Raw genomic sequence first — 248731 nt, 5'->3', positions numbered from 1 at the left:
AATAAAAATATTAATTATTAATGTTAATATTAATAAATTATTAATAATCCTATAAAAGAATGGTTCATATCATAATAATAACAGAAAAACAAATCAAAATGACTTTGAAGTTTTACCTTATATCCAGCAAATTGACATAGATGACAAAAGACAGGGATAGTCAGTGTTGAAGCTATGTAGAAAGACCAATTGGCACATTGGTCCAAACATCCTAGAAAGCGATTTGGAATTATGCAGAGCAAGTGATGTTATGGGTCCGTGTTCATACATCTGCTAGACTTAAGATCTGAACATAAACCCTCTGTTTCTAAACCGTATATATGTTCTGTTGTTCCATGCTGCTCCTCTATGATCTATATTTTTGGCAGTGCTTTTGCTATAAATTTATAGTCAAACCCAAACTCTTTAACCTCCTAAAATTTCCATAGTCTTTGAGCTAGAGATTCCAGTACTTAGCAAGTGGAGAGAGTGAACAAAAGAAAGTCCCCTTACAAACAAAAAATTTGGTAGTTGCATTCTTTTGGTAGTATTCCAGAAATGGAAACCAAATGTGTGCGAGTATAAATTGGGGAGTCCAGGGAGGATTTTGTTTCTTTGCTTGATCTCCATAGAGATTTATCTATTGCTCTTAAAAGATACAAAACGAGGTCTAGGCTCTTCCATTTGGGAGTCCTGAATAGATAAAGTAAAAGGAGTTTTAAAACAACACCACCATGTAACTGACTTCCTCACCAGCTGTGGGTCAGTGTCTGTCTATGCCAGATCTGGGTTTGGGAAAGCCATCAGTTCAATGTGAGGCAATTGCAAAAGGCTGAAACATGAGTGTGATGGAAGGAGAACTGTATGCTATCCTTCAAAACAGTCCTAGGAATTTATTAGGGAGAGCTGGGAACAGTATGAGCCAGAAAAGTCCTGTAGGTAGATATGATAGCCACATAATAGAAATGGGAATCCCAGAAAAAGCAAAAGATACATGCCTGCTTGTGATAGCGACCTTTGACAATGACCTGGACCCATTTCCAGGGGAACATTAACTTATGTGGTTTAAGAGTTTACCAAACCTGGAAATAAAAGTAAGATATAAGTATTCTATCAACCCTACTAGGAGGATGAGGAGGTCTAAACTAGATACACGTACGGAATATCTTAGCTTATAGAATGAATAACTATCATTATTATAATTTACCTATTATTACCTATTATTATTATTATAATTTATAATTAGTCTCTCTGAGACTGTAACTTGCAGAGCACAGGCTGATTATCATTGATAGAGTTTTCTTACTATAAATTCTCCACATCAGTGAAATTAGGTTCGCTAAGAAAAAAAAAATCAAGAGGTAAACATTTTACTTACTTTTTGACACATATGTTGGAAAGTTGAAGCTGGCAATAATACTTTGAGTTTAGCATGGGATCATTATCATTATTTTTTAAAAAAATGTTTTTTAAATCTGATTTTTTAATTTTTTGAAATTTAATTAATTAATTTAGAATATTTTCCCATGGTTACACGCTTCATGTTCTTTCCTTCCCCTCCTCCCTCCTCCCTCCTGGAGCTAATAAGCAATTTCACATTATCATTATTTTTAATAAAATATAATTACTACTAGTAGGATATAGTATACAATATTATACAGAGTCAGGGAGATCTGAGTTCAGGTCTTGTTTCTGACATGAGTTGAATGAACTTGAGCATGTCATTTTTGCTTTAGGCAGCAATCAAGGACTAAGCCATAGACTCATGATGATCTGTATTGGGGGACAGAATTTCCACCTGGGAGTTCAACACACTGATTTACATCACAACTCTTTCTCATGGTCATTTATTATTATTATTATTATTTTTTAAACCCTTACCTTCCATCTTAGAATCAATACTGTGTATTGGTTCCAAGGCAGAAGAGTGTAAGGGTTAGGCAATGGGGCTTAAATGACTTGCCCAGAGTCACTCAGCTGGGAAGTGTCTGAGACCAGATTTGAACCCAGGACCTCCCATCTCTAGGCCTGGATTTCTATCCACCCAGCTGTCCCCCATCATGTATTATTGATAACAATACCGGCAAAGTATTCTCCTTTGTATATAAAAAAAGATTATAGCCCATTAGTAGCCCAATTCTTTTGACTATTTACTTTGAGTATTTTACCAGATCAAATTATAGAACATCCCATGTCATACAATTTATAAGCATTTATTAATCACCTACTATGTACTGGGTAATGGACGAGGTACGAGGAGTTTATATACAAAAAGTGAGAGGGCCTGCCCTCGAGGGGCAGTTCTAGAAGAAGTTCTAGAAGAACTTCAGGTCTCCTTCCATACATATGTATTTTTTTTTCTTTTTTAAGCCCTTACTTTCCGTTTCAGAATCAATACTCTGTATTGGTTCCAAGGGAGAGGAGCACTAAGGGCTAGTCAATGGGGGTTAGACTTGCCCTGGGTTACACAACTAGAAAATATTTGAGTCTAGACTTGAACACAGGACTTCTCATCTCTAGACCTGGCTCTTAATCCACTGAGTCATCTTGCTACACCCCCAGAGCCTTTTGTTTATGGGATGGCCTTTCATGGCCAACAGTGTAGACGTCCAAAAGAGCTGGTTGGAATTAGGTGTCCAGTGTGAAGCCGAGAAGGCTGAATTCTCCTCTGTGCACAGCTAACTGGCCCTCTGGGAACTGAACCTGTGACCTTGGCCCCATTAGCACAGCCTGGTGTTGGAGTTCCCAGACCCCGACTAACCCACAGGGAGAGCTGTGCAGCCTGTTCACCCAGATGTGGGCACAGGTCGATGTCCATGTGGGCTGAGCCGTCCAGGACAGCCCAGTCACACTCCGGAGAGTCTGAGCACGAAACAGCCTGGAGCACTGCTGCTGCCCCAAAGCTCCCCGAAAAGCACCTTCCAGAAAGCGAGGGCTGCCCTTGCACAGCAGGAGCATGGTTTCAATTTTCCTTTAGATCCATAAAGAAAAAAAAAGTACGGGGGTGGGGTAGAGGGTGCGAAGGAGATTTATGACCTCGAATTCTCTTCATTGCCGTTTATAAAATAGCATTTATCAGGTGTTGGGCACATGGCAGCTCTGGGGAGTGCCAGACAGGGATCAAAAGAGAAGCACAAAAACCCCAAAATGCTGCCCCTTTCAACGGGCCGAATCTCCTCCTTCTTTCCATCAATGGCCACATTTGCCCCATTGGTGCAGAGAAGAAATGCGTTCTGGCCGTGCACTGTCTGAAGTAGCACACATGAATGTTGGAGCAAGCAGGCTTCTGTGTGCCAGGCCCACCTGCCTGGTGCTTTGATGTTTCTTTCAGAAGTCCAGGCCTGTGGCATGGGGACAGGAGGGGAGAGGCGATGCTTCCTATCTCACTTCCACAGACAAAGGTGCCCCATTGCCTTGGAGGCTTTTGTTGGAAGAAAGTGTCCGACGGAGAAGCCGCTCAGGTAATGTCAATCAGTCTCTCAAATATTTTAAAATCCCTACTATGTGTCCAGAAATGGGCTAGGCACTGCAGGAGATACAAAAGAAAGGGAGTCTGTTCTCCATGCTGAAGAAGTTTACCATCTGGCTGGAGAGTAAAGTCTAGCACACACATGAGTTTGCACAATTTAAAACCATCAAAATGACATACTGTGTGCTACTAGCGGCTGAGATGGGAGAGAACAATGTGGGCTGACGTCTTTGGGGGAGGTGGAATTTGATCTGGACTTTGAAGGCTGAGTAGGGTGTGGAGAAGAGAAGAGAAGAGGAGGAAGGGCTGCAGGTGAGGAAATTGGCCTGAACAAAGGCATGGAGATAGGAATGGAAGTACCAAGCGCTCCAGTGAGGATGGGCATCCTGCTCCTCTGCACAGTTGGTTGGAGTGGTGAATAAATCTGTAGAGAGCACTTCTCCAGAGCTCCAAAGAGGCTGGGGCAAGGATGAGAGGGGAGTCACTTTGCTTATGGCTTTGGGAGTCTGTTAAAGCCAGAAGAGGGCTAGTTCTGGGGACAATTAGGAGAGGGGCCAGAAGAAGGTCTTTTCTCCTTTAACCTTAGGGAATCAGTGCTCTTGGATGTGAAAGGGAATGAAAAATGAGAGAATCCTCATGTTAGAAGAGATGCTGAAGATCATTTAGGAGAGAGAAGCATGCCCAAAGCAATTTGCACATTTAACTCCAAGTCAGGAAGAACTAGGTTTGAATTCTGCCTCAGACCTTTCCTTATTAGCTTTGTGATCTGGAGCACATAAATTTTTCATTTTTCTGCATTTCAGTTTCAGTACATATAAAGTGAAGATAATTATTATAACAGTTCACAAAGATGTTGTGAAGATCAAAAGTAAGAAAATATGTAAAGTGCTTAACAAATAATAAAGCTCTATGGAAATGTGAGCTAAGATCAAGTCCAATTATCTCCAAAGTGGGGGATGAGTTCCCTTGAGGGACACTGGGAACACTAGAAGAGTCAGGGCCTGACTCAGAGCTGTGTGATCAGCCAGTTGGAGATGGGAAGTGTATTTTGGGGTATATTTCTTTTGGAAAATTGGCTGGATCTGAGCCTCATTTCTCTTAGCCAGTCATGAGGATTATCCACAATATACCATGCCTTCCCTTAATTCCCAACAGTGACTCCCTGTGCTTTGCAATCTTTCCCAGATCTGTTCCTGAGTTGGGTTTTGGTCCCTTAGGTGTTAGATCCCAGGCCAGTGATGGGCAACCTTTAGAGTTCACCAAAATTCACCAAAAAAAAAAAATGAGCATAATTTGGGGTGGGGTGTAACTTTGAGAAAAAAATACCCATAATTTTGAGATATTTATAGTTTAAGTAACAAAAATATATAATTGTAATACATAACTGTATTTAATAAACCAAAAACTATTTAATTTACTTGCTTAGTGACTTCTTTGTTCATCTGTCAGTTGGTTTCTTTTGTTGTCTTGATATTATTTAACTTGTGTGGGGTGCCCTAAACTAAGATAAGTGAGGGGGAGGGAGGACTCTTTAACTAACCTGCCTAGTAGTGATTTTTTTGTTGCTGAATTTCATTGGCTAAATCTTCGATTGAAGTTGGTATTTTGTACACTTCAAGCCCAAACAAGCACTACTAACTTCATCTGTCAGTCTGTTTCTTTTGTTGGTTTTGATATTATTTAATGCTGAGAATAAGGTCTCACAAAAGTACATAGAGGTAAAAATTGTGAGTAAAGCCATTGCTATATATTTCAGGGTGCTAAAAGTGTCTGGTAATTGGTTCTGGGCACTCCTCCATTGCATGTGGGCTAGAGCCCCACCCAGTCTTCTGCTCCTCCTCCCTGCTCCCACAGGAGTCCCATATCCCCCAGCTGCTTGGCATGCTGCCTGTCACTTGCCCCCCCCCCCCATGGCCAGAATGTGGAGCAGCCCTCCCCTTCTGGCCAGGCCAGGGAGGAGGAGCACACAGAAGGAGCATGTGGGCAGCAGTAACCTCTCGAGCCCTGCCCCTAGCCAGCCGTCTGGGGAGGAGCAAGGAGGTGTGGGACCTGAGCTGGCAGAAGACTGGGTGGGGCTCTAGCCCACACACAATGCCATGTTCCAAGTGTCACAAAAATGGCTACATGTGTCAGTGCCAACACACATACCCAGACTAATCTGTATCTCCAGCAGCTCTTTAAGTTCCATTGAGAAAATCTGGACTCTACCTCCTGCCAAGCAGATCACCTTTGGCCCTTAAAACTCTAGTGAGGACTTGCTAATACTAGGATGAAGTATTATTTAATCTTTGTCTCGACTTTTAAAATGTCTAGTTTTTAATAAATTTTACAATGTTTGTAATTATCATTATAGCGTTACATTAATAAAATGTATAAGTAAATAAATTCCACATCTTGGGGATATGTGCTCAAATTATTTTTACTGAAAGGTCTATGCATGATCAAAAGAATTTGGAAATTGACTATCTAGTCTGTCCCATTCAGGAATTCCTGACTGGTTATTCAGCTTCTCCTGGAATACAAAAGTTAGCAAGCTACCTGGCCCATAGTAAACCTATAATAAATTCCAGTCGATTCACTGACTGACTGCTTGATTCCTTATAGTGAGAGAGAGTTCAGTACCAAATAAAGCAGCCTTTCCATTTAGGGACAGTTATAATCATTAGAAAATGCAGAAATTGATCTCCTTTTAATTAATTAATTAATAAGCAGAAATCTATCTCTTTTTAATAGATGCTCTTTGAGACTCCAGAAGAGGTTGGATGAAAATGAGATTGTAGATTGAGGAGTTCCCAGAATGTGAAATGGACTTCAGAGATCCTAATTTAACTCCTTCATTTAGAAAAGGAAAGCCACTTCCCTTGGGTCACAGAAGGTGAATGAAAGAGATTTGCATTAGCTCTTGTGACTCTCAACCCAAGGTTCTTTCCATTGCCTTATGCTTTCTTTCCTTAGTTTCCCCTTTTTGAGATATAGAAAATATATTTAATCCCAATGCCATTTGATGGCCCTTTGAACATTTTAATAGATTGATAAAGTCCCTCTTAAATCTTTTCTTTTTCAAATTAAACATCTCCACTTCCTTCAGCTTTTAATGTGATATGGTATTCTCAGCACCTACCTCATTTCAGTTGAGTTATGGAAGGGAAACTGGGGTAAATGAAGCACTTACTATGATCCAGGCATCTAAGTACTAGGAATACAAGTACAATAAAAACAAAAATCATTCCTGCCCTCAAGGAGCTTACATTATAATGGAAAAAGACAACAAATTAAAGGGAGCTGAAAAGTTAAAGATTGGGAGAAAATGGAAATGAATATTCCCACCTTAGGTTTTTAAAGCTCAGAAGTCAGACATAGGGCTAGAAAAGAAGGGAAAGGTGTCCTGGGCCTCTCCACAAAATCAGGGTCCTAGGAGGAATTCACCAATAGGAGAAGTGGTTGTTGTCTTATGGAGGGATAGCCTAGGTTGAGAAAATTGCTATAATTGTTGGATATTCTATCTAGAACAAGGAGGTCCCAGTCACTGAGGAACGATCCGGGATGAAACAACTGCTGGGATGTGTGGAAATCAAAACAAGACAAGGAGGGGATTATGTGTCTTAAGGCAATATCTCTCTTAAAGTGTAGTACCCCAAGTTGAATCTAGTATCTCAAATATCCAAAAGAATAATCGGTGGCTACTTCTTCTTTACAGAATCTGTCCAAAGATGCTGCTTCTGATTTCTATAGTACTTTGAGGTGCTTTGATCACAACAATCTGGGCCAACAGATATTGCAAGTATTATTAGCTCCATTTTGGTGATGGTGAGAAAGGTACAGTGACTTGCTTAGAATCACACAGCTATTAAACATCAATGCCATATTTGAGACTCAGATCTTCTGACTCCAAACTCTGCTCTCTTGCCACTCATTATATGCTGCATCTTAAGTGCCAATGAAGCTTGTACAAGAATTGGTTTCAAACACAAGAAAAGTGTTTGGAGCCAATCTCTGGGGCCTTCTTGTACTTGGAAAGCATTTCAGAAAAATAGTTTCTAAGCAAAGCAATATGGTTTCTTTTTGTCATGGTATAGAAAAATACTCATTGCATACATAAAGCATGTCCTCACTAAATGGACCATAGGCACATGTGGAGAACTCCAACAAGCTCAGTTTAGTGTCTCTTACCTGAGCTCCTATACTCTGTTCATCTGAAGGTTTAACCATGCAACTCCACATGTACATGGTTGAATGATGGCATGATCATACATCATTTACTTAAGAGTCTTGGTGACTCCAATGTATTAGTATAAAACCTTAGCTTAAAGAATCTGTTGACCTTGCATTGGTTGTTACAGCAAGGTCTGTGATGGCAGATAGTTAATAGTGCTTCTTATATCTTTAATAGATATAGATAATAATTTATCTTATTATATATATATATATAATTATTATTATTATTATTACCTTAGCAAACCTAAGATCATTACTGTCCATGCATCCACATCCTATCTTGAGGTCTCATTGTGCTTCTGACGGTATAAAGGAACTCTTATGGTCTCAAAACTTGTACTCAGGAAGTAGAAGATCTGGGAGGTTCAGCCAAGCTGAGAAGCTTCTGAGTATAGGTTGTGATAAAATTAGAGCCTCTGTCAAAGAGGCTTTCCCGGGGGGTCATTCTTTTTGGATACAGCCAATCTTGAAGATGGAAGAAAGTTATGGCGGCAGAGAGCAGCCTCTTGTGGATTCTACTAAGTCAAAAAGGCTTCCAGTGTTTCTGAGGATAGATTGATATCATATATGTGTCCTGATGACCAGCTGAACTAAGTTTGGAGAGGCTTAGGACTAATTTGGCTGTTGGGTGATGAAACTTTCAGAAGCAACAACTTTTTAAGATTATCTATAAAGTCACCAGGGATTTTCATCTTTGTCAGAACATCCCCATCTTTGATGTCACACACACACACATGCACACACACACGCACACACACACACACACACACACACACACACACACGTGAAATATGTTTAGTGAAAAAGAGCAATGGGCTGTGGGATCAAGAAATCTTGCTTCCTGTTATGATTACGCCACTAATTCACCATATGGCCAATAGAATATAAGCTCCTTGCAGACGAGGACTTTGTTGTTGTTGTTATATACACAAAGCCTAGCACAGTGCCTGAGAATTAGGAGGTACTTATTAAATGCTTATTGACAAATGTACTTTTAAAAGGTTAGTTAATGTCTCTAGATAACTAGATAACTAGTTAAATAACTCCATTTTTTCTTATATATAAAATGAAGAGACAAACTTAGATGATCTTTGAGGTCCCTTTCAGCTCCAAAATTCTGATTCCAATGAAAACTATTTTATTCACTTAACAGGCAAATTTTATTAACTGGTATTAATACATAAGAGATATTTTTAAGGTTAATTGCTTGGTGAGACCATGCACACAATTTCAATATTACCTCTAGGCTGAGACCTTCAAGGAAGGGATTATTACCTTCAGTGAAACACATGGCCCTTGGATTACCTCCATTCCTTTGTATCCCTTATCTCTTTGACTATAACCATAGTGAGTGCCTAATATAGCAAACATCTCCAATAAGGATTTCATTTCATTTTAATAAGGCAGAATTGCAAACATTAATAAAATACCAATTGGGTTATTAACAACACATGCTTTGGAGTTTCAGAAATATGTTGCCTTTTAAAAATTAACTTTATAAAAAAATGTCCAGATGCGAAGCTCTACTGCACAGATTATTTGTATTTTTTTCAAAGTTGAAACATCTCTGAACACTCAACTCTGAGCAAACAAACAGACAGCAGGGGGATAAGAAAACAAGGCTAAATTTCAGTCCTACAGATCTCAGCAAGAAGCAAAAATAAACTTTTCAAACTATGTTCCATCCCCACAGTTCCCTAAACCAGGTTGGGTAAAGTAGCTGGAAGACAAAAAGACAGATGCGCCCTCCTCCTCGTAGACTCTGGCCTGGTTTTTCTGATCCTTTGGCTTCTTCCATTTGAACTGAAGATTCCGAGGCCCTTTCTGACCTCTTTCCTCTCTGGGAGGCGACTGGGAGCCGAGAAGCTGTCTACCAATGTTAGATGAATATCATTTCAGAAAAGAGAATAGAATCATTTTTTGAATAACTCAATAAATATTTATTAAGTGCCTACTATGTGCCAGACTAAAGTTCTCCAATACTTTATCATAGCACAGAAGCAATTCTATGGTTTCAAAGGTTGTACCAGGGGAATAGAAGCTCTGGGAGGTTCAACTAAGCTTCTGAAATACAGACTGTGAAGAAATTGGAGTCTCTGACAAAGAGACTTACACAGGAGTCACTCTTTTTGAATGGGGCCAATCTTGAAAATGATTAATCTGCAAACAGCCATTTACTAAATACCCATTGTACTCCAGGGCTAGGAACTCTCTTAGACAGTGGAGATTGGAAGAAAAAAAATGAAATCTTTACTCTCTAGAAGCTTAAACCATATAAGTCATATGGTATGACTCAAAAAAGAGAGTTCCCATGTTGACAGAAATCGGAGATCTCTGGAGTATTGGAAAAGGAGAGGGATAGAAAATTAGGGCTAACAGGTGACTTAGAAGTCATTTAGTTCAATTGCTTCATTTCATAGATGAGAATTCTCAGGCCTAGGTAAGGTAAATGACTTACTTACCTAAGGTCAAAGAGCAAGACCTAAAATAGAACCCAGGTCTTTTGACTCCAAATCTAGTGTTGCTGATTATAAAAATAGCCAGCAAGTTAAATAGTGCTTGAAAACTTGTAAGCCTTAAATATTTTACAGAGTATTTCATTCACTTCTCACAATAACCTTTTGAGATGAATGTCATTATTAATTTTATTTTATATATGAGGAAACTGAATCTAACAGAGTAATTTATTCAGGGGCCCACAGATAGTGAATATATGAGGCAGAATGTGAACTGAGAGACTCCTGACTCCAAATCCTGTGTTCCATCCAAAATGCCTCCTAGTTGGCTTTTACTATTATATGAACTTAAATTACAATGCACTTATTTCCTTTCATAACTTCTTAGCATTTTAAACATACTTTCAAAAAGGCCAGTCTGGTGATGACCAACACAGAGAACCGTGTCCTAAGTTTACAGTTTACATGCAAGGAGGGGGTGAGGGGGGGTCTGACAAGATTGGCACCTGAGATAAATTAGGGGGAGAATTGAAAATCACATCCAGCTTGGAGTTAGCAAGTGTTAAAGCAGGATTTATTGTTGAAGATTTTTAAGTGTGTGACTGATACACCTCAGGGTAAGGCTTCCCTTGGAATCTGTTCTCACTTTTTCTTTGCTCCTAATTGTTGCCTCTCTCTTTGTCTCTCTCTCTCTGTCTCTCTCTCTCTCTTTGTCTCTCTCTCTCTGTCTCTCTCTCTCTGTCTCTCTCTCTCTGTCTCTCTGTCTCTCTGTCTCTGTCTCTCTCTCTCTGTCTCTCTCTCTCTCCTTCTCTCTCTCTCTCCTCTTTCTCTCTCTAGACAAATTACTGTTATCCCTTCAAAACCCTAATTTCTTTTCTGTATCTGAACTTGTGCCTGTCTCTGAGTATTTCAGGGCTGAATCTGCCCACAGTCACATTTATTGACGTTAGAAGTGCATAACAAGAGCCAGAAATCTTTATGTCTGAATTGCACAGTCCTTGGCCTTCTGTATTCTAAAGTCCTGTGCCTTTGGCTTTCTACCTGTAGCTTTTCTCTTTGACATCTGTGACTTTAAAAATAAAGAAAATACATAGGTATAACACTGACTTGCTAACATAGTATAGTCCTTATGAGAAATGTACATTTGCAAGTATTTTAAGAAGTTCTGACAAATGGTAGCCATTTATAGAAAGAGGCACCTTTTGAGGGATATTCTTTTAAAGGAATATGGCCATATTCCATTAAATCATTTAGCTGGATGTTGTAATGGACACACAGACATTTTCAAGATCATCTCTGAGGTTTAAAGTATTTTATTTTATCGCCTGTTTATAATTAGGTGGTGTAGAGGACTAAGCTTGGAGTCAGGAAGGCTCCTCTGCCTGAGTTTAAATCTGACCTCAGACACTTAGCTGTGTGATGACCCTGGGCAAGTCACCTAATCCTATTTGCCTCTGTTTCCCTATGTATGAAATGAGTTGGAAAAGAAAATGTCAAACCATTCCAGTATCTTTGCCAAGAAAACCCCAAAACAGGATCATAAAGCACCTGACATAACTGAAAAGTGACTTAACAATGACAACAAGTATATGTAATAAGAAATAGCACTTTCATGCTTCAGAAAACGTGTGATTTCATCAGTGTGAGTGTTTTCTCCACCAATATCTCTTTCCATGCCTTATGAGATAGTTTCAGGAATTGCCATAGCCAGCACTTATTACCTGTTAGCCAACTTTCTTGTGACAAGTCTTTTCAAACACAGCTACCTCAGCTGGTTCTAAGGCAGCAAACACTTGGTTACTGGCTCTTTTGTTTGTCCTGATCCATGATTTCCTTGGTTAAGGGAGTTCTAGGTGGGGAATTCCCTTTCCTAATGTAGAGCAGCCCTGGCTTTGTAACTTAGAGTTGTCTGGGGATATTCAGAAATTAAGTGTCTTGCTCAGGTTCACACAGACAGTCTTTGTCAACACAAGTTGCCCTGACTCTGGGGTCAGCCCTTTATCCACTAAAATATTCTATTTTTCACTGGATCTGATCCAAAAGCCTTTTCAGCTTGGTAGGATCTGTCCCAAGTTATGAGCTATTGGCGTAATGTTTCTTCAACCCAAGGTTATCCTACACCAAGATGAGGTATCAGATCAGGAATGTATATAAGGAATAATGACTAGTAACTTGCATTTCTTTGGCATTTGTCAATTTATAATATACTTTTCTCACAAGATCCACATGAGGTAGGCAATGTATGTATTATTCCTATGATATAGAAAAGGAAATGGAGATCCAGGAAAGCTGTGACTTGTCTAAGGTCATTTGACAAGTAAAGTATAGAGGCAAGACTGGAGCCTGAATATCCACTCCAAGTCTAGTGTTTTTGTTTTTGCTGTATCATACTATTTCTCTTAAAAAAATGAACTCAGAGTACAAACTGAAGTAGAAAACTAACATGGTTATTTGGAAACTTCAGACTTTAAGAGTATCAAGTTAGTAAGAACTTAGATATTTTATGTATTGAATTATTGAAAAAATCAATTTCCTATTTCATTTCTATGTTCAGAGGTAATAAGTGACACAAAATTGATTCAAAAGTACTTTCTCATCAGGGATTTATTTTAAATGACTAATATTAAAAACTGGGCTATTAGGTACAGTCAAAGCCTTTGACTTATTTTTGCCCCATTCTTTGGAGAGGAGTGAATTTGTGGGTCTTTGGAAATGTGTATAACTCTGGTCATGTGGCCACAGACCACTTTGGCTATTCTCCAAAAAATGTCAAACTTTTCCCCATGGTATCTATTCATGACATATATCTAGATTTCCAGTTGAGATCAGTTCAAGTACATGCCAAAGTTAAATATTAGTGTAAGGTTTATGGGTAATGGCTAGGATCAATTTAATGTCAGCTCAGTAGACCTTGTTAGGAAGTCAATCAATCAGTAAACATTTATTAAGTCCCTACTCTATGATAGGCACCATGTTAAACACTAGGGATACAAAGAAAAGACAAATGCTCTCATTTTAATGAGAGAGACAGGATGAAAAACTCTCAAGTTATATAGGAGAACTTGAAGACAACCAGCAAAAAGAAGGCTGTAGAATTAAATAAGAGAAATAGGACTACTTCCTCTTTACTTCTGAAATTTATGCTTTTCTTAAAGCAGCTTTGTTCAGTAATTTTAGTCATTTCCCACTCATCATGATCTTGGAGTGATTTGCCATTTTCTACTTAAGCTCATTTTACATGAGAAAACTTAGGCAAATAGGGTTAATTGACTTGTCAGGAGTCATGCAGTTAGTAAATATCTGAGGCTGGTTTGAACTCAATTCTTCCTGATTCCAGGACTGACTTGAGTGCTTCTTTAACAGGAAGCCTTTCTGTATTCCACAGGCTGTTAGTGCTTCCTCTATTCTCAAAGTATTTTTTATTTATCCTTTCTCTTCCTCTCCAAATCCTTCCCCCTTCTCTTTCTCTCATTCATCTATCCATCCATCTATTTCCCTATCTCTCTATTTTAATATACATATAGATAGATAATTATGTATATTCATATATTTAAATGTTTTGTCCCTCATACCTCTACCTCTCAGTAGAATAGAAGCATATCAGCTTCTTGAGGCTATGTATAATTTTGTTTTTGCCTGTGTGTCCCTAGCACATAGTATATTATTTGATATTTTGGAGCATCTTACTTGGAGCTCTAGGGTAAGGAACAGAGCAAATAGAACAGAATCAACAAGGTAGCTTTTGGGGGCAGTATTTGAAACTTCATCTTATTTGTTGGACCCTGGGGCTGCTGTGTCTCCAATGGCTTTGGCTCTGGAGACCTCTGCTTGGCCCATAGCTAAGGACTGAAGAAGTGGACTCTATGTATAAATCTCCCCCAAATCCTCAGTTGGGAAGATTCTATCATGCTCATCTCCCTTATCACAACGAGAATCACAGGGGGGATTGTGTAAAGGGAATTCCCTCCCTTCTTCTTCTGGGGTTATTCAACTACCTCCTGCTTCCCATTTGTGTGTCTGTGTTGTGTGACATGTGGTCAGGGAGAATAAGAGTGTGATACAGGGGCATCAGCACTCTCTACTTCCCTGGATGATGGTGTAAGAGGCTGAGGGAGAATCATGTGGGAGGATCAACACCTGGTCAGACAGGGTAGAAAAATAGACTTCAAATCTCTACTTATATACTTTTTTTATTTCAAGTGATTATTAATAAACTCTATGGAAAATAAGAACCTGGAGTTTTTAATTTAATTGTAACAGAGTATATGGCCACTGAGCCCAGGGGGTAGGACCTTGGGTCTTCCTGCTAGTGAATGAGGGACATTGGAGGCTCAAAGAATATGAACTATACATCTGTTCTGTTCCAGGCTGCAGCAGTAGGAGAGGAAGAGTGATGAAGGAGTACACATTAGTGAAGGTGGTTTCTGAGGGACTATGATTCCTAGTTAAGTGGGGTCCCTGGTTGTTGCCACAGGGGGAGACAGACCAGATGTTTGAAGTAGCAGTGGAAGAACTCATGGCAGGCTCTGGTCAGAACACCTCATGCCAATCATGGATTGGAACTTGAGCAGGACTGAGTTTACATCAGACCTTAGTTGATAAAACTAGAATAATGAAGTAGGACTCAGGTAAAAAGAAATAAGAAAATCCTGAAACTTGAGGTAACATACCCCAGCACAATAGGAACTCTGGGAGTTCAGTTAAAAGTCAATAATTTAACGAGTTTTTTGACTGCTTTTAAAATTAAATTTTAAATTAATCAAATTAAATTATAATATAAATACTATATTAATACTATATAATAATATAATAAAATTAATTTTAAAATTAAATTTAAATTAAATAAATAAGGAAATAAAAATGAGCAACCAAAAGAGAAAGAACTCCTTTTGATAGTATCATGGAGACAGAGAATACCTCAACTCAAACTCAGAGGATAATGAAGTAAAAATATCTACTTGAAAAACAGCAAGGATATAAAATAAATGGCCATAAGCTCAAAAAGAGTTTTTGGTGGAGCTTAAAAAAGACCTAAAAGCACAAATGAGAGAGGTTAAAGGAAATTTAGATAATAAGAGAAAATGAAACATTTTATCACAAAAAACAACTGACCTAGAAAATAAACCAAGGAAAGACAAAATAAGGATAGTTGGAGTCCTGGAAAGCTACAATAAAAAAATAATTTAGACAACACATTCCAAGAAATCATTAAGGAAAATTACTCAGAAATTATAGAACCAGAAGGCAAAATAGAAATTGAAAGAATCTACTGATCAATGCCTTAAAGAGACCCAAAGATGAAAATGCCCAGGCATACTTATTGCTAAATTCAGTAGCCCTCAGGTTAAGGAGAAAGTACTACAAGCAACAAGAAATAACAGTTCAAATACTATTAGGATTAAACCCTAAGTGGATTATTGATAGAGTAAAAACCTATTTATGTGTGAAAATATTTAGGGGAAACTTTGTAATAACAAAATAACTAGAAGTAACATAAGTGCAATGAATGGGAGAAATGACTGAATAGATTGTGATATTTGAATGTAATGGATTGTATTGTGTTAGAAATGACAAACATAGGAAATATAAAGAAAATAAGGGAATATATGATGGTTTAAAAAATAGAAGTAAAGAAAATAATAAGAATACATGCTATGATTATATTTAATCAGAAACAAAGTCAAGAGAGAAAAAGTTTCCAAGAAAACAAGTCCAAAGGAAAATAAAAGCAGAGAATGTTTATCTTACCAAACACAAATAATTTACATATTTTAAACAAATTATAAACAATGTGGAGTTTGTGGATTTGTATATATTTTTATGTACTTAGTTAAATGTTTTTTGGTGGTAGTTGTAGCTATTAAGTTTATAAATGGAGATTTTGAACCCTAGACTTCATTCCCCAGAAGTCCTTGATATTTCCCAGAATTCCCTATAATATCTCCTGCTTCTCCATATTGACGAGATCATGTTTTTGGTATTTAACTGGAAGTAACACCTCCCACGAGCTCTCTTCTTGCATGATGCAGCAAGTATGGTGGTAAGCTAAGAGCAAGAATTTTAAATGGGCTAATCACCCATGGGTATGTGGTTTTTATTTTGTATCCTCTTTATTTCTTGATTTCTAATGATCATTAATAAACCTTATAAAATATAATATTTTTATTATTAGAGATATAAATTCAATTTTTACATAAGTATGTAGTTTTTAAAAATTGAAAAAAAAACCCTAAATGTGTGTTGAACTGAATTTAGTGTTGATGTTTCAGCAGACTGGTAATGGTATTATTAAATTAAGGCTGCAATTTTTATGCTTTTCAAAACTGTTTTTCCTGTACATGGACTTAGTTCAGCAACACTGGTCAAAAATATTAATTACATTTGCACTTTGAAACCCAGTAGGGTTAGAATGGTTTGCTTAAAGGCACAAAGCTTTTTAGGAGCAGAATTAGTATTAAAATCTAAATCTCTTAGTAGACTAATCGGTGCTTTTTACAGGATCCCCTCCAACTTTGACTGTTCTGTTGGGGAGAGGTAAGACTGACTAATGGATATTGCTCATGTTTTCAGGGAGCCCAAAAAGTACTACATAAACTGATGCTTCTGCTTATTACTGTTGTTATTGTTATACAAGATATGGCTATTGCCATATTATTTAGGAGTGAAACTATTGGAATACATAACTTAGTTGCAAGGCTAATGGTACCCTCCCTTCTGTTTTAGAATTAATACTACATATTAGTTCTAAGGAAAGCATAGAGGCAAGGGCTAGGCAATGGGGCTTACATAAATTGTCCAGGGTCATAGACTCTTCATCTTCTATCCAGGGTCTGTGGCTCCAGCCATCTTGATCTCCTTGGTGTTTTCCCCCATTGAATTTAAGCTACTTGAAGACAGATTTTCAATTTTGTTTTTGTAAGCTCAGTGCCTGGCACATACTGATTATTATTATTATTATTAACACTTTATTATTAATTTATTTTAATTTAATTTAATTTAATTTTAATTTAATTTATTATTATTATTATTATTATTATTAATTAACCTGTTGATTGATAGATGCCAGAAAGTGTCATGGACATTAACATGTTAGTTCACCCAGTCCCCTTTCCCTGAAATGTCCTCACAGTTCACCTCTACTTATCAAAGTCCTAGTTTTCTTTCAAAAACTAAATTATCTCTGAAGTTTTCTTTGTGAAGTGTTCCCTGACCAACCTTGCTCTCTCTGGTATTTCTATTCTCTGTATCCCTGTAGCACTTATCTTTTTGTTTTTCAATTTCATTTGTTTTTGTTGAATCTTAATAATTTCACCTAAGTAAGAACTACTATTAATAAACAACTTTTCTTTAAAAATGCAGACTGGCAAATGTTATGGGTTTTAAGACTTGAAGCCACTGAAAGGTTAAACAACTCATAGAAAGTTACAACCAGTATGTGTTAAGGCAGGACTTGACCAGGTCTTACTGAATTTAAGGCTACCTCTCTATCCACTGTGCCATGCTTTCTCTTTATTCTCATTTTAGACATGAGAAAAATGAGGTAAAGAGACAAGGTTATTTGACAAGTCGATGGAAAAAGAACCAAGATCTTTGACTAAGTTGTATTTGTTATCTCTCTATACATTACACTGTCTGTCTTCTATATTATAAACTTCTTGAGGCCAGGGAATTTGTCTTATTCAACTCTCTACTCCCAATAGAGGCAGTGTGGCATTATGGATAGAAAGCTGGCATCAGGGACAATAATACTTCAATTTGTGTTCTGCCTCTGATACATAAAGGCTGGGTGATGCTAGGCAAGACACAACTTCTCAATGTCCTAGGGAGAGCTCTAAGATTATATATTGCACATCAAGTAGCAACATATTGGTGAAGGGAATTTCCTCATCCTTGATAGAGGGAGTTTCCTCACAAGGAATTTCCTTGCCTAGGGTTCCCTATACAAATAAAATTAAATGTTTGCTGCTGTCTACCCCTCTTCACTTGAAAAATAATCCGAGTCAAGAATGTCTACTTTATACACAGTAAACCTAAATAAATTCTAGTTGGCCATGATGAAAATTTTTTGAGTTAGGTAGACAAAAGTCAAATGGATTTAGGCTCTGGATTAGTGCATGCAAATAGGATTGTGGCAAAGGAGACCAAAAATCAACCATGCCAGGAATCTTTCCCCTGGGAGCAAGAAGAAATCTCAGTTATCGTGCACCTGCATAATAACAATCCATGGGACAAAAGCATGATTTATCCTATAATTTGATACATCATTTTGTAGAGAATCTGAGTACTCAGAAGGTAAGAAGATAATCAAGCACAGCATGGCAATGACATCTGATGTCATTCAGCTAGCAAGGCAATGTGTCTTTATTCCAATTGCTCAAAGGTAATGTGGGCAAGAAATATTCCATGGACTGAAAAGAATGGTGAAAACAGGAGTAAACAGGGTCTAGAAAATCCAAATACACTGCTAATCAAAACACAATTGGACAGGCACATAGGCAAAAACACTATTAAAAAATAAAAGAATGACAAAAATGGAATGAGTATGAAATTCAGATCTTGAATTAAAGAAAATAAAAAAATACTGGGAAAAGTTTAGTAGAAATATATAACACCCATTCACATAAGACTTTAAAATTTACAAAAACTTTTATTCACAACATTCCTGTGAAACAGGAGGTGTGCTTACTATTATCCCCATTTTATAGATGAGAAATTCAATTTGGGAATTTGAGTGAATAATCCATGCTCACAAAGCTAGTAAATGTCAGATCTGGATCTTAAACTCAAGCTTTCTGTTGCCAAAGCTAGGACCTTTTCTCTATAGAATATTGCATCTCATTGCCTTTTCAGGTTAGCAGAATAGTTGCCAGTGAAGTCCTTTGTTGATATTTCAGTTGAAGAAATCATCCAGGGTTCTTAAATGTTAAACTAGTGCAAGCTCTTTCAGGTTTCACTTTCCTGGAAAGATAATCCATACAAAAAAAAAAGTATCATAGGGAGTCTGCCATTTCAGAACTAAAATAGGTAAAAACAGAGAGGTTTATCACCAAAAGGTCAGTCACCTGACCTTTTGTTTGTTTGTTTGTTTTTTGTCTATAATAACCTGTGAAGACCTTCTACTTATACATAGTGAATTGTGGTCCATGTTGGTAGAGGGAACACCCATGTTGTTGAATTCACAGATTCTTACAGCATTGAAGTCAGCAGTGACTAGAATCCAATGCATAAACATGAATAGAATCTGATTGAAAAGGAAAACGGTCAATAGAGCGGTAATGCAGAGAGGAAAGAATGGATTGTTGGAAAAATATCATTTACAGTGATTTTTAAGAGCCCCCAATCTATACACTATGCCAAAGACAGCTTTTCAATTGAAAAAAAAAACATAATTAGTGCAAAATGAGCTTCTTTATGGAAATGTGCAGGAAATAAGGGTGCAATAAGGTTATTATTATGTTAATATCACTTTGAATTTACCATATTTATGTGCCTTTCAAATTATATCACTGGGGGAATGTAACTCTTTCTCCAGGCCCCACATTTGTGGGCATACCAGAAGAACTACTTGGCTTTTAGCCTTTTTAGCACCCCAAACATTCCCAGAAATATGGGAAAGTGCATGAATGAAAAATAAACTTCTACATGACTCTAATACCTTACCAAAGAGCCTGAATCCCATCTGTAATAATGGTCCATACTATAGGAAAGAAGGAGAGAGAGAGAGAGAGAGAGAGAGAGATAAAAAGATAGAGTCAGAGAGAGTTACAGAGAAATAGAGATAGATACAGAGACAAAGAGACAAAGGGGGGGAGAGAATGAGAATATAACTTTAACTCTGGTGCTAATAATTAACAAGTAAGGGAAAAAAGTGAGATTCTAATCTGGAAGTAAGGAAGTATAGCAGAAAATAGACATATGACTCAGAATGAAGAACTTACTCAGTGACCATGGGCAAGTCACTTAACTCTGTGAAATAATTTTTTTTTTCTGTAACATGAAACAATTGGAGTTGATTTTTTTGAAATTATACATTCTGGTTTTAGGATTCTATCATCTACGGAATCATGGGATGATCCATATTTCCTTGATTCAGGAGGAAGGCATAGACTAAGTGATGGAACTATCCAGGGTGCTTATAAATATATTGAATTTTTTTCTACCCAAACTCAAAGGTGTCAGATGTTACATATGGGACAATCACAGTATAAATCCCATCCATTGTACAACAATCATCCCATCCAAGCAAAGAACACATTAAAATACCCTGCCTCTATCAGAAGAACTTAATTCAATGAGAGGTATTTTTTTAAATTTTTCTAAGGAGAATAATCACCTATCTGGAATTATTTATTTGGTTTGTCATTGACTGACTACAGTTAATTAATAGGGCTACATAAAGCAGTGGATGGGTAGATGGCATAGTGGGCCAGGCATGGAGTCATGCAGACTCATCTTAATGAGTTCAAATATAGCCTCAGACACTTCATAGCTGCGTGATGTTAGGCAAGTTGCTTAACCCTGTTTGCTTCAATTCATCATCTGTAAATGAGCTAGAGAAATAAATGGTAGACCATCCAATATTTCTGCCAAGAAAACTCCAAAAAGGGTCATGAAGAGTCAAACACAACAGAAACAGCTGAACAATAGTTAAATGATATATCTGAACTTTTTTTTTTCTTTCCTGGGCATGCTTATAAATGTCTGAATTTATTGTGACCTATCTTGGAAGAAATGAGCACAGAATGGCAATGGCATCTGATGTATTCAGCTATAAAGGAAATAGTGGCTTTTGAAAAAGTATGCTTATCTTTAAGAGAGATAGAGAAAAGAGGAAAAGAGAGAAAGAATAACATTTCTTATTCATCCCAATGACTTCAGTTATCATCTACTTGAAGAAGCCTTCCAAAATGTATATATCCAGCACTTGATCACCACTACATCCAAATTCTCCAACATCTGAATTCTGGTCCTGCATTTCCAATTGCCTGATGCACATTTCCATCTGTATACCTTTTTCAGCACTCCAAACTCTAGAAGTCCAAAAGTGAGTCCCATCATCCTTTCTTAAAATTGGCCCCTCTTTTCCATTTCCCTACTTCTTTGGATGGCTCCACTCAGCTTGGAGATTTTAATATTCTTTTCTATCCTTTATGCCCCAATCAGTGGCCAAACCCTCTCCAATCTATTGCAATATCTTTCACATCCATCCTCTTCCATTCACTCATAGAGTCCTCATTCAGGCAACTAGGCTAATTCAGTAGCCTCTTATTGACTCTCTTTATCTGTAGTCTTTCCTCTCTCTAAAGTATCTTTCAAAGTGCCAAAGTAATTTTCCAAACTATGCCAATATCACCTTGAAATTGTGAACTTTCAATGGCTCCCAATTGTTTCTAGAACACAATATATATTCTTTATGTTGGCATTTAATGATCTCATCAATTTATCTCCAATCCACCAGGCAAGCTGGATAGCCTATTGTTCCTAGAAGGTTTTTCCTTCACATCTGAGTTAAAAGAAAATGTTAATATAGTTCTCTTTCTTAAAGACTCAAATGATACTTCTTTAAAGATATCGCCTTTCCTGATATAACTTTCTCCTCCCTCCAATTGAAAATCATCTCTTGAATTCAATTGAATAAGCAGATATTGAACAATTATTATGTGTAGATCACTATGTTAGGATCTGGGGATACAAAGACCAAAATGGAGGAGATTATACTCTATTGAAACCTTTATATTCATTATTGCAGTTGATTCTGACAACAACCCTATGATATAAACATTGTCAGTATTAATATTTCATTTAAGGGTGAAGAAATTGAGGGTTAGAGAGCTTAATTAGCATTCCAAAGATTTCATGAGTTATTATTATTTTTTTTAAATATATTTTATTTGGTCATTTCCAAGCATTATTCGTTAAAGACATAGATCATTTTCTTTTCCTCCCCCCCCCCCACCCCCCATAGCCGACGCGTAAGTCCACTGGGCATTAGATGTTTTCTTGATTTGAACCCATTGCTTTGTTGATAGTATTTGCATTAGAGTGTTCATTTAGAGTCTATCCTCTGTCATGTCCCCTCAACCTCTGTACTCAGGCAGTTGCTTTTTCTCGGTGTTTCCACTCCCATAGTTTATCCTTTGCTTATGAATGGTGTTTTTTTCTCCTGGGTCCCTGCAAGTTGTTCAGGGACATTACACCACCACTAATGGAGAAGTCCATTACATTCGATGATACCACAGTGTGTTTGTCTCTGTGTACAATGTTCTCCTGGTTCTGCTCCTCTCGCTCTGCATCACTTCCTGGAGGTTGTTCCAGTCTCCATGGAACTTCTCCACTTTATTATTCCTTTTAGCACAATAGTACTCCATCACCAACATATACCACAGTTTGTTCAGCCATTCCCCAATTGATGGGCATCCCCTCATTTTCCAGTTTTGGGCCACCACAAAGAGCGCAGCTATGAATATTTTTGTACAAGTCTTTGTGTCCATTATCTCTTTGGGGTACAGACCCAGCAGTGCTATGGCTGGGTCAAAGGGTAGATATTCTTTTGTCGCCCTTTGGGCATAGTTCCAAATTGCCCTCCAGAATGGTTGGATCAGTTCACAGCTCCACCAGCAATGAATTAATGTCCCTACTTTGCCACATCCCCTCCAGCATTCATTACTTTCCTTTGCTGTTATGTTAGCCAATCTGCTAGGTGTGAGGTGATACCTCAGAGTTGTTTTGATTTGCATCTCTCTGATTATAAGAGATGTAGAACACTTCTTCATGTGCTTGTTAATAGTTTTGATTTCTTTATCTGAGAACTGCCTATCCATTTCCCTTGCCCATTTATCAATTGGAGAATGGCTTGATTTTGTGTACAATTGATTTAGCTCTTTATAAATATGAGTAATTAAACCTTTGTCAGAGGTTTCTATGAAGATTTTTTCCCAATTTGTTGTTTCCCTTCTGATTTTAGTTATATTGGTTTTGTTTGTACAAAAGCTTTTTAGTTTGATGTAGTCAAAATTATTTATTTTACATTTTGTGATTCTTTCTATATCTTGCTTGGTTTTAAAGCCTTTCCCCTCCCAAAGGTCTGACATGTATACTATTCTGTGTTTACCCAATTTACTTATGGTTTCCTTCTTTATGTTTAAGTCACTCACCCATTTTGAATTTATCTTGGTGTAGGGTGTGAGGTGTTGATCTATTCCTAGTCTCTCCCACACTGTCTTCCAATTTTCCCAGCAGTTTTTATCGAATAGTGGATTTTTGTCCCAAAAGCTGGGATCTTTGGGTTTATCGTATACTGTCTTGCTGAGGTCGCTTTCCCCCAGTCTATTCCACTGATCTTCCTTTCTGTTTCTTAGCCAGTACCAAATTGTTTTGATGACTGCTGCTTTGTAATATAGTTTTAGGTCAGGGACTGCAAGGCCCCCATCATATGTGTTTTTTTTTTTCATTATTTCCCTGGGTATCCTTGATCTTTTGTTCTTCCAAATGAACTTTGTTATGGTTTTTTCTAAATCAGTGAAGAAGTATTTTGGTAGTTCAATGGGTATGGCACTAAATAGATAAATAAGTTTGGGTAGGATGGTCATTTTTATTATATTGGCTCGTCCTATCCATGAGCAGTTAATGTTTTTCCATTTGTTCAAGTCTAGTTTTAGTTGTGTGGCGAGTGTTTTGTAGTTGTGTTCATATAGTTCCTGTGTTTGTCTTGGGAGGTAGATTCCTAGGTATTTTATTTTGTCTAAGGTGATTTTGAATGGGATTTCTCTTTCTAGTTCTTGCTGCTGAGCTGTGTTGGAGATATATAGAAAAGCTGATGATTTATGTGGGTTTATTTTGTATCCTGCAACTTTGCTAAAGTTGTTGATTATTTCAATTAGCTTTTTGGTTGAATCTCTAGGATTCTTTAAGTAGACCATCATGTCATCCGCAAAGAGTGATAACTTGGTCTCCTCCTTGCCTATTTTGATGCCTTCAATTCCTTTATCTTCTCTAATTGCTACTGCTAGTGTTTCTAGTACAATGTCAAATAGTAGAGGTGATAATGGGCATCCTTGTTTCACTCCTGATCTTATTGGGAATGCATCTAGTTTATCCCCATTGCAGATGATATTAGCTGTTGGTTTTAGATATATACTGTTTATTATTTTTAGGAATGACCCTTCTATTCCTATGCTTTCTAGTGTTTTTAATAGGAATGGGTGTTGTATTTTATCAAAGGCTTTTTCTGCATCTATTGAAATAATCATGTGATTCTTGCTAGTTTGCTTGTTGATGTGGTCAATTATGTGGATGGTTTTCCTAATGTTGAACCAGCCCTCCATCCCTGGTATGAATCCTACTTGATCATGGTGAATCCTTCTGATCACTTGCTGGAGTCTTTTTGCTAGTATCCTATTTAAGATTTTTGCATCTATATTCATTAGGGAGATTGGCCTATAGTTTTCTTTCTCTGTTTTTGACCTGCCTGGTTTTGGAATCAGTACCATGTTTGTGTCGTAAAAGGAGTTTGGTAGAACTCCCTCTTTGCTTATTATGTCAAATAGTTTGTATAGTATTGGGATTAACTGTTCTCTGAATGTTTGATAGAATTCACAGGTGAATCCATCAGGCCCTGGGGACTTTTTCTTAGGAAGTTCTTTGATGGCTTGTTGGATTTCAATTTCTGATATGAGATTATTTAGGAATTCTATTTCCTCTTCTGTTAGTCTAGGCAGTTTGTATTTTTGTATATATTCATCCATTTCTCCTAAATTGGTGTATTTATTGCCATATAATTGGGCAAAGTAATTTCTAATGATTGCCTTAATTTCCTCCTCATTGGAGGTGCTGTCCCCCTTTTCATCTTTAATGCTGTGAATTTGCTTTTCTTCCTTCCTTTTTTTAACTAGATTGACCAGTACCTTGTCTATTTTGTTTGTTTTTTCAAAGTACCAGCTTCTTGTCTCATTTATTAAATCAATAGTTCTATCACTTTCGATTTTATTAATTTCTCCCTTAATTTTTAGGATTTCTAATTTGGTTTTCTGCTGGGGGTTTTTAATTTGATCGCTTTCCAGTTTTTTCATTTGCATTTCCAATTGATTGATCTCTGCTCTCCCTTGTTTGTTAATATAAGCATTCAGGGATATGAATTTACCTCTGATTACCACTTTGGCTGCATCCCAAAAGGTTTGGAAGGATGTTTCGCCATTGTCATTTTCCTCGATGAAATTATTAATTGTTTCTATGATTTCTTCTTTAACTAAACGGTTTTGGAGTATCATATTGTTTAATTTCCAATTGGTTTTAGATTTGGTTTTCCATGTACCATTACTAATCATTATTTTTATTGCCTTGTGATCTGAGAAGGCTGCATTCATTATTTCTGCTTTTCTGCATTTGTGTGCTATGTTTCTGTGACCTAATGTATGGTCAATTTTTGTGAATGTGCCATGTGGTGCTGAGAAGAAGGTGTATTCCTTTTTATCCCTATTTATTTTTCTCCATATGTCTATTAATTCTAATTTTTCTAAGATTTCATTCACTTCTTTTACCTCTTTCTTATTTATTTTTTGATTTGATTTATCTAAATTTGATAATGGTTGGTTTAAGTCTCCCACTAGTATGGTTTTATTGTCTATTTCTTCCTTCAATTCTCCTAGTTTCTCCATTAGAAATTTGGGTGCTATATTATTTGGTGCATACATATTGATTAATGATATTTCCTCATTGTCTATAGTCCCTTTTAACAAAATATAATTACCTTCCCTATCCCTTTTGATCAGGTCTATTTTTGCATTGGCTTTATCAGATATCATGATTACCACTCCTGCCTTCTTTCTATCAGTTGAAGCCCAGAAGGTCTTACTCCATCCTTTAATTCTGACCTTGTGGGTGTCAACCCGCCTCATGTGTGTTTCTTGAAGACAACATATGGTAGGGTTTTGGATTCTGATCCATTCTGCTATTCGTCTACGTTTTATGGGTGAGTTCATCCCATTCACGTTCAAAGTTATGATTGTCATTTGTGGACTCCCTGGCATTTTGATTGCCTTCCCTAATTCTAACCTTTTCTTCTTCGGCTCTACCTTTTAGTCCAGTGATTTACTTTGAAACAGTCCCCCTTGTCCCCTCCCTTGATGTTTCCCTTTTTAGTCCCTCCCTTTTTGTTCCCTCCCCCTCCCCCCTCTCTTTCCCTCCCTTTTTGTTCTCCCTCTCCCCCTCCCCCCCTTGGTTTTCCCTTCTCCTTACCCTTGTTGGGTAAGATAGAATTCAAGATCCCAATGGATCTGGAGGTTTTTCCCTCTCAGAGCTGATTTCCCTGAGATTGAGGTTTAAGTAACCCCCCCCCCTCTCTTCCTCTCCTTCTTATAGGAGTTTTCTTCCCCTCCCCTTCCCATGTGAATCTTTGTGTGAGAATGATTATTCTATTTGGTCTTTCTTTACCCCCTATTTATACATTACATTTTCCCCACATGTTAGTATACATAAGTTGATATAAATGTAGTCCTTATAGAAGAGAGTTTGAGTAAAAGAAGAAGATAACATTTTCCCCTTTCCTTAATATTTACCTTTTCAGGTATTCCTTGCTCTTTGATTTTCGGTATCAAACTTTCCACAGAGCTCTGGTCTTTTCTTTGCAAAAAGTTGGAAGTCTTCTATTTTGTTGAATGCCCATACTTTCCCTTGGAAGTATATAGTCAGTTTTGCTGGGTAGCTGATTCTTGGTTGGAGACCCAGCTCTCTTGCCTTTCTGAAGATCATGTTCCATGCCTTACGATCATTCAGAGTAGAACTTGCAAGGTCTTGGGTGACCCTGATTGGCATTCCTTTATATCTAAATTGTCTTTTTCTGGCTTCCTGTAGGATTTTTTCTTTTGTTTGATAGCTTTGGAATTTGGCAATTACATTCCTGGGAGTTGTCTTTTGGGGGTTTAGTGTAGAAGGTGTTCTGTGAGCTCTGTCAGTGGCTGTATTGCCCCCTTGTTCTAGAATCTCTGGGTAATTTTCTTTGATTATATCTTGTATCACCATGTCCAGTTTGGTGTTTATTTCTGGCTTTTCTGGGAGTCCAATTATTCTTAAATTATCCCTTCTCCCCCTATTTTCCAGATCTATCACCTTGTCGGTGAGATATTTTATGTTCTCTTCTAATTTCTTGGTATTTTGGCTTTGCTTTATTGATTCTTGCTCTTTTACACGATCGTTGTCTTCCAGCTGCCTGATTCTGGCCTTTAAAGCCTGGTTTTCTTTTACAGTTTGGTCAAACTGGTTTTGTAGATGCGTGAATTTCTTTTGCATTATTTCCAACTTTTCCTCCCAGAAGGCTTCCATCTTTTTGGTCATTTCTGATTCAAATTCTTCATAGGTTTGTGGAGAGTTTCCATTTCCTTTGGAAGGTTTTGGAGCATTTTCTTTTATATTATCTTCTGTCTGCTCTGTATTTTGTATTTTGGCTCCATAGAATGTGTCCAAAGTCACCCCTTTCTTCTTATTTTTCTTGGTATTTTGGGGCTTCTGTGGTTCTGTGGAGTTTGCCATTTCTGAATGTGGAGGATTAGTTTTTCTTGTCTCTGTCTGGTGTTCAGACGCTTTAGTCCTGGGCAGATAGTTCTATGAGCTTTCCCTGGGTTAAACTGAATATGCCTCACTAGAACTGGAATGGAAGGGTCGGACCACGAGGCCACACTCTCCCCCGGCTCGCTTTCCGGAAGTTGCCTTCAGAATCGCTGGCCCTGAGGCTGTTTCGTTGGCCTGCGGGGGGATGGGCTGCAGCTTTCCCAAGCTCCGGGCAAGGACTTTCACTGAGACTTGGATAGCAGGATCCAGCCCGTGAGGCTGTCTTGCCCGCCCTGAGGGTTGCTGTTGTTTCGACCAGCTCTCTGCAGCAGAAGCCCCAGGCAGTAACTTTCACTGGGACTGTAGAAGGCCCTGAGGGTTCTGCTCTCTGAGCCAGGCCAGCTGCGGCTTCCGGGAGCCTTGGACTCTGTGCTCCTACCCCTGAGGTCCGAGTGATCTCGGGTTCTGGCTTTTAAGGGGAGCCGTACCTTTTTAACCGGGTCCAGGTCCAGGAGGAGGGTTCCCAGGGTCTGTGCTGTTGATCGTTTTGAATTTCAGCGCCTTAGGAGCTTATCGTTTGAGATCGGTCGGGAAGGGTTTTCAGGAGATCTGAGCTTTAGCTTTCTCTAAGCCGCCATCTTAACCGGAAGCCATGAGTTATTATTTTTAAAAAGAACTAGGATTTAAGCAAAATATTCCAATCTTAAGTACAGTGCTCTTGCCACTGCAAACATACTACTCCCATTCCCTTACCCTATTTATTTTTCTATTATATTAAAATGTAAGATCAAACCAGAGGCCATTTAAAAATAAATCCTTACCTTCTTTCTTAGAGTCAATATTGGTTCCAAGATAGCAGAGTGGTAAGGGCTAGGCAATGGGGGCTAGGAGAGTTAAGTAACTAGCCCAAGATCACATGGCTATGAAGTATCTGTGGTCAAATTTGAACCCAAGACCTCTCATCTCTAGGCCTGGCTCTCAATCCACTGAGCCACCCAATTGCCTCTCAAAGACCATTTCTTATGTATCTTCATTTAGTACAGTGTCAGGGCATCTAGTAGTACAGTGTATAGAGCATTGGGCCTGGTTTCAGGAAGACCAGAATTCAAATCTGGTCATAGACACTAACAAGTTATGTTGCTGTAGACAAGTTACTCTATTTTTCCCAGTTTCCTCATCTAGAAAATAATTGGGAATGCCAAAAAACTCCAGTATATTTGCCAAGAAAACTCCAAATGGTGCCACCAAGAGTCAGATGTGACTGAAATGATTGAATGACAAAAACAACCACAGTATATTATCAAGTCTGATGCTCTGCCCATATTATATGTTGAGTAAATTCCTATTGTCTCAAGTTGAATAAACTGAATTGACTTGAAAAGATGGACTTTTATTCATAAGGAAATCAGAGAGAAGAGTATGAGTCAATTAAAACAATGTATAACCACTACTGGAAACAACACTCACAACAAATAAAAGGTGACCCAAAAGTCATTGTGAAGTTTTAAGCTTTAATAACTTTAAAACTTCACTACAACTTCTGAGACTTATTTTTCTGAAAGCAGCCCATTAATTGCTTTTTTGGTAGCTATTGGTAGACTTTGTAGAAATGAAAATTTATTTCTTATATACTGTATTAATTCCTATATATGAAGGGGAATTTGTGTCTTTCTTTGTCCAGGGTCTGGGCCTAGTCTGCTACATTTTGCATTTTCTTTGTCTTTGGGAATCCAAAGGAATATCTTCCTTTTTAACAGGTTTTGTTTAATAATTGAAGGGGACAAGGATTCCTTTTCCTGTGTACGTTTTCTATGATGTAGGTATGGGGAGGGGTAGAGAATTAGCTTAATTAACTATCACCCATTAAAGATATCTTGGGATGGTTGAGAGGGGCTGAATAATGAGCTCCTAAAAGTCTATTTATTAGATTGCTGAGCTTAGCCGAGGTTCTTTCTGGTTTTAGAGAGACAACCATGGAAACCTATATTATCTTATTGGTTATGGTGCTGGCCTAACTGATAAACATATTATAGTTAATAAATGCATATTCTTAACTCAAAATCAGTTCTCAAGATAATTTTAATCATAACAGATGATATTCAATAATTTCCTGAAGCCCAATATTCATAGGGTATTATTTGCAGAACATAAGAATAGATCAAAATTCTATAAGGCATTGCTGTTCATAAAGCACTTTCCTCATGACAAAATTGGGAGATTAATAAATAATATTAAATAATAATTAAATAATAAAATATTATTAAATAACAAAATAATGTTACTATTATTAATAGTTAAGGAAACAGCTTAGGCTAAGTTAAATGACTTACCCATGTCACAAAGTTATTAACATTCCAGAATGAGCAAATCTGGAGTTCTTTCTAACTTTGTAGAGAAAGAGACTTTATTTTCTCCTTGCGAACAATTTTTGCAAGAAATATTCCAAGAAAGTCATAGAACTGAAGGGTCATTCACATCATCAGTGGATTTGGCCTGGGATTTGGACTTTACATTAAACACTGAATCAGTCAGCACCACATCAATATAAGGCCACTGCTTTAAAAGGTAAGAGAGGCAAATATTACTCAGGCTTTTAATTGCCTTTATAAATGTCCGTGAAAGAACTTTGGGATCTTCTGTTGAATGGGTCTAAATAAAAATCCTCAATGATCATTTTTATTGGTGATTATTGAGATTCCCTGTTAAATGCAAAAGTGGGAAATACCTAACTCAATTTCTATTGGCTTTTCGGTTTGGAAGAAATCTTGAATTTCTTGCAATCTTTCTTAGAACTGCTAAATATTTGTTCAAGATGTCATGACCTGATTTTGTCCAGGAATGTTTCATTTTACTCCCTGAACACTCAGCTGTTTTCTAGAAGAACCAGGTGATGATGATGAAGGGAAGTGGCAAAAATAGAAAACAGGAGAAAAAGTGAGAAAAGCAGGTGGAGAATAAGAAGGTAGGATTCAGTTTCACACTGCTGGCAACATTTGTGTTACTCCCAAGTTCTCAGAGTAGGTGATTTATCAAATAAAGTTCTTTGTGATCACACCACCAACCTTTTCCTAAAAATAAACCTCATAAGGACTAGACTCCTGTACCAAGCCCAAATTGGCATTAGGGCTTTTTGTTGACTTTTGGCACTGGGTGGTTTTCAGGCTACCTATGTTCTAGTTCTCTTTCTCCTTGGGGCACAACTCAGGGTAGGGCTTTCTTTGTCCTTCTGTGCTCAGATTGTCTCAGCTTGTATGGAGCTAAAGACCTGACACTTTTCAATCAAACCTGGCATCTCACTTGCTTGCCTGGTGCCTTGACGTAGGCAGTATTTTTCTGGTGCCAGATTATTGTCAAACTTGTGCTTAAGTAATCAATTCATGGGCTCAACATAGAAGCTACTTTCTGACAGGTGGAGGAAACATAAGCATTTTTTTATGACCTGAAGACTTTTGTAAATACATTCACATGAATATAGGCACACACATATACATATACTACTATGAGAAAACTATATTGTCCTAATTAACACTGACTTATAATGAAAAAAGTATGGAAAATTTTCCCCCCATTTCTTAAAGTCTACTACCTCTGTCCAAACTTTTAAGCACCAAAGTGATATATTCTTAAAATTTGGATTACAGTAAATTGACTTGTTTAATTCAATTTGACCAACATTTATTGAACAACTGCTGTGTTCCAGGCACTGTGCTAGGTGCTAGGGATATAAAATGAAGAATAATTCCTGCCTTCAAGGAGCTTATCCTTTACTGGGGCAATACAAGGCAGACAGTACAAAAGTAGGTACATAGTAATAGAAAGCTTAACTCTCTTTGCTCCAAAGAACACATATCTCCACTGAAGAGTTAAGTGGAAGAAAAACGTTTTGGAGTCCATTTTTACATATGGAAAATGGAAGTCCTAAGTGGATGGCTTCTTCCTAGATGACTTAAGATAATAGTGGTGTATAGAAATGGTGCAGTGATCTGACTCATTTTTTTCCACTTCACTTTCCTCTTTCATTAACAATGATTTTAATCTCCATGTAGTCTGTATTTTGTTTTAATTAAAGGATACAAGTTGATCACCCCAAAGCCCAGAGTAACCCATTATTCAGTATTGGTAGTGAATATCAAAAAGGCTACTCTATAGGTATAAAGAACAATAGTGCCTTTAAGTTCTCAACCAAATGAAAAATTTGAGAGTTGTAGGGAACCTCAGTGACCATCTAGTGCAGCTCATATAGGCAAGTGTAGCACCCTTTATAGAAAATGGGGATCTGTATTCCAACTCACAGTCTCATTCCCAGGACAGGTCATTCAGAACAAAACTAGCTAGTTTCATCTTCCACCTTAGATTTTTAAAGGTGAGCCTGAGGAGTTGGGAGTAGTGTTCTAATGTCATCAGTTTGAGCCCTCATTTTCTTTTTTACAAGATCAGTCCCCAGGTATAGTTAGTACTTGCCTTTTATCAGTTTGACCCTAATACCCTGGTTTCATATAACTTGTTTACATAAATTAGGTTTTTTTTACAAATTTTTTACAAATTTACAAAATTTATTTTACATAAACTAGTTTTTATAAACTTTGTAAAAACAAAAGTTTTTACAAAGTCTATTTACTTCATAGACATAGTCAGAAGAGAAGTATGAACACTTTTCCCAAATTAAGGTCTTATTCTTCTCAACAACCATATCACTTTCTATGGACAGTAGGCTTAAACATAAAGTAATTTGTTACAAAGCATTTACCTCAATCAAGTTCACTTCCAAGTATGGCAGAGATATTGGTAGAAGAGTCACTTTTCTTAGGATTCAGAATCTGGCCTACAGGGTCAATCTACTGCTGAGCTCTTGATTACTCCCCAGGGCTGTGCTAATGGTTCGAATTTGACTGACTATAAACTCTTACATGAACTCCTGTCATTGGAACTCTGTTCTTCCAGCATTTCTAAGCTCACAAAACCATAGTCCTCTCTAATATGTACTACTGAAAAGCAGGCAGAACTAGTGCAAAGAAACCAAGAACAGAGGTGATATGCATTCAGAGGTTGACTTAGGTGGAGAGGATTTGGAGATTTTTTTTCCCCTACCTGGATTTTTACAGAATGTCTTCCCTTTGTCACAGTCAGGAAAGAGATGCTCTAGTTTCCTCCCTTTGAATTTTTTGTGTGGCTGTTCATTCCAGCTTAGCAGCCAACCAGGTAGATCTGAAACAGTAATCAAATGCCCACTCTTCCTCCAAGGTCTTCATTGGAGATTGCATTAGGCATGCTCCTAAGGATTGAGTTCTCATTGATTAGTCCTTCTGTTACAAAGGAATTTCCACTATAAATAACCTGACTTTACTTTGAAGAATTCCTTTGGCAGGGAATCAGCAGTCTCTCAAGGCTTTCCATTACATTTCAGAACAGTTCTGATTTGGGATACTTTTTTTCCAACTTTAAGTTTTAATTTTTCCCTTTGAAACTCTACCTATTACCTTTTATTCTAACTTCTATGGCCATACAGGACAAATTCCTATTACTTGAGGCCAGGAATTGGCAATTACTAGTCTACACTGAATACCAGTCTGAAGAATTCACTGATGACATACTCCTAAGGATGCAGCTAAATTCCTGTTCATGCTTAATGTTCTTTATTGTTAAGCAATCAGTCAATAAGCATTTAGTAAGCACTTACTATGTGTCAGGTACTGTGTTAGGTGCTAGGCATATAAATCCCCAACCAAGAAATTAATTCTTACAGTCAAGGAACTTATATTCTTTTGGGGGAAGAAGCATTGTATATAGCGTAGGTGCTGGAGTGGATGGAGTGCTAGACTTGGAATCAGGAAGACTTCAGTATCAAATCCTGCCTTAGATATTTACTATGTGTGTTATTCTGGGCAACTCTTTTAATGTCTGCCTGTCTTGGTTTCCTCATCTGTAAAATGAGGATAATAATTGCTCCTAAATTCTAAGGCACAGAGTTGGGAGATGAGCTATATGTGAGTAGATAGTCAAAGGCAGGAAGAGGAATAATGTGGAGAGTGACTCCAAAATCTTAGCACAGTTTTAATTCATTAAAGCTTTTATAATGAGGTCGGAAAGTTAAGGTGAGGCATGGTTTGAAGGATTTTAGACGTTAATCAGAAGAATTCATATTTGAAGCTAGAAATAACAAGTCCTGGAGCTTATTGAGTATTCTTATCTTCATAGTAAGTCATCAGCTTGTGTTAGCTGGAGCAATCACCATTTAACTTAATGGTTGCATAATACAAGATAGTAGAATTGTCCTCTGATACTAGCCTCAGCTACTATGAGTTTGTGTCATTACAAAGGGTTATATAGGTCTTGGTTTGCTATTATCAAGAGCTTTACTTTTCCCCTTGATCTAATGAAATTTAGTCAGGCCCTATCCTTGCCAAATTGAAATGGGAAGGAGATGATTATCTGGGTATTTCCATTCCCTACTCCACCCTGAATGGCTAAGCATCTTCCCAGAAGTACAGGGGAAGATCAGCGCCCATTTACTTGACTTTGTATTGTTTATTGTATTTGTATTATCATCTCTTTCCTGGTTCCTATGTAGTCTAAGCAGTGATTGATGTAGTTTGACTTTAATAAACATTTATTAAACATTTACCTTGTGTACAGAGCACTGTCATGGTAGAAGATAGAAAGACTCAATTAAATCTATTTCCTGCCTTCATGGAGCTTACATTCTATTAAGTGGGGATGATCTATATAGAAATAATTATAATACAAAACAGCAGTTGAGGGAGGCACAAAAGACTGTTGATGAAAGAGAGGAAACTCCAGCCATAGGGACCAGTCCAAGGAAAGGCACAGGGTCAGGTCAGCATGGGATGTATAAAGATTGTGACCATTTCTCCTGCTCTGGAAGAATCCAAAATATCCAGTATAGTTTTGATCCTGTGCAGAACTTTTCCTCAATTTCTTCTACCTGAAAGCCCAGTCACAGGATCATAGCACCCAGAGCTTGAGAGATCTTGAAGAACATCTAATCTGATCCTGTCATTTTCTACTTAAGAAAATCGATGACCAGAAAGTCTCAGTTGTAGGCTCAGTAGGATTAGAAAGCCCCACTTTGGTGATTTGCCCTACAAAAACAGACAGAATTCAAACTAATGATCATTTTATGATAAATCAAGGACTTCTTCCATTAGATCAGGGACCCTGCGACCCCCAGTCATTTTAAGGACTCTCCCTCCTATAGAGCCACACCTAGGACCTTGATAGTAGTAGATGATAGATAAAATATAATTATTTTGAATTCAAAATGCACCAAATAAATAACCAAGGGCCAAGAAATCTCTGAATTTCTAAAATGAGGGAAATCTTGGAGTTCTGGTTGAAGGAATGACAGCAGGCCTGTGTTAGAGGAGGATTTCTTTAGGAGAAAGCTTGCGTGCAGGCCTGGGTTCCATCTGAAAACAGAGGCAGAGGGTGGTGAAGGCAGCTGAATGGGGGAAACTCAGAGTGTGCACCTTATTAGCCTTGATTTGCTCTTCCCTTTGATGTTCTCTCCAAGGTTCTGAGAGCTTTCTTTTATTTACGCACACGTGGCTCCCTCCATACCTCCTGAGAGCTCTCCAGCTCTCCACATACATATCTCTAATTTTTACAGACAGCTTTGATGGATCTCCATGAGACCACATGTTCTCCCATTCATGCTTTTTCTTTCTCTTAAATATTTATAAAGGTTCAAGAGTAGAAATAAAAGTCCCTCAGATTCAGAGCCAACTAAAAATAGCACTTCAGTTTCTTGCCAGGCAATCTGGCCTCAATCAAAGCCATTGGAAAGATGCTGGGGAGAAAAGAAGAGGAGCTGATAACCTTTTATCCATTTTTTGGCCAGCCCTCTCTCTTATTAATAATTTAGCTGGATTGACAGGCTGAGATGAGTCCCAGATGTATTGGGGTCGCTGCTAGTAAAGAGAGTTTGTTCCTTGCAGGTTCTTTTTGGATGAAATATAAGTAAGAAGCAACTTTGGGTTAGCAAATGGCATTAGAGAGCAGTAGTCATTGTGGGAATTGGAGGGAATAGAACATGGACCTAGTCCATTCTATCCTGGGACTCTGATACTATTAAGAAGAGGTCTAGGGGGCAGCTGGGTGGCTCAGTGAATTGAGAGCCAGGCCTAGAGATGGGAGGTCCTAGGTTCAAATCTGGCCTCAGACACTTCCCAGCTATGTGACTCTGGGCAAGTCACTTGACCCCCATTGCCTAGCCCTTACCACTCTTCTGCCTTGGAGCCAATACTATGTATTGACTCCAAGACCCTAGGTAAGGGTTTAAAAAAAAAAGAAGAGGTCTACTATTGGGTGATGTTACCATGGATTGAATTCAGGCTTCAATCATAGTCCATTTTGATTGGTGCACCCAGAAAATAATTGCTACAGAAACTGTGGTCTCTATTTATTGGCCTCAGGGGGATGAATTCTGGGCTTGAAAGCAGTGAGGACTTGTGGTTGTATGGAAGAAAGTCTGGAGAGAAGGACCTCAGGGTTACATGAAGGATAAGGAGAGGCCCTGTGGTATTTTGCATGGGAACTTTATATACATTTGAATAAACAAACATAATTCAATTTTGTGAGACATTCCTGGGGTTTGTTGAATGACACACAGTGGGAAATTGGAAACTGAATGACCCTGGATTCATTACCAACTGAAATGTATTAGCATGATCCACTGGTGAAAGCTTTAGACAAGAAGTCAGGAGACATGAGTTGATTTTTCTGGCTCCATTGTGACAATATCTTGCTGGGTGACCTTAACCAAATTGCCTTGCCCCTCTGGGCCTCAGTTTCTTATATAAGTATTCCCTTACAATGAAAGCAAGAGACTGAATGGAATTTCTATGCAATATACACTGGCATATTCTCTTTGAAAATACAATAGCCAAATCCATCAGCCATATAAATTAATATGAGCCCACATGGATATGAAAAAGAATCAACCTCTAGGCAAGTTAAAATGGAAATTAGGAACTATGGCAATTCTCCAAGCTAATGGTTCTCACTTCTCACAGTTACTACTCTTACAATACTGTTAAGTGTTAGAAAGTCTGGAGAAATTATTCTGGGAGGTTAGATTTGGGGGAATGAATCTTCAATGAGAGTTCATACAAAACTCCATATTCATTGTTCCCTAAACTCAGCATTCCAACTCTGAATTTTGTGATTTTGCACAGGTGATCCTGGAATTCCCTCCTTTCTTACCTTTACCTCTGAAGAAGAGAGCATGGAATAGTGTATAGGGTGCTGGGCTTGAAAGTTAAGAAAAATCTTACTATGTCTGAAACTTGTAGCTTGTTGACCAGAGTCAGGTGATTTAACTTTTCTGAGCCTTAGTTTACTCTTCTATTAAATAAGGATAAAAACAACTGTAGTTCTTTCTTTATGAGGTTGTGAGGCACAAATAAAACTAAGTGATTTACCAGTTTTCATGTGCTATATAAGTTTCAATTAGGATTGTCATGAGAATCCTTAGCTTCTTTCAAGTCTTAGTTCAGTAGTTACCTTCCCCAGTTGTTTAATTATTCCCTCCTCAAAATCAAATGCTTATTTGTCTATCTATATCTTTCATAGCCAGTAGAATAGAAGATTCTGAAGATAGGATCTTTTTTTCATTTTTCAAATCATATCCCCAGTGCATGGTGCACTATCTTGATGGGTTGGACAGTTTGACTGGAAAGTAGAGTGTTGTGAGGGTTAATAAGGGGCAATCTGTCTGGAAAGATAGATTGGAATCAGATTGTGAAAGGTATTAAACTCCGGAAAAGTTGATATTTTATATGAAAGGCAGTAGGGGACCATTCATGTTTTTTATACATGAGAGTGATATGGTCAAAGCTGTGCTTTGAAATCTTAGAATGCCAGTGTTGGAGGGGACTTAACAAATCATCTAGGTGAAACCATTCATCAGATTTCTGAAATGTGTTCATTCAGTCTTTGTTTGAAGTCTTTCATTGATGTAGAAGTCACTGCTCCTAAAGAAAGGACAATCTATTGTTGGGCAGAGGTACTAGGTAGAGCACTGGGCCTGGTATCAGGAAGATATGAGTTCAAATCTGGTCTCAGATACTTAATACCTGTGAGACCCTGGGCAAGCCACCTAACTCCTTTTTAAAATGGGGACACACTGGAGAAGGAAATGGCAATACCACTCCAGTATCTTTGCCAAGAAAATCTTTTGGACAAAGTCCTTGGGGTCGCATAAAGCCAGACATTAATAAATGATTGAACAACAGCAGTAACAACAAATTGTCAGTTAGTTCCAATTGTGAGGAAGTCTGTCCACATGTGGATTCTAGACCTTCTTCATTCTAACTTTTGCCCATTAGTCTTAGTTCTGCCCTGTAGAGTCAAGAAAAACTGTTCTAATTTCTCTTTTTATTTCAAATATTCAAGGAGTGATTTTGTCCCCTTTTAGTTTTCTTTTTCTTTTTTTTTTTCCAGGCTCAAAATCCTCATATTGTTTGCAGTCTTTGTATACTATGGCTCCCCCTCCCTTCCTCATTCTGATAAGTCTCCTCTCTCTATACTTCAGTTTTGCCATATCTGTCCTCAAATGTGTTACATAACAGGACACAAGGAACTCACAGTGGAGAAAATTCCCTGTATCATTGCAGATCAGTACCTTCCTTGCAACTTATAGTCTTAGAGAATTGATTCCATAATTAAGAAGTTTAGAATGATTAGCATTCAGACTTATTCAGGGTCACACAGCTATTATGACAGAGCTCTGACTTGCACCAAGGTTATTTTTTACTTTGAGGTCAACTCTCAGCCATATCATATTGCCTTTATTCTAGACGATGCACAATTATACACATTTATACATATAAATATGAATATACAGAATGTACATCTAAATATATGTATACATAATGCAGCTTAAAATCTTAGTAAGTTTTTTAGAGAATCATATTGATGACCCATAATGGACTTGTAGAGTAGCAAAATCTCTACTTTTTTGTTTGTTCATAACATGGATTGCTTTATAGTCATTGCTTTGGCCCTTGTGTATTTTAATCATTTGAAGCACACAGGACTCTTTACATTTCTTGCTATTAAATTTTATTTTATCTTTAGTTCTGTATTCTAGAATCTGTCAATTCTTAATTATCTCATTCAATCTATTGAAATTATGCCCTGCCCCTTAGCTTTGCATTATCTTCAAATCTGATTAATGTATATATGCCTTCATCTGAGTCATTAAAAAAAAAAGTTGAATAAAACAGGACCAAGGACAGAACCTTGGGAATTTCAATTAGAGACTATCTTTCAAGTTGCTACAGAATCATCAATCAAAATTCTTTGAGTCTAGTTTATCAAGCTATTCTTATCTTCCTAGCTAGTCTATCATCTGATACATACCTTTCTTTCTAGTCCTTTGGGATATCCTGAGAAACTTGTCCAATTGGCCTTGCCAAAATACAAACATATTGCACCATTCTTCTATTCTACTAGTTTAATAACCCTGTTCAAAGAGGAAGTAAAATTTGTTTGCCACTATGTAGTCTTGACAAATTGGCTTTAGTAAGCACTTCTTTCTTCACCAAGTACTCTGAAATCATCCTTTTAATATTCCATTCTAGAATTATTTTCCAGGAGTCAAGGTCATGCTTCCCAGCCTATAGTTGGAAGCATCCATCTTCTTCCCTTTTATTTTTTCCCTTTTTTGAAAAGTGGGACAAATGAGTGACCTTTTCTAGGTCTGCAATATGATGAAGGAAACTCATGTCACTACCCCTACAATAAATGATTGCTATTAACTCTAGATTTTTAGTTGCCCTTTCCCTACATGCCACCTGTTTCCCTCAGATTTTTTTTCTCTTCCACAGTAACCAATATCTGGTTTTCCTTTCATTGCCCCTTTCTAAACACTACCAACACAGTGGATTGAGAGTGCTAAAATGTGTACATAGGTACATGGGTACATAGATTTTTCTCCCCATCGATTTGGATTTATGCCCAAACAATAACTGCAACATCTGGGACTTCAGAAGTTCTAAAGAGATCAATTTCAACATGATAGTACCAAAGCTAGTCATTGTTTTATGATTAATTTGTTAAAAGGGTTAGATAATAGTCATTTCTATGTTGAAGTAAAACCTAGGGCTTTCAGAGAAACACTTTTTATCTTGAAATATCCACTTGGGCTAAGTGGTTAAAATGTGTAAGACCTCTAAACCAAAAGATCAGGTACTCAGCAATATCAACTAAATAAAGTAGAAAAAGAAATCAAGAACTAGCTAGAATTAAAGGAAGACATATCTTTTGCCTGCCTCTGTGTTCGTAAATATCAACCAAGTCATCTCTGCATACCAGTGGCCCAGGGGTCTGAGAATTTTTAAGTTAATGAAAGGCTAGAACATTTTTTTCTGAATGTTTAAGACAAGATCCCCACAATTCTAGTTACCACAGTGATTGCTTATATGGGGTATAATGGAGCACTTTTTTGTGCAGGGATAAGTCAAGCTTTTGTTCCCTGCTCCTTTTCACATAACCATGACATATATTGCTCCTGTTTGCACTATCCTTTCCTCTACCCCACTACCCCACAACACATCCAAATTTTTGGAATGCTTAGCCGTGGGAAGTTAGAGAAACTTGATGAGAATACCTGCTGGAGAAATCATTCATTTTCTTTAAGATTAATCTTAGGGGATACCTCCTCCATGAAGTCTTCCATGATCACTCTATCTAGAAATTACCTTTTCCTTCTTGACTTTCTAATAATACTTGATGTCTTCTGTGCACTTAATAAAACTTACATTAAGTTTATGTGTGGTTGTCTTATTCTTCTTGTTGGAATGTAAACTCCTTCATGGTAGGAGTCTTTGTAAGCTTTCTAATCTGTGTAACCCCCACACATCTCAAAGTGCATTGTATATATCAAGTATTTAATAAACATTTATGAAATTAAATTAACTCTCATTCAGGAGATATGAAATGCTACTAGTGGATTATGCAGTGTGAGGAAAGATATTGACTATCTTTGGGCCCAGATCTGCATATCTGAAATGAATGGAAAGGAGTAAATTATCTATGAGTTGTCTTCCAAGTCTGTCATGATTTCTCAACCTGTAAAATCTCTGGAGTTGATATTATTATTATTAGATATTGTTCAATATCTCATTCAAGATTTTGGATTAGATCAGAGATGCCAAAACTCTATCTGGGGGTATATGGTTGGTAAAACTTGGAGTGCCTGAAACAAAAGAAAATGAAATTGGTAAATGTTTAACAAAATCAATAAAAATACCACACAGATATTGCTAATTTGTGGTTTTCTAAGTCACTAGGAGATCCCAGGGATCTGTTTCCATTTGAATTTGTCACCATTGGATAAGATGAGCCGTGAAATCTCTTCCATCTCTAAATTTGTATCATCGGAAGATATAGTCCAGGAGGGCTATTTGAGACCAGATTGTGAAATAGGTAAGCATGATCCTAAAACCTTTATCCTTGAAATCTCTTTTTAGAACGCTCCCACACAACCCTCTCCTCCTGTTCTTCCACCTCCACTACTACTACTATCTTTAATGTCAATGCAGTCAGAGCACTCATACTTCTTCCTGCCATGAAGGGATCCAGCTTCTCATATTGTGCACCTTAAGCTCTCTATTCTTTCTCCATTTTTTAGAATATGGTTCCTTTAGGGTTCTGCTGAGCGTTAATCAGATCTAATGGGTATATCTGATACATTAATTCCTGCCACAAAGCAATAAGCAAATTTATATTTTAATAGAAATGATCTCTTCTTGATTCCTTAATAATACTCCTGATGTCCCTTATAGACTTATTAAAATTTGTACTGAGTTTTTAAAATTTATTTTATTTTTAATAATATTAAGGTAGCTGATTCCATGTTTGGATATCTTTAGCTAGGCAACTCAGTGGAAAGATCACCCAACCTGGAGTCAGGAAGACTCATCTTCTGGAATGCAAATTCAACCTCAAACACTTACTATTTGTGTGATCCCAGGGAAGTCACTGAACACTGTCCCCTCAATTCCTCATTTGTAAAAATGAGATGAAGAAAGAAGTGGCAAATCCTCCCAGTATCTTTGCCAAGAAAGTATCAAAAGAAGTCATGAAGAGTCAGGTATGATTAAAAAATACCTGAACAACAAGTTATTAAAAAGTTGTACTTTATACCTTTCATAATCTGTCCTTCAGTAACTTCTATCCATTAGACTTAATATGCCCAATGGAGAAACATAGAAAACATCTAACACTTCATCCCCCAAAGAATATGATTTTTCCTAATCTTGTACTCTATGCTAACACTTAATATGGTGTAGTTGGAAGGCCTAATGGATAGAACCCTGAGCCTGGAGTCAAGAAGACCAGCGTTAGACATTTATTACCTCTGTGATTCTGAGCAAGCTGTTTAACTCTTGTTTGCCTCAGTTTCTTCTTCTGTAAGATGGGAATAATAATAGAATAAGGATCAAATAAGACAATAATAATAAACCACAGTATCTGGCACATATAAAGGAAGTGTTATATAAATATTAGCTATTTTTGTTATTATGCCTACAGTTTAAGCCAGTCATGTGTGCAAAATTCTATCTTCTCCAGACCACGAACTTTGGCAATGGTTGAACTCACTAACAGTTCAATCTTTTTGCAAAGATATGTATCTGGAAATGAATAACACTCACTGAGAACATCCCACTTGAGAACAAGGTGGGGAAGCACAAAGAACATACCCCTTCCTGGAGAACCATGAATCAGAGAAGGATTAGAAATGCTATCCAAGTGAAACCAAGATCCTAATCTCTGTGATCATAGAGCTCATTGGACATGAATAGAAAGCTCTTCTGGCAAAAGGTTAGGAGAGATAGGGAGGTTGGAAATGAGAAATCAGAGCAGAGCCAGATGAATGATGACAGGAAAAAACCCATAATTTAGAGGCAGAAGACAGTAGTATAGAAAGACCAATGTATATGGTATAAAGGCAGATCAGACAGAATTTATTTGAGCCATAGCAGCTACTATTGTACCAGACACCTATCTGTTACTTCTGGAATTTGCTATAGTCTTCTCTAAACCCTCCTAGAGCAGCTGCTAGTAGTATGGGGACATTTGAGGGCAATGGAGATAGAGGTACTACTTCAGAGATAGAGAGAGGGGAATGTTGTAGGGGAATGCTGCTGTAGGGGAATGCTCTGGGGTTTGCCTACTGATCTCTACTAATGGCTGGTAGATCAATCTATTTCCTAACCTCTTTGTCCCTCACTCGCTCCCTTCTACAAACCCTCTCTCTCCCAGTTTCTTCTTGAAGCCTTTGGCTTCCTCCCTCCCCCTTGAGTGGACTATATGATATTTAGGAGGAAAAACCTTCTTCCTTTCTTTTCTAAGGTAAGGGGTTTATTGGGATAACAGGACAAGGAAACTGAGGAAAGAGGGATGAGGGTTTCCCTAAACTATAATAAGGAGAATTTGAGGGTTTGGGAAATCAGTCCAGTCACAAACTGTGACAGAGAGACAGTTAGAGAGATGAATGGAGGACAACTGTTTAAAATCTTCTTTCTTCTTCACAAAGCCACCAAGGTCTCTCAGCCTAATATCAGAAGCCCCCCCCTCAAGGGTCCTTCAGCCTGGGACAAAAGCTAACAAGATCAATTCAGGGCTTCTTCCCCCTCAGCCAGCCACCAAGAAAAGACTCCCCCTCAGCCTGGCTTTCCTCCAACTCTTGGTCAGTAAAATCACAGAGAGAGCAGAGGTCTCTCCCTTGGTCAGAGAGCCCAAAGCCAAGCCAGCCCCTCAAGGGTCCTTCAGCCAGCCTCAAATGCCTCTCCTCCTGGGAACATTCTGTTTGGAACCTTCTTCTTGATTTTGCAGACAGGTCCCCAGCCTTGGTTCTTGCATATTGGCTTGTCCTGCAAAAACTATCTCTCTTCATGTCTCTACCACACTATCCTGTCATGATTATAGGGATATGAGTGGGAAAAGAGAAAAAAAATCAAACTCTTCATAAATGTTTTAAAGTAGGAATGATGGGTCTATTTCACCCAAAATGAACCTTCCTCATAATCCAGCACTTAGCACAATGTTTCACATAGTTGGCATTTATAAAATGCTTATTGACTGACTGAAAGGTTATATGATCCCAGACCATTAGTATTCCCCACATCATTCTTGCTCTCTTGACCCAAATGAATTCACTTCCTTGGCTCCAACTGGCTGGGGGAGGGGGGTGGGGGTGGGGCAGCAGGTAAGAGTATGAGATCCAGACCACCTTTCAACTCATCTACATAACTAGAAGCTTAATGTTATTTCTTGTGTAGGAGAAAACCTAGAGGAATTGAAACAAGGAAATTAAAAAAAAAAGGCAATAGGATAATTGCCTGGTTTCTATTAGGTCAAACCCAATTTCTTTACAGCCCTTCCCAGTCATGTAGATCAAGCTAATTTTGGTTCAAATTCATTATTTCCTCTTTATTATTCTGTATGTGTGTGTATGTATATATGTATATATATACATATATATGAGAATATATCATCTATTTCTATTATCTTTCTCTATAATCTATTTACATGTAAATAAACATCAAGACTGATTTCTTTGGTTCTCTGACACATATTTCAACTTATTTTACTAGAGATGTCTTAAAAAATTGCCCAAGACTCAAAGAAATTAAGAAATTCAGTCATGGTCATGAATATTTAAATGAAATACTTTAACATTTAAACTCAAGTCTTCCTGATTTCAAATCCTGTTCCTTAGCTATTATGCTCACTTACTTTCCTTATTTAAACATACACATACATACACATAATCTATATCCATATCTATAACTATATATATATATATATATCAATATGTCTTTGTAATTCATGCAATATTTTCCTCACAATAATCCCATGAGTTATATAATGGAAGTATTATTAACCGCATTTTATAGATGAGAAAACAAGGGAATAGCAGTTGAGAACTGGAAATCGAGTCCAAGTATTTGATCCCAAATTCAATGTTCTCTAAGGAAATTTCTACAGCCTTCCTGGTTGACTGGCCCTCACTTTCATAGTCCTTAAATGTTACAAAATCCACATTAATAAAATCATGAATGATTTTAAGTAATGAACTATATCCTACAGATAATATATTTCATCGAACATGGGAAGTTAGTTGTAGGGATGAGAAAATATTAATTCATCTCCCAATTGTTCTGTTCTTACACACAAGGAAAATTCTTTAGCTGGCTTGGCTAGCCTATGACATGGCAAGAAGAAGCCAATGTATCCATTATGGCAGGCAGTTCAAAGCCTATGATCTCTGTTATAGAAGGATCATAAGGAAAAACAAAAACAATCACAAATTTCTGGATACTTCAGGGAAGGCAAACTTAAACTAAGGAGTTGAACACCTAGGTTTTATTGATTAGTTATATTGTTGTTATATAGTTACATTTATTGATTAGATATAGATCACGGAGAAGATGAAAGTATTGCCATTCATCTAGTAGCATTTTAGGGGTCATATAAGGAAGTAGAGAGCAACACTATATGATAATGATAATGATGATGAAATGATAATAATCATTAGAATTTATATAGCTCCTATTATGTGATATGCCATTTATTAATATTATCTTATTTGTTCTTCATAATAATTGGGTTGTCAGGTTACTGGCATTACTCTTTATCTATCTGAAAATAGCCACAACTCAGTAGAACTCAGATGTTTTTAAAACCTGGAATGGAGGTGCTATTATTACCATTTCTATTTTACAGATGAGAAAACTATGGCAAATAGCTATTAAATGACTTGATCAAGGTCACAAAACTAGCAAGTATCTGAGGCTGGATTTGTACTTATGTCTTCTTGACGACAGACTCAGTACTCTTCCCTGTTTACCTAACTGCTCTCAGGACATGGGCATAGTATATAATCCCTACTTCAAAGAGTTATTACTTCATTTTATCCTAAGTGTACTAGAGTTATTTTTTTAATCTTTCTTCTTTGACTTCTGCCAAGGGAGAACAGCTTCTGTTTCCTGTCTTTCCAATAGTGAAGGTATAAATTATATAGATTTCATAGTGATTAAGCTGCATGACTGACTACTAATGCTCTATACTTAATGTTCAATTCCACTCTCTTTAACTCAATATGAGAATCCAATTTCACAGTGTTCCATAGGGAAGGCATATAACTTTGTGGTCACAAGGGGGTGAGAACCGGGTTTCACTACACTCCTATACCCTAGCACAGTATCTCTCTGCAAGCTACTGCAATTTTGGATGGATACTCTGAATTGGAAGTCACAAGGACAAAGATCCGAAACCTGCTGAGAAGGTTCTAGAATTTTGGTGACTATTTTAAAATTTGTAGTTGTTGATGTTCAGTTGTTTTGAGTCATATCCAACTCTTCATGAACACATTTAGGATTTTCTTGCAAAGATATTGGGGTGGTTTGCCATTTCTTTCTTATGCTTACAGGCAAACAGGATGAAGTGATTTGCCCAGGGTCATATAGCTAGGAAGTGTTTGAGGCTAGATTTGAACTCAAGACATCCTTCAGATTCCAGTCTTGGCACACTATCCCCTGTACTAAGTGCCCTTCATTTTAAAATAGATTTTATTATCTATAAGGTTTGGTTTGCTATTCCAAATCATTTATGATTTCATTAGGGTGTAGTGTTCCTCCACCATCATGGTGTAGACCAGCAATCCCCAAACTTTTTACACAGGGGGCCAGTTCATTGTACCTCAGACTGTTGGAGGGTTGGACTATAAAAACCTAACCCTAACCCTAACCTGGCAGCAGTATACACAGTATACTGTATACACAGTATACACAGTATACACAGGGAGGGGATTCACCCTCCCCCAGATCCTCACTCACCATGCTGATGTCTTCCATTGTGCAGCCACATAATCCTTGCATGGTGCCTTGTTCTAAGGTACCACACAAAGGATTATGTCATGGAAGTAGTACTGTACCTGAGCTACACCATGCTTTGTAGTGCCACCACATACAGTGCTCCTCTTACTGACCACCAATGAAAGAGGTGCCCCTTCCGGAAGTGCGATGGGGGCTGGCTACATGGCCTCAGAGGGCCTCATGTAGCCCAAAGGCCATAGTTTGGGGACCCCTGGTGTAGACTCTGACTCATGAGAAGACTCTATAAGGAGGCTATAAAGGAAAAAAAAATGGTTATTTATAAATGGGTTGGACTGGATTATTTAAGAGTGTAGTCGCCAGGAATGCAATTAATTCCAAAGAAATTTATTTACAATTTATTTACAAATTGTAGAAAGAGTGAAGTAAGAAATCAGAGAGAAGATAAAGTAAGATATCTAGCCTAAACACTAAGTAATTTATCTCTGGCCTCCTGGCTCAATGCAGGCAGGGGAGTTTAGTCCTCAACCAGTTAGGCGTTGGCCCTTGTAGCCTAAGACCTGGGGAAGTCTCTTCAGAAAAATCCAGCAGTTAAGAGTCAGCTTTACACTTACTACATGTCAGTCTAAGGAACAGGCTCTCGGGTCCAGTCAGTAGATCCTTCCACCTCTCTTCACTAGCCTCAATTTAAAAGCATGAAGAATTGAATTCATTCAGGAAGTTGTCACTCCCTTTTAAAGATATTTTCTCTTGCTTCACTTCCTGTGTCTTCCCCTAATTTTGTATCTAACAATCACAGTTGATGCTCTGCTCTAGGACTGCCCAGAAGACAGTCAGTCAATTCTGATTTGTCACCCACTATGGCACACGTGGCTCAAAGACCTCCTGCTCAATGATTTAGTGGGATGTTTACACTTTTGGTGATTAGATCTAAAAAATGTACAGATCTTCTGACTCAACATTTTTTTTAATTTTAAACATTATTTTTTTGGTCATTTCCAAACATTATTCATTGGAAACAAACATCATTTTCTTTTCCTCCCCGCCCCCCCCCCCCTTTCCCTCTCCCATAGCCGACACATGATTCCACTGGTTATCACATGTGTTCTTGACTCGAACCCATTTCCCTGTTGTTGGTATTTGCATTAGAGTGTTCATTTAGAGTCTCTCCTCAGTCATATCCCCTCCACCCCTGTAGTCAAGCAGTTGCTTTTCATTGGTGTTTTTACTCCCACAGTTTATCCTCTGCTTGTGGATAGTATTTTTTAGATCCCTGCAGATTGTTCAGGGACATTGCATTGCCACTAATGGAGAAGTACATCACCTTCGATTGTACCACAATGTATCAGTCTCTGTGTATAATGATTTCCTGGTTCTGCTCCTTTTGCTATGCATCACTTCCTAGAGGTTGTTCCAGTCTCCATGGAATTCCTCTACTTTATTATTCCTTTTAGCACAATAGTATTCCATCACCAACATATACCACAATTTGTTCAGCCATTCCCCGATTGATGGGCATCCCCTCGTTTTCCAATTTTTGGCCACCACAAAGAGTGGAGCTATGAATATTCTTGTACAAATCTTTTTCCTTATTATCTCTTTGGGGTACAAACCCAGCAGTGCTATAGCTGGATCAAAGGGCAGACAGTCTTTTATCACCCTTTGGGTATAGTTCCAAATTGCCCTCCAGAATGGTTGGATCAATTCACAACTACACCAGGAATGAATTAGTGTCCCCACTTTGCCACATCCCCTCCAGCATTCATTATTTTCCATAGCTATCATGTTATCCAATCTGCTAGGTGTGAGGTGATACCTCAGAGTTGTTTTGATTTGCATCTCTCTGATTATAAGAGATGTAGAGCACTTTTTCATGTTCTTATTAATAGTTTTGATTTCTTTGACTGAGAACTGCCTGTTCATGTCCCTTGCCCATTTGTCAATTGGAGAATGGCTTGATTTTTTGTACAATTGATTTAGTTCTTTGTAAATTTGAGTAATTAAAACTTTGTCAGAGGTTTTTATGAAGATTGTTTCCCAATTTCTTGCTACCCTTCTGATTTTAGTTACATTGGTTTTGTTTGTACAAAACCTTTTTAATTTGATGTATTCCAGATTATTTATTTTGCATTTTGTAACTCTTTCTAAGTCTTGCTTGGTTTTGAAGTCTTTCGCTTCCCAAAGGTCTGACATGTATGCTATTCTGTGTTCGTCTAATTTTCTTATAGTTTTCTTCTTTATGTTCAAGTCATTCACCCATTTTGAATTTATCTTGGTGTAGGGTGTGAGGTGTTGATCTAAACCTAATCGTTCCCATACTGTCCTCCAATTTTCCCAGCAGTTTTTATGAAATAGTGGATTTTTGTCCCAAAAGCTGGGATCTTTGGGTTTGTCATATACTGTCTTGCTGAGGTCAATTACACTGAGTCTATTCCACTGATCCTCCTTTCTGTCTCTTAGCCAGTACCAAATTGTTTTGATGACCGCTGTTTTATAATATACTCTGAGATCTGGGACTGCAAGGCCCCCTTCCTTTGTATTTTTTTCATTATTTCCTTGGATATCCTTGATCTTTTGTTCTTCCAAATGAACTTTGTTATGGTTTTTTCTAAATCAGTAAAAAAAATTTTTGGAAGTTCCATGGGTATGGCACTAAATAGATAGATGAGTTTGGGTAGGATGGTCATTTTTATTATATTGGCTCATCCTACCCATGAGCAGTTAATGTTCTTCCAATTGTTCAAGTCTAGTTTTAGTTGTGTGGAAAGTGTTTTGTAGTTGTGTTCATATAGATCCTGTGTTTGTCTTGGGAGATAGATTCCTAAGTATTTTATTTTGTCTAAGGTAATTTTGAATGGGATTTCTCTTTCTAGTTCTTGCTGCTGAGCTGTGTTGGAATTATATAGAAATGCTGATGACTTATGTGGGTTTATTTTGTATCCTGCAACTTTGCTAACTTAGCTTTTTGGTTGAATCTCTAGGATTCTTTAAGTAGACCATCATGTCATCTGCAAAGAGTGATAACTTGGTCTCCTCCTTGCCTATTTTAATGCCTTCAATTTCTTTTTCTTCTCTAATTGCTACTGCTAGTGTTTCTAATACAATGTCAAATAATAGAGGTGATAATGGGCATCCTTGTTTCACTCCTGATCTTAATGGGAATGGATTTAGTTTATCCCCATTGCAGATGATATTAGTTGATGGTTTTAGATACATACTGTTTATTATTTTTAGGAATGACCCTTCTATTCCTATGCTTTCTAGTGTTTTTAGTAGGAATGGGTATTGTATTTTATCAAAGGCTTTTTCTGCATCTATTGAGATAATCATGTGGTTCTTGTTTGTTTGCTTGTTGATGTGGTCAATTATGTGGATGGTTTTCCTAATATTGAACCAGCCCTGCATCCCTGGTATAAATCCTACTTGATCATGGTGAATGACTCTCCTGATCACTTGCTGGAGTCTTTTTGCTAGTATTCTATTTAAGATTTTTTGCATCTATATTCATTAGGGAGATTGGTCTATAATTTTCTTTCTCTGTTTTTATCCCGCCTGGCTTTGGAATTAGTACCATGTTTGTGTCATAAAAGGAGTTTGGTAGAACTCCCTCTTTGCTTATTATGTCAAATAGTTTGTATAGTATTGGAGTTAGCTGTTCTTTGAATGTTTGATAGAATTCACTGGTGAATCCATCAGGCCCTGGGAATTTTTTTTTAGGAAGTTCTTTGATGGCCTGTTGGATTTCTTTTTCTGATATGGGATTATTTAAGAAATCTATTTCTTCTTCTGTTAGTCTAGGCAATTTATATGTTTGTAAATATTCATCCATATCACCTAGATTGGTATATTTATTGCCATATAGTTGGGCAAAGTAGTTTTTAATGATTGCCTTAATTTCCTCTTCGTTGGAGGTGAGGTCCCCCTTTTCATCCTTGATGCTGTTAATTTGCCTTTCTTCTTTCCTTTTTTAAATTAGATTGACATGTACTTTGTCTATTTTGTCTGTTTTTTCAAAGTTCCAGCTTCTAGACTTGTTTATTAGCTCAATAGTGCTGTCCCTTTTGATTTTATTAATTTCTCCCTTAATTTTTAGAATCTCTGGTTTGGTTTTTTTCTGGGGGTTTTTAATTTGTTCGTTATCAAGTTTTTTGATTTTCATTTCCAATTCCTTGATCTCTGTCCTCCCTAATTTGTTAATATACACTCAGGGATATGAATTTTTCTCTAAGTACTGCCTTAGCTGCATCCCATAAGGTTTGAAAGGATGTCTCGCCATTTTCATTTTCTTCAATGAAATTATAAATTGTTTCTATGATTTGTTCTCTTACTATCTGATTTTGGAGTATCATATTATTTAATTTCCAATTAATTTTTGATTTTGCTCTACATGTACCCTTACCAATCAATATTTTTATTGCCTTGTGATCTGAAAAGGCTGCATTTATCATTTCTGCTTTTCAGCATTTGAGTGCCATGTTTCTGTGACCTAGTGTATGATCTATTTTTGTGAATGTGCCATATGGTGCTGAAAAGAAGTTATATTCCTTTTTGTCCTTATTTATTTTTCTCCATATGTCTATTAACTCTAATTTTTCTAAGATTTCATTCATCTATTTTACTTCTTTCTTGTTTATTTTTTGGTTTGATTTATCTAAATTTGATAGTGGTTGGTTCAAGTCTCCCACTAATATGGTTTTACTGTCTATTTGCTCCTTCAATTCTCCTAGTTTCTCTATTAAAAATTTGGATGCTATACCATTTGGTGCATACATGTTGATTAGTGATATTTCCTCATTGTCTATATTCCCTTTTAACAGAATATATTTACCTTCCCTATCCCTTTTGATCAGGTCTATTTTTGCTTTGCCTTTGTCAGATATCATGATTGTAACTCCTGCCTTCTTTCTATCAGTTGAGGCCCAAAAGGTCTTACTCCAACCTGTAATTCTAACCTTGTGAGTGTCAACCCGCCTCATATGTGTTTCTTGAAGACAACAAATGGTAGGGTTTTGGGTTCTAATCCAATCTGCTATTTGTCTACATTTTATGGGTGAGTTCATCCCATTCACGTTCAAGGTTATGATTGTCATTTGTGGATTCACTGGCATTTTGATCTTTCTTCTTTAGCTATCTCCTTTTGAACCAGTGATTTGCTTTAGGTCAGTCCCCCTAGTCTCCTCCCTTTAGATGCTTCCCTTTCTAGCCCCTCCCTTTTTGTGTTCCTTTCCCTCCCCCCTCCTCTTCCCTCCCTTTTTATGCTCCCCCCCCCCCCCTTAATTTTCCTTTCTTTCTTGCCCTATTGGATAAGATAGAATTCAGGATCCCCCTGGATTTAGATGTTCTTTCCTCTCAGATTTGATTTCACTGAGAGTAAGGTTTAAGTAATTCCACTTCACGCTCTCTTCCTCTCTTTCTCATATGAGAGTTCTTCCCCTCCCCTTCCCATGTGTATCTTTATATGGGAATGATTATTCTATTAAGTCCTCCCCTATTTCTTGAAGTAAATCTTAATGTTATCGACAGTTCCCCCCCTCCCTTTTCCTTTCTTTGCCCCCACTTTCCCCAAATCTTCTTAATACCCCAATCTTTCCCTATGTATGTTTCTTCTAACTACTCTTATGATACTACAATTTTTGAGAGTTACACAAAACATTTTTCCCACATATTAATATATATATATATGTATATATATATATAATTTGATGTAAATGTAGTCCTTATAGAAGAGAGTTTGACTTAAAGAAAAAGATAAGATTTATCTCCTTTTCCCTTTCTTTCATATTTACCTTTTCATTTTTCTCTTGCTTTCTGTGCTTGGATATCAAATTTTCCACTAATTTCTGGTCTTTTCTTAGCAAATGCTTGGAAATCTTCTATTTTGTTGAATGCCCATACTTTCCCCTGGAAGTATATAGTCAGTTTTGCTGGATAGTTGATTCTTGGTTGGAGACCCAGCTTTCTTGCCTTTCTAAATATCGTGTTCCATGCTTTGAGATCTCTTAGTGTGTTAGCCGCTAAGTCGTGTGTGATCCTTATGGGAGCCCCCTTATATCTGAAGCTCCTCTTGGCTTCTTGTAGGATTTTCTCCTTTTCTTGGAAACTCTTGAATTTGGCAACTACATTCCTAGGGGTTGTCTTTTGGGGATTTAGTATAGAGGGTGTTCTATGAACCCTTTCTATTTCTATTTTGCCCCCTTGCTCCAGAATGTGTGGGCAATTTTCTTTTATAATCTCCTGTAGAATAATATCGAGTTTATTGTTAATCTCTGGTTTTTCTGGGAGACCGATAATTCGGAGGTTGTCTCTTCTCCCTCTGTTTTTCAAATCTGTGATCTTTTCAGTGAGATATTTTATGTTTTCTTCTAATTCATTAATTTTTTGCGTTTGCTTTATTGATTCTTGATGTTTTATGATCTCACTTTCTTCGAGTTGCTTAATTCTGGTCGTTAGGGACTGGTTTTGCTTTTCAGCTTTGTCTGCCCTTCTATTGGATGCTTCGAGCTCTTTTTCCGATTGAGTAGTCTTATCTGTCAGACTGCTGATCTCTTTCTCCCATTTTTCTTTCCAGGTTTCCATCTTTTGGATAAGTTCCAGTTTGAGATCTTCCAGAGCTTGTTGATAGTTTCCATTTTGGGAGGCATGTTCTGATTTTTTTTGGATTTCCTCCTCATTCTCTTCTTTTCCTTGGGTACTTCCACCATAAAAGTTTTCAATAGTCACTTTTCCCCCTTTCTTCCCTGGAGGCTTGATTTTGGGCCATGTGAGCCATCCCTTTGGTGGTTTTATTCCCCTTTCCTTTTTGGTCTGGGGTCTGGGTGATGTGGGCAGGTTTTCTGTGAATTTAGTTTGCCTCAGACTTGTTCTTCCCAGCCTCTGAGGTTTCTTAGAGAGCTGGGCCCCTGATCACAGCCAAACTGCCCAGGTGTTCAGCTCCACCCAGATAATCAGCGCATGGTCTACCCCTGGTGTTTAGCTCCGCCCAGATGTTCAGTGCAACCGCCCCAAGTACAGCTCCATGGACCCCCGTGCTCAGCAGCCGGGTTCTCCTCTGAAACCTCCCTGAGACATGTTTTCCTGGCAGTCCCCAGATCCCAAGGACCCTGGAGTGCCCCCCCAGACAGAGACGTTCCCCACTTACTCGCTGTCCCATTGAGCACTCTGGTAGCTCACTCTGGTTTGGTGGGGGAGGTGGGGGGGGGAGGGCAGCTCAGTTCACATTTCTGTGCAAGCTTTTCTCCTTCTTATTATAGTGTGGAAATGTTCAAATCCCATGTACCTTCACCTCTGTGGGGTACTGGGGAGTACTGGGCTGTCCTTCTCTTCCTCCAAAGGTGATTTTTATGCTCCTTTGATGTAGTCTATTTCATTTGGTGCCGGGGAGAGGAAGCGTGTGGCATCTAGATTGCAGCCATGATTACCCGGAAGTCCCCTCTTGACTCAACTTTAAGTAGGGTGTTCTAAATATATTCAGGGGTTACAATTTAATCTTCACAATCAGAGGAAAGTTAATTTCATTGTTATAAATAGGAGAGAGTTAAATTTAATCTTTACAAAGTGTATAATTGAAGAGCTTTTACCTTAAAAAAGAACTACATTTCCTGGAAGCCTACTGACTTTCTGTCATTATGTATTCACTGTAGACAGGGGATAAATTGAGTGAGTGGTCCTACTTTTGCCTCTTTGGCTCTGTCGGGGTGCATGGCGGTGGTGAGTGGGGATTTTAAAATGGCTAACTAGCCATGGGCACATGGTTTCATTTTATATTCCTTTTATTCCTTTATTTCTAATGATTTTAATAAATCTCCTAAAATATAATATTTTTATTATTGAGATTTAATTTTAATTTTTACAGAAGTAAGTTCAATTCCTAGTAATTGAGTGGAGTAGAGTAGTTTAGTAGTTAAAATAATTCATATCTACTTGGTTGGCAAATTTAGTTTTTTCCACTACCACAATAATTTTCACATCTTTCCCTTTCTAGTCACTACTCCAAAGCAGATCCTCATCACCTTAACCCAGTCTTGCAGCAACAGCCTCTTAATTGGCCTCCACTTTCTACCTCCTCCAATCTGTCTTCCAAAACAGTTGCCAAGTTAGTAGTCTAGAAGCACAGCTCTGACCAAGTCACTCCCCCAGTCAAAATAAATAAACAAATAAGTTTGATGGTTCCCTATTACCCTAGGGAGGCAACTAGGTGGTTCAGTGGATCAGGCACTGGCTTGAAGTTGAGAGGATCTGAATTCAAATGCAGCCTTAGACACTAGCTTTATGTCCCTAGACAAGTCACTTAATCCTATTTATCTCAATCCTCATCTGTAAAATGAGGCGGAGAAAAAATGGAAAACCACTCTGGTTTCTTTGCCAAGAAAACCCCAAATGGGGCCATGAAGAGTTAGCCACGACTAAAATGACTGAACAATAATAACAAAAGTATCTCTTGGGCAAATTACAAAATGATTCTATTTGACACATTTGATTCTTTAAAATCTGGCTCCCAACTATTTTCCATCCTTATTTCACTTTACGTACCAGTCAGTTTGGCTGGAAAATAGAAACCATAATGGGAAATGACATGAAATAAGTGTAGAAAATGGTCTTTTCTATATAGCAAAAGCAGTCTTCTCCATACACCAAATTCCATTGTACTGTATCTCAGGGACAGCTCACTAGCTTTGTGAATATAGAACTGGGCCTGGAGTCCCAAGGACCTGGGTTGAAATCTGGATTTAGATACTTTGTACCTGTATGACCCAGGGGAAGACACTCTATTTTCCTATTTCTTACATACTTCTGCCTTAGAACTAATACTTAGTATAGATTCTGAAACAGAAGCTAAGGGTTTTAAAAATGTTACAAATGTTAAAAAATGTTAATGTTAAAAATCTCTTAATCTCTGTCTTGAAATCTAGACTTCCTTCAAGTCTTCAATTCAATACCTCCTCTAAGTGAGACCTTTCTGGATTACCCCACTCCCTTCACACCCAGTTTTTAGCCCATTGTCTTCCCACCAAATTGCTTTGTATTTGCTTTGTGTAATTTGGTGCTTAATTATCTGTGTGTATGTTTTATTCCTCTGTCCCTCTGTCCACTCCTTTATTTCACCCCCACATGCACTATAGAATATATATATATATATATATGTATATATATATTTTTTTTGAAAGGAGGGACTACATGCTTTGTACCTCTGTCCTTAGGTCCCAGCACAATTTCTCCAACATGATAGATTTTTAAAACTTTCTGTTCAATTGAATTTTCATCTCCCAAAAGCTACACTGAACTTGACAATGCTGTCAAAGAGTACAGCATTAATATACATTCAAAGACTGAGAGAGAGATAGGATTATAAATTACTCTGGCTCAAAAAACTCTTCTCTTAGTATGGTTCTCCACCTTGCCTTAGGAGGATCAGTTCTAATTTCATCAATTCCCTTTTCCATTCTCCTCTGGGAATCTTTTATAGATGAGTCACTAAAGATAAAGATATATGTGAAGGCAATCTGTGTTTTGGAGGCAAGTTCATTGTCTCACTGACCTCTTCATATGTAACTGAATTCTTCAAATCTCAGACTTTTTATAGTTGAAAATGTCTATTTTGGATCTGAAGGCCTTTATCTTTGCATTTCAATGTCTCTGTCATAAGACCTTCATCATTTGCTTGCTGTAGTCTCATTAAAGCACTCCCTTTTAACAAGACTTAAGAACATATTCTTGATTTTGAAGTCTCAAGAATTTCTGGAAGATATTAATAAATTTTTCTGTGTAATATCTCCCTCTCTATCTATGGGAATGGAAGGGCCAACCATTTGTTTTTTACTTGCATGGAAACCAGAAGGTAGCCTAGACCAAATTCATACAATGTTTCTAGAAATTATTCAGTTACAAACAATTCTATTCTACTTGGAAAATTGAAATTAGACCCCATAATTCTTTGTCCCATTTCCAAATCAACCTCATTACCTTTGCCTGGTCTCCACCTGAGGTTGTGTGGGTCCACACAGATTTGTCAGAAATATTCAAGTAATTTTTTCAGTTTCTCTATTTCTCTTTGAATGATACGGTCACACACCCTGTTGCTATATTGTGAAATTCTGGATAATTTTATTGTTGTTGTTTAGTCATTTCTGACTCTTTATAACCCCATTTGGGGTTTTCTTGGCGGAGATATGGGACTAGTTTTCTATTTCCTCCAGGTCATTTTACAGATGAGAAAATGGAAGCAAACAAAGTTAAGTGGCTTGCCCAATGCCACATAGCTAGTAAGTGTAAGGGACCAGATTTTAACTCAGGTCTTCCTGACTTCAGGCCTGACCCTTTACCAACCTATCAATATGCACACCATACCCTGGCTGCAGAGGAAGTTTTAGTTAGAATTATGAAACTGACCTTAGCAAGATCATGCCTTGCTCCAGTTCTCTATTTTTCAGTGAGCTAAAGAACCAAATTTACAAATACCTTCCAGTATTTTTTGAGAAGTAAATGAATTATGAAAGCCTTTTTAAAAAAGCTATAAAGTGCTTTGTAACTATCAGGTGAATCTCTTATTTTCTGAGTCTCTCCTATAATTGTATCCCAATGGTTTTACTTGGAAAGGGAATTTAACAAACTGCCAGTAGAGTAAAAGCTTTAATAGATCCTACCAAATTGCAAAGATTTAGACCTAGGTAAATTCAGAGAGACTTTTCCCTAGAAGATTAGCCATCAAGTGATGCATTTTGATTAATTTAATTCATAAGAACTGTCAACTTTCATACGGAGTGGTCAAAATCTATGTCAGTGGAGTGAACACCCACTTTGGCTAAACAGATTTTTTTTTCCATTTTTTTCCCCAAAATCATTGCTTCTGAGAAATAATGCAATGTCAAGAGTATTGGATATATACATATAAGATCAGAGTTTGTCATGGTTTCACCATTTTCTAGCCATGTCATTAGTGAAAATTATGTTGTCTCAGTGACCCATTGTTCCTAACCGTGCTTGGTCAATCAGTGTTGTAGAGAGGCGCCATTCAATCTGCAACTTCTTATTCCCTGCTACCTGTGTGGAAATTGTCATGTAAGGTACACATGGTTGACTTGAACCTATCAGAATTATCTTTTTCAAATTGCAAAAGTTATCAATATAACCATGCCACACCTCTAGACCTTGCTCATCCCCAGTGATTAGATGCCTCTTAATGTGTTACTACCTTGACTTACTTTAATAAACTCCATTTAATTTCCTTTATTCTGAGTTTTGTTTTGATTAATCAAGGTAAAAGCCCCAAAGAAAGAATTTCCTTTACAACATCACTTAATCTCTGAAAGCTTCACTTTCCTGCTAGTAAAATTGGAACAATAATACCTCTCTTGCCTCCCTTTCAGGGTTGTTTCAGATTCAAATGAGGTAACATACATGGAAACATTTCGCAAACCATAAAGCATGGGTGAGTGTAGAGGAAAGGTCACTTGGCTAGCAATCAGAAGTCAGAAGACCAAGGTTTCAATTCTGGTTCTGACATTAAGTAGATAACCTTGAGCAAGTCATTGAATCTTTCTGAGTCTTAGTTTCCTCTACTCTAAATGGAGATAATTCTTGCAAAATTCAGAGTTGTTTTGAGGAAAGTGCTTTGTAAGGCACTATAGAAATGCCAGTTACTATTAAAATGCTATACAAATGTAAATTATTAGAGTGCTTGGCACATAGTAGATGCTCCATGAATATTTATTAAATGAATGTATAAAGACTAAATCAAAATTAAATGGAAAAGAGAGGATGATGTTAGTAATGTTCTCTTGTAGGTAAATCCTATTAGACTGATGCCAATTACTCAGGGTCCAGAGGAAGTCAACCAGGATGGCAAAGGACCTTGAGTTCATGCCTTATGCAGATCAGTTGCAGCAACTGTGTGTATATATAGGCTGGAAAAGAGAGGACTTTATGGAGACATGTTAACTAACTTCAAACATTTGAAAGGCTGTCATTTATTTTGATTTCCCCTGTTTGGAACCAGAAGGAAGAATTGGGAGAAATGTTTGGAAATTTTGTGAAGAGGTAAATCTTGACTTGATAGAAGGAAAAAGAAAAAAACAAACAAAGCTTCCTAACTATTAGAGATGTTAAAAACAGAAATGGCTTGTATTGGAGAGTGGTTTGACTAAATGAGCACTTGCCACCAAGCCACTATACCCTTGCTGTCTGTTTTCAAACATACCTCCTATACTCTGTTTACCTTCCTCATTCCCCTTCCACTGGAACTTGGACTTTGCCCCTGGGACCCTTGTTTCTCATAGATGTGTTTCAACCTTCTATTGTCCAAAACCTGGCTACCACTTTATTTCCTGGTCATTTCCAAATGATGACACTACCTATGTTACTTCCTCACCAGCATTCTAGTTTCCCCTTTAGGTGTTATTTTCCCCCCACAAGAATATTTGCTTTTGTAAGGCATTATCTATATTTAGGTTCACATTCATATCCCTAGTGCTTAGCACACTACCTAGCACATAGTAACCATTTAACAAATGTGTTTTCATTCATTCATTCATTTGTTCATTTATGTTCTAGAGGGAATTTCTGTTCAAGTACAAGTTGGATTAAATAACCTTTGAGTCGCCTTCCAATTTTTAGATTCTGTGACTTCATCCAGCTATAAGGAATACGGATTGAATTGCCCTTGTTTTTATTTGTGCCTGGATTCTGTAAATTCAGGCTTATGACTGAACAGACATGTGCAAGTACACTTAGACAAATATAGATTGCCGATGTTGGCAATATATGTTAATAAGGACATGCTACATACCTACATATTATAGACTCATAAATCTACATAGGCACACACGACAAAGGATAGTCTTCTCTAAGAATGTCAAATTAGATTCCAAATTCTGCCTCACTAGCTCAAGGAGGCATTTGGACCAGCACAGTCAAGTCTTCTTATATATCCACTTTCTGCAAGGAACTACTCTTCTTGTTGGCTGTCCCGGTCTTGTTTTTGCCATTGATACTTGGCTTAGAATGCTGAAACATCTGTGTTAATAAAAACTGCTGAACTACTAACGGCATTTTGCCCATTGGCAGGTTTGCTGCAAAGTCAGTTTCCTGGTTGGCCACTCTAAATTAAATACTTGCGAGTGTACATGTGGGTGTGGATGGGAGTGCGCAGTCCTTTGTGTTGTGACTGGAGGTTCGATATGAGTTAGGAGAAAAGCTTGACTTCAAAGTGAAATTCCCTACCTTTGATCCAGAAGTATCTGAACTTGTAGATTATCCCCTGCTAATAGCAAAAGGAGACATAAGCCATTATATGTTTAGGGATAGCTATATATTTTATTGACATTCCAAGCAGGGAAAAAGACTAGGAAATTCATGAACCAGAATTTCTCCTGGAAAGTATACTAAATTATTTGTTAGTGACTGTATGTCTCATAAAACACAAGCCCTTTGAGGGTAGGAAACACTTTTTCTTTCTATCTCTTTGCCTGCTAGAACCTAGTATAGTGCCTATATATAGAAGACCCTTAATCAATACATTTTGCTATTTTTTTTTGCAGGATGAAGGAAGGCCTGAGTGCATTTAGACCCCCAACATAAAAGTTAAAATGATAGAAATTTAGACATCCTAGTGGAAGAAAGTGGTATGGATTGTACTTAGGACATGTACTAAAAATATATACTTTTTTTTAAACCCTTACTTTCAGTCTTAGTAGCAAGTCTAAGACAGAAGGGTGAGTTCTAGGCAAATGGGGTTAAGTGAATTACTGAGTACTACATAGGGAGGAAGTATCTAAGGCCAATTTGAACCCAGATCATTCCAACTTCAGGCCTGGTTCTCTATCCACTGTGCCACCTAGTCATTCCCCAAAGCATCTGATTTTTAAATAAATTTAATAAATCTTTATTTATATAAAAATAAAAAAAATTAAAAATAATTTTAATAAATTAAATAATTTAATAAATTTAATAAACATTGTCCCTGGAGCAAAGGTCTATCTATTTTAATATCTATATACTTTTTGTATTGTGATATGACTGCAAGTTGTGTAATATCATATAGAATTGAACCAAAAGGCAATAGAGATGCATTAAGTGGTAACATAATAGCAACAAAGAATTGCTTAGATAAAATGGCTCAAGGATCTCATCAGAGAGATCTATGATAAGAAAAGAAGAGGTTCAATTATGTAGCAAGACCAAGGGATAACGGATGGATAGATCACATTAAGAGTTATAGCTCCACATGTTTCAGCACTCTCCCTATAAAGAATGTATAGGAAAAAAAATGAACTCATCATTGGATGAGGAAGCACAAGTGAACTGCTATCTCTACCTTTATGGAGGTCCATTACAGGGGAGGAGGGAACAAGCATTTATTAAATACTCATTATGTATCTGGCACTTAGCACTTTACAATTATTATATCATTTCATCCTTACAAGGAATTTGTGAGGATAGGTGCTAGTATTATCTCCATTTTATAGCCGAGGAAACTAAAGCAGGTCTAAGACTAGATTTCTGGAGCAGCTAGGTAGTTCCTGGATTGAGAGCCAGGTCTAGGAATGAGAAAGTCTGGGTTCAAATTTAGCCTCAGACACTTCCTACCTAGGTGACCCTGGGCAAATCGCTTAATCCCAATTGCCTCCCCCTTACCCCTCTTCTAACTTGGGACCAATACATAGCATTGATTATAAGACAGAAGGGTTAAAAAAATTTGGATTTGAATTTATCTGATTTTAGGCCTGGTGTTCTATACATTGTACCACTTAACTGGGATAGACCTTCACAGAATTAAATTATCATTTAATCCTGGTCAAGAATGACTTGAGAGAAAGCTGAATATTTTAACATAAAAACAAAAAAATTAAGAAAATATAAACATGACCTCAAAGAATGAATTTTTCCAATTATTCTTTCATGATTGGACATTATTTAGTCATTAGTTTTATATCTGCATGTGTAATATGTAAAAATGGAGACTTGAATCCAGGACTCCAGTTCCCAGAAGTCCTTGCTCACTTCTCAGAATGCTTTGTAATAGCACTGAATTCTCACCTGGGCAAGATCACAAATTATTATTTAAAGGAGTTCTCTGCCTACTGAAGGTCTCTTCTCTTCCTGTTTCCACTGGCAAGCAGATGCGTCTCATGATGTGAGTGAAAATTGAATGGACCTCTCGGCCCACCTAGCACGTGCTTCTCTTACTTGTATATTCTTAAATTCCTTATCTTAAATAAACCTCTAAAAATATAATACTTCTAGAGAGAAACTAATTTCTACCTGCCTCAGTTTCCCCCCAAATTTTAACTCTTACAAATATGAGATGTAATCATCATATTTATATATCACTTTAAAGCTTATGAAAGTAATATTCTCATAATAATTCTCTGTGATAAGTAGTACAAGTATCATTATCCTTATTTTATAGATGAAGAAATTAGAAGAATTGGTTAGAGGATTTGGATGATTTGCTCATGGCCACACAACTGAGAAGACCTGAGATGCAAACTCAGATTTCCTGATCTTAAGCTCAGTTACCTTTCCTCTATACCACAATGCCTCATTGTTTAATAGAAGACATTGGTTGTTTATTACTGTGGAAATTCTTATGAAATAGACCTAGAAATGAACTTGGATCTAGTCTGATGTTTAGAAATTAAATTGGAGCCTCAAAAATATTTATTTTGGGGGCAAATCTCAATTTTAGCAAAAATGGAACAAGGAACCAACCAGACAGACTATGTAGATCAGGAAAATACCTTGAATGTTATTTAGTCCAATTCATTCATTTTTACAGTTGAAAAAATTGAGTCCCAAATTAAGGGATTTGCCCATCCTAGGGAATCAAGGGACAGAGTTTAGATACAAGATCAGGTTCCCTATTGAGTAGGAACTATTTCATTCTTTGTACTTGTATCCTTGGTTCCTAGCACAGTGCCTGATATCTAGTAGGAACTTAATAAATACTTGCTAATTGGGGCTCCTAGTAGCTGCCAGCATGTGGCAGAGGCCACACCCTGGGCAACGGCTTCAACAGGCTCACTAAACCTTGTGAGGGTATCCATTGGGTCGTCGACCCCTGGTGAACTAAGGCTTTGCTCACCCAGTATGTGAAGACTATTTTGGCGGAACAGGCGGAAGAAACCAACAAGAAGGTTCAACGGCTGAGGTGGCGACGCAGCAAGGCACTGTGGAGTGCTTAGGGCGTGTTGGAGCACAAAGAACAACATGGCCATCCAATGTAGCTGAGGAAGTCTCCAGATGTAATGACTTTTCGTGCCACTGGACCCAGGCTTCCAATGCCGAGAGAGTGGGACTATCTCTGTGCATCGACTTTTCCACTTAAATCTCCTTCACGCACAAGTGTTTTTGTTCACACTCATCTATCATAGATGAAAACACACAAAGACAATCATCATCCTCTGTTACCGAGAGACTACTACTATAATTATAATTGGGGCAGCTAGGTTGCTCAATGGGAAGAGAGTCAGGCATGAATATGGGTTCAAATTTGGTCTCAGATACTTTCTAGCTATGTGACACTGGGCGAGTCACTTAACCCCAGTTGCCTAGTTCTTTTGCCTTGGGACTGTACTTAGTATTAATTCTAAGGCAGAGAGCAAAGATCTTTAAAAACAAATAAATAAATAAACAAACAAATGTTTGCTGATTGATTGATATTGACAGATCAAGGTCTCTTTTCTCTATGCTCTACTGTTTCTCCAGGTCACTGGTAAGGCTGAAATTCCTTAATGGCATGGGTTGTGACTTCCTTTAGCAAGGGAAGAAGATATCATTTCCCTTTCCACCTCCCTTAGCTGATGTATCTCTCTTTTATAACCCCTGAGAAAGTGCTCTGAACACTTTGGAAATGCAGAAAGTCTGCTAGAATTTCTTCTCATGGTGTGAGACTGATTCAGATACAAGAAAGGATCCTGACCTCTTGATGTGTATATGAGCACATCAGACTATAATTATCCATTTCTTCATAACTCATATAGGCTATTTATCATCAACTTTATGCTGCTTTTATTAGATATTTCTCCCACTAGTCCCCTGACACATGCATATTTATGAATACACAGTGTATGTGTGTGTGTGGCTCTAACGCATGTCATGTTTCACATTTATGCCTACAGATGTAACCCACATTTGCCAAGGTCTGTTTGAATATACCTGTAGAGTATCAGTAAGCTGTACTAAGCCTTGAGAAATCATTTATTTCAACTCCCTATTTAGAAATAAAACTATGATCCCAAGGTCTCTTAAAACAGCAGCAATCCTGTTGCCTATCAATTAGTCAACCAATTTATCAACAAAAATGCAAGTTAAGCACCTACTTTGTGCCAGGGATTGTACCAAGTCCCGAGGATACAACAATAAAATAGTTCCTGATTTTAAGAAATTTACATTCCATGTGAATGAATAAGGCATTTATTAAGTGCTTACAATGTATCATGAATTGTATTAAGTGATAAGAATACAAATAGGAAAACGTGGAGAACATCTGTGGTTGAGGAGCTCAATTGGAGAAGACAACACATAAGAGTTCAGTTCCAGGGGGGAAAGCTCAGATATCCTATGGGGCAGTGGAGGGTTAGACAACAAATTCCAGATGGATGGAGGGTAGCTTGGGGAGGGGAACAATAAGGATGTCCAGAACATGATGGTTCATGTAATTCTTTGATAACCTAGTCTGACATTTATCAACACTTTGCATCAGAAGTTCTTTTCAATTCAACAAACATTCATTACATACCCACTACATGCTAAGCACAGTCTTAGACATTTATGTTGTAGAAAAGAAAAAGAAAAACAAAAAACCCAAGTAGCCCTTGTCCTCTAGGAATTTACATTTGTAAGTAGGGGCCTGGACAATGAGGGCACAGATTTCAAAGCATGCCGCACATGCCCAGCCTGTTTCCAATAGTCATGTGGAGAGGTGTGATGATACGTAATGAGGAGCTCTTCTCTAGACCTCCCGATTTTAAAATCTGCAAAGGTATCCACTGACTATTTCCTGTCAGTTTGCTACATGGTGACAAATAGCCTTATCTGACTGCTAAACCAAATCTAAATACGTAAACACATCCTTTAAGAGGATGATGAAAATATTCTTCCCAGACAGTTTGTGACTGGGGAGAATTTCTGTATTACTCAGATTTATCTGTTTATTACCCAACTACCAGGTATTCATGAATCCATGACATTCTTGCTTCTTTTTGCTTCTTCAAATTTACTCTTTCTTCTTCATAGATGAATGAGTGTTCTGAAATAGATGCATACAAGTTATCCATTAGACTCTTGAGAGATCCTTCAACATCATTTTGTATCTCACTTATAATGGAGTTTTAGAGACAGGGGCAATAGTAGTAGAGACAGACAGGGAGCCAGCAAAGCCCTGACCTGCTTGGCCCAGCTCAGTGTTGAATCAACCCAGAAACCAAGACCAAAGAGTAAGTGGTTCATCCACTAGCTATGCCATACCCAGTAGTGAATTTAATGGGGACTCTAAGAAGAGTAAAAAAGACTCCTAGTTCAAAGAAGCATCTCCCTACATTGGAAAGGAATGGGGAGGGGGTAGCAGTGGGAAAGGAAACTATTGTTTTGTGTCAACTCTAAGTCTTCATTGTCAGAGCATGTGCAGAGGGGAGAGCGTACCTCCCAGTTTGGGGGAATTTTTTGTTATTTCTATTCTTGCTGTCTTTTCTCATTACTTTTTAATAAAAAATAATTTATACCAACTGGTCTCTTAATATTGGGGAGAAATTAGCTGGTTAATTAATATTGGAATGGACATTGGATGAGGACTCAGGAGTATTAGAAATCTCCAGCTTCTTAAAGTTATCCCTAGAGTCCTGATCTGGAAAAGTCTGTATTAATCTCTAGATCTCTTACTTATATGTAGAACTGGGAGGAGGGAGAGAGAGAGGAGAAAAGAAGGGAATAAACAATTATATAGTATCTACTAGGTGCCAGACACTCTGCTAAGTGCTTTTAAAAATATCATCTCATTTAGTACTCATAACAAATATGGGATATAGGTGCTATCACAATCCTCATTTTACAGCTGAGAAAACCAAAAGGAACAAAAGTTAAATGACATTTCCAGGGCCATACAGCTAGTAACCACCTAAGGATGTTTGAACTTACATCTTCCTGACTCTAAATGCAATACTCTACCCATGGACTTTCTAGCTGCTTCAGAAGAGTTCAGAAAGAGGGGAATCACATGTGAAAAACAACATGCCCATAGATAGTTTTTGTACAAAATTTATACAATGTAAATGCAAAGTAATTTGGATGGAGGAAGAGTATTCACAAGTCTTCAGATCAGTTAAGATATGCCAAAGAAGGTAATATTTGAGTTAGATATAGAATGGAATTAGGAATTCAAAAAGGTGGACTTAAGACAAAAAGACATTCTGGGCATGAGGGACAACCAAAGAAAAGGGTCAGAGATAGGAAACCAAATGACATGCTTGAGGAAAAGCAAGCAGACCAGTTTGTATGGAATGGAGAAGTTGTGTTGGGGAAATGAAATGAAATGACTGGGGAAAGACAGATTGGAGTCAAATTGTTCAGGCCTTAACGCTAAAGAGCATTGCAATTTATCATAGAGTCAATACAGAGCTACTGAAAGGTCTGAGGACATTTACATAGCCAGATATATAATTTAGGAACACAAAGTCTGTTGTTGTGTGGAAGATGGATTGGAATGGGGAGAGACCTGAGTCATTAAGAGCAAGGAGGAGACAGTTGCAAGATACTAGACTGATGCAAGAGGTGTTTTCAGGTTAGAATTAACACAATTTGGCAACTGAATGTATATGGAACATAGGAATGTATAGTAGGTTGTTGGGTACACTTCACAACATGGGACAACATTTCCATTGGGAAAGTCCCAATGGAAATGCTCTCTCATCAATTTTCCACATATCCACCCCATCAGCTCTATATGCTTATAATATTAGAAGGGAGGGAGAACAAAGAGATATCTAACTCATAATATTTGAAAGTGGCTATCTGGAAGGAGGGTGGTGCCACTGATAAAACAAATAATTTGGAAGTGAGGGGAAAGAGGTGATTTGTGGGTAAGGCAGATAATGAACTCTCCTTCAGACCTATTGAGTTTGAGATACTCATGGGACGTCCTTTGTCAATTTCCTCTGTGAAGGTGATGAATTACTGACTCCATATGCAACATGATAACCCTTCCTTCATGAATATGGGGAGGATTATTGGATTTGTCCTACTTATATTCTCTTTTTTTTCAGATCCAGTCACTCCAGCTCTATTCTGACCTTTTTTCTTAATCCTCTAATAATAATCAGTTCATCTCTGACTCAGTTCCAAATTCCCCATGCTGATCAAAGTTGAGCATAAAAAGAATTTTATTGTCTCCCCTTACTGTTTTCGTGAAGGTGATATGAGTTATGGCCTTGGTTTGGAAAGCCATCTTGGTCAAAGTTTTTATTTCTCTTGGCCTTTATTTTCAGTACTGCAAAGTCAGGGCCAAGAACATCAAATCAATACACCTTTCTGGTGCTATGCAAACAATAACGTGATTAATTCCATCACCAACTCTTACATATAGGAATGGGAGAAGAAATATTTCATGTTGTTTTGCTATTCACCCACCCAAAGGAAGTAGAAATGTGAAGACACAACAGAAAGAGGGGAAAGAAATAGTGAAACAAGTACTACTGAATCTCTAAAACAATTTTATCTAAGTACTAGGTGAGAGTGCAGGTCACTTATCTCTGGTAGAGACCAGCAAGAGATAAATGGAACCAAATAAGCAATAAGTATCAAATGGAAATTTTTGAAGAGAAGCATCAAAGGCAGGTATCTGTGGTTACACTGTGTTTGCTTCTTTGTTTATCTATGCAACCATCCCTTTATCTACCCAGAACCACAAGAGAAAACCACCATGTACTCTTTAGTATTGCCCCAAATCTTTTTTAAGATGATGACCTGAAAAGAAAATGGAAATTCCATTTACTGTATGTATGTATGCATGTGTGTAATTATATATATATCAGTTTGGCTTTAGAGGTCCAAAATTCAATATTCACTCTGCTTATCTGTAAACCAGGTCAGCCAGTATGTAGAAATAATTTTTTTAAATTAACATTTATTTGTTTGTTAAGTTAAAATACCCAGGTAAATCCCTCTATTCTCCCCTTCCCCTATTAGAGAAGGCATCGTTTGACAAAAAGATTTATGTATATATCAAACTATTTTGCTTATTACTATTTATCAGTTCATTCTCTGGAGATATACACACATGCAAGTCATTCTTTTGTTACTGTATTTAATTTTCTTTTGGTTCTGCTTGTTTTACTCTTCTTAATTTCATGTAGATCTTTCCATGTTAACCTGTGTAGAAAATTAATACTGAATTGGGACATTTTCTGTGAAATGATTTTCATCACCCTTGAAAAAAATAGATTTTAGGGCTAAAGCTTAAATTGTCTCTACCTGAAGCTCTTCTGTACTGAGATAGAAGAGTAGAGACCAGCTCATTATTTCATCTGTAAACAAGAAGTTTCATGGGTGGTTGGAGCAATTAAATTAGCTAGGGAAATGCTACATGTAGAAGAGTACTTGTATGTCTTGCAGTCATTCTGGATTATCACGAGGACTCAGTATCCAGAAGAACTGCTTCTTGTCTAGACAGAAAATCCTTTGAAAGTGACATTACAAGAGCAGCAACTGAGAGAAGAAACAGGAAGTTGGGACTTTTTCTAAGAACAATGGATTCAGGGGTTCAAGTGGTCTGGCTCTGGGCAAGTTTTGCTGCTGATTGAGCAGGCATCTGGAAGCCCTGATTGGCCAGGCAGCCCCAGGCTGTACTTCTCCTAGCTAGCCAGTCAAGTGGCTCATACTTTCTCTCTCTCTCTCTCTCTCTCTCTCTCTCTCTCTCTCTCTCTCTCTCTCTCTCTCTCTCTCTCTCTCCAACTCCTCTATTTTTTGTAGTTAATAAATAATTATAAAGTTAGGATAAGGTCTCTAGACTCTAGAGAATTTTGATTCTTACTTTTGATTGTCATTTCTTATGGTACAGTAATATCCCATTATGGACATAAGTCACAACTTGTTTAGCCATTCAGTTTTCAATTCTTTGCCACCACAAAGATAGATCAATATCTTACACTATTTACCAAGTTAAGATAAAAATGGACACATGACCTAAGCATAAAGTGAGTTATCATTAGCAAATTAGAAGTATAAAGTCTTTAAATAATATATTTTATGCAGAAAACAATTTACTCTTCAGTTTGGAATGGGAAGAGATGTTTCCTTTTTGTAGTTTTTTTAAATGAATTTATTTATTTAGTCAATTTAGAACATTATTCCTTGGTTACAAGAATCATATTCTTTCCCTCCCTTCCCTCCATCCACCCTTCCTGTAGCTGACATGCAATTCCACTGGATATTACATGTGTCCTTGATCAAAACCTATTTCCATGTTGTTGATGTTTGTACAAGGATGTTCATTTAGAGTCTATATCCCCAATCATATCCCCTCTTACCCATGTAATCAAGCAGTTGCTTTTCTTCTGTGTTTCTACTCCCATAGTGTTCTTTTTCATAGATCCCTCCAAGTTGTTCAGGATCACTGCATTACCACTAATGGAGAAGTCCATTACATTCGATTGTACCACAGTGTACATAATCTTTGTGTACAATGTTCGCCTAGTTCTGCTCCTTTCGATCTGCATCAATTCTTGGAGGTCAATTCCAGTTCTCATGGAATTCCTCTAGTTTATTATTCCTTTGAGCACAATAGTATTCTATTATCAACATATACCACAATTTGTTCAGCCATTCCCCATTTGAAGGGCATCACATCATTTTCCAATTTTTGCCACCACAAAGAGAGCAGCAATGAATATTCTTGTACACACATCTTTTTCCTTATGATCTCTTTGGGGTATAAACCCAGCAGTGCTATGGCTGGATCAAAGGGCAGATAGTCTTTTAGCACCTTTTGGGTATAGTTCCAAATTGCCCTACAGAATGGTTGGATCAATTTACTACTCCACCAGCAATGCATTAATGTCCCAACTTTGCCACATCCCCTCCAGTATTCATTAATTTCCATTGCTGTCATGCTAGCCAATCTGCTAGGTATGAGGTAATACATCAGAGTTGTTTTGATTTGCATATCTCTGATTATAAGATATTTTGAACACTTTTTCATTTGCTTATTAATACTTTTGATTTTGTTAACTGAAAATTGCCTTTTCATGTCCCTTGCTCATTTATCAATTGGAGAATGGCCTGATTTTTTGTACAACTGATTTAGCTCTTTATAAAGCTGAGTAATTAGACCTTTGTCAGAAGTTTTTGTTATGAAGATTATTTCCCAATTTGTTGCTTCCCTTCTAATTTTGGTAACATTGATTTTGTTTGTACAAAAACACTTTAATTTGATGTAATCAAAATTATTTATTTTACATTTTGTGATTTTTTTCTAGCTCTTTCTTGGTTTTAAAATCTTTCCTTCCCCAAAGATCTGGAATGTGTACTACTCTGTGTTCACCTAATTTATTTATAGTTTCCTTCTTTATGTTCAAGTCACTCACCCATTCTGAGTTTATCTTTGTATAGGGTATGAGATGTTGATCCAAACCTAATTTCTCCCATACTCTCTTCCAATTTTCCCAGCAGTTTTTATCAAATAGTGGATTTTTGTCCCAAAAGCTGGGATCTTTGGGCTTATCATACACTGTCTTGCTGAGGTCACTTACCCCAAGTCTATTCCACTGATCCTCCTTTCTGTCTCTTAGCCAGTACCAAATTGTTTTGATGACCACTGTTTTATAGTATAGTTTGAGATGTAGGACTGCAAGGCCACCTTCCTTCGCATTTTTTTTCATGATTTCCCTGGATATCCTTGATCTTTTGTTCTTCCAAGTGAACTTTGTTATGCTTTTTTTTTTCTAATTCAGTAAAAAGAATTTTGGTAGTTCAGTGGGTATGGCACTAAATAAGTAAATTAATTTGGGTAGGATAGTCATTTTTATTATGTTAGCTTGTCCTAACCATGAGCAATCAATGTTTCTCCAGTTGTTTAGATCTAGTTTTAATTGTGTGAAAGTGTTTTGTAGCTGTGTTCATATAGTTCCTGTGCTTGTCTCAGCAGATAGATTCTTATGTATTTTATATCGTCTAGGGTGATTTTAAATGGAATTTCTCTTTCTAATTCTTACTGTTGAGATGTGTTGAAAATATGTAGAAATGCTGATGATTATGTGGGTTTATTTTGTATCCTGTGACTTTGCTAAAGTTGTTGATTATTTTTACTAGCATTTTGGTTGATTCTCTACGATTCTTCATGTAGACCATTATATCATCTGCAAAGAGTGATATCTTGGTCTCCTCATTGCCAATTTTAATACCTTCAATTTATTTTTCTTTTCTAATTGCTACTGCTAGTATTTCTAGTACAATGTTAAATAATAGAGATGATAATGAGTGTCCTTGTTTCACTCCTGATCTTATTGGAATGGCTTTTAGTTTATCCCTATTGAAGATGTTGTTTGTTGATGGTTTTAGATATATACTGTTATTCATTTTTAGGAAAGGGCCTTCTATTCCTATACCTTCTAGTGTTTTCAATAGGAATGGGTGCTGTATTTTTTCAAAGGCTTTTTCTGCATCTATTGAAATAATCATGTGATTTTTGTCGGTTTGCTTATTAATATGGTCAATTATGTGAATGGTTTTCCTAATATTGAACCATCCTTGCATTCCTGGTATAAATCCTACTTGGTCATAGTGAATAACCCTAGTGATCACTTGCTAGAGACTTTTTGCTAGTATCCTATTTAAGATTTTTGCATCTATATTCATTAGGGAGATTGGTCTATAGTTTTCTTTCTCTGTTTTTGACCTGACTGGCTTTGAAATCAGTACCATGTTTATGTCATAAAAGGAATTTGATAGAACTCCTTTTTTGCTTATTCTGTCAATTAGTTTGTATAATATTGGGATTAGTTGTTCTTTGAATGTTTGATAAAATTCATTTGTGAATCCATCTGGTCCTGGAGATTTTGTCTTATTGGAGTTCTTTGATGGCTTGTTCAATTTCTTTTTGTGATATGGGGTTATTTAGGTAATTTATTTCTTCCTCTGTTAGTCTAGGCAATTTATATTTTTGTAATTATTCATCCATATCACCTAGATTGGTATATTTATTGCCATATAATTTGGCATAATAATTTTTAATGATTGCCTTCACTTCCTCTTCATTGAGATGTTTCATTTTTGCATTGTTGAAGTGTGAGAAAATTGAGGAAGAGAAAGCAGTATGCTGTGGTATTCTGAAGTACATTAAAATCTAGACATTTAAGTTGTCTTGGAACATAGCATTAAAAAATGTAACCCATCTCCTCTTACCCATGACTAGTTCATTTGAAATTATGCTTTCTTATTCTCCTCAATGTTATCTGAACCTCTGAGCCCCTAGAAAGAAGGAAGAGAATTTGGGTCTATTCACTTAGAGCTTGTGCGGTCAAGACCACTTTAGCTTAGTGTATCCCTAGTTATGTCATATGGAAAAGAATAAAAAGCCTAAATTCAAGGGTTATCACATTAGTTACTTCTCTTTAGTCCACCCAGGCTGTAGTAGGAGGTCAGATTTCTTAGAATCTCTATTTCTTGTCCTTTGGCTCTTTGATGGCTTCCACTAGCACCTCCATGAAGTTAATGGCTAATTTTTGTATCCAGTCCTAGATATTCTCCCTAGTTTCAGTACTTTGTTCCCAATTAGTTGAACATCTTGCTGATACCTCAAATTCAATCTGCCCAAAACTTAGTTCACTAACTTTCTGCTAAACTAATTCTGTAAGACTGAAGAAACGTGGTAGATTATTGTATTATGTTTAAGTGAGAAGATTTCAAATACTGACTGTTATTCAATAACTGAATGGCCTTGGGAACATTGCAACTTCCCTGCATCCTACTCTCCTGATTTTGAAAATTAGAGGTTGATCTTCAAGATTACTTCCATTTTATGCCTTTGATCATACCACTATCCTATTGCTGGAAATGGTATCACCATTCTTCTCTCAGTTGCCAAGGTTGTTACCTTTGGAGGGGGAGAGTATTTAATTTCTTCCTTTTCCCTTGCTTTCAACCTCTATGTCCAATCTGCCACACAGACATTCAACAATTCATTACAATTAAACTGCTTCTGTGTTCAAAGTATTGTTCTCAGGTCCTTGGGAAGCTTTACAGTTTTAATGTGTCCTAGCCCCTGCTGACATTCCCTCCATGTCTCTCATTCCTTCCTTCCTTTCCATTCTTACTTTCACCACTGTCTAGTTCAGACCTTGATGACTTTATTATAGATCACATAGTCACTTAAATGATCTCTCTGACACCAGTCTCATCCTAATCCAGTCTAACTTGCCACCACTGATCCTGTTGCTCTCTTGCTAAAATGTAGTCTTTAGCAGATCTTTAATACTTGACTTCATCTGCCCCTACCCTATTTCTAATTTTCTAGCTTTATTTTGTACTAGTCTACTATTATTCCAGTGCACCCCAAATGTAGCCTGATCTTCTTTATTTTTTTTTCTCTGTAATATCTTCCTATATTAGTCTTCATCTGTTCAAATTCCATCTATCCTTTAAGGTCCAGCTAAAATGCTCTCACTTCCATAACATCTTCCTTAATGTCATCAATCAAAAGTGAACCTACTTTTCTCTAGGGTGCCCTTATAATTTATGTGGTCAGGTTGTGTGGCCGTGAATTCCAGTACAATGTCATCATCTGTATTTCATTGTAAACTACATGAGTACAGGGGGTATCTATCATGCTTATTGCTATCCCCCTCACAGTTTATAGATCAATATCTTACATGTGGTAGAAAGTTAATAAATATTTATTTACTGACATAATAAGGAAAAGAATGAATGCTAAGGCTTTTACTTCACAAAGTGATGCTGGTTAGAACAGCTTCCTTAGCTTCTATTTCTATAGAATGCTTTACAGTTTATAAAAAAGATTTCTTTACAATAACTCTGAGAGATAGGCAGTAGAAGTACAATTTCCTTTATTTTGTCAAGGATCAGAGATTTAGGTTTGAAAGGGACTTTAAAAGTACAACTCCTCATTTTATAAATGAAGAAACTGAGGTACAGAGAAGTCTAATGACTTGCTTAGGTTCTCACAGCTAGTGACTACCAGAAGGAAGCATTTAAGCCCAGATTTTCTTACATGGAAGTTCTGTGTGTGTGTGTGTGTGTGTGGCACTGGAGTCAGCTTTTTATAGGCTCTCATGAGCCAGTTATAAAATTTGTTGTGTGAACATTGATATTGGCAAGTGCTATAAATCAGGGCTTGAGTTATCATTACCATTTTAACAAAGTGATGGAGAAAATGTTAATAAAGTGGATTAAATGTTTGTTGTGAGTATATTTTCCCCCAGAGTTAATTAAATATTTACCAGAAGAGCCCTGCTCCAAGCCCAGTATGCTGTCCACTTTAAAATGCTGGTTGGGGTAGGGGGAGGCAGCTGTGTGGCTCAGTGAATAGAGAGCCAGGCCCAGAAATGGGAGGTCCTAGGTTCAAATTTGACCTCAGACACTTCCCAGCTGTGTGACCCTGGGCAAGTTACTTAACTCCTATTGCCTAGCCCTGACCACCCTTCTGCATTGGAATCAATACATAGTTTTGATTCCAAGATGGAAGGTAAGGATTTAAAAAAAATAAAATGAAATAAAAGGGAAAAGAGAGGCTTTAAGATATAAGTGTCTTATGGTAGGTCATTCAATATCTTGATGACATGATTCAAAATGAGGTCATCTGACCCCAAGCCCAACACTTTTGAAATTGTACTACATTTTCAGGATTTAATTTAATATTTTAAATTTGGTTTCAGCTTAATTCAATCATTATCTGTTGAATAATTACTATGTTGAATTTGGGAGAATACTAGTTTAAGAAGAAAAATTTCTTATTCTTCCTTCCTTGGAGTTTATAATTTAACTGGTGAAATTAGACAGATATATACTTAGAATTCAGTTATATGAAAATATTTAAATTAAACCTCATAATGGACTATAGATCTAAGTGTTATAGGAATTTGGAAAAAATAACTCCTTCAAGATGGGTAGTAATAATTTGAAAAAACTTCGTGAGAGAGATATGGTTTGGTACCAGATAGAAGAGAAAGAGACCAAGTTATGTAGAGACCAAGAATCCTTGGTTTCCTCATCTATAAAATGAGAATAATAAAAATGCCTTTTTGCAGGGTTGTAGTGAGGATCAGATTAGATATTTTAAAAAGTGATTAGGACAGTGTCTGACACATAAACCATGTGTAAATACTACCTATTTCATTTATTAGCTATTATTATCTCTTACTCTCAAAATACCATTTTTCAGGATTATTATTTTGCTATTTAAAAATATTATGAGGAAAACCAGACATTTTTTTCACTTCAATTTCCAAACTTCCAGAACACCTTCTTCCTAGCAGTTACATCAGGAATGGCTGGTGATTTCAATCTTCTTGTAACTTCTTTTGTTTATTTTTGTTTTTTAGAATGTTTTAGAAAATTGTCTTTGTCTTACTCAGATGGTGGCGTATTTTTTAGCGAGAGCTAGTAAGGCTGAGTCTACCTGCCCTTTCTCCCACTCTGCTGCCAAATGCTGGGGCCTCAACCTTCCTTAGGTGACAGAGCCCTGCTCAGTCCAGGAAACATCTGCTCAGGGTCTGGTTGTGTCAGCGATGCATTCACCCCCAAACCCCAACTGAGCTCTGGACCTAGAAGGGTCTTGCTGTGTGGTTCCTCTCCAAGCTGTTGATATGGATTTACAGCTGAGAAAAGAGCACATTGGGTTTCACCAGTCACCTGGGGCCACCCTTTACTCACCCAGATGGCTTGTAGATGACGCCATCCCATTGTCTGCTGAACGAATGGTGGTTCAGCTGCTTTATGCTTTTTAAATAAAGTAAATAAAACCCTTGTGTTTCTATAGTAATGACCATGTTGCTCCCTTTGCTCTTGGCCTGGTAGTCCCACCTGGGTCCATCAGTTCCCAGCTTAAGAAGATTATGAATTCAGGCAAAACTAATTATTTGTACAGCCCTGATCTAATGAATAGTTTTGAATAGAGGACTTCCTGGGGTTGGCTAAGGGAATACTCCACCCTTGTAGCTTGATTACCCACAAGATTTTGAAGGCAGGGATTTAAAAAAATTCTTAGCAGGAAAACTTGACCAATTTTGGCTTTCCTTGGGGAGGGCCCTGAACATCGCTTACTTCCTGGAACCTTGACACTTAGAATCTGAGACCTGGTAGATAAGGGATTCATGTACTTAGCAACAAACAATGTTCTATTCCCAGAGATCCCTAACATAGAGACAATCTAGGTTTAACCTTGTTAGTTACAATATCTGCTCCTTGGTCCCATTCTCCACCCAGATATTGCGCTCACGTTTTCATTCAAATTTAAGCATTTTCCTGTGTTCAGGGAATGCTATTTTAGCCTAGGTCTGGCTTGGACATCAACTATCTGAACAATGATAAACCTTTAAAGGCAGCATAGAACACGAGATTGTGAGTCAGTCTATGAATTAAAGAAAGAAAAAAGAAAAAGAAAAGATAGGTGCAATTATTGTTTTTGTGATTTATTGAGTAAGATCACTAGATTGTCAATGTCCCTCTTAGATACACCAGGATGGCACAATCAAGAAGACCTGAATTTAAATGTCCTTGGGCAAATCACTTAACCCTTGCTTGCCTTAATTTTATCAATTGTAAAATGGGGATAATAACACTTACCTCTCAGGGTCATAGTAAGGATTGAATAGTTGTTGTGCTTCATATTCAAAGAAGACTAAAATGATATTACTATGTTGGGGTCAATGAACATTGTGTCTGTGGCTGAGCAGACCAGTCTGAGCTTGGAAGGCTCTACCACAAGTATCCCATATGGATTAAATGAAATAATGTACAATGTTTAGCCTTGTGCCTGGCATAGAGAGTAGGTGCTTAATACATCCTTGTTCTCCTTCCTTTTCCTTCCTTCCCCTTGACTCCAACTCCCACTCTAAAAGTGCATGTCTTCCTGACTCTAGACCCATTCTCTATCCATTGAGACCAGACTTAGAGTGCAAAGGAAAATAGCAGAGAAAGGTTCAGTGATCTATATCTGGGATTCCACCACTGAAGCCTATTGTGTTTGCATTTTTAAACAATTTGCAGCTAAACAAGGGAACTTCACTCTGACTATTTCAGATTGCTCCAAGCTGAGGACAGCTACTGGCAGTTTGGTCTTCTTTGAAATTGAAATGAGCCAATTGATCCCTGGCTGGAAGACCTCCAGTCTCTGGGTTCCACACGGTGGGGAGACATGTTATGCTAAAACTGGGGGAGCTGAATGTATTTGGTCTTTCTTTACTTCCTTCCTCCATTCTGCATTTCTGAAGTTTTGTTTCTTTTCTGGTGTTCTCTTTCCAATCTTGCATTCCATATCGGGCTTGCGGAAATCTCTTTCGAATTTTTAAAGCAAAAACAAACTAAGACACCAAAGATGCTGCCCCTTCAGTGCAAACTCAGTTGGAGTTAAAAAAAAAAAGATCACAAAACTAAAATGCTATGTGAAAAACTGCCTTTTACACATTCATCTGCCTGGTCCTAGAATTCCCAGGATGACAGCAGATAGGGTATGAGTTTCACATTTTCCTAAGGTCAACAGGAAGGAGACCTGTAGTACCTTTCTTCTTTGTGAAAGATACTATCAGGACTTAGACAATAGTGTCAGTAACACATCAAGATGGTGTTCTCACAATCTCACAGATGTCTAGGGTAATGCATTTAAGTCTCTTTCAAGGTGGGATATATATTAATGCCAATGCCTCTAATACTTTAGAAAATTTAGTGTAGGATGCTATATATAGATTCTAATTATATTGCCTTGATTCTAACTTACTACCTAAGAACCTTGGATAAATTTATTTCTCAAGTCTTAATTTTCTCAACTGTAAATTGAGGGAGTTAGATTCAATGGCCTTTAAGGTTCCTTCTAGCTCCAGGATGCTATGAGCCTACTATATTTTGCTTTGGAACTGCCTACAGAAAGTCTCAATTGATGATACCTTTTCACTCAGTGATCCACTACTGAGCATTAATTCCTAGACAGAAAGAAACATTCTATATAATATTTTTGCAACACTTTTTGTTCTGGGGAAAAATGGAACAAAAACAAAAATCCAGATAAAAACCTCAGCAATGAAGGCAATTACCATCGACTATGAAGTGTCTGAACAAGCTTCAGTTCTTGAATAGGATGAAATATAATTGTATCAGGAAAAATTGATATGAGGAATTCAGGGAAAATTAGAAGACATATAAGTTGATTCATAGCTAAACAAGGAGAATGATATTCATGAAGAACATAATAATGCAAATGGAAAAAGCTCTGCTGTTTGAATTTGTTTCAAAGAGGACCAGTGACATTGTGGGATGATGTCTTGACCTGCATGTGAAATGGATTTAAGTGATGAAAAACTTCACAAAGTCATCAACTTCATCCCCTCTTCTAGAATTATTGGAGTTCAGTGGCAAGACAAAAGTTAGGATGACTGGAGATGGCCTGGGATGCAGTGGATGTACTTTGCATCTTTGATGTCTGACCAGCTCTAAGTACTCTACTGTATATGATTTAGCTGCCTTCATAGCCATTGGAACAAACTTCTCATTAACCTATTTCAACAGGGGAAATTTTTACATGTTTGGGTTAGATATCTCCCTGAGTGACCAATGGGTTTGAGGTTTACAGGTTACCCTCAATCTGGGTTAGCCCATCTGCAGAGATGGTTTTACCAGAGTATGGTTGCTGAGCAAGTTATAGCTTCTTGGAGCCACAAGAAAGAGTTGGGTAAAAAGGAAACATTAAAGGTGAATGAGCAGTTGTGGAAAGGGCTTAGCACCAGAGATGCTATCCTGAAAACTCCAAACACCCCAAAAGGCAGCATTTAAATATCTTACCCTCTGTCCCCAAATGGAGAAGGCACTGAAAAATTTTAAAAACTATCTCAAAAATTAGAATAATTTGACTCAGCACCTAGGTTCACCCGAAGTTCAGATAGCAACCTCATTCTGGGTGATTTTTGTCCGTGTTTGATGAAAGCAATGAAGATAATGAGCTATAGCCATAAGTCAGTCTTAATAATGAGATTCAGATACTCCAAACAAACTCTCACCCCTCCCAGGCAGAGAATCAAAGTCCAGATTTCACATGTATGCTTTATCTTGCCCATCGGCTCCCGTAAACTGATTCCAAGGGGCAATCTTAGTCACTGTACCTTTACATCTAAAGAAAGGGATATTCTCAGGAGCACTAACCCTTTGACCTGTTGGCCAGACAAGGCATTACTCACCCTGTCACCAGCCATGCTGACCCTGGCCCACTGCCGATATGGGAGCTCCGGAGGCCAGGACAGCAGTACTGCCATATGAGTAAGACAGGATGCTAACTGAGATGAGGGAGCAGGGGTGGAGAAGGATGGAGAGTAAGGATGATGCAAAAAGGCTTATTGTAGCCCAGGACAAACAAATATCCTGCCCTTGGCTTGTGTTCTAAAGGAAATGTGGATACACTTAGTGATGAAGGATGGAGAGAATGGCCTGATGTAAGGGAAGACACCAGTTTGATTGCAGGTGTCTGAAGTCATGGTCTTGCTAAACCAAACAACAGAGGATGCCTCAGGGGTGACAGAGAGACTCTTATCCAGACTGCTGAAGGGCTCAGTCTCTCCTGTTGATGCAATGATAGCATCAAGAATACTATTTCACAAACTGTACAAGGTCCACAGGAAACTCACTCATTCCCATTCTGAGTCCAGAGCAAGTTATAGAAAGGGGTCTGTAAGTCTTAACAATAAAAAAAAAGAACTCTTGTTTTGTCTCAAACATTAAACAATCTGGGAGCTAGACCTAGCTATAGTCCAAGGTTTGTGGGGAGAGTTACCAGAGCTGGAATTTATTTTTTCTTCACTGTGAATTAGCCACATAAGTGAATCAATTCAATTATAGGATACTACAGTGTCTAGACCACTGAAATTGGAATTAAGAGAGACTTGGGTTTGAATCCCATCTCTCATACTCATTAACTAGGTGACTAGGGCAAAGACATTTAGCCTCTCTCAACTCACATCTATAAAAGAGAGATAATAATGTTGGTAACACCTGCTTATTGATAGAAGAAGTGCCCTGCAATTAATAAATCATGAATCCAGTTTCTATTCTCTTATCTGTATTGCCCTTTATCTATGTCCCCTTGCTGTTTTTCCCAAGTAGTATGTCACCTCCTTGAGGTCCATGCTTGCTATGTTTTTATATCACCATCATCTAGCAAAGCAACTGCTACATAGTAAAGGCTAAATAACTTCCTGTTGCTTGAATGAATAAATAGGTGCTTCTCATGTCAATTTTACTTAAGAGACAAAATCTCCAAATATGCTTATTTGATTTTCTCTTGTGTTTCGTAGCTCCAGGAGAAGCTTGTCTCAGATGGAAGGAGACACAGGGGGAGTTTGTAATCATAGTCTCCTTCAGCCTTCCATGTGATTCAAGGCAGAGCCCTCTGTCTGAAATAATAAACTTCTTGGAGCAGCCACAATCTTAGTTCCTGACAGGATCTGTAGTGGGAGAGATCAAACGTCAGAAAAAGCCAGCCAGGGCGGGTGCCTGTTTTAACAAGTAGTTCATTCCAGCTGTTTGGGCCTTGAAAGTCCATTCCTAACATCTGGGACTTGGTGGCTTTAACAATGCATCCTTCTTGGAAGAGTTCAAAGTTTTTAGTTGACATTGCCTCACAAGCCAATCTCAGATTCTCAGCGACTGGGTTAAGAAGGACTTCAGAGGGCATTTGGACCAGCTCATAAGAGAGGAGCAATTCCCATTACAGATTATCTCGCAAATGTTCATCCTGTTTCCCTTCAAACACCTGCAATGAAAGAAAATTCACTATATCCAGAAGAGTCCCTGCACCTTCCCATGATTCTAATGATTAAAGTCAGAATCTTCCTTCATATATCTTCCGGCCATTGTTCCTTGTTCTGTCCCCTGAAGATGAAAAGACCAAGACATTCCTTCACCATATAACAATGCTACAGATACTTGAATTCAGCTAGCATGCCCCATCTCTCCCTCAAGATTTCTCTTCTTCAGGACCATATAGCAACAATTATAACAATAATAATCATTTATGTAACTTTAAAGTTTGTAAATAACTTTAAAAGTATTACCTCATTTCATCTTCAAAAATATGCTAAGAAAAGGGGGTACTATTAGTATTCCCATTATAAAATGAGGAATCTGAGAAATCCAGAGGTTAAGTGACTTTTCTAGAGCCATACTGCTACTTTGTGTCTGAGGTCAAATTTGAACTCAGTTCATACTGACTCTAGACTCTATCCAATATGGCATCTAAACACAGCAAATTCCTTCTACTTATCCTATCCAGTCTCTGTCTTCCAGAATAAATTTTCTTAGGTGTTGACTTACTTATGTTACTTCTAGGCTAAAAGAAAAAAAAATTAGGAGCTCTCCTACTTCCTGAAAGTAAAGTTCAGACCCTGTTGTTTGGTAGCTTATGCTCTCTACACTTTAGCAATGCCAGATCGCTCCAATTTTATCTCATATTCCTCTTCTTCATGTATTTTGTGCTTCAGCCAAACTAAACTCTTTTCTGTCCCTTGAAAAAAATCTGTGTTCTCCCCTCTGTGCCCTTGATCACATTCTTCTTCATGCCTAAAATGCATCCCTAACCTTTTTCCTATCAGAGTTAAATTTGTACCAATTTTTAAAAGTTAACACAAATTTCATCTCCTCCAGGAAGGCTCCTTTGATTCCCTAGACCATCAAATATATTACTTTTGTGACCTAACATAGCACACTGTTTTGCCCCTGTCTGTACTGGTGTAGTATTCCCTTATTTGTTTGTTAGCTCCTTAAGGCCAGCAAGCTTTTTAAAAATTATTTAATTATTTATTAGTTTATTATTATTTAATTATTTACTATTATAATAATCAATATAATTATTTAATTAATTTTTATTATTATTTAAGCTTTCTATTTCTTCCAGAACAAAGGACAGTAGTTCTACTCATAGTTAACTCTTAAAACACTAAACAAATAGAAATTAAGAATCTCTTAAAGGAACAAGAAAAATTTTGCCCAGCTGCCTTGGTCCTTAAAACAATACAACTAAACACTTACTATATGTGTGGGGTTCTAGGCATATGCAGTTATGATCAGGCAATTTAGATTATGCCATACCTCTTGCCTCCAGGAGTTTACAAACTAATGAGCACAAGTGAAATAGCTGTAATATTTACTATTCATGGTATATATGTTGGAATAATAAGGATAAGGTTAGGGACTGGACCTGTGATTTCATTGGCATAGAGAATACAATGAGAAAGCTTCTATCAAGTTTAGGTTCTCCTCTTCTCTGCAATGTATAGCCTTCAAGAACTGCCTAGGACAAGGAGATTAACTAACTCACCTAGTGTCACATAGGCTTGAATGCGTCAGAGGTAAGATTTTGAACCCATGTCTCCCTGGCCTCAAGATTGACCTAAATAATAATGAATGATTAATAAATGTATGTATGTTGTTGTATGTTGTTCTTATTGGCAATGAGAAAAACCTTATAATGTAAACTTTTTGAGGGCGAGAATTATTCCATTTTTATCTTTGTATGGCTTGAGTGTAACTAAGTGTCTTGCAACCTAATGAGAGCTTAATAAATATTTATTGGTGGAAATGGAAGCAATGGATTGGAAGATGACTTCAGTGCTGTCATCAAGTCAAATTGAAGGGTATCCAGGTAAGTGAACAGAGGAGGAAAAGATACACTTGATTTAATGAATGTATCTTTCCATAAAAGACTAGCTTCTTCAATAGACAGGAAACCAGGAGAAAAATAAAGGTGTGAGGGGGTCAGGAGTCAGAGATGCAGAGCATTTCTAAAGAATTTTTCGGTATCCATGGAAAGTTAGTTGGCTTGCCAAGGACGAGAGTGCTCTCTACAACTATTGCTTTTCCTAGAAGAATACTGCCCTTGGGCTCCTAGCCCTATGAAACAAAGATCTTCAATAGAGAAAGAATTCTCAGGAATTCCATCCATGAAGCAATGCAAGGGATGAAACTGAATATTTTTGTCATCCTCCTTCTGGCCATCCATCTTCTGGCCAACAGCCTTGGTTCTATTCCAGCTCCCTGGGAGTCGACTCTGCCAATCCTTTTATGTTTTCAACTCCTATAATTTAGACTGTACATGTTCCAGTCTTCCTTCTCTTATTTGATTTCCTTGCTCTTCCTTCTACAATAAATCCCTTTCCCTCCTGCCCAAGCACAGTCATCTCATTTATTCTTCTTAAACTGACCCTATTGCTGGACAATTTGGGGCTGAACTTTTATTTCTATGATTACTATCTATGGAAGGATAAATCAGAGCTGGTGGATTGTGTTTGAGGGGTGGCTAGAGAGGAGCTTCCAGGGCCTGGTAAACAGGACATGGAGGAAGTTGGGAGCTGGACACATGCTGCTATAATCTTCTCCCTCCCTCTTGCTGTCAGGAAGTGTTGGGGAGCTGGGGGCCCAGGGAGCACACAATAATGCAGCGGAAGGCAGCATTTATAAATACTGAGAGGTCAGGGCCAGATCTAGCAAACAATAGGGAAAATGATGGTGGAGGCAGTAAGGGGAAGGCCAGGATAATTCTATCAGACTGACAATAACCAACTGAAGGCAGCCAAAGATTGCAGAGAAGGACTGGGAGGTAGTAGCAAAACATCATGAGTTGCTATGCGATTCAATAGCAACAACAACAGAAAGTAGTAGAAGCTGTAAACAGACAACTTGCAAGCACAGTTTTCCCTCCAGAACTCTTCTGAGATCTCTTTCTGGCCTATCTGAGCCAAAGGTCTCTTTCCTGCTCTAGTTGTTAGAAGGCCACCAATTTCCCACCAATGGGTGTGTTTAAGTCCAGGTGGTGGACATGAACAGTTGCCATTTGCCTACTTTTCCTCCCTCCCACCTCTCTCATTTGTAAATGAATATACTCTGACAAACCAAACCAAAACACAACCTTTTTCAGGGACTTGGTGTAGAAGGAATGGGAGCTCTGGAAGAATTGATTTAGTCAAGTGTTTTTAGACACTTAAGATATGCCAGGCACTGTGCTAAACATTGGGGATACAGAAAAAGAGAAAAGACACTTTCCTCTGTATAATTAGAAAAGTTTGGACTCCATCTCCCAGAATTCTTTCCTTGTCCCCAAATTCCTTTTCCCTTTCTGTTTAAGTGCATTCTTACGTTATTATACATAAATTTTTGTAACTCCTCCCTTTTATTCTCCTTTTTGCTTCAAGGTATTATTAATAAATCTCATTAATTATAATATTTGGAATATTTTGGATATTAATTTTAAAATCCACACCTTTCTCAATGAACTCACATTCTATCAATCAATCAAAAATGCATATTTATTACGTGTCTACTATGTACCAGGTACTGCGTTAATCATTAGAGATATAGAGTAAGGTAAAAGACACTTTCTCAGTGAACTTACAATCTATTATTAATCAATCAATCAATGCACATTTATTATGCATCTTTGATGTACCATGTACTGTTTATTAGAGATACAGAGAAAGGTAAAAGACACTATTATCAATGAGTTCATAACTTGAGAGAAGACTACATATGAAACACTCTGTACAAGAAATCTCTGTACAAAAATTAAGGAGTATAGAGCAAGGCTTTCTGTAGAAAGTGGATTTAGATGAGATTTAAAGGAAGCTGTGGAAGTCAGGGAGCAGTGATGAAATGGAGGAGCTTTCATGGAACAGTACTCAGATTAGATCTCTTAGATCTCTTGTGATCCATTTTATTTGATGGACATAGATAGGAGCTTTAAAACAGGCTCTCTTCTAGTAGATGGGTAGAAGGATCTGGTGTCTTGATCTTTTAGGGAGAAATACAGTCCACTCTTTGTCTTGAGATATATGAAGAAGTGGGACAGGCAGCCATGTTGAAGGAAAGGGAGCACACCTCTGAATCCAGAAGATCTGTCTTCAAGTCACAGGTTGGACATCCATTGGCTGTAGGACCCAGGGCAAGCCCCTTAACTTAGTGCCCGAGGAAAATCTTGAAGACTTCAGTTTCAGAACATAAACAGATCTTAGAGAGTGTTCATTCATTATGTCCAAACAATCATAATGTAAGAATCAGCCTACCCCAACTTCCTCTCCCCATGTGGAAAGTACAATGCCCCATTAGTCTTCTATGTCAATGTCCAAACATATTATAAAGAAATGGCTATTCGTGAGACTGTATGTTTAAAGGCATATTGGGATATTTGCCAATGTGGTTTTTATTCAGTCATATCTGGCTCGTTAACCCATTTCTTGGCAAAGATTTTGGATTGGTTTGTCATTTTCTTTTCCAGCTCATTGTACAGATGAAGAAACTTAGGCTAACAGGGTGAAATGATTTGCCCAGGGTCACACAACAAATAAATGTCTGAAACCAGATCTGGACTCATGAAGAATTTCATGGTATCCACTATGCTATTTCATTGCTCCCCTCCGAATGGAGAATTAGTTTTTTTTTTTTCCAGTGACTTTTTGAGTGCCTTGGGATAAACATCTTATTTTCTTCACACTTTTAAATTCTGCCATCTGTAAAAGAAGAAGAATATTCCTGAATGTCTGGACCAAACTGAGAATCTAGAGAATCATGTACAATTATCAATGGAGACAGTAAATAAATGCATTATGATTTTGCTACATTTATATAGCTCTGAAAACTCATTCTGTACGGGACAAGTAGATGACTAGGAATTATGTTATTATCCAGCTCATTCCTGGACAAAACATTAAATTCAATGGGGACACTGTGTTTGTTTTTTTACATTTTCATCTGCAACTTGGGCTAAATCGAGGCAAATTCATGAATCCTAGAAAAGAACTCAATCCTTATTCTCTTTTGGTGGTCTCCCAAACACTCTAGTGGATTCTGTGGTGGCAACTTTGCCTTCTTAACCACAACTCTGATAATAAAAATTGTTTGTGTATTATGAATGAGTGGTTGAAAATGCATTTATTAACTATGGGCAAAGCACTGTGCTAAGATCTGTGGGCTTAAAAAAAATCAGAGAATTTCTACTTCCAGGAAATTTACATTCTACTAGAAGAGTCTATATATACAGGAGCTTCAGTTTCAAGTCAGATGGAAAAGTCCCATGGTCCTTAGGGCTTTGCAAAAAAGCAGATGTTACAAAGCCAGATCTAGAGACAGGAGGGTGTAAGGTTCAAAACTGGTCCCACACTTCCTAGGTGCCAAGTCACTTAATCCCAATTACCTTGCCCTTATAGCTCTTCTGCTTTGGAACCTAAACTTATTATCAATTCTAAAGGTAAGAGGTTTTTTTTTTTTATTGTTACTTCTTCAGGGACACTTCCATTGATAAAATCTGATCAGTTTCTGATGTTGAGACACTTGACATTGCCAAGGAAATTGAAATCTAGATTCTTTTTTTCTCTCATAGCTTTTTTTCTTCTAGCTCTGTTTGCTGAGGAATCAAGGGCTATAGTAGCTTCCAGTTGGTGGCAGCTGAGCAGTAGCTGAAGATGATGGTCAAGGTGGTAGTAGTGGTTTGACTTCTCTCCTGACTTTCTATTAAGGTGCCTCTTAAATACATACGCATGTAAGCACTGATGACCAAAGCTATACATGTCTCAAAGAAGAACAATTACAAAAATCATGAATGAAGGTTTTGTTTGCATTCCCCTTACAATGTAAGGAACCAGACTAGAAACTCTGGGCAAATCATTTAACTTCTCTGAGACTAGGCTCCTTTGACTATAAAATGAGTAGTTCTGGCTTTAGAGTTGTTGAAACAAAAGCTCTTTAGAAACCTGAAAACTATTTAGCTATTATCATGGTTTTAATTTAAACCCCTAATTACAGGTGTCAATGGCCCAAAGTATTGCCTCATCTGTGATTTTGGTTGTTCAGTCATTTTTCAGTTTTTCCTAATTCTTTGTGACCCCAGTTGAAGTTTTCTTGGGCAGAGATACTGGAGTGGTTTGCCATTTCCTTCTCCAGCTCTTTTTACAGATGAAGAAACTGAGGCAATCAGGCTTAAATGACTTTCCTAGAGGCATAATTAGTAAGGGACAAGGATGGATTTGACTCTAGACCTAAAAGTCTATCCATTATGTCACCTAACAGACTTCTAATCTGGGATGGATCCCTGATATGAAATATAGGATATATAGGATGTATAATATCTAAATGTGGTAGAACCATGAATAATGAGATCTGCCTGCTTTTTTACAGAAAGGGCTTCTGCAAAAGGGTAAACTTTGACACACATTTTGAAACCCTGGGACCTTCCTGGAATGATCAAGGAATTTATTTGACTCTGATCTACCCCTAAATACCTTGAATACTGGGTACTTTATTCCTAAATTTTGTTCTCCCTTTGATGAAGGCAATTGGGGTAGATCTTTAAACTGAGAGACCAAAGACCTAGGACTATTCCTGGACTTAGGTTGAACCTGTGGCACATAATTTTCCAATTCAAAGTCTTGGTTTACCCTCTGTGGAATGGGACTACTATTATTTGGCAGCTTCCTGCTTCACAAGGGTATTTTGAGGATAAATGAGATAATGTCTATCAAGGCCCTGGAGAGGAAGAAAATTTCTAGATAATTCCAAGGTGTTATTATTTTTAGCTTGATCCCTTTGGAGTTCAGGATGTGCCAGTTATCCACTTCTTAGACCTTTTGTAAGGGAAGAAAAAATGGGTGGAGAAAGAAGAGAATTAGCAAAGTGGGACAAAAAATTGTTTTGAGAAATCCCTCCTGCCCCAAGTATAAGAATCCACGTCAAAGGAAACAGGAAAATGACAGATTTGCTAACTTACAACCCAAGATGGGTGATTTCAGAGGGTCAGCAATGGTTGCTGGTTCACTCTAAGGGGGCAGAAGTCTGATTGCCAGTTACCCAATTGATAATATAACTGAGGTTAAGTGACTCCTTATCCTGTACAGAATGGCAGGAAACATCTTTGTCACCCATGACTCCAGGAGTGAGCCTAGCAGGGCAGAGTGGAGGGGGAGGTAAGCATTTCCTGCTAAGATTCCAGAAAGCTGACTGGTCCTCTCCCAAGGCGAGATCTGTAGCCCAACACTCCTGGTAAGGCACGAAGCAAATCTGAGGAATGACAATAGGGGCTGGTCTGCCCCACACTGGCCGGATCTGCTCTGTAAGCACTGAGTATTTTAGAAATTAATAACAGGAACCTCAGAAAGACAGCTTACTTGGAGAAAGGTCTTAGAAGTACCTATACAATGGCTTTATCAATATGCTGGCTGTCTTTTCTTCCTCTGTTTACTGTATCAAGAATCCAGATTTCTAAATTCAAAACTAGAGATTCATGTCTTCTGCAATTTGATACCAGGAGGTAAGGTCAAAGTAGGGCATGGATACAGAAAATTAGAATAATATAAAATTTAAGGACATACATTGTGAAGATTAAATTGATTTCCATATAATCTCTTAAATTTAAACAATAGTCATCTTCTCAGTGGTTATATGAATGGTAGGGAAGACATAAATAGAATATATAGAAGGAATGAGACATATATGTAGAGATAAATGGCTGTTAAGCTCAAAGATTTAGCTAACATGAGGTGCAGAGGGCTTTGCCCCAGGGTGCCAAAATCTATAAGCGTGCACTCTGTATTCATGGCCTTTGGTAGGCTCCTTCTAGCAAGACTATATTCCCCATGGGAAAATCTTCTGCACCCCTTTGCACCCCCATTGTCCTCTGTGAAACAGCCTTCCCAACCTCTAATGAGATTTACTCCAAGCACTTATGGCTACATATAACTCTATTTAAGTTGTATTATTCTTTTCCTTGATCAGTCAGTTAATTAGCATTTAAGTATCAACTATGTACCAGGTACAGTACTAGGTTCTAGACACATAAACATAAAAATGAGGCAAATCCTGTTCTTCCAGATGTTATATTCTCAAATGGACGGGGTTATAGGAATGTCATTACATGTTCACAGATACCTACAATATTAATAATAATCAAATCCACAGTCATTTGGGAAAGACAGTCTGGGACAATCCAGAAAGAGAAAACCTCTATAGATAACCAGGGGAGGAAAGGTCATAGAAAAGAAATAACTTACTCATCATTTTATACATTTATATGGATTTACCAGATTTCATATGTCACATGTTTTTCACATGTTTTGTGAGAAAGAATGAGACTTGAATCCAGGGGACTTGAGTTTGAGCCCTGGCTACCACTTTTACTAGTTGTATGAATAATCTGGGCAAGTCATTCCCCCTTCATTGGATCTCAGTTTCTCTCCATCTTTGAAATGGAGATAATGATAATGATACACTAATGACCTCAAAGTGTTGTGAGGCAAGTGCTCTGGAATAATGGCTAATATTTTTAGAGTGTTTTAAGGCTGACAAAGTGCTTTTCATTCAGTCTATTTAATTCTCAAAAGAATGTGGTGAAATAGAAGATATTGTTACCTCTACCTTACAGGTGAACCCACTAAGGATCAATGCCAAAGTTCAGACAGTGTATGAATATCTGAAGTAGGATGAAAACCAAAGGCAAGGGAAGCCTGCCTACTGCTGTCCTATGCTGCCTCTATTGTAAATGAAAAGGAAGCACATAAGTAGAATTATTGTTATTTGCAACCTGAAGACCTTTCCGTAAGAGGTAAAGCAAGCTGGAATTGGAATCTTATCTTTGGGCTTTTGGTCCATTGCATTTTTCTTGACTAGACCATCTCACATATTTCTCAATTCCTATTTTTTCTCCATATTTGTTTCCTCTTTTCCTACCCATGAATGTCATTACTTTTCCCATTCCTTGGAACAACAATACAACAAACTATTGACCATGTACCCTTATTTATGTATATTTACTTATAAATTATATAAAATATTACTGTATGTAAAAGTTAAAATTAAATCTCAATAATATCATATTTTAAGAGATTTATTAATGATCATTAGAAATCAAGTAATAAAGAGGATACAAAATAAAGACCATGTGCCCATGGCTGGTTAACCATTTTTTAATCAACCCCACTCACCACCATCAATGCTGATTCTACATCAGAGAGAGGGAGCCTCCAAAGCCCATGCTCTTTATCCTCTGTCTATAGGAAGAACGTAATGACAGGAAGTCAGTGGGTTCTTGGGATATGTAGTTCTTTTTTAGGGTAACAGATTTTCAATCATACACTCCCCACCTGAGACTCACAGAAGACTAATCTCTTCCAGTGGGTCTTGTAAACATACCAACTTTGAAACTGCAATAATTTGAGGATAAGAGGAAAAGAGAACAAAACCAATAATTGCTAGGCACATTGACAAAAAGCCAGTTAGGGGGCAGTCCCCTTTTGGCATAAGAGTATATATTCAAATTAAATGTTCAATGAACCTTCAGTTCAATCAAGCACACCCAAAGTTCATTCTGGATCTTCTTGATGTAGCTGTGGTCTGTGGAGGCATCTTCATGGTGCCTTCTAAGAAGAGTTCATTTTCTGAATTTGGAGAGGTATCATGTTTCTTAACCTAAAAGTACTCTCAAAAAGAATTTAATTTGCAATTTAAAATAATAATAATACGTTCCCCCCTGAAGAGGGTGTTGAAAAACACAGGGATCACTTAGGAATGCATGGCTGAGTTATCAGGTATATGAATCAATTGGCAAGATAAATAAAAAAAATAAGTTCTGGACAAAATATAGACTATCAAAGTCTTATGTGTAAAAATTCTAAGTATAGGAAAAATAAATCCATAACAGGTCCTTGAATCAGGGCCCAATTAAAATGATTTAAGCAATTATGCATTTAGTCAACCAGTATCCAGGACTATAGAAAGTTTGCCACACCATGAAAGACAGAAAAGGGACTAGATTATAGGAGCCAGGTAGGAGCCAAATTTGAGATACTTGGTAGAATGTGGGATAAGGATGACCTGCCTTTAACACATGTTAAACAGCCTCAACTTCGAACCCCAAACAAGTTCATGTCCTCTTGTCATGGCTCAAAATTTTTATCAATTCCATTTGGATTGGTTGGTCTCTTTGACCTTGTGCTTGATTGGCACTATGCAGTTTAGCTTTGTGCTTCTTTGGCACAGTGCAATGGCTCTTTCGTATTCTCTTGTCCAGGGATCAGACAGAATCATTAAGTAAAGTCCCATAATTCTTTTTTAAACAATCATTGGCATCATTTTTATAGTCTCAAGCTTTTGGGGCATCCTTTGACATTATAACAAATATATTTTAAACTTATATTACTGTAAAATCAGAAATGTTAAAGAAAATCTTCACGGTGATGGTGACATGTACTTCAAATACAAAACAGAGAGAAAAAATAAAACTGAAATAGTATATTGCACATGTGAGCAAAAACAAAAATAAAACAGTTTTAAAAGCCAAAAATATATAGCTTAGAATCATTGACACTCTGTCAGGTAAGGAAATGTAGAATACAAAGGTTTTTCACCAAAAATGAGATCCTTTTCCTCTTCAAACCTGACCATGATCCATTGTGAGTACAAGCAAATGATTTTCACAAAATAACAGTTTTTTTATAAAGAACAATAGTACAACATGTAATGCACATTCAAAAAGTATCAAAATTCCCAAAATTATAATAGCCCATTTAATGACAATAACAAACAAACCCACTATCATATTTAATTTAACTTGCTTTATGACAAAAAAACCTATTAACTGATGAATATTTGTCACAATTTTTACAGATTTAGCAAATCTTTCAACCTTGGCAAGTATATTTTTAAAAAAGTAAAACTTGTTTGGGTCTAGAATATCACCAAGAAATCTAGATTGTTCTGGTGGAAGTAAACTAAACTGAAGAATTTGGCAGGAGCTCTTTTTGACTTCCTGCTTTATGGAAATACCTTGGTAGGAATATTTCTTTGTTTCTCTACCTTTAATACAACATTCTTTAAAATATAAATATAGAGAACTCACCCTTTCAGAAACCACTAGTTAATTAAAATTATTTCTGAAGAAACCTTAACATTACAATTAAATTCTTAGCTTATTAAATTATATAAAGGTTGTTAGCCAGGTTAAGTCCATTCATCATCTATGTGACAATTAACAAATGCAAAATGAAAGAAAAAAGTCTGTTTATGGGCTTTTACGATATTTTACAATATTTTGTTCATTAGTCATAAGAAAAAGTAAGAAAAGGTAACATAATAAATCTAATAGTTAAAACACAGTAGATTAAAATGATTCAGTGTAACAGAACAGCATCAAATACATTTAATATATGAACTTAAAACAACAAAATTAAATCTTAAACAAAACAATCAACAAAATACAATAAGATACAGAGACTTTCATTAAAAATGGAGTCTGAAAAGGCTTAAAATTTCACCTCCAGACCCTTTAAAGTTCCTTTTATTTATTTTTTTTAATATTTTATTTGATCATTTCCAAGCATTATTCATTAAAGACATAGATCATTTTCTTTTCCTCCCCCCAACCCCCATAGCCGACACGTAAATCCACTGGGCATTACACGTTTTCTTGATTTGAACCCATTGCTATGTTGATAATATTTGCATTAGAGTGTTCATTTAGAGTCTCTCCTCTGTCATGTCCCCTCAACCACTGTATTCAAGCAGTTGCTTTTCCTTGGTGTTTCTACTCCCACAGTTTGTCCTCTGCTTATGAATGGTGTTTTTTTTCTCCTAGATCCCTGCAAATTGTTCAGGGACATTACACCGCCACTAATGGAGAAGTCCATTACGTTCGATTATACCACAGTGTATTTATTAGTCTCTGTCTACAATGTTTTTCTGGTTCTGCTCCTCTCGTTCTGCATCACTTCCTGGAGGTTGTTCCAGTGTCCATGGAACTCCTCCACTTTATTATTCCTTTTAGCACAAAAGTATTCCATCACCAACATATACCACAATTTGTTCAGCCATTCCCCAATTGATGGGCATCCCCTCGTTTTCCAGTTTTTGGCCACCACAAAGAGCGCAGCTATGAATATTTTTGTACAAGTCTTTTTGTCCATTATCTCTTTGGGGTACAGACCCAGCAGTGCTATGGCTGGGTCAAAGGGTAGATATTCTTTTGTCGCATTTTGGGCATAGTTCCAAATAGCCCTCCAGAATGGTTGGATCAGTTCACAACTCCAACAGCAATGAATTAATGTCCCTACCTCGCCACATCCCCTCCAGCATTCATTACTTTCCTTTGCTATCATGTTAGCCAATCTTCTTGGTGTGAGGTGATACCTCGGAGTTGTTTTGATTTGCATCTCTCTGATTATAAGAGATTTAAAACACTTCTTCATGTGCTTATTAATAGTTTTGATTTCTTTATCTGAGAACTGCCTATCCATGTCCCTTGCCCATTTATCAATTGGAGAATGGCTTGATTTTTTGTACAGTGGATTTAGCTCTTTATAAATTTGAGTAATTAAGCCTTTGTCAGAGGTTTCTATGAAGATTTTTTCCCAGTTTGTTGTTTCCCTTCTGATTTTAGTTACATTGGTTTTGTTTGTGCAAAAGCTTTTCAATTTGATGTAGTCAAAATTATTTATTTTACATTTTGTGATTCTTTCTATGTCTTACTTGGTTTTAAAGTCTTTCCCCTTCCAAAGGTCTGACATGTATACTATTCTGTGTTTACCCAATTTACTTATGGTTTCCTTCTTTATGTTTAAGTCACTCACCCATTTTGAATTTATCTTGGTGTAGGGTGTGAGGTGTTGATCTATTCCTAGTCTCTCCCACACTGTCTTCCAATTTCCCAGCAGTTTTTATCAAATAGTGGATTTTTGTCCTAAAAGCTGGGATCTTTGGGCTTATCATACACTGTCTTGCTGAGGTCACTTACCCCAAGTCTATTCCACTGATCTTCCTTATGTTTCTTAGTCAGTACCAAATATTTTTGATGACTGCTGCTGTGTAATATAGTTTAAGGTCAGGGACTGCAAGGCCCCCATCATATGTGTTTTTCTTTTCATTATTTCCCTGGATATCCTTGATCTTTTGTTGTTCCAAATGAATTTTGTTATGGTTTTTTCTAAATCAGTGAAGAAGTATTTTGGTAGTTCAATGGGTATGGTACTAAATAGATGAATAAGTTTGCGTAGGACGGTCATTTTTATTATATTGGCTCGTCCTATCCATGAGCAGTTAATGTTTTTCCAATTGCTCAAGTCTAGTTTTAGTTGTGTGGAGAGTGTTTTGTAGTTGTGTTCATATAGTTCCTGTGTTTGTCTCGGGAGGTAGATTCCTCGGTATTTTATTTTGTCTAAGGTGATTTTGAATGGGATTTCTCTTTCTACTTTTTGCTGCTGAGCTGTGTTGGAGATATATAGAAAAGCTGATGATTTATGTGGGTTTTTTTTTGTATCCTGCAACTTTGCTAAAGTTGTTGATTATTTCAATTAGCTTTTTTGTTGAATCTCTAGGATTCTTTAAGTAGACTATCATGTCATCTGCAAAGAGTGATAACTTGGTCTCCTCCTTGCCTATTTTGATGCCTTCAATTCCTTTATCTTCTCTAATTGCTACTGCTAGTGTTTCTAGTACAATGTCAAATAATAGAGGTGATAATGGGCATCCTTGTTTCACTCCTGATCTTATTGGGAATGCGTCTAGTTTATCCCCATTGCAGATGATATTAGCTGATGGTTTTACATATATACTGTTTATTATTTTTAGGAATGACCCTTCTATTCCTATGCTTTCTAGTATTTTTAATAGGAATGGGTGTTGTATTTTATCAAAGGCTTATCATGTGGTTCTTGTTGGTTTGCTTGTTGATGTGGTCAATTATGTGGATGGTTTTCCTAATATTGAACCAGCCCTGCATCCCTGGTATAAATTCTACTTGATCATGGTGGATGATCCTTCTGATCACTTTCTGGAGTCTTTTTGCTAGTATCCTATTTAAGATTTTTGTATCTATATTCATTAGGGAGATTGGTCTATAGTTTTCTTTCTCTGTTTTTGACCTGCCTGGTTTTGGAATCAGTACCATGTTTGTGTCGTAAAAGGAGTTTGGTAGAACCCCCTCTTTGTTTATTATGTCAAATAGTTTGTATAGTATTGGGATTAACTGTTCTCTGAATGTTTGATAGAATTCACTGGTGAATTCATCAGGCCCTGGGGATTTTTTCTTAGGAAGTTCTTTGATGGCCTGTTGGATTTCATTTTCTGATATGGGATTATTTAAGAATTCTATTTCTTCTTCTGTTAGTCTAGGCAGTTTGTATTTTTGTATATATTCATCCATATCACCTAAATTGGTGTATTTATTGCCATATAATTGGACAAAGTAATTTTTAATGATTGCCTTAATTTCCTGTTCATTGGAGGTGCTGTCCCCCTTTTCATCTTTGATGCTGTTAATTTGCTTTTCTTCTTTCCTTTTTTTAATTAGATTGACACGTTCTTTGTCTATTTTGTCTGTTTTTTCAAAGTACCAGCTTCTAGACTTGTTTATTAGCTCAATAGTGCTGTCACTTTCGATTTTATTAATTTCTCCCTTAATTTTTAGGATCTCTAGTTTGGTTTTCTTCTGGGGGGTTTTAATTTGATCGCTTTTGAGTTTTTTCATTTGCATTTCCAATTGATTGATCTCTGCTCTCCCTAGTTTGGTAATATAAGCATTCAGGGATATGAATTTACCTCTTATTATTGCTTTGGCTGCATCCCAAAAGGTTTGAAAGGATGTCTCACCATTGTCATTTTCCTCGATGAAATTATTAATTGTTTCTATGATTTCTTCTTTAACTAAACGATTTTGGAGTATCATATTGTTTAATTTCCAATTAGTTTTTGATTTGGTTTTCCATGTACCATTACTAATCATTATTTTTATTGCCTTGTGATCTGAGAAGGCTGCATTCATTATTTCTGCTTTTCTGCATTTGTGTGCTATGTTTCTGTGACCTAATGTATGGTCAATTTTTGTGAATGTGCCATGTGGTGCTGAGAAGAAGGTGTATTCCTTTTTGTCCCTATTTATTTTTCTCCATATGTCTATTAATTCTAATTTTTCTAAGATTTCATTCACTTCTTTTACCTCTTTCTTATTTATTTTTTGATTTGATTCATCTAAATTTGATAATGGTTGGTTTAAGTCTCCCACTAATATGGTTTTACTGTCTATTTCTTCTTTCAATTCTCCTAGTTTCTCCATTAGAAATTTGGGTGCTATATTATTTGGTGCATACATGTTGATTAATGATATTTCCTCATTGTCTAAAATCCCTTTTAACAAAATATAATTACCTTCCCTGACCCTTTTGATCAGGTCTATTTTTGCTTTGGCTTTATCAGATATCATGATTACCACTCCTGCCTTCTTTCTGTCAGTTGAGGCCCAGAAGGTCTTATTCCATCCTTTAATTCTCATCTTGTGGGTGTCAACCCGCCTCCATATGTGTTTCTTGAAGACAACATATGGTAGGGTTTTGGATTCTAATCCATTCTGCTATTCGTCTACGTTTTATGGGTGAGTTTATCCCATTCACATTCAAAGTTATGATTGTCATTTGTGGACTCCCTGGCATTTTGATATCCCTCCCTAATTTTAACCTTTTCTTCTTTGGCTCTACCTTTTAGTCCAGTGATTTACTTTGAATCAGTCCCCCTTGTCCCCTCCCTTGATGTTTCCTTTTTTAGTCCCTCCCTTTTTGTTCCCTCCCCCTCCCCCTCTCTTTCTATTCCCTTTTGTTTTCCCTCACCCCTTTCCCCCCTTGGTTTTCCCTTCTACTTACCCTTGTTGGGTAAGATAGGATTCAAGATCCCAATGGATCTGGATGTTTTTCCCTCTCAGAGTTGATTTCTCTGAAATTAAGGTTTAAGTAAAAAACCCTCTCTTCCTCTCCTTCTTATAGGAGTTTTCTTCCCCTCCCCTTCCCATGTGAATCTTTGTGTGAGAAAGATTATTCTATTTGGTCTTTCTTTACCCCCTATTTATACATTACATTTTCCCCACATGTTAGTATACATAGATTGATATAAATGTAGTCCTTATAGAAGAGAGTTTGAGTAAAAGAAGACGATAATATTTTTCTCCTTTCCCCTTTCCTCAATATTTACCTTTTCAGTTATTCCTTGCTCTTTGTTTTTCAGTATCAAACTTTCCACAGAGCTCTGGTCTTTTCTTTGCAAAAAGTTGGAAATCTTCTATTTTGTTGAATGCCCATACTTTCCCTTGGAAGCATATAGTCAGTTCTGCTGGGTTTCTGATTCTTGGTTGAAGACCCAGCTCTCTTGCCTTTCTGAAGATCATGTTCCATGCCTTACGATCATTCAGAGTAGAACTTGCAAGGTCTTGTGTGACCCTGATTGGCATTCCTTTATATCTAAATTGTCTTTTTCTGCCTTCCTGTAGGATTTTTTCTTTTGTTTGAGAGCTTTGGAATTTGGCAATTACATTCCTGGGAGTTGTCTTTTGGGGGTTTAGTGTAGAAGGTGTTCTGTGAGCTTTGTCAGTGGCTGTATTACCCCCTTGTTCTAGAATCTCTGGGCAATTTTCTTTGATTATATCTTGTATCACGATGTGGAGTTTGGAGTTTATTTCTGGCTTTTCTGGAAGTCCGATTATTCTTAAATTATCTCTTCTCCCTCTATTTTCCAGGTCTGTCACCTTGTCGGTGAGATATTTTATGTTCTCTTCTAATTTCTTGGTATTTTGGCTTTGCTTTATTAATTCTTGCTCTTTTACACGATCGTTGTCTTCCAGTTGCCTGATTCTGACCTTTAAAGCCTGGTTTTCCTTTTCAGTTTGGTCACACCGGTTTTGTAGATGCGTGAATTTCTTTTGCATTATTTCCCACTTTTCCTCCCAGAAGGCTTCCATCTTTTTGGTCATTTCTGATTCAAATTCTTTATGGGTTTGTGGAGAGTTTCCATTTCCTTTGGAAGGTTTTGGAGAATTTTCTGGTGTATTGATTCTATCTCCTTTCTATTTTGTATTTTTGCTCCATAGAATGTGTCCAAAGTAGCCCCTTTCTTCTTATTTTTCTTGGGATTTTGGGGCTTCTGTGCTTTGTGGAATTTGCCATCTCTGAATGGGGAGGATTAGCTTTTCTTATCTCTGCCTGGTGTTCAGTGGTTTTAGTCCTGGGCAGATTGTCCATTCTATGTGCTTTCCTGGGTCGAACTGAGTATGCCTTAAGGCAGTGACTTTCACTGGAACTAGAATGGAAGGATCCGGCCAGGGGGTTACACTCTCCCCCGACTCTCTCTGTTTCCCTGCTGTTAAGGTGCCACCTCGCCTGGGTTGGGTTGCTTTCTGGAAGTTGCCTTCAAAATAGCTGGCTGTGAGGCTGTCTTGTCGGCCCTGAGGGTTACTGTTGTTTCTGATGACCCTGCTCTCTGAAGGGGGAGGGGCCGTGGCTTCCTGGAGCTCTGAGGGCAGTGACTTTCACTGGAACTCGGATGGAAGGATCCGGCCAGGGGGTTAGAATCTCGGGTCTAAGTTTCCCTCTGTAGCCTTGGACTCGGCGCTCCTACCCCTTAGGTCCGAGTGATCTTGGGCTCTGGCTTTTGAGGGGGGCCGTACCTTTTGGTCCAGGTCCAGGTCCCGGAGGAGGATTCCCAGGGACTAGGCTGTTGATTGTTTTGAATTTCGGTGCCCTAGGAACATATAGTTTGAGATCAGTAGGAAAGGGTTTCCAGAGATCTGAACTTTAGCTTTCTCTAAGCCGCCATCTTGACTGGAAGTTAAAATTCCTTTTAAAATATTCAGATCCTTATTGTCAGCATTGTGGTATCTCCCATAGCTAGGGAGAACATGAGTTTTAGGAATCTCAAATTGGGCAGGCTCAAATGGCAAAAGATTGTAGGGGGATGAATTTCTCCCCTCAATCTCAAGCAAAATAATTGAAAGGATCAGTAGTAGAAAGACAAAACATCCTAAAGCTGGAAGCTGTTTGAAATAGGTAATGCAGTGCTCTTTCATAGAATACAACATGATTGTAATCAATTTCCTGTTTGGAAGAGTCTCTTCCTTCTCCCCATACCCCCTGTGGTAAAATGCTAGTTTCCCCAGAGGGAGTAAGGAGGCTAATTGTTGCCTAAAGAAAAAAAATAACACCCTGTTTTTTTTGTTTGTTTTTTTTTACCATCTTCCCTGAGGAGTGACTCCAGGGACACCTAGCTTCTCAGTGGCAGCAATCAGCCCAGCAGAGGCAGCAACAGCAATCAGGGTCAGGGCAGAGGCTGATTTAGGATCTGAAATTGAGATCAGAAGTAGGATTCCTGGAGGCTGGGGGCTGGGTGAGTGATCTGGGTCCAGAAGATCAGGAGGAAGCAGTCTCAGCAACACCAGAGTCAGCAGCAAGGAGGAATTAAGGAGGAATGAGGAATGAAGGACTCAAGCAGTCGTAGGAGAGAAGCGGTTAATTTCTTCTTCTCCAAGAGTCCTTCCTATAAAAATAGCCCAGCCAGTAGGGAGAGCAAGCAACTGGGCAAAAAGTAGTAAAAGAAAAATGCTGCAGCTCCAAAGAGAGTTGGAGTTTGTGAGGGTGGGTAGGGTGGGCAAAAAGCCTTGGCAGGAGAACTGTGGCTTAAAAAATTTTTATCTAGGATATCTTAAAAATTTGAGAGGTTCTTCTCCAACTAGTGGTTGCCATCAATGTAAAAGTTAAAATTAAATCTCAATAATAATATCATATAATAAGAGATTTATTAATGATCATTAGAAATCAAGGAATAAAGATGATACAAAATAAAGACCATGTGCCCATGCCTGGTTAGCCATTTTTTAGTCAACCCCACTTACCACCAACAATGCTGATTCTACATCAGAGAGAGGGAGCCTCCAAAGCCTTTATCCTCTGTCTATTTAGGAAGTACATAATGACAGGAAGTCAGTGGGCTCTTGGAATATGTAATTCTTTTTTAGGGTAACAGATTTTCATTCATACATGTACTAATATGTTGTGCATGTCACAAAAATACACAAAATATAAATTGAAAGGGACAAAATAAATATTCATATCATCACATGATATTTCAAACATTTCAAATTTTATTAAATATTTGAAAAACATTGCAAAGTAAATTTCAAGCAAACACGGTTATTGCTGATGAGTTAACTATCACTCAAGAACAACGGGGTAATTTTATAATGCCAAAGACCATGAAGCAGAAAGTATCATCAAGATCTCCTCAGTGAATTGGAACAGTTCTGGTAGAAAATGCTCAGTACTTGGAAAATACTTGAGGAATTGGTGAGTACATTTGCTACCCCAGCGAATAACTACATAGCACTGTAGAACTTGTAGCAACAAATTGAAAATTGGTCATAACACCGAATTCCCATTTCTTTGAAGTGTTGAAACTGAAATTCTAAAAAAAAATCTTCACTGAAATTTCAATTCCACATGACTCCCAGCAGAACAAATGGTTAAATTTTATCTGTAAATTTTAGTTCCAGCTACTTACATAGAAAACTCATCTGAAATAATTTCTGGGTCTTCACTAGTCTCCTCCCTCCCTCCCTCCCTCCCTTACTCCCTTCCTTCCTTCCTTCCTTCCTTCCTTCCTTCCTTCCTTCCTTCCTTCCTTCCTTCCTTCCTTCCTTCCTTCCTTCCTTCCTTCCTTTCTCCTTATCTTCTGTCTTCCAGTCAATACTACACATTGGTTCCAAGGGTGATAAAGCTAGGCAAGTGCGGTTAAATTACTTGACCAAGGTCATACAGCTAGGAAGTGTCTGAGACCAGATTTTAACCAAGATTGTTCTGTCTCTAGGCTTGGCACTCTATCATTACACCACTCAGCTGCCCCCACCTTGCTTTTTACAAATGCAAATATTGAATGATTCTGTACATATATACCGGATATTCAAAGATAATGTTTGCCTACCTCAATCACTGCTAAATGAGAACGAATTGATCTTTAAAATGAAGTCAAATAATTGTCTTCAAAATGTCCAGGACTCTATACTAGTGAAGAAGGAACCCTGTTTGGTATCAGTGTTTTGCTATGCTACCATATCATATTGTTGTTCAGTTTTGTCTGACTCTTATGAACCTATTAGAGTTTTCTTGGTAAAGCTGCTGGAGTGGTTTGTCATTTGCTTCTTTAGCTAGCTTTACAGATGTGGAAACTGAAGTAAAAGAGGTTAAATGATTTATTCAGTGTTGCAGAACTTGTAAGAGTCTGAGGCCACATTTGAACTCTGGAAGAAGAATTTCCATGACTTCAATAGATAGCATGACAGTCTTGAAATCACAACATGATAGCATACCTCAAAATATTTTTTTAGTGAGAACAATGCAATTGAATATACTTCATTATTTTTTAAAAAATTGTTGTGTATATCTTGAGGGATAGGAAAGATATGTAAATAATAATGGTTTGCAAGTAATTCATTATTCATTTAGTTTGGCCAATGTAACTAAGCAGGTTAATTTCCTTTTTTTGGCAATTTTTTAAATCAAAAGATACATAATACAACAGTTAATGAAAAGATCACTAATAGTCAACGGAAATAACTTTTTAGCAGAAGTCATGTTTCTACATGTATAGGTATTAGTAATTAAAATGCACCTAAAGAAAGCAAAAATGAGAGGTCTGAATTCAGCTCATGATAAAGTTTTCTATAAAAATCCATAAACTTTGTTTTGACATAGTTGAACCTAATGGATGCTATTACATTTTACTTTCTCATTAATGATTGGATATTTTAGTTTTTTAGGATTTTTTTTTTGTATGAAGGTGAGAAAAGTTTTGAAAGTCAATTTGGCCTTGAATTTGAGAAAAAGACTAATCGAAGGCTAAAAAAGAGAGTGTGGGGCCATGTTATAAAGGCTTTTCAATGTTAGATAAATGTATATGTGTTCATAGTCAATAGAGCACCACTGGCATTTATTGACTAGGAGTGAAACATGGTCAGATGTGCACTTAACAGAAAAAATCATTTTGGCATACAAGTTCAACTTGAATGGTCAAAGACTAACAAGCAGAGAGACCGATTAAGAGTCTACTGCAATAAACTTGGAGTGGTGATGATGGATTGATGTGGTGGTTATGGACATGGAGAAGGAATGCTACCTCTAAGAGATATCGCAGAGGAGGAATGATAGAATTTGGCAAAGGACTGGCTATGTAGGTAAGGGAAATTGAGGAATCCATGATGAAATGGAAGATGCAATCTGAATCTTGGCACCTTCAAAAGAAATAAGGAAGATTAGAAGAGGAATGGGTTTTAGGGGTAGGACAATATTATTAATTCTATAGTAGAGATTGCAACCCATTCATTTTCCTCATTTTGTGTGAATTAGTCTGTTACATTCAAAATGAAAAAATGGTGGACATGGTGGATGTGTGCCTCTGTGTATGTGGGTGTGTGTGTGGATACATATGTGTGTGCATGCCTTATCTGTCACAACTCAGCAGTGAATCTATTCTTTGAGTGCCTCTTTTTGTAGCCATAAGGTTATTTGTGAAACTGGGGGTTGGGGGGGCAGCATTGCAAGGGTAGAACCTATGTTTGTTGTGGGGGACTTTCCTAATAATATATCTGCTTCTGTGGGTGTTTAGGTGGTAGTTAGATTATAATAACCTGAGAAGCTTGCACAACTTTGCAGGAATATTTGGAGGAGCTTACATGGTAGAGAGGGGTAGAGTAGAGTAGAACAATATTAGGTAATACTGGGCAAAGGGCAGATGCATTCATAAGAAACTCCATGATTAACTATCACAGAAAGAGTAGATTTTGACTCATCTCCTACCCTTGAATTGGCTGATTGCACAACTTTTGGAGTTATGGCACAATGCCTATGCCTCTTTCCCATTCCCTGTGTATGAGGATCCCATTTTGGAGACCATTGCCTTAAAACAATGGGCATTCCCAAGTATCAAGAAATGTTTCATCTTATTTCTTGTATAATATATATATATATATATATATATATATCTTTGTGCATACAAAAAGGGTAAGCGATTATAGGATTATAGACCAAATCTCTTATTTTATAAATGAGGAAACTGAGGCCCAGAAAATTTAAGCCACTTGTACAAGATCACAAATGCAGTAAATGACATTTGTAGCATTTGAAAATACATTTTGCATTTCCAGATAGAGTGCCAATGGAATCATGGAGTAGTGTGATTTCTCTCCCTCCCATTTGGTTCATGTAGTTAAAATAATCAATAAACCAATAAATATTTATTAAGCTCCTACTATGTGCCAGGCAAATTCTAGTAATACAAAAAAAGCGAGAGACAATCCTTTCCCTCAAAGAGCTCATAGTCTAATGGGGGAGACAAAAACAAATAAATATATGAAAATAAGCTATATATAGCATAAATCAGAATTAATTAAAAGAGAGATGGCATTAGAATTAAGAGGGGTCGGGGAAAGGCTTTCTTCTCTAGGATATGAGACTTTAGTTGTGACTTAAGGAAATCAAGGAAACTAGTAAGCAGGGATAAGGAGAGAGAACATTCCAGAGATGGGAGTCAGCCAGAAAAAAGTGCTTAAATCTGAGAGATGGAGTGTCTTCTTTGTGGAACAAGAAGAAGGTCAGTGTCATTGGATCAAAAATTGTGGGTGGGAGAAACACTTAAGAAGACAAGAAAGGTAGGAAAAGACTAGATTATGAAGGGTTTTTAATGTCAGAAAGAAATTTTAACATGTTAATAAGATATAATACTATGTGATCCTTTTTTGAGATATGAACACTTCATTGATTGAATAAGAGGGGAAACAAATCCTGCCTAAGGAAACAAATTAATCATCCTAGAAGATGGTTGGTGGGAAAAACACAGTTAACTGTGGATGATTTACAACAATTTGAAAGTAGGAAATATTACAAACCAGGGACTGCCAGTGAGAAGATCCTGAAGATAGTAAAACAGGGAATTGTTCTTTACATGCCTTTTCCATATTGACCCTGACATTATAAAGGGGACATTCTCAACTAATTAGAGGCATTGCATCTAGTAGGAAACAGATACATATATTCCAGATAGTCAAAGATACAGATAGTCATCCAAAAGAAAAAGCAGCTTCAAGAAACTAGACTTTTGGTGGCAGAGAAGAGAGTTGATTATTGGGAGAGCAGACTATCTTCCTAGTTAGGCAACTTTCACAAGAGGGACACTTGGGATGGGAGCTCTGTGAGGACCTCACAAAGAGAAAAATGCCTTTCAGTTCCTGAAGTATTGAGAATTATGAGTTATCTTTGCCACATGAGCACTCTACACCTGTTTCTTGTTGCCAAATTGTCTTAAGATTGAGTTTATTCTCCCCATGAACACTGTATATTTGCAAGAGAATGCACACCAGGTATATGGAGTGTTTGGTAACTATTATTATTGGGATGACATCTGAGTAAATGCCTTTGTTAAGAGATAATTTAGTTTAGTGGCTGATTGTTAATGGGAAGCACATTGGTGGGGGCTAGTGAGTTACAGTGTATTAATAGGAATGCAGACCTATATGGCTTACCCCTAGAATACAAGGTAGCAGATATCCTCTGGTGACCCAATATGTAAATATAAGTTCATGTTGGGGTAGTATCCCAGAGATGGTATTCTACCCAGGCCATAAGATCACAGATTTGTAGCTGGAAGTTACTTTATTAATCATTTTATACAACTTCCTAATTTGTCAAATGACAAAAATAAGACTGAATAAGGTAAAGTGACTTGCCCATAGTCATATGGGGGGAATATAATTCTGATCCCCTTACTCTAAATCCAGTGCTTTTTCTACTATATCAGAGATCCTTCTCATTGAATAATATAACTTTAAGACCAGGATAAATCCTTATTTTTGGTGCAGTGGAAGGGGGGATGATTTTTTCTGCCCTAAAATGAATTCTCTTGCTGTGCCATCTGAATTGCCCCTCAGGACCCTGCTAATTTGGTAGATTATTGAATATTACATTTGCCATCAAATTCTGGTATTAATGCCCTGGATGACAAGTGCCCAGCTGTGACTGTTCTTCACTACTGGAGAATTAGACAAAAGTGACAGGGTTAATTCTCAACAGGACAAAAAGGTGTTGGGAGTGTGAAGAGATTGCTGCTCTGGGAGACACATCAATTATGCTCTTGACAGTCTAAATGGCAGTAGAGAAAGGGCTCTGTCTGTGCTTAGAATATTCCCTTCTTTCATCATCCTCCAGGCCTTTGATGTTCTTGAGGATTTGAACCTGTAAGAAATCAAGATATTCTCTTCAAACAGAAGGCTGGAAATTCCACTTAAGAGAAGTTTCAAAATGACTAGGTGGTGTGATGAGTTACTAATGTTAAGAGAAAAAGACCTATGCTTACATGGTCTCTCCCTGGTTAATTTGAGTCACCTTCTTTCTAGGCAAACCTCTCAAGAACTAACTCGTAAATAGAAGTGGGAATTATCAGTCTACCCAGCCTACAGAAAGGAGAAAGGTTAAATGGGCTTTAACATCATTTTAGGCAAATGACAATTCCAGTGTCAGGTCTCATTTTAGTGATACATGTCAGTGTGGAGAGAGTTTGTGGCCTCCCTTCAACATCTGGGGGAGTGTGTCAATGGTGTGTCAGTGCTGCCAATTCTGGAATCATACATGTTATACATGTATGATCATCCTAACCAAAAGATAACTTTGAGTTCTAATAGTTCACCCCACCCACCCAATCTGTCTCTGGATACAAGCTGATTTCTCCCTCCACTCTCCCCAAATTATTATATTTGCTACAAAAAGGTTAACTTTATTGAACAAAGTAACAGCAATGTTACTTAATAGCAATGTAGGGTGATCAGTTGTGAAAACTTGGCTACTCTCAGCAATGTAATGATCTGGGACAGTTCTGAAACACATGATAGAGAATAGTATCCACTTTCAGAGAAAAAAAAAACTGTTGGAGTCAGATGGATGTGGATCAAAGCATGCTATCTTTCACATCAATACATTTTCAGGCTTTGGTTGTGTATGATTGTGGTCTTACAACAAGGACCAATATTGAAGTGTGTTTTGAGTGACGATCATGTATGGCCCAGACCAAATTGCTTACCATCCCCGAGTTTGGGAGGGGGGAACTGAACGGGAGGAAGGGTGATGGCTTGTATACTACAATTCTGGAAAATGAATGTTGAAAATTATTATTATATATAATTGGGAAAATAAAATATCTTTGTATTTTATTTAATTTAGTTAATTTAATTAAAGGTTTAATTATGTTGTGCTCCCCCAGGGTGGTAATGGGGGGAGGTGGAGAAGGATGGGGAGAAGAAAGAGGTAGGAGTTATGTTGATGATGGTAGAAAATGAACAAAAACATTATCTATATATACATCTTTTGCATACATCTATATACATATCTATCTATGTATCTATATGTATGCATGCATCTATCTATCTATCTATCTATCTATCTATCTATCTATCTATCAAAACACTATGCAAAATACAGATCAACCCATGTACTACAGTCCAGAAGAGGTTGTCACTAGGCAGCAAACATGAGAGAAGCGCTAGGTTTAAATTAGGGATGAAATAAGCCAACAACAGGTGTGAGAAGCAGAGGGAGTGATCAAAGGATGTAGCCTCAGACACCCCGCTTCACTCATCTAGGGGCCCCTTTTGTACTGGCAGATTCTGATGCTATTCACACCTCCACATCCTGCACCCTTTGCTGTAGCTGCTATTTCAGGCAGCATTGGGCATGCATGACCTAGGACAGGTATTTTAAGCTTATCAATCCTGTGTTATTGAACTGCATGTTCAGGGAAGGGTAGTCTAAGCAAAAGGGTCTATATTAAAATCAGGTATAATTATAATGGGAAGGTAGTTTGGAGTGATGGATTAATAAAAATATAGCCTTGAGGCCAGGAAAATATGGGTTCCAGCACTTCTGCTCATACATCCTAGCTGCATGTCCCTGGATAAGCTATTTACCATTTAGTTCTCTAGACAACTCACAAAGAATCTAAGTTGCAGAAAATGTCTGACTGCAATTTGTAAAGGGAATTTCCTAATCGAGGAGTTCCCCATATAAGTACCAACTCCATTTTGATAACTATCATCCTTTTCCTTATAGTTGTTATTGTTTTAAATGATTACTTCCATGGAAATCCTTAACAAATGCCTTGCTGTGACAAGGTATTGTGTTGGCTTACTGAAGTCTTTATCAATGGTATTAAAGCTCTGCCAGAGTCTAAAAGAAAGAAAGGCCTTGAGAACAACTTTCATGACAGATTATGTCTGGTATTTGGGGATGGTATTGCCAATCAACCAATCAAAAAACATTTCTTAAACACCAGCTATATGCAGGTATTCTGAAAAGTATTGGAGATACAGAAAGAGGCAAATGATAGTTCCTGCCCTCAAAGAGCTCTCAATCTAATGGGGGATATAGTATGCAAACACTTTGGGATAAATAAAGGATACTTAACAGAGTGAGGCACTAGTATTAAGAGGGGTTGGAGATATTGTAGAGGATGGAATTTTAGTTGGGACTTAAAGGAAGCCAATGAAGTAAGTAGGTAGAGTGAAAGAGGGAGAGACCATGGATTTCAAAATGTCAGAAAATGATTATTAAAATTGTAACTGTGTATAATCTGGGAAATATATAAAATAAAAAAGAAAGCAAAAAAAGAGTGAAAGGAAAAGGAGAGTCTATGAGTAGGAGTTGAGAGTTCCCATGATAGAGCACCTTGTATTTTCAAAGTTATTTGTCAGCTTCCTCAGGTGAGGAAAGGGGCCAAGCATTCATGTGACTGCACACTGCCTTCCATCTCGTGCTTGGACACAGTATGTACTCTAAAGAAAGGAGGCAAAAATCCAACTTAGTTGTCTTCTATTTGCCAGAAAGACATTCTCCCTGCCTTTAAGCAACAATTACCATTCATGCCTCCACTTCCTCCTGCCAGTCCAATCTCAATCTGTGATGTGGAGAACCTCTATTGCAATGAACAATCTACTTTGACAGCAGTCATTCTTTCTCTTTCTGTACCTGTCCTTTGAGGAAAGAGGAAAGTGATGGGGAATAGTTTTCTTTCTTTTATGAGTGTTTGACTTCTATCTCCTGTTGTGTCGTTTTCCTTATCTAATTTCCATCCTTCAGAAAGAAGAAGAGTAGAGAAGTAGGGTCTCTTATTTAACCATCTCACTATGTCCCTCTAATTTCATGCTACACTTGCCTTTAGCCTGTTCTCCAACATCCAATGGAAAAAAATGGCACCTTTCATTCAATGATAAACATTTTTATATATAGTCATCTAGGCATATCTTTCATATCAAGTGATTCTGACCCTCTTAAATCACCTTCAAAACCTTATTTCCTATATGCTATAACCTGATTATTTATTCCTATTTCCTCATCCCTTCAACCCAAAATTTCAACCAAATACCACCCAGCTTTTCCAATGTGCCTTCTGGAATACTTATTCTAGAGACAACAAACATCCCTTTATCATTTATCCTTTATTCTCCCTCTCTTTCCATCTACTAGCTAGTACTGAAATCTGACTTCCATGGATGACACAGTGGCCCTGGTCACCCTTTACAGGATTAACTTCACTTTTACTCATTCTCCTCACTTCACTGGTCAAGGCAGGGGGCTTGTAATATTTCTTACTGTTTTCGCACTTAGGGGATAGTCCTTTTCTCCTCCCTTGAAAATGCCAGGCAATAAAAAGCCAAAGCTAACCGATTGACCATGACTAACTAGTGCCTTTTGAATATACTCCAGTTCATTCATAGACACTCAGTAGTTCAACTCCTCATCATGTGGTTAGCAGACAGAAACCAGGCACAGAGCATCTACATATGTTTCAAATCATGGAGCAGGAGACTTTCATCAGAGAGTATCATGCTTTTCTGGAAGCAGGCTGCCCAGTCTCTTCCAAATGGGGAATTGCATCAGTTCCCTGATACACATTTCAAAATAGTTGCCATACCTAGGAAGTCAAAAGAATCCAAAATCACCTAAGCCATCAAAGAGTTAATTCCTTTTCTGGGCAGCTATACATGAGAACCAAGGATAGTCAACTATCAGTTTACATTCAAAGTATGACAAAAAATGATGGCAAAAGAATCCAAGCAGAATCACATCACAAAACAGTGAAAAGCAGTAGAGCTTTTTAAAAAAGTCCTTAGATACATGAAATACAAACAGGGTAAATTATTTCATGAGAATTTGCACTTGAAACTCAAAGTAGGTCAAGAAAAGGGATCCCAACTAGATACAAAAATTAACTTTTATTCCAAGCTATTTTTATTATCGATTAATGAGGAACTATATTTTTACTCAATGCTTTAATACTCAATTTGCTGTATGAGGAAGAAGACATGGCTCTTACAATGAATATTCAACTCAATTAGACCAAATACAAAGAGAAATCTATGGTAGAGATAACACCAATTCAATTGAATTTAAAGATACCTATGAACTCTTCTTATTTCTTTTTCTTTTTTCCATTTGAAGTAATTTATTTAGTCAATTTAGAACATTATTCCTTGGTTACAATAATCACATTATTTCCCTCCCTCCCCTCCACCCACTCTTCCTGCAACCAATGTGCAATTTCATTGCGCATTACTTGTCTCCTTGATCAGAACCTATTTCCATGTTGTTGTTTACACTAGGATGTTCATTTAGAGTCTACATCCCCAATTATATCCCTTCAACCCATGTATTCAAGCATTTGTTTTTCTTTGGTGGTTTTACTCCCACTATGTTTCATCTGGATGTAGATAGTGGTTTTCCTCGTAGCTTCCTCCAAGTTGTTCAGGGTCATTGCATTGTCACTAATGGAGAAGTCCATTACATTCAATTGTACCACAGTGTATCAGTCGCTGTGTACAGTATTTTCCTGGTTCTGCTCCTCTCACTCTGCATCAATTCCTGGAGGTTGCTCCAGTCCCCATGGAATTCCTCCACTTTATTATTCCTTTGAGCACAATAGTGTTCCATCACCAACATATACCACAATCTGTTCAGCCATTCTCCAATTGAAGGGCATCCCTTCAATTTCCAATTTTTTGCCACCACAAAGAGTGCAGCTATGAATTTTTTTTTGTACATGTCTTTTTCCTTATTATCTCTTTGGGGTACAAACCCAGCAGTGCTATGACTGGATCAAAGGGCAGACAGTCTTTTATCACCCTTTGGGTATAGTTCCAAATTGCCCTCCAGAATGGTTGGATCAATTCAGAACTCCACCAGCAATGAATTAATGTCCCAACATTGCCACATCCCCTACAGCATTCATTACTTTCCTTTGCTGTCATGTTAGTCAATCTGTTAGGTGTGAGGTGATACCTCAGCGTTGTTTTCATTTGCATCTCTCTGATTATCAGAGATTTAGAACAGTTTTTCATGTGTGTATTAATAGTTTTGATTTCTTTAACTGAAAATTGCCTATTCATGTCCTTGCCCATTTTTCAATTGGAGAATGGCTTGATTTTTTTTTTGTACAACTAATTTAGATCTTTATGAATTTGAATAATTAGACCTTTGTCAGAGGTTTTTGTAATGAAGATTGCTTCCCAATTTGTTGCTTCCCTTCTAATTTTGGATGCATTAGTTTTGTTTGTACAAAACCTTTTAAATTTGATGTAATCAAAATTATTGATTTTACATTTTGGGATTTTTTCTAGCTCTTGCTTGGTTATAAAATATTTCCTTTCCCAAAGATCTGACAAGTATACTATTCTGTGTTTACCTAATTTGCTTATAGTTTCCTTCTTTATATTTAGGGCATTCACTCATTCTGAGTTTATCTTGGTATAGGTATGAGATGTTGATCCAAACCTAATATCTCCCATTCTGTCTTCCAATTTTCCCAGCAGTTTTTTTTTTGATCAAATAGTGGGTTTTAGTCCCCAAAACTGGGATCTTTGGGTTTATAATAGACTGTCTTACTGAGGTCATTTACCCCAAGTCTATTGCACTGATCCTCCTTTCTGTCTCTTAGCCAGTACCAAATTGTTTTGGTGCTGCTTTATAGTATAGTTTGAGATCTGGTACTGCAAGTCCTCCTTCCTTTTCATTTTTTTTTCATGATTTCCTTGGATATCCTTGATCTTTTGTTTTTCCAAATGAACTTTGTTATGTTTTTTTTTATAATTCAGTAAAAAACAGTTTTTTGGTAGTTCAATGGGTACCTTTGCCTTCTTTTTATCAGTTGATGCCCAATAGATTTGGCTCCATCCTCTTACTTTCATCCTATGCATATCTGCTTTCCTCATGTGTGTTTCTTGTAAACAGCATATGGTAGGGTTTTGGATTCTAATCCACTCTGCTATTCACTTGCATTTTATGGGTGAGTTAATTCCATTCACATTCAGAGTTATGATTACTAGCTGTTTATTACCCAGTATTTTGGTTTCTACTGCTGGTCCTGCCTTTTCTTCTTTCACTATTTCCTTCTATACCAATGTTTGTTTTTAATTAGTCCCCCTAGTTCCCACCCTTATTTTACTTCCCTTTCTACCTCCTCCCTTCTTATCCCCCCCATTATTTTCTCTGTAGTCTTTCTAAAATTATCCCCCCACCCTCTCCCTCCCTTGCACTGCTTCCCTCTCCACCAGTACATTTTTTACCCTTCTACTCCCCTATAAGGCACAAATCTATTCTCTGCCCCAATGGATTGGATTGTTCTTCCCTCTTTGGGTCAATTTCAAGGCATGTGAGTGTTGAGATTTCCTATTTCCAACCTCTTTACCCTTCCAGTGTATTGATGTTCTCCCTACCTTCTGCCATGAACTTCTTTGTGACATCTAAATTTACCCCCATTTGTTTCTTTTCTCATTTCTTTTAGTATTAACCTCTTTTTTTAGCTCTAGTTGTGTGTGTATGTGTGTGTGTATATATATACACACAGATGTATATGTATTTATGCATGCATATATCTATATACCTATTTATGTCTTGTCCTTTCATCCTATACACTTTGTCACTGTTCCCTCTAAGTGTAATTCTTCTAGCTTCCCAGGTGATAGCAACAGTTTTTAAGAGTTACCAATGACCTCTTTTCTTATAGGGATGCATAATATTTTAACTTATTGAGTCTCTTAAAAAAAAGGTTTTTTTTTTTGCTTGTTTTGTTTTTCTTTTTTCCCCTTTTTTTAAAATTACCTTTCGATGATTCTCTTGAGTTTTGTGCTTGGGCATCGAATTTTCTGTTCAGGTCTGGTCTTTTCTTTACAAATTCTTGGAATTCTTCTATTTTATTGAATGACCATACTTTTCCCTGTAAGAATATAGTCAATTTTTCTGGGTAATTGATTCTTATTCGTAGAGCTAGTTCCCTTGTTTTCTGGAATATCATATTCCATGCCTTTTGGTCCTTCAGTGTGGATGCAGCCAGATCTTGCATTATCCTCACTGTGGTTCCATGGTATCTGAATGACTTCTTCTTGGCAGTTTGTAATATCTTTTCTTTGGTGTGATAGTTCTTGAATTTGGCTATCATTCCTGGGTGTTGTCAGTTGGGGATTAAGTACAGGAGGTGATCAGTGAATTTTTTCAATCTCTTCTTTTCCGTCTTGTTATAGAATATCAGGACAGTTATCTTGAATAATTTCCTGCAGTATTGTGTCCAGGCTCTTTCTTTTGTCATGATCTTCTGGTAGACCAATGGTTTTAAATTGTCTCTCCTCAAATGATTTTCTAAATCCTCTGTTTTGTGAATGAGATGCTTCATATTTTCCTCAATTTTTTCATTCTTTTGGTTTTGTTTTATAGTGTCCTGCTGCCTTGTGAGGTCACTTAATTGTAGTAGTTGTATTCTGGTTCTTAAAGACTGGATTTCATCCCTGGCTTTTTTGGTCATCCTTCTCTTTCTGGTATGATTTTCTATGGAGGTCATCTTTCATCCTCTTTACTTCATCTTTCATCTTCTTTGCCTCATCTTTCATCTCCTTTGCCTAATTTTCCAGTTGGTTGATTTTGGCTTTCAAGACCCTATTTTCTCATTTTAGTCCAAGTGCCTCTGTTTCCAGATGATTTATCTTAGTTTTTAAGTCCTATTCCCAATAGTCTTCAGTCTCTCTTAATTGTGTTTTGAATTGCATTTTATGTTCTTCCAAAGTCTGTATCCAATTCGCTGGGATTTTTGATTTATCATTTGCTGATCCCTCCTGCTCTGTTCCGTTCACTGTATAGAATCTGTTTATTGTAATTTCTTTCTTCTTTTTCTGTTATTTGCTCACATTCATTCCTTCTTTTCTCCCTGTATTTGTCTGTGCTCTGTGCTCTGTGCTTGCTCCTATCATTTTTTGGTTTTGGGGGCTTCTCTCAGTCTCCCCTCTTGGACCTTTGTCAGATCTCTCAGTGCAGTCTCTGGGGGAGGAGTGTTGGAATTTGAGCTTCCCTGTTCTCTGGAGGCTTTACATCAGATTAAAGTGCAGCAGTCAATGAGGGAGGGGTGTGGAGCCTGGGCTTCCCTGAGTTCTGAAGACTTTTGATGGGATTTAGTTCAGCTGGGTTGGTCTGGGTGTGCTCTGAGGTCAAAACCTCCTGGAAGGCTGGAGCAAATATGGAGGATCTCCACAGCTCTGGCCAGGCTGCCCTCTCCAGCTCCTTCCCCACCATCTGTGTTCAATTGTCTGAGTTTGGCACAGGCCTGCCCACAAGGTATACCCTCCAGACCAGCACCTTTGCCTGCTCAGAGGTTCCTGCTGCTGCTGGAGGCTCAGTGCTCTTGGTGGGTGGGGGGAGGGGTCCTGGGATCTTCCTTCTTCCTTCCCCTTAAACCCGAGTGTTCTCATATTCTGGCTTTTGGGTGCGCTTACCTTTTGAATTGAGTCCAGTAGGAAGGTTCCTTGTCTCTGTCTTGTTATTAGGTTTGATTTCTAGTCCCTTAGGAACATTCAGTTTGTGATCGGTAAGGAAGGGTATTCAGAGGTCTGAACTTCTGCTCCTTCTAGGCTGCCATCTTGACTCCGACTCTTCTTATTTCTAAAAAACTTTTATGAAGGAGAATACTTGACTTACTATGACTTAAATGGTCAATATATACATTGAGGTTAATCTTGATGAAAATATGAAAAAAGCACAGCATGCAATTCTCTACAAAAGAATGTATCTTTTTTAGCCACAAATAGTGTGAAAGGTCTGATAAATCTAAGATTTGAATGTTTATTAGATACTTATTTGTCATATACATATACACATATATACATACACTATTAACATATGCACATGTAACATGTAATCACTCAGCCTCATATATTGGAGTAGATTTATAAAATATGGCCCATATTCAGAGTAATTATGCCCTCAGAAATATAATCATAAGATGGTTTGTACTTATGCCCCAGTAAAAGAGCAAAACTCTGAACAGTGAGTTGAGGTCAAATTCTCAGACTTGTGCTAGGAAAGGCCCTTTTCTCCTATTTGTCTTCCAGAAATCTCCTATTTCCTTATGCTGTCAAGATATCAGTCAAGAGAAAGACAGGACTTGACACCAGTATTTCTGAGAAGTAATATTAAATCTGGCAAACATAATCCTTAATATAATTTAATCCCCATATAATTATGTGAAAATAATTAAGGGTAAGGCAGAGATCCTTTTGCTTCTCATTTAGTTTTCTCTTGTCATTACTGCTACTCGAGTGAGTACCCATGATTTAAAAAAAAAAAAACAAAAACAAATAGTTATGTACTTTTCTGTTTTTCTATTTGGAGTCATCCCTCATCACTTTTAAGAAGAAAATGGTGAGGAGGCAGGTAAGTGTCTCAATGGATGGAGAGCCAGGCCTAGAGATGGGAAGTCCTGGGTTTAAATCTGGTCTTGGTCATTTCCTGGCTGTGTGACCCTGGGGAGGTTACTTAAACCTAATTGCCTAGACCTTACTACTCCTCTGCATGAAAACCAATAATTTGGAAAGTAAGGGTTTAAAAAAAACAATGGAAATGGCAGAGGTTGCAGACATAAGCTGCCATGGTGATAACCATTACTTTTCTTTTCTCCTCTCCTCCTTCTAAAGGATCCCTTAAAACTTCCACCATACATATATGTCCTAATATACCTTTCCCCTCCAGGATGAGATCTGTTCTCACATTAGTTTTCCTCTTTTCTCAAGGCAGGATGAGCTGAAAATCCTAAGTTCTTTATGTTAGCCAATCCTTTCCTAGAGGTTGTTATACACATATAATATAAAATATATTTTTAAAAAGTTGGTGTGTGGAACAAAACAACAAAAACCTTCACATAAAATGTTTTCATCCTACATATTTTACATCACATCCTAAAAATAAACAAAATTCTTTCACATATGCAAAGACTGATAACTGTGTTCACTAAACCACTAATTACCAATATTGAATGGTTTAAATGAGGAGTTTAATTAAGGTGTTCCCCACTTTCAGGAATGATAAGAATTCAAAAGGGAGATTATCAGCCCCGATCTGATCATTCACTAGTTGGCCACTGGAACTTCTCATTGAGCCCTATATCAATTAGTTCTGACTTACTGATATGCTACCTGCCCATTTCCTAGACTCTGTCTTTATTCGCCCTCCACCCCAAGGTTTTTCCTGGATTCTAACTACCAGTGCTCTGGTTGACAACTCCCAATCAAACTCATCTCACACTGCTTGCCGTCTCTATCCCTGACAGGACTTCCCTAGGACATAACTTGACCTCAACCTACCTACTATAGTATGAGCTTCTTGGACTTCACAGAATATAATAACACTTGCTATGAGGTTGGACCTCAAGGAAAGACTTTGAATAGTCTATTTTATGTGCCTCCCTAAGTGGACTTCTCTCAAACCACTGATATTCAAGCTGGGTCTTCCTCAGCAAATAACATGCTCTAACCACCTCATGTTCTTCTCATCTGGATAATACTAAACCATTGGCTATTGATGTTTGAAACCCATTCCTCATTCCCAGCTATCAGATCTCTTACTCCCATTCCCTTCAATGTTTCCATTCTCTCACAACTTCATAATCCAGATCATTTTACCACTTCCATTGTGCTAAAATGGTTTCTCAACAAACTTGCTTTCATCTTTAGACTCATCATTTCTCATTACTCCCATCTTTTGGCTTGCACTGAGACCTTGATCCCCACAATGATACTATATCCTTGGCTACCCTTTCCAGTATCGGTTCTACTTAATAAAGATTTTTCTTTATTCATTGGACATGATGAGAAAGTCATATTCCTTGCTCCCTGTTACCACTTCTAGACTCTTCCTCTACCACCAATACCTCTTTTCCTTTGCAAATGTATTATCCAATCCAAATCCTGTTGATTGTTATATATGACATTCCTCAATGAATGTATTACCTGGCTCATGGTCTTTTTTCTACTCCAAATCTTCCCTTTTACTAGGAGACTAATATACATAAGGATGTTCTCTCAAGTACCCTATTTTCCCATTTTCTATATCTACTCAATTCCTACTACTGACTTACACTATACTTCAGCTATACACAGAGATGGGCATTCCTTAGATCTTTGTTGTCCATATATATTTCATACCATGTTCACGAGTTCCAAAAAGTTCTTTAATGGGTGATGACTTTTTTATGATTCAGTCTTTCCTTGCACTTTATGACTTCTAACCCTATTTTTCTTCCTCACTTCTGATACCACTATTCACTTCATTAGTTATTACTTAAATATTCCTGAATAGAGCTAGAGAAGATCATGAAACCATATAAAGACTATTATAAATGTATATTATATCATTTCAAGTAGATTTCAAATTTGTATCATATATTTATATTACATACCCAAGAGGAATGGCTCAGTACAATTTTATTAAATTTCCCTAATAGATATTCTATCTCATTCACCACAGGAGCTATTATATACCTTTTTTTTTATCCCTTCTCAAATCTCCTACACTATTCCTCTCTTTAACCTCTTGGGGGAGAACCTTGCTTCATATTTCACTGAAAAAAATTGAAGGCATGGGTTGAAATCTCTTCCTTCTTCCCTCATCCATCATCTTACATCAAACACCCCACCAATCCACTCCTTTACCCCTCTCTCATATGAAGATGCTGCCTTTCTCCTTGCCATGGCAAATCCGTTTACACACATTAAAGTTTTGCCTTTTTTTAAATTTGAGAGTGCATCCTCCTATCTTCTTTGGGCTTGATTGTATAACTTTCAGGGTGAGCATTTCCATCTTGGAAATAAACACTTGATATATGTATTTAAATAAGTATATACATATATAAATACATATATTAAATAAATATCAGAGCTCAATTTATTTTTATTGATTATTTTATTGATATTTTTATTGATTGTCAAGATTTAAGAAAGCAATGGAGAAAATGTTAATAATTTTGATTAAACTTAAAAGTGTGTGTCATTAGCACATTTTTCCCCCTAAGATCCATTTGCCAGAATATCCCTGCCCAGGTTGGAAAAGCAGTGGCCCTTAATAGGCTCATTCATAATTCTGATAAGCTTTAATTTGCTCAGTATTTCTGACCTGAGTTAATTTGTTTCTTCCTAGGCAACCTGGTGGCCTCCACTTTGAGGGCCTCACCATATTGGTGTTGCATTTCTTGTGGACTTTCTATTGCCTGTAACATTACTACTACTACAATGAATCCTGGAGCTCAAGTGATCCAGCAGGCTCAGCTTTTCCAGCATCAGTGACAACAGGTATGCTATCAGCCCAGAAATTTTAGCTTTTAATTTTTGTATCTTCAGAGCTTGGCACAGGGTCTGGAATATAGGAAATATTTAATAAAAGCTTAGTGACTGGTAAACTGGAAGATGGATTCTCTATAAATGATGACAGTCTCTAGATGCTCCTATTTGCATCTGGCATTGTGTTAATTGTATCAAAGCCCAGAATAGGGTGTTAGGCTACAGCAGAAATGTGCTAACTGCTAATTAAAGGCAGCTAAATAAATTAAGATCTCGGTGAGTGGGCCCCTAGTATAGCAAATAGGAGCAGCATATAGGCGATTTGCCTCAACAGTTAAGAGGAGTTAGCAGAAAATAAGAAAATAGATTGTGGATCTCACTTCAAGAAAATGTGGAAGATAAAGAGACCTGCGAGTGTGTGAACTGTGAGAGTGTGCTATGTTTGTGTTTCTGATAGTACCTAGTAACACCACACATATATGTTTGTGTAATATATGTCTGAGTATGTATATGTATATGTATAAATTTGTATCTCTCTCTCTCCATATATATATATATATATATATATATATATATATATATATATACACACACATACATTGAAAATTAGTCCCTTTTCTGGTGGAGAATTGGAGGGATGCATTTCTATGTTCTAGGTTATCAGAGAAAATTAAGTATTCCTTGAGATAATGAAGCAGGTTCATTTTCCTTCATGAAGGACAATAAAGAAGAAAATGGATGTTAATAAAAAAGATTTCTAATAGAATGACTGGGACAATTGAGTGTGACCTAAATAAGAGGCAGAAGCTTTGCTGATAGAGGGGAAAGTTCTACCAGCTTAGGAAGTCACAGCTTTTATGCCTAAATATATAATGATATCAAATGGGAAGTTATAAGGGAAGGGTTGGAAGGACAAAAGGGCAAATAGTAGAGTTGGTGACTGTCTGCAGAGAGGCGCAAAGGCGGCTGACAACTTGATATAATAGAGAGGCAGATTTCCTACTTTGTCAGGTCACAAAGCCATGATGTGATGGAAGACTTCTTGAGACTTACCAACTGCTTCCCATTTTTTTGTATTCCATGTAGGAATAGATCAGATCCACTATGAGGAACATAAAAGCTATCTGGAAGAACTAAAAAGACCTGCGCAAAAACAAACAAAAAAAAACAAACCAAAAAAAAAACTGATGACCATAAGGGTACAAATGGTATTTTTTGCCACTTTTAATAAGTGATGTTAAGTGATTACAAAGATAAATACACATTTGGGAGTAATAATAATAGATTGCCTTTATATAGTACTTTAAGATCCACAAAGTACTTTACAAATATCTCTTTTTTTATCTTCCCAACCACCTTGACAGGTATGTGGCATTATAATTCCCATTGAGATAGATTTATCTTAATTTCTTAATTAAATAAAAATTAAATAATTTTTTTAATTTTTAAAAAATTTAAATTTAAAAAAAAATTAAAAAAATATTTTATTATTTTATTATTACTTATTTATTTATTATTAAATTTTAAATTTTTTTAAAAAATTTAAAAAATTAAATAAAAAAGATAATCTTAATTGTCTTAAATTAATTTCTTCCTGACTCTAGGCCCATTTTTATATTTACTGAGCTCCTTAACTGCCTTTGTGAGCAACTAATGAACAAAACAGAGTTGGAGAATGGATATCACAAACTTAACCAACAGGGACTTGGGCAGCATTATGGTAGGATGAATGGCAGTGAATCCTAGCTTTGTCCTGCCCCATCTTGTGTTCCTATTACTTTCTTGCAGGCATCTCCAAGACTCAGAGTAATTTTAATGACAACACTATTATTTGGGGCAGTGAAATGATCATAAAGATTAGAAAGGAAAATGGAGTGAAGCATATTTTTCCTTTAGCTTAAAAAGACTAAGTGAAAAATTTTAAATTCACAGGATCATAGTTTTAGTGCTTGAAAGGGACCTTACTGGACATTTACTTCTATTCTCTCACTGAGAAAATAGAAACTCAGAGCTGAAACAACTTGTTCAAGGTCATATAGCTAGCACATAGGAAAGTTGGAAATAAAAATCTCAGGGCTCCCAAGTTCAGTATTATTCGTACTGTACCAGGCCACATTTAAAATTCTAGAGGTCTCAAACTGGATTGAAAAATAAATATCACAAATTATTATTATTTTCCTTCACAACTAATATTGTCCAAGGACTTGCTCTTAGCTTTTAGATGTTTATCCTAAATCTACCCCACTTTCTAACAAAAATAGAAATATTAACTACTATCCCCTCTTTAATTTTGACACCAGGACTCCCTTTTTCACAGTTTTCAGTTACTTTAAGCAAAAGCCATCCTTGACTGGCAATTGACTAACAACATTTCTAAAATGGAGACATGCTTATGTCTAATGGATGTTTTCCTGTAACCCATTCTCTTTATTTTATCATTAATGTTTTCTCTCCATTTTACAGAGCTTTATTAAGCTTCTCTTGCACTCAAGTTTTACCTCTGGGCTTTATAATGCCTCAGAGGGCACCCCACATTCCTAAAGGCCATGCCCCTAAATAGTAAATTCAAGCTGCTAGCAAAGATTAGACCATGCCAGACCATGGATTTGAAGTGTCTTAGAATCTGGAGACTACCCATACTAAATGGGAGGAAGCTTATCATCAGTTTGGTTGCAAGTTAGTGAATTTAATAGCCCTAGTAAAACTCAAAGGTTATTTACTAGGTAATAGAAGGGCTATGATCTGTGTGGGTGGTAGATGGAATATCCACAAGCATGAAATTACAGATCCTTTTACTAGGGAAGTGTTGGTGCAGAGAACAAAACATGGACTTGATGTAAGAGGACATGATTTTAAATCTGGACTTTGCCATTTGTAATCTGGGTGACCTTTTGGGCAAGAACTTTTACCTCTTGGGCTTCAAATTCCTAATCTATAAAATGAGTGGATTGGATTAAATGACCTCTAAAATCCCTTCCTCTTTTAAATGTATCTTACAATTCTAAATCAAGCCCTTTCCCTTAGTATAAGCAAACTTGCCTAATCTTTTAGAATGAATGAACTATGAAAAAAGTGAGTCAAGCCTATGTTGGGAAGAGAATTCTTAGGGATCCTGAGATAGATAAATTTTATCTGATAGAGCCTAAGGTGGATAGTGTTTGCACCTTGCTGAAAGGAGAGGTCTTTTTCTGAGTTGAGGCCTCAGGATCTGGGGCCCCGGGAGGTACAGAGCTCTGTCTCTGCCACAGAAATGTCTCTTGCTCATAGAGGTTTTCATCATTTAGGTTGGTTGGGGATTTTTGGCAGTGATGGTTTATTTCATTCAGTACTTGGTTGTCTTGTGGTGTTTCTTTAGCAGCTTCTACATGGCCGTGGGTGTTTTCTCTGCTTAAAAAGCCACTTACATTCAAGCAGTCCCTGTTGGCCTTGGTGCAGTTCTCTGCATAAGTGGCTCCAAGTGTTGCCCTGTAACCACAGCAGCAAAAAGCAGGCAAGCTGCCCCCCACTCCTTCCACCTCCTTGACATAGCTTGATAAGATCAGCCATCAGGCTGTGAGGAGCAGACTCAAATGGTTTGTCATGCTTGTCTGTATTGTTGCAGAATAACTTTGGTCTGGCTGTGTACCCTGATTTCATCTCAGGTTCCTTGGATGGCATTGGCCCCCTAGTCTGGGGGAGGGGGTTGCCATTGTGAGGCAGTCCTGAGATACACCCTTCCCCATCAAATTGGGAAAATATATTCCAAGTTTTCTTTCTTCTCTCTTTTCTATATATCTTTGTTCTTTTCCCCGTCACCCCAAATTTCCTCCCTGTTTCCTTTCACCCCCAACACTACATCTTTCAAATCTGTCTCCTCTTCTCTAAAAGTGGCTATCTCTTGAAAACACCAACTGAGTCTGAGATAAGTGTCGTCATCCAAGGGCAAAAGAGTGGGAGTTGGACTCAGTGACCCTGGAGACATGAGCCAGGGCATCTATGTGTATGTTTCAGGTCTGAGAGGTAGGCCTCAGATAGTCATTTTTATTTTTTCATGTAGTGAGGATTCTCTATGACCATGAGTCAGAGGAAAATTGAAATAGTTAACTGACAGGATTAGTCTGTAAGCTTCTCTAAGGCCTAGTCTATGCCTAATCCTTAAGTGTCTGCAGATTCAATAGAGGAAAAAAGTAGATCCACAGTTGATGTTAAAAGGGATGGATCTTCGACAAAAGAATGTCTACCCTTTGATCCAGCCATAGCACTGCTGGGTCTGTACCCCAAAGAGATAATGGACACAAAGACTTGTACAAAAATATTCATAGCTGCGCTCTTTGTGGTGGCCCAAAACTGGAAAACGAGGGGATGCCCATCAATTGGGGAATGGCTGAACAAACTGTGGTATATGTTGGTGATGGAATACTATTGTGCTCAAAGGAATAATAAAGTGGAGAAGTTCCATGGAGACTGGAACAACCTCCAGGAAGTGATGCAGAGCGAGAGGAGCAGAACCAGGAGAACATTGTACACAGAGACTGATACACTGTGGTACAATTGAATGTAATGGACTTCTCCATTAGTGGCGGTGTAATGTCCCTGAACAATCTGCAGGGATCATGGAGAAAAAACACTATTCATAAGCAAAGGATAAACTATGGGAGTGGAAACACCGAGGAAAAGCAACTGCCTGAATACAGCGGTTGAGGGGACATGACAGAGGAGAGACTCTAAATGAACACTCTAATGCAAATATTATCAACATAGCAATGGGTTCAAATCAAGAAAACATGTAATGCCCAGTGGATTTACGCATTGGCTATGGTGGGTGGGGAGGAGGAAAAGAAAATGATCTTTGTCTTTAATGAATAATGCATGGAAATGATCAAATAAAATATAATTAAAGAAAGGGATGGATCTTTGGGGAATGGAATTTAGAAATGAGGGGTGATATAAAAATGAAGTATCAATAAAAAGCTTTACAAAGAAATTATTTCATTCAAATGTTTTGTTTTATAGTAGAGGAGACAGAAAGCCAGAAGACTTAGGATCAGAGATTTGGAGTTGAAAACGACTACATAAACCATGTAGGTCAGAGATTTGAAATTTTGGGGTTTTTATGATAAAAAATTTTGAGGACTTCAAAGAGATTTTATTGATGTCAGTTACATCTTTCAATATCTGCCATATTAGAATAAAAGTAGCTTAGAATTATTGCAAAAAAAAATAGCTTAGGCATTGTAGACCTATTCAGTGGGTCTTAGAGACTTCTAGGTGTGTGTTTTAAAAATTTGTACTCTGGGGACTTCCCCCTAATTGTTTTGTGTGTGTGTGTGTGTGTGTGTGTGTGTGTGACAAAGCACCTAATATTGGCTTTGTTTCTTTTTCTCTTTTGTTTCCTTTTGTCTCCAGATTGTTGTAATTTCCCCTTGGAAACTGATATATTATATGTATCTTTAGTTGACGTTATAAGTTTGGTTATGTTTACAGGATACATTGGGGCAACTAGTCTCCCAATCAACTATGTAAGGATAAAAATAAATACTCCAAATATTGTTAAGTTTATAGGGTTTAATGAAACAAAGCAAGAGAGAAAGAGATTCCTTCAGATGAGTGAGAAGAGGACAAAAAAAAAAGAAGCCAGAGCTCAAGCCAGCCTGCCATGCTCAAACCCAAGCCCCAAAGCTCTGCAGCTGTGTTTCAGCTAATTTATATAGAAACCCATGCACAGATGCAACACAGGGACACAAGAAAAGGGAACCCTGGGAAGAGTAAAGAATGCTCAGAAATAAAGTCCCTGGGGTACAAATTTTTAAAACACATTTGGGAACCCTGGACTTTGAGAACTATTGACTTAGAGCAACATCTTTATTTTATAGATGAGGAAACTGAGCTTCAGAAATATTAACTGTAGTACTAGAGCATATATTTTCTCTTGAGTCATATCTGACATTTGGGATTTTCTTCGCTAAGATATTGGAGTGATTTGCCATATCTTTTCCAGCTCATTTTACAGATAAGAAAACTGAGACAAACAGGGTTTAATGACTTGCCTAGAGATGCAGAGTTACCTATTATCAGGCTTTGAACTCATGAAGATCACTGTTCCTGATTTCAAGTTCAGAGTTCTATCTGTTCTACCATCTAACTACCCCCCAGAGCCAGTAATACCTAATTTATTGACCCTTGTACCTTATGGATGCTCTTCAAGCTTTCATAAACTCACAGAAGTGCTGATATTTGAACCCAGGTCCTTTGACTTCATATTCAGCACTCTTGTCACTATACTGTTGTCTGAAGTCACTCAGATTGTTCTAGTAGAATTGGCAGATAAAATCTCCTAATTCCCAGTCCAGAGTTCTAGTACTGACTAGCTACATGAGCTTAGGAAGGTGACTTTAACCTCAATGTGCCTCCAATTATTCTTCTTTAAGAAGACAATAATTCCTAACATTTACTTCATGAGATTGTTGTAAAAAATGCTTTTAAATCAGACCTTAGGATACCTAAAAAATAATTGCTGCTTTCATTATTAGTAACATTGAAATGATATTGTCACAATCTGTAGTTGTCACTTAATGATGCAACTTCTTAAATCTGAAACCATCAGTAATATTGTGTTTCTGGGGCATGAATTTATGTAATGCTATTAGAGCTTGTCATTCAGTCATTTTTTTAGTTGTGACCCTATTTGGAGTTTTCTTGGCAAAAATACCAAAATGGGTTGCTATTTCCTTCTCCAGCTCATTGTATGGATGAGGAAACTGAGGCAAACAGTGTTAAGTATTTGCCCAGAGTCAAACAGCTAGTCAGTGTCTGAGGCCAGATTTGCTCGCTTCCTGATTTCAGACTTGGCACTCAATCCACTGAGCCACCTAACTGCTCTCTACTAAGCTAGTCTTTTAGCCCATTTGGAATGTTACTGGGAAAGACAGTTGGAGCCAGGCCATTCTGAACTGGGCTAAAAGACTGGATGGACTAAGCCTTTGACTTCTAACAGAGTGGGGGAGAAGAAGCTTTTGGCTTTGGTTGGTGGCTGATGGTGGAGAAGAACTAATTTGTATATCTGATACTTACCTGGATGATTGACAGAAGAAGAAAGAAGGCAAATAGTTGTCCTTATCTCTTTGACTGACTCTGTGTCACAGTTGTGACAGAACTGCCATTTCCCCAATATCCTCCAAACCAAGGCTCCTTGTAGAGAATAGGAAAAACCCATCCCTCTTACCGTATCCTCCATCCTTTCCTGTCTCCCCCAAATAAACCCTTACTTGAGTTAAAAAAGAGAAAAGAGTATTTTCTCTAAAGCATCATAGTTCACCCTGAGTGACTTAGAAAGAAGGTTGAAGGGAAAGGGAGAGGGGAAGTTGAAGGCTTTTGAAGAGGGAGGGAGACTGGGAGGAGGGTAGGCAAACTTGATCCATTAGTTATCCAGTATCAATCAATAGACACCCTCAGGAATTACTATCTATTACAGTACTTGTGGAGTTTTTGCTCATTTGAATTTTGGGTAAAGTTATTTCAAAGGTGAGAAGATTATGACACAGAAGGGAACTGTGATTAGCTTTAGTCAATGACTATCTAAGTCAGTGATAGAATCTTATTCCCCAAACTACCAACTTAAGACTAGGGAGCTCTTCAATCTTGTTTCCCTTCAGAAGCTGAATGTACTCAGAAATTCTCATATTTAAATTTATAGTAAAAAGATATAGTTTAATGTAAAAGCATGGTGGCCTCCCAAACTATCTCAGGCCCTTTGGCTGTGTTGATTTCAAACCCCATCACTGTTGCTCTTCTTCTCTTCAGCTTCTGTTAACTGGGGTCTTCCTGACTGTAGTCATACCCAGTAATGTTGGATATGTTGTTGACACCCATTCTCCTGCTTGGGATGAGCCATTCCATTCAGCCTCAGAGGGGTTTGTATGAAAGTATCCAATGCCAAAGAAATAAATAGTTCCCAAGGCAGTCTTTGGGCCTCTGTGAAACCCTTCAAATTTGGAGGGATGAATCCTTGGGATGAAATATTTAACAATTCCAAGAACCTACTTTAAAGGTCTCTTTCCCAGACATAAATTAAATTCAACAAACATTTAACTACTAAATGCTGGGACTCCAAACATGCTGATAAAACAAAAACAAAAACAAAAACAAAAAACAGACTCGGTCCTGTTTCAAATGATGGCATTAGAGAGGTTGCAAGAGGTCGAGGACAGGGCAGGATAGAAGTAGCTCAAATGCCACCTCCAAATGAGTCTATTTGAATCTTGAGTCCTGAAGTGGAATTTTGAGTTCTAAAGCAAGTTTTGGTTCTTGGACCTTTGCAGTTTTTACATATCAGTTGTGGAGAAGGGTGGATATTGGGTACAAAAGAACATGAAAGTGGTCTTGGAGTCAGAAAACATAGTTTCAGATCTGGTTTAATATTTACTGCTTATGGACAATTCAATTTAACCTCTCTGGCCTCATCTTTCCTATCTGTAAAATGGGAATAATAATGCCTATACCTCTGACTTCCAAGGTCTTTGGAAATTATGAGGGGACATAGATAGGAGCTACATGAATATGAGAGAAATAGCTCTTTATTCCCTGAATGCCTGGAGCTGGTCATGTTGTCTTTGACCATTGCTTTAGAAATCTAGAGTTTTTTTATTCTGTTTTAGTCTCCTGGTTAACTTTTAGGTTGGGTCATGTTCCTCTCATTTGGTGCTTTCTTCAAGTGATAGTATTTTCTAGGCAACCATCTTGTGCAACTCAATTTTGACAAATAGGTACTGCTCCTTGCTACTAAATAAACAGTCAGTACATATGAAACCAGTATCCATTCTCCTGATTTTTTTTATCCTGCATTTGAGCAGGGAATATAATAATATTTTAAAACTTCCCTGGCACCTTTTATTGCTAAGTTTATGACTTTGCTAGCACTGGGCAATTGAATTCAAACTAAAGTGTTAATGACTGATGTGAGCTTCCAGTATGACCCAGTCCACTAAGAGAATATTTTCATTCATAAGGATCAAAGCCTTCAGTCAAAAGAATGAAATACCTTTGGTCAAATTTATGGCATCATCAAGTGTGGTGGGGCGGGTCTTTATTTCCTCATGTGAGCAATAAGGGCATTGAATTATATGACTGAATTATATGATTTCAAAGGGCCCTTCTGACATTAATATTATATGAGTCAATACCTGGAGTGCTTTTGGCTTGAACCACCTAAAATCTTTCAGTTAATTTGGAAAACTTGACTGTACCACTTTGCTGAATGAAAATGCCCTTATAGAAGTTTGGTTTGAGTCAGTCTGGTGTGTAAGGTCGTTATCCAAAATAGTAAGAGCATAATGAGTTTCAGGACAATGTCCATCTAGTTAAAGTTTCCCTGTGATATCAGTCAGCCAGAGGATGACCCACTCAGTGTAAAAAAGTTTAAATTCATAGAATATTAGGGATGGAAGCTCTTTAGAGATCAACTAATTATTAAATCAGGATTCTAGAGCAGAAAATGATATTTCAGAATTCAAATAATACAACCCATCCCTAAGAAGTGGTCACTTAGGTTAATAATAATGAACTCACTAATTCTCAAAGCATCTCATTTTATTTCAGAAGCAACCCTATTTCCAAGGATTACACCATTTAAAAGTAAATGGGACCATAAAGATCATCTAATCTAACTTGACCACTTCATAGATGAGGCCATGTTACAAAGCCTTTGCTCAAATGGAACCAAATTCAGGAAGGTGATAGAATGGAAATAAACATTTTCAGAAAGACCCAAAGTGTTGGTTGGTTTTGCTTGAATATATATTTATTATAAAAAAAGACCTCAATTTGTGGATAGTTAGGGTGAGGAATGATGTTAATGGAAAATAATAGAGATGTAAAAATTTCAAAAAAATAATAGCAATAATACACAAAAGAAACCAAAAATATGTTTAGAAAGAAAGGAAAGAAAAAGAATGTTGAGAGGAAATAAAGACAAGCATAAAAAGAAAGAATGGAAAGGGAAAAGGAAAAGGAAGGATAGAAAGAAGAAAGGAAGAAAGAAAACAAGGAAGAAAAAAAAAGCATTTTAAGTGCCTGTTACGTACCAGGTACTGTGCTAAGTGCTTTATAAATATTAACTCATTTGAGAAAGGGCCCCCTATACAAATCCAAATTGTTTCCTATTATGTAAAGTTGAATATGTACTTTAAAATTATGTTAAAATTTAGTTTTGTGTAAAATCTTTTCCACACTTTTTTGTATATTGGAATGTCTGTATTAATTGATGATTGTTAAGTTCATTAAAAACTAATAAACAATTAATCCCAAACATGCCTTCTATAGTTTTCTATCACTTGGTTCTAGTTTTGCTTTCCAGGACAATTAGGTCAAGACTGAGTTTTCTTTCACATGAAAACCTATCAAATGTTTTAAGAATGGAATCAATAATCATCCCCTCCCCACAACAACAATAACAATAAAACAACAATGTACCTAGCCTCACTAAGTCTCCTTTTTCCAAACTAAAAATCCTTAGATCTTTTAATTGAAACCATGTGTTATAAAAATGAGGAAACTGAGGTCCAGTGTAATCCACTGGATCAGAGGTATGGAGTTAGAAGCTCATCTAGTCTAACCTTCTCATTTTGTAAAAGAGGAATCTAATGTCCAGAGAGGTTAGATGACTTGCCCAAGACATAGTAGCCCACCTGAGATGGAGATCAGGTTCTCTGTTACCAAATACAGCATTCTGTAGAACATGATGCCTCTAATTAAATAATCTGTCCAAATGCACATGACTAGTTGATAATGGTCACATCTAAGGCTCATGTCTCCTGGCTCCAAGTCTAGTGTTGCTTCCATCATTCCATGTCTTCAAGCCAATTGTAACATTAGGACAAGGATAATCCAAAATGACTCAGAAACATTTGATGCTCTTGTAGCCTTTTGCCGCTTGTTGTCTTTGGATTTAGTTACAAATCCAGTGCTGACCTTTGTTGAAAAGGGTCACTTAGAGGGAGTAAGAAAAGATGGAGGAAAAGAAGGCTGTTCATGACCTGATCAGTCCATGGTTACTAAGTTACCCAGGGAGGGAACCTTTTACAAGGCCCATAACTGGAAGTTGAGGGAAACTGTGGGCCACGGGGGAAAGGCATCTGGGAGGGCCATTAGTTCAAGGGTTATTTTAAGTTGCAGTGACACATGCTGAGCACATAAACTCTTCTAAGCAACAGGAAGAAACAGCCACCAAACTGTGTGTCCAAATAAGGAAAGGGGAAACCAAAATTTTCTGAAATAGTTAACAACTTCCCATTCATTGAAAGCCCTAATCATAGTAGTAAGAGGAAAACTCTTAATCTGTGGAAAAAATATTAAGGATGAATTTCTGGAAACTAAAATAACAGACAATCTGTGGGAAAATCAAATGATAAGACAGGAATCATGTTTTTTAATGGTGGAATGGAGGTGTTTAGGGGCAGGATTGAGAAGAGAATAGAATTTAAAGAGGTCACAGGCCCTTAGTTGAAATCTATCCATGGCTTTGATAACCACAAATTCAGGAAAAGCTCTGAGTGCCCTTTAATCAAGGTAGAGTTGGTCATGACCTCAGTCTTTGCATCTTTTTATTTCCTCTGCAATGGAGTGGTTCCTGGGGACCCCCTTGTGGCAGTACTGACTCAAAAAGAAACTTATCACTTTGTGTATCACATACCACTTCCTGCAGTGCCCCCTGGGTTTTCCTTAGAATGCTCTCTTTCATAAGCTGCCCTTGAGGAACATGGGGAAACTGGTAGGATTCCAAACCAAAGGAGCTCTAGCCATGCTACCCCAACTGAAACCTCAATATAAAAGAAGGGCACAGAGTGTGGAAGCCATGACATAGGGCATGACTTTTCTCTAGTCCTTTTCTTGCTTCTTGTAAATATGTATTTACATATGAAAAAGCTATGTCTTCATTATCTTCCAATGAGACTAATTCTCATGCCTCATCCTGTGGAAGGTTCACAGAATCACCAATTTAGAGTGGGAAGGAATCTTAGAGATGGACTAGACCAATCCCTTCATTTTACAAAAAAATAAAGAAAAAAAGAAAGAAAGAAAGAAAGAAAAAAAAGAAACTGAAGCCCAAGTAGAAACCTGGCCCTTTCACCAGGCTTGAAATACTCATAACCATCTCCTCTTAGAATCCTTAGCATCTGTTAAGATTCAGCTCATGTTAATTCCAAAAGGGGATCTTTTTTGTCCTTCCATTTGATAAACCTTCAGTTAAAAGTCTACCTTCCATTTACTTTGTACTGATCTTTCATATACTCTACCACTCAATTGTAAGCTCCTGCAAGGCAGGGATTGCTTTGTTCTTTTATTTGTACTCCATTGCTTTGCACAGTATTTGGCACATAGTATTCACTTAATAAACACTTGTTATTTGGTTAGAGAACAAGCCTTATAAGGTCCTGTAAATCTGAAAAGGCTTTAGGTGCAGGCCCAGTAATGGCTTGTGGGTCTTTGGTGGGAGAACTTGACTAAGGTTGTAGAGGTTCCTCAGCAGGAGGTTGGTCACTAGGTTATGATTTTTCTTCTTGACCACAATAACATTAACAATAACATTGTCCACCAAAGGATGAAGGACTTGTGGACTGTTGGTTCAGAAGGTGTCCATATTCATGATGTCTTTTAAAGTGTTGAAATACAACTTATGTCAGAGCCACTTGAAAGAATCACTTCAGGTAACTGCTGCCAATTTTTTACGTAAAAGAAAAGACTCCCTCAGTTAATAGTCCTTAATGGGGTGTCCCTATTTCTAAAAATTTATCACAGGATCATCAGGATCAAGGGACAGAAAACAGATATAAAAATATGATAACTTAAGAAAATTATAACTGGCCAAAAAAAGGTAACAAATATAATTTTGATTATTTGTGAGATTCTAGGATGCTCTATCCAAACCACACCAGAAACATTAACTTTGAATTTAGGGCTTATAGCAGAGACATTTGAATATTCATTTTTCTTCTTTCTAATTTGCCTATTATTTTGGAGGCTACCACCATATTCCCTATTACCCAGGTTTGTAACTGAAGCATTATCCTCCGCTCTTTACTCACTTGTCAGAAATCCTATCATTGCCCAGTCCTGTCATTTCCACCTGCATAAAATCTCTCCTATGTAGTCCTTCCTTTCCTCTGACACTGGAATATCCCACCCTCTCATCCTTGCCCCTTCTGTTCAAGCTCTCATCACCTCATGTCTAGACTATCTTGTTGCTTCAAGCTTCTCTTCACTCCAATCTATCTTCCATTCAACTGTCAAATTTATCTTTTTAAGAAACAGGTTGGCCATGTCATTCAGTCCTTCCCACATCACACACACACACACACACACACACAAACATACACACACACACACACACCCCAACACACAAATACCTCCTTATTCAATAAAATCTAGTGAACTCCAGAACAAAATATTGAATCCTCTTTTTGTCTTTTAAAGCCTTTCAGAACCTGTTCCCTTGTTACTTTTCCTGTCTTCTTATTCTTGTAAAAATTAAAATTAATATATAGTAACTTCAAATATTATATTTTATAAGATTCATTAATTATCACTAGAAGTAACAAAATAAAACTACATGCCCATGGCTAATCTACCTGCTCCAACAGTTCGCTCCGCTCCACCCCAATCCAGGAAGGAAAGAGTGTTAGCCATGGAAGACCACCATATTTATCCCCTATGTCAGCATGTAATGACAGGAAGTCAGTGGGCTCCTGGGAAATGTAGCTCAAAGGCACAAGATTTCTAATTACATATCTTTATGCCCTTGTATACCCTGTGATGCAAAAACATTGGTCTCAAAGCTATACCTTACATAAGACATTACCTCTGATTCTATATTTTCACTGGCTATCTCCCATGCCTGGAACTCTCTCCCTCTTTAGTTTCTTAGCTTCTCTTGTTTCACTAAAATAGCAGCCAAAGTCCCACTTTTGACATGAGGTCTTTTCCAGTTCTCCTTAGTCTCAGTATTCTCCCTCTAAGAATACTTCCAGTTTATTCTACATACGCGCGCACACACACACACACACACACACACACACACACACACACACACAATTTGTAAATAGTTTGCTTGCATGTTGTGTCCCCTACTAGATATTGAGCTTCTTTAGGATAAGGACTATCGTTACCTAAGGATTGTGTCTTTTCTTAGTACAGTGCCACACACATAGCAGGTAAGTACTAGTTAATTTGACTGACTTATTAGCTATGTGACTGTGAGCAAGTGTTTCAGCTGAATCTTAGTGAAGTAACCATGAGGAAAAAGAACCAATTAGGAAATTATTGCAATAATGTAAGTGAGAGGTTATAAGCTCCTGAACTAAGGTAGTTCCTGTGTGTCTGAAGCAACAAGGTTGTAGAGATAGAAATAACAAGAATTAGCAACTGGTTAGATATATGGTATGAAGAAGAGTGAGAAAATAGGGATAATGCTGAAGTTATAAGCCTCACAAACAGAGGGAGGAAAGAAGGAAGGAAGAAAAATAAATTAAAAGAAATAAAAGAAAATGATTGCTATTAGAGGAGATCTAGGTTCAAATGATGGCTCTCACTTCCATGACCCTGAGTAACCCATTTCCCCTCTCTATTTGTTCTCTATAAATCAAGAAGGTTTGAGGACATGATCTATAAGCTCTCTTCCAGCTCCAAATCTAGGATGCTGTGAAGTATGATTATAATTCTTATTATCCCTCTTTGACAGGTGAAAAAACTCAAACTCATAAAAGTAATGATCTATGACCAAAGTAATGCAATTAGTATAGTACAGAACAATGAGTAAGATCCAGGTCTTCTAATTCCAACTAGATAATTGGGAAGTATTTGAATATTCTAGATGCAATCTCTGGATTTGGATATGTTTGGAAAGAAGGTAGAAGGTAGAGGAGAAAACAGAAGAACACTGGAAGTCAAGTGATCTATGTTCTAAATAGCTTTGCCTGTATTCTCAGGAAAATCAATCAACATCTCTGATCTTAAGATTTCGTATTGGTAAAATGAAGCTATTAGATTTGATGATCTCTGTGATCCATTCTAAAATGAAAGGACTGGTTCTATGAGCAACTTAAAATTGCTTGTGGGGGATGGGAGGAGGACTAGCTGAGATGAGGAAGAGTGAAAAAAATCCAATTTACTTTTTATTTTTTTAAATCTTACTTCAGCATCTTAGCTAGATTTATTTAGAAAATGGCTCCTGGGAAGAATAGTACCATAAGCATCAAATGAATTAGCTTGGCTATTTAAGGAATCCAGAAGCCAGCTGAAGTTATCTGGTTATGGTTTCTCAGAGAAATTTCCAGGTTCCAAGGAACCAAATTTAAACCATAAGAAAGCAAAAGGCCATTTCCATTGAGACCCTGAACTGCTAAGTGGTATTGAGAGACCTGTGCTGGCAAAGTCGAAGAAAGAGAGACTGTTTACATAAAGAGTGTGGGGATTAATTGCATTGGGACTTCTTTCTAAACTAATATTTAGTCTAACACACTTCATTCTGTCAGTTCCTTTGGCCACATGCTTTGCTATTCAATCCTTAATGGTCTGGTTTATACTGAGATCATTAGGAAAAAGGTTGGGGTTTCCACATAGTAAAGCAAACTAGGGAGAAGGAAAAGATTAATGGAAAAAGATAAATATATATATATATATGTGCATATATATATATAGGTATGTGTGTATATTTGGAGGTCAGTGGGTCCCAGAAATCACTACCCCATTTTTTTAGCTTTTCATATTTTAGGTGCATTTTTGGGAACCTTAAAGTAATATAACAATATAACAAAAAGTAAAGCATCCTTTCACTCCTCTAATGAGAGAGGGGCTGAAGAGTTTGAATGTAACTTCTTTTTTCAGGGTATGCTGCTACACATTAACAATTAGTTCAATTCCAGTTGTTATTCTCTGGTATGGATGTTGATTTTATTGGCAACATCAGTGTTATAAAATAAAAAAAACTGGGAATATAATTCAGTATTCTAGTCCCAAATTTCTACTTGTATAATTTTGGGCAAGCCAATTAGTTTGTCTAAGCCTCAGTTTTTCTATCTGTAAGATGAAGTAGTGGACTACAGGATTTTAAAAGTTCTTTATTTAAGCTGCTATGATACCATAGACTTAGAACATGAAAAAAAGATCCAAGAGATCATTGAGTCCAATCCTCTTGTTTTATAGATGAAGAAAATAAAGCCCGGAGACATTAAGTGATTTATTTAGTTAGACGACAGTAAGAGACTAAGGGATGATTTGAAGACAAAATGCCCTGACTCCAAGTTCTTCACCCTCCCTATATCCTCTATAATACTTGGCCTCTATGTTCTACCTTTCCCTTTAATCTATTTATATTTGACAGTCACATGTAAGGCCACTTTTCTCTAGTAATCATAAAGTGCGCTTCCAGTTAGGTGGGGTTGGGGATGGGGATAATCATTTGTACAAGTTTCAAAGGAAAATGTGATGAACATAAGAGGAATTAAAAAGCAAAGGCCATAAAATTTCAGAAAGAGAAATTACTTTAACCTAAGGAGGTCAGGGAAGTCTTTATGAATCAAGAAAAATATGAGTTTTTTGTTTGTTTGTTTGTTTTAAGAATGGGAAGGATTTCAATATGTGGACAGAGGAGAAGGTTATTTTAGATATAAGAAAGAGAGGAGAAGAAAAATCATTATATTTGAAAAGCAGGGGGTGGGGATAAAAGTATTTTGGGAAAGGTAATTAATTTGATTAGTCAGAGACTAGAATGTATTAAGGGAGTAGCATTAGAAAAGACTGGAAAGATAGGTTAGGATTGAGCTTTAGAGACCCTGGAGGACCAGGCTAAGAAATTTGGCCTTTGTTTGGTAGTCAGTCAAAAGCCATTAAAAGTTTTTGGGTAGCAAAGTGATATGATCAGAGCTGTTCATTAGGAAGATAAATATGGAACAATGGATGGAAGTGGGGCAAATGGGGGGGGGGACTGAGAGACTGATTGGGAAGCTATTACAATCTTCCAGGTCAGAGGTAATGGAAGTCTGAACTAACAATCATGTGGGAGTAGAGAGAAAGGAAAGGATGTGAGAGGTATTTCAGATATAGAATACATAGAGCCTGGTGAATAATTAGATGCACAAAAGAGGGAGTGAGAAGAATTAAAGATGACAATGCAATTTCTGCTTTGGGTGATTTAAGAAATAGTGATTCCATTAAGAGAAATAAGGAAGTCAGAGACAAGAACAGGTTGGAAGGAATATGATGAGTTCCTTTGTGGACATGGTAAGTTTAAGTCTCTAACAAATTCTCCAGATAGAGGTAAAATGGACTTGGACTTCAGAAAGCAATAAATTTTAAATTATTCACATAGAAGAACAATTGAGGGTATGGAAGGAGAAAAGATCCTTGTAGAAGAGGGAAGAAAATAGGAAAAAGAGAGGAGAAAAGATCACAATATTTAAAGGATGGGAGGAAGAGGGGGAAAATATTGAATGAAACAGAAGAAACAGTTGGAGAGATAGGAAGCGAATTAGCAATGGGCACTGAAGCAAGGGGAGGAATTCTGAGAAAAGAGAGGTAAACAATAGTGTCAAATACCATAAAAGAGCTCTGAAAGAAAGGTCTATTAAATTTGGTCATTAAGGCACTAGTTGTGGCTTTCAAGAATATACTTTCAGTAAAGTGGTGTATGTATAAAGCACCTGGAAGAGATTAATTTTGATGGGATGGAGTGGTGGGAAAATGAAGGCAATACCACTATCTGTAGAAATTTGATAATGAATGAATGGGAAGAACAGTGAAGTATCGGATAGAGTGGCATCATCAAGGGAAGTTTTTTGTTTTTTTTAAGTACACAAAACCTAAGCTTACAAATAGAAAGGAGGTAGTCACTGGAGAAGAAAGGTTCATAGGGATTATGTGTATGTGTGTGAGAGAGAGGGAGGAAGAGAGAGAAAGAGACACACACAGAGAGACAGAGAGATGAAAGAGTCCTAGAGGATGGAATCAAGGGTACAGTTGATGGCCTTGAAAAAAATAGAAGGGACACTTTCTCAGGAGAGATGGAAGAAAGAATGGTCAAAGATACTAAGTGGTTTTGAGGTATGGAAAGGGCAAATTGAGGGAAATAATGCAACACAGCCTTTCTAATTTTATTCAGTAGTAAGGGAAATAATCTATTTTAATAATGAGTAGACAGGATTAAAAGTATTTGAGAAGAGTGGAAACAATTTGTTGCAAATGTTTCAGGAAATTTAATAGGGAATCAGTAAAAAAAAAAACAAGGCTTTTGGACATCTCCCCTTCTCAGTTCAGACCCCATGAGGGTCATCACCCCTTCTTCCATGGTTACGCCTCCACAAGCTTTTGAGAGCCTTACTGAAGAAACTCTCCTTAGTTTCAGGTCCAATTCAGACTTTAGCACCAAAGATATCCAGTTGCAATAAACAATTTTAAGAATAAAAGATTCCAAAAATCCTCTGGATTTCTATACGAGGGTTTTTGGAGAGCCACTAAATCAAAAGTATTATTTTTTCCCATTATGAAGTTTCCACTCAAATTCTTGACTTCAGAGGACTAATATTACATCCCCAAAGGTTAAAGTGAAAGAATAGCTTGGACATTCAGGAAAGGCAACTTGAGTTAATACCCATCAGGGGCACTGAAAATGATAAGAAGATTGACATTTAATAAAAATCCTGATGACTATTGGATTGTAATTATGAACCCCAATTATATGATAACTCACTTCATTTTGCCAGAATAATACAGTTCTGAGATTTTTTTGGGAAGACATTTTGAAAACACAGAGTAATGTGATTCAAAGGTGCTGTACCAATGAAAGAATGCAGTATTTACACAGTCCTCTCTACATGAAATTTGTTACTCAGTTCTATTCATGACCCATTTTGGGCTATATTTTGTATTTACTGTTCATGTTTTAAAGCACTGTGTTTTTCCTCACTAATTGAAATATTATAATTCCAGCATTGTCCTTGAATATAGTTGGGGATTTTTGTCTTTTATCTAATTATTAGTACAATTCCTCCAGAGAGACTGATTTTGAATTAGCCTTTTATGCTTCCTGAACATCATTTCTTTGACATCACCTTTGAACTTTTGTTTAACTATCATTTTCAAAAACAGCATTTAATGTGATTGTGCTGTGATAGCTTCTGAGATTTAAATGGCTTAGAAATAACTTTTAACAATAGAAAGTAAGAGAAGGTGTACTGAAAGGGAACTGGGCCGACTAGGCCCACGAACCCAACATAGATAAACACCCCTCCTAGGCCAACGAACCCAACATAGATAAGCACCCCCTCTAAACCCACACACCCTGAGTGATGGACACCTTGACCTCCCCACCCCACCAACATACCCACCCCACCAACATACCCAACATAGATAAGCACCCCCTCTAAACCCACACACCCTGAGTGATGGACACCTTGACCTCCCCACCCCACATGATAACCACCTTGATCCCTCCACCTTGTGTGATAACCACATGGACCCCTGGTAAGCTCCATGGGTATATAAGCCTGCCTTAAATTTGCTTCGGGGAGGACCTGCCTTGGGCTCCTCCCCACGCGTGTGTAACTGTGTTACAATAAACCACCTCTCTGTGCTGATTGCAGCGTCTGTTCCGTTCCTTTGGCCCCTAAACGGACCCTAACATATGGGGGCTCGTCCCAAGGGTGTCCAGGAACCACAGACGGAGAGCAAGAGACCTACGCCGAGCAGGTAAGCCTCCGGGACCCCTATTGGCTTTTTTTGAAACCGAAACTTGGGTTATGGTTTGAGTGTGTGAGTGAATGAGGGAGCGTGACATTCTTTCTGGCTGGAGGGAAACCCCGTGAAACGCATACAGGCAAAGGGTGGCACATTGTGCTCCAGGTCGGGGTTTATACGACACACCTGTCCTAAGCGTCACGGGTCCATCCCGTTCCGGGGTGAGGGCTTGCCCGCGACTCGGTTGAACTCCAGACCTGTTTCTGAGTGTGGACTTGGCGGTACCGCGGTTCTGTCTCCCCAGCAGGGGCCCAGCCGGGAAACCGAGGAAGCGAATGCCATCCCATTCACCCCCTCCCGCCACCCCTCTCCCTACCCTGCCCTCTCCCAACCCTACCCACTAGTTTCGGTTTCTACCAAATCTAGGTTCGAGTCCTTTCGCAGTGTCCTGAGTTCGAGTCTCAGCTCGACACTGCGATAAACGGGGTGTTGGACACGGGAAGAGGCGCCCTTCCCTCCCCAACGCATACCCCACAAAATCCTGCAGGTACGGGCCCCAGGTTCGAGTCCTGAGGCTACCAGTGGGTTACAGTCCCGCTACTGGCCCCAGGTTCGAGTCCTGAGGCCACAGTCTTTCAGTGGGTTACAAATCCCACTGGCCGTTAGGTGGGCTAGGGTCCCACTTGTTGTTAGGTGGGTTTGAGTCCCATCCGTGTGGGTTTGAGTCCCGCGCCGGTGCACCGACTGAGGGACGCCTCACTCGGCCGCCGGCACATGGGTAGGCCCAAATTTAACCTTAATTTGTTTGGGCTACCCCCCCGTCGCAGACACACTAACTCGGCTGACGGTCCCCTTGATTTCTTCCTCACCACGCGTGGTCTTCTTTTCCTTACCTTCCTTTCTCTCCTTATCTGTATTCTCATCTTCCTTCTTACTTTCACTACACAGGAATGGGTAATTCTCAAAGCCAGCCTATCGACCTGGTCCTCCACCATTTCGGGGATTTTAAAAATAGGGCAGCAAGCATAGGCTTAGAAGTGAAGAAAGGGAAACTCCAAACCTTTGTTAATGCGGAGTGGCCCACATTTGGAGTAGGCTGGCCCATTGGGGGTACATGGGATAAGGCCATAATCTCAGCTGTGAGGGCAAGAATCCTCCTCCCCGGAAAGGAGGGGCACCCTGACCAAATGCCGTACATCCTCACATGGCAATCCCTAGCCCAAGATCCCCCGCCTTGGCTCCAGCCCTACACGGACCTGGTTCAGGCCTTGGCACTCACCCTAGACCAACGAGCCGCCGCCACCTCTGGAGGCAAACAGCCGGACCCCTCGGCACCCCCTGTCCTCCCAGCCCCTGAAGAACCTCTGTTGGATCTTCCCCTACCACCTCCCTATAATCCACCGGCCCCCTTTTTACCCCATCCCCCAGGGGAAGCCCAAGCACTACCCCTGGGACCAACCTCTCCTCCCCCAGCCCACCGGACAAGGGGGCGCACCCCCCCGCAGGAGGGAGCCGCCCAACCATCCTCCACGGTGGCCCTCCCTGTCCGGGCGGTGGGGCCCATGGTCCCGGGAGGACCATTAATGCACCAATACTGGCCCTTCACCTCCTCTGACTTATATAATTGGAAACATCAGAACCCCCCTTTCTCGGAACACCCTCAGAAACTTATAGACCTCTTGGAGTCTGTCTTCTTAACCCACAGCCCCACCTGGGATGACTGTCAGCAGCTCCTTCGCACCCTTTTTACCGGCGAGGAGCGCGACAGAATCCTAGTAGAGGGGCGTAAGCTGATTTTGGGAGACGACGGCCGCCCCACCACTGACAACGCGCGGCTTGAGGCCGCCTTCCCCTCTAACCGGCCTGACTGGGACTTCTCCACGGAACAAGGTAGGGAGCGTCTTCAGTCCTATCGCCAGAATCTCCTAGCGGGCCTCCGTGCAGCAGCACGAAAGCCTACTAATCTGACCAAAATTGGGGCAGTTAGACAAGGGCCAGAGGAGACCCCGGCAGCCTTTCTAGAACGCTTGCAGAACGCCTTCCGGATCTACTCCCCCATGGATCCCGCCGCCCCCAGCAATCAAACCGCCATTTTGCTAGCCTTCGTTAACCAGTCTGCTCCAGACATCCGGAAAAAGCTGCAAAGGGTGGATGCCTTCACAGCACAATCCCTGGAGGAGCTCTTAAAGGTGGCAGAAAAGGTCTATAACTCTAGGGAATCCCCCGAAGAGAGGGCAGAACGGCTCAGGCAGGAAGATTTGCTTAGGCAAGACCAGAAACTCTCTGAGCAACACTCCAGAGAAGACCGAGCACATAGACAAATGCTTAGGGCCCAACAAGATGCCACCCGCATATTGGCAGCAGTCCTTCAGCCCCCACCAACCCGGGCAAACACCACCTCAGGGAAATCTTGCTATTTCTGTGGGAGGCCAGGTCACTGGCAACGTGAGTGCCCTCAGAAAGCCTCCGGCACCAGGGGACGGCAGAGAAAGCCCCCACCTACGAACAACCGATCTGGTAGGCCGGCCCTGTCCTTTAGTGATAGGGACTGATGGGGTCGGGACTCGGGCCCCCTCCCCGAGCCCTGGGTAACTGCTCGTATTGAGGGGACTGCCGTCCCCCTCCTAGTAGACACGGGGGCAGAACACTCAGTTCTCAAACAGGTCTTTGGGGATGTAACCTCCAAGTACTCCGTGGTTCAAGGGGTAGCCGGCTCTCGCCCCTACCCCTGGACCACGGAACGAACAGTGGACCTTGGTTCCCACACCGTCTCCCATTCCTTTCTGGTCGTCCCTGATAGCCCCGCACCCCTTCTAGGCCGGGACCTCCTACACAAACTCGGCGCCTGTATACGCTTCCACCAGGACTCAGTATCAATCACAGATGCCGAAGGGACTCCCCTCACTATCCTTACAATGGCCCTCCAAGATGAGCACCGCCTTTTCTCTGCCCCTACCTCGAAAGACATTCCTCCACACATCAGACCCTGGGTAGAGGCCTACCCAGGAGTGTGGGCAGAGGTTTCCGGTGTGGGGCTAGCAATCCACCACGCCCCGGTAGTAATCCCCTTGAAGGCCGGATCTGCACCAGTACGGGTTAAGCAGTAACCCATGCCGCTAGCAGCACGACAGGGCATCCAACCACATATTGAAAGACTTATGAAAACCGGGATACTTATTCCCTGCAAGTCCCTATGGAATACCCCTCTCCTGCCAGTCAGGAAACCTGGATCCGGGGACTATCGCCCAGTCCAGGACCTTCGAGAGGTCAACAAACGAGTGGAAGACATCCACCCGACTGTCCCCAACCCCTACACCCTACTCAGCAACCTACACCCCTCACTCGCCTGGTATACCACTCTGGACTTGAAGGATGCCTTTTTCACACTGCCCCTGGCCCCTGTAAGCCAACCCATTTTTGCCTTTGAGTGGCGCTCGCCAACCTCCCAGGTCGTCTCACAGCTGACCTGGACCAGGCTCCCCCAGGGACTGAAACTCAGCCCAACACTCTTCAGCGACGCACTAGCGCGCGATCTGGAAGAATTCCGCTCCAGCCATCCGGACGTGACCCTCCTGCAGTACGTGGATGATCTCCTCATTGCATCACCATCCGAAGAGCAATGTAAAGAAGCCACCCGTGCGCTCTTGCAGTGCCTCCAGGATGCCGGATACCGGGTCAGTGCCAAGAAAGCCCACATAGCGCGGACTGAGGTAACGTTTCTGGGGTACCGCCTCAAGGGGGGCTTCCGGTGGCTCACACCAGCAATGACCCAATCTATTCTGGCAATCCCCACCCCCTCCTCTCCAAGGAAAGTCCGGGAATTCCTCGGCACGGTAGGATATTGCTGCCTATGGGTTCCCGACTTTGCCACCATAGCGAACCCCCTCTACCAGGCTGCTAGGGAATCCAGAGAATGGACCTGGACACCAGAAATGGACTCCGCCTTTCGGAGGCTCCGAACGGCCATGCTGAAGGCACCAGCCTTAGCCTTACCCGACCCTGAGAAGACCTTCCTCCTCTTTGTGGATGAAAGGCAAGGGGTGGCCAAGGGAGTCCTCACCCAGAGGCTAGGACCATGGGACAGGCCGGTCGCTTACTTGTCCAAAAAGATGGACCCGGTTGCGTCAGGGTGGCCAGCGTGCCTCCGCATAATTGCGGCAGTTGCCTTACTGGTCAAAGACGCAGACAAGCTGACCCACGGCCAGGCACTGACGGTAGCCACGACCCACGCCATAGAAACGGTCCTACGACAGCCTCCGGTCAGATGGCTCTCCCATTCCAGACTCACCCATTACCAGTCCCTGCTTCTCAATGAACCCCAAATCACCTTCAAGGTTACAACAGCCTTAAACCCAGCCACCCTGCTACCCTCGGGGGAGCAACTAAGCCTCCACTCCTGTCAGGAGATACTGGTGGAGGCAATCTCGGCCAGGCCAGACCTCAAGGATACACCATTACCCAACCCAGAACTTGTTTATTTTACTGATGGGAGCAGCTTCATCACTCCCTCCGGGGCCAGGGTAGCAGGGGCAGCAGTAGTCAATGATGAAGGAATCGTTGTTTGGGCGGCCAAGCTCCCGGAAGGGACGTCAGCTCAGCGAGCCGAACTTCTCGCCTTAGAAGCAGCCCTACGAGCGGCAAGAGGGAAACGTGTAAACATTTACACAGACAGCCGCTATGCATTTGCCACCTTGCACGTTCATGCCCCCATTTACCGCGAGAGGGGATACGTAACATCCACCGGGAAACCGATAGCACACCTACGTAACATCCAGGAACTGTTAGGGGCTGTGTGGGAACCCCGCCAGGTCTCCGTTATACACATACCAGGCCATCAGAAGGGGGACTCCCACCCGGCGCTGGGAAATAGATGGGCGGATGAAGCCGCCAGGAAGGCAGCAATCCAAGCCCCAATGCCCTCAGTCCTCACCCTAACCTCATCCCTTGATGACCTCCCGGTCCTGACCCCTCCCTCAGAACCGGCCCCGTACTCAGAGGAAGACCGGATATGGGTAGGGAAACAAGAGGGAGCAGCTCCAAGGGACCACGAGACATACTCCCGAGACAGGGAGGGCAACCTCCTCCTGCCCCACTCGGCAGGCTGCCTGTTGGCTACCCACCTCCACTGCCTCACCCACTTAGGACACCGCAACCTCCGGGAGCTTCTGCGCAAGGGGCGGATAAGGTTCCGCGGAATGGACTCCTTCCTTGAGGAACTTGCCCGCAATTGTACCACCTGCCAGCTTGTACAGCCTGGGAAACCGACCCCGGCCCCAGGAACCCGCCTGCGAGGAACGCGACCCTGCGAGCACTGGGAGCTCGACTTTACAGAGGTAAAACCAGGAAAATTTGGGTACCGGTACCTCCTCGTCATGATCGACACCTTCACAGGGTGGCCGGAAGCCTTCCCTACAAAAACTGAAACCGCCCAGGTAGTGGCCAAACACTTCTTAGAAGACATCATCCCCAGGTATGGGTTACCCGCTTCCCTAGGATCGGACAACGGTCCGGCCTTTGTTAGCTGAACCATTCAGCTTTTGGCGAAAGGCTTGGGGGTAAATTGGAAATTGCATTGCGAGTATAGACCCCAAAGTTCAGGGCAAGTGGAGAGAATGAATCGGACCCTAAAAGAGTTTCTTACTAAACTCACTTGGGAGACTGGCCGGGACTGGGTGACCCTCCTTCCCTTGGCCCTTTTTAAAACCCGTAATACACCAGGCCCCCTATCCCTCACCCCTTACGAAATCCTTTATGGCTCCCTACCCCCGATACTCCCCTCCACACCGTCCCCCGAGAAGACACCTCCCCACCTTCGAGATTTTATTCTCTCCCTGTCTCAGATACATCAGGACCTGTGGCCACGTCTTCGCGCCAGGTTCCAGCCACCCCCTGCTGAGCCACACAACCTCCAGCCAGGCGACTGGGTGCTGGTCAAGAGACATCGGAAGGAAACTCTCCAACCCAGGTGGAAAGGACCGTATGTGATCTTGCTGACTACCCCCTCAGCTATCAAGGTGGACGGGATAGGCCCCTGGATCCACCACTCGCACGCTCGACCCACCGCAGCACCTAACCCGGAGTGGCAAGCCAAGATCCACCCCCACAACCCTCTGAAGCTGACGCTTAGCCGAATCTAATGGCTGGGAGGCCCTACCTCCTCTCGTTAACCCTAGCTCTCCTCCTCCGTAACATGTAACATTGCATTCACCTCCCCATCTCTGATGCAATGCCCAGAGGGATACACTTTCATACGCAGTCGAGACCAAGGCTCCAGTTGCGTTTTGTGGTGCAGCATCCGGAACTCCGTAAAACTTGTCCGCTACCCAGAAATATGCCCCCCCTTAATCCCATGGACCCCCTTCCCCAATGCAGTCTGCTTGGCCTGGGGCGACTCAGGAGATTGCGTCTCCTGGATGGCCGAAACCACTGTTCCAGTCGAGACCACTGTGCCAGTCGACACCACCGTTCCTGCCGAGACCACTGTTCCTGCCGAGACCACTGTTCCTGCCGAGACCACTGTTCCTGCCGAGACCACTGTTCCAGTCGAAACCACTGTTCCTGCCAATACCACTGCTCCTGTCGAACCCACGGCCACCCGAACCTTCAGACCACGGAGGGACACGAACCCCCACAGGATGGCCACTTGGACCTTAACGTGCTTATATGTCTCTTACCGGCCAGCCGGGTGGACCACCACCCACGCCAAGTGGATCACCCTTGCCAGCACCACCACACCACTGGCCCCGACCCTTACAATCGAGGTATGCAGACTATTCCCCTATGGAATCAGTGGACCCAAGGGCCCCCCGTGTAACCAGTGGGGCACCGGTGGATCATATTACGCATGCCCCAGTTCCAACCCGGAGAAGTCCTACTGCAACTCCCCGGGTCAATTTTACTGTCGTCACTGGGGCTGCGAGACTGCAGTAACGGGCAATCCCTCCTGGGCCCCTCCAGAACAGGACCCCTTTATCAGACTTGCCTGCCACCCCTCACCCCACCAGTGCACCCACCTCAACTTTACGGTCCTCCAACCGACGTCCGGGACCTGGTTGCACGGACGAACTTGGGGCCTCAGGAAATATATTAAAGGGAGAAGAAACATTGGGACCACCTTCAGGATTACGAAAAGGCCGGACCCCGCCTCGCACAGCGCAGGACCACTGCAGAATCTGCACCAGCAACCAGAGCCCAAGACTAAGCTTAGGACAACACCCACCCCCCCGGACCCAACCACGCCCGCCCCGACCCACCGGGTAGTCATATGGCATCAGTACACCAACTCCTCTTGCGCGGGGACTGCTGTGGCCATCAGCAGGAACATTACGGGGCATTACATCCAGCCCTACACAGGAGACCCATTGGACTCAAGCCAAAAGCTCCCCAAGATATTGACCCTTACCCCTACCCCCCCACTAACCCTCACCCCCTCGAGGTCCACCGCCACGGATATCGGCTCCCTACCCCCCTTGCTCCTTGCGGCAATCCCTTTCCTTGCCCTAACCAAGACCAGATTCCCGATCATCCTGATTCTCCCCCTATCCCTCGCCCACGCAGCTGGGAATTCGAACCCCAGGCTGGACCCGTACCTCGATTTACTCGACGGCACCTTCCTAGCCCTGAACAACACCCGGCCAAATCTCACCTCCTCCTGCTGGCTGTGCCTCACCCCGTCCTCGTACCTCTCGGGGTATGGCCATAACCTAGCCCCTTCCAACCTGTCCATACTCGACCCAGAAAGCTCCACTCTGGATTCTAATTGCAATTGGATGGACACCACCTTCGGGGTAACTGTTGAAATGGAAGGAAAAGGACTTTGTGTGGGCCAACCCAAACCCACCGACCAGAAGATCTACACCTCCCTCTGCGCCACCACCATGGCCTTGGGTTCCGTACCTGCCGACTCATATCTCCGCCCTCCCACTGGCACGCGATGGGTATGTTATTATTCCGGACTACAACGATGTGTCTCCGTCGCATACCTGAACACGGGCCAGGAGTTCTGCGTAGCCGCTGTTATTGTCCCTAGAGTCCTTTACCACTCAGAGGACGAGATCCCCGGGGCCCTGGAACATGCAACCCACCGCCAGAAAAGAGCAGTCGTAGGCCTGACTATAGCAGCTATCTTAGGGGTAACGGGAGCAGCCACAGGAATAGGGGCCCTCGTCTACCAGGAGGTTGGGTTGCAACCCGTCCTGACCTCAATAGACAGCGACATTAAACGCCTTGAGGACTCCATTAAGTTTCTAGAACAATCCCACAGCTCCCTAGCCGAGGTGGTGCTGCAGAATAGACGGGGACTGGACCTCCTCTTCCTTAAGGAAGGAGGCCTCTGTGCCGCATTGGGGGAAGAGTGCTGTTTTTATGCTAATCACTCTGGAGTTATCCGGAGCAACTTAGCCACCATCAGAAAGAACCTCGAAAAGAGGCAGAGAGATAGAGAGTCTAAATCGTGGGCTACACTGTCTCCCCATGGATGGTTCGATTTCTCCCCATGGCTAACCAGCCTCATTGTCACGATCGGAGGCGTCCTACTCGTCATCCTAATCCTACTCATTGGGGGTCCACCCCTGGTCACTCTGATACTCAACCTCCTTAAAAGACAGATACCACTACTCCTAACGCAGGCACTGCCCAAAGGTTCACAGGCCCAACCACCCCCAGCCATGGTAATCACCCAACAACCATGGGCCTCAGGGACCCCAGGCCACTGAAAAAAAAAAAAAGTGTGGAATGAAAGGGAACTGGGCCGACTAGGCCCACGAACCCAACATAGATAAACACCCCTCCTAGGCCAACGAACCCAACATAGATAAGCACCCCCTCTAAACCCACACACCCTGAGTGATGGACACCTTGACCTCCCCACCCCACCAACATACCCACCCCACCAACATACCCAACATAGATAAGCACCCAACATAGATAAGCACCCCCTGAGTGATGGACACCTTGACTTCCCCACCCCACATGATAACCACCTTGATCCCCCCACCTTGTGTGATAACCACATGGACCCCTGGTAAGCTCCATGGGTATATAAGCCTGCCTTAAATTTGCTTCGGGGAGGACCTGCCTTGGGCTCCTCCCCACGCGTGTGTAACTGTGTTACAATAAACCACCTCTCTGTGCTGATTGCAGCGTCTGTTCCGTTCCTTTGGCCCCTAAACGGACCCTAACAGTACACCCTGAAATTAATGTGAACTTCAAATGGGAAAAATTGAGGAACTTAGTCTAAAGTATTCATTGTGCTAAAACAGATGCCCTTGGGTGCAACTTTTAAAAATCCCATCAGGTTGATGAGAATGATAATGTTTAATAAAGTATTTTAAGTAGTTATGGAAGCTTTTGGAGATAAGTGGAAATTTTATTCCATTTAAGATACGTTCATGTAATCAAGACCTCAATGATTATTTAATTTTCTTAAAGCTCTACTTTTTGAGATCATGCATCTGAAATCAGAACCTTAAAGTACATTCAGATAAGTCTTCAACCTAGAAGTGTATCATTACTCAAAGTGATTTTATTTTATTTTATTTTCATTAGCTCATGTGTCATTTCTGGAGAAGAGTTTCCTTTCTCATTACTAAATAGTTCTTCAGGAAACAGACATAATCTTCCAACAGAGCCCATATTTAAAGTTTTCCCTCTTGGCATAAGAACTGCCCAATCTTATGCCCTTTTGGTATAGAATTCAGGAAACTAGAATTGCCTCCATACCAAAATAAAGGAGTAGAATAAATAGTTACTTCTGTTATATGTGTTGTAAATCACATTCAAACATCACTTAACACAGAATTTAATAAATATTGGAACTGCTAATTAACAAATAAATGTCTCTGCTAAGTATTCTCTGCTATCAAATTAACATCCATTTGATCTATATTTAAATATATATTTGGTATTTATATTTATTATGATTCTAAAATAGCAAAGTCCAATTTCATTTGGCAACAAACATTTTGAAAAACAATAGATTCTATTAGGCCATTCCAGTAATGATTGCACTCATCGCACATGTCCAATCTATTGCCAAAAGCTGACATTCCCACCTTTACAGCATCTAGTATATATTAACTTCTCTCCATTCACAGGACTGTGATTCTGGTTCATCATTTCTCACCTGAACTATTGCAGCAGCTTGCCTGTTGATCTCTTTGCCTTAATTCTCTCCCTATTCCAATCTGTCCTCTCTTTGGCTGTCAAAGTGGTTTTTGTTGTCATTGTTTTAAGTTTTTTTTTTCCTAAAATGTTTGACTGACCATAATTACCCCCACATACTCAGTGAGCTCCAGTGACTTCCTGTCACCTCTAGAATAAAAATGGCTTTCTAAAGCTCTTCAGAACCTAGCCACCTTACTCACTTCCACGTACTCTTGTCCAGTATCACTAGAAGTTCCTCCAACACAAACCATTGTCTCTTTCTGTGCCTTTGCACTAATTGTTTCTCTACAACTAGAATGATCTGACCCCTTACCTCTTCTTAGTTTCCTTGAATTACCTGAAGAATAAGATGAAATTTCACTTAGTCCAAGAAGCCTTTCCTGCATCTCCCATCTTCTCATACTTTCTCTTCTGAGATTATGTTCCATCTACTCTCTGTCTCTTTGTTTCTGTCTGTCTGCCTGTCTGTCTGTCTCATTCCAACTTGTTTACTTGTATCTCAAAAAGAATGTAAGCTTCTTGAGGTCAGGGACTGTGATTTATGTTTTTCTCTATATTTTCAACATTTAGAAGAATGGCTGGCATGTAGTAAATAGTAACCAAGTTTTAGGTTAAATAGGAGACTTTCTATGATACTCTCTCTGACTCTGCTGGTAATATTGACTTGTGGACTTGTGACTCATTGTTAGTTGAATAGTATCCAAATCCTTACTCTTAGCAGATTCCTAAAACCTTCCACTAGGTACACAAAACTCTTTCTTCTACATCCCTTATTTCTCTCACAACAGTTCTCACTGCTCCTCAAAATAAATTTCTTCACTGAATTTCCTTTACTGAATTCCAATTTATATAACTCAAAATCAACTAGTTCAGTGATACTCATTTCTGCCCATCTATTTCATACCCATAATGGAGGAGGAAGAAATTAGGTACTGTGACCATTGGTTTATATATAAATGTTGGCCAACTTTCCTGAAGAAACTGAGACATGGAAAAGAACTGATTCCCACCTATACTCAAGTAATGATTGAAACCAAAAGAGAGCCCAGTTGGGCCATTAATCATGCCCCAACCCCCACTCCAAGCCATATTCCACTGAGACCAACATGCCCTGACCAGGAATGTACTGTACATTTTATGATATTTGTTCTTTGACTCATCAGAAAAGGGCAATATTTTATATGTCAGAGTAACCTCCAACTGCCAGTTCAGCTGTCTTTTTTCTTTTGTCCTTTCTATGGGGAAGGGTATAATGAAATCACAGACAAATATTCTCAAGGCTAGGTACAAACAACAAAGAGTACACACCCCTGTTCCTTCAGGGGCAAGGCAGCCCATACATAAAAAAATCCAAACTATTTCTGGGGCGATTTCCCTGGCAGCATAAAACTGGATGAACTGTAGGATAGAAGAAGAGGCTCTCACCATGGAACACTGAAGTTGGAGTCAGGACACCTCTTTTTAGGTTCATCATTGCCTCTAACTAACCAACTTTGGGTAAGTATCTTTCCCTCCCTGGACATTTGTTTCTGTCCAGATCTAAAACACTAAGATTGTTAGAATTCAATTCTATTCCACAGCAATCAGTGAGATAGAAGCTTTCTTGCTTCCCCTGGCTAGTTAGATTGGAGAACTTGAATTGCCTAAAGAAGGGCAAACTGGGTTTAAGTCAGAAACTAAACAGGTTCAAATTTTTGTGCTGAAATATGGAAATTAGCACCTTAAGTGTCCTCCATATTTCAAGCCTGGGTGAGAAAGGGAGCCCCAATCTTTATAAATAAATTAAGTTCTTCAAATGGTTTGAAGTTGGAAAGAGGAAAATTTCAGCTTGCAAAATTTCCCAACAATATGAGCAGCTCAAAAGTAGATATGGTCTATGTGCATTTCTAGAGGTTTTCTTCAACTGGAAGCTAGATGATTTGAGCGAGGAGAGGGATATAAATTACAAAAGAAATCTAATGCAAAATATGAAGTGGTCTAAATAATTTCTAAATTCCTTTATAACTCTAAGATTCTGGAACCCTGTCCATGTATTCACAAATATCAAATCAAGTTCATCACAGAAGCATAAGCCTGTAGTCTCTATTACTGGAGAGCTGACATCAGTTGATATCCTGTGTTCACCTTAAGTTTAGCTTCCAGGAGCAAGGGATAGTCACAACCTTGATCTCATCATCTTCCATAACTGTTCAGACTTCATGATCCAGAAAGCTGAAATTTCTCTCTTAGATAACAATCCTCTATCCTCCTGTCTCTCTTTTTGTCTCACTCTTTCTAACTGGTTCTTCATCTTCACCTGGACTTTCAACCATTCTATTACTACTTGCTCTCCCTGACTTTCATCTTCTCCCTTCTCTGTTCGTACTTATTTTTGCTAAAGGAAATGACATAACCATGCACCATGTTTGCAACACATTTATATTATATAATATCAAGTGGGCCCTCAATATGCTTTGGGCACATTTTATCTTTTTTGTCACATTGACTTTCTGTCTCATTCCCCATACTAGTTTTTCTAAACTTTCCCTTTTTTCCTCAAGCCTCTTGTATCACTCTTCTCCCAATTTGGCACCCCTCCCACAGAAGATCTCATTTTTAATTTTACTGAGAAAAATGAGAGTATTTGTCAGATCTTCTCCATATCATTAATTGTTTTCTCCTTATTTGCTTTGGTCTTTGGGTAAAAGGTGGCTCTCCTTCCTGAGAGAAGACAAATACTTCAACTTTGATCCTTGATCATACTCTGTCTCCTTCAGGATACTGCTCTATCAATCAATCCTTCTGGCTTCTCCATTTGCAATTGCTTCCAGTCTTCTTCCCTAATGCCTACAAACATGCCCAGTAGTTCACCATTCTTAAAGCAAATCCCCTACTCCCAAAACAGCCTTCACTGAATCTTGATTCCCTTTCAAGCTATCTTTAATCTGTTTTATTCATTCATAATACATGTCTAGTCCCCTAATTGTGACAGTCGCCTGGGTTCTCATTTGGGTTCTCTACTCCCTCTTCTTCCCTTCCCTCCCTTCTCTTCTCTTCCCTTTCCCCTTTTTGGTCGTTTTTTCTGTCTTCTTCCCTCCTTGTTATCTCAACACCCCCATGGATCTAGCCTAGCCTTTTTCCTGAGCTTAAATCTTTCATCACTCACTTCTGCTTGACTTTTTCACATCCCCAAACTCAACATGTCTAACGTGGATACTTTCCACCTCCATCTCTTATGAATACTTTCCACTTTCTATTAAGGGTGCCATACCCATGCAACCTCTCATCGACAATCTGAAAGTCATCCTTCATCCTTTAATCTCTTTCCCTAACCATATGTAACATCTCTGACATCACAACCTTCTAAGTGGAGGCCCTCATTATTTGTTACCTTAACAATTACAATAAGCTCTTAACTTGTCTCCTCGATTCCTAGGTTTTCTCTCTCTAATCTGTTCTCCACTAAATTTACCTTGTTATGAAGCATGGGTTTAAATATATCACTCCCCTACTCTAAAATCTTCATTTGATCCCTACTGTATGTGGGATAGCATGTAGCATCCCTTTTTTGGCATTTAAGGCTCTTCCCAGTATGGTTCTAGGGTTCTTTTTCATATTTATTTCATATTACCCCTTTTCATTCACTCTATGAGCTAGCCAAAGTAGTTTTCTTTTGGTTTGCTGAACTTGGTGTCCCATTTCTTGCCTCTTCTCCTTCAAAGTTATCTTACGTACCTAGAATACATTCCCCCGTCATGAGCAATAGCTAGATTAGGTATTATGGTACAGTAGGAGGAGTACTGGATTTGGGTTCAGAGGACATAGGTTCAAATCCTAGCTCTGCTATTTATTAATTGTGCATTTTAGGAAATTATTCAATTTCATAATCTGTAAAAGGAAGTGGTTGAACTAGGCAGTCTTTAAGGTCATTTCTAACTCCAAATCTATGATCCTATAAGGCTCAATTCAGGTAGCAATTTTCTATAAAACATTATTTTCTGAATCTTTCATTTCATGATGCTTTTTAAAATTATCTTTCATTTGCTGATCACTATAAATATTGTATCTGCTTAGTAAATATGCTACATATGTACCATGAGGAGAGAAACTATTTTTCATTTTTGCCATTGTATCTCTAGCACCTAGAACAGAGAAGGCATTTAATGAACAGTTATGGAATGATTGAATTAATGAAGGTTAATTTCTCTAGAGAACTATTTCCTTTCTGCTTAGAAACCTAGATCAGAATCACAATTTAACTAAAAGTTTTTGATGGATAATAAAAATCTATTAAAATTATAAAAGTTAATACCAATGTGTTTAGAAAATGAGGATAAATCTCCAGGAGGAAGGCAGCCTAGGTTATAATTGGCATTTTGTTCTGGAGGCTTATGATATGAAATGGACCTTGGAGTAAAATTCAACAGGACTTTATGAAGATTAAAGGGGTGGGGCAGAGTGCTAGAAGAATGGGGTAGGAGCTAGCAGGGAACTGGTCAAAGAAGATGTGACCTGGGGTATGGCTTTTGGAGGAAGAATTGCCATCCCATAATTTATTATTTTATCAAACTCTTCTTACTATATGCTAAGTTTGGTCAGTTATCTGCTGCTGAAGTATAACAGATATTCTTAGTGCACTCTAAATTTTAGCACCTAGATGCTAATCTCTATATTCTAATTATAGGCTTTAAAGTGGGGATATTTACCTGGGGCCCACAAAACCCCACACTGTCTATGGATAGATTTCTAGAAGGTACAAGAACTTGGACATAAAACAACCCACACCTTTATTTCAATATAATTGGAACTCTTTTGTAATCTCATGAAATATTATTTATGAAGAAACTGTTCTGAGGAGTCTATAGGCTTTTTCAAACTGCATGAAAGATTTGTAATGGACACAAGTTTAAGCACCCCTACTTTTTAATTTATTTTATTTTATTTTTGTTTGTTTTTCCCATTTGAATTAGTTTATTTAGTCAATTTAGAACATTATTCCTTGGTTACAATAATCACATTATTTCCCTCCCTTCCTTTCAACCACCCTTCCCCACAGCAGAGGCACAATTTCATTGGGTATTACTCTGGTCCTTGATCAGAACCTATTTCCATGTTGTTGATGTTTGCACCAGGATGTTCATTTAGAGTCTGCATCCCGAACCATATGCCTTCTACTCATGTATTCAAGCAGTTGTTTTTCTTCGGTGTTTTTACTCCCACAGTGTTTCCTATGAATGTGGATAGTGGTTTTTCTCGTAGATTCCTCCAACTTGTTCAGGATTGCTGCATTGCCAGTAATGGAGAAGTCCATTACATTTTATTTTACCACAGTGATTTACACAGTCTCTGTGTAAAATGTTCTCTTGGTTCTGCTCCTTTTACTCTGCATCAATTCCTGGAGGTCATTCCAGTTCATATGGAATTCCTGCACTTTATTATTCCTTTGAGCACAATAGTATTCCATCACCAGCATATACCACAATTTGTTCAGCCATTCCCCGATTGATGGGCATCCCCTCATTTTCCAATTTTGTGCCACCACAAAAAGCACAGCTATAAATATTCTTGTACAGGTCTTTTCCTTTATTATCTCTTTGGGGTAAAACCCAACAGTGCTATGTCTGGGTCAAAGGGCAGGCAGTTTTTTATTGCCATTTGGGCATAGTTCCAAATTGTCCTCCAGAATGTTTGAATCAATTCACAACTCTACCAGCAATGAATTAATGTCCCGAATTGTCATATCTCCTCCAGCATTCATTAAATTCCTTTGCTGTCATGTTAGCCAATCTGCTAGGTGTGAGGTGATACCTCAGAGTTGTTTTGATTTGCATCTCTCTGATTATAAGAGATTTAGAACACTTTTTCATGTGCTTATTAATAGTTTTGATTTTCTTAACTGAAAATTGCCCATTCGTGTCCCTTGCCCATTTATCAATTGGAGAATGCCTTGATTTTTTGTACAATTGGTTTAGCTCTTTATAAATTTGAGTAATTAGACCTTTGTCAGAGGTTTTTGTAATGAAGATTGTTTCCTAATTTGTTGCTTCCCTTCTAATTTTGGATGCATTAGTTTTGTTTGTACAAAACCTTTTTAATTTGATGTAATAAAAATTATTTATTTTACATTTTGTGATTTTTTTCTAGCTCTTGCTTGGTTTAAAAATCTTTCCTTTCTCAAATATCTGACAAATTCTGTGTTCACCTAATTTGCTTATAGTTTCCTTCTTTATATTCAGGTCATTCACTCATTCTGACTTTATCTTGGTGTAGGGTGTGAGGTGTTGATCTAAACCTAATCTCTCCCATACTGTCTTCAAATTTTCCCAACAGTTTTTATGAAATAGTGGGTTTTGGTCCCTAAAACTAGGATCTTTGGCTTTATCATGGACTGTCTTGCTGAGGTCATTTACCCCAAGTCTATTCCACTGTTCTTCCTTTCTATTTCTCAGCCAGTACCAAATTGTTTTGATGACCACTCCATTATAGTATAGTTTGAGATATGGGACTGCAAGTCCACCTTCCTTTGCATTTTTTTTTTATGATTTCCCCGGATATCCTTGAACTTTTGTTCTTCCAAATGAACTTTGTTATGTTTTTTTCTAATTCTGTAAAAAAGTTTTTTTGGTGGTTCAATGGGTATAGCACTAAATAAATAAATTAATTTGGGCAGGATTGTCATTTTTATTATGTTAGCTCATCCTACCCATGAGGAATCAATGGTTTTCCAATGGTTTAGGTCTAGTTTTAGTTGTGTGGAGAGTGTTTTGTAGTTGTGTTCATATAGTTCCTGTGTTTGTCTCAGCAGATGGATTCTGAAGTATTTTATATTGTCTAAGGTGATTTTAAATAGAATTTTTCTTTATGATTCTTGCTGCTTAAATTGGTTAGAGATATATAGAAATGCTTATGACTTATGTGGGTTTATTTTGTATCCTGCAACTTTGCTAAAATTCTTGATTGTTTCGACTAGCTTTTTGGTTGATTCTCTAGGATTTTTAAGTAAACCATCATATCATCTGCAAGGAGTGATAGCTTGGTCTCCTCATTGCCTATTCTAATACCTTCAATTTCTTTTTCTTCTCTAATTGCTACTGCTAGTGTTTCTAGTACTATGTTACATAATAGAGGTGATAATGGGCATCCTTGTTTCACTCCTGGTCTTATTGGGAAGGTTCTAGTTTATCCCCTTTGCAGATGTTGTTTGCTGGTGGTTTTAGATATATACTGTTTATTATTTTTAGAAAAGGCCCTTCCATTCCTATACTTTCTAGTGCTTTCAATAGGAAAGGGTGTTGTATTTTATCAAAGGCTTTTTCTGCATCTATTGAGATAATCATGTGATTTTTGTCAGTTTGCTTGTTGTTATGGTCAATTATGTGGATGCTTTTCCTAATATTAAACCATCCTTGCATTCCTGGTATGAATGAATGAATCCTACCTGGTCATAGTGAATAACCCTTGTGATGACTTGTTGGAGTCTTTTTACTAGTATCCTGTTTAAGATTTTTGCATTAAGGTGATTGGTCTATAGTTTTCTTTCTATTTTTGACCTGCCTGGTTTTGGGATCAGTACCATATTTGTGTCATAAAATGAATTTGGTAGAACTCCCTCTTTGCTTATTATATCAAATAGTTTGTATAATATTGGGATTAGTTGTTCTTTGAATGTTTGATAGAATTCACTTTTGAATCCATCAGGCCTTGCTGATTTTTTCTTAGGTCGTTAACTGATGGCTTGTTCAATTTCTTTTTCTGATATGGGATTATTTAAGAATTATATTTCTTTTTCTGTTAATCTAGATAATTTATATTTTTGTTAACATTAATCCATATCTCCTAGATCTCCATATTTGTTGCCATATAATTGGGCAAAATAATTTTTAATGATTGCCTTAATTTACTCTTCTTTGGAGGTAAGGCCTCCCTTTTCATCTATAATACTGCTAATTTGTTTTTCTTCTTTTCTTTTTTTATTAATTTGACCAGTACTTTGTCTATTTTGTTTGTTTTTGTAAAATACCAGCTTCTAGGCTTATTTATTAGTTCAATAGTTCTTTCACTTTTTATTTTTATTAATTTCTCCCTTAATTTTTAGGATCTCTAATTTAGTTTTCATCTGGGGATTTTTGATTTCTTTGCTTTCAAGTTTTTTGATTTGCATGTCAAATTCATTGACCTCTGCCCTCCCTAATTTTTTAATATATGAACTCAAGGATATAAATTTCCCCCTGAGTACTGCTTTGGCTGCATCCCATAATGATTGAAAGAATGTCTCATCATTGTCATTTTCTTCAATGAAATTATTAACTCTTTCTATGATTTGTTCTCTTACTAACCAATTTTGCAGAATGATATTATTTAATTTCCAATTAATTTTTGATTTGCCTTTCCATGTTCCTTTACTGATTGTTATTTTTATTGCATTATGATCTGAAAAGGTTGAATTTATTATTTTTGCTATTCTACATTTGTTTGCCATGTTTTTATGCCCTAGTACATCGTCAATCTGTGAATACACCATGTACTGCTGAAAAGAAGGTATATTCCCTTTTGTCCCTATTTATTTTTCTCTATATATCTATTAACTCTAATTTTTCAAAGATTTCATTCTCATATATTACCTCTTTCTTATTTATTTTTTTATTTGATTTATCTAAATTTGATAGTGGTAAGTTCAGGTCTCCCACTAGTATAGTTTTACTATCTATTTCCTCCTACAACTCCACTAGTTTCTCCTTTAGAAATATGGATGCTATACCATTTGGTTCATACATGTTGATTACTGATATTTCCTCATTGCCTATACTGCCTTTTATAAGGATGTAGTTACCTTCCCTATCCCTTTTAATCAGATCTATTTTTACTTTGTCTTTGCCAGGTAGCATGATTGCAACTCCTGCCTTCTTTCTATCAGTTGAGGCCCAATAGGTTTTGCTCCAACCTTTAATTCTAACATTGTGATTGTCTATCCACCTCAAGTGTGTTTCTTGCAGATAGCATATGGTAGCATTTTGATTTCTAAATCACTCTCATGTTTGTTTCTATTTTATAGGTGAGTTCTTCCCATTCACATTCAAAGTCATGATTGCCACTTGTGTATTCCCCAGCATTTTGATATCCTCTCCTAGTTTTGTCCTTTCTTTTTTTGTTATATCCTTTTAAACCAGTGGTTTGCTTTTGATAAATCTCCCTAATCCCCGCCCATAATAAGCTTCCCTTTCTGCCCTCTCCCTTTTTGTTTCCTTATTATTTTTTCAGAGTCTGTTAAGTTCCCTCCCCCCTATATTTCCCTCCCTTTTTGTACTCCCTACCCCCTACCCCTCTTAGTTTTCCCTTCTTTCTTTCCCTGTAGGGTAAGATAGAATTCAATACCCCAATGGATCCATATGGTTTTACCTCTCAGAATTGATTACACTGAGAGTAAGGTTTATGTATTACCTATTAGCACTCTTTTCCTCTCCTTATAAGAGTATTCTTCCCTTCCCATGTGTATCTTTGTGTGATATAGATTATCCTATTTATTTCATTTCTTCAAGCATCTTTTGTTGCCATCTTTGATTCTCCCGTCTATTTGTCTTTTTTTGCACATCATCTTATAGCACTTATTACCCCATCTCTTCCTGTGAATGATTCCTCTAATTTACTATAATAGTGAATATAATTTTTGAGAGTTACAAATAATATTTTCCCCATATACTAATATAAATAATTTGATCTTATGAATGTTTGATTAAAATATTTTCCCCTTTTCCCTCTCTTTCTTATGTACATTTTCATATTTCTCTTGATCTTTGTGCTTTGGTATCAAACTTTCCACTTAATTCTGGCCTTTTCTTTACAAATACTTGGAAATCTTCTATTTTGTTGAATGTCCATACTTTCCCCTGGAAGTATATATTCAGTTTTGATGCATAGGTGATCCCTGGTCTTAGACACAATTCTCTTGCCTTTCTGAATATCACATTTCAAGCTTGAGGTCCTTTAGTGTGGAAGCTGCCAGTTCTTGCATAATCCTGATTGGTGCTCTCTGATATCTGAATTTTCACTTTTTGGCTTGTAAAATTTCCTCCTTAGCTTGGAAGCTCTTGAATTTGGCAATTACATTCCTGGGAGTTTTAATTTGAGGATTTAATGTAGAGGGTGTTCTATGAACTCTTTCAATGTCTATTTCTCCCCTTGTTCAAGAACATCATGATAGTTTTCTTGGATAATTTCTTGTAGTATGATGTCAAGATTTCTGTTTATTTCCAGGACTTCAGGTAGACCAATGATTCTCAAATTATCTCTTTGTGCTCTGTTTTCCTGATCCATCATCTTTTTAGTGAGATACTTTATGTTTTCTTCCATTTTGTCAGTCTTTTGACTTTGCTTCATTAATTCTTGCTGTTTTGCAAGGTCTTTGGTTTCCAATTGCCTAGTTATGGACTTTAAGGACTGATTTTCCACTGTAATCTTTTGATTTTCCTTTTTGGTTTGGTCTGTCCTGCTTTTCGTAGCTTCTAGCTGTTTCTCCAATGGGAGTTCTTGTCATTTAAACTGTTGTTTTCTTTTTTGAAATATTTCCCACTTTTCTTGCCAGAAAGGTTCCATATTTTTCATAAGCTCCACTTTAAATTCTTCAAGAGTTTGTGGACAGTTTCCATTTTTTTGGAAGGCTTTGGTTCATTTATTTGAACCTGTATTTCCTCTGTAGCCTGGGTTTTTCCTTTGAAAAAAAAATTGTCCAGGGTCAACCCCTTCTTCTTGTTTTTCTTGGTGTTGGGAAGTTGTTCCTGGGCACTATTTGCCATTACTGTGGTGTTTTTTTTCCTTCCCTTTCCAGTTAGAAATCTGAGTGAGATGGGCAGGTTCTCTGTGTATGGAACTAAGGAGCAAGGATTTTGGCTGAGGCCAGCTCTTGAGTGTCTGCAGATTCCACTGTTTGCTGCCCCTGCCAGCACCCACAGTCTGTGCTCCTCAGCCTGCCGAGGCCTCAGGACTAGCTGCTCTCAGGGGTATGTCCTTGGTGGTCTCAGTCAGCTGCGAAGGACCCAGAGGTGTCCCTAATTTGCTCCAGAAGTGCCCCTCACTCACTCACTGATTCTAGCACTGGCTGGCTCTGACTCTGGTTCCTTAGGTGGGGTGGGGGAGGGTGGATCCTCTTGCATTTTTGTGGAAGTTTTTTCACCTCTTTATGGTGGAAATGCTCAAATCCCATGTACCTTCAATGCTGAGCCCTACTGTAGAGTCCCTTCATTCATATGATTTTTTTTTTGTTTTTTGCTTTTTGAGGTAGTCTGTATCGGTATGTGGTGAGGAGTCCTGTGTCTAGATTGCCATGTTTACCTGGCAATCTCCATCTCAGAACTCCTGCTTTTTAGGCATCATAAAGTGAAAGGAACACTGTACTCAGAAGGAGGAAATTTAGGTTTAAGTGGATCTGCCATTTCATTTTTGTTTTTTGTTTTTTATTCTTGATCTTTAATTTCTTGAAACTCAGTTTCTTATGAAATGAGATTACATGGCCTCTAGAGTCCCATCCATTTCTAACATTCTATCAAGTTTATGCCTGCCAATTACTAGCCATATGATTTCTGGCATCACAATCTCTCCTTAGCTTAGCTTTTTAATCTGTAAAACATTAATGATCCTTGTAGTGAAGAAAACACTTTGTATACTGCAAGATATCATATAAATGTAAATTATTTTTATTAATTAGTTGTGAACACTTCAATGAACAGGCAAACCAATAGATATCCAAATTTATCAAGGAAAGTTTAAATTGTATGAGTTGTATAAATTCCTTAAAATAAATAAATATCCTACTTTATTAAAAATATCACTTGAATGGACAATGTTAAACATATGCATGTGTATTTCTAGGAACTCAGGCATCATTTGAAGATATATTCATACTCTTCTTGTCAGTAAAAGATCAAAGAAAAAAACCAGAAGTCCAGAGCATAGTTATGTCCCAATCCACTGCCTGCCAGTTACCTCCCCTTTTCCTTTTGTCTATTTTTGAGTGATTTTATCCAGGGACCAACCAGTGTATGTCTTCTTCAGATGACTAAAATAATTCCCCTCATCTGTCTGAAGTTACAGCGTCAGAGGGTTTCAGGGCAGGAAGTGATCTTAGTCATTTGTCTATATGAATGGTAACATTTTCATTCTTGGAAATCACACCTAGGCTATATTTAACCAATCATCAAATGAGTCTTTTTTTTTTTTTTGGTACTCATTATTAACTGTTTTGCCACTGCTTCTTAGCAGCGCCTTGAGACCTTTCAAAAAAGGAAAGCTAAAGAGATGTGTGTCTTCAGTAATGTCCACTTCATAGCATAATGCTGGAAATAGGTTTCTTATGTAATTATTTGATTTATCAGCAGTAAGTTGAATCTTAAAAATCTGAATTTGTCTCCATTTGGAAAAACAGGGTGAGAAACAAAGTCAGTGTTAATTGCCTTACTCCCAGGGAAGTATATGAATTATCTCCATGACTGGCCTTATGCAGAGGCAGAGGGTACTTACCATTCTACTTTCCTTGATTAGTAAACTACATAGAGGAGCTGACAAACTTTAGTTAAATACTATAACTCCATTATCACCTTGGCCAGTGCACATCTCCAGACAATAGAATTTAGATAAATGCTTTTTCAACTGAACTGAATTAAAGAATAACATGCTGGGCTGATTCTGAAATTTTCCTACCAGCCTGAACTTCCCATGATGAAATATAAAATTTCTATTTACTTCACTATTCTTGAAGCCATGGTGGGAGGGAGATAATATAGTTTGTACATATGTATAAAACACATATAAATACATATGTATACACATATATAAAACATTAGGTGCATAATATATATTTGAAACTATTTAATGATCTCTTAGTTGCCAAAACTAATGACCTTTTCTCATTCCGTATTTTCCTTGAGCTCTCTTCACCTTTTGACCCTTTCTAGTTTTTCAAGACATCATTCTCTCTCTTGGGTTTCCTCTTACCTTTCTGACTACTTCTTCTCTGTCTCCTTTTCCAGATCTGCCTTAGATCATGACCTCCAGCCTTAGGTATCCTTCTGGGCTCTGCCCTGGGACCTCTCTACCAATCTCCCTGGTGATTTCATCAACTCTCATGGATTTAACTACCATCTCTAGGCTGATGATTCTCAAATCAACCTATCCTGTCCCTTTGCTGACCTCTGATTTTTCATCTCTAACTGTCTTTCAGTCATCTTGAACTGGATGTCTAATTGACATCTTCAACTCAACATGTTCTCAATAGAATTAATTATCTTTCCTATTAACCACCTCCAATCCCTCCTAACTTCCTTACTACTATAAGGAGCAATATCATGCTCAGTCACTCAGACTCAGAGGTGTTATCTGGGATTCTTCATTATTTCTCACCCCCCCACCCTCCCACTCCATACTCTTGCTAAGGCCTGCTGATTTTGATTTCATCTTTGCAACATCTCTTGAGTACATACCTTTCTTCCCTCTGACAGTGCCACACTACTGTAGTATAGGCTCTCATTACCTCATGCATGAATCATTAAAATAACTTCTTGGGGGTTATACCTGCCTTGAGACTCTCCCCACTCCAATTTATTCTTCATTTGACTATGAAAGTGATTTTCTTAAAGTTCAGATCTGATCATGCCACTCTCATTCCTTATGCCTCCCCAATAAACTTCAGTGGTACCCTATTGCCTCTAGGGGCATATATGAACTACAATAGAGTCCCAGTATCCATGGAGGATATATTCTAAGATCTACCCTGGATGACTGAAACCAGGGAAATAAGTAAATATCTGCTGACCCCATATATAATATGATTTTCTTGTACATGCATACATATAATAAAGTTTAATTGATAAATTAAACACACGGTAAGACATTGCCAACATCAAATACAGTAATAATAAAGTATTAATCATTATAATTCAGTACTGTACTCTTTTTGGGTTCATAGGTAGTCAAGGAGGATTGGTATCTCTGGTTCAATGACTTACTGAGAATTTTTTAGGGCTATTCATTCACCTTTACTGTCCACCTGATGTTCAACTCTCATCTGTGGTTACAAGAAGCTCTGGAATGTGAAGCAACCACACTCTGGGAAAATAAAAACATATCTGTAGATGGGATAAACCAGGTTGAGGGTAACTGATAGGCCAAAACCCATTAGTGAGTTGTGGGGTGTCTACTCCAAGCATAAAGATTCCTGTGTTGTATTGGAAAGATGAGAACAATTTGTTCCAAATGGCCTCAAAGTTGGATGAAGCACATGTTATGGAGTGCTTAGAGATAGGATAGACATTAAAGATGCCAAAGTCACCCATGGCATCCTGGGGCATCTCCAGTTTTAGTGACTTTTGTCTTGCCACTGGACTATGATGAGCTCAGAAGACAAAATGAAGCTGACAGATTCATGAAACTCTGCCTCACTTAAATGCAATTTATACACAAGTTAGGATATCACCCTAAGGTGTCATTGAATCTTTTTAAAACAAAGGAAAAACAAACAACTCTGTCTCTGTCTCTGTCTGTCTTTCTAGGTCTCTGACTCTCTCCTTCTCTCTGAAAAAAGTTGAATACTGGACTGGTGGACCTCATCATGTTATAGCCTATACTTTGTTTGGTGGGTGGTCTAAAACTTATGAGTTGGAGAGTCTCTTGGATAGAGGTCTCATTTCTAAAATATATGGAGAACTTTGTCAAATTTATGGGAATAAGAGCCATTCCCCAACTGATTAATGGCAAAAGATATGAACAGACAATTTTTGGATGAAGAAATCAAAACCATATAGCAATATATGAAAAAATACACTAAATCACTACTGATTAGGGACATTCAAACCAAAATAATTCTGAGTTATTATTTTACACCCATCAGGTTGGCTAAAATAAAAAATGTTGAAGAGGATATGTAAATATGAAGACATTAATACATTGTTAGATGGAACTATGAACTAATCCAATCATTTTGGAGAGAAATTTGAAATTAAGCTTATATATATCTATATATCTATATCTATATCTATATCTATATCTATATATATATATATATCCTTAGATCCAACAATACAATTGCTGGGTCTATATCGGGGGGAAAGAAAAGAACATATATAGTCCAAAATATTTATAGCAGCTCTCTTTGTGTAGAAAAAAAAACTGGAAATTGAGTTGATATACATCAAGTGAAGAATGGCTAAACAAATGGGGTTATATAATTATGATGGAATATTACTCTACTATAAAATTGATGAGCACATAAAAAAAAACTTGGAAGGAATTCCATGAGATAATGAAGAGTGAAATGTATAGAATCAAGTGAACATTATATGCAGGTACAGATCTAATATTTGAAGAATAACTTGTGAATGTTCACTTCCAGGGAATGAACTGAGAAGTAGAAACATGAAAGACATACTCTATATATTTTTCCAGATGGTGCCCTCTGTGGTGTGAGGAGGGAAGGAAGGGATTGAGTTAAAAACAAAATAAAACTTACATACTATTTTTTTACATTTTTCTGGAATTTTCCAAATTATTAATTTTTTTCTGTATGGTGAATTGTGAGTAACTTGAGTTGGCAACTACTGAATCAGCAGATATAGGGAGCCTACTGTATTCTGTAATTCAAAGTCCTTCATAACCTACTCTTCTCCTGCCTTTTTCAATCTTCTTATCCCTTATTCTCTGGCACATACCATTTGATTTAGTGAGACTGGCTTCCTGATTATTCCACAAACAAGACACTCCATCTATCAGTGCCAGGCATTCTCTCTGGCTGTCCCCTCTGCCTAGAATGCTCTCTCTCATCATCTCTCCCTACTGATATTCCTGACTTCCTCTTAATCCCAACAAAAATGCCACCCTCCACCAGAAGCCTTCCCTAATCTTTCTTGATGCCAGTTTTTTTTTTGGCCTCTATTAATTATTTCTTATTTATGCTGTACATACCTTACTTTTTAATATTTGTCAGCATGTTGTGTGTCTTTTCTATTAAATTCCTTGTGGGCATGGATTGACATTTGCCTTTTTTGTATCTCCAGGGCTTAGCATAAAGTTTGGTACATAATAGGCTCTTATTAAATGTTTATTGATTAATTAATTATTCTCCATTTGCTTAAATGAAGTCATAAATCTAGTAAATGATGGACCCAGGAATTGAATCCAGATTTTCTATTCCAGGATTCTTTACATTACATAGCCCTGTGACTATTAGAATTATCCTTTTGGAGTGAAAATATTTCCCTCTAGAAGCTCACTTTTATAGTGCAAAACAAGTTTCTTAGCATGAGTGATTTATTAAGAAGAAAATCATGTTAACATGAGCTGATCAGTTTAATTCCTATTAACTTTATGTCTTAGCTTATCATCTATAAGATTACTTCATTCTTTACATATTTAATTCTATGACCTAACAGAGAAAGCTGGACTTTTAGGGAAGAGAGTAATAATAGGGTACAAAATACTTTTTATACATTAGCTAATTTGATTATCATGATAAAAACACAAGATAGGTACTGCATGCATTTTTGTTATCACTTTTCATATGAAGAAACTGAGATTCAGAAATATTAAGAGTCTCATCCAAGCTCATGTAAGTAATTATATCCTGTGCTGGAATTTAAACTCAAATCTTGCTGAACCTAAAGTCAATGATTTCTTTGTTTTATTAAAGCTAACTCAGGACAGACAAGTTCTGGTTAAGTTAAATGTCCTGAAGATTTTAGCTTTATCTATATTTAAATAATAATTTATTCAATACTATGATAAGTACCCCTCAAAATTTATGTGATTTTCAGTTTTATTGAGAGACACACATAAGCATCTAAGATTAGTGAGGAGAAAGTCCTATTGTCTTCTGCCTTGGCCATGTAACAAACACCTCAAGTATTGGGCTTCATTCTGGGTGCCATTTTTGAGGAATTCGGGACATTGATACACTGGATTAGGTCTAGTGGGTGGCAAATCAAACAATGAGGCAAAGTACCTCCAGCTGAGGTAATAAGAGAATTGGTTGAAGCAATTGGGGATAATTAGCTTGGAGAAAAGAAGAGTGAAAAGGAATGTTCTTACTGTTTTAGTGTTTGAAGAAGTGTCATTTGGAAGAGGAATTAGGCTTGTTCTGTTTGACCAAAGACGAGTGAACTGGAAACAAAGTAAACAAATTAAGAGGTAAATTTAAGCTTGTTTTCAGAGAAAAAGAATCCACACCAACTAAAAAACAATCAGAGCTATTAAAAAATGGAATGTTCTGTCCCAAAAGGTGGTTGGTTACTCTTCACTAGAGATTCTTTTAGCCTTTAGCCTCCATCTTAGAATCATTACTGTCTATTAGTTCCAATGAAGAATAATGTTAAAGGTCAGGCAATGGGAGTTAAGTGATTTACTCCTGGATCATGCATCTAGGGAGTGTCTGAGGCCAAATTTGGTCCCAGGACCTCTCATCTTCAGGCTTAGCTCTTTGTCTACCAAGCCACCTAGAGGTCTTGAAGCAAAAGGTAAATGATCACTTATATAGAATAGCATGAGGTTGTTTTTTTTATGGGACATCTTTGACTACACAGTTTCTGAGATTTTGACTCATTGAGATTTGGTGAAGTCTCTTTAGTTGCAAATGATTTGCTTTATGAGATACTGAGAGCAGGCCAAGTTTGGTCATATATCACAAGGGGTCAACCTAGAGACACTAGGTATCTGGTTTGGAGTTGGAAAAGTCCTAAAATGTTAAAAGAGTGGATTAAGTTGAAAGACAAATAAACATTTGAGATTCTGTATCTACTCATGCTAGAGGGATGTTTCCTAATTATGAAGTAGCATACCTTTTTTTTTTTTCCAGCAGTTAGAAGAGACCGCAGATTTAGACACTTGATTCCCTCTACATTTTCTTGTGAGGCTATCTGTCCTTTTTCTTTCCTATGGTGTGTCCCTTGCCAAATTTCTAAAGCATGGCATTTTGGTTACACATTTCAAGGAAGAGTGAGCTTTGGATGTTATTTATAATATGTGATTCATCTTACAGAAAATGTGGACACCAGCCTATGTAGAAGAGGCCTGGATAAACCACTTTCTATTTCAGTGAATTACATCTTTGGGTCAATATAGACACATCATTTGCTTCGACAAAGAATGTGATGTCAAGTAACTGATTTTTTTTTTCATTCTGATTAGGTTGGTTTCTTCTTGTTATGATGCATTGGAGAGAATATACCTGAGAAAAATAACATTTTGTATTCAAAGCTGAAACAGTGATAGAAGGCCAGACTTCCACCAGCCAATTGGAACAAAGATAATTGGCCTGGTAATCAGCAAAAGCAAAACAAAATAAAAACACCCTCCTTGACTCTTCAGGATAATTACTTTAAGAGTTTGGCAGAAACTATGACTCCTTAATTTGGTGTTCTCTTTTCAGTCTTGGTCTTGAGATGATCTCTGCAGGCTAATGAGGTAGATGAATAAAAAGATTTAGAAACAAAATCATTCAGTTACTGGTCTCATACTTGAGTTTTATTATTTTTTTTGGTCTATTTCTCATCAACCCTTCATTCTATACTAACCCTAGGAGGACTGTGAGATAGGCCTCATATGAAATAAGGAATGATTTACATTTATCCCCACAGTTGGGCCTAGATATAAATCACCTAATAAACATTGATAAGTAATGTCAATTTCCTAAACTTGCCAAGGAATTACCTTAACTTAATAGCCAAAGAGAAGGAAAAAAGAACTCTCTTTTCCCTGTATGTTTTTAACAAATGTTTTAGAACTTCAGATTAAAAAAATATATGATTTTTTTTTGTTCTTTAGAGGTCATGGTGCTGAAAAAAATATTTCTGGTGGCATCAGAACTTCATCCTGCCTGCCCGCATAGGTTTTTAGATCTTCCTGGATTGCAAAAGAATCAGACTCAATTATCAGTTATATGTCATCTATAACAATTTCCTTTGACTGCCAAATTAAGGACATGAATCCTTTGTATTAACTAATAGTTGGGAACAAATGTGAATGCTTATAATTTCTGGTACTAGGGGAGGCTAAGACTAGGATATCTCTTGAGCTCAGGAATTCTGAGCTACAATAGTACTGAAATTGATGGGATATCTATCTGGCACTAATATGGTGAGCTTAAAGGAGAAGGGTCTCCAGATTTCCTAAAAAAGGGGTAAACCACCTCAGGTCAGAAATATTGGTCAGGTTAAAGTTTCCAAATCAAATATTCTGGAGATTGTGCCTATGAGAGGCGGTTATACTTATATCCCAAGTGAGGTGAGATTGAGTTTCACACACAAAAAAAGAGGTAAATTCAAATTAAAATGACTTTAAATATTGCTATTATCTTGACAAGACATTGAAGAGTACAGTTTGTAGAACTATAGAATATTAGTGTTTGAAAGAGATTTGGAAGATATAGTTAAACCCTTATCCAAAATTAAAATATTACCTGTAGCATTCCTGGGAGATAATCACTTATATGCCAATATTCCAATGGATCTGTGCTTTCACTGATGTATTCCTTCCAAAGAATAAGGTCAAGGTTCATCTCTTTTTTTTTTTTTTTAAATATATTTTATTTGATCATTTCCAAGCATTATTCGTTAAAGACATAGATCATTTTCTTTTCCTCCCCCCCACCCCCCATAGCCGACGCGTAAGTCCACTGGGCATTAGATGTTTTCTTGATTTGAACCCATTGCTTTGTTGATAGTATTTGCATTAGAGTGTTCATTTAAAGTCTGTCCTCTGTCATGTCCCCTCAACCTCTGTATTCAGGCAGTTGCTTTTTCTCGGTGTTTCCACTCCCATAGTTTATCCTTTCCTTATGAATGGTGTTTTTTTTCTCCTGGATCCCTGAAAGTTGTTCAGGGACATTACACCGCCCCTAATGGGGAAGTCCATTACGTTCGATTATACCACAGTGTATTAGTCTCTGTGTACAATGTTCTCCTGGTTCTGCTCCTCTCGCTCTGCATCACTTCCTGGAGGTTGTTCCAGTCTCCATGGAACTTCTCCACTTTATTATTCCTTTGAGCACAATAGTACTCCATCACCAACATATACCACAGTTTGTTCAGCCATTCCCCAATTGATGGGCATCCCCTCGTTTTCCAGTTTTGGGCCACCACAAAGAGCGCAGCTATGAATATTTTTGTACAAGTCTTTGTGTCCATTATCTCTTTGGGGTACAGACCCAGCAGTGCTATGGCTGGGTCAAAGGGTAGATATCCTTTTGTCGCCCTTTGGGCATAGTTCCAAATTGCCCTCCAGAATGGTTGGATCAGTTCACAACTCCACCAGCAATGAATTAATGTCCCTACTTTGCCACATCCCCTCCAGCATTCATTACTTTCCTTTGCTGTTATGTTAGCCAATCTGCTAGGTGTGAGGTGATACCTCAGAGTTGTTTTGATTTGCATCTCTCTGATTATAAGAGATGTAGAACACTTCTTCATGTGCTTGTTAATAGTTTTGATTTCTTTATCTGAGAACTGCCTATCCATTTCCCTTGCCCATTTATCAATTGGAGAATGGCTTGATTTTTTGTACAATTGATTTAGCTCATTATAAATATGAGTAATTAAACCTTTGTCAGAGGTTTCTATGAAGATTTTTTCCCAATTTGTTGTTTCCCTTCTGATTTTAGTTATATTGGTTTTGTTTGTACAAAAGCTTTTTAGTTTGATGTAGTCAAAATTATTTATTTTAGATTTTGTGATTCTTTCTATATCTTGCTTGGTTTTAAAGCCTTTCCCCTCCCAAAGGTCTGACATGTATACTATTCTGTGTTTACCCAATTTACTTATGGTTTCCTTCTTTATGTTTAAGTCACTCACCCATTTTGAATTTATCTTGGTGTAGGGTGTGAGGTGTTGATCTATTCCTAGTCTCTCCCACACTGTCTTCCAATTTTCCCAGCAGTTTTTATCGAATAGTGGATTTTTGTCCCAAAAGCTGGGATCTTTGGGTTTATCGTATACTGTCTTGCTGAGGTCGTTTTCCCCCAGTCTATTCCACTGATCTTCCTTTCTGTTTCTTAGCCAGTACCAAATTGTTTTGATGACTGCTGCTTTGTAATATAGTTTGAGGTCTGGGACTGCAAGGCCCCCATCATATGTGTTTTTTTTTCATTATTTCCCTGGATATCCTTGATCTTTTGTTCTTCCAAATGAACTTTGTTATGGTTTTTTCTAAATCAGTGAAGAAGTATTTTGGTAGTTCAATGGGTATGGCACTAAATAGATAAATAAGTTTGGGTAGGATGGTCATTTTTATTATATTGGCTCGTCCTATCCATGAGCAGTTAATGTTTTTCCAATTGTTCAAGTCTAGTTTTAGTTGTGTGGCGAGTGTTTTGTAGTTGTGTTCATATAGTTCCTGTGTTTGTCTTGGGAGATAGATTCCTAGGTATTTTATTTTGTCTAAGGTGATTTTGAATGGGATTTCTCTTTCTAGTTCTTGCTGCTGAGCTGTGTTGGAGATATATAGAAAAGCTGATGATTTATGTGGGTTTATTTTGTATCCTGCAACTTTGCTAAAGTTGTTGATTATTTCAATTAGCTTTTTGGTTGAATCTCTAGGATTCTTTAAGTAGACCATCATGTCATCCGCAAAGAGTGATAACTTGGTCTCCTCCTTGCCTATTCTGATGCCTTCAATTTCTTTATCTTCTCTAATTGCTACTGCTAGTGTTTCTAGTACAATGTCAAATAGTAGAGGTGATAATGGGCATCCTTGTTTCACTCCTGATCTTATTGGGAATGCATCTAGTTTATCCCCATTGCAGATGATATTAGCTGTTGGTTTTAGATATATACTGTTTATTATTTTTAGGAATGACCCTTCTATTCCTATGCTTTCTAGTGTTTTTAATAGGAATGGGTGTTGTATTTTATCAAAGGCTTTTTCTGCATCTATTGAGATAATCATGTGGTTCTTGCTAGTTTGCTTGTTGATGTGGTTAATTATGTGGATGGTTTTCCTAATGTTGAACCAGCCCTGCATCCCTGGTATGAATCCTACTTGATCATGGTGAATGATCCTTCTGATCACTTGCTGGAGTCTTTTTGCTAGTATCCTATTTAAAATTTTTGCATCTATATTCATTAGGGAGATTGGTCTATAGTTTTCTTTCTCTGTTTTTGACCTGCCTGGTTTTGGAATCAGTACCATGTTTGTGTCGTAAAAGGAGTTTGGTAGAACTCCCTCTTTGCTTATTATGTCAAATAGTTTGTATAGTATTGGGGTTAACTGTTCTCTGAATGTTTGATAGAATTCACAGGTGAATCCATCAGGCCCTGGGGATTTTTTCTTAGGAAGTTCTTTGATGGCTTGATGGATTTCAATTTCTGATATGGGATTATTTAAGAATTCTATTTCCTCTTCTGTTAGTCTAGGCAGTTTGTATTTTTGTATATATTCATCCATTTCTCCTAAATTGGTGTATTTATTGCCATATAATTGGGCAAAGTAATTTCTAATGATTGCCTTAATTTCCTCCTCATTGGAGGTGCTGTCCCCCTTTTCATCTTTAATGCTGTGAATTTGCTTTTCTTCCTTCCTTTTTTTAATTAGATTGACCAGTACTTTGTCTATTTTGTTTGTTTTTTCAAAGTACCAGCTTCTTGTCTTATTTATTAAATCAATAGTTCTATCACTTTCGATTTTATTAATTTCTCCCTTAATTTTTAGGATTTCTAATTTGGTTTTCTGCTGGGGGTTTTTAATTTGATCGCTTTCGAGTTTTTTCAATTGCATTTCCAATTGATTGATCTCTGCTCTCCCTTGTTTGTTAATATGAGCTTTCAGGGATATGAATTTGCCTCTGATTACCGCTTTGGCTGCATCCCAAAAGGTTTGAAAGGATGTTTCGCCATTGTCATTTTCCTTGATGAAATTATTAATTGTTTCTATGATTTCTTCTTTAGCTAAACGGTTTTGGAGTATCATATTGTTTAATTTCCAATTGGTTTTAGATTTGGTTTTCCATGTACCATTACTAATCATTATTTTTATTGCCTTGTGATCTGAGAAGGCTGCATTCATTATTTCTGCTTTTTTGCATTTGTGTGCTATGTTTCTGTGACCTAATGTATGGTCAATTTTTGTGAATGTGCCATGTGGTGCTGAGAAGAAGGTGTATTCCTTTTTATCCCTATTTATTTTTCTCCATATGTCTATTAATTCTAATTTTTCTAAGATTTAATTCACTTCTTTTACCTCTTTCTTATTTATTTTTTGATTTGATTTATCTAAATTTGATAATGGTTGGTTTAAGTCTCCCACTAGTATGGTTTTATTGTCTATTTCTTCCTTCAATTCTCCTAGTTTCTCCATTAGAAATTTGGGTGCTATATTGTTTGGTGCATACATGTTGATTAATGATATTTCCTCATTGTCTAGAGTCCCTTTTAACAAAATATAATTACCTTCCCTATCCCTTTTGATCAGGTCTATTTTTGCATTGGCTTTATCAGATATCATGATTACCACTCCTGCCTTCTTTCTATCAGTTGAGGCCCAGAAGGTCTTACTCCATCCTTTAATTCTGACCTTGTGGGTGTCAACCCGCCTCATGTGTGTTTCTTGAAGACAACATATGGTAGGGTTTTGGATTCTAATCCATTCTGCTATTCGTCTACGTTTTATGGGTGAGTTCATCCCATTCACGTTCAAAGTTATGATTGTCATTTGTGGACTCCCTGGCATTTTGATTGCCTTCCCTAATTCTAACCTTTTCTTCTTCGGCTCTACCTTTTAGTCCAGTGATTTACTTTGAATCAGTCCCCCTTGTCCCCTCCCTTGATGTTTCCCTTTTTAGTCCCTCCCTTTTTGTTCCCTCCCCCTCCCCCCTCTCTTTCCCTCCCTTTTTGTTCTCCCTCTCCCCCTCCCCCCCTTGGTTTTCCCTTCTCCTTACCCTTGTTGGGTAAGATAGAATTCAAGATCCCAATGGATCTGGATGTTTTTCCCTCTCAGAGTTGATTTCCCTGAGATTGAGGTTTAAGTAAACCCCCCCCCTCTCTTCCTCTCCTTCTTATAGGAGTTTTCTTCCCCTCCCCTTCCCCTGTGAATCTTTGTGTGAGAACCATTATTCTATTTGGTCTTTCTTTACCCCCTATTTATACATTACATTTTCCCCACATATTAGTATATATAGGTTGATATAAATGTAGTCCTTATAGAAGAGAGTTTGAGTAAAAGAAGATAACATTTTTCCCCTTTCCTTAATATTTACCTTTTCAGGTATTCCTTGCTCTTTGATTTTCGGTATCAAACTTTCCACAGAGCTCTGGTCTTTTCTTTGCAAAAAGTTGGAAGTCTTCTATTTTGTTGAATGCCCATACTTTCCCTTGGAAGTATATAGTCAGTTTTGCTGGGTAGCTGATTCTTGGTTGGAGACCCAGCTCTCTTGCCTTTCTGAAGATCATGTTCCATGCCTTACGATCATTCAGCGTAGAACTTGCAAGGTCTTGTGTGACCCTGATTGGCATTCCTTTATATCTAAATTGTCTTTTTCTGGCTTCCTGTAGGATTTTTTCTTTTGTTTGATAGCTTTGGAATTTGGCAATTACATTCCTGGGAGTTGTCTTTTGGGGGTTTAGTGTAGAAGGTGTTCTGTGAGCTCTGTCAGTGGCTGTATTGCCCCCTTGTTCTAGAATCTCTGGGCAATTTTCTTTGATTATATCTTGTATCACCATGTCCAGTTTGGTGTTTATTTCTGGCTTTTCTGGGAGTCCAATTATTCTTAAATTTTCTCTTCTCCCCCTGTTTTCCAGATCTATCACCTTGTCGGTGAGATATTTTATGTTCTCTTCTAATTTCTTGGTGTTTTGGCTTTGCTTTATTAGTTCTTGCTTTAAAGCCTGGTTTTCTTTTACAGTTTGGTCAAACTGGTTTTGTAGATGCGTGAATTTCTTTTGCATCATTTCCCACTTTTCCTCCCCGAGGGCTTCCATCTTTTTGGTCCTTTCTGATTCAAATTCTTCATGTGTTTGTGGAGAGTTTCTATTTCCTTTGGAAGATTTTGGAGAATTTTCTTGTATATCTTCTTCTATCTGCTCTGTATTTTGTATTTTGGCTCCATAGAATGTGTCCAGAGTCGCCCCTTTCTTCTTATTTTTCTTGGTATTTTGGGGCTTCTGTGCTTCTGTAGAGTTTGTCATCTCTGAACGTGGAGGATTGGCTTTTCTTGTCTTTGTCTGGTGATCAGAGGCTTTAGTCCTGGGCAGATGTTGGTTCTATGAGCGTTCCCTGGGTTAAACTGAATATGCCTCACTGGAACTGGAATGGAAGGGTCGGACCACGAGGCCACACTCTCCCCCTGGCTCGATTTCCGGAAGTTGCCTTCAGAATCCCTGGCCGTGAGGCTGTTTCGTCGGCCTGCGGGGGGATGGGCTGCCGCTTCCCCAAGCTCCGAGAGCACAGACTTTCACTGAGACTTGGATAGCAGGATCCAGCCCGTGAGGCTGTCTTGCCCGCCCTGAGGGTTGCTGTTGTTTTGACCAGCTCTCTGCAGCGGAGGCCCCAGGCAGTAACTTTCACCCGGACCCACCGGCTCTCTGCGGCGGAAGCCCCAGGCAGTAACTTTCACCCGGACTGGGACTTGGGTAGAAGACCCTGAGGGTTGTTGTTCCTCAGACCCTGCTCTCTGAGCCCGGTGTGGCTGCCGCTTCCGGGAGCCTTGGACTCTGCGCTCCTACCCCTGAGGTCAGAGGGATCTCGGGTTCTGGCTTTTAAGGGGAGCCGTACCTTTTGAACCGGGTCCAGGTCCAGGAGGAGGGTTCCCAGGGTCTGTGCTGTTGATCGTTTTGAATTTCGGCGCCTTAGGAGCTTCTAGTTTGAGATCGGTCGGGAAGGGTTTTCCGGAGATCTGAACTTCAGCTTTCTCTAAGCCGCCATCTTAACCGGAAGTTCCCAAGGTTCATCTCTTGACCACCTTGCATAGCATTTTTCCATATTCTCTAATAAATGTTCCATGCAATGCGATGGAGACATACTTTGAGCACCCTTTACAATGTATAGATACTGGTAGAAGACTGGGATTCCCTAAATAATCCTTTCCTCTTAAAAACTGATCAATCCTTTTTATTTTTAATCATACATTTGTTTTATTATATCCCTTATATCTTTCTTCCTTTGTAATTTCTTGTTTGTTAATATGACCCACCTATTCCAGATTCAAATGGATGAAAATGTCTATTTCTAGACTAATATATATGCACTTGAATGAATAGTCTATAGAATTTATTCATCTACCTATAGACTCTGACAATAAATAATAGATTGGTTGTTTGTGTGTGAGCAGCATCTCTCTTTCCTTGCTTCCTTGCTTCCTTGCTTCCTTGCTTCCTTGCTTCCTTGCTTCCTTCCTTGCTTCCTTGCTTCCTTCCTTCCTTCCTTCCTTCCTTCCTTCCTTCCTTCCTTCCTTCCTTCTTATTTCCCTATTTTTTCATAATACCATTTTTGTTCATCTAGGTTTTAATGAATGATAGAAAAGTATTTGATAAGAACTTGTACTTTTCTTAAACACTGGAAATATAGATACAAATAGGAAGTCATTTTTGCCCTTAAAAATCTTATGTTCTAAGGGCAGAAGAAAAAAAAAGTATAGAAGAAGTGAATGGGGAAGGGAATTAAGGTATGGGAAATGACAGTGATGATGAGTAAAGCATAAAATGGTGCATTAATAGAACTTTTCTGGGGAGAATGGTGGTGAATTGATTATCATTCTCAGGGAGAATGAAAAACCAGAGAGGTTTTCCTCTGTGAAAGGTGGACTGGGAAGCTGTATTGAGAAAATACATGCTCTGTGGAAAGACAGTGTGGCCAGGATGAGGATGGAAATGTAATTAATGTTTCAGACTGCAGAGCAAAATGACTCAGCCTGACATGGCTCTGGTGGTGTAGGTTGGAAAATAAGAAACCTTGGAGTTACCTTTGACTCTTCCCTCTCTCTCCCATTCTCCTACAGAATATTGAATTAGTTGCAAGTTTTGCCCTTTCTACCTTCATTATGTCTCAGTAGTCTGGTCTTCCTTATTACTCATTTTCATACTCACTTGGTTCATATCATTATGCTTTCTAACCTCTATTGTTGTGATAGTTTCATAAATGAACCCTCCCCCTTCAATCTGTCCTATTATCCATCCTACACACCAATGTAGGGAGAGCTTCCTAATGTACTGGTTCAGCCAGATGACCCCTTTACTCATCAACAGAGTCAACTGGGGAAACAGTAAATAGCACTGGATAGATTGCAGGAAGACTCAAGTTTCAATTCAGCATCAGAAACCAGCTCTCTAATCCTGAGCCAGTCACTTCACCTCTGGTTGTCTCAGTTTTCTTATATGGAAAATGGGAATAATAATAGCATCTACCACAAAGTGTTTTCATGAGGCTTAAATGAAATAACATTTGTATAAAACACTTAGAATACTGCTTGGCACATATTAAGTGCTATATAAACACCTATTCCCTTTCCCTTTCATCTTTGGAAAAATTTGTTTTGGCTCCCCATTGCCAAAAGAATAAAATACAAATTCCTAAGGCTACATTTGGTCTAAGATTGTGATGGAATACTACTGTTCTATAAGAAATGATGAGCAGCCAAAATATGTAAAATTGTAGAAAGACTTCATTAAATAATGAAGAGTGAAATGAGCAAAACCAAGAGAATATTGTGTGCAATATCTGTAATATTGTTCAAAGAATAATTATGAATGAATAAATTATTCTGAATAATGTTAATATGAAAGAAAATCCTATCCAACTCCAGTGAAAAAATGACATATGGAAGCACACATTGTATAGCTTCATATCTAAATCTATATTATCTGTATCTGTATTGATAATTATATTTACATCTATATCTCTATCATCTCTGTTTCTTCCTTTTTCAACATGTGTCAATCTATGCCAAATGTTGACCTTTTCTAGAGTAGGGTTGGGAAAAAGGGAAGGAGACATTGTGGAACTCAAAATGTAACAAAGGAACATAAATAAATATTTTTTAATTACTTAAGCTAGTATTCAAGGCTAACCACATATGCATTCCCACCTACTTTCCAGAGTCTTATTTTATACTTCTCTCCTTCACATATTTTATTCTGCAGTCAATCTAGACTATCTCATCTTTTTATCATCCTTTCCTATCACAACTGGAAGTGCATTCCAGAGTAGAGGAGCACTGAACATAGGGGTATGGAGATAGGAAAAATTAGACTGAAATTAAATAATTAAAGCTTAACTCAGTTCCGTATCTTCCATGAAAGTTCTCTGATACTCTCTGATTTGTGTTCTCTCTTTTCAAATGTTCTTCCCTGCTTACTTTGGACATCTCTGCACTTGAAATTACAGGATAATAAACAGAGATTCTCTATGTGGGGCTGCAAAGAATTTTTCATTTTAAATTTTATTTTAAAACACATTAAAATATCTTTTTAAAAAATCCTAGATTTTATGTTTAAAAGTGCTATGTAAGGGCATAACCTGTATATGGGAAAAAATCAATTTAAAGTAGTATTCAAAGTGTGTTTCATTTCAAAAGCATTCTGTGATCATACATAAGGGTCTGAATAAAGCATTCATTTCTTCTTTCACCATAATTTATGGGGTGATGTGGGGACTAGGGCTGGGGTAAGGGAAAGAACTTATATACCAGCAGTCTTTTAATAAATGTTGATTGAAGTGAATTAAGTTGAAGTCAGTTCCTTTTTGTGATTTGCCCCAGCAGATGCAGAGAGCTACAGTACTATGAACCAATCATTAATGCTCAGGCCACAGATGGTGTTCAAAAGGCCATGGCGACCCAGTTCGTGCTTAGGACCGATTTGCTCTCTATCTAGCTCAGCATCTCAGAAAACTAGGGAGAAAACAGGCAAGATGTGAATGTCTCAGCAACCTTTATAAACAGCCCCTGAAGGAGACTGAGAGGCATTTGGAAAGTTAGTAAAACCTCTGCCAGAGTAAGAGTCACTTTAAACAACAAAAAAATTGTGGCTAAGCTCTGCTCAACAAGGCCACACCTGTTTTGAGAAACCACTGTGCGTTCTGCAGATAAACAGAGATGCCAGGGCTGACAGTCTCCACGGCAACGAGATATCTATCATCCCTGCACACTGAAGAGGCAGACAGGGACATTGCTGACAAGCATCAGCCCAGCTCTGTAGCTCTGCTCACTTCCATAGCAACTGCTAGGGTCATCTTTGCCTTTGGGAGTCTCTCTTATCCAGCAAAGAAGACCCCAGCTACCAGAATGCTGCCATAGCAAGGTGGCCCGGGCCTCCTTCTAATCATAGATGACATTTTCATAGGGAGAGGAGGTTAACCTCAAGTGAGCCTCATAACAATTCTGTGGGCTAGGCACTGCGGCTTCCATTTTGTAGACGTAGAAAAGGGGGCCTAAAAGACGTAAAGAGACTTATCTGTGGTCATATGGCTATTGGCAGAATTGAAAGCTAGGTTTCTTGGCTTCCAAGTTTTCACAGTTTTGATGGGTAGGTTATTTTTGTTTTTCAATTCTTTCAGTGATGTCAAATTTTTTTGTGACCCCATTTGGGGCTTTCTTGGCAAAAAAAGCTCATTCTCCAGCTCATTTTATAGAAGAGGAAACTGAGGCAAATAGAATTAAGTGACTTTCCCAGAATCACAAAGCTAGTAAGTATCAGAGACGAGATTTAAATTCAGATTTTCTTGATTCCAGACCTGGCATTTTATCCTTATGTTACCTAGAAACCTGTCTTGGGTAGTGTCTATAGGGTCCATAACCTCTAATAAAAGCTTTTTCAGTCAGTTACTCAATTAACAAATTTAAGCAATTGCTATGTGCCAAGAACTTTATGGAGATTCAAAGGAAGGCAAATCCTCCACCCCTCAAATTGTCTCTATTCTCAATGAACTCATACTTTCTTTTTTTTTCACTTTAAACATTATTTTATTTGGTCATTTCCAAACATTATTCATTGGAAACAAAGATCATTTTCTTTTCCTTCCCCCTACCCCCTTCCCACCACCTCTCCCATAGCCTACGCATGATTCCACTGGGTATCACATGTGTTCTTGGTTCGAACCCATTTCCATGTTGTTGGCATTTGCATTAGAGTGTTCATTTAGAGTCTCTCCTCAGTCATATCCCCTCCACCCTTGTAGTCAAGCAGTTGCTTTTCCTCCGTGTTTTTACTCCCATAGTTCATCCTCTACTTGTGGATAGTGTTTTTTAGATCCCTGCAGATTGTTCAGGGACATTGCATTGACACTAATGGAGAAGTCCATCACCTTCGATTGTACCACAGTGTATCAGTCTCTGTGTACAATGTTTTCCTGGTTCTGCTCCTTTCGCTCTGCATCACTTCTTGGAGGTCTTTCCAGTCTCCATGGAATTCCTCTATTTTATTATTCCTTTTAGCACAATAGTATTCCATCACCAACATACACCACAATTTGTTCAGCCATTCTCCAACTGAAGGGCATCCCCTCATTTTCCAATTTTTGGCCACCACAAACAGCGCAGCTATGAATATTCTAGTACAAGTCTTTTTACTTATTGTCTCTTTGGGGTACAAACCCAGCAGTGCTATGGCTGGATCAAAGGGCAGACAGTCTTTTATCACCCTTTGGGCATAGTTCCAAATTGCTCTCCAGAATGGTTGGATCAGTTCACAACTCCACCAGCAATGAATTAATGTCCCTACTTTGCCACATCTCCTCCAGCATTCATTACTTTCCATAGCTGTCATGTTAGCCAATCTGCTAGGTGTGAAGTGATACCTCAGACTTGTTTTGATTTGCATCTCTCTGATTATAAGAGATTTTGAACACTTTTTCATGTGCTTATTAATAGTTTTGATTTCGTTATCTGAAAACTGCCTGTTCATGTCACTTGTCCATTTATCAATTGGAGAATGCCTTGATTTTTTGTACAATTGGTTTAGCTCTTTGTAAATTTGAGTAATTAAACCTTTGTCAGAGGTTTTTATGAAGATTGTTTCCCAATTTGTTGCTTCCCTTCTGATTTTAGTTACATTGGTTTTGTTTGTACAAAAACTTTTTTAATTTGATGTATTCCAGATTATTTATTTTGCATTTTCTGACTCTTTCTAAGTCTTGCTTGGTTTTAAAGCCTCTCCCTTCCCAAAGGTCTGGTCTGACATGTATACTATTCTGTATTTGCCTAATTTTCTTATAGTTTCCTTCTTTATGTTCAAGTCATTCACCCCTTTTGAATTTATCTTGGTGTAGGGTGTGAGGTGTTGATCTAAACCTAATCTTTCCCATACTGTCCTCCAATTTTCCCAGCAGTTTTTATGAAATAGTGAATTTTTGTCCCAAAAGCTGGGATCTTTGGGTTTGTCATATACTGTCTTGCTGAGGTCACTTACTCTGAATCTATTCCACTGATCCTCCTTTCTGTCTCTTAGCCAGTACCAAATTGTTTTGATGACCGCTGCTTTATAATATAGCCTGAGATCTGGGACTACAAGGCTCCCTTCCTTTGTATTTTTTTTTCATTATTTCCCTGGATATCCTGATCCTTTTTTCTTCCAAATGAACTTTGTTATGGTTTTTTCTAGATCAGTAAAAATGTTTTTTGGAAGTTCCATGGGTATGGCACTAAATAGATAGATAAGTTTGGGTAGGATGGTCATTTTTATTATATTGGCTCATCCTACCCATGAGCAGTTAATGTTTTTCCAATTATTCAAGTCTAGTTTTAGTTGGGTGGAGAGTGTTTTGTAGTTGTGTTCATATAGTACCTGTGTTTGTCTCAGGAGATAGATTCCTAAGTATTTTATTTTGTCTAACGTAATTTTGAATGGGATTTCTCTTTCTAGTTCTTGCTGCTGAGCTGTGTTGGAAATATATAGAAATTCTGATGACTTATGTGGGTTTATTTTGTATCCTGCAACTTTACTAAAGTTGTTGATTATTTCGATTAGCTTTTTGGTTGAATCTCTAGGATTCTTTAAGTAGACCATCATGTCATCTGCAAAGAGTGATAACTTGGTCTCCTCATTGCCAATTTTCATGCCTTCAATTTCTTTTTCTTCTCTAATTGCTACTGCTAGTGTTTCTAGCACAATGTCAAATAATAGGGATGATAATGGGCATCCTTGTTTCACTCCTGATCTTAATGAGAATGGATCTAGTTTATCTACATTGCAGATGATATTAGTTGATGGTTTTAGATATATACTGTTTATTATTTTTAGGAACAACCCTTCTATTCCTATGCTTTCTATTGTTTTTAATAAGAATGGGTGTTGTATTTTATCAAAGGCTTTTTCTGCATCTATTGAAATAATCATGTTATTTTTGTTGGTTTGCTTGTTGATGTGGTCAATTATGTGGATGGTTTTCCTAATATTGAACCACCCCTCCATCCCTAGTATAAATCCTACTTGATCATAGTGAATGACTCTTCTGATCACTTGTTGGAGTCTTTTTGCTAGTATCCTATTTAAGATTTTTGCATCTATATTTATTAGGGAGATTGGTCTATAATTTTCTTTCTCTGTTTTTGGCCTGCCTGGCTTTCTAATTAATATCATGTTTGTATCATAAAAGGAATTTGGTAGAACTCCCTCTTTCCTTATTATGTCAAATAGTTTGTATAGTATTGGGGTTAGTTGTTCTTTGAATGTTTGATAGAATTCACTGGTGAATCCATCAGGGCCTGGGGATTTTTTCTTAGGAAGTTATTTGATGGCCTGTTTGATTTCTGTTTCTGATATGGGATTATATAAGAAATCTATTTCTTCTTCTGTTAGTCTAGGCAATTTATATTTTTGTAAATATTCATCCATATCACCTAGATTGGTATATTTATTGCCATATAGTTGGGCAAAGTAGTTTTAATGATTGCCTTAATTTCCTCTTCGTTGGAGGTGAGGTCCCCCTTTCCATCCTTGATGCTGTTAATTTGCCTTTCTTCTTTCCTTTTTTTAGTTAGATTGACTAGTACTTTGTCCATTTTGTCTGTTTTTTTCAAAGTACCAGCTTCTAGTTTTGTTTATTAGCTCAATAGTTCTATCACTTTTGATTTTATTAATTTCTCCCTTAATGTTTAGGATCTCTAGTTTAGTTTTTTTCTGGGGGTTTTTAATTTGTTTATTGGCAAGTTTTTTGATTTGCATTTCCAATTCATTGATCTCTGCCCTCCCTAATTTGCTAATATATGCCCTCATGGATATGAATTTTCCTCTAAGTACTGCTTTGGCTGCATCCCATAAGGTTTGAAAGGATGTCTCACCATTGTTATTTTCCTCAATGAAATTATTAATTGTTTCTATGATTTCTTCTCTAACTAAACAATTTTGGAGTATCATATTATTTAATTTCCAGTTAATTTTTGATTTGGCTCTCCATGTACCCTTACTGATCAATATTTTTATTGCATTATGATCTGAAAAGCTTGCATTTATTATTTCTGCTTTTCTGCATTTGTGTGCCATGTTTCTGTGACCTAGTGTATGATCTATTTTTGTGAAGGTGCCATGTGGTTCTTAGAAGAATGTATATTCCTTTTTGTCCCTATTTATTTTTCTCCATATGTCTATTAACTCTAATTTTTCTAAGATTTCATTCACCTCTTTTACCTCTTTCTTGTTTATTTTTTGGTTTGATTTATCTAAATTTGATAGTGGTTGGTTCAAGTCTCCCACTAATATGGTTTTATTGTCTATTTTCTCCTTCAATTCTCCTAGTTTCTCCATTAAGTATTTGGATGCTATACCATTTGGTACATACATGTTGATTAGTGATATTTCCTCATTGTCTATATTCCCTTTTAACAGAATATATTTACCTTCCCTATCCCTTTTGATCAAGTCTATTTTTGCTTTGGCTTTGTCAGATATCATGATTGCAACTCCTGCCTTCTTTCTATCAGTTGAGGCCCAAAAGGTCTTATTCCATCCTTTAATTCTAACCTTGTGAGTATCAAACCACCTCATGTGTGTTTCTTGAAGACAACAAATGGTAGGGTTTTGGGTTCTAATCCAATCTGCTATTTGTCTACGTTTTATGGGTGATTTCATCCCATTCACGTTCAAAGTTATGATTGTTACTTGTGGCTTCCCTGGCATTTTGATAACTTCCCCTAGTTCTGACCTTTCTTCTTTAGCTATATCCTTTTGAACCAGTAATTTACTTTAGGTCAGTCTCCCTAGTCCCCTCCCTTGATATGCTTCCCTTTCTAGCCCTTCCCTTTTTATGCTCCCTTCCCCTCCCCCCTCTCCTTCCCTCCCTTTTTGTACTCCCTCTCCCCTCCCCCTCCTTGATTTTCCTTTCTTTCTTGCCCTAATTGATAAGATAGAATTCAGGATCCCACTGGATCTAGATGTTCTTCCCTCTCAGATTTGATTTCACTGAGTGTAAGGTTTAAGTAATAGCACTTCACACTCTCTTCCTCTCCTTCTCATATGAGAGTTCTTCCCCTCCCCTTCCCATGTGTATCTTTGTATGGGAAAGATTTTTCTATTTAGTCCCCCCCCCCATTTCTTGAAGTAAATGTTAGTATTATCGATGATTTCCCCTTCCCTTTTCCTTTCTTTGCCCCCCCTTTCACCAAATCTTCTTCATGCCCCAATCTTTCCCTATGTATGATTCTTCTAACTACTCTTATGATGCATACAAGTTTTGAGAGTTAAACAATACATTTCCTCCACATATTAATATATATAATTTGATATAAATGTAGTTCTTATAGAAGAGAGTTTGACTTAAAGAAAAAGATAAGATTTATCTCCTTTTCCCTTTCTTTTCATATTTACCTTTTCATGTTTCTCTTGCTTTCTGTGCTTGGATATCAAATTTTCTACTAATTTCTGGTCTTTTCTTAGCAAATGCTTGGAAATCTTCTATTTTGTTGAATGCCCATACTTTCCCCTGGAAGTATATAGTCATTTTTGCTGGGTAGTTGATTCTTGGTTGGAGACCCAGCTCTCTTGCCTTTCTAAATATCATGTTCCATGCTTTGTGGTCTCTTAGTGTGTTAGCCGCTAAGTCCTGTGTGATCCTTATGGGAGCCCCCTTATATCTGAAGCTCCTCTTCTTGGCTTCTTGTACGATTTTCTCCTTTTTTTGGAAGCTCTTGCCTTTGGCAATTACATTCCTGGGGGTTGTCTTTTGGGGATTTAGTATAGAGGGTGTTCTATGAACCCTTTCTATTTCTATTTTGCCCCCTTGCTCCAGAACATGTGGGCAATTTTCTTTTATAATCTGTAGAATAGCATCGAGGTTTTTGTTTATTTCTGGTTTTTCAGAGAGACCAATAATTCTGAGGTTGTCTCTTCTTCCTCTGTTTTCCAAGTCTGTCACCTTTTCAGTGAGATATTTCATGTTTTCTTCTAATTCATTAATTTTTTTGGCTTTGCTTTATTGATACTTGCTGTTTTGTAATCTCACTATCTTCCATTTGCTTAATTCTGGTTGTTAGGGACTGGTTTTGCTTTTCAGCTTTGTCTGCCCTTCTATGAGATCCTTCCAGCTCTTTCTCCAATTGTGAAGTCTTGTCTATCAGACTGCTGATCTCTTTCTCCCATTTTTTTTTTCAAAAGGTTTCCATCTTTTGGGTAAGCTCCAGTTTGAGATCTTTCAGAGCTTGTGGATAGTTTCCATTTTGGGAGGCATGTTCTGATTTTGTTTGGATTTCATCCTCATTCTCTTCTTTTCCTTGGGTACTCCCTCCATAGAAGTTTTCAATAGTCACTCCCCCCCCCCCACACACACACTTTCTTCTTGGAGGCTTGATTTTGGGACATGTGAGCCATCCCTTTGGTGGTTTTATTCCACTTTCTTTTTTGGTCTGGGGTCTGGGTGATGTGGGCAGGTTTTCTGTGAATTTAGGTTGCCTCAGACTAGTTCTTCCCAGCCTCCGAGGTTTCTTAGAGGACCGGTCCCTGTATTCAGTTAGGCAGCCCCTTTGCTCAGCACAGCCTCTCAGTGTGGCCTCCCCTTTGCTCAGCGCAGCCTCTCAGCCAGGTCACCCCTTTGCTCAGCGCAGCTTCTCAGCAGCTGTTTTCTCAGTGCAACCTCTCAGCGCAGCCGCCCCTTTGCTCAGCACAGCCTCTCAGAGCCCCTTTGCTCAGCTTAGCCTCTCAGCGCCCCCGCCCCTTTGCTCAGCACAGCCTCTCAGCATGGCCGCCTCTTTGCTGAGCACAGGATTTTCCCGTGAAACCGTCCTGAGAGGTCATTTCCTTGCAGTCTTTAGATACCAAGGACCCTGGTGTGCCCCCCCGCCCCCCAGACAGAGATGTTCCTCACTCACTTGCTGTCCCAGTGAGCACTCTGATAGCTTACTCTGGTTTGGTTGGGGGGGAGGGGCGGCTCAGTTCACCTTTTTGTGCGAGCTTTTCCTCCTCCTTATAGTGTGGAAATGTTCAAACCCCACGTACCTTTGTTTCTGTGGGTTACTGGGGAGTTCCTCCGTTCTTCCAAAGGTGATTTTTATGCTCTTTTGAGGTAGTCTATTTTGTTTGGTGCCGGGGAGGGGAAGCGAGTCATGTCTAGATTGCAGCCATGTTTACCCAGAAGTCTGAACTCATACTTTCAAGGGGAGGCACAACGTGCAATAGGCTAATCTCAAACAGGATATATACAGGATAAATTGGAGATAATATTAGATGAAAAGTACTAAGATTAGGAAGGAAAAGATTCTTATAGAAGGTAAGGCTATAGCAGAAACAAGAGAAGCTGGGGAAATTAGAAGTCTATTATCATATAGTTCTAAATATAGGATTCATTCAGAATCCAGAAAAAACGGAGTCAGAACACTTAATTTTTAACAAGATTTTGAAAGATGAAACGGAAGAGCCATGGATTCATGGCATGGATCTGAGGCTGGGTGAAAACATGGAGGCAGCTTGTAGAATACCACATTCAAAGAATAGCTAGTAGTTGAATCTGACTCAAAAGAGGCTATGATCAAAGTATTGAATACATGGAGAAAAAGAGAGATTGATTTGGAGTCTGGAGGGTCAAAGGAACAATTAGATAATCAATCAACAAGCATTTATTGAGCATTTACTATGTGTCCAGAACTATGCTAGTTGTTAAAGATAGAAAAATATCAATTATATAATTACATAGATTATAGAAAATATTAGTAGAATTATATAGAAAATAAGTATACACAAAATATACATACATGTCTATGTATATATATATATATAGTATATATAGAAATATACTAGTAATAAACAATATGTTTGCCTGTATCAAGAGTGCCTGAAGGGGAGTAACATGTAATAAGGTTGATCCTGTGGATTGTAGATAGTTTGTAAATGGCTTTAAAAGGCAAACAGAAGACTTTGTACTTAATCTTTCAGATAAATGGGAGACACTTGTGTTTACTGAGTAGAGGGTAATGTAGACATAAAGACTATGCTTTAAGAATATCACTTTGAAAGATGTGTCAATGATGAAATGTTAAGAGGAATGCTAGTGAGGAGACTAATTAGAAAGTTATTTTAGTAATTCAGGTGAGGGGTGAAAGAGTTTGACCAAGGACTGATATATGGAGCTAGATATAAAAGTTATAGGGATAATATACACAGGGATAAAAGATATAGGAATGAGAATTGAACCTATAAGAGCTGTTGAATTTATCAATAGAGGTAATCAAGAAGAGAGCGTCCAGGATGGAGTTATAGTCCACACATAAAAGGCAAAGATATAGATGATGAACCAGCAAAGGAGACTGTCAGACAAGAAGAGAGTTTCACAAAAAACCCAGTAGGAGAGAATGGTCAGCAGTGTTGAATACTGTAGAGAGCTCAAGAAAAAAATTATGGCGAAGAAAGTACCATTGAGCTTTGCAGTAAAGACATCTTAGAGAGAGCAGTTTCAATTGAGTGATGAGGTCAGGACCTTGACTGTCAGGGTTTAAGTGAGAGAGGTGAGTTAATAGATCCGCCAGTGTAAATAGTTTGTTTTTTTTTCAAATTTTTTTTCTTTTTTGATTCTGCTCCTTATTCTCTAGACTTATCTACTTCTACTCCTGCAGCCTTCCCACCCTGAAAGATTTTATTGATTCCTATTTCTGTTGGAGAGTAAATCCTTAGAACCTCCATTTAAATAAGTACCCAAGGCATTCATCCATGTTCACTCCATTCTTAGCTCTGCTTTTGACTTTTCCACTTAACCCTGTGGGGCTACTCTTTTGTCTCTTCCCCTACCCTACTTTTGAACCTATGCTTTTGAACCCCATTTTATGGTTACTTTTACCCCATCCCCGGGAGGGCAAGGACTATAGTTCTTTTTGCATTTGTGTTCCTAGCATGTAGAATTATATCTGGCACATAGTGAGTAAGTCCTTAATACATGCACAAATTAGGGGAAAGTAGGTGGCTCAGTGGATTGAGAGCCAGACTTAGAGACAGGAGGTCTTGGGTTCAAATTTGGCCTCAGACACTTTATAGCTTTGTGACCCTGAGCAAGTCACTCCATTCTCTCTTTGTCTCTCTGTCTCTCCTTTTCTCTCTCTGTCTCTCTGTCTCTGTCTCTGACTCTGTCTCTCTCTCTCCCTCTCTCTCTTTCTCCCCCTCCCACCCCTATCTCCATCTTATCTATGATTTTGATCTTTAAAGGGAGAAACAAGAATACAATGATAATTTGATGGAACAGAATGGTTAAGTGAGTGCTTTTTTAAGGATAGTGAGACTTCAGGCTTGTTTATAGAGAATAAGAAAGTAAGATATAGGGAGAAATCGAAGATTATCAAAGAATATGAAGTCAAAAGAAATCTTATAGCAAAGACAGGAGAAAAATATGATTTAAAATTTAAGTAGAAGGAAAATGTAAAATTATTACCTCACTCCAGTGAGGGCCCAATTGAGAATAAATAACATAAATCTTTAGTATGCCTAGCCATGCATGACTTCTTCCAGCACTATTTAGTAGCACATCAGTAAAAATAGAAGTAGGTGGTGGGAATAATCCAGGATTGGAATTTGATAAACTGTGAACAATTATAGGGTAAGACAATAAGGAATTTGAGAGCAGAGTACAGTATAATATTGAACTGATTAACTTTGGAAAATGGGAAAAAAGTAAAACTGGATCAGGGGTGTTGAACTCCAAGAGTCCCAAGGAATGAATGGATTGAACAAAGTCCAAAGAGAAGATAAAAAAAAATTAGCAAATTTGTGACTTTTGAGGGAATGTCAGCATAGAAGGGTTTGGAAAGGATGATATAGTCTGTCAGACTGAACTTCAAAGGAGGTGAGGTTGCTTTGTGAGGAAGACAAATTTTGGGTCTGAAAATGGTGGTGGGGAATGAAGAATATGCCAACTCACCCTATCAATCAGACGGTTTTTTGTAGCACCAAGTAAAAGTAAAAAAACAAAAAAAACAAAACAAAAAAAAAAACATCAGTAGAGAGATTGGCCTATAATATACAATCTTCCAGAGAGCTGAGATTCTGTGTGGAAGAAATCAGAAAGAGAATTCAAAGTGGAAATTTAAAATGACAAGAAATTGAGTAATGAATAGGAATTTCATAAATTCCATTGGTAAAGGAAGGAGGGAATGGGAATTTAAGAACCTACTATGTGCCAGGCATTGTGCAAAGTACTTTAGAGATGTTGTCTCATTTGAAATAGGAGGGCAGAGTAGGAAAGAGATGGAAATATTGTTTCTGGTTGGAGACAGAATATAGTGTCAGGCAGGAGGGGAAAGAATATTTTGCCCACCTGAGAGAGTGGTTCTGAATCACTGAACAGGAGAGGAAATATGGTATCACTGGATGGGGCTTCTACCTCCTAAAGTCCTATGGTAATGAGTCCTATTGAGGCAATGCTGCTTCTCTAATCCCTAGGAAACTGGCCATAGTGGTGTTGGGGATTTCATACTGGAAGTCTGGGTCCCCAGGAACTGTATTGAATTTACATATGGCACCAACACAGAGTCTATATCCCAAGATGTTGGGGAATGAGTCATGCTCAGAAGATATCCCATACATGAAGCATGCACTTGGCTCTGTGTCAGTCCTACCGTCCAAAGCCCTGATCTTTTTGGCATTGATTCTGTTGTCTCCAATCTAGTTGGCATTTCACTAGATCTTTGCCTGAGACTCCAGGCTTCCTGGCTCCAGAAGTGTCTGGACCTTGATCAGGGAAGCCTTAAGACTCTCTGTGTGTATTCCCAGGCTTTTAGACTCCAGATGTGGGATGTAAGTGCAGCCCTAGCCTGAGATCTCAGTCTTTCTGACTCAAGGTATGGGGCATACTTAAGAATGCACTGAAAAACAAAGGCACTGATAATAGCTTGTGCTCAAGTCTTAGAAAAGCTAGTTAGAGAAGAGAACGTAGTCTATGTTTGAACCATGATAAACCCTCAAGTTCCCTATCAGGGACACAAAGTACTTTGTAAATTAGCTTCTAATACATCTCACGCAGAAACAGATTTTGAAAGAACACTTAATAAATGTTTTTTTTAAATGAATAGAATTTCTAACACCTCCAGTATTTTTGAGGAGCACATAAGGAGGAGCAGAGGAGGGAAATGGTGGGAGTAATCCAGAGCTGGGCATGACAAGATGTGAGCAATGATAGTGAGTCAATCAATAAACATTTATTTGACATGTACTATGTGCCTAATGTATACTTTGCTAAGTGCTGGGACCAAGGGGCTATGACAAGAAGGTGACTGATACCCAAGATTGATAGATGAACCATTTAAGAACATAAATTGTGGCAGGCACTGTGATAATCTCTGGGGATACAAATGCAAGCAAACAAGATGGCCCCTAATCTAAAGGAGTTTATATTCTAATAGGGTGATATAAAACATGAAGATAAGGTGTGTGTGAAGAGGAAGGATTCTGTTGAAGAGGTAGAAAAATCTAGAGTGACTTGAGTTTAGAGTGAATTGAGTATGGCTGGAACCCTTTCATAAAATGGTGAAAATAGAGTGGATTGAGAGCCAGGCCCAGAGACCTGGGTTCAAATTTGGATTTAGACTTTTCCTAACTGCATGACCTTAGGCAAGCCACTTAATCCCCACTTGCCTAGTGCTTACCACTCTTCTGCCTTAGAACCGATACTTAGTACCAAGTCTGAGAAAGAAGGTATGGGTTTAAAAATGAAATAAAATGGTTATGTAGGCCAGGGAAGCCACCAATGAGATCAGCTCCTGGGATGGAGGCATCTCAAAGAGGTCAGAGCTGCTGGCAAGGAGGTGGAGAAATCCAAAGAGTGAAATGAGAGGGCAGTATGGTAAATATGGCTAAGGTCTCCAATGAAATGGTGATTCTACCCTAACACTCACCAATCAGAAAGCAGGATCCAGAAAAGGGAATATCAGCTATCTAAGGGCAGTGACTATTTTACTTTGACCTTTGAATACCTTTCATAAACACAGTGCTCATGGTAAGATCATTACTATAGAGGTAGGAAGGTCCTCAGGGGCCATCTAGGACAACTCCATGTTATAGCTGAGGAACCAAGACATCAGAATGTTAAATGATCTAGGATTGAGTGAGGTCCTCTCATCCCAAATGGAGCCCTGTACCATGTTGTAAATGGTATGACATAAATGATGTTTGTTGAATTGAACTGAAAAGAAGAGAAGAATGTGGTATATTAAAATTCCAGAGACAGAGTAGAGCAGTGTGTAGATACTCAGCTTCAGTTTGTTTCTCTATGTGCACAAAGAACCTATTTTAAAGCCTATCTAAAGTTGTTCCTTACATTTTGGATAAGTTCTATGCTGTCTCTTTGAAAGTCAACCACTGAATGATATAATGATATAATGTTGGGGATGTCTGTACTCTGCAAATTCTAAACTGTCTAAAGAAGTTCTTTTCCCCATATTTACAGAACAAAAAGTATTTATAGAACAAAAAACACTCATAGTTCTTGCCCTCTAAAAGACCACCTTCAAATGAAGATGAGCAAGGGGAAGGGAATTTAGGACCCATTATGAGGTTAGTCACTGTACCAAGTGCTTTACAAATATTACCTTTTTTGGTTCTCATAACAATCCTTCAAGTAGGTGTTATTATGCCAAATTTACAATTAAGGAAAATGAGGTAGAGGTAAAGTGACTTGCTCAGGGTCACACAACTGGAAAGTGTCTAATATTGGATTTCTCTCTTTCTTTCTTTCTTTCTTTCTTTCTTTCTTTCTTTCTTTCTTTCTTTCTTTCTTTCTTTCTTTCTTTCTTTCTTTCTTTCTCTCTCTCTCTCTCTCTCTCTCTCTCTCTCTCTCTCTCTCTCTCTCTCTCTCTCTCTCTCCCTTCCTTCCTTCCTTCCTTCTCCTTCCTTCCTTCCTTCCTTCCTTCCTTCCTTCCTTCCTTCCTTCCTTCCTTCCTTCCTTCCTTCCTTCCTTCCTTCCTTCCTTCCTTCCTTCCTTCCTTCCTTCCTTCCTTCCTTCCTTTCTTTCTTTCTTTCTTTCTTTCTTTCTTTCTTTCTTTCTTTCTTTCTTTCTTTCTTTCTTTCTTTCTTTCTTTCTTTCTTTCTTTCTTTCTTTCTTTCTTTCTTTCTTTCTTTCTTTCTTTCTTTCTTTCTTTCTTTCTTTCTTTCTTTCTTTCTTTCTTTCTTTCTTTCTTTCTTTCTTTCTTTCTTTCTTTCTTTCTTTCTTTCTTTCCTTCTTTCCTTCTTTCCTTCTTTCCTTCTTTCCTTCTTTCTTTTTTTCTTTTTCTTTCCCTCTTTCTCTCTTTCTCTCTTTCTCTCTCTCTTTCTTTCTCTCTTTCTCTTTTTCTTTCTTTCTTTCTCATTTTTTTGGGGGGAAGGTATATTTGTTTTTTTAATTTATTTATCTTTTCGTTACATTTAAGTTCCCAGGTACCTCCCTACCTTCCCTCCTCCCTGCATTAGAGAAGGTTTCATATATTTTCTCAAAAAATGCATATTTTTATACATATAAACTAGGTCTTCTTGCTTTTTTCTATTTTTCATTTTCTTTGGAGTTAGATATATACAAGCCATTCTTCAAACAATATTTGTGTTTCTGTGCATAATCTTTTCTTGATCTGTTTATTTTGCTCTTTTTAATTTCATGTAGGTCTTTCCATGTTATACTCACACACACACACACACACACACACACACACACACACACATTGTATTTGCTCAGGGGTAGCTAAGTAGCACAGTAAATAGAGTACCAGACCTAGAGTTGGAAGGACCTGAGTCTGAATCTGGTTTCAGACATTTCCTAGCTATGTGACCCAGAGAAAGCCACATAATCCTGAATGTCTTGTCCTTGCCGTTCTTTTGTCTTAAAATTGATGCCAAGACAGAAACTGAGTTTTAAAACAAAATTAAAAAAACAAAATTAACTATCTTATCATGAGATTTAATTTGAACTCATATCTTCCTACCTCTAGGCACAAATCTCTCTCCACTGTGCCATCTAGATGCTTCTAATAACAGATATATGTATTATCTCACATATCTTTACAACCCTGTAAAGTAAGTACCTCCATTGGTGCCTGTAAAATGATATCCCCATTTTATACATGAAGTAACTGAAGCTCAGAGAAATTGTGTAATTTACCCATGATCATATAGCCAGTGTCAGAGTCAGGATCTGAACCCAGGCTTCTTCTGACTCTTAAGTTTAGAAATCTTTCCAATAGACCAACCAATAAAGATTTTCCTTTTTGAAAATGCTTCCAATTCCATTACAAAAGCAAAGAATATTGACACTTTACAGGAAATCAATGGGTACTGAATATTCCTTGTTAGGATAAGTACACATGACCATGCTTAATTGCTATGGAAGCTCAAGGAGCCAGGACTCTGCAGCATGGAGACACTTTGTGAAGATCAGTTAATGAGTTTAATGTGTGTTGAAAATAAAATGAGTTGCAGAAATGCTTATTGCAAGACGTGGTTTACTCAGCCTAATAATTAATAGCAGCAGCAGTAGCAGAAATAGCTTGAATGACGCAGTTGGCCACATAGCTAACCACTTACATTAAAAGGATGGTAGAATCAGAAAGGAAATATTATAAGTTGGTAAACTGCATGTATATTGACTGTAGGGAATACAGAGTACAGGGTTAATGTAGAATGGGATATATGGCAAAGATGGGTGCATGGGGAATAATAAGTATAGAATTTTGGCTATATGAGTACTAGTAATACAGGATACACAGAAAAGAGCATTTATAGCCTCTAAGGAAAAATGAAAATAAGATGCATGGACTATAGGTTACACAGAGTATAGAATATGTGGAAGGTAGGATATGTAGGTTATAAAATTCATGGAAATAAGTGTATTGGAATGACACTATGGATTGATATATATATATATATATATATATATATATATATGTGTGTGTGTGTGTGTGTGTGTGTGTGTGTGTGTGTAATTTCCATGGGCATGTTATCCCATCTTTAATATGATGAATGAATGAATGAAAATAACTTATTAAGTGCCTAGTATAGTCATGGGAGATATAAATACAAAAGTAGCATTTCCTGTCCTCAAGGAGTTTACATTCCAAGATCAGGAGATAACCTAGCTAGAAAAAATGATAGATAAGAATGTATTCATTTAGAATGACTCAGAGATGATGAATTTAGCTATAAGGGAAACAACTGAAAGATGCCCCTTTACAGGAGCAATGAACTGATTTAGTTATGGTTCTTAGTGCAAAAAATAGAGGAGGGAGGTCTATGTATTCTGTGTCATGGTAGATGGCAAGGGAGTCACCAGAGTAGTTGGTAGAATGTATTCTAAGCAAATGCATTATACTGGCTAGCTCACTAATCAGCACAGCAGAGCCCAGTGACTAGATCCAAAGTTAAGTGGATTAAACCACTCAAACCATGATCTCAGGAGGTATAGAGGTCTGGAGGGATCAGCAACAAGGCTGATGGTAAATAAATATCTGAGGTAGGTAGTCTGAAGGGATGTGAAGATGATAAGACTAAATTACTTCTAAGATTGATTTCAAACTTAAAATCTCATGATCTTGTGTTTTTGGAGTATATGATACACAGTGTTAAGATACATCAAACAAAGGATTTATGAAGTACAGAATTCGTAGACAATGAGATATGTGGAGCTTAGAATGCATGGATTATAGACTCCATTATAGGATTATGGTATATATGGAATGTAGGATGCATTGAGTACTGAGTGCACGGGGAATAGAATGAATAAAATATAGGATGTACAATGTATATGATAAATGTAATCTAAGATAAATGGTATTTTACATGGATTACAGTACTAGGATAGAAAATGGACTTTATTGGCAACACTTATTCTTCAAATTATATTTCTATTGCAAATTGCCAACCTTTCTTAATGTAAGAACAAGTATGATTGTAGCAGATTTGACAAAGGGTTATGTGGAAATGAGAAAATTATCTGCATTATTCAAGCAAACTCTTTGCTATTACAAAAGATGAAGGACCTGGAAATACTGATATATCTTTTTGGGTAAGCAATAGCAATCCATGTAGTTATTGTGCTTTGTTCAAATAACTTTAAACTCATGTGGAGAGAGTGAACCCATGAGACACTTTTTATATTGCCTCCATGTTCTGCTGATTTTGTACTGGAAAGAGGTACTGTTAGTATGTAATGAAAAGCTATCAGGAATTAATTAGATAGCAAAGCTGGAAAATAAGTTGTTCTGACAGTGGTGAATAGATCTTTCCCACTTCCTTCCTCATCTGATGGCATTTTCTCCATGTCCTCCTCCTCCTCCTTCTACAACAAGGAAGTGTCTGTGTCCAATTTGAACCCAAGACCTCCCATTTTTACGCCTGGCTTTCAATACACTGAGCTACCTAGCTACTCCTCCTCCATCCCCACAGATTTCTTCTTGATATCTGCATGCTTAATATAATTTATTTAAAAGAGACTAAGACATTTATACCCGTCATTTGTTGAATTTGATCTCCACATTCAAGCTCAATGCCTTGAGTTTCTGGTTTTCTCAGTATATATTCACACTTTTACATTTTCCACTTCCTATTTCGGCACTATTAGAGAAAGATTCTACAAGATGGAGAAACAATTAAATGATTTTTTCAATGAAATCAGATAACATCCATAAACATTAAATTATTAAAATGTTTTACTCTGACTTCTTCTTTAATGTGGAAGCCATACTTACTTCTTGATATCAAAAGTTACGCAGAATCATAAATTGATTAAATTATTTTTCTGAAGGCTGCCACATTCTATTTGTGTTTTCTTGACCTTATTCTGTTGGCAGTATGTTTAAAATAAATATCAAATACTTGCATTCTTATTATACTTGAATTTGTTTTATAAATTTTAAGTATATGAACAATCCATTTTCATCCTTAAATGTCCTTGATTTTGCTTTGTTGAATGTCATGCCAATCTTTCTCTTGGTTTTCCTCTCTACTGAGTCTTTTTGATGATGAGATGATACTGCTCATAATCATTAATTGTCTATTATAAGATTTTAGAAATAGCTTTATGTTCTATGCCAATGTTGTCTTTGGCAGACATCTCTTTTCATTTGGAAAGTAAGTCAGTTGTTGCTGACTAAGGTTTTTATGATTTATTTTGTCTCCTTACTTTGTCAATTAAGTTTTTTTTATTAAACTTCCAGACAAAATTATTGTAGTTGGTGCCAATATCATATATGTTCTCTGGAGATGCAAGATGGACTAAAGCAAGAAAAACTAAGATTTTCAAAAATAGTGGAAACCAAGTTTGACTGAACCCCACAGTCCTACTACAATATCTTATCACTAGTGCTACTACAAGCAGGGTAGTTAAGGAAGAAAGACAAGATGTTCAAACAAGTGGTTTTTGGTGTGGTGGTCATCACAGCCATTGCCTGTTTTTGGGTATACCACTTACTATATAGCAAATTTACCCAATTGGTAGTGGAAACTTTGGATTATGTAGGCAATGTAACAATGTCTGTCTTGCAGTTGCCATTTCAAAATGAACTGGTACTTTGGCAAGTCCTAGGACAAGTGTATGACTCTGACTCAAGTGAAGAAAATAGATGCATACCTTTCCTGTGACAAAGAAACATTCCCTAGTATCTTTCTGCACTGGTCTTCCCTTGTTTTTGGGAACTAGATGTTTTGTAAGTCCTAACCGTGTTAAGATTTTTAATTTCTTCAATTTCCTTTTGTTTCAAATCATTCTCTGTCCTTTCCAATTTTTCCGTAAGATCCTGGACTTGCCTACATTGTTCTGAATTATTTTCAAACAAATAACTTGCCATGTCTCTCAATTCAATCAGGGAAACTGAGTCATACTTAGGGAAATAGTTTTTGAAAAATGTTTTCAAATTAGGTGTGCATCCCCTGAGAAATTGCCTATGTACATGGCTAGCTGATTTTTCACTTTCAGCTTCTAGACCTAAGATGGAATCTACCATCTCTGACAGACGGTCTATGTATGTGACAGGATGTTCCCCTTTATCCTGCCTGATCTTGTCAAACTTAGCCCATATATTTGGTTTAGAACAGCATAGTGTAATGGTCTGCAGTAAATCTTCCCTACATCTTTTAAGATAGGACATGCAGGTGGGATTAGCAAAGTCCATGTCCACCCTTTGCTCTACAGTTGAACCCCTAGTCAAATTGCTGTCAGGTCTCGTTTTCTCCAAAAATTGCCTCTGTTCATGGGGGCTAAACAGTTCCGACAATAGGAACTCGACATCATTGAAATCTGGATCAAAGATCCTGAAAGCCCGTTTAAGCTCTTTCTGGGATTTGAAGGGATTATCCACAAATTTTGGGAAATTGTGCTTTATAGATTCAAGTTCCTGGGGACTGAATTGTCTATGGGCTTTGGAATGTATCACACCAGCATTAGTAGTTATCTTAGTGACCTCTTTCAATGGACAGATTTTCTCAGCATCACCAACAGCCTTGTTTTCATTGTCACCTTCATTTTCCTGAGGTACATTCTTAGTTTGTCCATTGTCCTTGCCCATAACTAGATCAAGTCCTTTTTCCTTAATCAATTGTTCAAACACAACCTTAATCATGCCTTCTACTTTGTTATTCATAGTCATAATCTTTTCTGCTTTAAGGGGAACCACAAATCTAAATACTTTCTTTACTTGAGTTAGAGTCTGCAATACATCCATAAAGATTACATATACTTGTGCCAGGACTTGCCAGAGAACTAGTTCATGTTGGAATGGCAACTATAAAACAGACATTGTTACATTGCCTACATAATCCAAAGTTTCCACTACCATATGAGTAAGTTTGCTATACAGTAAGTGGTATACCCCAAAACAGGCAATAACTGCAATGACCACCACTCCAAAAACAATTTGTTTGAACATTTTGTCTTTGTTCCTTAACTACCCTGCCTGAAGGATTGTGGGTACAGTCAGGCTTGGGGTGCCAATGTAATAGAATTATGATCTGTTTGAATCTATTTCCTGGTTGTAATAACTGAATACTCTGGCTTATTGGAGAGCTGCTAAATATGAGGACACTTGAGGGCTGTCTATTTGCAATGGGGATAGAAGTACTTTGAGAGATACTGAGATATGCTGCTTGAGATAGAGGGATGTTGCTACAGGGGAATGCTCTGGTGTTTGCCTATTGATCCCTATTTGATGGCTAATGGATCAATCTATTTCCTACCCTCTTCTTCCCTCACTCCCTCCCTTAACCATCCACTTCTTGAAGCCTTTTGGCTTCCTCCCTCCCACCCACCCCCACCCCGAGTGAACTATAAAAATAATCTTTTTTCTTTCCCAGGAAGGGGGTTTATTGGGAAACAACAGGATGGGAAACTGAGGTAAGAGGGATGAGGGTTTCCATAATCTATAATGAGGGATAGGAGGAATTTGAGAAATCCGTCCAGTCACAGCTGTGACTCTAGGACAGTCAGAGAGATGGAGGACAACTGTTTAAAATCTTCTTTCTTCTTTTCTTCTCTACAAAAGCACCAAGGTGTCTCAGTGTAATTTCAGAAGCCCCCCTCAAGGGTCCTTCAGTCTGGGACAGAAACTAACAAGATCAGTTCAGCTTCTTCCCCCTACAGCCAGGCTTGCCTCCCTTGGTCAGAAAAAATCCAGATTCAAAGTCTCCTTTCTTGGTCAGTCAACCCCCAGAGAGAGAATCAAAGTCAGAGTCCCTGTTTCTCTCCCTGTCCAGCTTCAACTGCCTCCTCCTCCTTGGAACATTCCATTTGGAATTTTCACCTTGATTTTGCAGATCAGGTCCTTCACCTTCGTCTAAATGCCTGGATTGTCCTTCAAATCCTCTCTCTTCATTTCTCTTCCACAACTTCCACATTTGGACTCTAATATTATAGCCTGGGATAGAAGAGTATGAAATTGCACTGAGAACAAAAACAGGTAAACAAAGTGTATGTAGTAAAGATTAATGATGGAGGTGAAATAGTTTTGATGTTGGTGAAGTATCTGAAGGAAGGAAAGATCAAAAACCTGGAAAAAAATCCTAGACTATTAATACTAAAAAGGTCAACAAATAGAAGATCAAAAACTTCATCTATGTGTCTACTTTTTATTTTGAGTGCCTGTTATTCATAAATTGAAGGCATCTTTGATGACTGTTCTTATCTTCTGTGGTTCCTCCATGGTAGTGACTACTGTATAGACTGTTGCATACATGTCCTGAACTATTTTTATACTTTGTGGCAAATATTGTAGATTAATACATTTGTTCATGATGCTTATAGAAAATCCTAGTTTGTTTTTTTTAATTTCTCTCCTTTGGCAGAGTTGGTCTCTGAATAGAAATCTTGTCATTGAACTAAGAAAACAATTTCCTTTTAACTTTTCAAAGTTCCAGTCTAAGTGTGCCCATCTCCTTTTCAAAATCAGAATAAACCCAAATTGTTTTTATCTTCCATTTCATTTTTAGGTTGGATTTCTCATAGTTGCATAAAGATTTTCAATAGGGGGGCAGCGGCTCAGCAGATTTAAAGCCAGGCTTAAAGATGGGAGATCCTCTTTTCAAATCTGGCCTCAGATACTTCTTAGCTGTGTGACCCTGGACAAGTCACTTAGCCCCCATTGCCTAGTCCTTACTGCTCTTCTCTCTGGGAACCAATATACAATATTGATTCCAAGATGGAAGGTAAGGGTTTGAAGAAAAAAAAAAAGATTTTCAGTGACCTGAGTTTCAATAATTTCTGTCTCATTCAAATTTCATTAACTTCTTGTTTTAATTTTTTATTTCAACTAATCCAGATGGAGGGATGGTGTTATTTCTTACATTGCTTTGCATTGGTTGAAAATGCATTGTTATGTGGATTTTAACTGAGGGTACCATTGACAAAAAGCAATATGGATCTCTCATCTGTAATTGGTAAGATATGTTTCCAAATTTGTTATGTCTTAATGTTAGAATACAATGGGGAACATTAAGGTTAAGTACAACATGGATTTTACATACCTTACCATTACACCTCTATTGCAGTTAAGAAATCTCAGAGACCCTAGAATACAGGAAAATTGTGTACTATCACTGAATGCCAATCAAGCCCTTGTCTAATGGATATTGCTATGAAATCATCAATGGATTCTCCTGCTTGTGTAATTCAGGCTAGGTTGGACTAAGATGAATAGAGCATTGATGACTATATTATCCATGCTTGTGTAAACAATTTCACATGGCAAGATCTATACCTCATGAATAAACATTATTAGTAATAATTTCTCTCTTCACAATAATTGCAAAGTCACATGAACCTGTTCCTAATAGATCATCTATGTCTCTACTGTAGGTAGCCATTGCTTGTAATATTCATATATTAGGATCATAAAAGATTACTTGAAGAAAAAATATATCCCTGAGTAGTTAGTGTGATACAATCATTGCTAAGAATCAAAGAAAAAGGGAAAGAGGACTGTCATCTTGACATAAGAGACAGATGAATGAGTGGGCCTCCTTCACATTTTGTACCACAAGAAGGCAAAATAAATGAGAACAAGTCAGAAATACAATGAAGCTATGTGTTGGGAATAATTTAAAGCAGACGACCCTGACCACTTAGGCAGTGAAACTATGACTGAACATATCAGAATTTAAGTTTCTCGAGGGCACGAACTATTACTGTTTTTCTTGTATCCCCAGAATTTAGAGTGTAATTAATGCTTGCCAGTGACTTTCTTTATATGCCACTACCATGTTATCCATTATTCTGAGGATTTCCAAGGCTCTGGTTCTTAGCTGCCTCTGCTTCTTCCCTCTAATTCTCTGTAGAATTGGGACCTAGAATATAGGACATCCTCGGGCAGGATTCCTGTTTCTCCATGTGGTTGTATCACAGTATTTCATGTGACTTCTTCTCTGGAGTCTGGATGAGTGTGTGCCTCTGCACTTAAGAACACTGACTAAATGCTGTAATCCTAAACCCTGACAGGCTCCAGGGCATTAGCAAAGACTGTGGGAAATTTTGGAGAGGGCACAAGAGAGACGGTGCTTTCACTTACATGATTATTGCTCCACCAGCTTTTTCCCACCCATCAATGCAAAACAAATCCACAGAATAATCAGAAACATGCGTGGCAACTGGGTGAAGTCATCAGAGCATACGAGAAATGAGCAGCAGACTAGCTCCCGGGTTAGTCAGCTTGTTACGTGAATTCTTCTCATTGCTATTTCCTCCTTTGGGGGATAAATAAACATGCCACAAACATGAACACACACACACACACACACACACACATACACCCTCCCTTCAGTATACTCACATTAACCTTTTCCTTTTGGCCAGTGGCAACTTATTTCCTTGGAATAAATTGAGCAATTCTGATGCCAGGATTCAAGGGGAGGCGTCAAAAGAACTATGTCTCCAGGGGCGAGGGCATGGAGCTTGCATCATCAGTGGATTAAGAAACATAAAACTACTTTTCTTTTTTTTACCCCTTTATTTTTTTATCACTTTTAAGCCAGATTATCTTTAAGAACAAAGTCTCTTGAATACTTAGTGTGGAATCCACACTCATATATATATATATAAGGGTAAGTGACTTCCCTGGAGTCATGCAGTGAGCAAGTGTCTGACAAGGGACTCGAAATCAGGTCTCCCTGACTCTAAGGGCAGCATTCTATCTACTGTGCCACCCAGATGCCTCAACAATTCCTGTGCCATACGAGGATGTCTTTAGAACCAGGCTATATAAATGCCAGTTAGTGGGAGGACCACACATGTCACAGGCTTCTTATGATGATCAATTATATATATATATACATGCACATGTATCCAAACATACACCTGTATACATATGTATAATGCATATACACATTCACATGTAAACACATACCTATACATAAGCCTATATATAGAAATATGGTATATATTGATATATAATATACAAAATAAACATACATATATATCATATACCATAAAGTAATGTTATATATCTATGCATGTGTTTATATATATATATATATTTATATACATACATACACATATGCATGTATGTGTCTTGTTGGTGTTGTTCAGTCATTTTTCAGTCATGTCTGACTCTTCCTGACCCCATTTGGGATTTTCTTTGCAAAGATACTGGAGTGGTTTGCCATTTCCTTCTCTAGCTCATTTTTACAGATAAGGAAATTGAGGCAAAAGGTTTAAGTGACTTGCCCAGGGTCAGCTAATAAGTATCTGAGGCCAGATTTGGACTCAGGAAGATTTTGTAGACATACCCACCCACCCCACACATACATACCACAGACATACACACACACACATATGTGTATGTGTATATATGAAAAATGTATGTATAGGATATGCTAAACTTCTTCAAGGTCTATTAAGTAGATACATGTGTGTATCAACATAAATATATATACACACATTTATATATATATACCTGTATATATTATAAATCACAAATTTTTATTTTTGCATATATACATTTACATGCATATGCATATATACACACATCTATGCATGTATGTATAATCTCCTTAAGATCTGCTAAGTACAAACATATTATGTCTAGTTTGCTCATTTTATAAAACTCAGAAATTGCCTCTGTGATAGGATCCTGGTTCTAGAGCTAGCAAAGACCTCAGGGTCATCTGATCTAATTCTTTTATCTTACAAATGAGGAAACTGAAACCCTTGAAAGAGAAGTGATGTGCTCTAAGCCACATCTCTATTAAGGCTTAAGGGGGGGAAGGGGGGAGGGGAGGAACAAGGTTTGAAACCAGGTTCTTTGACTTTTGACCTGCCACACACTTCCTTAAGATGTGTTCTCCCTGGAGAGGGATCAATAGAAAAGATCACTGATCTAGAGCTGGAAGTGATTTTAGAAATCAGTTATCAAACAGTAGGGAACTGAGACGCAGATATGTTAAATAATTTGCCATAGATTGTATCAGAAACTCATGCCAGAGTTAGAATTTGAAACTAGGTCCTCTGATTATAGATGCAGTGATCTCTGTCTATTGGCCCACACTGCCTCTTCCATCTGAAGCTATAAATGGGTATGGGGCATGGATGTGGAAATAGATTCTGCACGTACTCGCTGGTTTGTGTCCCTCCGTTGCCATGCAAGAATTCTTTAAGAACACAGTGTTCTCAGATGATTGTAGATAGTAGAAAAATAATGTGATGGGTTGAATTATATCATAAAACATGTTGGAGATTCTATTTTATCTCCACAGAAATACTTATGGATTTCTATTCTCTAGTATTAAATTCTACACAAATAATTATTAATAATATCAGCTAGCTTTATGCAGTGTTTTAGGGGTTTCAAAGTGCTTTATGCATGCTATCTTATTTGATTATCTCAACCACCCTGTGATGTATGTGCTTTTATTATTCCTATTTTACAGATGAGGAAAATGAAGCTAAAAAGAGTTTAAGTGACTTGTCCAGGGTCCCACAACCATATAAATGTCTGAAACAGCATTTGAACTCAGCTCTTCCTGACTCTAAATTCAGCATTTATTCACTGTACCATCTGACTTGGAGGGATTTCTCAAGTACCTGATAGGAATCAAACTGAATCAGTCCTGATGAGATCCCTACTCCCAGCTGAGATTGCGTCTTGTTGGAAAAGGTGAATATGATGATGGTGCTGACTCAAACCTGTTCTATTTTTGATGATCTGCCCCTCCTGTTTGAAAGGTACCTCCCTCAAATCATGGCCAACCTTTTGCCAATGTATCAGAGCAGGTCTGACTACTTGCCTGCCTTGCTGCTTCCGCCCTGTATTAGTCCTTCCCCCCCCCCCCCCAATCACTGGTTAGAATAGACTCTACTTATTTCCTAGAGTGTCTAGATAGGACACCAAGTCTTACAGAGGGTCATTATCTACTTAGTCCAGAGGCTTGTTGGGTCAGTGAAGAAAGACAATATGTGAAAGTTCTTTGAAATACATACAATTGTCCATAAAAACAGTTCCCAGTTTCTGGGCACTTAGACTTAAATATGCCCCTTAAAGGGGAATGAAACTCTCACGGCCTCTCTATAATCATCACTTATGATTTCTACCTCATTGTCCCTATTTTAGGACCAAACATTTAAAAAGCTGGAGAGGACCTTGGACTCTATCTATCCCCCTCTCCATTTTACAGATGAGTAAAGTGAGATCTAGGGAGATCAAGGGACTTTCTCAAGGCCACATAGATAGTATGCATCAAAGGCAAGATTTGAACTCAGCTTCTTCAAAGCTAGAATTAATATGCTGTTCTATGCTGGATAGTATATGGGGTAATTTCCTATTCATCATTTAGTACTTACTTTTCATCTTTAATCCAAGGGAGGAGGTGGGAATCAGGTGGTAATTACGAGTAGCAAGACTGGTAGTAACAATAGTGGTGGTGATCAGAGAAGAGGGGGAACATGATGGCAATAATTTATGATGATCAATTGTGAATAACTTAATTATTATTAGCATTGCAAGGATCTAGGACAACTCCAAGGCTCATGACTAAAAAGGCTCACCACCGCCATAGAAGGAAAGTTAGAATGCAGATTGAACCATAACATTCTTGACTTTATTCCCTTCATGAATTTTTCTCTAGAATAAGAAATTTGTCTTCTTTTATAATATGATGAACATGGACATATATGATATGATATAATGTGTACTACCTATAAAATATACCATCTTATGGATGGAACGTGGATGGCAAAATATCAGAAAACAATTATTTAAAATGTATTAATCTGGAAAAAAGAAGAAAAAAGAAAATGATTGAACGAGAGAGAGAGAGAGAGAGACAGAGACAGAGACAGAGAGAGACAGAGACAGAGACAGAGAGACAGAGACAGAGAGACAGAGACAGAGAGTCTCTGGGTCTTGGCCCAGATACTTCCTAGCTTTATGAAACTGGGCAGCAAGTCACTCAACCCCAATTACCCAGGCCTTACTACTCTTTCACCTTGGAACCAATATTTAGCATCAATTTTAAGACAGACTATAAGGGTTTTAAAAAAAGAATCTTTGGAACTAAAAAGAAGGCTCTAGTACGCCACTGCTTTTTATTATCTATTCTTTACCCCAAACAGGACCCAATCTCTCTCTTCTGCCCCCACCTCTTAACTTTTTTTTTTTTTCTGAAGCTCTTGACCCTAGCCAGGTTGGCTATCAGAGTCATTTAGAGTTGGGGGAATCTCTGTTCCCGCTGCCCTGCAGGTGGTGGAAGTGAGTGGAGGAGAAGGCTGTGATCTCATGGATGGAGAATGGACAGGGACAGGGAGCAGGGGCCTAGAGTTGTGTTCCTGATATCTCAGATAGGAACTCTGAACCCAGCTTTCCCTAAAAACCTGGTCCCATGTTGTGTTTAGATCTTCTAGTATTATTAGGGTAGGAGAAAACTTCAAGTATATTATCAGCTAAGTAGACTTCTGTGGTCTGGCCTGAGAAATGACTGATCATGTTTAACATTATTTCTATTGGAAAATCCTCTTTGAGTTCCAAACAACTGACTTAGATGTGAGTATTTGGAACCCTAAACATTTGTAAGTTGGGCATGTCCTATACACATATGACGCATTCTTTTTAGGCCACGAAGAAGAGTCAAATTACAGGATTTTATGTCTTTACCAGTTCTGGGAAAAGGCAAAAACTCTTTTACTTACTATACCTCTGAAAAATCGTACTTTTTCATAACATAAAGCAAAAAAAGATGAGACTTTCTGTTTTATCTCCCATTAAGCCTCCTTGGAAAGTAATGTTGGAAAACATGTAGTCCAACATCCAACATTTTATAAATGAGAAACTTGAGATTCAATGATAACATTTTGTCCAAGCCCCTCGCTCTAAAAATGAGGAAACTGAGGCCCACAAAGGTGAAGTGACCACAGAGGGTCATGGAGGGGACAAGTGCTAGCATCAGGATTTGAACCCAGATTGCTTAGAAGCCTTTCAGACTCTCCATGACACCAAACGATCTAACTAGTTATTTGTAAGACTCCTTTCCTAAGTTGAAAGAGCTTTTTTCCAGACATGAAAAGCAGTTCTGACCAGTAGAGAAATATTCTTGGCCTCTTCCTCCTCCCAAGTCAGGAAGAAAACATTTGTCAAATGGTCTCAATAATGAGGTGCACTTTTAGGTCTCCTCTCTTTGGTCTATATTTGTATCCCAAAGAGTTTACCAGGTGTTAATTAATCTTTGACTCTCCCTGGAGGGAAGAAGAATCGGGACACTGAGGCATGTATGTTTAAACCATTTACCTAGAGACTTACCCAAGGTCATCAGGCAAGTAAAAGGAAGAAACTTAACCCCTCGCTCTCTGATCTGGTCCCAAAGATCCCCTAAGGGAGTCATTGATCTATAAACACTCCCAAAGCCAGCATTTGAGACAGATGTTTTATTAGGCCTTCTGTAAAGCAAGGCCTGCCATGCCTATCTGTTCCTATCTGTTTTTATTATGCCCCAGGCTCCTTGCATGATAAGATATCCCATATGGTACTTGTATTAACATTAAATAATGGCCATTGTGACTGTGTATATTATCACCATAGAAATATTTACTTAGTTGAATACAGGCAGCGGTCAAGCACAGGACTAAAAACAAGCTAATCATAAAAACCCTGAGTCTTTGTGGCTATTTATAAAATTGTTGCATTTGTGCCAATTAAGCGTAGTCTTTGTTATAAACCAACACACGCAACAGGCTGCGCACTCATACCTGACCTCCCGAGTCCTCTCCTTGCGGCCTCTTCAGGAAGCGGAGCTGTGCTCGGGGGCCAGTGTATAAAACGTTTGGGACATTTTCTGGTCCTGGGAGAGATCTTTTCTGGGAATGTGACCTGTGCCTTTGCTAGGAAAGGGGCCTTCTCCAAAGTACTCAGCGCACGAGGAGTTTTAGAGCTGGGATTTTTAGCATGGCTCTCCCACACCCATGTATTCAGGACAGAGTTAATGAGTTTGAAAGCTAGAAGGGTCTTGGGATCCTATCATCCTAAACCCCCCTTTTTTTCCCAATGGAAGAAGCCAAGGCTCAGACAACCTAAAATGAGTGGCCTAAAATCTTCTGACTTTTAATACAGTATTCTTTTCACTCGAAACTACAAAATTCTTAGCTCTTCTTCCCTGTCCTATCCTGTGGTTGCCCCAACAGCTGGGACCACCCCTGTGGGTATGGCAGCTAGTTTGAGTACAATTGGGGGTGGGAGAGACAGTTCTGTTACCTTCTAGGACTCTTGTGCCATAAAAATAAGGGTTAGAGTGGAGAAGAAGATGCCTTCATGGCTGGCCTTTGGTCAAAGAGTGAACTTTGCCTTTGAGCCTTCTCACTCTCCTTTTTGTCCCCTTTGGTCCAACCCACCCTTATTGCCCCTTTCCCTCTGAGGTCTCTCTTCCACCTCACATTCTGCTTGTCTTATATCTGATTTTCATAAGGCCTGGATAGGATTTAATTTTTCAAACGCTACTCAATACCACAATCCCTCTATGCTGTTCAGTCTTTTCTGATACTTTATGACCCCATTTGGGGTTTTCTTTGCAAAGATACTGGTGTGGTTTGCCATGTTCCTTTCCAGCCCATTTTATATATGAGGAAACTGAGGCAAATAAAGTTAGGTGATTTGCCCAGTGTCACATAGCTAATAAGTGTCTGAAGACAGATTTTTAACTCGGGTCTTCCTGACTCCAGACCTGGCCCTCTATTCACTGAGCTACCTAGCTTCCAGAATATCCTATCTATAATGTCCCTCCTGTAACAGCCTAGATAAATGGTCACCCATCCAGGCACTTCCCCATGAGCTAGCCCAAGCCATTTGGAGGTAGTTCTAATTGTTAAGAAGTTCTTCTTTACCCCAACCAATTCAAAAAATGGGGAATTGTACATCCAAATATTTTAATATAAATTTGGTAATTTGGAGTCTTTTTAAACTCCAAATAATCTTTAAAGATGGACTTGCAAGGTGCATGGTAGTCAGCTGTATTATATACCACATAAACTATTGCCTACTTCTAAGCCTGATCCAAGTTTCCCTTCTCCTCTATTTTTTGCTGACATCACTATCAATCATATAGGATTTAGATTTGGAAAGGATATTAAAGATCATCTAGTTTAACTTTCGAAGGAGCAAACTGAGGCTCAGAAAGCTTAAATTTCCACAAATTACGTGTTCCTTTGCACAAGCTAGACCCCGTGCCTGGAATATATTTTTTCCTTACTTCCACATCTCAGGATCCCCCTTTTCTTTAAAAGTACAGCTCAAACATCACTTTTTACCCGATCTTCCCTATTAGTTCCAGACCAAATTATGTTCTATTCATTTTTTTGTGTACTTCTATGCACTTATGTTGTCTCTCCTTATAGAATGTCAGCTACCTGAAAGAATGTAGCATTTCATTTTTGTCTTTATACTCAGCTCCTCACATATTGTGTGACATATAATGTGATCCAGAAGTACCCTTCATGTAAAAATACAAAAAATAAAAATAATAACAAAATAAAATAAAACAAATGAATAAAATTGTCTTTTCATCCGTCCAGTGAATCTGTGGAAGTCGTAAGTTACAGAGATTCAGCATATACTTCTCTGGAGATACAGTCCTATCACCTTCATCCCCCATCATCACCCCTGCCACACACATATTCTGGAGTCAGAAGACCTGAAATCAAATTCTTTCTTACATGCTGTGTCAAATCATTTCACTTCCTTGTGTCTTGGCTATCTACATAATTTATCCTAAATATTTATCTATAAAATACGGAATTTGGAAGAGATGGCTCTTAAGGTCCCCTTCAGCTCTAGATCTATGATCTATTTTCGTGAGGAAAAATAAAATTGAATTGAATTCTTTGAGCTAAAGGACCAGCGATGAGACAAAATTGCTCTCTCTTAGCTCAGGGGTTTGTGCTGTGGCCCCAGGTATTGAGGCAGTTAGATGGCACATAATGTACTGGATCTGGAGTCAGGAACACCCACTTCAGAGGTTTATTATCTGTGTCCCTAGCCAAGACATTTAACTTTTGTTTGGCTCAGTTTCTTCAACTGTAAAATTAGAATATTAATAACAACTACCTTCCAGGGGATGTGAAGATCAAATGAGAAAGTAATTATAAAAATGCTTAACACGGTGCCTGGCACATAGAAAGTGTCATATAACTGTTAGCTATTATTTATTTCTATTTCTCTCAGTCAGATGTAAAACAACTCAACTTATGTTTATTAAATATCTACTTTGAACAACATATTGAACAAAGCACTGGACATGACGTGGGGGAAGGAGATATAAAGATGAAATAAGACAATGCGTTCAATTAGCTTGTAATCTAGTAGGATAGCTGAAATAAGTATAAAATAGTTATAAAAATAAGGAAATTATAAGTACAAAAGGGCTATATAGATGAACTTCCTTGATGTGTTGGAAAAGCAAGAGATCATTTCTGGAGGGAGAGAAGGCAAGGTTTCATATGCAGGTCCAATCTGAGCTGGGTCTTGACTTAAAAGAAGTGTTTTGGGGGCAGTTATGTGGCTTAGTGGATTGAGAGCCAGGTCTTGAGACAAGAGGTCCTGGGTTCAAATTTGCCCTCATACACTTCCCAGGTGTGTGACTCTAGGCAAGTCACTCAACCTTCATTGCCTAACCCTTACTGTTCTTCTGCCTTGTAACCAATACATAGTATTGATTCTAAGATAGAAAGTAAAAGTTTAAAAAAATACAGGGAGCATTTCAATAAGCAGAGATGGGGAGCCCACGTTCATTCTGATATTGTTCTGATAAAACAATAAATGCCTTAGCTATGATCCCTTTATCAGGTCAAGAGGTTCTCTGACCTCTTTAGGGGAAAGATGGGATTTAATGGAAAGAAGACATTTCTTTAGCTTTTGAGGACTGGCTGATGGGGCTGGGGATATTTAACTTTAGAGACTAGAAATCTTAGAAGCCTTATTTTACAGACCAGGAAGCTGAGCTTTAAATAAGTTGAGTGACTTTCTCCCAAAATCTCATAAATCATAAATAAATAGTAGAGTTGAAAGTCAAACCCAGGTCCTCTAACTCCAAATCTAACATTTTTTCCCCTATCCCTCTACCTAACATGATAGCTATTTTTTTAAATTTGAAAATCCATATGATGGATTAGATTGATTTTGTCTAAGCAAGGAAGTACTAACCAAGGCAGATGTTAATAGGATTTTGGGTAAATATAAGGAAGAACTTTCTAGTAAGTGTAATCCTGTACCATGGGAGTGACATCATGAAATAGTGATGGAAGGGCTCAGGCAGAAGCTGGGACGATCAGGCTCATAAGGGATGGTGTAGAGAAGATTCATATATCTGTTTTGGGGCTGGATAGATGACCTCTAAGATCTCTTCTAAAACTTCTACTCTGAAATTCTATGATTTGTTGAGGGCAATACCGGGATGTAGTACCAACCTTATAGGGGAAATCAGAGATTTTAAATAGAAACTCGCTACATATGGATTTTATATACTGCCTTCTATCCATTTAATAGGGAACAGCTAGATGGTGTAGTGGATAGAGTGCTGGCCTGAAGTCAGGAAGATTTCTTGAGTTCAAATCTGACCTCAGATACTTATTGACTGTGTGACCCTGGTCAAGTTGCTTAACTCTGTTTGCCTCAGTTTCTTTATCTGTAAAATAAGCTGGAGAAGGAAACGGCAAATCACTCCAGTATCTTTGCCAAAAAAAATTTCAAAAGGTGTTACAAAGAGTCAGATATAGCTGAAACAATTGAATAACAACTACCCATTTGGCCCCTGCTCAGTACTTGTGTTCTTTGGTTCTGTATCCCCAAAGTGAGTCAGGAAGGCTTATGAGCAGAGAAATCCAGCATTCTGGGAATGTTCAGGTTTAAATCCGAGGGGGAAAGCACTAGCTAATGTGCAGTGGTTATGTTAGGGATTGGGGTTCTGTTTATTGACAGGATCATGACCTCTTCTGGTTATGACCCCCATGGGACCCCAGCATGGAAACAGGATTTGTAACGTAACACTAACAATAACACACAAGAGACAGCCGTGGCAGGGCCCTTTTCTTCACATAGTGCAGCTGGTTCTCCAGAATGGAAGTGGAAGGGGGAATGGGCAGGGGATGCAATGAGGTATATGGAGACAAAGGATCAGGAATGGAGCCAAAGGAATGGAGCTGAGCAAACCAGGGCCTAACTCAACTTCACCTGTGGTAGAACACTTTTAAGGGAGACCAGAAACTTCTCATGTTTGCAATGCCTTAGCTTAGGAACTGTGTATTAATCTTCCCATTGCCTACTAAACAAATCCAAACTCTCAGCCTGGTCTACAAGGTCCCTTTATCAGATGCTCTCCCAGAGTTGTTTCCTTAACCTCATGTCTCATTATTTGATCTAGTGGCACTGACTTCCTAGCAGTTCCATGAACAAGACCACTTCATCTCTTAGCTTTGGACATTTTCTCTGGGTTTCCCCTACACTTATTAGGCTCTCCTTCTTTCATCTCAATTACTGACTAATCTGGCTTCCTTTAAGTTCCAACTAAAATTTAGACAATGGATAGAATCCTGGGCTTAGAGTCAGGAAGATTCATCTCAGTGAGTTCAAATTTAGCCTCACTTACTAGCTGTGTGACCCTTGGCAAGTCACTTATCCCTGTTTGCCTCAGTTTCCTCATTTATAAAATGAACTGCAGAAGGAAATGACAAACTATTCTAGCATCTTTGCTAAGAAGACCACAAATAAGGGTTGCATGGTTGAATGACTAAAAAAACTGAATAAAACAAAATCCCATTTTCTATTGGAACTTTTCCCCAAACACTCTTAATTTTGATGCTCTCTTTTGCTAATTATCTCCTATTTATCCTCTATGTAACTTGCTTCCTGTATATTTGTTTGCATATTGTCTCCCCCATTGGATTGTAAGGGATTGTAAGCTCTTTGAGCGTGCAGACCATTTTTTGCCTCTTTTTATGTACCCAGCACTTAGCCCAATGCTTGGCACATGATGAGAACTTAAACTTTTACTGATTTATTGAATATTCTTCACTATGGAATCTTTGTTCTAACCAATTAAAATGACCTAATTGATGTTCCTAAACCATGAGTCTGATTGTATCCCCTCTCTTGCTCAGACATTCTCATTTCCTTACAATTATTAAAATCAATCTCTCTCTCAGCTCTTTTCTTTTGCTTTTAAAGTCTTTCATAATCTGGCTGCAGTTTATTATTTTAGACTTTCACTCATCCTTTTTATGTTGAAATTCAAGTCATTTTCATTTGTTTATCTTTTCTTTATATTTCTAGCCCTTGGCACAGTGATTGGAACATAGTAGGCTTTCAATAAATATTTATTAACTGACTGGTTGACTGGCTGTTTCCCACTCTGGACACCGTCTTTCTCCTCATTTTTGCCTCCTAACTAATCCTGGCTTTCTTAAAGTCTCAGCTAAAAGTTCTACCTTCTGCAAAAAGATCTTCTCAGTCCTCCTTAATTCTAGTGCCTTACCTCTGAAATTATCTCCAATTTACCTTGAATATAATTTATCTGTACATAACTACCTTGAAGATTGTCTTCATCCCTTATACTGTAATCTCCTTGAGATCAGGGACTGTCTTTCACTTTTTATTTATATCTTCTGCTTCTTTAACTCAGTTCCTGGCACATAGTAGGTGATTAATAAATGCTAGTTGACTGATTTTTCTATTAGCGTAATGCTTTCTCTCCTCACCTGTGCCTTTTGGAATCTCTAACTCCTTTTTCTAAAAGGTCAGCTAAAATGTTAGCTCCTTTGTGACTCTTTCTGATCCCCATAGTTGCTCAAAGATAAAAAAAAAAAATCCTCTGACCTCAAGGTGACTTACATTCTGTTGAGAGATGTGATGCCGTACATAGACAAGCAAATTCAAAGTATATACATAGTAATTTCCAAAAAATTAAATTAATTTTTTCAGTAGACAAAAATCTCCTTTTTTTACCTCCCATAACCCACATTGAAAACAAAACAAAACAAAACCCTTACATGAAGTAATTTACAGAAGAAGAGAGAGCTAATAACTTGGGGGAGGCATAAGATAAAGAAAGATATTGTAAGGATGTGGTATTTGCATTCTTAAAAACTTGAATTTTTTTAATAACAAGATTTTTCTTTATTATACCCCTTCCACAACTCAATCAACCATTGAACAAATTTAAAGAACAAATCCCTCAATATGTAGTCCAGAAAAAATAAATTCCCATGTTAACTATATCTGAAAATTAATATCTCTGAATTTTAAGTTCATCAATTCTCTTTCAGGAGGTAAGTGATATGTTTCATCTTCATTCCTTTGATCACATGATCCATGATTGTGTTGATCAGAATTCTAAAGTCTTTCAGCCTGAACTATATTTTGAAAAAAGAGGGGGAGTTTATGAGGTTGAGGGGAATAGGGAATGAGTTCAAGACACGGGGGACCACTTTTACAAAGACATGAAATGTCATATGTGGAGAAGAGCCTATAAGTCAGCTGGTGCTTAATGGAGATTGTGTGAATTGAGCAATATGAAATCATTCCAGAGGTCTTTAATTGACAGGTTGAGGATGTTACATTTCATTCTTGGGGCAAAGTTTTAAGTAAGGGAATGACATGGTCAGATTTATGTTTTCAGAATGTCAATTTGGCAGCAAAGTGTGGTATTCATTGCAGAAAAGAGAGACTGGAAAAAGGACCAATTAAGAAATGATTATAGTCATCCAGGAGAAAGGCAAAAAAGATTAGTTCTAGTGTAGAGGCTGTGTGAATGAGAGAAGGCAGTGGGTACAAGAGGTGTTGTAGAGGTAGAATTTATAAGACTTGCTAACTGATGGAAAGGGAACAGTGAAGAGAGAAAGTAATGATGAGGAGAAGTAAAGATGCTTCCAAAGTTGAAATCCTGAGGGACTGACAAGATGGTGGTTCTCTCAATAGAATGATTGATGTTTGGAGGACGGTGCATTAGAACCTCCAAAAGCAAAATTTAAGGTATGGTGGCATGTCTTCTTTCCTCCTGGGTCAGGGAGATATTTGAGGGGCAATGTGAGCTTCCTATCATCCTAACCACACTATATCAGTCATATCCTTCTCAGTTTGGCCTGCCTAACCAAATAAGAAACAAGAGAATATCATGATCTTTTAAGAAAGCCTGATCTAGGGAAATTTTTCAGGTGATAGATGATTGGAAGGGCCAAGATGAATATTTACAAGCTCTGATAATTTTTTTAGGAAGCTCCCTATCTCTTGGTACAGCCAATACTGTTGTGTTGTGTCAGTTTTACTGGTAATATGCTCCATTTGTTGGGGTATTTGGAACAATTTGGAATAAAGTCCATGATGATTTCCAGGAAAAATAAGCATTGGCCATTTTCTCCAGTGTTCACTGCTGAGGAAATGATGGGGCAAGGTCAGCTTCCTTATATCATTAAATGAAAAATGAAAAGTCATTATCAACCATTGCTTGATATCCTCAAATGAAACCCTCCCTTCCTGAAATACCTTAGAAAACTCATCTCTTGCTAAGGCAGGGCAGCTCACTTATATGGCTTTATCAATTATAGTTAACCACAATTATGTAACAATAACTTCTAGCAATGATGCTATTTATGTAACACTTGAAAGTTTTTGAAGCCTCAAATCCTCTCCTTCTATGCCTCTGGCTCTTAGAATTTCTAGCTTCTTTAAAACACTCAACTCAAATTCTACTTTCTCCAGGAGGCCTTTTCCAATCCCCTCAGTTTACCCAAAGTTTAGGTACTATGAACTGAAACAGTGAGAGGGGAAGGGACTTCTGTGTTCCCTCCTTTTTAACCGTGGCTCAAATAAATGGGCTGGGGTATTTGTCTTGTTCTATTTCATTTGTACTTCTCAGTTCCAAGTGCAGGTAGTTCTCTTTATCAGAAAGGAGTTCAAGTGATGTTGATCTTGGAATGAGGATTCCAGGCAGGATGGTGCAGCCAGCCAACCAGATGGTCTGGCCAGGCAGCACTGAGAAACCAGGGAGCCTGAGACCTGTGCCACAGCGGGATTTTGGACTTGGAACTTGGGACTGTTCTATAGGAACCGACCAAACTATGACTCTAACTTCCTTCAAGGTGGAGGGAGATGAGGCATCTATCTCATGTTGGGGGAGTAAGTTTGTATATTTGGGATTATACTTTTTGAAGTAAATACTCCTTTGCAAAATCTAATCTGACTGTTAGTGGACAAATGGAGATGGGGTGCAGGGACTCCCATCTACACTTAAGGAAACACCATCAATAGGGGTTAGAACCATTTATAGAGTGCCTATATACTTTAAAGCCTTTTAAGAGGACCCAAGAACCCTGGAAAGAGGAATGAAATCTAGCCTCTGTGATTTACCAGCCAGTGAGGTCCATTTAAGGTTATGAGGAGAGAGAGAGAGAGAGAGAGAGAGAGAGAGAGAGAGAGAGAGAGAGAGAGAGAGAGAGAGACAGAGAGAGAGAGACAGAGAGACAGAGAGAAAAACCAGAGACAGAGAGAGACAGAGAGACAGAAAGAGATATATAGAAGAGAGATTGCCTTGTAACAAATATGCACATTCAAGAGAAACAAATTCCACACTGGTCACATCCAAAAAACACACATCTGAATCTGTACTGTGTCTCCATCACTTTCTGTCAGGAGATGGGTATCATAGTTCATTAATTGTATTCTGGAATCATGATTGGCCATTAGGATAATCAAAGTTCTTAAAGCTTTCAAAATCGTTTGTTATTACAGTGTTGTTGTTATTATATAAATTGTTCTCCTTATTCTGCAAACTTCACTCAGCATTAGTTCATGCTAGTTTCAGGTTTCATTGAAACTATTCCTTTCATCATTTCTTATGGAACAAGAGTTTTCCATTACATTAATATGACATAATTTGTCCAGCCATTCCTGAACTGATGGTCATCCTTAGTTTCTAGTTCTTTGCTACTACAAAAAAAAAAGCTGCTATAAATACACACCTCTCCATATTCATTTAACCCTTTTAAGGAAATTTCCATCTAGGATAGGAGACCAGAGCCTGATTATTAAATTAAAAGTTCTTGGGAACTTTAGAAAGGAACACTAAATCTTACCTGGGCTCAGGTAAAATGAAAAAAATGTAGCCAGGAATTAAAAGTCCAGGAGCTCCCCTTTCATGCTCACCTGAGCAAATAAATACATGTTACTCATCTCATGATTCTCCTGCAAGTTACTTTTTTTTGCTCTTCATGAGAGAGAAGAAATCCCCTTCTCCAGTCTCCTGCAATTCTTTCTTTGACTTTCCTCCTTTACCACAAAAGCATAAGTTCTACTCTGGTCTGGAAGTCAGGATATTACTCCATAATGTCACTGGTGCTCTTCAAAAATTAAGTATAGCAACAACAGCAGTGACAAGTCTGGAAGTTCAAGGGACAGTACAAGGGGAAAAAAAGGAGGAGAAGCTGTTGCACAGCTCATTTTTAAAGATCACAGAGTGGGGAGTTCTTTCTAAGAGTTGGTCCTCCTAAGTCTTATTCAATCAGGCCTAATGAGGCAGCCCCATATCTTTGAAGCATACTTTTAGCCACCTGAATAAATAAATCTATCTCTGTTGAAGTATACTATATGACTGCAGCAATTTATAATTTATATGATTGCAGCACTAAAATTTTATCAAATTGTTTAGGAGCAGGGAGAACTCAAACTGATCAAGGGATATCCTGCCCAACCATTTGTCATCCTACAAACATTCAGTAGGAAAAAGAAAGTGAGGGTGGGAAGAGAGGCTATTATTTATCTGTTCCAACTTTTCCTTTTTCCCCACGAAGAGAATTGAAATCCAAAGAGGAGAAGGTGGTGGATTTTGTTTTTGTTTTTGGTGTGTGTGTGTGTGTGTGTGTGTGTGTGTGTGTGTGTGTGTGTGTTTGGCCAATATAACAAAGTTAGTTAGAAGCAGAGCTGGTACTTGAACTCAGATTGACTAGCTTTATAGTTCAGTGACCTTTCCATAATATTACAATAAAAAATTTTAGGTATCTAAAATGCAAGGAAAAGAAGTCATCTCTGGAACTTTTTCTGGTGATTTCAGAGTTTTAGAGTTTTTCTTTGGTGATTTTTATATCACCTAGATTCCCCCTGATAACTCCCTCCAAGAGAGCCATCCTTTAAAACAAAAGTTTTTTTTAAGAGAAAAGAAAAAGTTTAGAAAAATAATTCAGCAAGGACTGATTATTCTGACATATGGAATATTCCACACAGGTGGACTGCTCTGCCCTTATCCTGCCATTTCTGCAGATAAGATATTGATAGGAAGCATCTTCTCATATTTTTGAGGCAAAGTTTGATCTTCATAATTCTTTAGTATTCAGTTTTGGTAGTTATGTGGTTGTTTTTCCATTCACATTGCTTTGGTTATTCTAGAAATTATTTTCCTGCCTGTGCTTACTTTACTTTGTGACAAAGCCCTTACTTCATTCTATTCATCACATTTGTCATTCCTTTAAATGAAGCACTAATTCACTACAATAATCTACCATAATAGATATTTCCATCTAATGTGTATCTACTTTGTTATAAATACTTAGCTATAACAAAGACAGTTGCTATAAATATTTTGGTGTGTCTGAGGACTTTTTTCTTATTAGTGAACTCTTTGGAATATTTGCCTAGCAATGGAATCTCTAGGTCAAAGATTATGGGTATTTTAGCTGATTTATTTGCATAATTCCCAAATGTTTTCCAGAGTGGTTATACTATTAATTCACAATTCACCAATAATACATTAGTGTACCCATATGTTTCTCTTAGTTGTCTATATGCCTTTGATACCAAATTCTTAGCAGAGAAATGTGATACAAAGATTTTTTCCCTAGTTGACCATTTCTTTTCTTATCTCAGATACATTAATTTTGTTTGTGCAAAAGCTTTTCAGTTTAATGGCATACTGTTGGAACATATTGTTTTCACCCTTCCATTCCACCAGGGGATGTCTTCATATAGTTGGAGTAGATGTCCCCCAAACTCACTGATGGGTTGGAGGCCTGTCATTTACATTCAACCTGGTTTAGGCTTGTCTGCCAAGACAGTTTTATCAGGGTGTAGCCATTAGGCATTCTATACGACATATAGTATAGGTTCTTGGCTGCTACCATGTACAATGTACTTGAAATTCTTCTCAATTCACTTTGCATCAGTTTATATAAGTCTTCTGAAATCTCCCCCTTTATAATTTCTTATAGCTCAATAGTATTCCATCACAATCATATGCCACAACTTTTTCAGCAATTTTCTATTTGATGAGCATCCCCTCAATTTCCAATCCTCTGCCACCATAAAAAAGAGCTGATATACAATATAGATATAGAATGATAGTTGATAGATAGATAGATAGATAGATAGATCCTTTTCCATTTTTGTATATCAGAGATTCTTAAATTTTTTGGGCCTTGGACTCCTTGGCAGTATTGTAAAAACCTAATCCTTTCTCAGAATTTCCATTCATAAAAATGCATGGTTAAAAATAAGCCAGTTATAATGAAATAATTATGAAAACTAGTTATAAAAGTTTAAAAATAAGTAAACAAACAACTTCATGGACTCCAAGTTATAAACCCTCATTCTGACTTTTTTATCTTCCAAATTATTTGTTATAATCTTAACTAGATCTGTCAAGTATCACTTTGGTAGTTTACTTGTTAAAGCATTTAAAACTAACTTTGGATATAATAGCATACAAATCTTTTAGGGAAAAGGTAAAGGAGTTACAGGTGGAAATATATAATAAGATTATAATAGTAGGAGATTTTAACCTTCCTCTCAAAACTAGATAAGTCTAACCAAAAAATAAATAAGAAATAAGTTACAGAGATAAACAAAATCTTAGGTAGCTAGATATATTACATATTTGGAGATAACTGAATGGGAATAGAAAGGTATTTACCTTTTTTCTGTATCTCATGGCACCTTTACAAAAATGACCATTTGTTAAGTTACAGAAGCTTTTTATTTAAATGCAGAAAAGCAGAAATATTTTAGGCATGCTTTTCAGATCATAATGCTACAAAATTTTATTTAATAAGGGACTATGAAAACACAGAATAAAAATTAAATGAATAACTTAATCTTAAAAAATGAATGGGTAAAAGAACAAGTCAAAGAAACAATAACTGATTTTAATAAGGAAAATAATGAGAAAACATACCCAAAAAGTGATAATTAGAGAAAAATTTTATCTGTTAGGACTTATGCCAATTAAAAAAATAACATATCATTGAATTGGGTATACACTTTTTAAAACTAGAAAAAAGAACAAATTAAAAATCTGCAACAAAATATCAAGTTGGAAATTAAAAAAATAAAAAATAAGATTAACAAAACTGTATGTGAGAAAACCATTGAATTAATAAATAAAACTAAGAGTAAGTTATAAAAACAAACCCCAAATAGATGTCATTGGTTAGTGTGATTTTTAAAAAGGAGAGAGAAGAAAACCAAATCACTAGCATTAAAATTGAAAAGGGTGAATTTACTACTAATAAGAATGAAACAAAATCAATTATTGGGAATTATTTTGCCTAATTATATGCTTACAAGTCTAAAAATTTAAGTGAACTGGAAGAATACTAACAAAAATATAAATTGCCTAGACTAACAGGAGGAAACAGAATATCTAAATAAACTTATTTTGGAAAAATAAATTTAACAGGCAAAAAATGAACATTCTATGAAAAAAAAAAACATCAGGACCAGAAAGAATTATAGGTGAATTTTCCCAAACATTTAATGATCATCTAACTCCAGTATTAAGTAAGTTAATTAGAAAAATGTTTTAAAAAGGATATCTGCCGAACTCTTTTTACTTTTTTTGGTACTTTTATTTAATTAGTTAATTTAAAATATTTTTCCATGTTTCCATGATTCATGTTCTTTCCCTATCCTCTTCCAACCCCATCTCATAGCTCATGCACAATTCCACTGGGTTTTACATTTGTCATTGACCAAGACCTATTTCCATATTATTGATATTTGCACTAGGGAGATCATTTAGAGTCTACATCCCCAAATATCCCCATCAACCCTTGTGATGAAGCAATTGTTTTTCTTCTGTGTTTCTACTCCCACAGTTATTCCTCTGAATGTGGATAGTGTTGTTTTTCACAAGTCCCTCTGAATAGTTCTGGATTATTGCATTGCTTCTAGTAGAGAAGTCCATTACATTCTATTGTACCACAGTATATCAATTTCTGTGTGCAATGTTCTCCTGGTTCTGCTCCTCTCACTCTGCATGAATTCCTGGAGGTCATTCCAGTTCACATCAAATTCCTCCAGTTCATTATTTCTTTGAGCACAATAGTATTCCATCACCAACATATACCACAATTTGTTCAGCCATTCCCCAATTGATGGGCATCCCCTCATTTTCCAATTTTTGGCCACCACAAAGAGCGCAGCTATGAATATTCTTGTACATGTCTTTTTCCTTATTATATCTTTGGGGTACAAATGCAGCAGTGCTATGACTGGATGAAAGGGCAGGCAGTCTTTTAGCACCCTTTGGGCATAGTTCCAAAATGCCTTCCAGAATGCCAAACTCTTTTTATGAAATAAATATGAAACAAATATGGCTGAAACCTACACCAGGAATAGCAAAAATAGAGAAATATAATATTAATAGATGCTGATAAAGTCTTTGATAGAATACAACACTCACTCGATTAAAGACAGTTGGAAGTATAGGTATCAATGGGTTTTCTCTTACAATCATGAGAAGTATATACTTAAAACCATAAACAAACAGTATTTGGAATGGGTATAAATTAGAAGACTTCCCAATAAGATGAGTAGTGAAAAAGGGTGCCTATTATCCCCAGTATTATTTAACATGATTAGAAATGCTAATAATACTAATATTTAATATAATAATAATAATAATAACAATAATTATAATTACAAATAATAACAAAAAAGAGAAGAAAAAGAAACTGAAGGAATCAGAATGGACTTCATAATTATAGAAGTAAAAATTATCTGATATTGGTTAAGAAATAGAAAATTAGATAAATGGAATAGAAGAGACATACAACAAACAATTTTAAAAGATTATAGTAACCTTGTACTGGACAAAAGTAAAGATCTAAGTTTTTGGAATAAGATACTCTTTGGTAAAAAACTTGAAAACAGTCTGATGGAAACCAGATATAGACCAATATCTTACACAATTTACCAATATATCAAAATGGATACATAACCTAAGCATAAAGGGAAATATAAGCAAACTAGAAAAGGGAACATATTACCTAGAAGATTTATAGTTAGAGGAATTTATGAATAAATGAGAAATAGAAAGAATAGTGAGATATAAAATGGATAATTAAAATTGAAAAGTTTTTTTTTTCCAAATAAAATCAAAGTAACCAAGATTAGAAGGAAAGTATAGCAAGTTGGGAGGAAATTATTATAGAAAGTTTCTTAAAGAAAAGTTTCATATTAATATATAGAGAGAACTTTGTCAAATATATAAGAATATGAGTCATTCCCCAATTGGTAAATGTTCGAAAGATATGAACAAACAGTATCTGGATGAAGAAATCAAAGCTATATATAAATATATGGAAAATGATCTAAATCATTATTGATTAGAAAATTCAAACCTAAATGACTGAGATATCATCTCACATTTAGCAGATTGGCTAGTGATAAAAGGGCAAAATGACAAATGGAGAAAATGTGGGAAAATGGAGACATTAATAGACTGTTGGTGGGACAATGATCCAATTATTTTGGAAAGCAATCTGGTAATTATGCTCAGTTATAAAACTGGGTATATCTTTTGACCCCACAATATCACTATTAAATTTATTTCCTATGGTGATCAAGGAAAAAGGAAAAGAACTTACATGTTCTCAAATATTTATAGCAGCTCTCTTTGTGGTAGGAAAAAAACTAGAAATTGAAGGGATGCTCATCTTTTGGGGAAAGACTGAAGAAGTTGTGGCATATAATTGTGATGGAATATTACTGCGCCATAAGAAATAATGAATAGTCTAATTTTGGAAAAATGTACAAATGCATACATGAAATTATGAAGAATGAAACATGCAGAACCAAAAGAACATTATATATATATATATATATATATATATATATCAACAAAAATAGTTTGAAAAATGTTTTGTGTATATCCATCTCCATAGAAAGAAATGATGAATAGAAATAAGATATAGTCTAATATACACATACATATACACATATGTACTTATATCTTTTTGTTAAATGCTGCCTTCTCTAATGGGGGAGAGAAGAAGGAATTTAACTGGGTATTTTAATGTAAAAATTTATAAATACATAAATTTAAATTTAAAACCTCTCACTTGGGTGACATCATTTTTGTTATATGAACGTGGACCAGTCATGAGCATCTGAATATTCAAGTCATTTATGTTCATTGTTGAAAGCATTTTGCAAATGAACCTTTGAAAGAATTATGTGCTTTGATGGATTGAACCTCAACTATTTTTGAAACTTTTTAGTTATTTTAAATTGGTGTACTCATTTGAAATAGTTACATGTCTTTAATACCAGTGAAATTCTGAAAGTGCAGTCACAAACTAGCTTTCTATTTTCTTCCTGACATTAAAGACATTGAAATTCATGTGTGCATTACCCCCACATCGGATTGAAATTCAATTCTTCACCAGATCCTCTTTCTTCAATGAAGTCTGAACTGAATGGTCAAGTGATCTCTTCTCCCTCTCAAATGTTCTGATTTCCCTTTATCCATTATCTACTTTGCTCTTCTATACTAATTAAATGTTTTGCTACTTTCATTCATGGCTCCTGATGCTTTTGATGATAGAGTAGCCATTAGTTGTTTTATGTGGTGGTTTTAGCTATATTTATTCCATTCTTGGGATGCCTGTTATAACTAGGGTTCACAACATAACATAAGAGGAACCTAATGGATGATGGCATTTGCTGAGAGCCCTACAGTCAACTAAAATAAAAACAACTAATCAAAACAATTAACAACTTTTGCATAATTGTGAGATATAAAATAACTCACACAAATAATCAACATTTCCACATATTACTAAGAAAATTCAGCAAAAAAGATAGAAAGAATAAGTCCATTTAAAATAACTACAGTCAATATAAAATGTTTCAAAGTCTACTTGTCAAGACACAGAAACTATATGAACACAATATAAAACATTTAAATACACATTTAGATCTAAAGAATTACAAATGTTAATTGATCATTGGTAGGTTGAACCAATATAATAAATACCCCCAACATTAATTTACTTATGCAGTATAATACCAAACATATTACCAAAGTATTATTTGATAGATCTAGAAAAAAATAATATAATTCATCTGAAAAAACAAAGGTCAAGAACATCAAGAGAATTACTGAAAAAAAGTTGAAGTAAGAGAGCCTAATAGTACCATATCTCATACTATATTTCAAAGTGACTATCATCAAAACAATTAGGTACAGGAAAAGACATAGTGTGACTGATCAATGGAATATATTAGGTACTTAAGATATAATCAACTATGAAGAACTTAGCCACTGGGATCAATATAATGATCCATGACAATTCCAAAGGACTCATTATGTAAAATGGTATATACCTCTAGATAGAGACTTGATGGTCTCAAAGCACATAATGAAGCATATTCTTTTCTTTATTTTTCTTACTTTTTGTTTTAGGGACATGGTTAATGCGGATATATTTTATACTATATGCATAATGGGTATCATTTCTTGGTTCTCAGTGAAGGAGAGATAATACGTTTCAATTGAAAATAAAATAAAATTTAAATTAAAAAAAAGCTTGTTACTAAAGAAAAAAGGGACCTTGGTGGGAAGTGCACAGTACTTGGGCAATTAATGTATTGAGCTCAAAAAAATTTTCCTCATTTTGCCACTGTAGTTGTTCTTTGGAAGTACATGAAATATTAATGTATACTCATGTGCACCTGACTTTACTCGCCATCTTTTTTCTTAAGTTTTCTGACATTCTCCAGCTGGTGATCCTGTGATCAATGACCTCATTGCTATCTCTGACCACAGTTGACTCTAATAGTCTGATAGAGGTCTGAGAAGAGGGAACAATGGTATGAGAGAGACAAAGAAAGGGAGGTTGCAATGTGCCAAGGACCGATATCAGCTACTTTATAATTTTGTCTACTTTTTGATGAATCTATGGCTTCTAGAACAGGGTAGAGGAAGAATACTCCAAATGGTCATATTACTTAGAGCACCCAATTGAAGACACAGCCACTAGAGGCACAGCTTTGGAGGAAATAAAGAATAATTAATAAAATGAATCATCCAAAAGAAGTCAGCCAGATATAAGAGGAATGGACTGAAGACTGGTAATATTATTGCATTTCTAAAGATTAATCACCTTCCACCATCAACACTTAGAATAGAATGGGATTGGGTTGGATGAAGTCAATCCTAGCCAATTCCTGTACAATGTCAAATATCTACAATCCTGCTCTAAATTCCATCTTCTCTATTCCATTTATGTATTCTTCCCCGGGGCACTCAGTCTCACACAAAACTCATCTAGTTCTTAAGCAACAATTGTTGTAGGGTCCCCTGAGCCTTTAAAACCCTCTTACCCAGCAAAGGTCTATTTATGAGAATTGTCACCAATGCACACATGCCATGTGGTAACCGTGCAAATACCACTGTGGACTCCAGAACACACAGATTATGCTTTAATCATATTCACTTCTCAATGCCTTTCCTCTCTCCCTCCCTGAGCCAACTAGAAAACTCTTGTAACAAAGTATGATTAAAGAAAACAAAACAGGAGATTGTCTCATTCTGAAGCCCACCAACTCCTTTCCTTAAGGCAGATGGCATGAATCTACCTGTCAGTAAAGTCACGATCAGCTCTGGGATGATCAGATCCAGTCTATCAATGATATTTTTCCCTCACTTGGATGCCATGGCACACAGATTTTTCTGATAACTGCCTTCCTGTTCACTTAATATGAAAGCCTCAATTACACTTCCAGGTGTCTTGAATAATGCCTAACACCTTTTATAAGGTGTAATACTTTTATATCTTCAGCTCCTTCCTTTCTTTTGACCTTCTCCTTCCACCTCTATTCTTTTTTGCTCCTTGTTATGATTTCCCTTTCCTTTTCTTCCTTTCCCCCTCCCTCTGTCTTGTTCTCCCTCAGCTTCTCTACTTTCCTTTTCTTCTTCATTCTTTTTTCTGCCGATATATTCTGAAGCCACCGGAAGTCACAATTGTCAGACTTCAAAGAATTTGCTTAACACTTGACATTTGACAGCGGGTCCTTCCTCTTACTCTTCTTTTTTCATTCTAATCTAGTTTGCAGATATAAATTCATAGGTGGACTGACCATCATGAATAGGGTAAATGAAGTTTATTTACTTCTTATTTTGCTTTCTTCCCATAGTATCCATTTTGTAGTGTCTACCCTAACTGGTAGAATATTTATCTTTCCTTATTCAGTGACTCTCAAACACAGGCATAAAACTAAAAGGGCCAAGACACTTCCTGCACAGAAATTCTAAGTCAGAAGAGACCTTAGATCTCATCTTGGCCAAACTCCCTCATTTATATTTTTCTGGAGAAGCCATTTAACCTCATGGAGCCTTAGTTTTCTCATCTATCAAATGGGCATAATTAAACATTAGCTATGTGACATGAGCAAATCCCATTGTAAATCTTAAGTCACAATATAAATGTGATTTCTTATCATCAAATGAAATTCTTTGAAACTGCTTTGATAAATAGCTATAGAATCATGAAGAACCTGTCCTCACTTTTGTCCATTTTGCAGTTTTTCTAAGGTCCTTATTCTGCTTAGAGAGGTTATAAAGATATAGCAAGGGAGAAACTGGGTAGCTCAGACCTAGAGATGGGAGGTCCTGGGTTCAAATTTGAACTCAGATACTTCCTAGCTGTGTGACCCTGGGCAAGTCACTTAACCCCCATTGCCTAGTCCTTACCACTCTTCTGCCTTGGAACCAACACAGAGTATTGATTCCAAAATGGAAGGTAAGGGTTTAAAAAAAAGATATAGCAAATCTTTTAAATAATATAAGCTGATATTTATGGAGCACCTTATGCTTACCCCTTTATCACATCTCCATGAGAACTGTATGAGATAGGCAGAGCAAGCTATGTTATCTCCATTTTACAGATGAAGTTGGTGAGGTTCAAAATGACTTGCTTGAGTTCACACAGCTAAAAGGAGTAGAACTAGGGCTCCAAATCAGTTTTCTAACCTTTAGTCCAGTGCTTCAGCACCCTATTCTGTTGCCTCTCATAGATGACAGTCATTATCATTCTGAAGAAAACACTTATCTGGGTTCAGCCTGACCCACTGCCCCCAGAAATGATGACCACTATTTGTCTCTTTATAGGTTTAGAAAATCCCAGACCTCATTCCCAGCCAGATTGCATCATTTTCTAGCCTCATTCTGTCCTCAGAGGAGGTAGAGGCTGTGGCAGACAAGCCAGGGAGGTCCCCAGACCTTAGAGACTTCCCACCTTAAGCCTTCTCATAGGGGCATTTCTTGCTTTCTTTGGTTCATCCGTATTGCCACCCCCAACCTCTAGTGTCTCTCTGAGGGAGGAGAGCCTCCCACACTCATTAACCCTGCCTGTGGGCTTCCGAGCCCAGGAGGGAGATTTTACAGAAACATATTTTTAGAAAGATAACCACAGGATAAGCAAAACACATCAGAGGGTGGTGTTTTTCTGGGGGCAATAAATATGCTGCAGAACGTTTGCTTACAGATAAAGGTAAAACATCAGGCCTGAAGATTTCTCTCAAAGGGGCACAGTTAGGTATATTGCTGGGTTTTAGTCCCTCCAGTGGTGAAACCTCAGAAGGCAAGACTTTTTCAGATTGTAGCAAGAATTCTTTTAGTGACATTTCTCCAGAATCTTCTAATAGAAGAGGAGATATGATGGAGTTGCACCTTTCTTTGTTAAAGGCTTAACTAACTTGTAGAAGAGAAAAAAATGTGGCAGGGTAAGACACTGAATTTTTAATGCTAGAATATTAGTTTGTCTCGATTTGGTAATTACTATAAGCTCCTTACTGGCTCGTTGCTGGCTAAGCTCAGGGCAAGTTGTTTCACCTTTAAGCCTCAGTTTACTTATTATGAAATGAAGATAATAATAATTTCTCTAAGTACCTGAGTAATTAGTCAACTGAGTTTGGGGATTTCATGTTCCATATACGTGGAAGCTTTTATTTTGGCCCTACTTGGATAGGTTTGGCAGGACAGGAACCATAGTCTGATAAGGTAAGTGATGGTAACAGACTCCCTTTCTCTTAGCTGGATATCTACAGGTAAATAATTATCTATGTGTTCCTTAAAATAAATTTGTAGCAATAAATCCTATTAGATACACACACACACATATATATGTATGTAAAATAAAGTTTTATTGGTGATTTTTGTTCTTAAATCACAGTCATTTCTAGAAAGATTTCCCCTTCCCTCATAACAAAGAAAAACAGATAAGCAAAGAAACCTGTTACTGTGACTTCATCTGACAATGTATATAAAATTTTTCTCCAGAAGTACCCACTAACTTTCTGCCAAATTAGAGGATCTGCCCCATTATCTGTTTCTAGAACTTAATTATTTTAGCAGTTTTAAAATGACTGAGAGGCCAAATGATAAGCAGAATTTTAAAAATGCCTCTGGTGACAATGGAAATTCTTCTTGGATTTGGGGGAATTCTGTTTATTTCATCTAGTATCAGTACATAACACTTTTCCATGTTCTTAGCAGGAGAATTCTTCATTGAAGATCTGCTTATTGATATCCATTTAATCTACATTTATATAGTATTATGTTCAGAGTAAATATGCAAGGTTAGAACTAGGAGAGATACAAAATTACGATCGGAGCCAGTCCTTTCCCTCTGCACTTGTATCAGTTCTTTTGACAACAGTCCAAAGTGAAAGGTGTTGCAATGTTAGCTGAAGGGCTTCAAATTAATTAAGGAAAAACGTTGTTGTCAAAGATGAGAGATGTCCCCTATTACCAAGGTGGATTTAAAAGCAAGATGTTTACAGCCATCTTTCCAGAATGGGCCTGAGGACCTTCTGAGCTCCCTTTCAGACCGAGGATTCTTTGGGATTTAGCTCATCTGACTGCTGCTATAATTAGCAGTATATTTAGTGGCCTGATTTTCTAATTCTGAATACTGTGCAGATATGGATAAACTCAGATGAACAATTGTCTAGACATATTAAAAGTGACTGACTCCCTGGATTTCATCCACAGCTTGTCTTTGGCTGGCAATTGTATGGGTGATGGCTGAAGGGAAATTATAAAAGAAAGGACTGATTGACATATGGTCATATGGTCCTATTTCTCACACCATTTTGAGTTAGATTTGTTCCATTATTGGACTACATTCATTTAGCAGAAGGCATTCCATTCACTTCCAGTTAACCCAACTGACAATTGATTCATTATGAATATTTTTGCTTTATGGCTGTCTGGTTTTTCAGTATAACAGTCTGCCATGTGACTATTCTTCTCCTCCCCATCTTTAAATTCACATTTATTCTCTGTTACTCTTCATTCATTATTCTACAGACATTTGACAGACTCACTCCTTACAGTGGTTGAAGGCAGGGTCCCTGAGCTGAGGAGGGCTGGGAGGTCCTAACTAGCACTACGTAACCAAAACAAGAGCCTATATTAAAAGGGTATTCATAAAAGACTTTTTAAAATTAAAAAAGAAAATGCAGGTCTGAATTCTCTCCCTTTCCCTGTCCTTCCACTACTCCTACCCCACAGAGAAAACAGGAAATATAAAACCCATCACAAAGACATGTAATCAAATGAAACAAATTCAAATGTTGGCTGTCTTGTATTATCATATACCTCAATTTACCCTCTTGAGTATGACATCTCTATCGAGAGGTGACTATCATGTTTGATCTGAAAATGGGGTTAGACATTGAGTTGATTAAAGTTTCTAAGTCTTTCAAAATTCTTTGTCTTTGTTGTTTAGTCTTTTTCATTCATGTTAAGATCTTCATGATTCCATTGTGACTTTTCATGGCAAATATATTGGAGGAGTTGTTTTGTTTTTTTTTAACCCTTACCTTTTGTCTTAAAATCAATACTGTGTATTGGTTCCAAGGCAGAAGAGTGGTAAGGGCTAGGCAATGGAGGTCAAGTGACTTGCCCAAGGTCACACAGCTGGGAAGTGTCTGAGGCCAGATTTCAACCTAGGACCTCCCGTCTCTAGGCCTGGCTCTCAATCCACTGAGCTACCCAGCTGCCCCCAAGAGTTTTTTTTTTTTTATTTACTTCTCCAGCAAATTTTATAGATTAGGAAACTGAGGCAAACAAGGTTAAGTGACTCACCCAGTGTCACCCAGCCAGTAAATGTCTGAGGACAGATTTGAACTCAGGCATTCCTAACTCTAGACTTGGCATTTTAGTCAGTGGTCTTCATAATAGTGTTATTGTATAAATTGTTTACCTGATTCTCATTTCATTTTACTTTAGCTCATCTAAGTCATCCCAGTTTTCTGTGAAACTATCTCATTAATAATTTCTTATAGAAGCTTCTTGTGGCATAGTGGAGAGAGTGTCTGGCCTAGAATCAGGAAGAGCTAAGATCAAATCTGGTCTCAGGTACTTTCTAGCTGTATGAATTTAGGCAAACTACTTAACCTTTGTTTGCTTCAGTTTCCTCCATTATTAAATGGGGACATGAATAGCATTTACTTTTCAGGATTGTTGTGAGGATGAAATGAGAGAATATCTGTAAAAAGCTCTTAGCCCAGGGCCTTGCACATAGTAGGTGCCACTCCCTTATTCCTTTCCCCCTTAGAGCACATTGATATTCCATTATATTAATATAACATTGCTTGCTCAGCCATTCCCCAGTCGATGGGTATACATACTCTCAATTTCCAATTCTTTGCTATCATAAAAAGAGTTGCTAATATGGAGCTTTATCCTCTCTTTTTTAACTCTTTGGGATATAGACTAGGTGGAGGCATTGCTGGGTCAAATTCCAAATTGCTTTTCAGAATGGCTGGATCAGTTCAAAATTCTACCAATAATTCATCAGTGTACCTGTTTTCCTTTAGCTCCTACAGCACTTGTCATTTTTTTTTTTTTTTTTTTTGCCAATGATAAGTTTGAGGTTGCTTATCAGAACCATTTTATTTCTTGAATTATATGGTTTGGACATTTAAAAAATATGGTTATTGATAGCTTGGATTTCTGCTTCTGAAAATTGTGTATTCCTGTTTTTTTTTTTTACCACTTATCAATTGGGTAATGGTTCTTATTCTTAAATTTGAATTACTTACTTATATATTCTAGAAATGAGATTCTTTATAGACTTGCTGCAAAGGCTGACCTATTTCTCTCTTCTCTCTCTCTCTCTCTCTCTCTCTCTCTCTCTCTCTCTCTCTCTCTCTCTCTCTCTCTCTCTCTCTCTCTCTCTCTCTCTTTCTCTCTCTCTCTCTTTCTCTCTCTCTTTCCCCTCTCTGTCATTGTCTCTTTGTCTGTATCTTAAACCCTTACCTCCTCTCTTAGAATTGATATTAAGTATTGCTTCCAAGGCAGAAGAAATGTAAGGGCTAGACAATTGGGAATAAATGACTTTCCAAGGTTCACACAACTTGGAAGTATCTGAAGCCAAATTTGAACCTAGGATTTCCTGTCTCCAGGCTTCACTCTTTATCCAGTGAGCTATCTAGTTGACCCAAATATTATTATTCATTCTTTTTTTTCTGTCATATCTGAGTCTTCGTGACTCCATTTGGAGTTTTCTTAGCAAAGATATTGGAGTAGTTTTCAATTTCCTCTTCAAGTTCATTTTACAGATGAAGAAACTGCGGCAAACAGGATTAAGTGGCTTGCCCCAAATCACAGAGATAATCAGGGTCCACCAGGATTTGGGCTGATGAAGATGAGTCTTCTTTATTTCAAGCCCAGTGCTCTATCCACAACACTACCTAGCCATACTAATCCTTTTTTTTTTTTAAACTAAAGTGGTTTTATTGCGTAATCAAAATTGACACTTTTACCTCCTGTGAACCTCTCTATCTCTTCTTTGGTCATGAACTCTACCCTTATCTGAAATTTGGCAGAAAATTTATCCTAGTTCCTTTAATTTCTTTATAATATCACCCTTCATGTCTAAATAATGCATTCATTTGGAGTTTATCTTGGTATTCATTATGAGTTGTTGTTCTATTGTTAGTTTTTACCATTCTATTTTCTAGTTTCCCAACAGTTTTTTTTTTTTGGTGGATTTTTGAGTTCTTGTCCCAGTAGCTAGGATTTGGGGATCTATTAGATATTAGCTTAATGTGCTTGTTTACTTTTACATATTATAAACCTAATCTGTTTCAAAAATTGGTTTCTATTTCTTAACCAGTGCCAAGTTATTTTGATAATAACATTTTTTGTTTTGTAGTATAATTTGAGATCTGATATTCTTCTATCCCACAATTTTTCATCAATTCCCTTGATATTCTTAACATTTTTTTATCCAGATGAATTTTATTATTTTTTCACTTCTCTAAAGTAATCATTTGCTAGTCTGTTTGGTATAGCACTGGATATATGTTAACTTAGGTAATATTGTCACTTTCATTATGTAAGCAAGGTCAACCCATGAGCAATTAATATTTCTAAATAATGTTTGTCTTTATGTAAATAACATTTTATAATTTTGTTAATATAGTTTCTATCTGTGTCTTGTCAGGGGCATTCATATATTATATATTATCTATATTTATTTTAAATTAAAATTCTCTTTATTTCTTCCAATTGGATTTTGTTGGAAATATAAAAAATATTGATGATTAGTTTTATTTTATTTTACAATCTTCAACTTTGCTGATCAAATTATTTCAATCTCATTTTAGTTGATTTTTTAGGGTTCTTTAAATAAATATCATAGATCCAAAAAGTAATAAATTTGCTTCCTCTGTGTCTATGCTTATTTTCCTGACTCATTTTTCTTGTGTTATAGTCATAGTCAGCCTTTCTAGCATTGTTTTGGATAGTGGTTGTAACAATAGACATCCTTTCTTTAACCTTGATCATATTGAGAAGGTTTCCCACTCATCTACATTATAGATAATGTTGACTCTTTGTTTTAAATAGATGGAATTTTTCCTAAGAGGTTTATTCCTATGCTTCCTAATTTTTTAAAATAATGAATATCGACACTTCCGGTTAAGATGGCGGCTTAGAGAAAGCTGAAGTTCAGATCTCCGGAAAACCCTTCCCGACCGATCTCAAACTAGAAGCTCCTAAGGCGCCGAAATTCAAAACGATCAACAGCACAGACCCTGGGAACCCTCCTCCTGGACCTGGACCCGGTTCAAAAGGTACGGCTCCCCTTAAAAGCCAGAACCCGAGATCCCTCGGACCTCAGGGGTAGGAGCACAGAGTCCAAGGCTCCCGGAAGCGGCAGCCGCGCCTGGCTCAGAGAGCAGGGTCTGAGGAACAACAACCCTCAGGGTCTTCTACCCAAGTCCCAGTCCGGGTGAAAGTTACTGCCTGGGGCTTCCGCTGCAGAGAGCCTTAGGTCTGGGTGAAAGTTACTGCCTGGGGCCTCCGCTGCAAAGAGCTGGTCAAAACAACAGCAACCCCCAGGGCGGGCAAGACAGCCTCACCGGCTGGATCCTGCTATCCAAGTCTCAGTGAAAGTCTGTGCTCTCAGAGCTTGGGGAAGCAGCAGCCCATCCCCCCCGCAGGCCAACGAAACAGCCTCACGGCCAGTGATTCTGAAGGCAACTTCCGGAAATCGAGCCAGGGGGAGAGTGTGGCCTCGTGGTCCGACCCTTCCATTCCAGTTCCAGTGAGGCATATTCAGTTTAACCCAGGGAACGCTCATAGAACCAACATCTGCCCAGGACTAAAGCCTCAACACCAGACAAAGACAAGAAAAGCCAATCCTCCACGTTCAGAGATGACAAACTCCACAGAAGCACAGAAGCCCCAAAATACCAAGAAAAATAAGAAGAAAGGGGCGACTCTGGACACATTCTATGGAGCCAAAATACAAAATACAGAGCAGATAGAAGAAGATATACAAGAAAATTCTCCAAAATCTTCCAAAGGAAATAGAAACTCTCCACAAACCCATGAAGAATTTGAATCAGAAAGGACCAAAAAGATGGAAGACCTCTGGGAGGAAAAGTGGGAAATGATGCAAAAGAAATTCATGCATCTACAAAACCAGTTTGACCAAACTGTAAAAGAAAACCAGGCTTTAAAGCAAGAACTAATAAAGCAAAGCCAAAACACCAAGAAATTAGAAGAGAACATAAAATATCTCACCGACAAGGTGATAGATCTGGAAAACAGGGGGAGAAGAGAAAATTTAAGAATAATTGGACTCCCAGAAAAGCCAGAAATAAACACCAAACTGGACATGGTGATACAAGATATAATCAAAGAAAATTGCCCAGAGATTCTAGAACAAGGGGGCAATACATCCACTGACAGAGCTCACAGGACACCTTCTACACTAAACCCCCAAAAGACAACTCCCAGGAATGTAATTGCCAAATTCCAAAGCTATCAAACAAAAGAAAAAATCCTACAGGAAGCCAGAAAAAGACAATTTAGATATAAAGGAATGCCAATCAGGGTCACCCAAGACCTTGCAAGTTCTACGCTGAATGATCGTAAGGCATGGAACATGATCTTCAGAAAGGCAAGAGAGCTGGGTCTCCAACCAAGAATCAGCTACCCAGCAAAACTGACTATATACTTCCAAGGGAAAGTATGGGCATTCAACAAAATAGAAGACTTCCAACTTTTTGCAAAGAAAAGACCAGAGCTCTGTGGAAAGTTTGATACCGAAAATCAAAGAGCAAGGAATACCTGAAAAGGTAAATATTAAGGAAAGGGGAAAAATGTTATCTTCTTTTACTCAAACTCTCTTCTATAAGGACTACATTTATATCAACCTATGTATACTAATATGTGGGGAAAATGTAATGTATAAATAGGGGGTAAAGAAAGACCAAATAGAATAATGGTTCTCACACAAAGATTCACAGGGGAAGGGGAGGGGAAGAAAACTCCTATAAGAAGGAGAGGAAGAGGGGGGGGGGGTTACTTAAACCTCAATCTCAGGGAAATCAACTCTGAGAGGGAAAAACATCCAGATCCATTGGGATCTTGAATTCTATCTTACCCAACAAGGGTAAGGAGAAGGGAAAACCAAGGGGGGGAGGGGGAGAGGGAGAACAAAAAGGGAGGGAAAGAGAGGGGGGAGGGGGAGGGAAGAAAAAGGGAGGGACTAAAAAGGGAAACATCAAGGGAGGGGACAAGGGGGACTGATTCAAAGTAAATCACTGGACTAAAAGGTAGAGCCGAAGAAGAAAAGGTTAGAATTAGGGAAGGCAATCAAAATGCCAGGGAGTCCACAAATGACAATCATAACTTTGAACGTGAATGGGATGAACTCACCCATAAAACGTAGACGAATAGCTGAATGGATTAGAATCCAAAACCCTACCATATGTTGTCTTCAAGAAACACACATGAGGCGGGTTGACACCCACAAGGTCAGAATTAAAGGATGGAGTAAGACCTTCTGGGCCTCAACTGATAGAAAGAAGGCAGGAGTGGTAATCATGATATCTGATAAAGCCAATGCAAAAATAGACCTGATCAAAAGGGATAGGGAAGGTAATTATATTTTGTTAAAAGGGACTCTAGACAATGAGGAAATATCATTAATCAACATGTATGCACCAAATAATATAGCACCCAAATTTCTAATGGAGAAACTAGGAGAATTGAAGGAAGAAATAGACAATAAAACCATACTAGTGGGAGACTTAAACCAACCATTATCAAATTTAGATAAATCAAATCAAAAAATAAATAAGAAAGAGGTAAAAGAAGTGAATGAAATCTTAGAAAAATTAGAATTAATAGACATATGGAGAAAAATAAATAGGGAGAAAAAGGAATACACCTTCTTCTCAGCACCACATGGCACATTCACAAAAATTGACCATACATTAGGTCACAGAAACATAGCACACAAATGCAAAAAAGCAGAAATAATGAATGCAGCCTTCTCAGATCACAAGGCAATAAAAATAATGATTAGTAATGGTACATGGAAAACCAAATCTAAAACCAATTGGAAATTAAACAATATGATACTCCAAAACCGTTTAGCTAAAGAAGAAATCATAGAAACAATTAATAATTTCATCAAGGAAAATGACAATGGCGAAACATCCTTTCAAACCTTTTGGGATGCAGCCAAAGCGGTAATCAGAGGCAAATTCATATCCCTGAAAGCTCATATTAACAAACAAGGGAGAGCAGAGATCAATCAATTGGAAATGCAATTGAAAAAACTCGAAAGCGATCAAATTAAAAACCCCCAGCAGAAAACCAAATTAGAAATCCTAAAAATTAAGGGAGAAATTAATAAAATCGAAAGTGATAGAACTATTGATTTAATAAATAAGACAAGAAGCTGGTACTTTGAAAAAACAAACAAAATAGACAAAGTACTGGTCAATCTAATTAAAAAAAGGAAGGAAGAAAAGCAAATTCACAGCATTAAAGATGAAAAGGGGGACAGCACCTCCAATGAGGAGGAAATTAAGGCAATCATTAGAAATTACTTTGCCCAATTATATGGCAATAAATACACCAATTTAGGAGAAATGGATGAATATATACAAAAATACAAACGGCCTAGACTAACAGAAGAGGAAATAGAATTCTTAAATAATCCCATATCAGAAATTGAAATCCATCAAGCCATCAAAGAACTTCCTAAGAAAAAATCCCCAGGGCCTGATGGATTCACCTGTGAATTCTATCAAACATTCAGAGAACAGTTAACCCCAATACTATACAAACTATTTGACATAATAAGCAAAGAGGGAGTTCTACCAAACTCCTTTTACGACACAAACATGGTACTGATTCCAAAACCAGGCAGGTCAAAAACAGAGAAAGAAAACTATAGACCAATCTCCCTAATGAATATAGATGCAAAAATTTTAAATAGGATACTAGCAAAAAGACTCCAGCAAGTGATCAGAAGGATCATTCACCATGATCAAGTAGGATTCATACCAGGGATGCAGGGCTGGTTCAACATTAGGAAAACCATCCACATAATTGACCACATCAACAAGCAAACTAGCAAGAACCACATGATTATCTCAATAGATGCAGAAAAAGCCTTTGATAAAATACAACACCCATTCCTATTAAAAACACTAGAAAGCATAGGAATAGAAGGGTCATTCCTAAAAATAATAAACAGTATATATCTAAAACCAACAGCTAATATCATCTGCAATGGGGATAAACTAGATGCATTCCCAATAAGATCAGGAGTGAAACAAGGATGCCCATTATCACCTCTACTATTTGACATTGTACTAGAAACACTAGCAGTAGCAATTAGAGAAGATAAAGAAATTGAAGGCATCAGAATAGGCAAGGAGGAGACCAAGTTATCACTCTTTGCGGATGACATGATGGTCTACTTAAAGAATCCTAGAGATTCAACCAAAAAGCTAATTGAAATAATCAACAACTTTAGCAAAGTTGCAGGATACAAAATAAACCCACATAAATCATCAGCTTTTCTATATATCTCCAACACAGCTCAGCAGCAAGAACTAGAAAGAGAAATCCCATTCAAAATCACCTTAGACAAAATAAAATACCTAGGAATCTACCTCCCAAGACAAACACAGGAACTATATGAACACAACTACAAAACACTCGCCACACAACTAAAACTAGACTTGAACAATTGGAAAAACATTAACTGCTCATGGATAGGACGAGCCAATATAATAAAAATGACCATCCTACCCAAACTTATTTATCTATTTAGTGCCATACCCATTGAACTACCAAAATACTTCTTCACTGATTTAGAAAAAGCCATAACAAAGTTCATTTGGAAGAACAAAAGATCAAGGATATCCAGAAAAATAATGAAAAAAAACACATATGATGGGGGCCTTGCAGTCCCAGACCTCAAACTATATTACAAAGCAGCAGTCATCAAAACAATTTGGTACTGGCTAAGAAACAGAAAGGAAGATCAGTGGAATAGACTGGGGGAAAACGACCTCAGCAAGACAGTATACGATAAACCCAAAGATCCCAGCTTTTGGGACAAAAATCCACTATTCGATAAAAACTGCTGGGAAAATTGGAAGACAGTGTGGGAGAGACTAGGAATAGATCAACACCTCACACCCTACACCAAGATAAATTCAAAATGGGTGAGTGACTTAAACATAAAGAAGGAAACCATAAGTAAATTGGGTAAACACAGAATAGTATACATGTCAGACCTTTGGGAGGGGAAAGGCTTTAAAACCAAGCAAGATATAGAAAGAATCACAAAATGTAAAATAAATAATTTTGACTACATCAAACTAAAAAGCTTTTGTACAAACAAAACCAATATAACTAAAATCAGAAGGGAAACAACAAATTGGGAAAAAATCTTCATAGAAACCTCTGACAAAGGTTTAATTACTCATATTTATAATGAGCTAAATCAATTGTACAAAAAATCAAGCCATTCTCCAATTGATAAATGGGCAAGGGAAATGGATAGGCAGTTCTCAGATAAAGAAATCAAAACTATTAACAAGCACATGAAGAAGTGTTCTACATCTCTTATAATCAGAGAGATGCAAATCAAAACAACTCTGAGGTATCACCTCACACCTAGCAGGTTGGCTAACATAACAGCAAAGGAAAGTAATGAATGCTGGAGGGGATGTGGCAAAATAGGGACATTAATTCATTGCTGGTGGAGTTGTGAACTGATCCAACCATTCTGGAGGGCAATTTGGAACTATGCCCAAAGGGCGACAAAAGAATATCTACCCTTTGACCCAGCCATAGCACTGCTGGGTCTGTACCCCAAAGAGATAATGGACACAAAGACTTGTACAAAAATATTCATAGCTGCGCTCTTTGTGGTGGCCCAAAACTGGAAAACGAGGGGATGCCCATCAATTGGGGAATGGCTGAACAAACTGTGGTATATGTTGGTGATGGAATACTATTGTGCTCAAAGGAATAATAAAGTGGAGAAGTTCCATGGAGACTGGAACAACCTCCAGGAAGTGATGCAGAGCGAGAGGAGCAGAACCAGGAGAACATTGTACACAGAGACTAATATACTGTGGTATAATCGAACGTAATGGACTTCTCCATAAGGGGCGGTGTAATGTCCCTGAACAACTTTCAGGGATCCAGGAGAAAAAAAAACACCATTCATAAGCAAAGGATAAACTATGGGAGTGGAAACACCGAGGAAAAGCAACTGCCTGAATACAGAGGTTGAGGGGACATGACAGAGGATAGACTTTAAATGAACACTCTAATGCAAATACTATCAACAAAGCAATGGGTTCAAATCAAGAAAACATCTAATGCCCAGTGGACTTACGCGTCGGCTATGGGGGTTGGGGGGGAGGAAAAGAAAATGATCTATGTCTTTAACGAATAATGCTTGGAAATGATCAAATAAAATATATTAAAAAAAAATAATGAATATCTTATTTTGTAAAAAGCTTTCTCTGCATCAATTGATATAATTAAATGATTTAAAATTTTTAACTAACCATATTCCTGGTATAAATTTATTCTGATCATCAGGTAAAATTCTTATGATATGTTGCTGTGGTAAACCTGTTAACATTATATTTAAAATTTTTGTATAAATAGAAAGGACTTATATATATATTTTTTTTTCACAACTCTTTGTGTATGTGTGTAGTGGTAAAGAATTGGAAACTGAGAGAATGTCCATCATTTGAAGAATAGCTGAACAAATTGTAGTATATGGTTACAATAGAATATTTTTATGTAATAATAAATAATGAACAGAATGAATTCAGGAAAAACTGGAAATATTTATATGAACTGATGCATAGTGAAGTGAGCAAAACCAAGACAATATTGTATATAGTAACATAAATATTGCTTGATTATCAATTGTGAAGGATTAAACTGTTATCAGCAAAAACAGTTTCCAAGAAAACCTCAAGGGACATATTATGAAAAAATTTAGTCATAGCCCAAGAATGAAATGTTGGCATCTGATTGCAGACCAAAGCATACCATTTTCACTTCATTTCCTACATGAGGTTTTTATTGAATGTGTGATGTCTACTTCCATTTCATGAAGGATATGGAAATATGTATCACATGACAGCACTCGTATAACATATCAGACAATTTTCTGCCTTTGGAGATGGATGGAGAAGGAAGAAGAGAATCGGAATGGCAAAATGCCAATAACCTCTTTCATTTTATGGGTGAATTTATCCTATTCACAGTTAAAGTTGCTAATTGTGAATTTCTCTTTATCCCATTTTTAAATATTTTTCCTTATCTTTTCCACACCATCTTTAAGAGTTTTGTTTAATTCTGAATAATGCCTCCTTAACCTACCCTTCCATTTCCCTTAATGTCTTTACCCTCTTATTTCCCTTTTAAGTGAAATGTATTTTTTGTATACAAATATGCATGTATATGTGTGCACGTGTGTGTATTTGTGTATATTTTCTCTATCTTTGACTAGTTCCAATGAAAGTGAACTTCAAAGGCCACTTTCTGGCACCTGTGCTTTTGTTTAGACTTCTTTTTATTTTCTCTACCTGTTCCAATATGTTCCTCTTCCTCTCCCTTTTTATTCTTCTTTTAAGATCTTAAGAAACATAACAGCATCGCTTTCAGACTCTTTCTAATTTGAATCCCTCCATGATCCATGATTTTGATAGACATTGTAGAAAACACATATATCATTTCCCCATATTAGAATATAAAACATTTATCCTTGTTTAGTTCCTTATGGTTGATAATTTATGTGTACCTTTGTATGTATTTTTTAACTCCTATGTTCTATGTCAAAGATTTTATGCAGATACTAATCTTTACATTAGGAATACTTGGAAATCTTATATATTGTTAAAGATACATCTTTTCCTCTCTCATATTAGACTTGTGTTGCTATGTAAATTATTCTTAGTTATAAGTCTAGATATTTTGCCTTCTGTAATATTTCATTCCAAGATATCTTTTTCTTAATAGTAATAGATGCTCAATCCTGAATGATTCTAACTGTGGCTTCTCAATTCTAAAACTCTTTCTTTCTTTCTGGTTGCTTTGGAGTATATACATCCATTTCTCATAATGTCTCATGCAGTTACTAGTTTCTATTTGGGCAATTCTAATTTTCAAGAAATTATTCTCTTGGGTAAGGTTTTGTACTTCTTATATTTTTTTTTTGTTCTTTCATCATTTTTGTTTCTACCACTCATTTTTTTTTCAAAATCATGTTTAGCTCCCCATTTTAACTCTTGGCATATTTCTTTCAGGAATTCTAGTTGGACTTGTGCTCAAGGCACATTTTTCTTTCCTTTTTTCCCCTAGATTTTATTGATAGATATTTTGGGGTCATTCTCTTCTTTTTGTACTAGTTGATTATCTCTGTCACTCTAATAGCTCGTTATAGTGAGGTTCTTTTTTTTTTTTTGTTTTGTTTGCTCATTTTTCTAGCCTATTTCTTGACTTTGCTCTTTATCATAGATATTCATTTTGGGCATTTTTTGGGGGGGGTATGCCTTAGCTGAACTTTTGCCCTCTTGGGTCCTTCTATTGCTTTCTTAGAGTATTGAGTGTTGTGTTATTTCAGGATCTTAGTGACAGCTCAGACTGGGGACATACAAACTTTCAGCACTCCCCAAGTAATGTGATCCAAGGTGAAGTCTGCTCATTGCCCTCCTGATCTGACCTCTGAAAATTCCTGACCCTAGTTTATATCTGAGGAAGATGCCTTTTGGCTTGTCCCTGGTTGAAAGTTCTAATAGACTGCTATTGTCTATCGATAGTGTCTAATAGACACTAAACATTCATTGAGAAGTTTTGCAGTTTCAGAGCTTTGAAACTATAGGGTTGTTGTTTTATTGGGGGGGTGTTGGTACAATATTTTTGCCCTGGTTATTTTACTGTAGGCTTCAGCTAGGGCTAGATTCTAAAACTGAGTCCCTAGTATACTCCAAAGGACAGAATCACACAGCTGCTATCTACTTCTGAACTTGTTTCTGACTAGTGCCCATAACCATGACCTTTCCTTTCTACAATTCCTAGGACTATGTTCATTCCCAGTCTGCTCTAGATCTAACCTATGACCGAAAACTTGGTGCTGAGTGACAGAAACTGCTAGAAGGTACTATGGAGTTTGTTTCCTTACCTTGTACTAGTTCAGGAATCTCCTACAGTAATGGTAAACCTTTTAGAGACCTAGTGTCCAAACAGCAAATTGTGTGGAGAGGGGTAGAGGAACAGTACCACACTGGGTGCCTCTGGCTTTGTAGCAATGAATTCTGGTGAATTTTGTGCTGGAGCAGGGCTCTGAGTGCTTCACACTGGCACTTGTGCTATAGGTTGGCCAACATTGACAAAGATAATGCTTTCTATACAAGTAACAGAGGCTCAATATTCTTTCAGTCACTGGGTTCTCTTGGTTCTGACCTCATGTGGGTGTTTCTGGATAGGTTTTGTCCTCAGTGTTTGCCAAACTACCTTCCCCACATTTTCTAACCTGGACTGGAAAAATAATAATAATAACTAACATTTCTTGCTTTCTTTGTGCCAAACATGATGCTAAGCACTTTACAGTTATTATCTTATTTATTTCTCACAAAACCCTATAAGGTAAATGCTAGGAAAATGACATGGAAATATTTCTTTGAGTTTCCACTCAAGATGCTGTCTAGTTCTTTTTCTAGATTTTTATGAAAACAGTTTAACTGGAAAGTTGGGCTATAGTTTATACTACTTTGTTGTCTTGATTCTATTCCCCTTTACCCTTGTAGCCTCTAGAAAGAGTCTTTCTTTCTCTGATTTCTCTCCAGTCTTTCTTCCATCCCATTGTCAGAGTTATCTTCCTCATGAAAAGACTTGACAACCAGAATTCTTCTTTGGATTCCTGTAGTCTTTTTAATGTCAAGTATAAATTTCTTATTCTGGCATTTAAAACTTGTACAATCTGGCATTACCCTGATTTTAAGTTTTGTCTCATAAAAATTTCTGCCACACATTGTATTCTAGTCAAACTGTCCCCTGAACACAATGTCTGTCCATCCCACCCACCCAGAGACTATGGCACATGTGGGTACTTATGTTTGAAATGCCTTATGGCTTCCTCTATGAATACAGAATTCTCACTACTTTCCAGACTTCCCTCTTTCCAATTCATCTTACATGCTCTGTGGAAGCCTTCCATGTTCTCCCTGGTGTTTAGTACTCTCTTCCTCCTTCATTTTCTTCTATGATATTCATAAAGAGGGATTATGAATAGTTCATTCCCCTCAACCAGGTGGGCAAACCTACCTGTCCTTCCAGATGCATTCAACAATCCAAATACTGATCTGATATTCTTTATGCAATATCAAGATGATGAGACTTCCCTCATCTATTCTCTCTATTATTGTTTTTGCACATTTTATTGCATACTCTGACCTTTACTGAAGTAGAAATTAAGTCATCTAAGGGCACGAGAGCTTCCATTTTTGTCTTTGTATCCTCAGAAGCTTAAAAAGTAATTTGTATGTAGTAGGTGAATCTTTTTAGAGACCATGTGCCATGCCCCACCCCCAAGATCTGGTGCATGCTCTATCCCCCACCAAGTGCGTGGTGCCCCCCCTTTACACAGAAGGGATAAAACTGGGCAGAGGGGTGGTTGAAATGAGGAATGTTCTCATTGCCTCTTTGCAGGTGAAGAAGGGGAGGTGAATAGCCTGAGTGCTCTGTTCCCCTTTAGTTCTGCCTTCTGTGAGCTGCCTACCTTAACCCAGACAGGAGAGGAAGGAAACACTCCCATTGAGCTGCTGGATGGAGGGGCAGGTGAAATGAGGAATGTCCTCAGTGAGTGTAGAGAGGCATAGGGGAGTAGCACATGTACCCACAGAGTATTCTCTGTGTGCCATCTTTGGCACACATACCATATATTAACCATCATTGGTCTATGAGAGTCATGAAAAGTCAGATATGATTAAATGATGGAACAACTCCAAGCTCCCAATCAATCTCTACAGCTCAAGCAAGTGCTCATACAACCTGTTCTTCAAAGCCTTGAATGATGAAGAAATCATCACTAAGGCCATCCATACCATTTTTGACCAATTCTAAATGGAGCTATGACCACCTCCTTTTTGCTAAACATAAATCTATCTTTTTTTATTTTTACCTTCCAGCATAAGTTCCACCCTCTGAAAAAAAATATGTCTAATCTCTTTCTCACATAGAAGCCCTTTCTTTCAAGACAAAGATCATGTTACCCCATGTCTTCTTTTTTTTTTTACAGACTAATGTGCACCAATAAAAACAACCCAGTTTTTTCAACTGATCCTCAGATGAAATGATTTTGAATCACATACCAATCCTATCCACCTTCCTTTGTATGGGTTCCAGTTAGCTAATATTAGGTTGTAAAATGTGGAATACAATGCTTCAGAGATAGTCCCAACAGGGCAGAGTATAGTGGGGACATCACCTCCCTTGTTGTGCCCACTACTCTTCTATTAATACATCTTAAAGAAGAATGAACTTTGGAGACTGCCTAAGTCATACCACTGACTCATACTGTTTGTAGTCAACAAAAATCACTAGGATTTTTTTTAAATTAATTACTGCTTAGTAATTTTCATTTGAATTGATAGAGTTAGGCTCAAAGCAAGTAAAGGAACTGGACCTCGGACCAAGAGTATGAGTTTAACCTTAGAAAGGAGGAGGGACACCTCTTTGGGGCTAGGGCTAAAGGAAGAGAGGATGATTGAAAATACAATGATATTTTTCAATTAGAATCATGGTGATAACTCATGGAGGTGGGAAGGCAAGGGAGGTCATATCTTATAGCCTCACTTTTCTTCCCCAAAACTATGAATAGTGGAGGGTGGGGGTGGCTTATAGGAACAGTGACTTTTAAGAGAGGCTAAGGATTAAAAATGTAATTATGGAGAATTAAATAAATTGAGTCATAAAGCAACTGATTCTGTGAGGGTCCAAATGAGGTTTGATAATAGCAATATGAAATGAACCCAACCAGTGTGTTTTTTCCCCTTTTGCTAGCAACATAATTGTTTGGGAATGGGAACACAGTACATTCATAGTTTTGTGGTTTACTGTGATGGCATGTTGAATAATGAAGGGGTTGAAAGAATCTATGACACCAGAGAAAAGAACACTGAAATTGCTTTCAGTAGAAACTTACTTGGGTAGGGAGGTAAATAGAGACATTTAGAAATATTAGATGGAGAGAATAGAGAAATGAGGGACCAGAAGTTACAATGAGAATGAAGAGAGAAAGAGAGAGTCAAAGAAGTTGAACTGAGAAGACTGTGGTCAGGGAGAGAGGAGAATGAAGTTCTAAATCTTCAGGGTGGGGTGATTCTGAGTGACAAGATTTAAGGTGTGACTGTAATACAGAGTGTCATATGTAGATGGGTGATAATAGCTTCTCTATAAAGCCCTTTATGGTTTGTCAAGTGCTTTTCCTAGAAAAACTCTATAAATAGGCAGCTAAAGCAAATATTATCTCATTTTATAGAAGACAAAACTGAGGCAGAGATATCATAAGATAATAGATTAGGAGCTACAAAGTACTTTATTTTTTTTAAAAGAGGAACTGAAACCTAGAGAGGTTCAATGATTTTCTCAGGATAAGGAACTTGTTCAAGGTCATCTGAGTATTAAAGATAGAACAATAATTCAAACTCAGGTCCTCTGATTATAAACTCAGCACTTTATCCACCATATCCTATTTCTTTATTCAGGGTCACAGATTAAGTGTCAGGGCTAAGATTTAAACCCATCTTTCTTGACAAGTGCCAGTACCTATTCTACATCACCTCCTTCAATTCAGTTCAACAGACACACACACACACACACACACACACACACACACATATGCAAATATCACCATATTTTCCTCCATCTCTTCTCTTAGAAGAAGTGTTTCTCCTCTTTTCCAAGGTTAAGAGGAAGGCTCTCCTCACTTTAGTCTCTTTCTTCAATTCAAGGCTCAGCTCAAGTGTTGCTTCCTACCTACCTTTCCTAGCACCAGCTATTATCTTCCTTCTCCTATTACCTTATCATAGCTTAACACAGTGCCTGGCAGATGCCAGGACAAAGGCCATACTTTGACTTCAACTAAGTTTTTTTTTTTCTTTGAGAATATTTTATTTTCTTTAAAATATATAGTTTTCACCTAAGAACTTGCCAAGTTTGTTTGAAACTTTGTAGGAAATTCTCAAAATACCCATTTTGTTTCTACAGGGCACACAATCCAGTTTAACCATTTTTATATGAATTATTCTATCTTCACAGCATTTGCTTCTACCTTCTGTGAAGCTTCAGAGCATGGGGAATGTGATCAATTCTTTTGGTCTTCAAAGAAATGGAACTTTTGAGGAAACATTTATTTAACTAAAAGAGTAACTCATCCTTTTCTTAAGTTATCACTGGGACTTTGTTTTGACCAATAAAGTAGCTGGCACAGTGGATAGAGAGCCAGATTTGGGGTCAGGAGAACCTGTGTGGTCCCTGAATATGTAGTCTTTGCCTCTCTTCTGTCTTAGAATTGATACTATCAGGATTATACTATTGGGATTTGCACAGACATCTGAAAAAGAATATTTTATACAGAAACACTTTAAAATAGGCCAGTTTGCCTAGAATTAGACTTCATGGAGATAGAGGAGAAATAATAGAAAATGACTTCAAAGACAGGTTGAAGCTGGGCGGTTTTAGGTCCCAAATTGTGGAGTTTATATTTTATCCTAGAGACAAATCCAAGGAGTCAAATCACTGAAGCTTCATAAGGATAGTGACATAGTCAATGATCATGCCCCTTTTATAGTTGTATGGACAATACTTTGGAGAGGAGGAAAAGTCTCAGGCATGGATGCTTTAATTGGGAGGCGAGGTTATCAGTGAATAGAATCTGAGATTTAAGAGTCATGAAAAACTGAATTCAAATCCTGACTCAGCTCTGTCACCTTGGGAAAGTTACTTAACCTCTCTCAGACTCAATTTCCTCATCTGTAGAATACTACCTCCCTCACAGTGTTGTTATAAGTATCAAATGAGCTTACACATGTAGAGCACTTTGCAAAACTTAAAAGTGCTTTGTAAATACTAAATTGATGTGGATCTAAACTAGGGAGAAAACTATGTGAGTGTAAAGGAGCACCTGCATATACAGTTTGTATTGTCAAGATGAGGACTAATTGTATAGTGTGTGTGTGTGTGTGTGTGTGTGTGTGTGTGTGTGTGTGTGAGAAGTGGAGTATGAGTAGTGAGGGAGAGGGAAGAGCTAAGGATGATAGGATGATTCCAAAGTTGTGAGTAGATGTTGCCTAGATTAAAAAAATAATTTGAGTTGAAGTGATCAAGTAAGTTTCAAGTTAGGGTATTAATTTGTAAAGGAGGAATTAGTGATAAAGGGGAAAGGGAAGGAATGAAGATCTCCCCCTGAAAGTAGGATCCAGGAGAGGCAGCTGATGTTTAAGGTTAGCTCACAGAGAGGAGAGGGGGGTTTAAATAATTTCCCCCTTCAACCTTCCCTCTTCAGCTATGGCTGCTCTCACAAATATGACTCTTGACTTCCTCCACTACTAGAGCCTAAAAGTTCCTTCTCAAGAAGATTATTGTCCCCTCTCAAGCTGTTCCACTCACACTTGAGTCACTTTGGGAAAGGACAACAACTTTAATATAAATTAAATCAACTAGGGTAACACAAAGAAAATGGCTGGCAGGAATGGAATTGGTGAGGAAAGTGGGGGAAAGGTGTCCCTTCTCTAACTATCCCTTTCCCTCCCTTCTCAAGTTTGGGGGAACTCAGCCCTTGGAAGCTTGGACCCCCTGAAAGAGAGTCAGTTTGACTGGCCCTGGTCTTTGGACCCTTGGCCACAGTTCAGACCCAGGGCACCAACAGCTGTGAGATAAGTTTGACAGAGGTACAATGTCTTCTTCAGCTGCCACTTCAGTTGGGAATTGGTGGAGGGGAGAATGTCCAGTCACCAAGAGAGGAAAAGATGAGTATATCCCCAGGAGAAAGGCTAAACCAGACCTCCTCCTAGGCTTCTCAAGGTTGAGAGATCTAACTGACATCCCAGTCAGAATCTTCTGGTTTCTTGACATTCCAGACCTCCTGGGACCCCTCCCCCATCGAGGTGAGCAAATCCAACAACTCTTCAGCCTGTCACTCTTCCTTGAGTGCAAACCCTCTGTCACAAACTGCACCAGAAAACTGGGATCCAAGAAGAGGCAACGTGTCCAACATCATGCAGCCAAAGAATAAGGAAGGAATGCATTACATTGAGTCTGATTTCTAGTGTACAACTTTACCTATTCAGTATTAGCTATTTTCATTTCAAGATTCATATCTTTGACTTGGATGAAGATTTATCTGAGTTGTAGATGGTACAAAGCGAACAGCATCAGTTAATTGACTTGATGCCAGAACTAAGATTCTAAATAAATTCCTAGGTTAGGCATGTGGGTCAAAGTGCACAGAATGAAATAAAATAGGTATCTATGTTAAGTGCTGCAATTGGGTTCTAGGAACCAAAGCACACATCTGATGATGGGGGAAAGTTACAACGCAGCTATTTGAAACAGGACTTGTAATAGCTTCTGTAGGCACAGCAGGTATCAGCAAGGTGATAGAGCAGATAAAAGGCATGTGATCATATCCATTTCCTAGGCCAGATGAAGGGTGGTGAAAGGCTCCCTTTATTCTGTACTGCTCAGCACTGTATCCTTGGTGTGTTTGCACACAGGAGAACAATCACGGTGAGTAGTTTTGAATTGATGTAGTCTCAAGACTCGTCTAAAGGAACTGGAGGTGTTCAGTGTTGAGGAGAGGAGAGGTGAGAAATATAACAACTGTCTTTCAATATTTGAAAGGTTGTCTTCTGGAGAGAGATTGGACTTCTGTTCAGCTTGGGGAAAACAGAGAGAAAATCAATGGTGGGTGGAAGTTAGAAACAGATTTACTGTGAACATCAGGAAAATTTTCTAATGATTAAAGATATTGGCACAGTGGATAGGACACTGGGCTTGGAACCAGGAAGACTAATGTTCGTGAGTTCAAATCTGACCTTAAATACTTATTAGCTGTGTGACCTTGGGTGAATCATTTAACTCTATTTGCTTCAGTTGCCTTATGGAGAAGGAAATGGCAAAACATTTCAGTATCTTTGCCAAGAAAACTCAAAATGGGTTCATGACGAGTCAGGCACAATTGAAGTGATCAAACAACAAACAACAATGAAATGGAATAATTTATTTCAAAGGGCAGTGATTGTGGATCATCATGGAGAAGCTCCCTGACTCCTGGCTGGACAGAATTCTGAAATTAAGTAAGGGTTGGATTGTTGACCTCAGAAGTCCCTTGCTTCTCTTAAGTCAATGACACTTTGGTTCTAACCTCACATTTCTTCCCTTCTGGATTGGCTCAGCATGTTCCCAGCCTTGCTCTTTGGCTAACATTTCCCTCTCAGCACATGTGATGCCACTGAAAGTTGCTGAGTTTCCAGCAGGCACACGTGTAGAGAGCAACCCAAGTGGGATATTTACGGAGTGCTGATTTTCTATACATATTGACATTTGGTAATTATCATCAGAACTATTCATTCAAGATTAAAAGGGGAAGGAAAATGAAGGGGGGATTCAACAAGGTTCTGTGTGAGGCCTCAGATAACCCTGTGGGTAGCCCTTAGAGATTTTCAGTAGATGAGAATACAAATCCCTGGCATAAGAATACTGGGCAGTCTTCCTCTAGGAAGACTTCTTCAATGGAAACATGCCTTGGACCTTCCAAATCTCTTGGGGTTGGAAATGGAGGGACAGACAACTAGAACCTAGTAACAAAAACATGCTATACCTCAATAATGAATAAGATAAAAAAATAAAAATAGAACCTACATAGAAGTCTGTAATCTCCTGTCCCCTAATTTGATCTATTAACTAATCTTTAATATCTGACTGTCAACTGAAACAAGCCTAGCAGATGTGCTACTATATAGGTGAATTTTTAACTCATTTAATCAATTTGGCTAATTTGATAAACATTGACTAGATATGGAAAACTAGTTTGTTCACTCTTAGGTATTAATTATTGTCTTAATATCATGGATTTCCCTTCAGATTATATTAGAATTTTTTTAAACACTTACTTTGTACTTTGGAATCAAATTATGCATTGGTTCCAAGGCTGAAGAGTGGTAAGGGCTAGGCAGTGGTGGTTAAGTGACTTGCCCAGGGTCACACAGCTAGGAAATGTCTGAGACCAGATTTGAACCTAGGAACTCTCTAGCCCTGACTCTCAATCTACTAGCTAGCTAGCTGCCCCCTTATTAGAATTTTAAAAAATGAATCTGGAGAAAAAATAACTCAAGCTTTTCCTCCTGCTCTCCATGTATCTTAAACATTGAATTGGCAGGTTTGTGGAGAAGATATTTGGGAACAAGTCCCATTCAAGGGAAACTTCTTAGTCAACAAACATTTATTTTTTAGATAAAATTATATATATATATATATATATGATTATAATTTTATTGATGCCCTTTACTTGTGGAGTCATCAATCCTCCTCCAGTATCCTTCCCCCTCCCCATCTCAAAGAGCCATCTCATATAACAAATATCATAAATTAAAAAAGAACAAATGAATGAAAGCAAAGAGGAAAAATTAGCACAACTGACCAACATATCAAAAAAGTCTGAAAACTTGTGCAGTTCCTGTGGACCTTCACATCATTCACATTTCTCAATGTGTCCTCTTCCATCTCCCAAATGGCTGAACCTTATGATAGAATTTTAGCTATATTCTATACATTCATCAAAATATGAGTTATAAGTTGCAAGAGAAGGTTCTGACCTCCATTAATTGGGAAAGTTTTCCCCCTAAGGCGTTCTTGGCACGCATGAAGTTACAGATCAAGTACCTGACCCTGTCCTCATTAATAATACAAATACAAGGTGATTTGGGTGGGGCATAATATGAGTTGGGACAAAGATCAAGAAAAACCCCATGTAAAATGTAGTACTTGAGGAGAGTTTTAAAGGCAACTAGAAGTGATAATGATGAAGAGGGACTGCATTTTAGGCATAGTGGACAGCCTGCCATACACTGTAAAGAAACAAAAGTAGGAGATGAAGTGTCAAATATAAGGCACATCAAGAAAGTCACTTTGAATGGACCATGGAATTCAAGAAAGAGAATAGTATAATTGAAAAATTGAAAAATCACATCTTATACATATATACACACATATATATGTATATGCACATTTCTATGTGACAGAGACTTGTCCTGTTTTATGGGTGACATATTTCAATCTCCATCTCTGTGTCTCTGTCTCAGTCTTAGTCTCTTTCATTCAAAGATACATCCTAATACATATTTACAAATCAATATTATTATACTGTATAGCATCCTGGTAAATGAAGACTTTGTTATTCTCCAAAAGAGGAAAACTGGGAAGTTCTATTAGGAAATGTGCTCTATTTAGTACAATGAGAATTAGGTTAGAAAATCATAATATTTCTATCAATCCCACTCCTACCCCTTTTCCCCCCATCCAGCACCTAACCCAGTACCTTGCACATAGTAAGAGATCAATGAGTATTTCTGGAATTAGGTGGCATTTACTGACTTACTGAAATAAGTCACTAAGAGTCCCTAAACCTCCCTTTATAGGGAAAGGGGAAGCACATACCAGTCAAAATGAAACTACAAGTGATTGTTAATGCCTAAACACTCATATCCTGAGTTAATGTGAAGCTGGAAATATGTACTCCATAGTTCTTCAAGTTTAGAACAGGTCTAAAGAATCAAGGTACCTGATGTTTTAGTATTGAGAGCCTTTGGAGAGGAGGGAGGTGCTGACATTATGTTTGGAAAAAAAAAGTAGTGCCTTTGTTAGACGAAGCCTTCCTCAATAGATGTGCTCGTGTTTATATGTATTTTTTAGATATAGGCAAATATATAACCAGATGACAGCAAGGAAGGTGAGTACCAGGCTGGTAAATTTAGTGATTATAAAGTGATGGATACCTTTAGACAAACTGAAACCTAACTAAAGCAAGATATTTTCTTACAGACAGTTTTGTCCTCATATCATTTTTTTTTCTGCTTTTGTGTATGCATATGTGTGCATTTATTCCCCTTTCTTTTTTGTTTTGATTATCACTATTTACACGTAAACTGGACTCCTGTTGCTTAGCAATTTCTCTACTCCTGTCCCACTCAGTTCTCTGCTAAAGAAGAGAACTGTTTGAAATGTCCCTGACCTCCTAGTCAGCCTTTCATAGC

The 248731-nt window shown here is 37.9% G+C and overlaps 1 protein-coding gene across 1 annotated transcript; it reads left to right on the top strand.

The window, feature by feature from the left end:
• The first annotated feature begins 5367 nt into the window (after positions 1–5367).
• Positions 5368–142406, top strand: LOC130458978 (uncharacterized). The gene is given in 6 exon segments (XM_056826126.1): positions 5368–5517; positions 131891–131964; positions 136788–136893; positions 137308–137428; positions 137830–139398; positions 139456–142406. Coding segments are annotated over 6 exon segments (4971 nt in total).
• The last annotated feature ends 106325 nt before the right edge of the window (positions 142407–248731 follow it).

This window comes from Monodelphis domestica, chromosome 4, assembly GCF_027887165.1.
Source record: "Monodelphis domestica isolate mMonDom1 chromosome 4, mMonDom1.pri, whole genome shotgun sequence".
In the NCBI taxonomy this organism is placed as follows: Eukaryota; Metazoa; Chordata; class Mammalia; order Didelphimorphia; family Didelphidae; genus Monodelphis; species Monodelphis domestica.
This window is presented reverse-complemented; position numbering and strand designations above follow the sequence as displayed.